The 246520-nt window shown below is 33.8% G+C and overlaps 7 protein-coding genes and 2 long non-coding RNA genes across 12 annotated transcripts; 3 read left to right on the forward strand and 6 right to left on the reverse strand.

The window, feature by feature from the left end:
* Window positions 1-6414: 6414 nt before the first annotated feature.
* Window positions 6415-134790, forward strand: LOC111051337 (leucine-rich repeat-containing protein 7). Of its 2 annotated transcripts, none has more exons than XM_039441773.1 (11): window positions 6415-6704; window positions 8941-9012; window positions 10216-10341; window positions 13640-13859; window positions 47194-47481; window positions 48363-48553; window positions 66585-66656; window positions 68199-68280; window positions 69493-69935; window positions 76470-76532; window positions 134428-134790. In XM_039441773.1, the coding sequence occupies exons 1-11, from the start codon at window positions 6477-6479 to the stop codon at window positions 134506-134508; spliced, it is 1866 nt and encodes a 621-aa protein (XP_039297707.1). In that variant the 5' UTR covers window positions 6415-6476; the 3' UTR covers window positions 134509-134790. The 2 variants fall into 2 exon arrangements, with proteins under 2 accessions (XP_039297707.1, XP_039297706.1); XM_039441772.1 differs by lacking the exon at window positions 134428-134790 and adding an exon at window positions 90670-92809.
* LOC120354491 lies at window positions 6999-7727 on the reverse strand. Its single transcript, XR_005573076.1, has 3 exons — window positions 7545-7727; window positions 7316-7482; window positions 6999-7231 (listed from the first exon to the last, which is right to left on the reverse strand). It is a non-coding gene; the product is annotated as an uncharacterized LOC120354491 (long non-coding RNA).
* Window positions 81502-84131, reverse strand: LOC120354492. Its single transcript, XR_005573077.1, has 3 exons — window positions 84033-84131; window positions 82740-82864; window positions 81502-81549 (listed from the first exon to the last, which is right to left on the reverse strand). It is a non-coding gene; the product is annotated as an uncharacterized LOC120354492 (long non-coding RNA).
* LOC111051334 lies at window positions 97861-119282 on the reverse strand. The gene is made up of 3 exons (XM_022337830.2): window positions 119045-119282; window positions 108551-108735; window positions 97861-98052 (listed from the first exon to the last, which is right to left on the reverse strand). Exons 1-3 carry the CDS (start codon window positions 119190-119192, stop codon window positions 97921-97923), a joined length of 465 nt encoding a protein of 154 aa, XP_022193522.1. The 5' UTR covers window positions 119193-119282; the 3' UTR covers window positions 97861-97920.
* Window positions 100593-101138, reverse strand: LOC111051335 (GTP-binding protein Rheb homolog). Its single transcript, XM_022337831.1, has one exon. It carries the CDS (start codon window positions 101136-101138, stop codon window positions 100593-100595), a length of 546 nt encoding a protein of 181 aa, XP_022193523.1.
* A 1291-nt stretch (window positions 134791-136081) lies between the features above and the next one.
* Window positions 136082-142765, reverse strand: LOC111051340 (actin-related protein 2/3 complex subunit 4). The gene is made up of 5 exons (XM_022337836.2): window positions 142551-142765; window positions 141661-141779; window positions 140647-140854; window positions 140065-140235; window positions 136082-138792 (listed from the first exon to the last, which is right to left on the reverse strand). The coding sequence occupies exons 1-5, from the start codon at window positions 142551-142553 to the stop codon at window positions 138787-138789; spliced, it is 507 nt and encodes a 168-aa protein (XP_022193528.1). The 5' UTR covers window positions 142554-142765; the 3' UTR covers window positions 136082-138786.
* Window positions 142766-143624: 859 nt separating this feature from the next.
* Window positions 143625-158844, forward strand: LOC111051339 (14-3-3 protein epsilon). 2 transcript variants are annotated; one of them, XM_022337834.2, is made up of 7 exons: window positions 143625-143844; window positions 149044-149243; window positions 150332-150438; window positions 151331-151468; window positions 153929-154134; window positions 155540-155551; window positions 157078-158844. In XM_022337834.2, exons 1-7 carry the CDS (start codon window positions 143781-143783, stop codon window positions 157131-157133), a joined length of 783 nt encoding a protein of 260 aa, XP_022193526.1. In that variant the 5' UTR covers window positions 143625-143780; the 3' UTR covers window positions 157134-158844. The 2 variants fall into 2 exon arrangements, with proteins under 2 accessions (XP_022193526.1, XP_022193527.1); XM_022337835.2 differs by lacking the exon at window positions 155540-155551.
* A 2738-nt stretch (window positions 158845-161582) lies between these two features.
* LOC111051341 (DAZ-associated protein 2) lies at window positions 161583-195557 on the forward strand. 2 transcript variants are annotated; one of them, XM_022337837.2, is made up of 8 exons: window positions 161583-161970; window positions 173799-173888; window positions 176533-176654; window positions 177888-177980; window positions 181022-181083; window positions 188035-188155; window positions 192016-192207; window positions 195466-195557. In XM_022337837.2, the coding sequence occupies exons 1-7, from the start codon at window positions 161955-161957 to the stop codon at window positions 192196-192198; spliced, it is 687 nt and encodes a 228-aa protein (XP_022193529.1). In that variant the 5' UTR covers window positions 161583-161954; the 3' UTR covers window positions 192199-192207; window positions 195466-195557. The 2 variants fall into 2 exon arrangements, with proteins under 2 accessions (XP_022193529.1, XP_022193531.1); XM_022337839.2 differs by lacking the exon at window positions 177888-177980 and having other exon boundaries at window positions 161797-161970.
* Window positions 195558-200895: 5338 nt separating this feature from the next.
* On the reverse strand, window positions 200896-224312 carry LOC120354493. The gene is made up of 3 exons (XM_039441775.1): window positions 222880-224312; window positions 222125-222327; window positions 200896-201056 (listed from the first exon to the last, which is right to left on the reverse strand). Exon 1 carries the CDS (start codon window positions 224207-224209, stop codon window positions 223250-223252), a length of 960 nt encoding a protein of 319 aa, XP_039297709.1. The 5' UTR covers window positions 224210-224312; the 3' UTR covers window positions 200896-201056; window positions 222125-222327; window positions 222880-223249.
* Window positions 224313-246520: the final 22208 nt, after the last annotated feature.

Raw genomic sequence — 246520 nt, forward strand, 5'->3', positions numbered from 1 at the left:
GAGTACCCTGTGGGATTCTTTGAAAGTAATAATAAACGTGAAGCATTCATAAATTCTATGATTGAATTACGGACCCTACTTCAAATCACTGATAACGAAAATGCTAAAATATATAAAAATATTCTTCTTAGGATCACGCATAGAAACATGTCAATATCAGGTGATGAACTAATAAGCGTCCTGAATAACAATATGAACATCTATGATAATAATTTGAAAAAAATTCCTATTCAAAACAAACTCTAAATACCGAGTGGGTTATTGCTTGGAACAGGGTGGAAGTTACGTAGAATTTCAAGAGGATACTTTTAAATTCTCTACTAAAGAACGATATGTTTTAGTCACACGTAATACTACACTTATGCTGAATAGCGAATTAATAAAAACTATAAATAGAATAACTCTCCATGAGTGTAAACTTCCTAAAATAAAATGGTATGACGGTGTTCCCGGCTGTGGTAAATCTTACTTTATAGTCTCGCATCATGAGCCTGGCAAGGATCTAGTACTCACTCAAACACGGGCAGGTATTAAAGCAATCCGTGAAACTGTCATTGAAATAAGAATAAGAATAAGAATAGAATATTTTTATTGCCGTTAAACAAACTTAATTGCAATAGGCTACGTCAAAAATACAGTCAGTTTTTTAAAAATACTATGTATACATATAATTAAATATTCTTAATAATACAATAAATAATATAATACTACTATAATATGATATATAGTATATAATACTACTATGAAAGGTATGGTCGAAAACATTGTAATCGTCTTAATTGATTAAAGGACAGTTGGCTCATATATAATAAATAAACAAATCATGTTTATCAGAATAAAACATACGATAGAGTTTTTATTGATGAAGCTCTACTTATGCATGCGGGTTACATCGGTTTCATTGCTAACTTGAGTAAGGCCTCAGAAATAATTGTAGTTGGTGACGCAAACCAAATACCCTAAATTGAGAGAAGTAATTATGCCACAAGATGGCATAAAATTTCAGAATTCTGCGAACCTTTTACAAAACAAACGGTAACTCGTAAATGTCCTATCGATGTTTGTTTTGACCTTTCCACTGTCTATAAAAATATTACGACGCTTAATGAAAGAGCTATCTCAATTCTGGCTACTTACAGAAATGGGGAATACCATCTGATACAACCCGACACTTTGATATTAACATTCACTCAAGAGGAAAAAACTTATGGTGGGTGATACTATAAAGTGGAGAGAGGATGTTGCACTTCACACAATCCATGAAGCACAAGGGCTAACTCATAAAAATGTTATTCTAATCAGAATTAAATCTATAACAGCATGACCCATGCGATTGTTGCTTTGTCTAGACACACTGAAACTTTCAGGTATTTAACAACCGGTCTGGTAGATGATGCTGTGGACAAACTAATTAAGAAACTTAAATTCATGGATAGTGAGGGGCTTGTTAAATGGAACAAGGAAAAGAGAAGTGGACCTGATGATATAAGTTATGAGTGACACTGAAGAAGTTTTGAATATTTTAGAAACAGAAAATGAAACAGATGTAATCGACGATTATTTGAACTATCACTTCCACGAGGACAGAAATAAAGATGCTGAGTGTTTCAATATTATGTCTATGAATATACGTAGTTTGAATGCTAATTTCGATCAGTTTATTTGCTGCCTCAATGAATTGAAAACTGATATTCACATTATAATATTAACGGAGACCTGGTTGACTGCAGATATGCCGTTCATTTTCAACATTCCTGGATATACGGCAATAAATAAGTACACTAAACAGAATAAATGTGATGGATTATGCATGTACATAAAAGATTGTATAAGATTCAATGAAGTTTCACTCGATATTACTGATGCCAATGTAGTTAGTGCTGACTTAAGAATTGATGATTTTATTGTGAAGGTGATTGGGTTTTATAGATCACCAAGTAATCAAAATATTGATAATTTTCTTAATAGTCTGAGTAATGAAATCAGTAAAATTCCTAATGGAATAAATGTATGTGTGGCGGGAGACATGAATATAAATACACATTCAACTAGTGTTCCTGTTCAATATTATCTGCATATTTTCAATAGTAATGGCTATACGTCTTACATAACTGGTGATACCAGAGTAACAACCACAACAAATTCTTGCATTGACCACATTTTTTATAAAAATCTAGGCAACCATTCTATGTCCATTAAAGGAGCTATATTTAGGACAACCATAACTGACCACTACGCGGTTGTACTGAACTTGGTGAAGGTTCCTATCAATAAGGATAATAGAAACGTATTGATAAACACATTAACTAGAACCAACTATCATGCACTATTGGAACGCATAAGGAATGAAGATTGGGAAGAAATCTATACCGTGAATGGAAGCATTGACACTATTATGGATAAATTCAATTCAATTCAATTCGTTTATTTCCACTTGGCATACAATACATGTACATATTTATATTTGATATTCAACAAAATAAGAATCACATTTTTACAAAAACAGTAGAAAGAACATATTGATTCAGTGGAATTCCCCCAGTAAGACTATACGTCTGAGATTGGGGGACAGCTCCTGCAAGCAGTATTATTCAATAAGTAGTTATAATTATGGTATTATATTTACTATAAATTACAATATGTGTAATTAAAATTACACAACTAAGATTCAGATAACAGTAGGTGAATTATAAGTGATAACATAATATAGTGTTGGGTGTAGCTTGATATCTAGAGTGGGAGAGCAAGAGGACCCAAAAACCGGAGGTAATTTATTGTTTTATAAGCCTCTATTATGTTTTGAAACTCTAAATACTTGAACGTAAGGTATGAGTGTATAAATGAATTTAGCATTTCGAAATATTAATGTATAAAGTTATTCCCCAATGCATTTACTCTTGCTAGGTGTAAGGTGAGTGAATTAGCCTCTCAGCTCCAATCCAGCCTATGCTGAAGAGCCATTTCATCAACGAGCTTTTAAAAATCACATTGCTGCTGCTCTCGGCCTCCCTCACAATATCTGGAACATTCCTGTATAAAATCTGAGCTAAATAGTATGGTGATTTGAGTTCAGTTCCGTGTATCAATCTAGGTATCTAATATCCATGGTTGTTCCTATGTCGTGTTTGATACTTATGTTCGATATTGATGAATAGATCTGCTTTATGTTTCCTAATATAACTGAGTAATGTTTTGATATATAGTTGTCTGATGTTGAGCACAGGGAAGTCCGAGAACAGCAGCACTGTGATGTATCTTGATTCCTTTTTCAAAATTGTTTTTAAAATTGTTCTCTGGGTGACAGCAAGAGGTTCAAGACCTGCAGATGACACTCCCCCCCAAACAATAATGCCATACTCCAATACTGACTGTGCATAGGCATGATAGATCCTCCTGCACAGTCTGATATTCAGCACATGGCTCAATTGGAAAAACCCATACAACAATCTTCTCAGTCTCTGTTTTAAACACTGAATATGAGGAACCCAACTCAGACGATAATCAAACATGACCCCAAGATACTTATACTGGTCCACTCTATTAATAGATCCACAAGTGATTTTGATGATCCTATATTTCTACAGGAGTGCATCTTGATTTGCCTTGAGCCTGGGTCTGGTTGATTCCTGGTCACAATGGGCATATATTTGGTTTTGCTCAAGTTTACTGATAGACTATTGTGGTCAAACCAATTTTTAATTTTTGATAGGTCAGAACTGAGGTAAAATATTTATTGAAATTTTTACAAATAACATTGATATTTTGTTGTAGGGTCGTTTCACTATCTCTAGGGAATGCATTGATTGGAAATGATTTCGCGCCTTTGGCTTTCCCAGCAATTTCCTTAACTACAGCCCAAAACTTTTGAGGGTTATTAGATACTTCATCAACCTTACTCCTATAATAATTATATTTGGCTTTTTTAATAGCGGAATGGAATATATTTCTGAAACGGATAAATTCTTCTTTCAGTGCGATATTGTAAGGATGTCTGATAAGTCTCCTTTTAATTTTGTCGCGATGTCTGATAGAGTTAATGAGGGCGCTAGTGATCCATAGTTTTATTTTTGTGTTTTTCGCTGAAATTTTAATTTTTGATGACTTCACAGATTATTTCCTGAATTGTTTCTATAAATGAATTAGTAGCCTGATTGATATTGTTTTCATTGATGACATGGTTTCAGTTTTGGCAAGACAGAGAATCTTTCACACCTTCCCAATCAGTTTTCACGTAATAATCAGCTTCGTTATGAGATGGGATAGGTTCCGGTGTAGAAAATTTCATGCAAACAGTATATTGATCGGTGATTGAGGTTTGAATTACTACAGATGTCACCGCAAATAAGGGAGGCAGCTTGATAAAATAGTGATCAATGCAGGTGTTGCTAGCTGACCTGGTTACTTTGTCAACACAGCAAACGAGACCTGCATCGTTCAGCACATCTACAAACCTCTCTTCTATTGATTGGGAATTGACATTTGAAACATTACAATTCATATCACCAGCAAGAATTTTCATACACTTGTCATTATTCGTATTCCTCTGATTGTTATAATACGAATCAATTGAGTCAATGAAAATGCCAAGACTAGAATTGGGACTACGATAGCAGGCTAATAGTTCACATGGCACCCCGGCCCAGTCGAAGGTAAGGGAGAGACAAGTTGCAATACCGCCTAATTGGAGCTCGTGACAAGCAGCAGATATTTGTCGATCGTTTGACCAGTCTCATCAATCAATTCAAGAAGGTAAAAGAGATACATAACAGACTTCGTTCCCTGAAGCCCTGGATATCTGAAGGCATCATAAGATCAATAATCACGCGGGACAAAATGCATTCTAGACTCAGAAGAGATCCTAATAACAATATCTTAAAGAATGAATATAAGGCTTATCGTAATGGTTTGAATAAGATCATAAATCATGCAAAGGAAGTCTACTATAAAGGGAAAATTGAAAATTGTAATAACAACAGCATGAAGTTGTGGAAGTGCATAAACGAAGTTATAGGTGAGGACAGTATCAAGGACAAGAGTACTGAACTTGATGCTTACTCCCTCAACAATTATTTCACAAATGTGGGTAAATTACAAGCTGAAACTATCAATATCCCTGATAATACTGGTGATCGATTTCCTGCAATACAGATCGATAACACGTTTTTTATGAGACCAACGTGCCCAGTTGAAGTTGAGGCAACTATTAAAAATCTAAAGAACAACTGCAGTCCTGGTATTGATAGTCTAGGTAATATTACGCTGAAGAAAATAGCCAATTTTATATCTCAACCTCTCACTTTCATTTTTAATAGATGCTTTGAGGAGGGATATTTTCCCGAGCATCTCAAATCAGCCAAAATAAAACCTCTATTCAAACAAGGTGACCCGACTAATCCCTGTAATTATAGACCGATTAGTCTTATCAGCAACCTTGCTAAAATAATGGAGAAACTAATAAAGTCAAGAGTTGTTTCTTTCTTGAATCTTAACAAAATAATCAACAAGAACCAATTTGGTTTCCAAAATGGTAAAAGTACATCTGACGCTCTAATAAAATTCATCAATACTTTATCTGATAAAATAAACTCCAATAAGAAAACTATTGCGGTCTTCCTGGATATACGCAAAGCTTTTGATACAATACCTCATAATACTTTGTTCAATAAACTGGAGTCCTATGGTTTCAGAGGAGTCTCGCTTAAATTGTTCAAAAGCTATCTGAGTAATAGAACCCAGTCCCTAACCATAAATAATCAATCTAGTGTAACTAACTTAACTTCTTATGGTCTTCCTCAAGGTACTGTACTTTCTCCCATCCTTTTCATACTCTATGTAAATGACTTTTTAAATTTAAGACTTCTAAACTCAACTGTGATATCCTTTGCAGATGATACTGCAGCTATTTTTCACAGTAATTCATGGAATGAAGTTCATACGATAGCTGAAAATAATATGCTTTTAATTAAGAAGTGGTTAGATAAGAATACCTTAAGTTTAAATATTGAAAAAACTAATTACATAACTTTCTCTGCAAATAGAGTAGGGCAGCCTAACGAGAATCAAGATTTGAGACTCCATTCTCAGTGCAATTTAAACTTGGGTAATGTGATTGTCCCACCATTAAAAAAGTCAATAATACTAAGTACTTGGGATTCATAAATGATGAAAACCTTAAATGGGATGTTCATATTAAATACATCAAATTAAATTAGTTTACATTTTATAAGAATATTCACCACAACATCACAGAAAACTAATGGGCTTGTAAATGTGAAAACTGTTCGGGAAACTCAACGATTACCTTAACATAATTTGGTTAATTAGGTACTGTCATCCATTCTGATTTGTATGAAAATGTATTTTCATTGTATCAATTATTATAACAAACAAAATAATGTATTGTTCATTTTTCAGAGATATCTAACTTGAGCGTGTCACTACGAGAATGCAGCCATCTCAGAGTCCTGAATCTTGGCATGAATCCACTTTTTAAACTTCCCGACGTAGTAACGCAACTGACCTATCTTGAAGAGTTGTTTTTGAATGATTGTGACTTGGGATTTATCCCAGCCAATTTGGGCCGATTGAGTAGATTGAAAGTTCTTGAAGTGAGAGCCAATCATCTAGCGACCTTACCAGCCTCTCTGGCGCGTTTCTCTAACCTTGTTAGGCTCGATATAGGACAAAATGAACTTTTGTGTTTGGTAAGTTTTTTCATTTATTTTCACTTGAACTTGAATTATTCACTCACTGTTTATTTCCTTTTGCTAGCTTAACGATTGAAGATTTTAATCCATTTGTTTTACTTGAAGGTTGAGTAGAACCTGAATCATTGATTGAATGTAAGAGGAACATTCCAACTGAAATCTCCTTTTCAACAGTTAATAGTGTGAATTTGTTTATTCTAACTCAAAGTGTTTCTTCCTTCATTTGCAAGCCATTGGTGTCGAAACATAAGTTAATATTAAGTTATTTATCACATCAATAGGTTGCCTGGGGTGGTCCAGGGGAAAGCTGCTGTTTGTCTTTATGCTGATGATGCAAACATCATCTTCTCGGGTGAATCCATTGAAGAGATTGAAGCAGCATCCGCTGTTGGCTTGTATTCCATTAATAAATTTCTAAATAATAGGAATCTTCTTTTAAACGCCAGCAAGTCCATTGTAGTTCCTTTTTCTACAAGGCAAAGAATTAATCATTGGTCCCCAAATGTTGAAATAAATGGCGAAACCTTAGAACTTAGATCCTTAGATCCTTTTTCTACAAGGCTAAGAATTAATCATTGGTCCCCAAATGTTGAAATAAATGGCGAAACCTTAGAACTAGTGGATGGCACAAAATTCTCAGGCCTTGATATTGATAGCAGCTTATCATGGGATAAACATGTTTCTCAGGTTGTAAAAAAGATATCCCCCGGCCTTTTTGCTTTGCGGCAATTGACAGATGTCTGCAGTATACAGACAATGAAATCCCTGTACCACTCTTTAATACATTCTCATCTGGCATACGGACTTGCTATCTATGGAAGTACAACCAACAGTAACCTTGATAAGATACTATTACAACAAAAAAGAGCTCTCAGAATAATAATGAAGTTAAAAAGATTAGACTCAGTAAAACTCGTTTTTCCACAGTTTGGAATCTTAACAATCTATGGGCAATATATTTTTGACGTAGTCATGTACTTTAAAAAATACTCGTCAACAGGATCAAGAAACGAAACACATGGCTACGACACCAGCTTTGGAAGGATCGAGGAGAGGCATAGATTGGATTTCTTCAAGAAAAAAACACTTTTTATGGGGAGGAAATTATTCAATATACTTCCTAGAGAGTTGAAAGAAATAGAGGAGGTTGAATACCTACAAAAAAAAATTAAAGGAATATTTGGTGGGACTATCCCTATACTCTTTGCAGGAGTATTTCAATTTGACTGTAAGATTTTAGAATCTTGTTTTTTATCAGAATTTTTGACTTCAGTATGTGTAAAGGATGATTTTGTCACGATAATAATAATTCTTGTTGTAATTTGACACTGTTCAGATGTATTTTGTGCATTTTGATGAATAAAGAAATTTTCAATTCAATCAATGTGTATTGTAATGGGTTGTTTTAGTTACGTTCAAGGTTCAAGTTCAACATATCTAAAAGTAAAATCTTGGTATATTCAAGTTTGATAAAATAGTGACTTACTGACTACAGACCTACATAAATTATTTACGACATGAGCTGCCATCTTATTTGTTGACAACAACCATGTTGTCTCATGTAGAAAATTGCGAGGTTTACCAGAAAAAGTTGAAATAAAAGATTTAAAACGTTATCGAATTCGATTTCTATATCGAATCGATTTACCAATTTGAGAGAAAATAATAATACTGAGGGTGATGCCCACATAAGCTCCTCTTAGGCTAGTGCGTGGGTAATGAGTGAGAGAGATGAAGATGGGAGATGACGACTACTTTTTAGGTAGTCGCGACCGACGGCTTATCGTCTCCTCCGAAAGTCGGGGTGGCCGTATTTATGTGATTGTGCTGTGGTCAAAAACTTTTACCCCGGTCGAAATTCGAACTCGGGTTCTCTTGATTACTAGACCGGCGCTTTATTACTTACTCCAACGAGCCTCCCAATTCATTTGAGAGAAAATGGCTCAGCAGTTGCGCTGGTATTCAATCAACTATGGAAAGATGGAAACTTTTTTGGACAGGTTACAGTTTCTCAATCAGGACTCAAATCTCAGTTATGTTCTACTAACATTACTCTTCGATGGTACGCAACCCGTCTAAATCATTATATCTGTCTCATGTCATCGTCATCATTATCATCATCCATCTCATTAACCACACAAAAATCTAGGACTGGTACAGTACTTGAAAAATCTAGAATTTTTAATCATCAGTCCATAATCCTATTTATAAATAATTCAATGTATATTTACAGCCTCCAGTCGTCAGGCATTTGAGTGAACTAAGAGAACTATGGTGTGATTTCAATTCCATGTCTACCTGTGATGTAAGTATTAATAATTGTTTTATAGAGCATTATTCTCCCTCACTTGAAAATAATTATTATGAATTGTGTGAGGTGTTAAGAACCTGAAATAGACTACTGATGATAATTTGGATAATACTGTATATGGCAATTTCTTAAATCATCACTCATTTTCTTCGCCGTACAGAATAATTGTGGATGATGCTGAATATCATTAATTAATCATTTACAGTATTCATAATCACCAATTCGAATTCACCTGAAAACTACTAAAGAACTGTATATTAAGACGTTATTATGATCTAATCCTGGCTGGATCCAGAACTCACTGCTAACTCTCTGTTTGCAAATTTTCCTTAGCAAAACTCTGAGATCATAGTTGTATGCCAGATATCAACAAATATTACGTCCGAGGGCAGACTGACAAAAATTCACACTATTTACAAATTATAAGCAAAAAGATAACAAGATCAAAATTTAAAACCAGAATCAAAATCGAGTTAGTCTCTACGATACGAGTATTACGAGTTTGTAAAACTTTTTTTGTACTTGTTGATAACCTGTACTCAAACAAATTCTAGCGTTCCTGCATTCACAGGTTTCATTTGTATAAATTGGTACGTGGTAAATGCTTTCTTTTTTAATTATGGAAAAGTTGTAGATGGTTTAAAACTTTGTTTTATCTTAGCTGTTACATATTAATATTGAACGATTTAAATTCACACTGCATTAAAAATCATCGCTATGCGTTGCGTATTGTCAGTCATACCTGTAATATAGAGAACTAAAATTCTTAAATAATTGGCTCTCAAAGCAGGTTTCAAAAGATCAGTATTCTCTTCAGAATCAGCTGTTCTATGTTATGAGCCGTAAATACTAATGCTACTAAAACTATGGTCTGACATAATCATTTCAACAAAACGTTAAAATAGATTTACTCGAAATGTCTGCTTTAAAATGAAATGACATTTTACAATTCGTTGTAGGTATTTCCACTTATAATAGGCCTACGTTATAGGTATGTTAAAAAGCTCTATCAATATTTACCATGTTTCTTATCCCGAAAGAGAACAATGAAATTGTCCTGTCATCAATTTTTATTATTTATTTTCATCAAAATTGTTCTCTACATTAGAAGTTATTGAGTTATGAGCACTGAAACAGCGTGAGTGAATGTTTTTGTGTAATTGATTACTCAATTAACTGATATACTTCTGTTTACAGGATTTGTCACAGATGAAATTTCTTCATCATCTCGAAGCAGGAGATAATTTACTGAAAAAGTTCCCAGCTGGTCTTCATTTTTGTGATCAACTAGTCAATGTTACCCTTTCATGTAATCATATCAAGGTGAGTACTAAATTGCTTCTTAATTCATATTTATTGTGATCTTATGAAATCTATGAAAGCTCTTCCCAGGCTTAATTAATGAATAATTTATTTGTGCTGAATACAGGTCAAAAGTAATTCTCAATTACACATTGCATTGAAACTGCAATTGATCTTATTTTCAAAAAAAAAAAATATAAAATTGTGGAGTATAAGTGGGGTGAAACCCCGATATTTATTGTGATCGAGTGAAGAACCTCCAGACTTCTACTTTACAATTGTACCCTTGGATTTATTATTCTTATCTTTAGATTGGATCTAGGCTTAGATTGCTTGATGTAAGATCTCTTGCCCAAGTATGAGGAGCTCATATGATTTTTTAAAATAATCATCAAACCTTTATGGAATAGATACTAAGTTTATCTTGTATAGTGGCAATGAACAACTTCGAAGAGCGTTAAAGTAAGAGGCACAACGAATCATAGTTAAATTCATGTGAAATAAATACATGTTATCCTTGTATATTTGTAATATTTATTGAAAATTGGTCGTCTTAATTCCTATTAGGATTCCTATTAGGATTCGTCTTAATTCCTTTATTCTTTATGAATTCTTTATTCTCTGATGGTGTATTCTTAGGAATGGAAGGTTATAATTCTATGTAACCTGTACTAGTAAGAAATTACAGTTCAATTCCAAGGTTGGGTTTCAATTATCTTAAATGAAGTAGCATTTCATCCAACGAATCTTAATTATTGATCAACGATTTTATTAATGGTATTTTCAGGAAATAAACGTCATTCTGTTATTCGGAAGAAATGTGAGCTCCATTTCCAATGAAACTAATTACTATTTCAGTGAGTAAGAGAAAAAGTAATTTGTGTGTTTCTGCTTTTGTACTTTTTCTTATTTGTATCTGTGATTTTATAGTAGATGGAATTTTTTCATCTTCTTGAATTAATGTTAGTGTATGTTTTGTAACGTTGTATCGTATTTTGCGTTATTTGAGTCTGTATGTAAATTTGTTTTTGCTATGGTAGTGTTATGTAATAGCATAAATTATGTTACTGAGTTTTTTTCAAAATTTTTATCGATATGTGTTGTTGAAGTTTTGCAGTATAGTTTAATTCTGATTTAGGCTGTTTCTGTTAAAAAGCTTGTGTGTTTGTATGGGGTGTGATTGAGTGCGTGTATGATGACTCAGTAGAGCTGTGGTGATGCTAACCGCCTGATGTTCCAAAAATTAATTTGAGATTACATATTTAGAACGAAATAAGATGACTTTATTGCTGTTTGATCAAAATTGGAGCTGGTCAGTCCTTGACATCCTAAAATAGGGCTGCTGAGTCAAATGCTATCATTGAGATATATAAAAAACATTATGGAACATAAAAGTGTTCCACACATGAAGTTACAGTATTGCCATTTAAATTTTACTCATTCATCTATAATTGAATTTGATTGTAATTTTACATGATTGGGAGGGGAAAAATAGGTAACCACTTTACTGTTTTTCTCCTGAGTTATGTGGGTGGCAAACTCGAAATATGCTCAAGATTTCTCTGAAACATGTATTCGTGTTTTCACTAAAGCATGTATTTCATGTTTTCAGTAAAACATGAATTCTCAGTTCACAAAATAGTTACACTAAAATTGTAGAAATGAAATATTACTCTTGGTGAAGCATTGAAATTCCAAAAAAATATTTTATTGAATGTTTAAAAAAAACAATATGTCTTCTCCACTGGAAATGTTTCATTTTTACAAAACCCAGGGCTTCGATGTTTAAGGCTCCATCTTCAGTTGAAAGTTGAGCTTAAAATTCGACATACAGTATTCTGAATACAGTGTTTGTTGCGTGTTTGTTGATTTATTCCATATTGCATGTTCACATAATCCTTGGCAGAGACATCCATTGATTATCGGAATGCTACCTCAGGGTGTACCATGAAATCTTTAGAACCATCTAAGATATATCAGTACCACCTCTATATTGTCTCTTACTATTTCTTAGGCTACTTGTACACACACCGATTTTGGCCGGCCGATTTTTTATCGGTAGCAAAATTTTAACGGCTACATGCACACACACCGATTCTTGGACGGCCGATTTTTTACCGCCCTTAGAATGAATTATGGCTTCTATGTTTTGAAAGTTGCTTAAAAGGGAAATAGGTCTATAGTTATTTTTTTGAGATTTGTCGCCATTTTTGTAAAGTGGAAAGACTCTAGCTATTTTAAAAACATCTGGGAAGATACCCTGTTTCAGGTTGTTGTTTAATATTCTAGCCATATGAATGGTAAAAAGTGATTAGGACGAATAAAATATAAAATAAAGGAAACTACTTACCAAACGCGTTTTTTTCTGTATCCTCTAGATCCTCAAAATCATTTTTGAGAGTGCAGCAAACTTCTCTCCATGCATCCCTGGTGAGATTCCGGTCTTTAAATGTTTCCAAAGTCTTATCCCACAACACAGCTTCCACTAACGATATAAGGATATCATTATCTATGTCACCCATCTCAAACGTAATTACCTCGCACTTTCAAAAGAGCAGAGCTGTATACTGGAATTGGGGATGGTGTAGCGAGAACTGGCAAGGACGGTCGGAGAAAAATCGGTGTGTGTGCAAGCCTGTATTTATTCACGGGCGCCACTGTGTCGCCGGTACATCGCCGGCACCGGTGGAACACAGTGGCAGTGGCCGGCTGCTCGTCGGCATTTTACCGGCGCCGATCAGCGGTCGGCGTATGTGCCAGGTCCCGTTCTCGCCTGCGCGCCACTATTGGAATTTGGACGGCCGGCAAAAAACCGGCCGTCCAAAATCGGTGTGTGTGCAAGTAGCCTTAGTATCACCTCTAAATTAGTAATATATTAAATCATGATAGTACACAGAGAGCGGTCAGGCGTTTCAAATTCCGCATTCTTGGAAACTGAAGTTAATTATTGAATTAGTAGGAGAGGGAAATGCTTATTATACTTTTGTATTGATACTGAAGCTACAGATACTAGCTTGTATCTTGTTTTTCTTCAATTTATATTTTTCTACAAACACGCGACAGCTCTCTGTTGGCACACAACCTTAACTGTTCTCGAGTATGATTTTTCTGTTTGATCGCATGATTGTGAGCTTTAATGTAGCAACTTGAGACAGGTAGAGAATGTAGAAAAATATAAAGGTACCTCATAAAATTTATAGTAAAAAAAAATTAACTCACTATGACTACATTTTGACTGTGTCCTCAATCGCTACAAATATTTTGGAATGTTCAGTTGAAGCTTTTTCTTAATTTACTTTTTTGATTGTATCAATTTCAGGAGATCCCGGCTGAGATTGGAAGCTTGAAATCTCTGGTGACCTTGAAACTAGATATAAATGAACTCACTAGTCTACCATCAACAATTGGACAACTTTCAAATCTAGAAGAACTGCATCTGTCCGAAAACTACCTGAAATCGCTTCCACCATCAATTGGCTACCTTAGAAAGCTTATAATTCTCCATCTGGATAGCAATTATCTCAAGCAGATACCACAGGGTAATTAATTTCATTATACAATTAACATTTAGCGTTAGCGAGTTCTTAGTTTTGACAGAAAATCGTTGTCCGTCAGTGTGTATGTTTGTCCATATGCTCTACAATATCTTTCGAAAGGTTGATCAATCAGCTTCTAGTTTTGAACACTTATTCTTCGATCCTTTTTAGAGATCAAGTTCGTTGGACAACAAAATTTACCCACTCCTTCGTCATATTTTCAAACAAAAAAGGATAGGCTGTCAATATAACTATGTATTGTGTATGCTGTAGAGTGTAGATAATCAATAATCATGAAAGAAAAAAATCTTACAAAAGTCTTATGTAATATTGTAAATTGATTCAACAACAGGTTTTAACAGAACAGCTGATAGAATATTAGCGGCATCTTTGAAAATAAATTGTTATGCGAGATTTTCTGTCAAGAAAATAATTGATTCTCATAAATGGACAAAAGCTGATAAAATGCGGCAATTATTGTTGCCTTTTTGAGGCGAAAATTGCTTCAAAATAAGGCTACTTTCGGGCAATTATCACAGTGAAAAATGTGATGACGAGAAAATCATTATTATGAAACTATAGCTTGAGTCATATGCTTATTTTAGCTTTGAATTATTCTCTTATGCTTGGAAAAAATTGTTTGGTTTTGTTGGTTGCATCAAAACGAATTTATTTCAAGTAAATATAATTTTCTATGTAGTTACAATAATAATAGATTAATAATAAAAATCACTAAAATAGTACAATATTCCTTAATAGTATAAATTTATAAATCTTTAATTTTGGTGAACCTTACTGATTGGAATAAACCTCAACTAGACAAAAAATAATGCAAAATAATTTTTATCAGCTGATTGATCAGATTTTTTAATTTGCTTTGAATTTTCATATGTTTGGGAAAAAATGTTTCTATTTAATGATTGAAAATTTATTTGTTAATAATAATTTATTATAGAGTTACAACACATCATTCATTATTTCACATATATTAATATATCAATATATTTTCCCTAAGGAATGTTTGTATATTTTGTAACTGTAAATTTTCAACACATATTACCCGTTATACAGATTGAGTTTCTTAGCCAACAAAATTGACTCACTCCTTCGTCTTATTGTAGGAAATAACAGGATAACATTGAAAGTGCATAAGAAGAATTCAATTATAAATCGCAAATGAGCTGTCAGATTGATTGTCAATTGCTTGCAATTAATAACTCAATACAACTATTCATGATCCACTGCTTTAAATTGAACAGCTGCTTTAAATTGAACAAAAATATTTTACCACGCTACAAGCTCTACATCAGGGAGGCTGAAGTAGACACCATCGACGACTTGCTACTCTTATCGAGGCAATATGAACGAATTAAGTTCGAGGAGAAGAGTGCTCAACAGAGACAACGAGCTGTGAAGCAGGAGGAGGTGAGGAAGCAAACAAAGTCTCGACAGGAGACAACTACTACACAGCGTCGGAGTGAACAACCTCCAAAAGGCCCCTTGTGTTGGCAGTGCAAGAAGGTGGGACAATGGAGATCAGAGTGTCCGGAGGTTTCACTCTGCTTAAAGTGCGGGAAGCCACGTCCAAATTGTTCCTGTGAGAGAGAGCAGAAGAAGACTTCTGATAAAACAGCTGTGGTTAAAACGAGGCTTCAAATCCAGCTAGAGCCGGAGCTCCAGGATGACAGCCGTCTCTTCACTACAGTGGAAATAGGAGACAGACAGTATAGTGCTCTTCTCGACACCGGAGCCGAGTCTAACTATATTAGCTCTAAAGCTTTTAATAGTTTAGAAACAGTGAAACGAGAGCCTGTGCACCGCAGTGCTGCTATGGCTAACGGAGCGCCTGCATGTCTACGAGGTGGTGTTATAACCAACCTGAAAATCGGCAGAATATCCCTATCAACAACACTCACAATAATGGAAGGGCTTTCTCCTGATATTTTGCTTGGCATGGAGTTTCTCCGTGAGCACCGGGTGAAAATAGACCCCTATTCCCGGTCAGTGGAATGGGATCCTCATCTCGTCAAAGAGCACACTGGAGTCGTTGATTCCACTTCAAATGTGTGGAAAGGAGCCGTCAATTTGAGACTGGCTACTGTCAAGACCCAGTCTGACATGCGGAGGTCGAGGAAGCCACCTGAAATTATTCTTGTGAGGAAGAAGGAGATGAAGAAATTTTCTCAAGTCCGGAAACACCTAGGAGCCGTGTGGAAGACTGGAAAAGAGGAATATAACACTCAGAGAATTTTTCCAGCCCGTGAAAGTTTGTTTGCTGGCATTGTAAACGACCTGGGCACTGGAGGTTCAACTGTCCGGAAAAGCTGTACCGGAGGCGGAAGAAGGAGGATAATTTTCAGCAAGGAGCTGGAAATCATCGTCGAGCAGTGCAGTCCAGAGGACTGCTGGTGCTGGAAACTACACAGAAAGTATTTTCAGATATTGGAAACGAGAATTATAATGCCAACCGATATTATAATTGGAAAAGGAGGACGATGAAGGTGAACTCTGGACAGCTAGTCTACAGGAAGGAGTGTCACCTGTCCTCGGGTGCTAATCAGCTTGCCGCGAAGTTTGCGCCGGAATTTTCTGGCCTCTATGAGGTCGAGAAAATGTTTAGTGCCGGTAAGAGGTTTACTGTGCACTAGAAAAGCATCAAGCTCCAGCCACACCTGCCCGAAGATGAGGAAGAGGATGGAGATGGAGAAGTTTCGGAAAAACGGACGGAATTCAAGCGGATGGACAGCAGGAGGCCGAGCGCGCCTATAGAGGGTTGCTGCCTATCCGGAGGATGGGACACCAGAGAGGTGTCACGCGCCGCCAATAAGGAGGTAAGAGGCGAGAAGGGGTGAATATCATTGAAATTCAATCATATCACAGCTGTAGAGCTATTTCTGATTGATATATTATCCCATTTAAAATGAGGAAATTTGAATTTTGTCATCAATAACAAAATTGCATAGAAATTGAAGAAAATTTATTTAGAATCATTGGCACGAATTTATTAGCTGAATTTTGAAAATTATTAGCATTAGCACGATTGAAATTTATAACAATTATGTTGTGACATAACAACAAAAAAAAATTGTAGTAGCTTGTTTTCTATTTGCCATAGATAGTTGATGGTGAGATGAGTGGTTAGAGTATATTAGAAAATATTATAGATCAGTATGATCTGAATAATATTTTAACCATGAGGTAATGGTTAATAATAGAAATCATTAAAAGAAGCTGGTGGTAATAATTACTTTAATCCATTGTAAAGATTTACAATACAGTTAATTAACAGATGTTATTATACTGTGGGATGAAGTGAATTACGTTGCAATTAATTATTCATGTGGAATGAATAAATTGCGTTTGATTGTGAGTCGAGATGTACTACAATCGGGGGTTATTAGCTTCACATTGTGATTTGAATTTTCTAATATTTTACTTGAAAATAAAGTCGGAGGACTTACTATAAATTAGAATAAAATCATGATTATTTCAATTGGAAGTAGTATGTTGGATCGAAAAGTTACTTATGCTGTGCTGTGAAGCTAACTGCTATCGCCAAGCTTCTAGTCTGTGGAAGAGAATTACTTTCTCCTTTTCAATAACAATTTATAAAATTGAATTCACGAGAATCTAGTTTTTTTTCAGATATTCTGTTGTTTTAGAGTCAGTCTGAGTTTGATCGTGCTATTGTTAGTTTTGGAATTAGACCACGTCTCGAGAGTGAATATAATTTTTAATCAGCCTACCATCATGAGTTATTATTGACGGTGTATTAATTCATTCAATTATTATTAATTGTGCTAATTGTTGTGATTATTTTTCGGAAAATTTATATTCACTGAGTGTGATTTATTTAACAGCTATTGTGTCCAATACACACCTTGTATGAATAAGAAAATTGAAAGAGAAAATTGTGATTTATTTCGGGGTGAAATAAATCTTGAAGCGAGAAAGAGAGATATAGCATAAACGTTCACTGTTTGTGAATTAATTAGCTGATGTTAACTGTTATAATAAACACACTGTCATTTATATCCAATGGATGATTACATTGAATAAGTTAATATTGTGATTGAATTCATAATGGAAATGAACAGTGAGAAGTGGAATATTGAGTTGAGATTTATAGTTCCGATTTTATTATTGTGATATAGTGAAAAGGCTGGCTGGGATCCTTATATCAGGTCGAAATTAAATTATTATTTCGACCAAATGTACTTGTGATATAAAATCGAGATGCACCGAGCAAAATCATAACTGGTGGCTTCTTGTCAACCATATAATTCAGTATTCTACATCACATTGTCATCTCTCATCATCTGTCATCTCTGCTGATACACTGAACTAACTGTGGGTATCCATCACTCTGACACTTGGTGATTCTCCTGGACTCCAATTCACCTCTATCAACCTCTGCCCTCTGTGAAGTGTTACACTGTTTTGTATCACATTTCTCCTTGAGGCCTGGGTCTTCAACTTGAATCTACTTCCTCGACTAGCTCCTGGAATTATTGGAGCTGAACCTCAGCTGACTGTTGCTGTGACCTCGACGAGCTCCTGGATTTATTGGAGCTGTATCTCAGCTGACTACTGCTGTTACCTCAACGAGCTCCTACATTTACTGGAGCTGTATCTCAGCTGACTGTTGCTGAGACCTCGACTAGTTTCTGGTCGTGTTGGAGATTCATCCCAGCTGGAAGCCAAGGCAGTGCGCAAGCACGGTCACCCGCAGGGCGAAAGCCCGGCCATAGAAGTGCGCAAGCACGGCGAAGTTAGGCAGTGCGAGAGCACGGCCACCCGCAGGGCGAAAGCCCGGCCATTTCATTTCATTTTTTATTTCACCACCTACATCACAAGGATGAGGGGCACGCCAAGGAAGCGAATGAAAGTCGCTACTTGTGAATTACACTCTTCACTGGAAATTCCTTCAGTGAATAGAGTGGATTGTCTAGAAGGTATTTTTTAGAGCTTGCTTAAATTCAAATCCATTTATTTGCCATAAAATAATACAGATTGATAAAATAAATATTATAACTTACAAAATGGCACTACCGGCAAAGAAAACTTGTGCGCCGGCAGTGAGTTCGAACAACTAGGTACAGCAAACATGTCAATAGAAAGAAAAAGAGCTTATTCAAACCACTAGAATAACTAAAATTATGGAAATCAGGTCACATCTCAATACTTACAAACGATAAGACAAAGTAACAAAATCACAAGCAAGTGACAAACTCAAAAAGACCAATTTAAGGAAGCCATGACAATAATATTTTTTAAAATTTATAACATAAGAATGAAACACTAAATAAATAAAAATAAATAAATATTTTTATTGCATAAAATGCTGTACATTACAGATATGGCAAACGTCAATTATTATAAAAACAAATAAAATACTTGAGAATGATCAATGTCACAAAGTACTACATAATGGATATAGATAATTTAAGATAAACATTTATCCTAATCCAATCCAGTATAAGATTCATTATGGATTTTATAATTCTATTAATAATGAAATCAGTTGGGACTTTATTTATAAACAAGTAACACTGATATTCAAACTGACGTCTACATACACTTGAGCTGGTAAAGTCAATATCAAATTGTAATGGATTTCGTTTTGCTGGTTGCTTCCTGGTTTTAGTATTGTGCTAGGAAAATTTATTTATTATTCTACTGTCCACTTCTTTCAAAGTATGGAGAAATTTATACTGGGTATGACTAATAAAGGTAATCCAAAATTAAGTTCCAATAGATATGACTATAGGAAAGGTTCATCTAGAGTTAACGGAGATATAACATGGAGGTGTCTCAATAAAAAGTGTAAGGCTCAATTAATTATGGATAAGGATTCTAAAACGATATTGGTTGCATCAGGCTCTAGGGTTCATAGTCATCCTGCTCCACTTCGAGAACTAGAGGAGAGTGAGTAGTGATGTGTCTCAGATATTTTGTTCAACGCCAAGTATTACAACCAATCACAACAGGATACAGGTGTCATCCGTGACTCGGTCTCTTTGGATAGAGTTGATGGTGCCGACAGTCAAATTGAATTGTGGTGTGCTAGCACGACAGGTGACGGAACTTGTGGCTGCTCTGCACTTATTCAGAACTTGATTAATGAGAATAATAATTTGAAGTCAGATAACCTACGGCTTAAAGAACAGTGGGAGGTGGCGATTGATAGGTCTATCACTAATGATGTTCGTATCATGGAGTTAACTGATTGTCTGACAAAGCAGTGCAGTGATTCGAGTACACAGACGGATGTAGTCGTGAGTGATAAAACAGTTGATACTCCTCTTCTGTCGGTGGAGCAAATGAGACTAGCGAATAGTGTTGTTTTGCCTTTTGGATTGGATATTGATAGCTTGCAGCTGCTTATTGAGGAAAATTGTAGTTTGATGGATCAATTGATTGCCGTAGGAGAGGAGTTAGAGAAGACAAGGGAGGCGCTTACTCGTTTGCAGGGTTTAAGCGATAATCTGGGGAATGGTCAGCATAATTCTGTCAGTGCTGGTTTGGTACATTGCTCTCTATTCCAGGAAAATCCCTCGATTAAAATATGGTCTGATAGTCATGGTAGGGGTATAAATGAGCTGTTGCAGCAGGGGCGCCTCTTGAAATTCTGATTGAAAAATGTTAGATAAGAGGGAGATTGGTGAGACAAAAAGAGGTGATTTTGTTGCTTTGATTGGGGGCACGAATAGTTTTGCTCATGGTTCTTACTCTCAGGATAATATTGACAACTTATCAGTAAAATTGTCCAAAGTGGTAAATAGCTACAGTCATACCAACCTCATTCTTGGCACAGTCCCTTACAGATACGATCTTCCAGGGAGCTCTGATGAAAATCGTGTTATTAGTTGTGTGAATAGGGCTATAAAATGTATTCCTTATCATTACCCGCATTTGTCAATTAGGATTATTAATTTATGGAGCTACAATAGATCTCTGCATACCAACCACGGTCTGCATCTCAACAGAAAGGGAAAGCTGAGGATAGCTAAGGATTTTCTGAGTATAGTTGCTGAGTTAACTTTGGCAAAAAATAGTCTCCCTTCTGAGAGTGTTAAATCTTTTAGTCACGTGAATCACAGGTCTGCACGCATACGCATGTCACCAGCTGGCCAGTCTTCATCAATGATTGATGGACAGGCTCTACAAGCTCTTCAAAATTCCAGTATTTTTTTAGAACCGGTAACCTAAGCCCAAGTGGTGGGTTAGATAATTTGGGCAATGATATTACCATTATGAGTCTCAACATTCAGGGGTTTATGGGTAAGGTTGAGTCTCTGGAAGCTGCTTTAGTGACTGAAAATTGGCAACCAGCTATGATTTGTTTGAGCGAGCACTGGTTGAAGAGGGATAATTGTGGGGTTTTGAGCTCTCTTGAGGGGTATTCAGTGAGATCAGCATTTTTTAGAGAAAGTAAGGCTAGAGGGGGAGTTGCAATCTTAGTTAGGGATGATATTTCTTTCACGGTCAGAGAGGATATTAATGATTTTTCTTCAGAGAAAGTGTTCGAAGTTACTGCAGTCGAGTCCAAGGGATTGTGTGGTAGTAAAAGAGAATGTTCTGTTGTAGTATCTCTCTATAGAACACCGGATAGTTCTTTGGATGACTTCTTATCGCGACTGGATACACTTCTTTGCAGATTGAGTTCGGATGTCATGCGGAAGAATGTTTTTCTATGTGGTGATTTTAATATCAATGTCTTGGATCATTACTCGATCCAGTGCAAACAATTCATTAATGTGTTCTCTTCTCATGGGTTTATTCTTTTGATCAATAGTCCAACAAGAATTCAATCAGGGCCGTTTTATACTACATCAACTTGTATTGACAACATAATAACCAATGTTGTATCTGAGAGCGTTGTAGGTGGGTTGATTGACTTGGGTTTGTCTGATCATCATGCGATATTTGTCAGGCTTATTGGTCGTAAACAATGTGAGGATGAGAAGTATATAGGCAACGCTTTCTAGATTTATTGAAAGTGGAAACTTGGGAAGATTGTTTTACATCCTCTAGCTGTGATTTGTGCTTCAAGAAGTTTTTCTCTAGATTCAATCGATGCTTCATGGAGGCATTTCCAATCAAAACCATGAAGATTAAAAAGAATAGTTCAATGAAAAAATGGTTGACTCCAGGTTTGAGGATCTCACTTAAAACAAAAAGAGAGTTGTTAATGTATTTGAAAAATGATGCAAGCCTAGCTTTCATTTATATGTTAAAAAGTATAGTAAAGTACTGAAAAAAAAACAATTACTTTGGCCAAGAAAAAATATCTTGATAGTGTGATTAAGCATTCAGATAATGTTACAAAGGCTACTTGGCAGTTAATAAGGAATACTATGGGAAATTCATCTTTCAAAAACGAATGCCCAAAATTGTTTGCGGATGGAGTTTTGGTTGACGAGCCTGTACAGGTTGCAGAATGTTTCAATGAGCACTTCAACAGGAAATCCAAAGCACATAGTTGCAACTCAGAGGACTTTAAAGAGTACCTACAAGCCTTCAGACAACATAGAATAGAGAATAATAGGGGTATTAGACAGTTCAGATTTCAACCATTATCGGAAGGGCAGGTTCTCAGGATAATGACAGGCTTAAAAAATAAGAGTTCAGCGGGGTGGGATGGCATTCCTATATTTATCATTAAAAAGTGATGTAATCTCATACTTAAGCCTCTAACATACTTGATTAATCTCTCTTTTGATACTGGACATTTTCCTGACTTGTTGAAATAAGCTGTTTTGAAACCTTTGTGCAAGAAGGGGGATAAGAATGATGTTGCTAATTTTAGACCAGTAGCTCTGCTCTCATCTTTCTCGAAAGTTTTTGAACGGGCTTCTCATACTCAGCTCAATAATTTTTTTTGAAAAATCCTCTCTTTTTTGCAAGTCACAGTTTGGATTTAGTAAGGGCAGATCCATTGAAGATGCTGTTTTCGGAATTAACCAGGGTACACTTAAGGCTAGGGATGACTCTGAACAGGCTCTGGGTGGGTATTTTCTGTGACTTGTCGGGAGCTTTTGATAATGTTCAACATGATCTTCTATTGCACAAATTGAAATTTTATGGTGTAAATGGGAATGAATACTCATGGTTCCAGTCATATTTATCGGGGAGGTTCCATAGAGTGTCAATATCTGTTGGTAATGAAACATGCAGCTCTTCTCGGTTACCTATGTCTCAGGGAGTACCGCAGGGTTCAATATTGGGTCCCCTCTTATACCTGGTCTATGTTAATAACATCGAGAGTCACGTCAATTTCAAACTCTCTCTTTTTGCGGACGACACTACAGCTTTAATCACCAGTAGGAACAGTGAATGTTTGATAAGAGAGGCTGAGAGGTGTCTTGCTGAATTAGATTCGTATTTTGTTCAGAATAGTCTTAGTTTGAACTACAAAAAAACTAAAGTAGTTCCCTTCAGTAGAGATTATAAAAGTTTTGGAATAAACTTGAATACTCAAAGTAGAGTTGAAACTTCTGATTCCACGACATTCTTGGGTCTGATGGTGGAGAGTGATTCGAAATGGAAGCTCCATATTTCTCATGTCACTGGTAAATTGAATAGAGCCTTCTTTGCATTGAGTTTTTTTTTATTACTCCCATTGAAACTAGTCACTAGGACTAACCATTAATTTTGTTCTCTTATTTCTTATCCTAAAATATTATTTTTTATTGCTAAAGTCTTCCAGTGAAGCCTACAGTTCTAATCTATAATTCTTCTACTTTAAATTCTTTCGCTACACATTTATTTAATTTATACTTTTTCCACTTCACTAGCACTACACCAACTCGAAGGGCTTTGTTCTCTTCAACCTCCTTGTGAGTTCAGTGCTGTCTAGGAGTTGGATGACTTCGGTGTTGTCGTGTTGATGAAGACGTGACTCATGATGGGCTGCCAATCGTCTTATTTCACTGGTCACATAGGGGATGTGTAGATCTCGGTGCAAATCGCTGTTCCTTATGTACCAGGGCGCATTCACCATGTTCCGCAGTACTTTGTTTTGGAATGTTTGAATCTGATTGATGTTAGATGTTCTAGAGCAGCCCCAAAGCTGAATTCCATACGTCCAGACAGGTTTTAGAATTTGTTTATAAATCAATATTTTGTTGTCCAATGAGAGTTGTGATTGTCTGCTCAACAGCCAATAGATTTTACTGTATTTGAGTTCCAGCTCACTCCTTTTCATCTTGATATGCTCTTTCCATTTCAACTTGGCGTCAAGAGTCATTCCAAGGTATTTTGCTGTGTTAATGTGTGGTACTACATTCCCATTTAGATTTATACGAATCGGATCATTGATATTTTTGTTTGTGAAGTTGATATGAATGGACTTCATCTCATTCAATCGGATTCTCCATTTCTTTGTCCAGTCACTGAATTTGTTGCTAGCATTCTGTAGTTTTGTGGCTGCTTCTTGTACTGTTTCCCCTTCTGCCAGTATTGCAGTATCATCAGCAAAAGTAGCAATTGTCACTGCATCCAATTCAGGAAGATCGCTTGTGTACAGCACATAAAGAACTGGTCCAAGAACACTACCTTGTGGAACTCCAGCCCTTATTTCCTTTAATTCAGAGACGTCATCACCTTGTTTTACTCTGAACAATCTGTTAGTGATGAATGATTTTAAAAGTTTTACAAGTGGAGTGGGAAGAATTTTATGAAGTTTATTGATCAGTCCTTCATGCCACACTTTGTCAAATGCCTGTGCCACATCAAGGAAGATTGCTGAGCATATACATTTTTTCTCTAATGAATTCTCTATTACATTAGTGATTCTATGTACTTGGTCCAGGGTTGAGTGCTTCTGCCTGAAACCAAATTGATGGGCTGGTATCAGATTCCTGCTACTTATGATGGGAGCCAATCTCTTCATTAGCAATTTCTCAAAAAGCTTTGAAATTACAGGTAGAAGAGATATTGGGCGGTACGATTTTGCTTCTTGAGGACATTTCCCAGGATTTTGCAGCATAATGACTTCTGCCACCTTCCAAATTGAAGGAAAATGCTGTAATCGGAGTGATGCATTGAATAAATATGTTAGCATGATAATACCTTTCCTTGGAAGTTTCTTCAAGATTTCACCTGTAATTAGATCAAACCCAGGTGCTTTTTTGGTATTCAGATTATTTTTTATTTCTTCTTGAACCTCATTTATAGAAACTAGATCAATCTCTGTATCTAAATCATCTATTATATCTTCTTCAGGATCAATTTCAGATTGAATGTTGTTTGGCTGAAAGATTTCTTCTAGATGATTAGCAAATATATCTGCCTTTTCTCTGTTATTTCTTGCCCAAGTACCATCTGGTTTTCTGATTGGAGGGGATTGTGATATTGGTCGCTTAATTCTTTTTGTTGCTTTCCATAATGAATAATCTGTACTGGCATCAGCTGTCAAATTTTGAAGGTAGTTATTAATGGACTCCTTAGTTAGTTTCCTTATCTCTCTTCTCAATTGTTGTGTTTTGTTATTCAAGATATTTTTGTCAGCAGGATCACGAGTTTGTTGCCATCTTCTTCTTGCCCTTCGTTTCTCTAAAACAAGTTGTCGAATCTCCAGTGGGTAATTGCATCCTTTTGTTTTCCTGGTGTATTGTCTAGTGTTTTTCCAGGCTGATTTCTGGATTTGCCACATGAAATTTTCTGCGGCTTCATCTAACTGCTCAGCTGTTCTAAGTGGAATATTCAAGTTGATTTCATTCTCCAAATCCACTTTGAAAGCTTCCCAGTCTGTTGTTCTGTTGACTAACATTGGTCTGTCTTCTTTCTTTATTATTCGTTCACTGAGTGTGAGAATTACAGCTGAATGATCAGAATCCAGGTCAAAGCTCTCTTCAATGTCAATAAAATTACTGGATATTCTCTTTGTTATGAAGAAATCTAGATGATCTGGAGTTTTATTCAAATCTGTTGGCCAATAAGTAGGTGTCCCTGTTGAATGGAATTCGCAGCCCAGCTCCTGGATAGCCTCTCTGAGTTCTTTTTCTTTGGTAGTTGTGAGTCTTGAACCCCAATCCTTATGCTTGGCATTAAAATCTCCACCCACTATGAATCTATCTCCAAGCTGATGAAGAATACTGGTATAATCATTTTTCTTTAAATTGTAACGTGGTGGGAAATATGCAGCTCCAACAAGTATTTTCTGGTTGATAGACTCAATTCCAACTACAGTTAGCTGTATTTCATTACTTTGAATACTGGAGTCTTCATAGTGTTTAATACTCTCCTTCACTATTACAGCACTTCCACCTCTTGCTTGATTTTGAGGATGAATAGTTTCGTAAACATTATATCCATTGATTTTGAAGTGAGTCTGCTCAGTTGAATGGGTTTCAGAGATATGGCACACATCTATATTTCGGGTCTTTAGAAATATTTCTATTTCTTGTTTTCTATTATTATTGAAATTATTTATTCCATTGGCATTCCAGGTGGCAATCCTAATATCTTGTTGGCTTGTAATATTCATTTTTTAGTTTTCTTCTCGATACTCTTACTCTTCCCTTCCAAGCTGTCAAGTCGTCCAGAAAGAATGTTTAAACTGTTTAAAATTTCCTGCAAAACCTTATTAACATCAATTGGTTGTTGTTGCTGCTTTGGTTGACTCTCCTGTTGTAGGCTTGGATGGGTTTTGTTACTTGAGAATAGGATATTTCTCCAGTGTACTTTCTAGAAGTGAATTTCCTCTGTTGGGTTGTATGTTGTACTCCGCTACTTCTTCTAACTATGTTGTCTTTTTCAGTTCTTCTTCTCTGAAGTTCTTTAGCGATAAGACAGCCTCTGTAGTTAGCTGGGTGAGCCTCAGCACAATTGAAACATTTGGCTGGGGTTTCTTTAGCCTTGGTACATGAAATGTTGACAGTATGCCTGAGTATGACCAAACCGCTGACAACGTTTACACTGCGGAATCATTTTATTGCTTCTAATTGATTCAATTTTCACTTTCATATAGCAAATATGTTTAATTTCATATATTTTTTTGTATCTTCAGTATTCTTGAATGTTAACATGAACATTGGGAGTCTGAAGTGTTCTTTTCCATCCTTCTTCACTTTTTTCATTTTGTTGACAGCACTGATTATTTGAAAGCCTCTGCTTAGAAGATCGTTCTTTATATCCTCTGGATCGCATGATGGATGAAGCTCTTTAGTCATGACACGAATTGGACGAGTTTGTTTGTTTTCGTACGTGTGCCATTCATATTTAGCTTCATTTAACATCTTAGTTAAATCTCTGTATTCTTGTTCAGTTTCAACATTCAATTTTAGCTGGTTGTTGTTCATCATGTTGGCACTGAAATTGAGATTTTTCGATTTCAATGCCTCTTTAATCTTCGAATACTCTTGAACATTGCTTAATATGACTGGTGGAGGCTTGTTTTTCTTTTCTGTCGGTTTCATACTTGTAGACTCAGTTGCAGGCCTTATTTTTTCTGGTGAGTCACGGATTTTTCTCTTCTTTTGTTTAGGGAGAATCCATGCAGTCTCTGATGCCACCATTTTCTCTTCTTCCTCCCAATTCGGTGGTGAATAACTTTTATTGCTACTTATAGACGATGCTGGTTGCATTGTATTTGAAGCTGATGATTGAATCTTCTGTGTTGTTGAAGATGCTGAAGAAAACATCTCTCTCAGCTGATTGATCTCCAACCGTGCACTCTCCAACTCCTTTTCCAGCTTATTCATTCTTTCTCTCTCTTCACTCTGTTGACAAGTGACTTCTTTCCATGCATTGTACAAAAACTGCTCTGTTGCAGTTTTCAGTTGGTTCGTTTTTAGAAACGATTCCGGGGAACTGTTGACGTTGACGTTGACAGTCATTGACGCTGAATCAACGCTCTTAGCCGGTGTAAGTTGACTCATCGTGTCGTCATCGGTTTCCTCCTCCTCCTCGAACTCTGGCACGAGGAAAGTTGGCAATCTTTTGGGAGTCGACATTCCTCACATTCTTTACATTCCTTAGCCGGACTAGATGATAATTCAGCACTGAACTGATTTTTCGGCGCAGGGCACTGAACTCGCGCACAACAATTAAAACACTGAACTCAGCACTTTAACTATTGCATACACTATTTCAACTATTCTCACTAAAACAAAAACTACGTCTACTCGCTACAACTGCTCGATCGATACTACATTGAGAGTAATGGCTAGAGTAGGGAGTGAAAAAACTGTTCTTTTTGTATATCACGCTTATTTTCTGTCAGTTATGAGATATGGAGTTATTTTTTGGGGAAAAAGTATAGAGAATAATGGAATATTCATACTGCAGAAGAAAGCCATTAGGATAATTTATAAGATTAATACAATGCGCTCTTGCAGACCTTATTTTAAAGAAAAGAGATTGCTGACGGCTCCTGCTATTTATATATTAGATTTAGCAATCTTCGTTTTTAAAAATAGACGAATGTATGAGGAGAACCAGGTGAGTCATCCCCATAATACACAATTTAGAGGTTTTGTTCACCCACATCACAGACTAAGCCTGCTGGAGAATGGCCCGTTTTATATGGGAATGAAAATATTTAATTCAATCCCATCTCACATAAGAGAAATTGATGGCTTGAAGGAGTTCAAAAAACACTCAGAGAATTCCTTATTGTATTGTGTCCGTACAGGTTAGCAGACTTCCTTGTTGAATAGTGTTTGATTGATGTATGTTATGTGGGATCTGTTGAATTGAAATAGGAGGGATGGTAGATATTAGATTAAACTTTGACGAGTCATATACTGCGGGATCGTTGCTCCCTTAATGCAGTTCAGTAATTGTGACGAACAAGAAAAGTAAAGTAAAGATTGGAGGGACGCAAATTATATGGATCATTCCTTAAGTTGAATGTATCACTATTCTTATTAATGAATAATATGATTCTTTTAACATATGTTTGCCTCACTGTAAGCACCTGGAATTCTTGAAAAAGAAGTCTACTAGGGTATAATCTTGGCCTGTATAATGCAGCTCTGATAAGGTGTTTCTGTAATGTGAATAATTTGTTCATATGGATATCATAAGCAGCCCCCCATATCTCAATTCCATATTGGAAAAGTGATTGCGCATAAGCATAATAAATCTTTTTCATTATTACCATATCAGCTATTTGATTTAGTTTATAAAACTTATAAATTAGATATTTAAGCCGTCTGCACATATATTCAATATGAGTATCCCATTTTATATGATCATCCATCATTATACCCAAATATTTTAAGGATTTCACCTTTTCAATACAAGGGCAATTACAATACATTTGATTTAACAAAGCGTGAGAATGCATTTGTAAAGACAAGGTTTGTACTGGTTGACCTATTTCAGTAGGAGAAAAAGTCATAAATTTAGTCTTCTTCAGGTTCATGGTGAGTACATGTCTATCAAACCATGATTTTACAATTCTCAAGCCCTCACTTGCATTGTTATATACATCCCCCCATGACACACCAGAAAAAACAAGAGCCGTGTCATCAGCAAATGAAATTACTCTGCAGTTAGGTATTTTCAGATTCAAAAGGTCATTAACATAAATCAAAAAGAGCAATGGTGAAAGGACTGTGCCTTGAGTAAGACCAAATACAGAAAGATTTTTCAAACTTGTTTTACCATTTATTGTCAAATATTGAGAGCGATCCGTTAGATAACTCGCAAACAGATCGTTTGCTATGCCCCTAACTCCACAATTATGTAATTTTTGCAATAGTATTTTGTGTGGTATGGAATCAAACGCCTTTGCAAGATCTAAAAAAACTGATAGTTTTTTATGCTTGGATTTGAAATTGTTATTTATGATGTTAGTTAAGTGAAGTACAGCATCAGTGGTAGACTTGAAACCCATATTGCTTACTATGAATGAATTTTATTTTATCTAGGAAACAAACTAATCTAATTTTGATCAATTTTTCAAATATTTTTAAAAAAACTACTTAAAAGACTTATAGGTCCATAATTTCCGGGTTGTGTATGATCACCAGCTTTGTGAAGAGCTATCACTTTTGCAATTTTGAACCTTTTTGGGAAGTAGCCTGTTAGAAAACATTTATTAATTATATATTCCAACGGTTTAACTATGAACTGAGAAATTTTTTTCAAGAATACCCCTGACATACCATAGACACTTGTTGCTGCATTGTTTTTCAAAGATTTTATCACATCAAGTATTTCAGTGCTGTTAGTTGGGTTGAAAAAAATGCTGTTATTAGGATTGGGGGATAATGAGTCAGGTATTTCAATATTATGGATATCATCCAAGATTTGACTCGCATATTTTTCACCAATTCTTGTGAAATGATCATTCAAAATATCTGGATCTATATTTGGCTGAACGTGTTTTTTATCTATATCAAGCATTTCATTAATACAATCCCATGTATTTCTAGAGCTGTTTTTGCTATTTTCCAGTTTCAGCTTGAAATAATCTGATTTAGCCTTTTTTATTGTATTATTTAATACATTTCGATACGCTATATAATCCTCTTTCAATTTTATATTGAAAGGTTGTTTACTGAGTTTCCTATACATATTGTCTCTCTATCTTATAGATTCAACTAAACTCTTAGTAATCCATTTTTTCAACGGTTCCATTTTGTGGGGAATTTTGACAATAAAAGAATGCTTCTCGATATAGTAAGTCAACCTGTTAATGAATGTGTCAACCAGGGAATCAATATCATTAGAACCGCTGTAAATATCTTCCCACGTTTCATCCTCTAGATCGGAAATGATACTGGACAAATTCATTTTAGTGACATTACTTAAAGGACTGGGTTTTTTTCTTTGTTTGGCTTTATTTATATGTAGAGAAGTAGAATTATGGTCGATTATGGATGTTTTTAGTATTGCACCAACAACCTCATCATCATTGACAGTATCTTGTTTTAAAAATACATGATCTATACAATTATGTAATCTTGTGGGTTTATTTATGTAGGATTTATACCCATTTAAATGCATAACACTTAGATATTCATTTGTGAGATTGGTATTATCTAAAATATTCAAGTTCATATCACCAATGATTACAACATTACGTTGATTTTTTAGAGATTTCAAATGATTATCTAGACTAGTTATGAAGTTATTTATAGATAATGAAGGAGAACAGTACAAAGCGATCACTGTGAGGTCATAACCATCAATATTGCAACTGATACTCAGAGGATTAACATTATCAATCATAAGTTCCTTTAAATTAAAAACTACCGATTCATGTATAAAAATACACAGACCATCACTTTTCGAGAATTTAGATACAGCATTAACATTAGTATAGCCTGGTAAATTAAAATCAAATTCAGAATCGTCACAAATCCAAGTTTCAGTTAAAACGATTAAGTCAAATTTTATTTGGCTATTACTTAGATAATTGGAGATTCAAGATGGCGGATGTGGAAGATGGCAGGTCTCTTTGTGGCTGCTGCAATAATTCTATTAATTCGGGTGATAGTGCTATTATGTGCGACGTTTTATGTGACAAGTGGTACCATTCGAAATGTGTCAATATTTCTTCTAATGATCTCGTAAAAATTGGAGAGTTGGGAGAGCTTTCGAAATGGTTTTGCCCAACCTGTGGTTTGTGGTTAGAGAAGCTGCATGATTCAAAGTTTGAAGTGAGCGGTTTTTGTGGAATTGAATAATAAATTGAGTCAAGTTGAGTGTAGTGGAACTGGATAATCTCAAACTTCATGTAAAGTTGGATAATATTCTGTCAGTTTTGAATAACATTAAATGCGATCCGTATCATTCTAGCTCGATAGATAACAAGAACTTGCATGTTGATCGTGACCGTGTTGTTGGCTTTTCGAATTCTAAGCAGCGCCTGCCGGTGCCGGTAAGCTCGGGTCGACAAACATCGAGACCAGGCCGATCGAGTGGCTGGAAAAAGTCGACAGGTACTGTCGATCTTTCTGACAATGATCGATCTGTCTGCGATACTGTGAATCAACTTGAGAATCAGCGACCAAGTGTCAATCAGGCTGAAGACCTGACTTTAGTAAATCTAAATAGATCTAGCAATCTAAATTCTTATAACGTGAATGATAGCATTGATAATGTTCAAACTCATTCTAAAGTCAATGACACAAACTCTAATAGTTTGACCAAGTGGGTAAAAGTTAACGACACAAACGGATCGAACAAGTGGGTAAAATCGACTTCTACTATCGATGTCGATACTGTTGACACTTCAAACAATCGACTTACTGAACAAGTTGACTTTGACAATTCGGCTGTTGAGGTTAGGCGTGATTTCACACCTACGGTGACTGTAAATAATGATTTTAATGTGACAAACAACAACGCATGGTCTGATGTTGTAAAGAGATCAAGGAAAGCTAAAACGACTATTCCTGTAAGTACAGGACAACCGTCCACGAGTGCCAAATTGAAATGTGACGTAAGTAAGAATTCGATTACTAAAAATTCAATTGCTGTAAATCAAAAAACTGCTAGTAGGCTTGCTAAAAAAGGTATGTCCTGATATTTTGTGTTTGAGTGAGCATCATTTGGTGCAGTCTGAAACCAATCACTACAACTCCATTTCTCATTTGAGTCTGGCAGCTGTTTATGCTAGGACAAATCACAAAAATGGTGGTGCTGCTATTTATGTTAACAAAAATTTGGATTACAAACCTATTGATGTAACACAATACTGTGTTGAATTTGAAATCGAATTGGCTTGTGTGGAACTCAGTGCTTTGTCCATTATAGTGGTCTCTGTCTACCGTGCTCCAAGTGGAAACCTGGATAAATTCTTCGATTTGTTGGATGGATGCTTGATGTTCTTGTCTAGGCTGGGCAGGCGGATGATACTGGGAGGAGACATGAACATACATCTGCAAGTTGAGGATGAAAAGTACTCTATCTTCAAGTATCTTCTCCAGAGTCATGGTCTATTTATCACAAACCGTGAACCGACTCGTGGTAGCTCCTGCTTGGACACAATTGCAACATCCTTGAACACCTGGGAATATGAAGTGACTGTTGTTGATCCAGTTATTGCTGACCATGATGCAGTTGTGATGGACCTGCACCTGGGGCTGGTGAGTGATTCTGGAGCTGGGCAGCCTGATACTGGACCAATCGCATATCGTACTATCAGGGCAGACCGACTGCCTCTCTTCAAGGCTGCTCTTGATGGTGTTGACTGGAGCAATGTTCTGAACTGTTATCAGCCAGAGAACGCATTTGGTGTTTTCTTTGAGTCTTTTATGGATGTGTTCAACAGTCATTTTCCTTTAAAAGCCAGAACTTCCAGGAAATTTGCAAGGAATCATGGAAAGTCTGTAAAGATTCTCAATGACAAATCCTGGTACACACCAAGGCTGGCACAAATCAGAAATTTGATTGTTGCTCTCCATGCGAGGATGGGGCTCATTGATGATGAGGGGGACAGACTTCATCTCCGCAACCAGTACCTGAGAGCAAAGAGCATTTATCGAGCTGAGGTTGATGCTGCTAAAAGGGCGGCCTGGGACCTCATAAACCAGATCTCCAAAGATTGTTCGAGACCTAAATGTAAAGCTACACCGGATGAATTCAACAGCTTTTTTATTGGTGAGGTGGAAAAGATAGTTGCTTCCATGAATGATGTGAGATACAATGCTCCTGGTTACAATAACAACCGAGTGAAGTTAGAACGGTGGAAGGAGGTCAGACCTGCAGATGTTGTTCGTGTTATTCGCGGCTTCAAGAACTCCCACAGTCCAGACGTCCATGGAGTTGATGTGCTGAAGTGTGTTGCGGATGGGATTGCTCTTCCCCTGTCTCATGTGCTCAATGTCTGTATGCGACATGGCTGTTTTCCTGATGTCCTGAAGTTATCCCGCACGATTCCGGTCTTCAAAAAGGGTGACCCTGAGTCTATGAACAACTATAGACCTATATCAATCATTCCTGTATTGGGTAAGGTGTTTGAGGTCCTAATGAAGGAGCAACTTGTGTTCCACTTCGAGAGAAATAATCTTTTTTCTGACGCACAGCATGGCTTTAGAAGTGGAAGGTCTACGTTTACAGCTGTCTCAGAGATGATTGATTTTATTGTTAAAGCCTTTGAGGAGAGAGATCTTGTTCACCTGGTCCTTGCTGATCTGAGTAAGGCATTTGATTGCGTGCCTCATGGAATTCTTCTTGAGAAGCTTGCTGGGTATGGACTGGGTGGTGAGGTGCTTGTGACCCTCAGATCCTACTTGACTGGAAGGAAGCAGATCATATCCATTGGAGGTGCTCTCTCACAGCCTATGCAGGTGGATCATGGTGTGCCACAGGGATCGGTGATGGGCCCACTACTCTTCCTGGTCATGATCAATGATCTTGGGCTTCTTGGACCGGTGCTGATGTTTGCGGATGACACCACAATTTACTCTAGGGGGCGGACGGTTGAACAAGCTGGCTTGCAGGCTCAGCGAGTTTTTGATGATGCCAAGCAGTGGTTTGAGAGAAACAGACTCTGCTTGAATGAGGGGAAGACTCAGCAACTGGTTTGTGGACTTCGCAGCCTTGCTGACTCTGCCCATAAATCAGTGGTGAAACTCCTGGGATTTGTCATTGACTCAAAATTGACATGGGCAGGCCATATTGATGGAGTTTGCACCAGGCTGGCACGAGTAATCTACTTGCTGCGTAGACTCAGAGCCCTTCTCAGCAGGAAAGATATGGAGATGGTATACTTTGCCCTTTTCCATTCCCATCTGCTGTATGGACTCCTGCTGTGGGGGCATGCAGCGGGCTGCAAGAGTGTGCTGATGCTCCAGAAGAAAGCACTTCGAGTGATCACCTCAGCAGGTCATCGTGAGCACTGTAGGCCTATCTTCATTGACCTGGGCATCCTTACGGTCTTCAACAAGTACATACTGTTGAGTCTGCTGCATGTTAAGGACACCGAGGGCAGTCATGTGCTGAGGGCTGATCGTCATGTGCACGCTACAAGGAGGAGACTTGACATTGACATACCGCGCTGCAGAACCAACAAGAGAAAAGACTCCTTCCCAATATTTGCACTGCGCCTATACAATGACCTGCCTGTTGGTGTGAAGAACCTGCAGGGTATTGCTTTTAAAAACCGAGTTGAGATCTGGCTGAAGAGGAACCCATTCTACTCAGTCAGTGAGTATTTTAATGCTCACAAGGACAATATAGTTTGACCTGTCATCTTACCATTCGACGCCATCTATCCAGTTCCCTGGTCATGGATGTAGAAGGAGGAATTAAGGAAATTAAGGAATAAACGAATTGATCAAAATTTTTCCTAATACTTCTAATGTTCATATGAATTATATTTATACAGTTATTACTATCTTGCAGAGAAAAACTAAAAAAATCATTAACTTCAAGTGTTTCATAAATGTCCTCAGACAAATCATGATCCTGATTCGGCATAGTAAATCAATAACCAACATTAACCAGATGAAAAATCAATGTTTTTTATCTAGTTGGTTTTAAGGTCCATTGCACTTCTTACCGGTATCGGCTTCCTACCTTCTTCCTGCCTCACGAAAATTCTTCCGTCAAATGGTGGGCTCTTTTATACTTTTTATATCGTGTGGCAGGCAATTATGAAATCGGAAACCCTGTGTATGTGGCTGTCTCTGTTTTTTCAGCAGTCTACTGTATGGAAGGTCGAAATCGTTTTTCCTCTTGTATTATGTTCATGTATATTGTGTCTACATGGCCTAACCGTTACATACTTTTTTATATATAGAATTGTCTTGTAGATATAGAGGGATACTACTGTAAAGATTCTGTCCCTCCTGAAATAAGGCCTGCAGTGAGCGTCATATGGCAAACAGTTCATAATCCTTATTGATTTATTTTGTAATATCAGTATTTGTTCTATGTATGTGTGCGGTGCGCTTCCCCAGGCTATTATGCCAAAACTGATGTGTGAAGCGAATAATGAATGATAGGCCATCATTGAAGTACTTTTATCTGCTATACTCCTTATTCTTCTTATCCCATAGAGTGATGTGGATAATTTTTTACACAGTGATTCAATATGCTCCTGCCATGTCAAGTTTCTATCTAATATTATGCCCAGGAATCTTGCTGAACCCGAAATCTCCTCCTCAGTACTCAACTGGCTCCCAGCATTCATGATGGTCCTTGCCTGTGTTTGAAAGTTTACTATGGTACTCTTTGAACTGTTTATATTAAATTTTAATTCTAACAAGGCTTTTTCTGTTGAGGCTATTGTTGTGTTATAATGTGACTGTAGTTCCTCCTGGGTTTTTCCATCTATTATTAATGTAGTGTCATCAGCAAAAAGTATGCATTCTGAAGCTCTTGGGAGTTTTTTAGGCAAGCTATTAATATAAATGAGGAAGAGTAAGGGCCCCAGCACAGATCCCTGTGGCACTCCGTTTCTCATAGACTGGGGCAGAAACCCAGCAGTCATTTTTCTCCCACATTTCTTATATTTGAGCTCCACAATTTGGTACCTATTTGTTAAGTAGTTTTCCAGCCATTTCTTTGCCTGTCCTCGTATCCCTATATATTCTATTTCTGAAAGCAGAATCGTCCAGTCCAAGGAGTCAAATGCCTTCCGGAGATCCAGGAAAACCGCCGAGACCCTGTTTTTTCGCTCCCAGTTCTCTGTAATTAAGTGGATGAAATTTGCTATAGCTGTATCTGTTGATTTATCGCCCTGAATCCATGTTGATATTGGTGGATCTTTTTAGTTCTTTTATGAAAGTTTAATATCTGTAGGTATAGCTTTTTCCAAGTATTTAGATGGCGTTGACAGATTTGATATCGGTCGGTAGTTCTCAATGTCAGTTTTACAGTTCTTCTTATGTTTTGGATGGACAAGTGATATCTTCATGCTGTCGGGCACTATTGATTCTCTTATTGAAAAGTTGATTATTTGTAGGATTGGGTAGGCAATTTCCTTTCGACAATCGTACAGCAGTTTCCCTGGGATTCCATCTATACCTGCTGAGTACTTGTGTTTTTTTTGCGAAAATTTCAAGCATGTCCTTCTCTGTCACTCTCTTGTATGCCTCCAGCAATTCCTCATAATTCTGTTCACAATTAACAGTGCTTGATGTCTGACGGTCTGTCTGCTCTATATTTGAGAAATAATTATTGAAGGCTTCCACTAGGTTGTGGGGATTTTCTCTAAATTGCAATTTATCCTCAGACAGACTCCCTCGTCCTCATCATCATTCTTCCTCTTCTTTCTCTCTTCATTTATCACCCGCCATGTCTCCTTTGTCTGGTTAGTTGACTGCTTTATTCTCTCTGCTATATGTATTTTCCTTTCATTTTTGACTTCACAATCATATAATTTCTTCAGATAGGAATATTTATCCTTGTGATCCTGCTCTCCAGTCAGCATGTATATGGTATTAGCATCAAGAAGCCTCTGTCTCAACTTTCTAAAATTGTTTCTGTTATTTTGAATTGGTTTTTTCACAGGTTGCCAAGTTTTTTATCTTTAAACGGGCAGATGCAATTTAGATGGTACTGCATTGTTTTGATTAAAATATTGTACTTATCATTTACAGATCTTGTATTTGTCAGTTCACTCCAACTCTCTCTTTGCAGACGTAGTCTAATTAGTTCCATATTTTGAGAGTTTTCGACTCCTCAACAAAATCATTTTCATCAGCTTCACTCTCAATATTAGGCCTACTTGGAAAATCAATATTCAAGTCCAACCATTTATTCCCAGCTAGAAACTCTGGATTCTCTCTCAATAGGTTCACTAGGAGTTTTGCATTTTTTACAACTTCCCAACCACACGAGTGAGAATCTTCCTGCTGTCTACACTGGGATTGTTTGAAAGCTGATGTGTTCACTATATTTATCAATTTGGAAAGCCTTTCATGAACAGTTGGTGAATCATTGTTCAATCCGGATGCAGAGTCAAAATGTAAGAAGACTTTGTCTGGCAGCTTTATAGCTATCAGACTCCAGTGAGATCCTTCAGTATTTCTACCATTCACAGTGTCTATTTTGGAGTTTGAGATTGGGGCCAATATTAATTTATAGTCAAAAGGGTTCAAATTTCTTATATTATCAACGGAATCATTATCGTTATTGGCAAGCATGATTTGTGTGCAAATAATTGGATGTAATATAAGGACATCTTTTGCCTCGTGCAGATCCCTCAGCTCGTTCCAGATTTCTGAATCACTCAGCCAGCGTTCAGTGATGATTTCATTGGAACCTACTGCATTAACGTTACTGGGTTTGCACTTGAGATTTTGGATTTCTAGTATCAGTGCATCCCTATGAACAAGAAGCTCATTCACACGAGAGACCATTTCGTCCTTCTCCTTGAGAACCAAATCGTCCGTTTGACATTCTACGTCACATGAATCAATTTTCCGGTGCTTATTTATTACTGAATCAAGAGACATTCTATTTTTGTAATTTTTTGAATTTTCGCATTTTCTTCTTCCTCATTATAATTAATAAGCTTCGATGGAGTAGCAAGTGTTGCATGATTGGAATGTTTGCCGGTGCACGCTTTAATCTTCTCACACACCGAATAAGTTGTTATTGAGCTTGTACAACCCATATTAATACATCTCCATACAAGGTCACTATTGCTTGGACTATAACTCTAAAGCACTGCTTTTCGTGGTAGATGCATGTGTTGTTTCTCGCATTTTTGTATGTGAGGACAGACATGTTTTGCAAATTAAGAGTGACAAATGACTGAACATCAATATACTCAGAGTGGAAGAAGCTATGCAGTCATCTATTGAATCACTACTGATTAATTTGTGCTCCTTATTCTTATTGCTTATTACTATTGAATTTTTACAATATTACTTAATAGATTAAATTTAAACTGTTAGCCTTAAACATGCATGCAGATACTATTACTATTTGTTATATATCATTAATAGTTTCGAGTCAACGAAGTTATTACAAAATGTTCTATTGTTATCAGGGAAAATTTAGATAGTGATTATAGACGAAAAGAATTTAATTTTTCACCTGAACGTACGTATCAGTGGTAAAGAACAATGGGAAGACCGATAAAAAGGAAAGAAGAGAGAGAAAGATGACAATATTATTACGCTGTGACTACCTTTTTATATCATAAGAGCATCACTATTAATGTATAATTATTGAGTCAACTGTTTTATAAGGAAGGTTCTATTCGATGAATTAGGAGGAAATATAGTTCAACAATTTACTTCAATGAAAACAATAATTCTGCTGCAATATTCACGGGCGAACAACAATTTCGTATTTATTTATCTATTTATCTTAGAAAGACGTTATACCAATGGACTCAATCTAAATTAATATATTGTTGACAGGATTATTTATCAAGGATTCAGTCTATTTTATTGATATTCAATAAAATCTTTTGGCAATATTACATGCAGATAAGAATTTAGGTTAAAATTAATAATCGTGAAAATTAATTAATGTGACAGGAAGGAAAATTGCACATGAAAGAGCAGAGCAGTATTTCAATAGTAGATAGTATACAAAGTATAGTATACATATACACCATAAAATATAGTTATAAGACAAGATCAAAACAGGCGAAAAATAGAAAAACGAAACGGATTTGTGTCGGTCGTGCCCCGTTCAGGCCCGGGCCACGAGCGACTGTTGCAAGATGCAATGTTTACAAACCTACAAAGCAGCTTGCCAATGAATATCCGCTTCGACCTGTGTTGAGTAGAATTAAACCATTTTATGCTACAACCAATTCAGATATCTATGACTTTATAAAGTGAAACCACGCATAAGTAATTCGGTTCACCTCAACTAAAATTTTATATGTATTTTTATATTATAGATTTACTATTTTTGGCTTTTGTTTAGTTGCGGTACTTTATTTGAAAGGAAATTTAGTTTGCTCTATTGAAGAAAGAGGATTCACACAGTACATTATTTTTTAGACTTCTTATTACGAGAAAGAGGTTTGAGTTACAATTTTTATTTAATCGAATTATTAAGTAGTGGAATTTAGTGTAATTTATATAGTAAAATTGAATAGGTTACATCTATTGAAATAACATTTTTCGAGTTAGTGAGATCAGTATTTGAGAAAGAGAAAGAAAATAATAAAGTATCAAACAAATGTTAGGTTAAAATTATTAGTAACAGTATACTCTAACTACAGTATTAGCTGGCAGACAAGTGAAACCTATAGGCTATCTTAGCACTACAGCTCCCGAAAACACGACCGTCCGCTACCACTGCGTCGCACAGACTCAGGCTCAAGCACGGCGAAGTTAGGCTGTGCGAGAGCACGGCCACCCGCAGGGCGAAAGCCCGGCCATAGCAGTGCGCAAGCACGGCGAAGTTAGGCAGTGCACAAGCGCGGCCACCCGCAGGGCGAAAGCCCCATAGCAGTGCGAAAGATTCAAAAAATAACCCCAAAAATTTTTGGAAAACAATCAACGAGATATCAGGGTCTAGCAACAAAACTGCTTCTTTTCCTATTCATGATTACACAAAATGTAACAATAGCGACAACAATCCCAAGTCTGCGTTAGATATAGCAAATGAACTTAATGATTAGCAACAAGAATTCAATCAGGGCCGTTTTATACTACATCAACTTGTATTGACAACATAATAACCAATGTTGTATCTGAGAGCGTTGTTGGTGGGGTGATTGACTTGGGTTTGTCTGATCATCATGCGATATTTGTCAAGCTTATTGGTCGAAAACAATGTGAGGATGAGAGGTATATAAGTAAGAGAATTTTCTCAAGCAAAAATGTTGAAGGCTTTTTAGATTTATTGAAAGTGGAAACTTGGGAAGATTGTTTTACATCCTCTAGCTGTGATTTGTGCTTCAAGAAGTTTTTCTCTAGATTCAATCGATGCTTCATGGAGGCATTTCCAATCAAAACCATGAAGATTAAAAAGAATAGTTCAATGAAAAAATGGTTGACTCCAGGTTTGAGGATCTCACTTAAAACAAAAAGAGAGTTGTTAATGTATTTGAAAAATGATGCAAGCCTAGCTTTCATTTATATGTTAAAAAGTATAGTAAAGTACTGAAAAAAAAACAATTACTTTGGCCAAGAAAAAATATCTTGATAGTGTGATTAAGCATTCAGATAATGTTACAAAGGCTACTTGGCAGTTAATAAGGAATACTATGGGAAATTCATCTTTCAAAAACGAATGCCCAAAATTGTTTGCGGATGGAGTTTTGGTTGACGAGCCTGTACAGGTTGCAGAATGTTTCAATGAGCACTTCAACAGGAAATCCAAAGCACATAGTTGCAACTCAGAGGACTTTAAAGAGTACCTACAAGCCTTCAGACAACATAGAATAGAGAATAATAGGGGTATTAGACAGTTCAGATTTCAACCATTATCGGAAGGGCAGGTTCTCAGGATAATGACAGGCTTAAAAAATAAGAGTTCAGCGGGGTGGGATGGCATTCCTATATTTATCATTAAAAAGTGATGTAATCTCATACTTAAGCCTCTAACATACTTGATTAATCTCTCTTTTGATACTGGACATTTTCCTGACTTGTTGAAATAAGCTGTTTTGAAACCTTTGTACAAGAAGGGGGATAAGAATGATGTTGCTAATTTTAGACCAGTAGCTCTGCTCTCATCTTTCTCGAAAGTTTTTGAACGGGCTTCTCATACTCAGCTCAATAATTTTTTTTTGAAAAATCCTCTCTTTTTTGCAAGTCACAGTTTGGATTTAGTAAGGGCAGATCCATTGAAGATGCTGTTTTCGGAATTAACCAGGGTACACTTAAGGCTAGGGATGACTCTGAACAGGCTCTGGGTGGGTATTTTCTGTGACTTGTCGGGAGCTTTTGATAATGTTCAACATGATCTTCTATTGCACAAATTGAAATATTATGGTGTAAATGGGAAAGAATACTCATGGTTCCAGTCATATTTATCGGGGACGTTCCATATAGTGTCAATATCTGTTGGTAATGAAACATGCAGCTCTTCTTGGTTACCTATGTCTCAGGGAGTACCGCAGGGTTCAATATTGGGTCCCCTCTTATACCTGGTCTATGTTAATGACATCGAGAGTCATGTCAATTTCAAACTCTCTCTTTTTGCGGACGACACTACAGCTTTAATCACCAGTAGGAACAGTGAATGTTTGATAAGAGAGGCTGAGAGGTGTCTTGCTGAATTAGATTCGTGGTTTGTTCAGAATAGTCTTAGTTTGAACTGCAAAAAAACTAAAGTAATTCCCTTCAGTAGAGACTATAAAAGTTTTGGAATAAACTTGAATACGCAAAGTAGAGTTGAAACGTCTGATTCCACGACATTCTTGGGTCTGATGATAGAGAGTGATTCGAAGTGGAAGCTTCATATTTCTCATGTCACTGGTAAATTGAATAGAGCCTTGTTTGCATTAAGAGTAATGGCTAGAGTAGGGAGTGAAAAAACTGTTCTTTTTGTATATCATGCTTATTTTCTGTCAGTTATGAGATATGGAGTTATTTTTTGGGGAAAAAGTATAGAGAATAATGGAATATTCATACTGCAGAAGAAAGCCATTAGGATAATTTATAAGATTAATACAATGCGCTCTTGCAGACCTTATTTTAAAGAAAAGAGATTGCTGACGGCTCCTGCTATTTATATATTAGATTTAGCAATCTTCGTTTTTAAAAATAGACGAATGTATGAGGAGAACCAGGTGAGTCATCCCCATAATACTCGATTTAGAGGTTTTGTTCACCCACATCACAGACTAAGCCTGCTGGAGAGTGGCCCGTTTTATATGGGAATGAAAATGTTTAATTCAATCCCATCTCACATAAGAGAAATTGATGGCTTGAAGGAGTTCAAAAAAACACTCAGGGAATTCCTTATTGTATTGTGTCCGTACAGGTTAGCAGACTTCCTTGTTGAATAGTGTTTGATTGATGTATGTTATGTGGGATCTGTTGTGTTGAAATAGGAGGGATGGTAGATATTAGATTAAACTTTGACGTGTCATATACTGCGGGATCGTTGCTCCCTTAATGCAGTTCAGTAATTGTGACGAACAAGTAAAGTAAAGTAAAGTAATTTAACGATTACTTTTCTAATGTTGGAGCCAGGCTAGCTGATGAGATTAAGCAAAGAAACCAGAGACTTAGAGCTCCAGTCCGCCCTGTTTGTCCTCCTGTCCAGCAATTCATCTTAAGAGAGGTGTCAGAGCAGGAGGTTAGACAGTGTGTGGCGGAAATGCGCGGAGGTTCTGCTCCTGGCTGCGATGATGTATCGGGTTATTTGTTGAAAAATGGCATAGATTTTATTACTATTCCACTTTGTCATATTATTAACTGTAGTTTCAATTCAGGTATTTTCCCCAATATTTTCAAATTGGTTAAGGTTATTCCTCTATACAAGTCAGGTGATAAGGGAGATAAAAATAATTACCGTCCAATATCTTTACTGAGTGTATTTTCAAAAGTTATTGAAAAATGCTACAAAAACCAACTGTCTCAATATTTAAAAATAAACAAATTATTATCTGATTGCCAGTTTGGATTCAGGAACGACTGCAACTCTTCCAACTGCTTCTATCAGCTGAGTGACTACTTAAGAAAAGGCATTAATAATAACAAATATATTCTTTTGCTGTTTGTTGACCTGGCAAAGGCTTTCGATTCTATCGATCGCGCAATATTGCTTTATAAATTGAAAAATATTGGGATAATTGGCGCTTCTCATGATTGGATCGGAAGCTTTTTGTCGGGTCGCAAACAAATAGTAAACATAAATAGTAATAATATAAATAACAACAATACAAATTCTGTCAATAGTGAGGTGCGAAGTATCGATTTTGGGGTTGTCCAAGGAAGCACACTTGGGCCAATCTTATTCCTTATATACATCAATGACATTATCAAATCTGATATATTGGGTAAAATGCTACTGTTTGCTGATGACACTGCAGTCTATTTTGAGGCAGACAGCTGGATGGAAGTCTACGAGAAGGCATCCAGAGACTTAATTACACTCAAAAATTGGTTTGACGACAACATTCTTAGTATGAATGCGAAGAAGACCAAAATTCTTCCAATATTCCTTCATAAAAACCGCGCCCCTCCGGATAATTTACTGCTAAAACTACATTGTTGTGGTCAGGTGTGTAATGATGTCTGTGATTGCCAGGTGATTGAATCGGTCAACGAGTTCAAATACCTGGGTATAATCATTGATAATAATTTATCTTGGCATCCACACATTTTCTACTTGAAAAAAAATTACGGAAATTGATTTTTGTTTTTTCAAAACTGAAGGGCATTCTTAACACGAAGGAATTGAGGACAGTGTATCACGCACTTGTGCAGTCAATCCTTACCTATGGAATTATTGTCTGGGGAGGTGCGTGTGATACTAAGATTGCAGAACTTTCAGTGTCTCAGAAAGCTATTATCAAAGCCGGACTGGGCCTGGAAAGAACATATTCTTCCGAACGTTTATTTGTTTATTTTAATGTTCTAACTATTAAGAAGCTTTATGTTAAATTTGTCTTAATGTATGCGTTCAAGAATAAAATGAACTTAAATATTCCAGCACAACAAGAACGTAGGACTAGAAGCGGACATCTTCTGCATCCCAATTTAGAGAGAAATTCGCGAGCTGTTTGCGACAGAAATGTCTCTTATGTAATTAATATGCTTCTGCGGAATGCTCCCCCCCCCCACATAAGTCATCCAGGTCCTTGTACTGTAATAAAATACAAGAAAGTGCTACATGAATGGTTGGCATCTTTGAATGACTATCAGTGTGGTAGATTGATCAAATCAATGCCTTCGAATTTATTCACTCATGTGTGAGCGTAGTGTGTGTGTGTGTGTGTGTGCGTGTGTGTTTCCCTTCCCGTGCGAATGTTGATAGTTGAGCTTGAATATTAAAATTAAATAAGTATTTTTATCTTTTATTTGAATAGTTTTGATATTGTATTGTGCAATACTATTAAATATTGGTAGCTATCTATAATAGTAATATTACTTCTCTGTATCATAGATAAGTTATCTGTGTAAATTAAATTTCAATATACGTATGCGAACTCTTACTCACGAACAGACCGACAGGTCCATGTGAGTACAGTTTCAATTATTTTGTGAAATAGTTTAAACATAGATATAATTTTCTTTAAATTAGTACATTTACTTATGTTTTATAAGTCTTTTTTCTGTGAAACAATAAATCAATTCAATTCAAAAGCACGGCGAAGTTAGGCAGTGCGAAAACACGGCTCGCAGTGCGAAAGCACGGCTCCTCGCAGGGCGAAAGCCCGGCACGGGTAGTGCGCGAGCTTCACCTCAGCAGTTTGGAAAGACGGCAACCAGATTGCTAGCTCGTCCGAACGTTGTGCGCAAGCATGACACATCGGTCAGTGTGTGTCTGGTCGTCACCACGCGGACGCTCACCTTTGCGGTGCGCAAAGACAGCGGCAGTGCGAAAGCACGGCTCGCAGGGCGGAAGCCCGGCTTTGTGTTCTGTGTTTCCCGATATCCTGCAGTGCGTGAGCACGGCTTTTCTGGGCGGGGCGAAAATCCCCGCGCCTTGATATGTGCAAACGCAGCCCTCCAGCAGAGCGCAAGTTCTGTTTCCTAATGTCTAAGCAGGGGCCAGTTTCCTACTAGTCAGCGGTTGTGGACACACCGCGACGGCATGAGTAAGAACTCAGTCGGAGGTGCTATTCACCTTTCTGTGTTTCCCTTATATCATGAAGTGCGTGAGCACGGCGCTTCCGGGCGGGGCGAAAAATCTCGCGCCTAGCAGTGCGGAAGCACGGCGTTCCCATGAAGTGCGGAAGCACGGCGTTTCCGGGCGGGGCGAAAATCCTCGCGCCTATGCAGTGCGAAAGCACGGCGCTCCCGAGTGGGGCGAAAATCCTCGCGCCCAGCAGTGCGAGATCACGGCGTTCCTATGCAGTGCGAAAGCACGGCGCTCCCGAGCGGGGCAAAAATCCTTATGCCTAGCAGTGCGGAAGCGCGGTGCATCCAAGCAGTGCGAAAGCACGGCGTACCTACGCAGTGCGGAAGCACGGCGTAACTCAGCAGTTCCACTCTAATAGGATCGAGCCACGGCGGACGCTGCCGGGAAACGTGGCCGGACATCCTACTGCTATTCTCCTTGACGATGCAGCTGCATTATCACCCGTTGGTGAGGATCCAACCTGGCGCCTAGATGATAGTACATGACCGTCGGAGATGCGACAGCATGTACCCTGTGCTTGGGGACATATGTCCTTTGCATACCCTTCTCATCCCGACCCCCCCTTTCTCTCCCATTTCTTTCCTCCCCCCTTTCCTTAGCAGGAACAGTGTGTCACGATCGTGTCTAATGAGGGAAATTGATTTTAGAGCTTTAAAGGAAGGCCTTTCTCGACCCCGAGACACCAATCCTGACTGCAGGAAATAGCCGGTGACCGAGGTGTTGGACTCGGTGACTGCCAGTGACGCCTGGTTCCAGGGCTCTTCTGTCTTGCTGATTCCAAGTGGAATAGCAAGAGGACCTCGAGTAAGGCTTGGGAAGGCCTTTCTCGACCCCGAGACACCAATCCTGATAGCCAGAAACACCCGGTGCCCGAGGTGAGGGACCCGGTGACTGCTAGCGACGCCCGGACCCAGGGCCCTTCTATCTTGCTAATTCCAAGAGGAATTGCAAGAGGACGTCCAGTAACGATTGGGAACGTTTTTCCCGGCCCGGAGATCATACTCTCAGAAGACACCAGATCGTTCCTACTCCTATCTTTCCCCGCCCAACCTTGCTAGGCAGTGCGAAAACACTGCCCCTTTTTTCCCAAAAGAGGGAATCACTTCAATAAGGTACTCAAGACCCTGTTCCAACCCCCAACTCGAACGAGGGTGGTTGACGGACACCACGCTAAGCCTCCCGTCCCCTGCTGCGGCCCACCCCAGACGCCGACTGAGTCTAGCCGGCCCAGAGCGACACTGGGAATTCTGGTAGAAGAAGGTGTGGGCAAAAATCTACTCAAATTGTAAATCAATTAAAGATGGATTCCTACAGTATAATTTAACGTGTCTGATATAGAGAAATATTATTCCTATAAGTTCTAATGGAACTATAGTATTCATACTCTCTTGGCCGGGCTGAGTAGGATAGTCTTATTAGAATTCAGGAATTATTTTTTCAGTGTACCGGACTCGCTTACTGCACTGATATTGGGAGTCAATCTTGAACATTTTATCGGTGGCTGAATAGCTCTCTTAATATCAATCTTATGATGATAATACATCTTCTCTTTAATCTTCTTGAGAAAATTCGCTGTTCTGAACTTAGGCCTATGCAAAACGTTGTTCTAAATAAAAAATATCAATCGCTCTCTCATTATTACCTGTTATAAAATAATTCATGTTTTTTGTTTTGTTTCCGGTTATTTCAGAAATTGGTAGTTGCATTCAACTCAGGATATTAGGACTTCAGGATAACAAATTGAAAAGTATACCACCAGAAATAGGACATCTTGCCAACTTGAGGGTTCTGTCGTTAGCGAAAAACAACTTGAGTTATCTACCCTTATCCATTTTCAAACTGAAGAGGTTGAAATCGCTTTGGCTGTCTTTCAATCAAGGGATGCCACTCACGCCTCTCTGTAAAATGTATGATGCTGAAACTCGTAGTCACTATGCAACAAATTACCTACTGCCTCAGAAGCTTATGAGTCCTGACAGTAAGTACCATTTTCATTTTATTCATACTTACAGAACCAAACAGTTTGTTTCACTTTATTATTTGGAGAATATTTTTGAGTCTCCATGCTATAGTGACTATCTTTTTTTATTTCATTTTATTTTCAAATTTTATCTGTTGTTGAGCTGCCGCTCACTTATCATAGAATAGAAAAAAATTTATTGAATAAATAAGCTACCTAAAGCTAACATTAAAGAGGCTGCTTGACAAGGTACCATATACAAAAACATGTAAATTCAAACTATCACTATGGCACATAATACAACACAGATTGGAAAGTCGGCTAGTATCCTGACGCCAAAATCCGCCATCTTGAAAGAAAGTTCAGCATTGTAATATAGACAGGTCCACGTTATAATGGCAGTGTTTAATTAGCAATGGTATTGCTATCCTTTTAAAGCGGATAGAGCTATCTCTTTCTCACTTTGCTTTGTTGCCAGATCGTCTTATAACAATGTAGAATTAATAATTCATTAAGAAAATATTTCATCTTAATTATGAAAATTCATTATGAAATCATTGAAAAATGTAATTTCTTGCCTAATAAAATATATTTGATTATTAAACGAGAATGAACAGTTAATATTACATCAATAAACCTGTATCATCTACAGTCTATAGGCATTGACAAAACAGAGGATCGGCAAAGTTGTTCTCCTATCTCTCTCCATTGCCATTATAACGTGGACCTCACTATAGAACTTAGCTAAATCCCGAACTCAGAAACCGAGTTTTTCGAGTCGAAAATCATCATTTTCAGCCTCAGGTAAGAAATATATCATTACATGACAATTTTTTTATTTAATATATCACATCTTGTTCCAGAAATGTTGTAGAAGTAAACGTCTTTTTAATTTTCAGCAAACGATGAAGAGACAGACTCGTACAAGAGTAAGGATAAAGGCAGACAACCTTTCATCAAATTTAGTGCAAATGTTAATTCAGCGGAAAGAAATAGCGGATTCACTAGAGTACCGACCCCCTATCCCAGGAGACTGAAAAAAGCATCGAGAAGTCCGAAAGAAGAAACGGAAGCTCAAGTGATTTTGAAGGTATCTATTTCGTTTCTATCCATTTGAATTTTTACTTTGTAATGTTACAGTTTGTTGATTGTATCGGAATATCAATATTGATGTATCGATGGTAATATCAATATTGTATATCAATTAATATCGATATTGGAATACTGAGCAAACAGCTAGTTTGTCTGGTTAAATTTATATAAAATTAATGTTATTTGATTGAAATATTCTAATTTGGGAATATTTAGTTTGAAATAATTTAGCAATCGATAATTTGATAAGTTACAAGTTTTAAAACATTTCAGAATCTTCATTACAAAATATCTAGAATAATCGGGTCACCGGAATTCCGCCAGCACTGAACACCAGCACTCCAAAAAAATGGCCAGAACTTAGGGACGCTAACAAAGTGAAACAGTGGGAGACAAACTGGGTCTATTACATCTTATTATTTCATGGCAGCACTGAATCTGTATTCCTTGTAGTTTGTAGTAGCAAGAAGCAACTAAAGTCCGTGAGAAATTACTTTTAACATGGCTCTTCCTCGAAGACGGAGAGGTCCGATGCTCTATTCTTCACTAATCACTCCCACTATCTAGCAGCATTCTCCTTCTTTTGTGTCTGTGTGAGAGAGCTCCCCTTCAGCTATTGCTGGCAATGTTCCAAGTCGTTTACTGGTCAGCAGATATATTGGTTTGTGTATGTTACGGAGATGTGTTCATCACAAGAACGTGAAGCGAAATGACACGGCGCATCCAATTGTGCACCGTGTTTATCATAAAGTGTTTTTAAAAGTGTTTATCATAGAAGTTATTATTAGTTATGGTAATATTCTTATATTGGGGAATTCCATCATATTCATGGAATTAAATTTATGAAAACATAATGTTAATATCATTTTATGTGAAATATATTTCTACTTACTCACTGTATTGAAAACAAAACTAATATATTTATAGTCTGTGTGCTCAGATCAGTGAAGGTGGTCAATTTGCAATATATATATTTTATAGTTTAGTCTAATTATTATTAATCATCACTCTCCTGGCTCTATTCAGTTGGAACATTCTATTGATCGAAACGTTGACTGCTTGACCAGTTACTCGAAATTGATAGTTGGATGGGATGAACAAATTGGAATTATTTATTTATTACTTATACAAATGTCAATATTACCAGTCACCGAGGTCTGTTCAGCTTTTGCTACTTCCTTTATTAGAAACATTAGGAAAACTACACATTTATGTCCGTTGATCCTTGACGACTCAATCCACGTGCCATCTGAGCATAAATTCAACCATAAATTTGCTTGTAATGATAATATTGTTCAAATTATCAATAATATGAACGCAAATAAGTCTCCAGGCTTTGATGATATTGGCGTTTCAGATTTGCAAGCCCTGAAAGAGCATGTGGTAAATCCTCTTTGTCGAATGATGAATCTATCGATTTCTAAAGGCATATTCCCAGACATTTTAAAAGTAGTCATTGTTAGACCAATTTTTAAAACTGGTGCTCGAGATGACCTGGAAAATTTCAGGCCAATAGCTAAATTATCAGTGCCTGAGAAGACATTTGAAAGATATTTATCAATCCATTTAAATTAATACCTATCTGATAATAATACCCTGTCAGATGTTCAATACGGCTTTCAAAAAGGGAAATCTGCAGAAGCACTTCTTTTAAATTTTACCCTCAAAATAAATATTTTTTTTTTAATAATAGATTTCATGTTTTAGCAATATTCATAGATTACTAACAGGAAATGTTCTCAAGTTGTTTGAAAGTTACCTGAGTGACAGATACTTTCTGGTTAAGTTGGGGAACAACCAAAGCGAATTATTCAAAAGCGACGATATTGGTGTCCCACAGGGTAGTATCTTAGGTCCTGTCTTCTACAATATATATGTAAACTCAATTTCAAGCATAATCAGAAATGGTGACATTTTTATGTATTCTGATGAGACAGCTTTAATTGCTGGGCATAAAAATCTTAAAATCTTAAGTCTTATAGATAACACTCTCAATGAATTTATCTGTATAAGCACTAATGTAAGATCACTAAGGAAACACTGGGATACATTGAAATCGGAAATAAATGAAGTGCTCTGTAACATTCATGTAATGGTATTAAGTGAAATCAATTTAAGAAAGGAAGAAGTTAATTTATATGGGATTCCTGGATATTCCAATGTTTTTAGGTGTAGGCAGGATGGTCGAGGGGGCGGAGGATTAGGTGTATTTTATAGAGAGAATTTTAAAATAGAACATATAGATTATGATTTCGCATCCGCAGAATTATTATGTTTGAAAATCTATAGTGGGGAAAAATCAATATAATAGTTGCATTTTATCTACCCCCTGATCAGAATATAAATCGTTTTAACGAAGAATTGGAAATATTTCTTGGCATGAATAAAATCAGAAATGAAAATAATATTATAATGATGGGTGACATTAATATATGTTATTTGAATAATTGATATGGAGCGGATGATTACCTGGTTACCTGGGTGTGTTGTATTCTAATGGTCTATATAATAGTATTCAGAGGCCCACTACAGAAGAGTTTTATAGAGTTTATGAGATTATAGAGTTTATGTGTTTGTTTCATCTTGTTTGGACCATGTAAATGTTAAAGTAAACAATGAAAATTCCTATATAGCTTTTATGGTTGAGAATAAAATATCGGATCACTATTGGACAGGGGTGAAAATAAGTTCAATTGAATATCCACTTATAGATAACATAGAGAACGAATATAAAAATATTATTAGCACTAAAAAAGTAAATGAATTAATCCAAAAAGAGAACTGGTGGCCAATACTAGATTTGAGAGACCCATCATATATATATAATGTGGTCCTTGAAAAATTTAACAACATCTATGATAAAAGTACTATTAAGGTTAAAATAAATAAAAGACAAGAACAGAACCCTTGGTTTGAGAACAATATCAAGCAATTGGTTGAAAATAAAAATCTCACATGGCACATCTCACATCTCACATTTAAAAAGTAAATAGGTATATTATAGGTATAAAGTGTTTATCATAGAAGTTATTATTAGTTATGGTAATATTCTTTTATTGGGGAATTCCATCATATTCATGGAATTAAATTTATGAAAACATAATGTTAATATCATTTTATGTGAAATATATTTCTACTTACTCACTTTGTTGAAAACAAAACTAATATATTTATAGTCTGTGTGCTCAGATCAGTGAAGGTGGTCAATTTGCAATATCTATTTTATAGTTTTGTCTAATTATTATTAATCATCACTCTCCTGGCTCTATTCAACTGAAACATTCTATTGATCGAAACGTTGACTGCTTGACCAGTTACTCGAAATTGATAGTTGGAAACCAATTAATCTCTTTTTGGATTAATTCATTTACGTTTTTAGTGCTAATAATATTTTTATATTCGTTCTCTATGTTATCTATAAGTGGATATTCAATTGAACTTATTTTCACCCCTGTCCAATAGTGATCCGATATTTTATTCTCAAAGGTTGAAGAGACATAGAAATAATGTGGAATTAAGGAATCAATTTAAAACACTCAGAAACGAACTGACAAATAAGATTCGTATAGAAAAAAGAAATTATTACCATAAATTGTTTTCTAAAAACTTTAATAACACAAAAAAAAACTTGGGAAATTATCAATCAATTTATCAATAAAAAACGAAAACCAACAATAATAGATTCAATAAAGAGTAATTTTAAAGTGAAAGATAATAAAAGAATACAAAACTTGACAGAAAAATTTAAAAATAATTTCAAATCAGCAATTGAGGACATCAATGATGGGTTGAAAGGAAAAAAATTGATTTAGCACATAGTTTTAATTATGGAAATTATACAGTAGGAGAAAGATTAAGTATGAACTTCAAAAAGATGAACTTAGAATCACTCTATTGGGTCATTAATAAACTAAACAGAAAATCAGGACCAGGTCCAGACAAGATCAAACCACAAGATTTAATCAATAATGTATTCTACTTGAGATTGATATTGATACACTTAGTCAACAGAATTGTTGAGACTGGAGTTATACCACCACTTATGAAGGTAACGCATCTTCAACCAATCTTCTAAAAAGGTTCAAAAAAAGATATGGGGTGTTACAGGCCAGTGGCATCGGTTTCCGTTTTCATGAAGATTCTTGAGCATTTCATAGATGCACAATTGCAACAACATCTAAACATACATAGAATAATATATGAGAGTCAATTTGGTTTTATCCCCGGAAAATCGACAATTGATTTATTAGAGAATATGACAGGTGACATCAATAGATCTTCAAATGAAAATAAATTTGTTATAGCTGTAACAACCGACCTGACAAGAGCTTTCGACCTTGTAAATTATGAAAGCATGATTCAGAAATTAATAAGAATAGTTGTTGGAGGCAAACTACTAAGGTTATTCAGTAATTATTTCGTGGATAGAACTCTCCAAATTTGAATAGGTACCTAAATTAGTAGCAGTTATGAACAATCATGCGGATTGATTCAGGGTGGCATACTATCACCGATTTTATTCAATATTTATTTATGTAAATGATTTCGCAAGCCTGAAATTTAAAAGTAAAGTTATGCAATATTCTGATGATAATATTTTATATATAATACATAAAGATTTAGGAGCAGGGTTGGGTTTAATGCAGAAAGATCTGGATTTGGCAATTAAATATTTCTTTAATAATAGTTTAAAAATAAATTCACAAAAGACTAAAGTAATAGTATTCAGAAATCAGAGACTTAATGTCAATGAGAATGAATTTGTTAAGTTAATTGGTCATAAAGCAGAATGTCTAGATAATCCACACATGAATGGATGTGATTGTCAAAAACTTGATTTTTGTGACAGCTTAAAACATTTAGGAATAATATTTGATGATGATATGAGATTCAGATCACATAATAATTCACTTTTAAAAATAATGAGAGCTGCTCTTTATAAATGTTCAAGAATTAGCTATCACTTTCCCATTACTACTAAAAGAATGATCTACTACTCAATGGTGCAGAGCACTCTCTTCTACGGAATCACCATCCATTATTTAGCACCCAAATATATAAAACAGCCACTGCATAGGGCCGTATAAAGATTAATAAAAACACTTTTTAATGGTGTTGAACGTCACTTGTTCGGCATTATGACGGTGGAAGCTTTAGCCAGGTTCACAGATTTGTCACGTAACTACTATAAGAATGAATATAGAGAAATGAACGAAATAGAATATACATTGAGACATAGAAATTATAGAACCCAGATATATAATAATGCCTATGGTAAAAGAGCTCCAGAATTCAGAATACCATTTCTGTTAGATTCATTGCCATTAGAGTTGACAATGTTACAGAGTAAAAATGACATTCAAACAAAACTCAGAGTGCACTTCATAAGAATAAATCATTTTGATTAGTTTCAGGAAATGAGTTGTGTTTTGTTTGTTGTGTTTATTCGAGTTTATTATGTATTTTTTATTAACTATTCATTATATTTTTTGAGTTTAAAATAATTTAAATTTTTCAATTAAGATATATTATGATTTAATATATATTTGTGTTCAGAGTGAGTAACATTAGGTAATATCCCAGAGCGATTATCTTGTTAATTGTCGCTTGCCAAGTAAAGTCTTTTTCTATAAGTCTTATTTTGTAAGTTAAGTTAAGTTAATTTATGGTGCAGTGGACAAAAGAGAACAATCAGTTACAAAAAATGAAGAAATATAATCAGGTAAATTAAGAAATATAACTATTTTTATTGATTTTTTTTATTGTATGTAAAGGATTATTTTTATATATCCCTTAAATAGCTTACAGCTAGAGGGATACTATCGCACTATTGTAATACTCAAATAAATAAATAAAAAGTTGCAGAGCAACTGTTGCAATCTGATTATAATAGGATTCTTAGGTGCTCACATGACAGAAATTTGGTAATTAATAAGAAAAAACCAGTTTTAATGCATTTTAAATCACCACATATGAGATGTAATGAAACTCCAAAAATTATCAGTCATGACTGCCTCTGTCTTTCTAAATCACTTCAAACTTGTAGTTGTCCATCACTAACTCAAGTTGACGATACCCGATACCTAGGTGTGATAGTTGACAGTAGAATGAGATGGCATCAACTACATCTCGAAAAAACTTCAAGCATTAAGCGCAAAAATATTTTACATGCATAAAACTATTCCGGTCGAATGTCTTCACCTAATTTATAAATCTCTCGTAGAGTCTATCCTTAGGTATGGTATAGATTCATGGGGCTGTGCAGCTGACTATTTGTTGCACAGAGTAGAAAGAATTCAATTAAGAACCCTGAAGTGCATAACATCTCGATTGCCTCTTATTATCAACTCAAATATCAACTTCAATAATCTTTTCCTACAGTTACGTTGAAAAGTGGCCATTGCTGCACTGATTACAGAACGCAAAGAATCACTTTTCCGCTCTAGTGCGGGAAAAATTTTTCTGCACTCCAGATTTGCAACATGGCAACGCAAAATACTTAGTAGGTTATATGGAGCAACAGTGCAGCAAAATGAAAATGAAGTTGGTAACAGTGACTGGGCTGCTATAGTGAGCAGAGGTGCAACGAAGCACAACGCGCTAATTATTATTCATTATATATTATAACCAAGGACAACGAGGACTTTAGGATTTTAGGATTAAGGTTTTTATCAATAATAAAATTACACAGAAAAACATTTGATGGATTTCAGGCAATTTTACCCATAATTACCCACTTTTCATATTCAATGGTAACTGTAGGAAAAACTTAATGTGAAATACGTGCGCAAAGTTCCTCTGCTGCACTCAAGAAACCATTCCGCCCTCGCCTACGGCTCGGGCGTAAACGTTTCTTTCGGTGCAGCAAACTGACACTTTGCGCACTAGTTACACAAATAACTATTCTAATGTACAATTTTTTCACCATACCCTAACTCCAAAGAACTTCTATATTTACAAAATTATAATATTTTTCAAAAATAATATTCAATACAGATCCTTTGCTCCACCATCTCCTTACAATTTAAGATCACCAGTTATATATCAGTTACCTCGATTTAGAAATATATATATATATATATATATATATATATATATATATATATGGAAAAAGATCACTCTTCTACATACTTCCTAAATTATTTAATAAATTGCCTCTGAATATTCGAGATTATTCAAAAATTGATGTTCTTAGCTATGTAATAAATAACAATAACCTCATATAAAGAAACAGCTAGCAGATATTTTGCTGGTACATTTATTTTATTGAGTCATTGCCGCCAGTCAGAGCGACCACTTATGATTATTTCTTGAAATTCAAATTTCATCTCTCAATTTTTCCCCCATGTATGTTTATTATAATTTTTGTTTTCATAAATAGTGAATACTCATTTTTCATGATTTATGATTTGATTTGATTGATATTTTTCTTTTACTTGAGTAGTTTATCTAATTTATTTTCTTAAATCTTATTATTCTAGTTCCTAGATAAGTTTACCTTCCTCACCAACATCCTTCCTTTACATCCTCTTCTTACTTCCCAACTTCCCTTTGCTTGCAAAAATTTTTTTTCTCTTCCTCTTATCAAATTTGCTAATTTTGTTTCTTTTGTAATGTACGATTCTATAATAATTATAAATAAATTATTTATTATGTATACTTATATAGGCACCTACTGAAAAACCTTCGGGTTTAGTGGGACCTCCAATGTAAATATTTTTTTCAATAAAACTTGATTGATTGATTGATTGCATCATGTATGACATCTAGCTACATACACAGAAACGTAAAGATCAAGCCTTGTATCAGTCTTAAAACTCTATCTATAAACTCTATCAGACATAGAGGCAAATTGAGTAAAAAAGTTAAGCTGCAGCCTTTCAATTCAGCACTTCTTAATGAGTTCAAAAGATACCGGAATTATTTATCCACAACTATCAAGTTAGCCAAAGAAACCTACTACAAAAATAAAATTTTACAATCTCATGTTAAGCCAAAGTTGCTGTGACAACATATTAATGAATTATCTGGCTCTAAACCTTGCAAAGGAAACCTACAGGTTGATTCATTTCTTAGCAATAAAAATAATAATAATAATAACAGTAACAACAACATCAATAATAATAATAACAATAATAATATTCATGTCATGATTCTTGTAAGGCTGTAGGTAATGATTCAAACAATTACTATTGTGAATTGGGTGCTGGTTTGGCAAGGCAGGTTCCTGTCGTGTATAGTGAGGTAGATGATCAGGATTATAGGGCCAGAACAAATTTTCGTTTGGAGACTATCACTGAGCAGGATCTGGTGAACTGCGTTAGTGAGCTGAGAGGAGGGTCAGCACACCTCGGTGTGATGATATCACTGCAGATATGATCAATGACTCCTTGGAGTATTTGAAGGTCCCTCTCCTGCATATTGTCAACTCAAGCATATTGCAGAGGGTCTTTCCACATGCCTTCAAGCTCGCCAGGTTGTGCCCATCCATAAGGGGGTGAATAGGGATGAGTGCAGTAGTTACAGGCCTATTTCTCTATTGAGTATCATCTCCTGGAGAGATGTGTGAGACTTCAACTTTGTAACTACCTTCAACAGAATGGATTGCTTATTGATAATCAGTTTGGGTTCAGGAGTGATCTCACCATGGATGATGCACACTGTTAAGCCTCACAGACCAGGTTCACCAGTTCACCAGGTTCACTGATCGTAGTAAAAGGGCTCTATCAGTTTTTATTGATCGTGCCAAAGCTTTTGATTCCTTGGACAGGAGCATCCTTCTGAACAAGCTTGAGTGTATTGGAGTTAATGGAAATGCCTTGAGCTGGTTCAGGAGTTATCTCTCTGATAGATTTCAAACGGTGTCAGTGAATGGAGTTGAGAGCGATGTCAAACGCATAGATTACGGATTAATTCAAGGCAGCACTCTGGGACCTCTCCTCTTCCTGATCTATCAGAATAATCTTGGCAGAGTAAACCTCCAGAATGGACAGATGTTCTTGTATGCTGATGACACTGCCCTGCTGTTTGAGGGACCTACATGGGCAGATGTCTACAATGTGGCTGCCCAGGGGCTTAAGAAAGTCAAGTAATGGTTTGACCACAGTAAGTTGTCTGTGAATGTTGGTAAAACTAAATGCATGGAGCTAGCCCTGCGCACTCAAGGTGATGTTCATGGCAGGGTGCTGCACTTGCATTCCAATACATGTGTTGTTGCAGAGGGCTGCCAGTGTCCAGTTGTTGAGCTGGTCGACAAATACAAGTATTTGGGTGTTGTTTTTGATAGCTGGCTCTCCTGGTCGGCTCACACTGCTTACATCAATGGTAGGCTGAGGAAGTTTATTTATGTGTTCTCTGTGTTGTCCAAAATCCTCAACCATGGACAGTTGAAAATGGTGTACAATGCATTCTTCAATTTAGCATTATAGTCTGGGGAGGTTCCACGAATGCATCAGTAAAGTGTTTGGAAATAACCCAGAAGGCCATTATCAAGGCAGCTCTTTGTGTTCTGATCCATTACCCCACAGAAGCGTTCTTCAATTCATATAAAGTGCTGGACCTGAGACAACTTTTCTATCAAGAACCTTCTTTTGTTTGGTTTTAAAATAAATTTCAATATGTTGCAACCTGTAAACCATGTTTATCCAACTCGATATAGAATTAATGCTGGCATAACTGTCCCCCCTATCAGTAGATCTGCATCAGCTTCCAACCCCCACCATCTTATCCATATTATCTACCAGAATATCCCAACAGATTTGCGTACAGTTTTACCAAGCACAAATATCTACAAAAGAATGCTTACGTCATGGCTAATTCAAACTGGTAGAGAATCTTCTAAAAATATCTTAAGTTCAACCCACACCACTAATATTCAAAAATACATTTCATAGTTTTCCCTCCCTTCTGATATATTATCTTCAATGATCTCCAATCTTATTTTTATATTTGTATTCTCAGTTCTATATTATATCTTCTCTTTAGATCCTATTCTACATTAATTTTTTTTTTATCCTTATATTCTTCTCTTACTCTCACTCTCTCTCTCTCTCTCTCTCTCTCTCTCTCTCTTTCTCTCTCTCTTTTGGTAGAGAGTTAGTGGGAAGAATACTTCGAATATTCTTTCCGAAGAATGGACATTGATATGTCCAAAGCTCCGCCAATTTATGTAGATGCATAACAATATTATCTATTTTATCTATAGTTATTAGGGATGGGTATCGAAAGACAAAACATCGATGTTTTGAACATCGATGTTTTTTTTCATCCTAACATCGATAAGTGAAAAACATCGAACAGTAAACATCGATGCTTTTGAACATCGATGTTTTTAAACATCGTTTATCGCCCTACGTTTTTATGGATGATACTGTACTATTAGTCCAGTCAATATAGACTAGGGATGGGTATCGAAAGACAAAACATCGATGTTTTGAACATCGATGTTTTTTTTATCCTAACATCGATAAGTGAAAAACATCGAACAGTAAACATCGATGTTTTAAAACATCGTTTATCATCCTACGTTTTATGGATGATACTGTACTATTAGTCCAGTCAATATAGACATAAAAAGGGGGTGTGCTTGCAATTTATATTGTAGTTCTGATTTTTTAATATATTATTTGGGTACATAAGAGAAGTCCAGAACCAATTTCTTCATGCAAGATTTCCTTGTGCTAGATACAAGATAGCCCAAAAACCTCGTATTTTCGGTTCATTTTCCAGTTTTCAGCTATTTCTGCCAAATCTCTCCCTGATAATATAATTCTGAAAAAAATGAGATCACTCGGTACTCTCTATCTCCAATGAGTACTTTGTTATAATTTTTCAAAAATGAGTAAAATTTGAAGAAAAAATCAATTTTGATGAATTTTAGTTTTTAATCAACAATATCTTCCGATTGTTACAATTTAGATGTATATTTCAAAATCCCTCTAGGCGTATTTTTGTGCTATACAATCTAAGATCAGGTAGAGCGCTCTATGTCATATAGATTTCCAGGTACACCCGACAACAATGCTCCTTGTATTGTGGAAAACACCTAATTTTCAGCTTCAACCATCATCACCATCTACTTTGTCCTCACATTGATATTTCGCACAAATGACATACGTTCATGGGTAAGAATCACCCATTGGATGCACTTAATTTCAGTATTTCCTAGTGGAGGCACGCTTAAGGACACCTCAAGGATCAAAATATTTCAAACACTTATAATTTACTTTTGACACAATGCTCAGATTTCATCTTACTACACTTCATTCTTCTCGGCTCGCCAAGCCGGTTCAAAATCATGCATCAACAGTCAAATTCGGTCAAAAAATAGAAAATTTATGGTTGAGTGTAGGTACTTATTCATATTCAATGCATAAGATATGGCCAATTTCTATATTCAAAGCTATGTATCTCGGTAACCCCTTATTATAAAAATTATTACATGATCTTGAAATGTACAATAGAATTTTCTATTTCATCTGCTGTAAACAATTCATGAAAAAATATGTTCGTGAAGTGAGATTTGATTGTTGAAAAAAATCCGGAAATTGTAGATATTTTTCTCATATTAACGGTTTTGGCAGTTCTATGATAGCGAAAAGTGATTCAAGATGAATTTTAGGCAACTGAGCTCGTAGAGGATGAATTTATCTACAATTTGTAATCAATCGTAAGTTTCTATGATATATCAGACTCGTTTTAGAAACTCTTGATCAACAGTAAAATTATGAAAAAAATGTAAAAACTGAAATCGCCATTTTTAAAATCTTAACTTTAAAATTGTTTTGGAATCGAAAGTATTATTTATTGGAGTGGGTAGAGGGGGACAATTTTCACATTCTCACTAGATTTGGAAATTTTATCAGAAGTATTTCACAAGACATGCAACTTCGAATATAGAAATTGGTCATTTTCTGTGTATTGGAATATGGGCTTAAGTACACTCAACAATAAATTTTCCATTTTTCGACCGAATTTGACCTATTATGCATGATTTTGAACCGCCGTGACGAACCGAGAAGGATGAAGTGTTGTACGATGAAATCTGAGCATTGTGTCAAAAGTTATGTGTTTGAAATTTTGATCCTTGAGGTGTCCTTTAAGCGCGCCTCTCCACTAGGAAATACTGAAATGAAGTGTATCTTACGGGTGATTCTCATAGAACATAATCTCAAGAACTTATGTCGTTGTGCGAAATATCAATGTGAGGACAATGTAGTTGGTGATGATGCTTGAAGCTGAAAATTAGGTGTTTTTCACAATACAAGGAGCATTGTTGACAGGTGTACCTGGAATATGAGATAGATCGCTATACCTGATCTCAGATTGTAGAGCACAAAAAGAGCTTCTAAAGTGACTACAATTTTATCTGGAGCTATTGTTCCAATATTTCAACAGTTACTAACTGGAATCACAGCAATTTTGGACTTGTGGTATTCAAGTAACAGTCTTTCGAATAATTGAAGTCAGGTTGTGACTAAAAAGATACATCGTCAACTCTAGTTCACAAGATTTGTCATCTTAATGGTTTAGTCTGAAACCTCTCGAGATATCCTTGAGGATTCGGTCTTGAAATTTCACCCTAAGCTAATTTTAGCAATCATTGATACTCATATCGTATTCATTCAATACCTGATAGATTTTTTAGGAAATGAAGATCGATTGAGTTTTATAATATGGATATCTGCATTCCTTACAATACGAGGACCTCTTTTCCAGAGCTAGATTAATTAGTGTTAAACACATGTTGAGGAAATAATTGTAGTAAGAAAAACTCTTTCTTCCTAAGAAACGAAGAATCCGACCTCTTATTCAATTCTAAATAACTAACTATCTAACCTTGACACGGGCCACAGAAGTAATGTAAATCTTCAAGAGTATCCAACAGTCTCACATAAAAATACAGAGAGCCTGATTGAAAAATAAAAATAGCAATCTGCAGGAAATCAAAACTTATGCGAGATCTTTCACAAGAGTGATCTTTATCCACAAAAAACACTAAACAGAATACTACACTAAATATGATAGAGATAATGATTGTAATTCTGTTACTATTGCTTATTGCTCTCAAGATAATCCTCTTCAAACAAAAAAAAAAACTTTTTGTTTAGTTGAGAAGTTGATATTGTGGTAATTATTCATATTGAATGAAAAAGACTAAGAAATTGTCAAAAAACCACTGATTTATTGATAATTAGAAAGACCGGTTTCGGTTATTACACCATTGTCAATCTCTGATAAACTGTTTATAAGAGTAAACTGTTTATCAGAGATTGACAATGGTGTAATAACCGAAACCGGTCTTTCTAATTATCAATAAATCATTGTTTTTGACAATTTCTTAGTCTTTTTCATTCAAAAAAAACTTGTATCAAATTCAAAAATTATAATTGTTTTTACTTTTTAGTTGGGAAAAACATCGGATGACCGATGTCTAGGTAAAACCATCGATAAGTGAAAAACATCGAACAGTAAACATCGATGTTAAAAACATCGATGTTTGATGTTGAAACATCGATGTATCGATACCCATCCCCAATAGTTATTACAATAATTTGTTTTGTTTTTTTTCATATTATATACAGCTCAATAATTATTTTCTTAATTTATATTTTGTAAATTCATCTATAATTTTGCTGTATTGTAAGCTATTGTATATAAGTGTATAAGCCAGTATATATTGTAATCTACATAAATAAAGTCCTCAATCAATCTCTCTCTCGTTCTCTCTCTTTCTCTCTATGTATGTACGGTATGCATTTGTATGTGTAGGCCTATACATACATATGTGTGTGTGTTTATTTTTCTTCTTAAAAATAATAATAAACTATTACACGGTGCAGTACTTGATCAAAATATAATTCAACTCGGTCCCCGCGCACAGGCACAGCCCATACGGGGACCTTCCTCCTATTTAACAGTTATTTGTGTTAACAGCAATAATAACTATCAATGTTTATTAATTTAACAGTCACAGTTTTGTTGATCATGGTCATGTATTTTTAGAAATTATATTTTATATACATTATAATATCAACATAGGCTACTATAGTGAGGTCCACATTATAATGGCAGTGTACAATTGACAATACTGTTGCTGTCCTTTTCTATCATACAACAAAACAGATAGCACTATCTCTCTCTCGCTTTGCAATGTTGTCTATTTGCCAGAATATTTTATATTCACTTTTGACTGTGACTGTACAAAACTGAACAAACCATATTCTCAGCCGCCATTGTTTTCTTCATTCCATCAAAATACTTGAGTACACAAGTCGTATAATTGATTTAAAATGTATTTTTGAAACAATTAAATAATTTTTAAACATTACCTTATGAGAAACACAAATTAAAATACCTGAAATGACATTTTAAAAGTTGATAACTAACCATCCTAGACTTCATCCATGCTTAAGTTAGCCTACCCGTATAGGTTAGACCTACTCGTACCGGTATAAATAATATTGAAAAGTTATTTCAGAATTAATCCATCGAAATTACTCATTTTTAAATAGGATTTCTATTTTTCTATTATTTTTAAAGGAAATTGAAATAGAATACCTACCAAAATAACTCAATTTCTGTTGTTTTGAAATTCAGATTGTTGTATCACAGCTTTTTAAATTAGCCGCCATTTCAGGTTTGTATAAAAATAAAAATCTGATCTCAGTCATGAAAGCAAATTTTTGAATCAAATTATGAAAAAATATATTATCTTGATCAATTTGACATTAAATTGATTATTTTATTAGGGAAATGATAATAATTATTAGATTGAATTTAATGGGATGAATTGAGTAACAGCTGTGTACAGTCAGTGGCAAAATGGAGAGACTTGGCAACGTTTTTCTCCTATCTTTCTTCACTGCCATTATAACGTGGACCTCACTATAGGCTCATAGTCATGTTATAATTCTGTGTATATTTCGAGTTTTATTGCTGCTATAACATGTATTGTGTTTTTTTTTTTTTTTTTTTGAGGAATAAACAGTTTGATTTGATTTTGATTTGATTGCTCTAACCATAGATAAGGAAAAATAATGCAAAATCAACTCTCTAGACATTAATTATGAACTCATTATATGATTTCTATGTAAAAAATATGAATATCATTAAAAAATAAACTTTCAAATCAGTTAATTTCCATCGTATTTACGTATTTGTGCTAAGAAAATTGGAAAGCCTAATTTATTGACATATACATTTTAAATACGCTAAAAAGCAAAAATCTAAAAATATCTACATTTAGATATAACAGTGTGATGGCTTTAACACTATTGTAATATTCAACTAAAAATCTGAAATTGAATCAATAAAATGAACCCAACAATAGATTTTAACTCATACAGTATATATAAGTTATATGCATAATAATTATGCTGTGTCTTTGAAAAACAATGAAAATTTATAAATTATATTTATATGTAATCAGAATATTCAATGGTTCTTAACAATATTGTCCTTCATAATAGTGTTATGAATGAGGCCTTTGAAGGGGCAGCAGTGGCAAGGGGTTTCTGGAATCTTCCAGTGTGTTCCGGTCGACAGAGTTGTCAACCAATGGCAAACGCTTCCTAGAACCTTCTTGTAAACAACGTGGCGGTGGCAGGGGGGCTACTTGATCATTCCTGTGAGTTCACGTCTTGTTGCAGGGAGTCATCGATCAAATGACAAGTGCGTTCTGGAACCGTCTGCTAATCAACAATCACTGTGATTGGTCGGGCGTGTTCGACACCTCCGGAACCCTCTCGAAAGTTCTGTTGCATATATAAATGGTGCATGTTACAGTCGGGAGTTCAGTTGACAGACTACAGTCGTATTGCTCGTTTCTTCTCTTATCGTGACAGGCTGGGGATAGTGATAACTGACTTTTGTTTAGTGAGGTCCACGTTATAATTGCAGCGTTTGATTTGCAATGGTATTTCTATCCTTGTCTATCATTCAACAAAGCGGATAGCGCTTTCGCGCTTTCTCTTTCTCGCTTTGCTCAGTTGCCAGATCGGCTTTTAACAATGTAGAATTAATTAACAAAATATTTCATCGTATTATGAAATCATTGAAAAATATAATTGATTGTTTCAAACGAGAATGAACAGCTAATGTTACATCAATAAACCTGTATCAACTACTGTCTATAGAAGGCATTTACAAGACAGAGGATCGGCAATGTTGTTCTCCTATCTTTTTCCACTGCCATTTTAACGTGGACCTCACTATAGTTGCTCATACAGTTTATTATTGTTGGTGACAGTTATTCTTGAACAGTTTGTATTAAAAGCTTGTGATAATTCTGTGTAATTTATTAGGTAGTTATCAGTTTATAGTTGTTTCTAGTTTACCTCCGTATGTTATAGTATTGTAAGTAATAAATCTAATCAGTGTAAATCACCTCAAGTGTTTTATTAGTGTAGAAACCCGCAACAATATTCAACTAATAATATAATTCTGAACTCATTGACAAAGTAGCTCTGTAGAAAGATGCCACTTTCGACGATTTGGAAAACGTTGTCAACGTTTGGTCAATAGAATTTTTCGGCCAGGGGTGGTGGAACTCCGTGACCCCATTCCTGAGTAAAGGCGTGTGCGTAAGGTGCCAAGGTGGGTCGAAAATAAAGATCGAGTTTACCGTCGTCCCAGTTTGTCGCAATAGCCCAGTTTGTACAATTTTTTGGTTGTGCTTGATTTTTGCGACCTCAAAACATCCATTTAAATTGAAAATTTAATTATATAAACAAGTTATTAATATTTATAATTTGAAGATAATATAATTGAAATTAGTTTTGCATTTTTATTAAGGTGGCATTGAATTTTGAGGTTATGTAAATTCTGTAACTTTCCCTCTCTGTGCATTGTGTGGTGGTTGTGAAATGTTTGAGTGAGTCCATACATAGTTATTTATATATCTAGAGTGAAAAGTACAACTTTTTCTCCCTGTGGGAAAAAGTTTGAAGCCCGAGGCGAAGCCGAGGGCAGCAATTTTCCTGAGGGAGAAAAAGTATTTTTCGCTCGTGATGTACACAACATTTTTCCTCCATCTACATTTTTTTTATAGAAACTGCAAATAAAATCATTCTAATAACTTACGTATTGGTGACAATGATTCCTAACAACATAACCTAAATCTGAAACCTAAAAACCGGTCGTCTGATTGGCACTGCCGATTGCGCTATCTGTCGGCAAAAGTTGTTACAATTATATCAGCTGGGCAGCTACCAAAAATGGCTGACTCCAGATCACGCGGTTCAGATTTGAATTGCAGATCAAAAATATTTGTTGGCTGGTATTTTGAATAGAATAAAATATTTTAAAAATTGTATAAATTTTTATCGTCTACTAATATTAAGAATATAATAATTATCATACAAACATATATTTCATGAGTTGATCAAATTTCTGGTTGTGGTATTGAATTCAGTTGACTCAATGACAGACACCTCTATTATGCTTTCTCATCTGAGCTTAGACCTTCTAACCTATTACAATGTAAGTTTCAAAATAGAGATGCTCCCCATGTTATTTAAATAGAGTCACTTTTACTCCCTAGGGAGTTTTTCTGTTTTTTACTACCGAGAGCGAAAAAGTGACACTTTAGTATTAGGTTTCAGGGAGTAAAGTAAGTACTACTTTAGACAGTAGGTGGAGGAAAATGTAATTATTTTGTATTTAAAGTTGAACTCTTTTCAATTTTAGATTTGTCTTGTTTTATTTAATTATGATTGAATGTCAGTTTTCAAATGTTCATGATCATTATTGTATTGAATTTGAATGATTCATAACTCGTACATTGATTACAAACGCTGTACAGTAGTACGTAGTCTATTTTTAATGTTCCTGAATCCTATTAGAGTAATAATTGATGATAAAAATAAGTTTCAATAAAAGAATAACGTCTCAACTCCCATTATCAATTAGAATTCCATTATTAAAAATGCCATTCATGAGTTGTCATTAATAAAAGCTAGATGAATTCTTGGCTATTTGGTACATTTTTTCTAGCAACTAATGCTTTCTTTTCATTTCATCTATTCTAGAATGAAAAGAAGGAAAATGTTCCTGATCGCACATCAAGTTCTATAAGAACAGCTGTTGTAAGACGTCCAGCCGTAAGTTTACATTTTTTACAGAATTAAATGTTTTATCTTTAAATAAATGGGATTAAAGTTAGGCTAAAGTGCACATCCAGTGCCAACATACCTGTCATAAAATTTTTGGTTGATATCGATTTAGTATGTTATTTTGAGCACAAAATCACAAAAATTAAACGGCGGTCACTATTGTTTTTAAAATAAACTAAGTTCAAAGTAGCACTCAACTTAAAGTTGAGTTGATCAATATTGCTGCTTATCAGATCACATAATCTATTCACTTGGTTTTGTTCTCATAGATTTGATGATTTCAAATATGAACTAATGGAAAATATCATGTGACTGGCTGTTCAGATGTCAGAGTTTTTTATTTGTAAATTTATTGGCAATAATAAGTTGCAATACTGGTAGATTAAACAGGCATCATTCGCACAAATTATCTTCAATTCCCAATAATTTTGACCAAACGTAATGATACATTCAGGTATTTTTGAGCCCGAAATTATCAAGTTATTCTTTAGATAATACAAGTTGAATTCTTTAGTTTAGAATCATAGTAAATTCAATTCAGTTGAATTCTATACAAGTTTAGAGCACAATTGCATATAATTAAAATAGTATAAACATAAATAATAAGATAGATATTGAAATTTATTTTGAACTTCACAATGAGAATAATCTTCTATCCATCATAGGCTACCAGATTTTTTTTCAAGCAGAAATTAATATTTTTCCAAATCTGAATAAATGTCAATTTTGTTGTTCTCGAAAATACATAATCACAAGACTTTATTTCTAAGAGTAATACTTTCTACCATAGAATAACCAATCTATATCCTCAACAACTTTCCTAGATTACATTATGTTCCTACTGATGGATTGAAAAATACATCCATAAGTTGCTTCTTATTGATTATTAATGTGTATTCATGCGGTTTTGTGTCCAATGACCTGCATGCCGTCCAGAGTCTGGAATTTGATTCTACTCTGAATGAACAAATTCAGGTCGAGTAGAACTGTATAATAGAAACCCGAGTCTGAAAGGCAACAGAAAAGTAGATCAATTCCGACTTGAGCACTTACTTGTCAGACAGTAATTTCTGCAAACTCTTTGGCGTACGGATTTTTCACTTTAAATGACCTCGCTTCAAATAAAAAAATAGAAATACCTTTTCCATTGATCAAGTTTCGCACTAAAACGTTTAAATATTCTTCATTAGCTTCAGATTTTTCAAATATTGCTTATCAGGCTAATTTGTTTGTGAATTTTTACAATTATTTTGTTCTCTGTCAAACTCGGATCAAAATTTCAAAAACCGTTGGATACTGAAATCGTTTTTACGAAGGAGCTGCCATAATAACATCTGCATTGAAGTGATTGCGACTACTCTTGCAAGCGAATTCGTCAGAACACATTTTTGTCTGAATTTACATCCACAGTAAACGTAGCCTTACAAATTAGCCATTCGCTCAAAAATTGTTAATTTTATTCTTATGCAGTTCGCAATATCCGTCCATTGGAATCAGACTATTTTTCATTAACTTTTTATATTTCTAAAGGTATCATCAGAAGGGGAAGACGATTATGTAAGCATCACCCTCCACAAAACTTCAAAAGAACTCTCCGATCTATTGTCGAAAGGTAAGTTTTATTTTTTATATCGTCATCTCTATTCTTCATCTTCATCCTTCAATATCTTCACTACACTATGTAAACCATGGAGTACCAATTAATCAAATTCCAAACGACGATGCCAAGTAATACATTTTTATAAGTTAATTATTGATTTGAAAATTCATAAAGGAATTTATGCAATTGTGCGTATAGATAAGAGAGTAAAAACACCAATAACTTGTTATAGCCTTTCTTTCTCAGATCAAGGCTTTGATCAGAAAGTATTTACTTTTAGCAGATTTTCTTGAAATATTCAATATTTCAACACAAATTTATATAATTCTTTATTCCTTCAAAAGATCACATTATATTTTGAATAAAACAAGCTTAGACTACATTATATTTTGAATAAAACAAGTTTAGACTACATTATATTTTGAATAAAAAGTTTAGACTAGGGACAAAATATCCGTGTTTCCAAATTGTGCGAAAATTCAATCTTCTCATGCAGACCTATATTACTGAATATATTCAAATTGACAACTCTGCAAAGACTGTGTTGTCAAATTGAATTTATCCAGTCATATGGGCTTGCATAGAAAGATTGAAATCTCGCACAATTTGGCAACACGGATACTTTGACCTAGTTTCAACTTGTTTTATTTATTCAGAGTATAGAAAATTTTATTGATTATAACTTTGTAACGTTTATAGGCTAGCTATGATGAGTAATAGTGAAGTTTATAGTATGGTAAATATTCATATTTAATAAAAATATTTTTGATTGCCACAACCATTTATTTATTGAAATAGAGGAACTAGTTTTTGTTGTTATACCACTGTTAATCATGAATGAAAAACTATAACTAAAGAAGATGATAGTGGTGTGATGAGAAAGACTAGTTTCTCATTATTAATAAGTGGTTGTAATAATCATTCCAATTCTTATATTCAAGATATCAACAACAGTTCGTATTTTTTTTCGGGTGGAAACATGGCGGAGCGGCGATGGTAGCTTGAAGATTGATGGTGTTGCATTTTATGCATGTAATTAGATGGAGGCTCTCTCTGGTGGCCAATAGTGCAGAACTATGTGCACTAGCATTAACATGGATTCATTGCATTCAACACTCTCAATCTTGAAGCTAACTTCGCCGCTCCACCATGTTTAAACACTGTTTGAGATTCCATAAAGATCTACCATATTCGAATCTCATTTTTTTGCATCTCACTTTTCAGGTAACAAAGAAGAAAGAGCTATCACGAGATCAGTGAATGACTTGCTATTAACAGATTTATTCCGACCTATATCAAATACTGATTCAGCTGACCTCTCAGTTGGTGAAGATAAACCAGCTATAAGCATACGAAATAGTGAAAACACTAGTATTGTTCCCTCTAGAACTCCCAGTTTGCGAAATGAATCTTGTATTTCTGACAATACAAAAATTCAGGTTATCAATGACTGTAAAAGCTACTCTTTTCGTGATAATTTTGACGTGATGGAAATCCATTTGAGTAGTGTCAGCCAAGAATCGACTGATACAGCGAAGTGTGTGTCTGATCCAGAAGATGGTAGAAATGGAAAATTTTGGGCGTCAGTTGCAATGTGTACACCCAGAAGTCAATCGGTCGATTCTGCATCAGCTTGGACGTTTGGTCGTCATCGCAATGCAACTGTTGTAAGTATACAATCAACATATTCTAATTAAGTTATTCAACTATAACAATTCCATAAAAATAGGATCAAGCACGGTCCTAAAAATTGCCAATTTCCTCTTAGTTTTACAGTAATCTGCCATCTTGTTTTTTTTATAAAAATTCGACAAACTGCTAATTTTTCTCACAAAAGTAAAAAAATTAAAGTTGTAGTGTCTCCATATTCTGTAAAATTAATTTTTGCTATATCAAGGGTGTCATTCGTAAGTGTCATATCTCAATTATTGTGCGAGTATTTCAAATTTACGTTATTTGTGTTTATTATCTAATATTAACATAATAACATTTTTTTTTTACATATTGCCAAAAACCTAACCTCGCTAACCTATTATCGTCGCTTACGTAACTACAAGGCTAGGATGAAAACACTAATATATATATATATATATATATATAAAGCTTTTTTAGACTTAATATGATTCATGGCTGGCATATACATTTAATAGAGAATGAGTTACAATTTACAAAATAGTGTACCCTGGTAGGTCTACAAAATCAACTGTATAGTTTAACACCGTAATTTTTTTATTAACATTATGACATTTACAATCATGAACAATATTTCAATTGGACTACTGTATATACCTATATACTTTCTTCAAAGTTTAGAATCATTAAAACTGCCTGTAGTGTTTTGAATTACGGTATGTGTTTCCTCTGATCCCACAACTGTGAGTAATTGATAAAGCAGAAGTTATTAAAGATAGTGCTGTAATTCGAATAGCAGAGCTTCAAAACTGAATGAAGTATGAACATATCAGTTTTTGACATTATATTTTATATTAATATATATTAGGTAGAAGTAAAATGACACTTATTCTTTCACCAATTAATCTATTTACTCACCCGGATAAGTAAGAAAGTCGTGTTTCAGTTGATTCGTTGTTGATTATCCATATTTTTTACCAATATTATTACAATGTATTGTATTTTGATAACTTTAAACTGAAAAAACACATTCTTTTGGTGTAACGACGACCGTTTAGTGCTGGTGTTGTACATTCTCAAGCCAAACAGAAACTCGAAACGGTCGTCGCCACACCAAAAGAATGTAAGTGTTTTTTCACTTTAAAGTTATCAAAATGAAATATAGTTAATGTTCAACCTTCTACAGGCGCACTAAGACACTACCTCCGTAAACTCGGAGGTGTAGTGGTGACGGAGACCGTAATTGAAAAAAATTTCAAAGACGACCAATACGGTATGCGCTTTTTCAAGAATTGACAGAAAAATGTTGAATACAAGTTCAGTTATAAGGGTCTAGAAATTCAAAATAACTAAACCTTATTGACTTCTATATCGCCCAGAATAGGCGGTTTTTCTGCTCTTACCAGCGTTTTCTTATCTTTTTAAAAATTCAAGAGAAAATTCTTACGTTTGGTACAAAATTTCAGGTACAGGTAACTTGAGGTGTATTAGTTATGTAGGCTATTGAAAGGGCTTAGAAGGTGTGCTAGAAATTGGCGTTCCCAGTGTTTATCTGTGTTTTATCAGGATTTTCAAAACCAAATGAGCAGAAAATGTTCAAATTTTTAGCATATGAAATAACAGTTCAAGGAATGAAATGACAAATTTATAGCAACACTGAATTGGGTTATCAATTGCGCTATAATGATACACCTGCCATTTAGCAGATAATATTAACTCAGCTGGGGGACTCTAGCCTTTGCATGTTAGAAGAGACCATCATAAATATTAATATAATTTGTGCAAGAGCGCGCGCTTATATTATGCATAACCAAGCGTGCAGACGAGAAACGTACAATATCTAAAAAGAGCAAAAGGAACACTCACACTGTAAGCGTGCACTTGGTTGCGTTCAGTGTGAACAACGTGTTTCAATAGCATTTTTCAAATTTTGTTTTTCGGGTCATTCGACGTAAATTTGCACATACCCATTCAATGTGATCATACTCTTATTCTCATGTATCAGGATATTATTCATATTATTACTGTTGTGACCAAGAATAAATCTTTCAAGTAGTATCCTACCAGAGCGTCAATAGACATATCATTGGTTCATTAGCACTATTGAAGAATATACATCGATTTTTCATGATATGACATGGTCTTACATATGATATAAATAAAAAAAAACTCTGATATCTCACTCTGCAACAAATTATTGTTTACTCTGTATCGATCAGCCATAACCCATAAAGAACACTTTACTTACCGGTACTTACTTCCGATGAGTAAGATGTATTGCTCACGGTCTTGGATCGGGGAATCGTCAAATTTTCAAATTGTGTCAAACTCTCTTTGTTAAGAGTAGAAACAATTAGATAAAAATTATGTATATAAGTTACTGGATCAGGCTGAATATTGAAATCCTTTACTGAGTAAGCTAGCAGTATAATCATTGATCACATATTTTCGTTTATAATAATATTGTTAGAAATACCGTACTGTATGTTCTGTTTTAATACTAAAGATAACCTACACTGCAAAAGTTTTCTATTTCAAGGCATTCTTGTTATGATTTGAGAAGAATTCTTATTCCAATAGTGACTTATATAATAAAATGAGTGATAGCCTACCAATTTACCTTTTCAAAAAAATTATGTTTAATCTAAAAATTTCTTAAATCTAATAAAGCTATAAAAATATTAGCATACTACAAAAGCCGTGGTTGTAATTCCTCTCGTAGAAATTGAGCAATACTGTAATCAAAATTGAAAAAACAATAGGTAGGCCTAATTCAAAGCTCAAGCAACTCAACTTTACACTATATTTTTTGACAATAATTGAAATACGTGTTTGAATTTGAAAAAGCTAATTTGAATATGAATATGAATGAATGAATGAATTTTATTTGCCAAAAACAAAATACAAAAAAGCTTTACAAAAAATAAATATAAGTATATGCTACTGCACTTAAACCAAGATACATACATTTATTTAATTAGATATTATAACGAAATGATATCCTTTACATTACAAACAATAGTTTTAAAATGAAGATTCAATTTATGATCACATGCATAAGTACAGTAGGTGAGGCAAAAACACCGGCAAAAGGAAGATTCCTTGTGCGCCAGTGTGAGTCGTAAATCAGCTTAATCAGGGATGTAATATATAAACTTGAATCTAGCGTATGAAGTGTTCGAAAATATAATTTATAATATGAAGTTGATTATTGTATAAAAGTCAACGATTGGAAATAATTCAAGTTTAGCCATGCCTCTATGGCTCTTCTTCTGTGTTTATTATTTCGGAAATTATTAAGTGGAAATTCACTTTCTAGTATATTTATGAATTTACTGCTAATGTAGTAAAGTTGCCTTCTAAGAAGAGCTGAGTTGGTGTTATATATGTCATATTTTCTTATTGTATTAGGTCTAAGATTATAATTTATGTCATCGGCTAGAGGGAAATTATGCTCGTATTTAAAACTGTAATTTGTTATGCAACTAAGATATAACTGTCGTATAGTTTTAACATCAAATTCACTGAACAAAATCTTACTATCATAAGTTCTAGGTTTCTTTAAAATTGTCTTTATGATGAATTTTTGTATTAGAAAAAGGTTTTTAAAATGGGTATCGAAAGTCCCACCCCAAACTATCAAACCATATCGCATTAGGGATTCTACTAGTGCCGTATATACCTGTTTGCATTCTGAGAAAGAAAGCACATTTTTCAATTTATAAAATTTATAAGATAGGTATTTTAGTCTCTTACATAGGAAGTTAACATGGATGTCCCATTTGAGACACTCATCGATCCATATATCAAGATATTTGAGGTTTGATTTCCTATTAATAACAGGGCAGGAACATCTATTAATGTTTGGTTGATTTATTGAAGAACAGTTTGAATGGATTTTTAACTTATATTGATTGTTAGGTTTACCCTCTCTATTTGCTGAAAAAGCTATGTAATTGGTTTTTTCTACATTTAAACTCAGAGCATTAGAGTCCATCCAGTTCTTCACAATTTTCATATCTTGCTCTGCAACAATGAAAGTATCATTCCAATTATTTTCTGAAAATATAATCACTGAATCATCAGCAAAAGATGAAATTCTCCCATTCTTTAGCTTAATATTCAGCAAATCATTTACATAAAGAATGAAAAATATTGGTGAAAGAACAGTTCCCTGGGGCAGGCCGTAAGATGACAGTTTCTCTATACTTTTATTGTTATTTATTGTTAAAATTTGGAATCTATCTTCCAAGTAACTTCTTATAAACTTTAATGAATGACCTCTGAAACCATACTTCTCCAATTTGTTGCAAATTTTATCATGTGGTATGGTATCGAAAGCCTTAGATAAATCCAGATAAATCCATGAAGACTGCAAGTGGTTTTTTCTTGGAATTTAACATATCTGTTACATTGTTTACAAAATACACTAGCGCATCCTCAGTACTTTTGTTAGGTTGGAAACCATATTGGTTTTCATTAATAATGTTATTTTTTTGTATGAACTTCATTATTCGTTTTTTAAATAATTTTTCAAATATTTTGTCAAGGTTGCTAATTAAGCTATTTAAGCTATTTAAAACAAGGGTAACCTACAAATTGGTTAACCAATAACTAAGAATATTAAGAGAACTCAATGATTACTACCCTTGAAATTCATGATGAAGGATAAAAATTGTATTGGTAAAATAAAATAACAACCCTTTATCCGAAAAAGTAGTTATCATTTGAATTAATAACGTTTATTCATGAAAAATTCCATTCGACATAGGGATTTCAATGTAAACACGGGTTGAAGTGTACGCTTTTGAACAGCTGATCGGCTGTATGTTCTGGCCATGTAGATCTAGTAGGCGATGCTATTATCTTTAAAACCTAACTGAACAGAATCTTTTAGGTTATGCTCATATACTAGACTAGACAAATTGAAATTTCGCAGTATTGAAGCACTACCTAATTCAAAACTATAGTCTATTTTTAATTTATAGTTTTTGAAATTATAAAACAATAAATGTATCCTGTTTTTCGTTTTCGATTGTAATCTTCATGCCCGGTTTCTATAACACGTATCAATTTTAATAAACCAATAAAGTTGAAGCTCTATCAATCTTTAAAACATTTCGTTGAGGTAATTTCTATTATCATTCGTATTTTTATTAAATTAAATTATATGCAATTAATTTTGAATGTTAAAATATTCATTAAAAAGCAGTGAATGCTGTTGTATTTACTATTTGAGGTTATGACCGCTTTCTATATAGGACGCTATTAACTATTGATATAATATTCAATGAAGCTATCAATAGTATTGGTTTCTATAAAAAATTCCTTTATCAAACCAATGGGCCGATAGAGGTCCTATTAAAAATTAAATGAACATCAAATCAACAGCAGATTTTCTAAGCCCGTTTTGTTATAAACAGTAGAGCACTGATCTGTATTCAACGACAATTTTTCAGTCAAGTTTACAAAGTCGGTATATAAAGATTGAATGAATTTCTAATTGTAATAACAAAAAAGAGATTGAAATTAGTCAGCTCAAAACTGTACGCTGTACTTTATCTGTAAGCTGTTTAGACATAAGTCCTCATTGACAAAATAATCTCCTGGAGTGTATGTCTATGCTGTATGTCCACGTAGTCTTAGCTTAACGAGTATAGCCTCAAAATGTGTGCAACATTTCTTCGCTTTAAAATAATTATCATATATTTTATTAATATTTGAACATTCAAAATGTATCACAATAGTATTAAAAAATACGTTGAAAATGAGTATAATGATATAAATGACTTCATTCTTGTAATGCTTCTGAAATATGATGTAACTCCAACTTTAATGGTCCATTAATTCAATGATCTATTCAACTATTTAACAAGACTTCAAAAAACCGGACATTATAGGATAATAATATTATTTCATGCTCATCAATGTTTGTTTCCATTACGAACTGCTTGTTAATAATCACTTTAGAACAACTGAATTACGACATAGCAGTCAAGTATTTATAAATAAAAGCTATTAGCTTCTACTCACATTTGTGGAGCCCTCACGTTTTGGGCCTAGTGTCCGAAAGCGCTCCACAAATGTGGATATTTATGTATAAATACATGACTGCTATGACGTAATTTACTTGTTCAAAAGTAATTATTTCATAACCTAGATTTTGACATTTTATCAAAATTTGGAAGAGGCTTTGGACACTGACCGTTTCTTGTATCTTATTAATTTTATAAATAAATTGATCAAATCTCCAAAGCTTGATACCAAAGGCAACTTTACGATGAACAAATCAATATAGGTACATGAATTCGATAAATATCCTCCAGATATTTTACTTAAATATATTTTAAATTAATAATAGATTTTCAACTAACTCAATTATCTCATTATATGATTTATTATATGTTAGATCATTCAACAATAAAATGGAAACTCCCCACCCACATCATATAATATATACATGTCATTGTTCATAAAAACATCGTTTAACCTTCTCCACATGTTCCCAAATATTATTATTCAATAGTATCTTGAATAAGTTCTCTAATTGAAATTTGAATTTATTTCAGATAGAAGTAGTTGTGGAACGAGGTCCTGAAGGAATTGGCTTCACTGCAACTGTTAATAATGATGTAAGTCTTCAACAAATAACATCATTTTGCATGTTAGTTATAAGTATAGATTATTCTGGGATTATAATTATTTTGCGTTTAAAGGAGTGTTGCAAAATTAACTAGACTTTGATTCACTAGAGCATACTATATTTGGTTATTGTTCAAATGAAACTTAAAATTTTGTGCATGTTGAAATTTATTCAGTCTTCATCAATTCATGGCTCAAGTATCTCTGTAAAACTGCTAAAAGTGTTATGACTTAACTGTCTGCTATGGCTAAAAGTGATATGACTGTCCAAGACATGAAATGAATCATGTATGTAGTATTTTAGTTCATTAATGGTCGAAAAAATACATTGGAGTGATGTCTGGTGATCATGGTAGCATATTTATATATTAGGCCAATCATTTGTCGTTTAAATAATTGTAGGCCTGGCATGGGACATGGAGTTTTTTTTGTGCTAACTGAGCTGATTGACTGACGGTCTTGATCAGGCTCATTTCATCAGAAACTAGGTATAAAATGGCAATTGTAGAACAAATTACAATTGATGATATAATTTCTACAATAAGCACATAATGTCTCATTAATATTGAATGTGTAATAATATTGTAATAGTCCAGTCAAGAAAAAGTTGGGAAGACAATTTTTGAACCTGCAGTTCTGTTTAGTGTAGTAAGAAGGTAAACATATCAAAAGTCCCCATCCCTACCCCCTGTGCTAAGGAGGTGGGGGTGGGTTAAAGGTACCATCTTTTTGTTTCTCGCATAAAACTCAAAAACTATGTATCCTGAAGACTTAACTGTAATTTGAAAAATTAAAGCTTACATAATTTCCTACAATATTTATTCTATAGCTTTTTTTATATCTCCTCTAGTTTTCGAAATATCCTCTCTTGAAGGTGTGACATTTTTGAAAAAAACACGTCTGCCACCAATTTATTTCTATTTTTGCTCTTATAAATTTTTAAAAATCGATGGGAAAAATCCATGCTGATTATGAGCTTACAGAGCATTAATTTCTCTTCAATTTGATGTATAATTTCACACTTTTACGAATTTAAAAGAAGCATTGGAAGTGCAAATAAGCTTTCTGAAAGAATGGTCTTTTTCGTGCCAGTGAAGGTTTTTAAAGCAAAGCTTAAGTCTCTTAAGCTGTGTTTTCGTAACGGGCAGAAGCAGAATCGATTGCAGCGCACCCAAGCGGGCAGAAACAGTAACACTCAAAGAACTAGTTCTTTGACATGAATTTTGCTTTATGTGTTATGGGTAATGAACTTTTTGGGTTGTCCAAAAGGTAATTCTAAAATTATTATTGGAGATTTGATTCAATAAAGTGAATTAATTGCTTTTTATATCTCAGATAACTTTTCCACAATTATTAATTACTTCAATTATGCTAAATTTTATGCTGTATAGCATTTTCTTTTGGTCGATCAAAGAGTTAACTTTTCATTTCCTATGCTTGAAATTTGTAAGGGTAAATTATTTGAAGTAACTGATTGTATTTCATCATTAATAAGATATTATTTTATTAACTAGAAGCATCCCATTATTAATAAGATATTATTATAATTATTAAGTAGAATAAATTGCCTTCAGAGTCAATGCATGTTCTTTGAATCACATCGTTTATAGGTAGGCCTACCTACTTGTATGAGTACCGTATTTTATATTTTAAATATTCATGTGAATATTTAATGACCAATAAAATTCTATTCTATTCAACTTCAAATGCCTATTGAAGCTCTATCAAAAAAATTCAAATTAATAAATAAGTGCTTTACTTTTGGCATTTTTGGAATCTACGGGTTGTATTACACCAAGGGAAATCAGTAACAACTAGTACCAATTTTAACTCTGCTGTTTGGGAGGTAATTAATAGAAATAGGAGAGCAGCTCAAAAAGATACAGTTACTAATGTCCCTAGGATAATCGATGAACATGGAATTTATATGGATGATAGTATAGACATTTGTAACTTTTTCAATAAGTATTATCAACAGGTTGCATATAATCTCCAAAAGTCACTGAACACTAATACTTATAATACAACTACATTAAATGCTGAGCCAATTGAAAAGGTATTTAAATTTCATCCATTATCAAGAGATGAGTTGTCAAGAATAATAAAAAATTTGAATAACAAAAAAACAGTAGGATTGGATGGGGTCTCAAGCAAAATTTTAAAAGAATGTGAAAATGAATTACTGGACCCTTTATTGCATCTCCTTAATACATCACTAGAGCAGGGTATTTTCCCTGATGATCTGAAACAAGGAAAAATTTTGCCAATTTTCAAGAGCGGTGATTCTGAAAGAGTTGAAAATTATAGACCCATTAGTATTCTAAATGTAATAAGTAAAATTTTTGAAAGAGTAGTTTTAAATAGGCTATTGATGCACCTGGAAGAAATTAACTTCATATGTGATGAACAGCATGGGTTCCAGAAAGGGAAATCTACTAAGACTGCAATAGTATCCCTTGTTGAAAGACTAATAGATATAATAGATTCAGGTGAGAAGGCAGCCGCAATATTTCTTGATTTATCCAAAGCTTTTGATTGTGTGAACCATAGAATATTATTGGAAATACTAAAAACTGTAGGTGTGAATGGTATAGAACTAAAATGGTTTGAATCATATCTCATAGGTAGAAACCATTGTGTTGAGCTTACCAAGGTGGATGGGAATGAAATAGTAAAAATTAAATCTCAAAAACTGGAGGTCCAGGCTGGAGTACCTCAAGGCTCAATTCTGGGTCCCTTACTGTTTCTGTTGTATGTGAACCAATTACCAAAAGAGTTAAAAGATCACAGAGCTCTGTTGTTTGCTGATGACACATCGCTTATCTTTAACAATTATTTATTAGATAGTCTAGAAATAAATGCTTTTACTGGAGTACAGTCAATTGTCCAATTCTTGAAGCAAAGGCAATTAACAATAAATAGTAAGAAATGTCAATTCCTACAATTCAAAAGTAAATATAATTCAGTAGAGGATAGAGAAATAAATGTGTTTGTAGAGGAAAATGAATTAGACCAAGAAGAGAAAGTAGCATTCTTGGGAATTTTATTGGACAGGAAATTAACATGGCATCCTTACATTGAGAGGATATGTAATAAGATATCATCTGGAGTATTTGTCCTGCGGCAGCTTGCTAGGCTGAATGATAAAAAACTACTGTTAACTGCTTACCATGGACTTATACTATCTCATATTAGGTATGCTATTTTAGTATGGGGTAATTCATCTCAACAAAATATGGACAGGGTGTTTAAGATTCAAAAGAAGGCACTCAGATGTATAGAGAAAGTTAATAGGTTAGACTCTTGTAGGCCTTTATTTAAAAATCTTGGTCTATTAACTGTGCCATCTTTGTATGTATATGAAGTTGTAATGCATGTGAAAACGAGTGGTGTGATCCAGAATTCAGATGTTCATGAGTATAATACGCGAAACAGAGCAGATTATCATATAATGGGTCACAATAGTAGGTTATTTGAACAAAAACCAGATTATATTGGTAGGAAATTTTATAACAAGCTACCTCAAATCTTGAAAAGTAATGATGATTTGAAGATTTTCAAAAAACAAATTAAAAAATATTTAGTTGATAGAGCTTTTTATAGTGTACAAGAATTCCTTTCAAAGCTAAACTAGGTTGAACTACTTAGTGTTAGAATTATTATGTAATAACATGACTTGTCTTATACTCCATGACTGGAGTCTTTAGGACGTAAACGTATTGTAAACGTTTTTTAGGCAATTTTATTTTAGCAGTCCCCTTTTTGATCATTGGATGGGTACGGTCCCGACTGATATACATGTATAAGAATCGTGAGGCCCATTGACTGCCTAAATCAATATGCCTTCTCAGGCAAGGTTCAATTAGGGACTCCTCACCAGTAAAAGCTATACGAATATTAGAAATAATTATTATTATAGATTAACACATATGACATGTACAAAGTGTATTCAAACAGGCGTACTAATTCTAATAATTATTGTTGAGATAACTATATCTTGCTAGAATAAACAGGTTCTGTTATGGTACTTTAAATAACACATAGCCTATTTTAAAATGGATAAATATTTATTAATTATAGAAGGTACCCTTGCGATATTCCAAAATGAAACAGGATTAGTTTCGACATTTTCAATAAGGACTCTCTTGACAATAACATAATTAGAAACTGGTCATGCTTATTTTGAATATATTAGGGTAGGCCTACTAGTTATCTTCTATAATTAAACATTAAAGTTGCCCTATTAGAATGAATACTTTATTAGATATTCATTAGAATTAGAGTAGCCATTCAAACTCCTTATTCACTATAATGTTCTAAAAGCTTATCATTTTTAATCAAAACCTTGGAAATATAGCCTAGAAGGTAGAATTAAAAGTGATTATATATTATTTGATGTGGCTTGGAACATAATATTTTCAACTTTTGCTTGAGTTATTTTTCATATTCAAAGAATTATTACCCCTTCAATGCAGTACATAAGTACTATTACTTAATTCTTAATGCAATATATAATTGTGATAGCCTACCCTATTTTATATCCAATTCAAGTCTATTATTTAACTACATGTTACCTAAAGTATTTGCTAGTCAGCAAAGTTGAATAATTTTATTATTTCCACAAAAAAACAGAAGCCATACATAACCAATAGAGTTGTTAATAATAGTTAATGCTGTTAGGTTGAATATAGTTTTTAAAATCCCTCAAGTATAAACCATCAAAACTAATTTTATTAGCTTCATGTCACTTGCTGTTTTCTTCAAAACTACCTGAATTGAAGCAGTTAGCAGGAGCGATCGCCCAACCCCCCATAGAGGATATTATTATGAATACTGTAACATGAAATAAACACATCAAGATTTACTGAAAAAATTAATATATTTCTTAGATTAGTCCATCTCTTTCTTCTGTAGGCTACTACATCATACATGAATCATATCCATGGAATATTATTCATAGTTGATTTTCTTTATCATCCTCTACTTCTGGCTGGTACACCACTAGGCCTGAAATCAAAAAGTTATAGATAATTATTTATTATTCATTATAAAAAAAACTTTGCAAAGTGAATTCTGAAATTGATTGTTTGGGATCTGTATAAGTTTTCAATTATATTTCTTGGCAAGGAACCCCCCCAATATGAAAAAGTAATATTATATGAGAAATTCCAATAAATTCCAATAATCAGTTGAATTATTATTAGCATCAATCTCCATGCGGGAATTGGGATTAATCAGTGTGCCCCAAGGTCAAAAGAACTTGTTGATGAACAACATATTTTTGGATACCATGAACAATTCATTCATTTCTGTGGTCAGTAGACCTTCTTCTCGACCGTTTGTTTTACTAAACTCTTCCAAAATGTACTGCATAAAGTAATTATTGGTTCTATATTTAGAGAAACAAGTTTAATGAAGCAAATGGAAATATAATCAATTAATTGCTTAATCTGAAATGATGATTATCTACAACATTATAAGTAGAACTGAGTGATTTGGAAATAAATACCAAACTGTAAATACATAAATCTCTCAAAATAATGCAGGTATTTCATCCATGAATTCAATCATAAATTTTAAAAGGTGGAATCACTGTCATTAAAGCTATAATTCAGTGTTTTCTACCAGCACTTGCTGAGTGAATTTTTGAAGTCATCTATTCATAGTTCTAATGTATGGTCATTCATAAAGTTCAACATTCACTCAAGATCAAGATGGACAGTTGAGAAGATTGTTTTAAAAACAATGTTTATATATATAATATTTGGGATTCCTTCCATAAAGAAATTTATGTAACAAAATCTAATAATGTGATAACATATTTACTTCAAATTATTGATTTAATGTTATCACATTATTAGATTCTGTTACATAAATTATTTCTCTATGGAAGGAATCCCAAATATTATGAACAGCTCTATTCCCTGAATGATAAGTGAATACATTGTTTTTTAAACACTCTTCTCAACTGTCCATCTTGATCTCATGTGGTTTCACGTTGTTTCGAAATATTGTATACTGTAAGCTATTAATGATTTCAAAATTCAGTCAATTCAGTTATGTCTTACTATTTGAATATCTAACATCAAATCGATAATAAAACATTGAAGTGGATAAACTTTTTGAAAAAATGGGAAACTGTATAAAATGACATCGCCTATATAAATTTTTAAAAAAGGAGTGGAATTTTATCTTACCTAAGTAACTTATTCTAACTATGGGTTCCAAAGAATTTTTCCATCCTGGTCAACAATAAAGAATTCATATGCATTTCCTTTTGAGCACATTCTCTTCAATATTTTGTTTGTAAATGGTAGGCTACCTGAAAAAAAAACATATTTAATCTTTCAACATATATCCATTTTGGAGATAATCATCAATGAAGTTAATCATCAATGATAATACATAGTTTGGACTTTGAATAAATTAGAAGTGAACTGGGCCTCAATAAACTATTTACATTAGATAGACTATACATACTATAAGTATATAGCCTACTTACATTCGTAGCACATAACAGAAAACACTTTAATTTATACTATTTACATTGATATACCTGGCATCACGCAATACATCGATCAATAGAGCATGAATAAGTTTTTCAAATACATTACTATTTTAGCTTTAAATGAGTTTGGTAGCAATGGTCAACCAGAAAAATAGGATCTATTTTATCTTTTTTCAATGGCAGTCTTTCAATATTCAATTACACTTACTCTGAACAAGTTATTTCTATAACAATCTATATAATTTTGTTTCCAAGTGAATTTGAATTAATTAAAAGAAGATTAATTCATAGATAGGTACCAAAGACAAAGTAAATGCTCTAATAGTCAGGTTAGTTTTGTTTTTGTATTGATAAACTATGGGTTTACAATATTTTGAGGTGCATCAAGGATAATGGAAGTTTAGGACTTAGAATGTAATGAAATACTTCAAAGTCAAATGATGATGTTATTTTCAATAAATCTGTTTGTGAAAACTACTAGCTGCATTATAAAAAATGTATTTTGTGAATAGGCCAACTCAATGAAAGTGTAAAAGATTGTTAGCATGAAATGCTATCTTATCTTATCATGAAATGCAAAATGTTATCTTGGTTGAATAATGTTTTTAATCTGATCACTTAATGTTAATCTAATCAATCCAGCTTGAATGAGTTTAAATCTAAAAATTTGATTAGAATTCTCTCTTTCTTGTAATAATTCTCTACCATACACAAACTGGGAAGTCTAGGCTTTACATTATTATTAAATACTAGAAATTATACTTTAAATAAATAAATAAACTTTCGTCAACTTCTATCTTCTTGAAAAATGAAAAAGATAGCAATTTAGACCTAGAGACTAGGTTATTAAAGGCCTACTACAGTAGGCTACCTGAATAAAAATAGTAAACATGCTGGTAGGCTACTTATAAAAATTATATCAAATTGTGTACGGTAGATCTAGCCTCGGCTACTTTATTAAGAGAAATTTAAGTCTACTTACTTGAATCTTCTATCATATCAGCAATTTTTAACCATATTCTATTTCTCAAATAGGTAACTCGTTGTGCAGGTCTGAAAAGTTCAAAACCTTGAACTGTCGCATCAAATTTATAACGAATTTTACGCCTTTCTGTTGTTAATCCATTTTCAATTTCTCTTGTAAAAATTATAAGAATAAAGAAACCAATGGAAACCATATTTTATACCTCAATTTTCTACTGCAAATTAATTTTACAGTATAATAGTAGCAATCCGAAATCTGACAACCAACAGCAAAATAATATCAAAACAAACCATCCAACAATTAAAGATTTAGGTTAAAATGAACATGGCGTCTGATCCAGAGAAAGATTATTCTGCCGGTGTCACGTGATCAGAGCAGAAAAATAATTCGAAACTGTCTGTTCCCGTCGACAGAATCCCGAACTTAGTTCTTTTTCGACAAAACGGTTCACGAGCAGTGATCGGTCGAAGCAAAATAGCATTGTGTAGATAGGCATTAAAATGAACGGCAAAATGAACGACAGTTCGTCTCTGATTTGAACAGTTCTTTTTTTCTGCTCAACTTTCTGCCGATGGGTGAACACTCCCATAAGAACCAATGTCAATTTAAAGTGAATTCTGTCGTCTGCCCGTTACGAAAACACGGCTTTACAGAGTATCTCTTTTTTGATGGTGGAAAATTGCTATACTGATCATTTGCACGTCACAATTTCACGACACAAAGTTATTTGCTATTTTGAGCAACTCAAAGACATTTATATCAATGTACCTGAACTTTTTCTCTTTTCATTTTTGACTTGTGCAACTTACAAAGGCCTTGAGCTGTCATTCTGCACGTTAAAAGCCTACTATTATTCTGTATATTTAAATGTGTTCTAACTTGTCTATTTGTACAAATAAAGGTATTATTATTATTATTATTAATTTCCCTAGACCTTTTGCAGCAGCTTTAGTGTTGAGTGTGACATCTCCATTTTTGCAACAATAGACCAATTGACAAAGGAATTTGAAGGGAATGTTTTAAACAAAATTTTTGACTTTGCAGTTTTGTTAAGACCAGTAAGGAGGAGAACATATCAAAAGTCCCCATTCCTAACTCATGTGCAAAGGGGATGACGGTGGTTTAAAAGTTGTATTTTCAGCGTTTTGCTTCCACGATCATATCTTGAGAAAATGCGTTCAACCGACATAACTAACTATTCAAAAATGAAACTTGATAAATTCTCTACACTTTTTGTTCAGTGGAATTTTGTGATATTCTCAACAGTTCACGAGATATTTGCTCTTGAAGGTGTGTAATTGTTAAAATAGCAGGTTTTTATCCAATGTTTTGCTCTTTCAGGGCTTATAACTCTCCAACAATGCATCATAAAAACTGATGCTTATCGTGGAATTTTAGAGCATTGAATTCTCTTTGAATTGAAGTATTATTTCTCTATTCCAAGTTTTCCTTTCATTTTTATAGCAGCTGAATAAATGTAGGGGGTGAAATTTTTATTGCTGCAACAAATGATCGTTTGACAATGACATTTGAAGGGGGTGTCTGTGACACAATTTTTGACTTAGCAGCTTGATTTGCACTAGTTAGTAAGTGAACATAACAAAAGTACGCATCTTGATCCCCTCTGTTGAAGGTGTGGTACCGCTTAGTTGACACTTGTTGCAGCAATGAAAATTTCACCCCCTACATTGAAGCTGCTATAACAATGAAAGGAAAACTTGGAATAGTAAAAAAATACATAATCTCGAAGAGAATTCAATGCTCTACAAAATTACGATAAGCATAAATTTTTATGATGCATTGTTGGAGAGTTATAAGCTCTGAAAGAGCAAAACAATTGATATAAACCTGTTATTTTAACAATTACTCACCTTCAAGAGCGAATATCTCGGGAACTGTTGAGAATATCACAAAATTCCACTGAACAAAAAGTGTAGAGAATTTATCAAGTTTCATTTTTGAATAGTTAGTTATGTTAGTTAAACCACCCTCATCCCCTTAGCATATGAGTTAGGAATGGGGACTTTTGATATGTTCTCTTCCTAACTAGTCTCAACAAAGCTGCAAAGTCAAAAATGTGGGTTTAATCATTCCATCCAAATTCCTTTGTCAATTGATCTATTGTTACAAAACTGGAGATTTCACACTCAACACTAAAGCTGCTTCAAAAGGTCTAGGGAAATCCGTAAAAGTGTGAAATTATACATCAAATTGAAGAGAATTTAATGCTCTATAAGCTCATAATCAGCATGGATTTTTTCCCATCGATTTTTAAAAAGTTATAAGAGCAAAAATAGAAAAAAAATTGGTGGCAGACGTGTTTTTTCAAAAATGTCACACCTTCATGAGCGGATATAAAAAAAGTTATACAATAAATATTGTAGGAAATAATGTAAGCTTTAATTTTTCATATTTCAGTTAAGTCCTTAGAATACATAGTTTTTGAGTTTTATGCGAGAAACCAAAAGAATGGTACCTTTAAACCACCCCCGCCTCCTTAGCACAGGGGGTAGGGTTGGGGACTTTCGATATGTTTACCTCCCAACTACCCTAAACAGAACTGCGGGGTCAAAAATTGTCTTCCAAACATTTCTCTCTATACCCTTTTTTGAGCATTCATTGCCTGGACTATAAGAGAACATTCTTCTACAAGAAACCCCCTGATAATTCATTATTAGGCTACACATTATTAATCTCGAATGGTGGTTCCAATTAAAATTTAACTTTGTTTTAATACTCCAACATTATTTCCAAAATACTTCATAGTTTCAAAGTCACCCTTCTTTCCAATGTTTTTACTTTCCTTGCTCTTACCATAGGTAAGGAAAGTATTGCTTTCCAAAAAAATTAAGGTACCCTAATTTCAAGTTTGCTATACGTTTCAAGGTCCCCTGAGTCCAAAAACATGATTTTTGGGTGTTGGTCTGTGTGTGTGTATGTCTGTGAACACGATAACTCCATTCCTAATTAACCGATTGACTTGAAATTTTAAACTTAAGGTCCTTATACCATGAAGATCCGACAATAAGAAATTCAATAAAATTCAATTCAAGATGGCGGAAAATTACTAAAAACCATGTTTTTCACGGTTTTCTCGAAAACGGCTCTAACGATTTTCTTCAAATTCATACCATGAATAGCTATTTATAAACTCTATCAACTGACATGAGTCTCATTTCTGAGAAAATTGCAGGAGCTCCGTAATATTCTTGAGAAAAATGGCGGGTAATCACTAAAAAACCATGTTTTTCACAGTTTTCTCGAAAACGGCTCTAACGATTTTCTTCAAATTTATACCATGGATAGAAGCCCTATCGACTGACATGAGTCTCATTTCTGGGAAAATTGCAGGAGCTCCGTAATATTCTTGAGAAAAATGGCGGATAATTGCTAATAAACCATGTTTTTCACGATTTTCTCAAAAATGACGACCGATTTTTTTCAAATTGATACCCTGAATAGTTATTTATCAGCTCTATTAACTGGCATGACTCTCCTTCCTAGGAAACTAATGGGGGGTCCACCCCATCCTTGAGAAATGGACTTTGTAACCTCCTTCTCGTGCATGAGGTAGGTAGGTAGAGCAGTTCATAAAAAGAACACATAGTCGAGATATTTCATCTGTAGAACAGCTGTTTTGACGACTTTTAAAAAACATCGAATTTTACAATTTACACAAAGGATTAAGTACTCTGAAAACAATTATATATTGTAAGCACGATGTGGATGGCAGGATAAACCTCCACCAAATATGTAAGCAGGGACGCCTCCACCAAATATGTAAGGACGTGTGGAACGGCTCCACCAAATATGTAAGGGTGGGACGCCTCCACCAAATATGTAAGCAAGATATGGACGGCGGGAGAAAGCCTCCACCAAATATGTGAGCAAGATCTGCCTTCACCGAGTATGTAAGGGTGGGTAAATGAAAAACAAGAAAAGATCGTACAGGTTTTTGATATTTAAAACGAAACAATAAATTATTTATACAAAATTATAATTATAATTAGAAATAACGAAATAATAATAAACAGATGAATATTTCAAGGGCTACTCGCTTTGCTGCTAGTGAAGATTCATTTGTTGTGGTTATGAAAAATTTAAAACAATGACTCAGTAGTCACCTACCTTTATGAAAATGGCTTCCCAAATTTGGCATCCACTGGTTGAAACGCGACGTTAATTATTAATTAAAAATCAAAAAAACTGATCTAATGTAGTGGGTTCAGATCCCTTCCTATTCAATAATACAATTCTCTTCAAACTGCCCGAACTGTGACAGGAAAACTGTATTATAAAACAAGAACAAAACTATCCCCTCCACCAGAACAGCCGGACTTACTCACAGTCCTAACGAACGAACTCACACACTGACCACACTCCAAAAGTAAAATTTTGGGTATTAAATATAACTCAGTCAATGCCAAACATGAAGCCATTTCAAATACATATTTCTATCAGTCGCACAAGCGGCACGTTTGTTATTAAAAACAAAAAGAGAAGCTACAATAATTTTGACAACAAATGAAATAAACAATCTTTCTGTCGATGACAAAAATTGTTCAAAGACAAAAACACTGTTCATTAAACTTTTCTAAATTAAAACTCTAAAATCCTGATCAATATGAGATAAATATATGATTCATATATATGACCCATATGACCAGGTGACAATATACATACAGTAGGTAGTGTGTTCGTAGTTTCAAATATGTTGCTGTCAATCGTCATTATGTTATTTCCCTAAATTATTCTCCTTTAAGAATGGGGCTTACAGTTCAATGAGCAAGTTGTGTGAGTGCGCCACACCAGATTTTTTTATGCTAATTTTCAAGTTTTTCAAATTCTTTAATTCAGTTTTACGAGAAAAATGTTATTGCTATTAGGAATCAATTTTTGAAATTTTTTATTTATTGTTTTCCCGGTGTCGCAAAAAATACTGACACACATTCAACATCCATAAATAATGCATTCACCTTACCATGCAGTTCAGGAAACCTCAAGTGCAATAAATGAAATGTGAATAACAATAACAGTTGATACTGTTGAAATTGTTGATCTACAGCATCATTGCAACTCCGAGTACAAATTCAAATTTATTTGTTCCTTGTACAAATTCATACATGCAATCACATAATATTTACAAGTCACTTACTTTACATTGCATCAAAACGTATAATAATTAGATTACTCTACTCATGGTTTGTATTTCATTACAAAGAATGTAGAGGTTAGGGTAGGCTTATACACTGTGGCTAAGACTGCGTCTCATACCGCAAAAACACCTGCGGCCCGAAAATTGTCATTTCAATTCGATTTGCAGCGCGCATGTTTCTTATATAAAAGTAGATGTGGATGTCACTGCTGCCAACACCTCAGAATCTATCTGTTTTGAGAAATGAAGCAAGGCTGGATGTTGGCAGCATGTTTGTGGTCCGCACCGCAGTTAAGAAACACTCATAAGAAACACTCCCGCATTCCGCAACCACAGCCACAGAGTATAAATGGGTCCTCACGTGGTATTAGTTTGTAGACCTCATCTTTTGCTGGGACTCAAAAGAAAAATTTCACTGGTGTAAAATTGGAAGAGCGTTTTGGAAACTTGATTGGGTTATCGGCCTATCCTATTTTACCACAAACAAACAAATACATTTCAATCCAGATTAGTTGGCACATCCTTATGACAATGCGGCGGAGCTCCATCTTGTTAAAGATTAAAATAATGCATGAATGACCAAGAATGAACAAGCATTGTTAGGTAATTGGTAGAGCAAGAAATCTACTATAGTTTCAAGAGTGTTATTTTTTTAAGCATCCGGAATTTAATTTTTTTCCAAATTTCAACCACGAGGGTCATTTTTTAACATCCGATTGACCATACATAAAAGAAGAATTCATTTAAATAATAATTCTATCACTAAAAAGTACTTACAATTATTCTTTTTCAACATAATCGCCGTGAAGATTGAGGCATTTGTCGTACCAGTGGACCAGCATACCAAAACCCTCTTCATAAAATGTTGCCGCCAAATGAGTTCAAGTGGGCTATTACATTGTTTTGGAGTTGCTCTCTGAATTGGGAGCACTGCTCAACATGTCATTTCTTCAGTTTTGGAAAAAGGTATAAGTTACTAGTGGTCAAGCCTGGTTTGTGGGAAATTATCTCATATCTCATTAGATTTGCAGAATAACGTTTGGTTACACCAGCAATGTGAGGACGAGTTGTCATGGATCACAACGATTCCGGAAGTCATTTCAACTGACGTTTTAAATTTCCGACATCATTCACGTGCATCATCACTCACAAGATTGTTTTCGTAAACTTGATTCATTTTTCGGTAGATTTCTGCTGAACTATTTTGCTTACAAATAACGCTACCACTTGGTGGAAGACTATTGAAGCAGCCATGTTCCTGGCTCTATAAATCGATGACAATTGACGATCTGGCCACAGAGCGTTCGTTGGTAGGGAGAACCCGATATTCAGCACTGTGAAAATCGCCCCCCCCCCATCAATTACCTATGACTTATTATTATATGTGATCGGAGGTTGAAAAGAATGACCCTCGTAATTATAATTTTTATAAATTGGTTCCCTTGAGCACAATTAAGTAACTTTGGATTTCTTTTTTAGGGATGTATTGTAGTAGATATCATCAATAAAACTTCATTGAAGGTTAGTCCTGATCTACGATCTGGAGATAAAATTCTGCAGATTGAAAATATGGACGTCATGAATTGCGATTTGGAATATGTGAACTCGATCCTCAGCAGTTGTCCTAGCCAGTTTTCTCTTATGGTATCTCGGTTGTTTTAATGGTCTCATTAACTTATTTATTTTCATCAGACTAAACATTTGTATATAATATGTGATGAGTCATAGATGTAATTTATATCAAATTATTACTGCTCTCTATAAAATAATAATGTATATGTTTGTATAATTTGTGCTGATGCTCAGGTAACGTAAGATTAGTAATTAGAATCTTATATGATTATTTATTATCCATTTAAAACAAAGACCTAGTTCAAAAAGCAAGTATTTTACATGTTGCTAATACTAGCTAGGCCTATATATTATTTATGAAGTATTCTAATGAGTAAATACATCTTTCGAACCTATCATATTGCATCCCATAAAAAATTTTAAATGAGTTCTGAACTCAGAAATATGTCCATCTACTAGATTTTCGGCTTTTCAAGCGACACGTGCTATTTATCATTTTCATTCCCTAGAATTTTCTTTTTTCAATACTTCATTTCTTGTATTTTTTCCATCTTTGATGATTGGTTCTGTACATCAATCATAATTGTAGAATATGGTATTTTTACAGCTATGTAGCCTACAGCTACATACGCAACTTACTTTATACAAATTAATAAAAGACAATATGAAAACTTGTAGTACCATTTATTATTTAAAACTTCAAAATAACAATATGGAAAGTAATATTGTAATATTTTAAAGTTTTAAATAACAAAGGGTACTACAAGTTTTCATATTGTCTTTTATTAATTTGTACAAAAGTAGCCCATTCAAGTGAAGTGTTTATCTTTATGCCGTACGAATAGGACATTTCCATTCTATTTCATATACTAGTCAACTCGCGATATGTAATTTATATTAGGGTTATGATAATTCATGTTGTATAAAAAAAATCCTAATAATATTTTATTTCTATGTTATGATTTATTAGGTCTTCTTTTAACTATCACTACTGTTCATCTTGGCTTATGAACAGTTCAGTTCCAATTGACTATTTATGTGCTCATATTTTGTAGCTCATTCAACATTAATTCTTTGATAAAGGTCCATCTCTTAGAATTTACTCTTCTCTTTTTCTCTGATAAGATTTTTCAAAAATGAGATCTTCTTCAAGTGCTTCGTAGCTTTGCAAGTAGACTATCCAAGCTTACTGAAGTTTATGAGATGATTATAAGCCATTTAGAGCTTATTTATGCTCTACTATTACTTTGATATTTTTGTGGTGGTACTCATATTTGTTGCCGCCTCTCTCTTGCCTGTTTGCTGAGATGGTGTATACGTTCCTGAGGAACATATTGGTGGATAAGTAGATTCATATAGTAACGATTTTTGCCAAAGTATTAAGCCTACTGAAGAAGAAAATCGCCTCAGGGAGACAGAGTTTATTCTGTCCGGGGTGTGGCAGTCTCCCGGGGGTAACCAAGCAAGTGGCAACCAACTAGAATGATTGATTCTGCTTATATCTCGCCTGTTTCTGGAGATGGCAGTCTATGGTACATATTTTGTATTGTTGCTGGATAGGAAAAAATGATCATAAGTGGGAAACTTGTTTTGCTGGATAAAAAACAGTCAGTTATCCTCAGATGGACTTCTCCAGCTCAATAACACTGATTTCCAAAGGATTTAGCCATGGACGTAAATTCTGGTCTTTTATGTTTGGGTTACTCAGATCTCGGATTTAAATATTATTCGAATACCGATTCAATTACACCAGATATACCCTCCGAGAGACAATCATCTAATGCAAAAGCCCTCAACCGTTTTCAAAGAAAAGAAATGAAAAGATTCCATCACTCGTAACCCTTTTTTTAACTTTCTAAGATGCCTTAGTATGCAAGGAAAAAATCCCTATAAAAATATTTTCCGTAGGAACTTGTACACCATCAGAAGTAGTCTTTCTTTAATCAACAATGTTCTAACTATGTCTTTAGGATAATGGATTGTAGCAATTCTCAGTTATATATTTATTGTACAAATACGGTAATATATGTAAATTGTATCAATTTAATCATAGTTTTGTATTTTTGTATCATTCCTAATTGTTATTAATAATTTTTTTTGTAATATTTCTGTCGAGTTGAGTATTTGCATTGTTTTTCTGTGTCCCTACCTTATTGTATCTGAAAATAGTAGGGTTGGTTTCATGTACCATATTGAATGTAATCGCCGTTAAATGATGTTCTCAAATTGTCGTCCGATTCTTTGATCTTTGGATTGCTTCCGATTGATGACGTAATTTTACGGCGTTGAGAATTTATAGAATTCCGTGTAACCGGGAGTTCATTCCATTTATAGGATTCACAATCAGTTTTCCTTCATTAACGAACCAATTTGATTTCCATTGAATACATTAAAACCTGTGTTGAATTCAATTTTCAATACAGGAAGTATATTGTGAGTACGGCTTTTTTCAACTATTACGATTGTTGGCTTGAAACCCAGAATTTTCCTCAGATTGAGAATCAGCTGTTGTTGAGAATTAGCAAATCAGAGGACAATAATTCTGAGTGTCTGCCGACAATCTGTAAGTGTGAAAAACGCCTAATCGGTCAGCTGATACAAGCCTCTAAGTTGCTGGAAGTTTCATGTAGCAATTTCCGTTGGATTCAACTCCAAGTAGTTTGGTTGGCAGAGCTTGGAGATTAAATCAGCTGATTGTGTAGTAAATTATAGTATGGGTATTGTAGCTTGATCCTTCATTGATTGACAGCATATCCGTAGGAATTTAAGAGATGGGGTATTTTAAATAGTATGTGCCGGTTGCACGAAAGCCGGTTAAATTTTAACCAATCAGAGAATGCCTATTTGATAAGCTTCTCTGATTGGTTCTCTGATTGGTGAAATTAATCACGGTTAAAATTTTACCGGCTTTTGTGTAACAGGCACTAAGTTTTTAGAAATTAAATCAGCTGATTTGTGTAGTGAATCATATTAGAAGAAAATAAACTTCATTAATTCAACTATTTTCAGAATCTCTTCAATAAAATAATGTATGAAAATTTGTTTTGGTCTTCATAGATTAGTTTTATTGCTTATGATAAAAAATATTTTACTTGAAAGTTCAATCTGAAACTGAGTTTCCCGTTTCCGGGTTTTTCGTGTATTCTGTTACTGCTGTATGGAAAAATTCAAAATGGAAACTTTTATTACTATCTTTGTTGTGTAAAGCCGCAAATTTTGAGCAGTGCACAAGTGGCATGCAACATGTCAGCTTAGGCTATGCAAATGCTAAAAATAAACTTTCTACTGGAGATATTTTTCAAAATTTTTCGATTTGTATATCATCAAGCTATCAAAATGAGAAAGTTTTCTCAGGAAAACATTTTTTTCCGATCATTACTTTTTGAGATATGAGCGCCTAAAGTGTAAAATTTTGGGACAGAACATTTCAAATTCCGTTAGAGATAAATTGAATTGATTCGGTAAGAGATTGTTGATTGAAAACAATACCATGAAGAATCAATCTATCCTCTAAATCTCATGGATTTATCTCTCACCGAATTTGAAATGTTCTGTCCCAAAAATCTAAACTTAAGGCGCTCATATCTTAAAAGGTAATGATCAGAAAAAATGTTTTCCTGAGAAAACTTCATTTTGATAGCTTGATGATATACAAATCGAAAAACTTTGAAAAATATCACCAGTTCAAAGTTTATTTTTAGCCTTTGCACAGCCTAAAAGAACGGAGTCATATAAATGCACAATGTAACACTCATCAATGGTATAAGGACAAGCCTCTACCAGTGTCCTAGTTATCTTTGATATAAGTAATTTATAGATGCTACACAACCTGATTCCTCTGGAATAAAGTTGAAACACTTGAGTCTTGAATATATGGTCCCTTTTCGAGAAGAGTCAGTCTATGAATAGGGAACTGGAATAATCCTGCATTTACCTCGTGTTTTGTAAGTATGACTAATTCGGGTAGCATTAAAAATATTTTTGTCATACTTACTCAATTGCAGCTGTTTTCCATTCATTAAATCAAGCCGGTAAACAGCTGTTTGTAGAACAAGAAAACATGTGATTTTCATTACAGCATAATATACTGTAAAGAGATCATATGTTCTCTTTACAGTCGAGTATGTTAGAACTCTTCTGAGTCCTAATAACATCTGAGTAATTAATATACTAACTCAATTAAAGAACTCATTTAAGGATTTTCAAGTTATAAGAACTCATCTGAAATCTTATAATTTAGGCCTTTATAATGATTTTATTTGAGCTCGAAGGGTCTGTCTGTTATGAACTAGGCGCTACGGGCTAGGTCATGTTTATAGAATGCAGTAGCTCGAATAGTTGCAGGTAATGGTTTCTGTTTCTCAGCAATATTATTTTTTCTCAGATAAGTATGACAAAAAATACTGTACGTAACTTGTATGGTAACGTATTTACCGCATTCGTATGATAATAACTATGTTTCGGGCAGAAACAATCATACTTATGCGGTAAATTATCGTTACCGGACTTGTTACGTAAAGTACTATTTTGTTTTTGAAAATAAACGAAACAATCTCTAGGAAGTAGATCACTGGAACTGTAAGTAGATGGAGTCCTCTTAATACAGAGTGAGTCATATTGAACTTTATTTGTGTTTTGAAAGGGCGCTGCACGAAGAAGGGAAGTGGCAGAAGGGTGGGGATGGTGTCATTAGACGCGCCATGACATGCAGTTTTAAAGGTACGAACCCACTAGAACGTACCAGACACGGACCGTGTCAGACCATGCCAGGCACGTAAAATAACAACTATGCCCACTACAACGGATCAACAGCGTTCTATGCCAGTACATTACGCGTATGGTACGCGTATGGTACGGGTATGATACGCGTATGATGCCCGGTCAGAAGTTGTTGGAAACGCGTCAGTTAGCAAGAGAATGTAGCGGTGAACTGGTTACCAACGCGGTGCATGCGCGGTTACAACGGGGTTTGCAGGCGTCACGTGCCATGCAAGGAGCGTTCCGTCACAGACAAAATATACTGGCCGACAAATGTTGACCTGGACGTGCATGGCACGCTCCGTGCTTGGCCGGTGACGGAACGGTCTAATGGGTGTATTACATATCAAATGATGCAAAGAATATTTTTTTGCATGTGTCGGTACGGGCACGGTCATGGTATGATACGTTCTAGTGGGTTCGAACCTTAAGTGTGAGCAATGGCTTGGTTGGGACAACATCGTGTGTTCGTAGTTGAAGAGTTTATTAAAAATGGCGCCATCCCCACCCTTCTGCCCCTTCTCTTCTTCGTGCAGCGCCCTTTCAAAACCCGAAAGTTCAATATGACTCAATCTGTATGTTCTTACAGGAGAAAGATGGATTTTCTTATAGGTGACAAAAAGTTATAGGTGTTCCTATTAGTTCTAGCCTCTATGCACGGTGCTCTTTTTCTACAACATGAAATCCTAATTCCATTATATTAGTCAACCAGTTTTTGTTGAAGGTTTTCACTGTAGCTTTAAACTTCTTGAGCGGGGAAGATCCAGTAAATCGATTATAAAATAAGGAATGGAAAGCATTAAAGGCATTTTTATCTCCAGTATTGCTGAAACAAAGTGACCAATCTACCGTATTTAATAGGTTGTGGATTTAATTGAGTGATATATTATTTATACATCTTCTCGACTCATATACAGAGCGTTCCATAGCAAACACTTTCTCAATAGTCACACTCAAAGACAGATGGTCTGAGATACATAGGTCATTGATATTTCCATGAATTTATTTTGGATTGTAATTCGTAATTGCATTATCAGTACAGGTGTCTGAAAACGAGGATATTCTGGTTGGCTTGTCAAAAATGAGTTTATATAAATTCGACGCCGTAATGTTCAAAAACGTATTCTTATCCCTACTATTTTATTTTAGAAGATCAGTAGTGAAATCGCCACACATAAATATTGTTTTCTTTCCCGCTTGAGCAAACACAAGAGCCTGTCATAGATATTGAAAAAAATCTACACAGAACTATCCGGCGCTCTATATATTATAGTAATCACTACAAATACTCTAGAAATTCCATTCCTCTTCAGACTAAACACAACAGCTAATGTACTCTCAATAGCCAGGGCCTCAATATCTGACTTTAAAATTGATGAATTTTTAAAAAATGATACACTTACAACCTCTTCTTTTATTGTTTCCACTATAAGATGAAGCAAGAGTATAGTTATTGAGGATAGTGGTATCACATGGAGCCAGCCAATGGATTCTTCAGATCTGCGAGGAGTGAATTCAACTCGTCAATTTTGACTTTTACACAGTTTTATTTTTTCACACCCACATTTGTTAGACTTTTACACAGTCCTGTGTATTTTTGTCAGTGTTATTAGTTTTACACAGGAATATGTAAAAGTCTAATAAATGTGGATGTGACAAAAAAAACTTTGTTTCTTCAACTATGTAAAAATTCCACAATATCAATTATCATTCAACAAATTTTTTCTACAATTTTGTTTCCGATGCCCAGTATATTCACACTGAAATGGAATGGTGTGTAAATGGAATTATCTGACTAATCTATTGACTGACCGGGTGTCCACCCCCGAAAAACTCTGTTCACCTGTAGGACAGTTACTATGCGTGATAAAAAAACTAGCTGGTGATTGCAAACTGCTTTCAATTAACTGTGCTAGTCTATTTGTTATATTAATTTGTGTGAAGAATTTCATCATGACTACTTTGAAAACAAAACAAACATAGCAATATAGCTTTGTAAATTCACATAGATTGTGTTAGAACCAGTGAGTATAAAATGTAACAGAATGTATAGAATGCTACATTCTATACTCACTGGTCAGAACCGGGGATCGAACCCAACAGAAACGTCCCATTACTTTATTTTAGAACTACAGCATTGTATTCGTTGAATTTTTAGGGCTGCATAGTTCTGTTGTCTATGTTCGTCAGATGGAAGCTACTAGACCAATCAGAAGCTGTTCTGAATATGATTATTCATGCAGAATAATTATTAGAACTGACATGGAATGAATCTCATGCCTGTATCTTCTTTAGCTCTAAATATATAAATGATTGTATAAATAATCATGTAAACAGCCGTAGTGTGTGAAATGAGAAAGCTTTATTTACATTTTTTAAAATAATGAAGATGAAATGAAATCATAGATCGCTATAGGGACTTCCGCAACGTACATTATAGAATTGATCACACACCTGGAACTCATCATGGAATAAAGTGCCGTTCGTACACAGGAAACTTCTAACCAGTCCGCCTTGGCAAAGATGATAAGCCTGCAAGTAAACATCATCATAATTATTATATACTCATCGAAACTAATATCAATTGATAAGTGAATCAATTGAAAGAAGACTTAACACAAATTTATTAAAATATACAAATACTCATATACATACTTACGTTTTCAAGTTTACGGTCTTTATGAAAAAAAATGTTTATTTTTAATTAAAACCCTGGGTTGTTGGCAGAAATATCACTTATTTATTGTAAAACTCACAAACATACTTCAACACCAATTGTGACATTATCAGTGTGAGGAATTCAAAACTAAAGATGACACCATTGGTATTGAAAAATGTTTGTGAGTTTTACAATAAATAAGTGATATTTTTGACAACAACCCAGTTTTTTTATTATGGATATATCGCAATATCTCACCAGCAACAGTATCTGATGTTTATTTTTATCGATTTTTCGTTCAAATACATTATTGTTACTATGAAATGTTTGATTTTAATAAAATATGGATTTCCCCCCATTCTATTTGAATAACAGACGGATGACGCTTTTAACATGAATAATTCATTACATGACCGTACTTAAATAACCTACTTTTTTCTGTAATTTTGAAGAAGTTGGTATTTTAAAGAATGACGAATATTCTGTTTTTTCTGCTAGTGGGATCGTCTTTTACGTGATGTAATCATGTTTTTGTAATTATGATTAATGAGTGCCAAAGAAATCATCCTTTCAAACGATATCCATACGTTTCTCCACTGTATCAGGATGAAGCTTGAAAAGTTACTCAGGTAGTTTTGTTTGTGCCGTCTGGCTAAATAAGCGCAATCGAATTTACGTGACTTTCCCAGTAATCTCAGCTTTTAAACCGTTCATTTTGCGCCTATAGTGAGAATCACCTTTCAAATTCAGTGGAAATAATAGATAAAGATTAAGCCATAAACAATACAAGAAAGTACAGGCCAAGTCAATAATTACAATAATTTAAAAAAGTCAAAAGACAATATATACAATTAATTATAAAACAATACACAAAATCTATAAAAAGATATCACAAAAACTAACATATATCGTCAGAATAATTCATAATAGCCTAAAGAATGTCATATGAATAAGCATGTCACAGCCAGCAATCCAACCACGTGTATTAAATACTACAGACATTATGAAATAAACAATATTTATCTATCAGTGAGGAACTCTTCCACACTATAATACGCTTTCTCCGCAAGAAAAGTATACAGATCTTTTTTAAAAGTTGCAGATGACATGGACAGAGATCTAGGTAGCTTATTTAATAGTCTCAGACCATAGGTTCGAGGGTCTTTGTCGGAAAACTTCAATCTATGCTGAACAATACATGGATTGCCACTACCTCGTGTATTATAGCCATGCATATCAGAATTAGTTTTGAATGAGTACAAGTTATTAGCAATAAAAAGAACAACTCTGTAGATGTAAATACATGTTAAAGTTGGAATTTTTAAATCTATGAAGGCATCTCTACAGGGGTGATTGTAATCAAGCTTAGCCAAATACCGTACTGCACGCTTCTGTAAAATGAAATTTTTTTGAGTATTTCCAATAGATGTACTTCCCCAAAGCTCAATACAATAGACAAGATGAGTGTAAATCAGAGAAATGGTATAGTTGCCACTTTTCTACTTTCCATCGCCTTCTATAGTGGATAGCTGTGATTCACGTCAATCCAGTATATCATATATATATATATATATATATATATATATATATATATATATATATATATATATTATTATTATTATTATATTATTATTATTATTGCGGGTAATGTCCACATAGGTAATCTTTTTACCTAATGCATAGGTAATGGAAAGTGTGTGGGTGATTTGATAAGATCCGTCAAACGTACAATTCACCGTCGGGATTCGAACCCACGAACCAGACAGTGCAGATTAAAGTTTATAACGCCCCAGACCACTAGACTAACCCGGCCTATATTAACAATATCAATTCTAGATTCTTTTTAATAGAAGATTCTTTTTAATCATTTATAATTATTATATTTATCGCAAATAAATATCATAGGGGCCTAGCCTATATTTTTGTCGTTTTCGATCCGTATCTGATAGAATGAGCCTTTATTTTTTTACTTGACAATAATTGTAAAAAATTATATTGGTTTTGTTTTAATACATAATATAAGCTGATTATAATAAAAATAAAAATTGGATCAATGCAATCTGTCATCTCCATCTGTAGACTGGCTGGCCGCTGGTTTACTACATAGGCTAAATAGTAGACAGTTTACAACGTGAGTTCGTAAAGTTCGGTTCATTTAGAAACATTATTAAAACTAATGAAAAAAATTGAAAAGTAATAAAAATAGAACGTTGATACCCTAAAACGTATGCTTAACGTTTAAATAGTTGCAAAATGGTATGCTCATATCAGTTTAGATAAATCATGAAAGTAATAGAAATCTCAGTAGGCCTACGGTATGGTAGCCTGGGCCTACTCAATGTTTCGCAAGGTGCATGTAAGATTTACAGTATCTTAATTATTGATAATATTATTACCTACCTATGGAACTTGATCAATATATAACACAATTATTGTTTTTGTATCCATTATTTGCGTTATCAATTTCTAGTAGCATCGTGTGGAATAAATCTTTTACAGCGAAATCGTCTTTGGCTGAAGTTTCAATAAAAGCAGCATTCCATGAGTCTGCCAATTTCCTACCCTCCTCAATACTAATCATTCTTTCAAATTGAAGATCGGTTTTGTTTCCTACAAGCACAATAGGCACATTGGCGACCCCTAACATATCAACCAGTTTATCATGGATAATTTTAACTACTTCGAACGATTTCGATGACGTGATTGAGTAAACAAGAACGTAGCCGTGAATGTCGATCGAGTATTGAGTTGGAAATGGTGAATACTCATCCTGACCCGCTGTATCAACTATTATCAAATCATAGTCTTCGTTTTTGAATTGCCTAGATGTGTTGAAAAAATTCGATATGGTAGGAATGCAATCCTCTTCAAATTGTCCCTGTACAAATCTCGTACACAACGAAGTTTTTCCTACACCTTTTAAACCCATAATTGCAATTTTTCTTTCTTTTACAGACATTTGAATTAAATTCAAGATCAATACGAGCAAGTGAATAATAATAATAAACAAAACTTGCATAAAAGTGTAACAACTTGTTACACTATTTAGAACAACATATAAATAAGCATAAGCATCACCTTGTTTACAATGAAATGAAGTTACAAACTAATATGGTGTACCGTTCTGTATTATTTGTGGTTATCTTTTGGACGCATCTCCCGCCCAAATTTGGTGGACCAGGGATGCTACCTGCTTGTAACGCACTAAATTCAAATATCACTAAATCCACATAAAAGTTTGAATAATGAAAGTTCCCATTTTTTTATAATGAATTTGTTATAATGGGTTTGGGATTCTCTTTCAACGTATTTTATTTTCTCTTTAACCTGCATTTACTACATTTATATATATATATTATATATATATATTATATATATATAATATATATATATATATATATATATATATATATATATATATATATATATTAACGGAAGTGAAAATTATATTATTCTTAAGATTAAATAAAATAAGTGCCGGTTTCCGAGCACGGATTTAGCTAAGTTCTAGGCTTTAAACAGCTGGAGTTTGCTTTCCGAAACCACTGTGCCAATACTTTATCCTCCTTGGCGTAGTCGCAGTTCCATTATTAACAGAATAAATAACATGCATCAATATATTTTATTTAAGATTGTTTGCAGACTTCACTTTGTTTCAGTGCATAACGAGAAGGCTCCTGATTGTCATTGTTTGCAATAAAAGCGAGGGTCTCAGTTCCTCTCTATTTCAGTTACATAACCTAAGTTATAAACTTAGATTAACATAGGTAAAAGGTAAATTATCAAAGGTATATTAGGTTAATTATCAAAGGTAAAAGGGTTTGTTAGGAGGTTAGGTGTTTGCTTTTAAATGGCAATTATTACTGTAGGCCTATATTCGTATTATTCGAAATGTAACTCAATCTAACCTAACCTATAAAGTTAGATGAACATACCCTAAAAGGTTGATTCTGTTCTGAGACCAGTTATAGAATAGACACGGCCCATTGTAGGCCCATTGTATATTCATACTGAAAGTCAATGAAGCCAACATGTACTGCCATATCTCAAAATCGTGACGTCAGCATCAGATAGAAAACTTTTCTGTAGAGTTTATTTACATTGTTTTCCATAGCAGATTGTGTCTGTTTCAGCGGGAGCGTAGCGGGAGTTTACAATTTTAATAAATAATAATTTATATTTTTCTTGAATAGATACAATCTGAAAGTTTTCTATCCGATGATGACGTCACGATTTGGCGATTAGGCAGTAGATGTTGGCTTTAGAGGCTAGACTTCCCAGCGTGTCTATTCTATAACTGGTTTAAGATTCTGTTTAATTATGTGGAGTATTTTGATTATAAAATTTAAAAATTAGTTCAGGAATTAAGAGTTTTTCTTTCAAATGACAATATATTATATTGGTATTATTCGAAAAGTATTTATAATTTTAGATAATGAACGAGAACAATGACCAAACAGCTGATTCGACATCAACTGAAATCCGAAATGAAATGAATGTCACTCTATTGAGATTTATATACGCTGTGGCTACAGTTACGGTAACCGTTAGCCGTAGCCGCTCGGCTACCGCTATTTACATGATTGTGCATTGTGGTGTTGATGGTTTTTGGCATTGATATAGAGAATACGATTAATAAGAGCGAAGTCCGTTACGATGCCACTGCTCTAGTCTCGCCACCAGAAATTTCGGGCAAGAAGTCGGGTATTTGTATTCGCTGTGTAGAAAAAGAGCCTTTTTCAAATGATAATATTTTTTTATTGAAGCAATAAAAAATATTCAAAGTATGGTAGTTTCATGCAGTGCTTATGGATGTACGAATCGGCATGCGCCAGACAAAAATATATCTTTTCATACCTAAGTATTTTTATATTTTCATCGGTCATGTTTCATGTGGGCTAAGCCTATAGTGAGGTCCACGTTATAATGACAGTGGATAAAGATAGAAGAATAGCGATGCCGATTCTCTGCATTATTTAATCATATTTCTACACTGTCAAAAACATAATTGGCACAATTGTGGACCTAGAAAAGGATAGTGCTACCGGCTTTGTCGAATGATAGACAAGGATAGCAAAACCAAAGTTGATCAAATACTGTCATCATAACGTGGACCTCACTATAGTGCCAATATGATCGTTTACTATTGCTTCCTTACAGTTTGTATTTTGAGATATTTATTAAAAGACTTCATTAATAAAATAGTAACCAATAAGTAATAAAATATAAGTTTCGGTAATATTATAATAAATATTTTCTTTCCATAGATCCAATATAGGTATCCATATTATTCCATTCCATTAATTTGTCTTATATTGTAATATTTTGTGAACTATGAAAATATTGTATCCTAAATTTGTATTATAAAAAATATTATTTGCTAAAATTGTCTATAAATTCTTCATCATTGCTATTGTTTTTTTCCCGTTCTTATAATATGTAGTTATTTATTATCTTATATTAAATATAGGAGTAGGCCTATAGAGTATAGTTAGGTACTTATACTTAAGTTGCAAAACGAATGAGAAACAGTTTCACGAAATATTGTGATAACGGTTAATTTATTATTATTTGCCATCTAATAAAATATACGGTAATATTAGCGATCTATGATAAATGTTTTATTTTCCATATCCTAAATACATAGTGATAGGAAAATATTGTAAAAATGAGATTCATTTGCTAATAGAATGGATCACAATCTGTATTGAGGTAGGTTCACTAAATTAGATGTTTGGTCGAGTTAAAAATAATGTTCAATGAACAAATCATTGTATCATATGGAAATGACGAAAAGTTTAAAAAAAATATATTGAAATCCATCAAGTATGTCGAAAGATATAACGCAATGAAAGTCGATGTTTTCCCATATAAGTCTGTCTGGGCGTCTGACTTCTTGCCCGATATTCAATGGCGACGAGAAAATAATGAAGGAGGCATCATGCTTCCAAACGCTTGAAGGTATAGCTTAGTCATCTAACTATTATATCAATGGTTTTTGGTCACATGGTTATGATAACCTATCGTTTCAATGTTTCAATCATGAAGTTTACATCCTTCCAGGATTTGAAAAAATATAGTAGTGGAAAAGAAAAAAATTAAAGGATGAGCTTGTATATTATGAACTGAATTATAAATGTACTCATGGTGGTGTAATGAGAAGTAAGTCCAAGTGACATCGACCAAAAAAAGGTAAGTTTAAGGAAAAAGATATGCGAAAAGCCTTTAAACGAATCATTATAGACCTAAGCTATTTATTACCTAAACTCCCGATTTTTTTTGTTGTGTTGGAGGGGGGCGTAGGGGGGTTCTGTACCCGAAACCCCGACAGATAGATTAGGAAACAACTTCAGAAGTGATACTTTCAGTTTCAGTTGGTGTTCAATTTTCAGCTGCTCCAATATAATTATGCTCTATTCAGATATGCTACACCATACATCCGCATATATAGGCTTTAAGATCACCGTTTCTAAATACAGCATTGTAATGCTTATATGGATATATAATAGAGCATTACAATGCTGTATTTAGACAAGGTAAGGTCCGGTAATGAGTGCTGTGACAAACGAAGTTTGTTGGCGCATTCGCAAACGAAGTTATAATTTTACCGGAACGCGAACTGGAGCTACGGTCACTCTGCTACGGTTACCGTAACTGTAGCCACTGCTATTTGTATAACTTAGTATGTCGTAAATACTTATACGATACCGTATGTAACTTTTATAATTATTCCATAATACTTCAAGTTGTATAAATTTTATATAGTGGAAGTGGTGAGTTTCCAGAATTTTCAAAAAAAACCTTGAAAAATACAATTTTTTTGAAAATCTGTAGCTCCAAACCCAAAAGTTTTAGAATCCTGCGCTACTACCCAATTTATTAGAATTGTCTTCAATTTTGTAGGAAATGTTTCTTTCGAAAAACGTGAGGTTTTCGAAATAGAATGGAAAAATTGAAAATAGTCCCAAAATTTGAGGGTTTTCAGGGAAATTCTAGGGGTGAAGCCGCCCTCTGGCATGTCAGCTAATTTTATTCGAATTCTATGGTTATTATGGTTATGGCATAGAACGCTCATAAAAAATTCAAAAACTTTTGGCCTGTATGAATGATATTGGAAATTTCTCCCTCTTTCCAACCAGATGTTGTATATTAATCCTTAGAATTAGATTTTGATTTTGACTCATATATCTAGTTATTGACGTTTCAATGACAAATAAGTACCGTATGCCTATTTCAAAGATATCGAAAAGTCGATAGATCTCGAAAAGTAAGGTCATATAAAAGGGAATTTTACTGGTCTCTTTTTGTTGCAAATTTCGTGTAGAATCTATGGTCTTAGGTAGTTACTCCTTTCGTGGGACACTTTGTATGATATTATAATAACCAGTTGTATAATTACTATTCCATTGACTATTCACTAAAGATTGTAAGCCTAATGATTAGCCTAAACGGCTGATTTTGAGATACTCTTCTATAGTAGGCCTACTGCTTCTGTACAATAGAATATAGTGAGGTCCACGTTATAATGGTAGTGGAGAAAGATAGGAAAAAAGGTTGCCGATCCTCTGTCTTGTCAATGCCTTCTATAGACGGTAGCTGATACAGGTTTATTGATGTAATATTAACTGTTCATTCTCGTTTAAAATAATCAATTATATTTTATTAAGCAAGCAATTAATTATCAATTCTACATTTTTAAAAGCCGATCTGGCAACAGAGCAAAACGAGAAAGAGTTAGCGCTATCCGCTTTGTTGGATGATAGACAAGGATAGCAATACCATTACTAATCAAACAGTGCCACTATAACGTGGACCTCACTACAGAATAGACCTGAGCCAGCCAGTTCAAATTAGAGAATAGAAGATTACTTTACAGAGTGTTCTGAAAAAGGTGCCCATAAGCCAGAGGGTGATTCCTTACATCAAAAGAAGAAAAAAGCTCTAATTAACATAGGTCCGAAAATGCTTTGTTACCAAGTTATACAGAGTGAAAGATTTCGTCTGAATTTCAGTTCCCCTGCCCTACCGGTATTTGTTGACTGTTAATTAAGATGTTAAATTCAGCGTACTTTATGAAAAATGAGCTGAGAAATTGAATAAAACCTTTTCCAGACCGTTAGCTACAGTAATTTTTAAGATACGAGTATGTGACGAAATACGCGAAACTTGGTCCCGAAAAGGAAGTTCCTTCAAGGTTTGAAGCAGATTTAATAAGTTAAATGTACAATAAACTCAAAATATTTTCTCACAAAACTTGTAGAAAGTTTAATTTCGAAGAGAAAGATATATTAATAAGTCTATAATAGACAAACGCAACCTTGAAAGAATAATCCTTAATTACATACAAGGCGTATGAAAAATAGACAAAATCTGTTAAGCTCTCTATTTGTCATGCGCCTTGTATGTAATTAAGGATTATTTTTTCAAGGTTGCGTTTGTCTATTGTAATCTTATTCTACATCTTTCTCTTCGAAATTAAATTTTCTACAAGTTCTGTAGAAAATATGCTGTGTTTATTGTACCTTTAACATAGTAAATCTGCTTTAAACATTAAAATAACTTGTTTTTCGGGACCAAGTTTCGCGTATTTCATCACATACTCGTATCTTAAAAATTACTGTAGCTACAGGTCTGGAAAATGCTCTATTCAATTTCTCAGATCATTTTTTACATAAAGTACGCTTAAATTGTGCATCTTAATTAATTGTCAACAAATACCCATAGGGCTTTGTTTCAGCAGGGGCACTGAAATTCCACTCTGTTTAACTTGGTAACTCAGCATTTTCGGACCTATGTTAATTAGAACTTTTTTTTTCTTTTGATGTGAGGAATCACACCCTGACTTATGCGCACGTTTTTTCAGAACATTCTGTACAATTGTGTAATACTATACTAATCCATATCTTCAACATACGATAGTGATAGTATCTATAGATATTTTATGTAGGTCTTATATTATGTTTTATTTTAAATTGCCTCACTTTTACTACCGCTATGCTATTTAGGCCTACTGGTTCAGCAAATTCTTGATTCAGAAGATTTTTTGCGATATTTCTTGTTTAATTTTTTTCTTCTCTCACCACATCAATTTGTGTGCTTGAGATTAAGCTAATTAGCAATAAAAATCTAAAACATCCTTATAAGCTATTACCTAGAGAGTTTGTGTTATACTACTGTATTTCAATTGTATACAACCTTCTCACACACAGACACTGGTTTAGATAAGATTTATTATTCTTATTTTAAATATCATTTTGTCAATTGTATTTGTCTTTTGTTTCTTTAAACTATAATTTACCAATTTCATTCATTTGTTCTCGAACAGCAATTTTTCTGTAAAGCATTGAAATTTATCAGTTTATTTTGACTACTGTAACTAAAAACTACATCTACGTCACTGAGTAATAGCAATGGCATTTTCTATCTTCAATTTTCATTGCTATAATAGTCAGTATAAATGTAATTAACTAGCTATCGAAATTCAATGCTTATCATACGATAATTTCAAAATATCGACAATACAAAAGATTTTAATCTATTATGATCGTTTTATCAGATTTTGCTAACCTTTTATTTTTTAAGTGAATTCAAAGAGTTCACTCTTCTGTGAGTTGAATTTATTAATTATTCAAGTACGCATATATTTCACGTATTTGAAATAAGTATTCAAGTACCTACATTGATTCGAGATTTATTCTCTTAGAATAACTGTTGATTCATTTTTATCACTTTTTTGATAATTTGCTTTGACCATTGTTTTACATTTGTTTATTGAATATCCAAACATTATCATTCAGCAATCAACCTACTCATTTATAGCCACTCAAATGAAATCAAATACAATGAAACATTAAACATGTCAAAGTTGTGTAGGCTATTTCCATATTGTTTAGTACATGTTTTACAATGCAGCGTTTATTAACTAGAAATTTTCGCTAATCCGACACTGCAAATCTTTAAATACTACAGTGGCAGTTTAGGGTCAAAATATGACGTAGCGGTGAAGGTAGAGTGTAGCATAGAAGGCAGCTGGGAGTGTTCAAATGTATCTGAATGTCTCAGCTTCCTTCTACCTTCTACCCTAACTTCACCGCTTCACTATTTTCTGACATATTTGAATAGCCTACATTCATTATTTTCAACCCTCTCAACTACCTTCTCAGATAAACTCTACCTTAACCGTTCCACTATATTTTTGCCGTTACCGGGACTATTATTGACCTGTACGTTAAGAAGTTCAAAAATTCCTATACACGTCTACTTCAATACACTCTACCTTTTCTGCTCCACTATGTTCTGACCCTTACTGAAACTATTATTTTTCTATAAGATGTATCAATGAATTGAATTGAAATCTGTGACTTGTTTCACCTGACAATAGGCTTCGGTGTCAGCATGGTAGCCCCACTCTCTGCCAGCGCAGGAAAAACTTGTGAGAGGAACCTCGTGGAATGTCGGGTAGAGTGGAGGGTCATGCGGCAAATGCAGGTAATGGTATGGATCGTGTGGAGTTCCATCAGCGTTATAGTAGTGACCTGCATACGCCATCTCCATTACTGAAACATAAGAACGTTTTAAATAATCTTCGATGAACCTAAGAGAATAGAGCTCCAACTCCTCCTGACTTCCTCATACTCTTTTGTGGACTGAACTGACTTTTAACTCTACTATGGAGAAGTTCACTATTCAATTCATAGTGAGCATTCTTATCCTTTAATACCAATTACAAAACTTATGACTGTCACTGGAAACCATATACTGAACCAATTACATGCGTTTTGCACAAAATAAGGGTTGAGAGAGTGAGAGAGAGAAAAAGTGTGAGCTGAGGTCGTATAGAGTCTACAGTGCACTCAAATATGCACTACTATATTATACAAAGACTAGTGCAAATAATTGGTTTTCACTTTTTATACCAAGTTTTATTCAATCAATCATTTTTAATTCAAGTCAACACAAGATACACAAAAGGAATCAAAATACAAAACAACACAATCAAATTACAAATTTCTAATAAAATACGAAAAACAGGCTTCATGATGGGGTGTGCCGAAAAGGAAGAAAGAAGGAAAAATACCCAGCCAACTATGGTTTCCATGTAATAGACTGGTAGAGGTTATGGAAGGAAAGGGAAGAAGGGTGAAGAGGAGCGACAAAGATAAGAATGGGAGAAGAGTATAGGAAAAAAGAGAGAAAAAATGAGCAAAGTCCTCTTCTTACAAATATATCTAAAGAAATGGCATTTCAGTCAGTAGTTTGAGCCGGAATATGCGAGTCCTCTTCTTACAAATATATCTAAAGAAATGGCATTTCAATAAGTAGTTTGAGCCGGAACAAGCAAGTCCTCTTCTTCTTACAAATATATCTAAAGAAATGGCATTTCAATCAGTAGATTGAGCCGGAATAAGCAAGTCCTCTTCTTAGAAATATATCTAAAGAAATGGCATTTCAATCAGTAGTTTGAGCCAGAATAAGCGAGTCCTCTTCTTACAAATATATCTAAAGAAATTGCATTTCAATCAGTAGTTTGAGCCAGAATAAGCGAGTCCTCTTCTTACAAATATATCTAAAGAAATTGCATTTCAATCAGTAGTTTAAGCTGGAATAAGTGAGTCCTCTTCTTACAAATATATCTAAAGAAATGGCATTTCAATTAGTAGTTTGAGCTGGAATCTTGAGCCTTATTCGTTGATAGGAAGAAAATGGTACTGTAGATCCAGTTTTTTATATCAAGTTTAGTTTTTCTACCAATCTTAGAGTCTGTGAGAAAGTGATATGGAATAAGGTTTATATATATATATATATATATATATATATATATATATATATATATATAATATATATATATATATATATATCAACTGTTTCCTCAGACATTCAATATTGGTGTGGGCCTCTAATGATACTAAATTATTGACAATAGAGGGAGGAAAATGAGATTTATATTGTATCAAGTACCGGTATTCAATTACAGTTTTATTGAATATTTTTTCATATTGAAATATAACTCTATTAATTATTGCAACATGAACCAGTATTTTTAATAGTATAAGGGATTATAAATATACCTCTATGTGATAAAATTATATCATTGGCTTTTATATTTATGATAAATCATAAATATATGTACAGGTTGTAACATTGCAAATCATTGGAAAAGTTATTAGAACATAAAATAACGGAAAAAATGTTGGAAGAGTATTAAAATCAACAGTTTAGTTCTGTGGTGTTATTAAAAGGGTGAACATGACAGTACCGTATCGAACAGATTGGAAACTTTTCGAACGCGGAATTCCAATATAAATTTTAATGTAATATCAACATTGTTAAGTGAAATAAAATTGAAATGTTTAGGAGGAAATATATTTAAGATTTAAAAGCAAATGTATCGAATTTAGCAAATGTATATAATATTGAATTTTAGAATTTAATATTGTACATCGAAGAGCTGCATACTCAGAGGTTACATCTCATGTTAAATTGAATTAGAGAAATTGTAATTGCGACTCAACAAGCAGAAATTGGTAAAAGCTTAAAGTTTAATATATTGAAAAAACATAGTTTCAATTTCATTTTATTTAGTTATTCTAGTTTGATTATCTACTGAAAAAGCATATTGTCTACTCATATTCAACTAATGTATTCAAGAGGCTCAGGCTATTGTTTTTGAGAAAAAGCCTTCTCTGATTGGTACTCGTTACAGTAAATCTCGGTTAAAATTAAACAGGCTTTTATGTAACCACGCCTTGGTGCTGAAACAAAACTTACCAAAAACTGGAATAAATTAAGTAGCATTATTTATATCAGCACAAAGTATAATTAGAAATGCAATGGAGAGTACTGTACTTCGGTTATGAATCAATAAGTATTGGTACGTTAAAATGACTTACTGGATCAATCGACCATTCATCAAATTAGTTCACAATGTGTTGTCATAGAATAAAAATAGAGAAAGTATACCTATGTTCTCTCAGTATATTCTGTATATGGTGTTATCTAGCCTTCGCATATTTTATACTACCGTTATAAATATAAACGCATATTTCTTCATGTTTTAAATAAAAACGTTACTTGCATATTCCGACGACGAAAAACTCATAGTTACTGTGAATCAAGTTATCAGACTTTAGTGGGCGTGTGCACTACAAGCTCACGCTTCCAGCATAAGGGAATCAACATTGATTTTTGACCTTGACCACATCTTTATATGTGTATAAAAACTTTGCTTGAGTAAAACAATTCACACATTTTGGCAACGAAAAATTAGTTAATCAAAAAATCAATTTTAGTTGGGAGAGCTCCTAGTTAGATGAGAAAAAGCTCCAGGAAAAGTTGGTGAATAATGCATTGAGTGAGGGACGGCTGCAGACTGGTTTATGGGACTATAGTTTAATCCGTATTAGGCAGCTTCCCACATAAAATGTAAACAAATATAAAAGGGGAAAAATATTCAGATTTGGGTATACACTTGGAGTTTTTTCTCTTAAGTTTGCCAAATGGATAGGATTCTAAAATATTACGCTCAGTTACATTCTTAAAGGTTCTGGTACTAAGTCCCTGAGCAATTTGTAAGTGTTACGGAAAAAAGAGATACAAATTATTCAAATATATTAATAGAGTAAAGCAAATTGTTAGTAAATTGTTATGTAGTACCACAGATTCAAGTTTATTCAGTCTATGGTAGTACATAGTACTTTTAATAAATAAATGTTGTGAGCATGATATATGAATAATTACATATATATTATAAATCATTTTTAAAAATGCATAAACATGATATCATTACTCAGCCTGTTATCCTCTCTTAATAATAATAAAAACAATATAGAACTTGTAGTACCCTTTTATTAAAACATTTCAAAAACTTTAAAACATTTCAACTGTTAAAATGTTTTAATAAAAGGGTGCTACAAGTGTTATATTGTTTTTTTTAATTTGAATGAAGTAGCCCATATAAGTGAAGTGATTTTTGTATAATATTATAATTTTTGTCTCTGTTAGAATAGAATAGAAAAAACGTATATTGAAGACTGCTTGACAAGGTAACATTTACAAAACATGTTAATTCAATTATAAATAAATGAATATATATATATATATATATATATATATATATATATATATATATATATATATATATATATATGTGTGTGTATATATATATATATATATATATATATATATATATATATATATATCAGTGAACGTTATTCTTACAATGTTGATAAATAAATAGAAGTAGGTGTTGCATTCAACCAGCAGAAAAAATCATCTCTAACTCCGAATAATATGATTTGATTTAATTAATTAATTTTCAGATAATGATTTATGTGATATGCGATGGCGTAACAATGATTGTTTGTTGGCTAACTGAGAATGCAGCCAGGAGCTGAACCAATTTAGTAAGGTGACCACTATAGTAGGCAAGCCTTGTGGTCAGTTGCTTGAGCGGCGATAGCGACCTTCAAGTGGACCTTTAATTTGCTGTAACTTTCGAGAGCAACATATTATATAGCACTTCCAATTCGATAGAACAGTCGATTTAATGATAACTGGTCAAACGAACCACTTTTAAAAACGATCGTCATACGGCGCTGGATGAACGATACCAGTAATTGGATAATTTGTATGGTAACCAATTCTTGTCAGGAATTGTTCGCATAACTTGACCTGCTATCAGCTTTGCATAAATTAGGTTACTTGGATGCAAGGACGTGGCTAGTGTAACACCCCTTGCACTACTTGTTATCCTTTATGCATTTCTCTATTCAATACTGTAGTTATTACATTTTTAAATGTAACTGATTGTAATAATGATTATAATCTTTCTGCATTCAATTTAATTCTCTATTTTCTGTTTCACTTGTCTATCTTTCAATATTGTTTTCAGTGTAATCCATGTTATTACTGTTCTTATTTTTATAATTTTAGTTTTACACTATGTTTATGCATGTACAGTGCTATTTTGTTTTTGTTGCACTATGGGTCTCGTGAGACTCAGTGGGAATTGTTTTATTGTATGAATAAATAAATATTTAAATTTTAATACATGATGAGAGTGGAAAACATAGTTGAGGGTAGCATTACTGAGCAAATCAATACATTAAACATCCTGAAATCAGGTAATACTTAGGAAATCCAGTATGGAAGTTGAATAACAAAAATAAAGAATCTACAAACAGTATAAAATAACTAGTTCAACAGTATAAACTATACATATTGGATAATAAAAGAATAATTAGTTCTTACAAAAAGGTGTAGAACGAAAATTCAATAGTAAAAGGGCAGTTTTTGCCAAATTAAGTTCTATAATTGACCTAACGTACATTATTCCGTTTTCAGAATTAGAATTATGTTTAAATTTTAAATCATATTATTTGATACTCAAATATTGTATATTGTTTATATATATTTTTGCGAATTTTTTCTTCGAATTTTCGAATTGTATTCTTCGAATTGTAGGAACGGACTTCTTAAATGTATGATTTTTATAGTCGTTTTTTATATGATAATAAATAAATTACTAACAGTGAATTGATCATTTGAAAAAAATATTAAAAATTTGTTTGTAAATATTAAGTTCAATAATACTGAATGACCAGATACTTAATATCAGTGACTGTTTATTTATAAATCACTATCAGGCAGGCTCGCTTCGCTTGCCTGCATTTTTCATTTGAGCTTGCTTCCTTCTGTCAAATAGTCAATGGAGACAATCACTCAGGCACAATTTGATCCTGGTATTTAAATTTACTGGATAAGTGTAGAAAAACGCAATGAAAAACTGGAGAAAATGCCGATTTTGAGTTATCTTTGACGTAATTTCAAATCACTCTAGACACAACATTTGTACACCTTAGCTGAACTCGTGTACCAAATTTGTATATAGTCTGTCTATTACTTTTCGAAAAAGCTGAGGAAATGTAGAAAACTGTGCGAAGCAGCCGATTTTGGGCGTATGCTTGACGTTATTTCCTAGCACTTCTCATGAACGCCTCAGCTGAAGCTGTGTACCAAATTTGAACATTTTCTGTTAATTATTTCTTGAAAAAGCTGAGAAATTGCAGAAAAATGTTGGAAACCTCAAGAAAAATGTATCATACTAGAAAGCTTTTTTGAATGAATGAACTACTAACCCTTTCTTTTTATTTTAAAGGACAAGAAATATTTAGACAATGAATGTCTTTTTTAACAGTCATTTTATATTGTCTACGGTATGAATAATTTCATTTACATGTATGTATAATTTTCAGAAAAATTAATCGAGTAGCCCTGATAAACGTACATTATAAAATATTTTCAACTAATGACAATCAGTGTTTCCTTAATTTTTGGTTAAATTTTATGCGTTTGAGCTAAATCGCTAAGTTTAGCGTTTCTTTGTGTGCAAGTGTGATTGTTTTTATAGAAAATTATTTCAATTTTCATCTTTTTCACATTTCATGTCTATCTAACTGCTAGTTAATAATCAGTTTTTAAACTATTTTTCACGACACTACATTCAAGTTTTTTAAATAAAAGTGATTAAAACTAGTACTTACGTGTGGAGCGCTTTCGGATTTTAAATCACACACTTAATCCGAGTGTTGAAAATGTATTTGAAAATCCGAAAGCGCTCCACACGTGATTAATCACTTTTATTCAAAAACTTGACTGTGAAAAATAGTTAAAAAAACGAATTATCATTCCAATTGGTTCAAAAAAAAAAAAATAATGTCAGAATACAAATTACACTATCCAACGGCGTTTTATTAGCACTGTGTCTAAATCAAAACTGGTTTTGAAAACCTTTGAACTTCACAAGGTAAGTCAATTTCTTTGATATTGTAAACATTTTCATTTATCGATTTTACACATAAAGAATTTTTTATTATATGCAGTACATATTTTGTTTAATAAAAAATAGTCATATTTATATTTTAATTATAGCTAGTAATATTAGAATTGAAATCTTATCAAATTCATACACTATGGAGTACGGTACCACTAGAGTACGGTATGCATAATAAAATTATTAATTCAAATTAAAATAAAATTTAACAACGTGAGTAATGACTTGCAACAGATAGATAGATTTAGTTCGTTTGCTATCGGACCATACAGTCATCAGCAACGTCAATAATGTACTTATATAATAGAATATTCATAACACTTAACACTTAATTTATTATAAAGAATGTGTGAAAAACTTCTCCAAAGAACAGAAGGGGTTTGCACGCAGAAGATCAAATAGTGATTTGCCGAACAAAGATATTGGATAATTTTTTATTGACTCTGGCCACCTATTGTAGACCTTTGTTCTCAAGACGTGATGAGACTTCTGTACTTTGCTTAATCTTGTACGTTGGGTAAGTCAGATTTTTTATTTACATTGAGCTACTACCTATAATTGAGAAAAATAATCTTTTCCTACAGTTACGTTGAAAAGTGGCCATTGCTGCACTGATTACAGAACGCAAAGAATCACTTTTCCGCTCTAGTGCGGGAAAAATTTTTCTGCACTCCAGATTTTCAACATGGCAACGCAAAATACTTAGTAGGTTATATGGAGCAACAGTGCAGCAAAATCAAAATGAAGTTGGTAACAGTGACTGGGCTGCTATAGTGAGCAGAGGTGCAACGAAGCACAACGCTCTAATTATTACTATTATATATTATATCGAGGACAGCAACTGTGGCTGCTATAGTGAGCAGAGGTGCAACGAAGCACAACGCGCAAATTATTAGTATTAGATATTATAACCAAGGACAACATTTTTATTCAATTTGACAATAAAATTAAGGTATTTTATCAATAATAAAATTACACAGAAAAACATTTGATGCATTTCAGGCAATTTTACCCATAATTACCCACTTTTCATATTCAATGGTAACTGTAGGAAAAACTTAATGTGAAATACGTGCGCAAAGTTCCTCTGCTGCACTCAAGAAACCATTCCGCCCTCGCCTACGGCTCGGGCGTAAACGTTTCTTTCGGTGCAGCAAACTGTTACTTTGCGCACTAGTTGCACAAATAACTATTTCACCACGGTATATTTTTTGTAAAGAGCTAGTTATATTTGCTGCAAGGGTTTAAATAATCGCAAATAACAACCCTTCAATAATTATATTTTCCTATGACAGATTTAAAAATGGAATTCATGGCTCTTAGAGTACTCATGTCTCAAAACATATTTTACATTTTTTAGTCCTAAAATTTATTGTTGATTTAATTCTCTAGCCTACACCCAATAGATGTGAAACTTGAATGTATATTTTGCTCGTGAATCGTAAATGCTAAATGCATTTTTCGGAAACACAAGAATGCTGTATTATATATTTTTCAAATTTATATGAAATATGTTTAAACTGATGATTATGATGAAAATTAGTACTAATAGCACTAGAGTAATTATAAAAATATAATTACACTTCATACAAACACACTTTTCTGTTAGGCTAGCCACATAATGAGACACGAAGCGACGCGAGTCAGCTAGACGAGTTATCATATGATCATAATATTATAATGGTCACATTGAGAAGATGCTGACACGTGTGACCTGACTTGAAGTTTATAATAATAGAAGTTAATAAAAAATCGCGCCGCAGCTAAGTTTTGAGGATTAAGTATATTCTGCTATACGTGTTCCTTCTATCTTATGATCATGACTTTCAACATTTTTGTGCTATTTTTCCTGTGTCATTCAATCGTAAGTATGATGATGATCATATTATGATTGGAACGCGTGTTAGTATGACTAACTCTTCCACAAAACCACGAGAATCGTGTTTGTATGGTAGCCCGCTACTATCGCACGTGTTTCCGATTTGACCTGGAGAGCTACTTATTTTATTTTTTTATTTCACAATTTTACAATCATTCAAAATCAATTTTACTGACCCATTCATATACAAGAAAACTCGTTCTAAATAGCGCATGCCACACGTGCTGGTCTCGTTTCAATATGCGTCTGGTCAAGCGCTACGCGTGTAGCGTCTTGTGTTACCAATTTGCGCTGATCTATTTCTTTTAATTTTGCTACAGAAATTCGCGTCGTATCGCATCGTGCAACACGTTCCAGTCGCGTCTCAATTTGCGAGAAGCCATTATAGGCTCAACTCACAGTTATGCGACTCGAGGAGAGATTCGACTCTAGTCGAGGGCATGTGTGTTTTCAATGGTGACGTCGCGGAGAATAGAATCGACTGGTCTGAGTGGCACCATTTGGAAACACATGCTCTCGACTAGAGTCGAGTCTCTTCTCGACCTGAGTCGCGTAAGTGTGAGTTGAGCCTAACTATGTGAAACAATAATTATAATTAAACCCATGTCAGATGTGGTTATTTCATTATTCTCATTCGCAATAATTCGAATGTTAAATATTCAACAATTGATACACCACTGCTGCATCACTTAAAGACAAATTGAAAACTCCTCTTGATTTATTTTTTAATTTGGAACCGTTTGTTGTAACTGAAGAAATGAACTGTTATTTCATTTTTTTCTGATCTACTGCACCGAAATTTGTATAATGTCGAGATTTATGCGTTTAAACCAATAATTAATAGGTAATTATAACCGACATTCTTTCGATCTAAGAAGAGAATTTCAACTTCGGCTTCTCAAATTTCAAGTATCACAAAATGAGAAAGAAATCTTTTCCACATATACTGGAATTTTCATTTGACTTTTATGTTTTGATATCAATTAGTGGAATGTTGATAATAGGAATTGAAAACGCCATGATATTCTATTAATAATCAATGATAATTGTGAATTTAATCACACATGTCCTACCATAACTCAAAAATATACCTTCAAAAAATATAACCTTTTGGTAATGAAACTTTGAGTTGAAAGCATCCAAGCCCAAAATAATATTTCAATAATCCATCTAATCTCTACTTTTCTAATCTACTTCACCGCAATCTGGAAAACGCTTGGGTGTACTATCAATAAAGAATAACAATTTCAATTATTATCTACACTATATTTATTTATATCTCAATTTAGTAGAAAACATGGTAAATCTCACTCATAACTCATAACTTGGGGTAATCAAATCCATACTTCCATAATGGTTAACTATTGTTATAATATTGTTCATGTGTCACGATATAATATTTATATACTGAATTGTTGTGCAATGTTCTAGTAGTTTTTAAGTATGAAATGAACAAATATTAGTTCAATTTTTAACATATCCTCTCTTTCTTCAAAAACTATATTTCGTGGAGGATTATGTTAATTTCTAGGAAATTTTTAATACTTGTGTACTATTTATTTTTGGAATAAGATGAATTATTAGGTGATGTAGTTCTTGTTTATGTGGAGTAAGAAATGAATAAGTATTATTGAATTTTACAACAATTGATATATTTAATACTTTCTATTCATATTTTTTGTTAGGATTTCCTGTCAATTTCTTGTACTAATGTTAATAATTGAGTATTATTATAAAAAAAAATAGATTTGACCACATTCTGTGATTTGTTTCTCGTGGACTGTAAAGTAAAGAATTATTAGACTATTTTTATTACAATATTGATATCACCTATTCTTTCTTCTAATCCTATTATTAAGCTTTCTCTTCAAAATTTACATTATTCACATATACCGTGAATAATATGTTTCTATTTGTTTTGAAATATTCACATAAAAGTTACAATTCTGGTATAAATCCTCACTCTTCTAAAATTATGCACTTGCGAAGGGATGTTTTCAAATTTTCGAGTTATGTGCCAAAGCCTGAAAACATTTTTTCATTTAGTTGTGAAATTCACTGTGGGAAAATTGCAAATACAAAGAAATTAGTTTTAGGATGGATGATAGAATGAATATAAAAGTGGTTGAGTAGTTGAGAAGGTATAGGTACTCACCGAAAGCAAGCAGCACAACCAGCCTCATTGTAGATGACTGAATGCGGCAATGAGGAATGTGGGTTACCAACAACCCTTGTGTACTCACGTGACCTTGAACTTTTGCGTTTGCCCCCATTCTCCCCGCCTTCCACCAATATTCACACATTTGCCCAAAAATATATATGACACAACTGGACTCAGAACTAGTTCCACGGTGCGCTTATCTCTTGCACAGCTCGCACTACTATTTGCGGCATTGCTTTATCATTTTTATCGTTCGCCTAGCATTTTACCCCTCCTCCCTCGCCCACCAGCCAATCACAGTCGTGGTTCAGGAGCCGCAAATCTTAATCGAAGCAATTAGAGCGTGAACATTTCTATTTGCATCGTTTGACAAATCAATTCAGATAATCCTCCTATCGGCTATATCTCCTATAGGCTACCTATCTGAAGAACTCTATTTGACGGGTCAATTCTTATTAATTACTCACCTTTTGAATTGCATGATAGCTGATTCAATATGTATTAGTATAGTAATTAATTCTTATGTTAGTTTGAATTGAATCACTGATTAGAATCACAATTTGAATTTTTTGTAAACATCTATTTATCTCGGTCGTTTTCTGTGTTATTTCTTTATTTTCTATCAATGCGAGAGTGGGTCTAGGGAGGGGCTCTAGGTTCTTCCTGTGGCAGCTTCACGGAAAGTGTATTTATTTATTTAATTTTTTTTTTTTGTTTATCCGGGTTATATATATGTATATTTCAACTTAGATGGGACTTGTATTTGGATGGGGCTTAATGGGCGGAATGGGGGCTACGGGCGGCCGTGTTTTTCGAGCAAAGTTATTTTTATTACAAATTTATTTTTTTAATTACAAAATTTCTTCCCATTGCTTCTTATAAATAGAAACCTTATTTGCTTATAGTAGAATTGATATCATTTAGGGATGCTCATCTGGATGATTACTGACGTATTGAATATAAGAGTGTTGAGGCTTTTGAGGTGAACAACTTTTTCTCCAATGGTGAATATGACCTAAAATTCATATATTTGAATATCAGAAGCTTCAATAAAAATTTCGATAATTACATAACTTATTTGCAGGGGAGTAGTGTGATATGGGATGTAATCATGCTGGGGGAAACTTGGTTGGGAGACGATACTGCGGGTATTCAATTGGAGGGTTATAGGGCTTTTAAAACGAACAGATGGAGAAACATGAATGACGGAGTGTTGGTGTATGTGAGGGAGGGAGTGAGTGTGAGTGAATGTAGACAGATGGAGTTGGCCGACGTGTATGCTTTGAGTATAGAATTAACGTATCATGGGAAAAATATAAACCTCCTTACAGTTTATCGTACTCACGACAGTGACCTGGATGACTTTACTAATGCACTTCGCAACTATTACATGAATATCAATACTGTAGGAATAAAACTTGTGTTCTTGTTGGTGACTTTAACGCTAACATATTGCAGACAGATAATAAAACTGAAAGATATCTAGACATGATGTTTGAAAATGGATTTATGAGCGGTATTGATAAATTTACTGGTGTGCAAGGGAACAGTAAATCATGTATAGACCATGTTTTTATCAGACACGACAAATATAATTGCCTGAAAACAGCGGTTGTAATGACGGATGTGACTGACCATTACAGTATTGTACTAGAAATTTCGAAACCAATAATAATCAATTCAGTAAAAAAATACGAAGAATACATTGACAAAAAATCTTTACATGAATTTATAAGCAATTATGATTGGAGGGCTGTCACTAATGAACAAGAATTAGATTCATCCTGTAACATTTTCTTCTCCATTTTAAAAAACTTTATAGAAAAATCTACAAAAATCAAGAAATTCAGCAATAGGGAAGTAAAACTGAAACCCTGGATGATGGAAGGTTTAATACGTTCAATTAGAAAACGGGACAATATAAGTAAACAGCTTAGGAACCAACCCTTCAATGAACAACTTAAAAACTATTATATAAATTACAGAAATAAACTGAATTCATTGATAAGGAGAACCAAGACCCACTACTAAAAAACAAACATTTTCGATTCTAAAAATAATCTAAAACTATTCTGGCAGACTGTGAATGAATTGTCTGGTAAAAGAAAAAACAAAGACCCCTTTCCACTGGACCAGTACACGGCAGGAAAGACATATCCGGGGGATAAAAGAATGCATGTAGCTGAAGAATTCAATGAATACTTTTCCAATGTAGGAAGTAGCTTAGCTGATAAAATAAACCCTATAGGCCCACCGGTAGTAAATGACTCAGAATACGCAGTAGACTCTAGATTGATCCTACACACTATCGACAAGACAGAGTTGCTTACTTATGTGAATTCCCTGCGCGGCGCTACGGCTCCTGGGGTATGATTGTATTTCTTCTGATATCCTGAAATCCCACTTTCAAAGCCTATCTGATCCACTTCTGCATATCATCAACTTGAGCATCGCTTCGGGCGAGTTTCCTGACGCCCTCAAAATTGCAAAGGTGATTCCATTGTTCAAATCAGGAGACATAACTGAGAGTTCAAACTTTCGTCCAATCAGCCTACTTAGCATATTTTTAAAAATTCTTGAAAAAGTAATAAAAGACCAATTAACAACATACCTTGAAAGTAATAGATTACTAATTCTCAATATGGTTTTAAATAAAAAAATATTTCAGATGCCCTCTTCGCTATAACCAGAGATGTGAATTTTGCCGTGGGAAGTAATGAAAAATGTGCATTGATATTCTTGGATCTGGCCAAGGCATTCGATTTTGTGGATAGGGGAAAGTTGCTCAAGAAAATGGAACTGATTGGGATAGAGGGAGACTCATTAAATTGGTTTAAATCGTATTTCAGTAACCGTAAACAGTTTACTGTTATAAATGGAGGAAATAGCCAGCTGAAACAAGTAGAATATGGGTAATTCAAGGAAGCACCCTAGGTCCATTATTATTCTTGATTTATGTAAATAACCTTGCAAGGTTGAACTTAAATTGCAGGATCTATCTCTTTGCAGATGACGCTGCTGTTCTGGTTAGGGGCAGGGGTGCCCACAGCATGTTTTGATGTTGCAAGTTGCGACATGAGGCTGAATTTTGGGGGGGATTTTTGGAAAAAACTAGGGAAAATGGGGGGATTTTCAATATACAGTTTTTAAGTACCTGAATGGATACCAAATTTTGAGAATTTTGGGGGGGAATTTTGCGACATGGACCATTGGGGGGATGGGCACCCCTGGTTAGGGGGCCGGGAATCCGTACTGAATAGGGCAAAGAGAGACTTGTCGTCATTAAAAACATGGTTTCACCATAATTTATTGACACTCAATGTCAGTAAGACAAAGTTCATGCCGGTCTCCCTGAGAGATGCTTGTGACACCTCAGTTGAAGGGGTCAAACTGCATACATGTGGTAACATTAACAACTCCTCTTGTAACTGTGAGTCAATTGCAAGGGTAGACTCTTATAAATATCAAGGTGTGATTATTGATAATAGATTCAACTGGTCTGCACATGTTGCTTATCAGAACAGCTGACTAAGAAAAATGATTTATGTTTTTTAGGAAACTTAACAATTTATTACGCATTTTCTCAATCAATTATTGAAGGAGGGATCCTAGCTTATGGAGGAGGATTCAGATCTATTTTAAATCCTCTATTCATTACACAAAAACTGATTTTAAAGGCTGCACTTGGGAGGCGTTGGGACTACTCGACTGAGGCGGTTTTCGCGGAGATGGAGGTTCTTGATGTCAGGCAATTATACATTAGAACTTTGGCAACATACTTATTCAAAAACTATTCTGACATATTTAATACTATCACTCATAATTATACAACAAGGAGAGTAATACATAACACTATCCAAATGCCAAGGGATAATTATTATACAACAAGGAGAGTAATACATACCGGTAACAATATCCAAATGCCAAGGGTAAATAAAACCATCTTCACTACTAATTCATAGCCTACTACATAGCCCATGTTCTGTTAAAAAACTAACCTATAGCTGTAACAGATTTCATTAACAACTATAAAATATGTGCATTCAAAATAGCAATTAAAAGGTGGATTCGGGGTATCGGTAGAGGCGAGAGTTGTGAAAGATTGATTACTTCAGAGTTTAGATTGTAGGGCTGGGTTCAAATGAGCTAAAAAACTAATAAAATCATAAGACTTTACACATTCTATTGCCGGTTACTATTACAAATTTTAATCATTATACTGGCTATTTTTCTGAATCTCCTGATTCTCTCTTTTTGAGGTGTGTGTGTGTGTGCGGATGTTGGCGTTTTCACGTCTTTGTGGGTGATCTGTTTCTTCGTCTGTTTGTTGGGTTTTGATGGGGGGAATGTCACTTATGGGGGGCGGGAAGGGGTTTCTTGGGTTTCTAGGGGGTGGAATAGGGATAGGGGGGAGAAATGTAGTTTCTTTCTTAGGGGGGGGGGGGGTTTAGTGTCACTATTATTGAAATGTCAACAAGCTTAACCGATCTATGCAAGTACTGCGAAATATCCCTATATATGCCTATATATGCCTAATATATGCCTATTCCTACCTTAGACTCATTCTCGCACACAGGCAGTAATGCCTCTGCGAGAGTAAATATTTCTTAATATATATTTGTATATCTGCTGTCATTTCTGTGGTGCTGACATTGTCTTATTTTTATTGTAAAGTGCATTCTTATTTTATGATGTAGGCTACCACTGTAATTGCTTGTACGACTTATGAAATAAATAACTTTTTGAATTGAATTGAATTGAATTTGAATTTTCACTGATTAGAAAAGGGGATGTGATTAAAAAAATCAATTAAAATGGCAGAATGAAGACAGATTTCCTACATGTCCGTTACAGTGGAAATATTATTACCATGAGTTTTAATGGGACCATTCATACTCGCTTGGCCGGACTGAGTGGGAATTATAACTCATAGCAACAATAATAATTTTACTGTAACGAACACGTACTCTGATACTTATAAGTGAGAATCTACAATTAAGTAATTTTCCTAACAATATAAAAATTATATTTGAGAGAATAATTTACTTGGGGGAAGTGGTTGAATATATCCGTTAGCTATATTCAGATAAGAAAATTGTGATGCGCCTGCTACTCCCGTTAGACTTGAAAAGTCGACTTCGCTAAATAAGTAATGAATTGCTTCTCGGTGATTTGGAACTCATCTAAACCTGTAGGTCCACTCATCATCCTTCTCATCACCTACGCACCAGCCTAGAGCTCATGTGGGCATCATCCTCAGCAAGAACACTTCAAATAGTTTGAGCTCATTTTCTTTTCTCATCAGTGTCATATGAAATAGTGAAAAAATACGCGTTCATGCAACATTGAAGTACAAAATTTCACTATCATTATCATGAGACATTTACCGAAAAATTCAAGTTTGTAAGCTGTAATAAAATTGACAAAATATTATAGTAGCACATTGTTTACAGGTACTTGAATTTCCTACCCAAGTTAATATGAACGAAGGGAAATTAATCCCTCCAGCTCGGTTGTTGGATTAAAGACGCGTTGAACTTTCTGCTTCATCTGTCTTGGGTTCGAATCCTGCCCAGCGCATGGTTGTTGGATTATCTCATCTCATTATACACGCCCAAGTCAATATCATCCAAGAGAAAATAGTCCTTGGTGAAATACTATTACTTTAAGCTTTTTCTCATGAATAATTCGATTTGTATACAGTATTAGTTATCCTTTACCAATTACCAGTCATCTATAATATAATGAAGGAAAGAATCGACTTATATGGTACACGAACGGGATAGGAAATTCACGTCTGAACTACTGGACTGACTAACCTGAAATTTTGCATATTGATTCCTTATTTACCGAGGATGGTTATAGGCCTATTTTAAATTCTTCGAGATTCCTGTAGGTCAAGTTTTCAGTTAGTCAAGTTTTTAATTAAACCCTTGCGGAGCACAGGTTACTTGCTAGTTATTGATAAAATTGAGTTTGCGGGTGCTCTTGAATCCTGTACCTAACAGAGGCTAAGTACAGATGATATTTGATAATATTATTTATACTTTACTTTATTAGAAACGAAGCTCTTCGAGTTTCAAAGTCTAACAGTCGTTGTGAGTCACCATTAATAATGTACAATGATTTTTATCTTACATTAATACATGTTTTGAAAAATAAAGGCTATACTTCTAGGGATACGTATATAGGCTATAGGTTGAAACGGGACCAATAAAACATAATTGTTTTTAGTAACATTTTGCATGAGATGATGTAGAGTTAGTACAGCGGCATAGTTGCTTTTGACCACATGCTTTCTTTCAAATATATCTGTCTATAAAAGGCTTGGAATTGGAGAGAAGGTTGAATAGTTTCCGGCATTATGGTTGGGGGACGGTCGGGGTACAAATTGAATTCTGTACAGGGGCGCGGTCAGTTACACTAACGCAACTGCCATTACTAGTTGTTTTAACACGGTACATATTGTTTTTAGTATTGATTTTACCAACACTAGTTTCACGCTTATTCAAAGTTAAGATTTCATGTTTTTTTGCACTTTGAAAACAAGAAATTACTGTATCATGAAAAGCATACTTTCGTAGTATTGTGGTCAAGGTACACCCAGTTTACATGGACATCCACATCCATTTTTCATTAGAGGGACAGCCAGGTTATCTGGGGTTATCGAATCCCTCCATAACAGGAAGGTTCAGAGGAATGGAATTTGTTCAAAGTTTAAGCACAAACTGTTTGTTATCACACTTTATTGAACCTCATTTTTTGTTACCGATATTGATATTATGGGAAAAATTATTTTCCTCCTGTTTAGAATTCAATTTATCATATTAAGATAATCATATAATAAACTATAAATTAAAGTAAAATTGGTGTACGTTGACCACTATACGAAAATATGCTTCTCATGATACAGTAATTTCTTTTTTCAAAGTGCAAAAAAACATGAAATCTGAACTTTGAATAAGCGTGAAACTAGTGTTGGTGAAATCAATACTAAAAACAGTATGTATCGTGTTAAAACAACTGTTAATGGCAGTAATTAAATTATCATATTATGATTTACCGGTACGAACTGTCACAATGATTGAAAAGCTATTCTGTGCGCATAGCGCACAATATTTTTCCCACCACCCGATTGCAAAGCTGGTAATTTTTCAACTGTGATTAGTTTGTAAAACAGGTGACTCCCACAACTTATCCCCTTCTCACAAGTGTCTATATTGATAATGATATGACCAAATATTACAATTCGATACTTTCAATTTATCATCTACAGATGTGTCATATTAAGATACATTCTCCTATATTGTAGCTTGATACAGTTCCCTCCTCTAGCTCATATTGATTCCCCCAACTCACTCTTATGTGGCCACCATCAGCAAAAAAAGAGGGAAGAAAACCTCTCCACCTTTAATTTTCCATGAAGAGAAGATCTTTTTTAGAAATTAAATTTATTGCATCTCATTGAGGAGAAAATGTCATGAAGTTTGATATTAGATAAACAGAGGGTAGGGAAAATGATGAGCAAGTCTACTGCTAACCAAAACTTGGTCTTGTAAAGTATTCAATTAACATACTTAAATCAGATTCAACATGTTTTAGTATAGCATAGTAAGATAATATATTTATAGATAGTCGGTGAATGAAGATCACGACTTGTCTAGAGTCTACTCATGTTCACGAGAGTGAACGTTTTATGGCTTGTTACAGGGTATAATCGATCCCCTTTAATTTATGTCTGCAACCTGTTAACAATATAGGTCAGGTCATCGTTCGTGAAAACAACATAGGCTACGTGACAGCGTTCACTTTTAACGGCAGATAGATTATTCTATTATGATTATTATTATTTTGCAGCCTATATAAATTCAATTTCAGGAGCTTGCTAGCAAAATATTATTCAAGATGATGAATAATTTAGTCGTGTCTTGGTATTTAATATGATCGTTGAGTAATATTTTAACTTGATATTATTTGGAAGAGAGAGAGAGTGAGAGAGGAAAGGAGACAGAATGAAAGAGAGGAAGAGAGAGAGAGTGAGAAAGATTGAGTGTGAGGCTGAGGAAAGCGAAAATGAAGAAAACAGGAGGAGGAATTCAATAAGAAAGAAAGAGGAGAGTCTTGAACACGAAAAGAGTGCGAGAGAATATAACAGGAGTTGGAAGAGAAGCTGAAGGAAATTAGCCTACTGATTACTACTCCCAGATAATTTATCATCTATTTGTGGACTTGACTACAAGTAGTGAAAAATAGCTTCGAACTTGAGTATCCCTGTATGGTGTAAATGTCACGTCTACATGCATTCATTATTTTTCAATGTAAGTATAGTATCCAAATACTTCAAAGTCTATTGTCAATTACAAACGATGAAAACTAATGTAAAGAATGACATAATATTATAGGAATTCGAAGTTAAAATGAAATGGATTTAAAAATAAATTCTCCTCTTGCTATAACCAACCATTAAAGACAGTTCTGAGATTTGCTATCACGATAAAGTCTACTACATATTATATATCGCTGGCCCGCAAGAAAAGTGACACAACTCGAAAAAAATCAATTTTCGTTTTATTGCACAAATGGGACTGGTTTAGTCATATCTTGCAACAGAAAAAGAGTCACAAATGTAGTTTCACTGTAAATCACTAGAATGAGCGATGTGTCACTATGCCTCCAGCAAGAATCGCATGTGATAGCTCATGAACACTGACACAACTCAATGCAGTGCTGGCCGACACCAGGGGTGAGAGTGGGTGAGTGCGAAATGCTTCTGCAATACGGTACTGTCACATTACTAATTGTGACGTTTTTCTTGTTTGGATCGAATAGTGTAAGTTTTGATATTCACGCGCTTCTCATCTTGAATTGCAACAATTATAATAATCTCAATCATAATTCATTTTACGTTCCATCATCAATAGAATAAATAGCTTATACACTTAAACTTAGATCAATTCTAAAAGTTACGTTATTGATAACGCTTACACTTTTTGACAACTAGCTTGTCTTGTTGCAAAAATTTACCCAGAATATTGGCATCAGGTGTACCTAAGTTCGCTATGATTAGTTAATAATTTACACTATTATTACAATGTACAATAACAGACAATAGTAATAATCATATTCACTTCAGGAATTAGGATTTTACATGGTGAAATAGTACTATAATTATGAGCACCTATAGTAATAGTGTGTAAAATGTTGTACTATAAATGAAAGTGACTATACAATTGCTGTATGCTGATATTCCATCTATAGGAATAACTCAATCAATAATGCTTTGTCAAAATGACTAGAGATAGACTACAGGACTTTAGCAATCTGTTTTTAATTTCCATTTTTGGAAAAGTCCATAATTTCAAAAATGATGTCACGTGGAAGACTCATGTTACAGCTTGTCCTGACTGGGAACAATGTCCAAACAAGTGATGAGGCGGAATATACAGTGCCAGAATACTTGATTACTGCAGAAAAAATATTGACAACAGTGACTTTCCCTATCACACAGAATATAGACCTTATGTTCTGCATGACCCCCAAAAAACACCATTCTGAAACTGCAAAACCCTCAAAAAAGTATGGAAAAAAATGTTTGAACAAACAAGCTTAGGTGAAAGAAAGTATCAAAACGCCAACCTAACAGCGGTGAGACGTACTATGTCTCATCTTCAAAGTCAAAAAACGATTCTGACAAAACATTGCTTCCAAGTTGTACACAAAAGTGCAGACTCTAGTGCAGTAACAAGAGAGAATAGACCATAGAGGATGATCGAAAACTACTTTAAATTACTTATTCGGCACTCAGTGAGTTGAAGAGACAAGCAGTAGCCTACTTCCAAACAACAGCAATAAGAATCCCTATACTGATCGACTAGTATAAACTATGCATTTTATCTTCACAAAATTTATTTCGATTTGATACGATTGAAATAAGATCTTCCAATTCCATATTCTAGATACCATTCATATTCTATGATACAATGTAATTCATGATGCAATAATCCAGTTCTATCATGTTTAGTTGTGACAACTCTTTGTTCTTAAGACTGAGAAGTTCCTACTTAGAGTATTTTATTGTAAGGAGATTGAAATTCATTAATTACTTAAATTTATTATTACTTTATTAATTTTTTCCATTGTACTCTTCTTCACCCTGAAACTAATTTTTCCCTTGAACATACGGTATTTCTTCTCTTTCTAAATAATAAAGAAAAATGGTCTGAAATAGAATAAGAAATCCAAGATAATAACTATTTATTACTAACAGTTATTCATTTCTTTCTATAGGCATTCATTTGAATAAGCAATTTTAGTTTGTAACATTGATAAGTAACTGCATGTTCCTAATAATTATAATTAAATTTCTAGACTCTTGAGAGAAAACTTCAGGGAACATTTTCACAAATTTGGTTAGTAAAACTATTGTATAATTTTTACAGCTCTTTTTGTTGCACTCCTACGAAATCAATAGATCCCCATCCTTGTAAGGATCTATTACTGGTACATAAAATTTCAATTTATGCCGTTTCAACTTGAGAGAATCCACATCGCTGCATGTACTATTTTGAGAGGTGTATTGTCTAGACAACAAGAAAAATGTCACAACTCAAAATTTGATCATATTTCTTATGATGGGTTGTGTAATTATAGAAATATCTTCCTATAAATTCTTTGTTGTCATTCTTGAGGAAGTTATGCAGACATTGGTGTATTCGGGATAAAATTTTGATTAGAATGAAAAGATTTACAGGTCGTTGAAAAAAAGGAAAACTTTACTCTGGCCCTCATGAAAAATTTAGTTTTTTGAGTTGTGTCACTTTTCTTGCGGGCCGCCAGCGATATGTCTTGAATCGAGCAATTTTCCACATTACTGAAATTATTAGGCCTACATATCCTACATATTACTTAGGAGATTACAATACTTGCATTGATCAAAGAGAAAAGCGAGGAGTCCGGCTATTTTGAATGAATGTTACACAACATGTTTTTTCTTACTGTCAACAGAATTTAAGAATAACTACAATCGAATTAGATCGAACCAAAACGCGGTTAATTATCGAAAAATGATACTCCCATAATATTCTATTCTCTATTCTATTGAAAAAATTTCTATTCTATTGATACTGATACCCAAGCAATAAATCACAAATCAGAAATTACTATAATAGAGAGTACAACACTTCTGAATTGAATCATTAATAATATTTTACGGACTATAGCCATAGCCAAGGATAACCAGTAGTAGGTAGTCGTTGATAATCACATTCAAGATTTTTCGAATCCCATTAAGATATTTTATTTCAGCAACTGAGGTGTATATTACCATAGATGAAAGGTAGCATATTATTAATTTATTTAAGATTTACTTGTGCTATCTTTTCTTTATGATATAACTGATTAAGGGAGCAAGTAATCTATCCTTTTTTCAATTCAATTTCAAGAATAAATCATCAATTTTCCAATCGAAATTAGTAAAACTTTCAAACAAGACTCAATAGATGCTACAAAGTTAATAATATACGGTTATAATATAGTATGTAATATATGTGTTGAGATGGTTGATCTAGGATATGTCCCTGAAATAGGCTCGAGATCGCTAATCGCAGAAACAATAATTATGTATCGGTATGTAATTTATGTAAAATGCCATTAGCCGATTCCAGCTGTGGGTTATTGACTGAACGGACAAGTGAAGTAGGCTGCGTTTGCTTCCCTCATCCAGTTGAAAGGGCTAATGTGAATCAATAGCCCAAGCTATCTAAAACAAACGCTGCAGCCCTAATACACCTCAATAATTATGCTTTCTTACTTTCATAACTACTGACTACAATGTTTTTCTATTTCTCAAGAACTACATAAACAGACAAGTTTTATTTATTAACACAGAATCAACTAAGGACCTAAGAGTAGAGTGTGTGATTCTCCCCAAAATAATCAGTTCACTAAGCATGATTAAGGTACTTTTTTATTTTTGTATTCTTCAGTTAAATAGAATCAATTATTGCTGTAAGATGAATTAAATTTTGTTTTTATTAATTACGAGTGTTTTGGGCTTTGCCTGTAACCTTGAAAAATAAATGAATAAATAAAATTCTCTCACAGGTTTCCAGCATTTTCTCACCTCCGCGAAAGGACCATACGGTTTTTCCGTTTCCAAGATCGAACTATGCCTGCTTGGTTTTATTGGGTCACTTCTCACATGTCCAGGAGGAGAAGTCCTCCTTACAACAGTCCTGCCGACCAACTCCTCACAATAATAAATGTAGACTAGACATAGAGCAATAAAAAATTGAAATAAATTTTGTCCTTCTATTAGAGTAATTATTACCGTATTATTTACAAAAAAACTAGGATAATGATTGATTCGGCGAGCTGGTGCTTCCTAGTGTATCAGGATGCTGTTATCGCTACTACATTCGGATGTTTGATTCTCATTTCACGTGGAATTTATTGTACTGTATTTCATCACTTTCGCACAAGTCATATACGTATATGAGCATCATAGGCAAATTAAATCAAATAATTATTTGAAACCAAGTTATTACCATAAATATTTCAAACTAATAACTATAAAATAATATAATTAAGTTGATTTTCAAGTTATAAAATATAGTTCTTGTATTACTATTTATGTGGTAGCCTAATAATTATTCTCCAGAACCAAGTAGTGAATTTGGCTACATTTTCCAAGGATCTGTCTTTTATAAGCTTTATTTTTTCACATGGCATAAGCTATAGCTCTATTTATGATAGCGATGCCTGTCGATCACTCGATAAAAATATCAAGGACCGTTTTGATGGCGCTGACACTTTTCTGAGTTTTACAGCTGTAACAACTAACCCTGTTGCTGAACTGGCCTAAATGCTGTCTCAGTTAACACCTGCGGAAGCAGTTGTTTGTTTTCATGAGCAGAGCCAGAGGCGAGAATGCGATGTGTGGGCGGTGGGCACTTATCACTCTGCCTTCTGCCTTGGATTTCAAAGTTGAGCTGGAAAGTAGAGCTAGCTGATGGACCTAAGAATGCCGGCGGCCACAGTCAGAGCCAGAGAAAGGCCTTCAATGGCGTCCAAATAAAGAGGCCATGGACTTCGACCTTTCGCTGCTGGACTGTACATACACCTACACGCTCTGACCTAGCCCAATCCTGATCTAATTCTATTTGTGAGCACATTTCCCCATGTAGGCCGATATGACACACTAAGCACTATAGCCACTATAGCCTACACACATTCACGTCAAACTCTCACATTTTAAGGAAGAGGTCGTGCGCGCTTGTCATGGATATTATGTATATATTACTTATAAATAAATATATACTCTATGTGTATGCTATATAGTTTAAAATATTATAGTTAATGCTGAAGCGTGTGTCTAAACAGAAATTCACTTAAAATCGATAAGTCGCCTCAACTAACAAGTTGTCAGTATTGAATTTTCATCAGGCGAGAGAATTCCAAAGCTGAATGCTCATACTGCAGTATTATCATAGTAACTCATAGCTGGAATTAATATCTAATATTATACAATATAATATGATGTGAATATCTTAATCACTTTAAATATCATGATTGTATACTTCAAAGTGCCTTATTATTTTTGAAAAATTCCAAAAAAAGAAATCAAAAACTTCCCTTCTATTTTATAAAATTTACAACATTATTGCCTTTAATCAGGTCATATTTGTTTGATTGATCATATAGTTATAATTAGGTTCAAAAAAGCCAAAACTTCAAAACGGTTAAACCTTTAAAGCCTTTAACGTTTGAAAAAAATGGAATATCTCGGAAGCTATGAAATATATAAGAACCTGTTACTGAACATAACCCTCTCATTACCAAAAGTTTTTTAACCAGATCACTCCCGTGTTATCGGATGGGCACGTTAAACTGTCAGTCCCGGCTGAAGTATGACAGACGTAAGGCCCATTGATGGCTTAAATTATATATTCAGGCGGTGGGACCGTCCCGCAAGGGACTCCCCACCAACAAAAGCCATACGAATTTACTTTACTGAACATAACTTGTGGGAGATTTTAAATAAATTTCAATTTTGTATGGGATATTCATGTCGCTAAAACGCATAGTTTCCAAGATATATTAGACAAAAAAATGGGACCTTTAAATCAACCCCATCCCCTTAGCATAGGAGGTAGGAAAGAGGACTTTTGATTTGTTCATCTTCTAACTATCTTAACAGAGCTGCAGAGTTGAAAATTGTGTTCCAAATATTGCCTTCTACAATTTCTCGTTGACTGAACTACTAAGAATTTTTCATAGGTATTTATCAGTCTTACAACTAAGACAATACTGAAGTAATAAATTTAAAATAATATCTTTGCTTCTTTTATAAAATGAAACACCATTTACTTCTCAAAAAACGACATAAAACTTACTTAAATTTAAAGTTTAACATTGAAAATGTTTAGATGTATTTTAATACCTTAAATAAGTTTAAGAAAATATTTTTTTTTCTAATTATTGAAAATAATTTGTTTTTATTAAACTACATAAACAAGGAATCGACATATTAATGTCTTTATTTTTTATTAACTTTACTAGAAAAAATGAAGCTAATAGATTAAAATTATTACATTTAAAAGAAAAAATAGTGTAGGGCTACAGATAAATAAATTTTTCAACAAATTATTATTAATTTATCATATCGAAGACGAGGAAAAGAACCACGAATCCAAATAAAAATAAAATTTATAAACATAACCTTTAGGAAAAAGTTTAAAGAAAAATAACCTGCCCCAAAAAAAATTATAACTAAAATTAGTCTTATAAAAATTATATTAGTGTAAACTGTTGAAACAATCTAAACTATGAAATATTAATTTTAAGAAGTTTTTATGTTGCTTTCTAGGAAGTAAAAAATACTATATAAATTTAGGTAGTTTTAATAAGAAATTAAGTAGTCCAGCATAAATACATTTCAAGAAAATATAGGTAGCTTTAGGTACCTTTATAGGTAGATAGTATAAAGGTACTTATTGTATAAAAGGGTACTATATTATTTTTATTCTATCACTAAAAAAGTAGCCCTGGATATTTATATCATTCACAATAATGAAGCTATAATCCTTTATTGTCTTTGCTATGAACTACTCTGAAATACGGTAAATTTTCTTTTCTTTTACTGTGAAGAGTAGGCTTCATTTAACACGAGATTATATGCCTATAAGGGTGGTCTCTCATTTCTGATAACATAGTAACTTAGTTATCACTTAGTTGTCTCTTCAGGATATGCTAAATTTGTATTTAATATTTATGCCAAACCAATGAGATAATCATGCTTGGCTTCAATGTACCATCAACCCGGGTGACAAATCCACCTTGCTTGTATGAAATTATTACGTTTTAATTATTTGTTGCAGATTCTGCAGCTGCAGCCAACAAGCTGCATCGACGCTACAAAAGATCTTTGGGAAGCAGAAACTGAAATATTTTCCAATTAATAGTTTGTGATATTTTGATGTGGATTTAATTTGTTTTAATGTTATTATTCATTTTAAAGGTCTACTAATGGTTACACATTGTCTAACTTTTGAGAATTAACTTGAATCCATAATTATTTTTTAAAGTGGGATAAAGTCACCCCAACCCGTGGGTAAAATTGTCTCTTATTTTCAAAAAATATAAATCTATATTAAAGTGGAGAAAAAATCTAAATTTTATAAGGAAAAATATCCTACTATGCAAAATGCAATAAAAAATATTAAAAGTGGTTAATTTCAACTTCAATATTCATTGCAAGCATATTTTAAATTTCAACTCCCCAAAAATTGGCACAAAGTCACCCGGTTTACCGTATTGTAAAAAAGCGTTATTTTTTGTGTGAAATGAATACAATATATATTATATTAAATTGAATATTATTCACTTTCTGGCCCAGAAAGAACTTGATCAGCTTGTTGATCAACATAGAGTTCAGGAGGCGCTGTAATGTCCAGCATGGGATTAGCTTGTAGAGTTTAACCAACAGCCCCTTCCTCCAGACCATGTCATAAGCTGGGGACAGATCAATGAATGCAGCACCTGTTTTTTTTTCTTATGGAATCCATTCTCAATTAATGATTTGAGGGCCAGCACCTGGTCACAGCAGTTTCGGCCAGGCCTGAAACCAGCTTGTTCAACTGGAATGAATTAATTCAGAATTGGTGATAGTCTATTGTATAGTAGACGTTCAAGTAGCTTATAACTAACACTCAGAAGGGCTATTAGTTGATAGCTTTTGACACAGCTCTGATCTTTGCCTGGCAAAACATCCTGCATCCTGAAGACCTCACTATGCCAGGTATATTTTTTCATGTAACTATATAGCGTTGAAAATTTGAAAAATGTAATCTTATTCAATCAATGACTCCGACCAGTAGTACATGGGTGATCTTTCATGAATTTTGCCTCTAGGAAATGTCAATTTTGTGTAACAATACATATTTGAGAGCACTACAGTCTAGCATAGACGATTAATATAATGGTTAAGTCTTGTATTAACGGTATATTTTCTTTATGATAATACTCAATCATTACAGATCCAGTAATGAGAGATTATTTTCCTTGATATGTTATGGTGTATGACAAACATCATTTCATTTACCCTAGAGACATAATCATATGACAAAAAATTACAATATTTTCTTTTCTTGTTTAAACAGCAGTTTGTGATTAATAATTTCATTTTAGCAGCATTAAATATTCTCATGATATATACGGCAGAGAATGATAATTCAAATAAACCTTATAAATAATAATTTAACAATGTTGAATGCTACATGTTCCACGCCACGAGGAAGAAACTTATTATTCTATTGGCAAATGACTGATAGCAGAGAGAAATTAAACAGTATCTTTACCCTATGCTGATCAGAGACAAATAAATAGGAGATTGTATTATATTATAGTATTGTATTATATCCTTCAATTGAAACAGTATTTTTACTCTATGCTGATTGTCTGGAAATCATGTGAATTTTAAGAATCTAAAAACAGGTAATAAGAGGTGTAGATAAGTAATGAAAAGCATTTCAAACGTATTTCAATTAATTATATTTATTACAAAAAAGTTCGAAATGTCTATCCGTAACAATAATAGAAAATCTTGAAACAACATAATCTTAACTCTTAATATCGCATTTGATATGGAATAAATAAATAAATAATGTTGAAAAACAAATGAACGCTAGAAATCAAAGTAAGAAAATGGAAACAGTAGCGAATCAAAGCACGAAATGAGAACGAAGAACTTACTATACTAAATAGATTGAAACATATCTGAAAAAAAATAATAGTCTCTATTATCAAGTTGTGATTATTGTCTACTTACTTCAATATAAAAATAATCTCAATCCTTAATTAACAACAAAAACTTATAAACCTTCACAATTAATCACTATAATTCACTTGATGTGACAAGAAAGAAAAGTACAGAAAAAAACTGAATAAATTTTGTCACCATTTGCTATTTTTACCTGGATGAGTCTTCTCTAGCAGCCTTTAGGCATGGATCGTGGACATTATCATCCTTACTATTCCTGGTAATCAATCTCGATAATAGTTATTTGCATAAGAAGGTTCTGTGCAGCGATTGGTCTTCCATGTTCTCGATAACTTCTGATCCAAAAGTACCACGAGGTACCAAGTAGGCTTCTTTGGGATAACTAGGCATACACACCTACGTTTCTAAATCAAAATTATTGAAACCAGTTTGGAACAATTAATAAAATAAAAGTACTGGTTGCACGCTTTAAGTACGCTAGAAAAGACAGCCAAATAGAACTAACAGAAATGTTATATGGCAATCTAACGCTTTATAGACAAAAATGGAATGGTTTGAACATGAGAAAAATCTGAAATAATATTATCATATTATCATTCAAAATCGAAAGAGATAACTGTGATTTAATGTTAATGTAGATATTTTAAAACAAAATTGAATTTTTATGATGCTAAATTAGTTTCCCTGAGATGGGTTTCCCTAACGATCGATACAGATGAAATGTGACTTGCGCTGTGGAAAATCATTCTAGATGCTTTGTATTGTATGAGTGCAAACTCAAGATACTACAAAGCAGCGTAGCGAGGTATTCCACAGTGCATTATACTCATACAGACAATGAGAACACCTTTTGAACAGATCAGCCTCAATATTATTGCAGCTTACCAACATTGGAAAGCTTTCAACAAATTTATATATCAAAGAGAACAATATATAATATAAAAACCATCAACATGATTTTATAAAACAAGTGTTTTCTAATTGAAATTCAGATATAATGTGCATTGCATCATTCAAATTTAATAACAAGTTACAGCACACAGTGCGTAGTTGCATTTCCTCAGGAAAAAAGTGGTGTTAGGTTATTATTATTATTATTTATTACATATTATTCAACAGTTCATTCTAATCACTTGTTACCAAAAAGTAACTGTCTTATAGCTCTAATCAGAGGAACAAACACACATTATATAGGTCCTGCCTATATGATACTCTATTACATTGCTAAGATAAGCTATTAAATTGGAGCCTCAATTAATTTAGAATAATTGTTAATAACTAATTTTAAATGTACTTCACACATAATTTAGAACAATTAGGGGAATTTGCATACCGTAACGATATAATGAAGATATTCGTCATGAATGATGTGCTCTTTCACAAAGAGTGCAAGGTGTGGTAACTTTTTTGGAATAAAAAAGAATAAGAATTGGCACCTCCAGATGACACATTCTAGATCCCTTATCGTGAATTTGCAAGTCTGTTCATTTTATTCAAATTTACATTCTACATTCATTTCTTAGTAATAGGCCAACTAATCTTTGAGTATTCCAGCAAGTAATAATTTTGTTTAGAATAACTAGTTTATTACCCTAATATAATCTATTTCATAATAAATAATTTAATTTCCAATTAATTGCATAATTTCATTTCTAATTTATTTGATTATCCTAATCTAATTCATTTCATAATTTCATTTCTAATAAATTTTGTAATTTTAAAGCTATAGAATTCAAGCCAATAATTATTTTACAGACTAGTTGTTCAATTTTTAGATGAGCATTTCTTTTTAATAGGAATTTCCAATTTATTTTAGTATCGAAATGGAAATATGTTGCTTCCTAATTTAGCTGTAAATTAATATCCACATATTACACCTTGTGAGACAACACTTCACGACTTATCAATAAAATATTGATACGGCAAGCAAAAGTCTTTTGATACAATACGCGAGATATATAAATATTTTTATAGGACCTGCCTATGCTTTAGTATACTAGCATCTAAAAAATGTTGCATCTACAAAACAATTTTGTTGCTGATTATTGTATAACTGATCCCTCTCAATGGCTAGTAACACATATTCTGGTTTTCGCAGATCATAGCATAAAAGAAGTTAGTGTATACTGAGGTTACTAATTATTTTCCCAGTAAACTTTTGCTTTCCTTCGAATGTAGCTTTTAAAGGAGCCGCTAAGGTCTAGTTTCATCTTGCCTGCAGACGACTAAGGAGAACCAGAGTATGTGTAGTTTAACCTTTACACAAATTATTGCACACAACTTGTAACAACTATCAATGCAAATTAGATAAAAATAGTATAAAAAGGTAAATACTAATCCAAGAGATTTTGAGATTGCAAGTCATGAAAATCACCTAAACCTCAAGTAATTGTCAGGAGGTCATTTATTAACAATGAAATACTTTCGGCCTTTGATCGCGTACTGGTTTCAACTCCATTTAGAACTGAAAAACAAACAAATCATGATAATTAGTTTTGTTGGAAAAATATGAAGTTTTTCTTCCGTCAATTTACAATTTAGACTAATAGAAGTCTAAAATTTGATTGAATATTCTGAACTTTCTAATAATATTTTTCCCTAATTTTGTGAGTTTATTTGTCTAGTTCAATTCCAATTGAACATGTTCTCATCTAAATTTTGCAGTGAACCTTCTGAGGTTGTACAATAATTGAATAGACCTAAGCAATTTTCTGATTTTTCATTCAATTTTTGTACGAATAAAATATTTTGTATTTCTTCTTATATTATCTTTACCTAGGTTAACATTATGACAAAGATACATTGGAATTGAAAAATTGGCTGGAATAACTACCAAAAAAGGAATGTAAAGGAAATACCACTACCAAGAAATCCGCGTTTTTGTTCTCAAAGTACACAGGTTTGTGAAGCTCCATTAAATAATTCACATGCCCATGGTTTTTGGTACTAATACAATATTATAATCTACCATTTATCTCAACTGAACTTCAACTCTACTGAACTTGAACCGACGTAATCTCTTTTAGATTCATCAAAACTGCAAGAAAGGTATCTCTGTAATTGAAGTTACAGCAGCTCAGATTTCGTTCTTCAATATTATGAGAAAGAAAAAAATGTATTACTGCATTAAATTAGAACAATTGAAATATGTCTTCGAAAAATAATTGACTAGTAAGTTTCTTGAAATATTAATACAATGAATTTATTGTGATACTCACTCCCAGCGGCCATGATTTTCCTTATTGCGTTGAAGCATTCACAATTTAAATTGGAATTTTATTTATCCTATCCGAATAAAATATATGTAATTTATAGTGCTTTATGCAATTTCAAGTTTATTTTGTTTTTTGCAATTGATTAATGATTTGATTTAATCAAGTATAAATAAGATATTGCAGTTTTGGGAAATATTGTGCATTTAATTTACTCTTACAAGCTTGTTTATCGCTCTCGCCAAATTTACTATAACTGTTTTGGCTCGAGTGTTAAAAATTAATTAACTATATGAAGAGTAAAGCAGTTTAATAGTTTCAACTTACAAGTGGAGGGAATAATTACTTTGGTATATGATTAATACCAAGAACGGGATTTTCTGTTTTCTATACTTCAATTCACTGTTAGTTATAGCCCAGGAACACAAGATTTCTTTTTAACTTCTTCAGCTGACTGAGAAAAAAGGAATTTGCGAAATTTCAAGTCACTTATTAAAGTAATGAATAGTGCTTCAATAACTTACTCTTTTGAGAAATTCTTCAGAGCAGATTCTCGCTCTGGCATTGACAGCGAGCTTCATCTCGCTGATCTCCTTGTCTATTTCTTCCATGAAATGCAGCACAAAGTCAACCAATTTATGCTTGTACATTTGTTCAGTGTGGTTGTTTGTGATCAGGAAGCTAATATCATATCCCTGAAAATGACAAGAAATGTCTTTGTAATTATGAATAGCCTAAGGTCAAAAAAGCAAAGACTGAGCTGAAATGGTTCACAGGTAAGGTAATATCAACTCTCGATAATAATGATGTCGGAATAGTTCGAATCCTGCCAAGCGCTAACATGTATTCTAGATCATCTCATCTCATAACCTTTACATATTTAAGTAAATACTAATGTGGTCACCATCCAGCAAAGAAGAAGAAGATAGGCTACCTGTTAAATAAGCTATGTTTTATACTTTGTTAGGTTCAATGGTTATACTCTTGACATGGTAATGGGTACTTAACCTTGATGTAAGACGTTTTCAAGACGAGTTTTTTGTAATAATCTTTAGCTAGAATAGAACTGCCATAAATAATGAATAAATGTATAATATAATATTTACCTCAATGGGTTTGCGACGAAGTATGATGAAGTTCTCAGCGCGCATCATCATAAATCTCATGAACTTCCTACAGAGGATGGCTTCGATTTCATCCGCCTGCTTCACTGCAATACTGATGCGCACTGAATTGATCGATCCTTCGATTAGAACTCTTTCTCTGTCATTGCGACTTATCACAACAGGCATCAAGAGCAATTCCCTGCTAGTCCTGCAAAACGTCACCAAAATACGACCGTCAAACTAGATTTCTACAAAACCCCTAGAACTAAAATCAGCTGACAGCCTTTCAATCAGCATTTCTTGTAATCCTTGATAAGGGATTTAATTAATGAATTGAGTACATTTGAAAATCTATGAGTTTTAGTAAATTTAAGAATATAATAGTTTTATATCTGAGCTATTCAATGTGATAGACTTTGGTCCTTGGATAGCAGATTAGAGACCAGAGCACACTGCAAAGACGGAGAAGAAAACCCTCCCCAGGTTATACGAACGTATGTAGGAACGCATGCAGACGTCCGTCCGTCTGCCTGTGTATGTCTGCCGACGTTTTTGAATTGCCCTAGGGTTATTTTCTAGATGTCGGTATGCCTAGGTTTCATATCACGCAAACGATAACTCTAGTTTATCAACAGTATTGCAAAGGGCATTAGATTTGATTACACCATTTATTTACTATTGTAAAAGACAAAAGAGATTTGGTTTTTGATAAAACGTTAATTTTGTCCGACATCTGCAGTTATGTGCGTTGACCAAAAACATCTGTCGGCATGTGCCTTTATGCTCACAGTACTTGGGAATAGCAAATAACAACGTACCCAGATGTAGACTCTAAAGGGTAAAGACAATGAAGATCCTAAATAAATTACCTATCTTCATAATAGTTGGTTCAGAAGCCTCAGGAATGTAATTATACGGTGCCTGATTAGCGCGATATATCTAGGAATGCCTTGCATTTGTCGAGAGATTGGAAAGCTGCAATAACAATAGAAAAATAATACAAACATAACTCACCTTACTTCGACTTCGGGTTTATTGTGGCGTTCTATCGTTTGGGAAGAGAAGTTATCAAGACACATGGCAGCTGTCAGCGTATGTCTCACTGCATTCAGATAAGGACGTAGAGTGGCAGTCTGGGAAAAAATCAAATAGAATAGGTACAAAAAATGTAGCTTCATACTAATGGAGGGAATGGATTCATACTTTTGAAGAAGGATCTATTAATTTCAATATTACCTAACCCAACTTTATTCATGATTATTAATAGATTGCACACTTCATTATTCTACTACAGTACTTCATTGACTTCATGCACTCCACTTCGATAATTTATGATAATGAGAGGATTTTTAACAAATAAAAATATGATTGCAAGAGCAATGCAATATAAGATTAGGCTAGATAAGATTATTGTAGGTTTATTACAATACGTATTACATTCCTTCGAAAAAATACTTAGGCTATTAGGTTACTAATTGCTGGTCTACTATAACCTAAGGCATCGCTCAGAGTTTTAATAGTTTAATAATATAAAATATAAGGAAGTTCAAAAATATGTTAGGTTATATATAACTTATGTTATACTTTCATTATACCTAAGGATAAGAGTGCCATTATTTAGTCATGAATTATGTTAAAATGTATATTGTAATGTAGGAAATGTAAATATATACATGGGAATATTTTTCATGACAAGTTTGTATAATAGCTATGGTTAGCTATCATTGATCTCTTTTAATTTTATTGAAAATAATAATATAAAATAAATCAACATTGCAAGCAACATATTCAACACTCAACTGAATGATTACCCTAACCTAACTATTGAACCTATTCGGAATTTACAGGCTATAGTATTATTTACTGTAATACAACATTTGAGTAACTAAGTTATTATTACTCACCATTTTTTGTAGAAAATGCTAAATGATGAAAGAACTTACAAAACATAAAACGTCAAAAATTAATCCAACTACTCCCTTCACCTATATGATTGACAAATTTACAAGAATGGTGAAGAAAGGAAAGGTGTGACGGTAGACGGAAGAGGGCGAGCCGGTCTCAAAACTACGCAACGCAATACGTGATGTACTGCGACTGCGGAGCTAAAAAGATGGCGGTGCCAACAATTGAAACGCGATTGGCCTGTAATGATTAGCTGTAAGATATAGATGGCACTGGAATAAATCCATCACCGAATGCTCGCTGAAGCTTGAGGCAAGTATACTCGACTACTCGAGCCACTTGTGACTAATACAAGTGTACTCGAGTCTCGAGTGTGGTAGAATATGAATTTTCAATTATTTTCGAAGAACGATTGTTCTATTGGATCTGAATAGGATTCTATTGGAGCTGATTAGATGATGGAGTATCAACTACATAAACTGAAATATGAATAGAGAAACACTCAATTTTTTAGGGTCAAAACATCATGAAGCGGTGAAGGTACAGGATACTGAAGAAGGTAGTTGAGTGTTGAAATGTGATGCATATATCCAAATTCTTCTAGACAAAGTGGAGTCGTGATTGATGGAAGTATAGTAAAGCGGAGACATTTGAATACATAATTATTATTTAATTATCATATATAACCTTTCAACATTCGCCGCTTCACTGTGCTTTGACCAAATTGAAGATTGTAAAAAGGCTAGCTGTTTTGAGTTATTGGCTATTCTTATGTATATTAGGCTATTCTTGACATTACTGCATTCTAATCCTTGAAGATTACAGAATTTGAAAAATAGATTTATAAAATGTAAGTTTTTGCATTTAAATTATGTTTTATCAGGCATTCAGTCATCGGTTTTGAAATGTCAGACGGCAGTAGTTATTGTTATCGTTGGTATTCAGAATTTTTGTTAGGAATATTTCATATTTCTTTCCAAGAAAATTAAATATTCAGAATGATGGAAATATAATATTATGATTTGTGAGCACAAGGCTGATTTACATTGACAAGACGGCGCTGCGATCGCTTCCAGTGTAGAGCCGCCTAATGTTCCACCTATCATAAACTGGGAGCCGAAAGACTACAACAATTTCAGTTCGGTGGCCATCTTTGTTCAGATTCGTCTATTATAGAGCTGTAGTGATCCAAGTGTAATTAGTTGGAAGTTAATCCAAATTCATCCGAAATGTCTGAAAGAGAAGACAATGTTTATAAAGCTAAACTAGCAGAACAAGCTGAACGTTACGATGGTAAGTAAACTTCAATTCTGATCCATCACTCCCAATATAAAAGTCGCTAAGGGGAAAATGCCGATAGCCATAGCCCTCATTTGTAGCTAACTAGATTTGTTGAAAATAGTTCCTTCAGTCTTTGTTTGCTTATAGTTGTTATTCTAATTCGCTTAATCATTCGATAAAGAGTCAATCTATTGTATTATGTGCCTTAGCCCAATTAGCAAATTGAAATGTCATAATAGTTCAGGTTTATGTTAGATAGGCTATTACCCCGTAGTTGTTAAAGCCTAGTACCTACTTACTTGTATAATGCTGGTCCAAGCCTAACAATTGTATATTTCCTTTGAATTCTATTATTTTTTGGTGCAGCACCTACAACTGATAATGATTGCATTCGATAACGAAGTAGGAAGAGTTCATTATTTTATCATGTACAATCATGCTGACAATTTGCCTAGGGCTATGGGTATTTTGTATTTTGTCGAAATTATTGGCTTCAGTATAATATCATACTGTTGCAGATTGAAATCAATCGTAAATATCGTGTTGCAATTTATGTGCATTTACTCCCTGGTCATCAATAACTAACATTATGTACTATTGCTTTCATCCCACTCATCTTTTAACTTTCACCGATCTTACAGTTGATGAGTTAACTTATCTGAGGATTACAGATTTTTTTAAATGCGGAATTGAATGTTATTGAGTTCTAAGTTGGTCTATAGTATGTGTTGAAATTACTTGTATCTTAGTAATCTATTAGGTGCACCATACGTTCTAAGTCGTTTTCTATGTGTAGATATATTGGCCTATTGCCATGCTTTACAGTATCTCATACGTCTGATTAGTTTTACATAATTTGTGTAATTTGTTATATTTTCTTTTGTACGTCAATATGTATCGGGCTTACATATAAAATATATACATACAACCTATTGCATGTACTGAGTGATGAGTGAATCTATATATATTAAAGCTATAAAGCACTATAAAATATCACTTGTATCAGACCATCTCTTAATCAATTATCAAGTTGTTTTGCTTCAAAATAGTTTAATCATCAGATTAGTTTTGCTAAAGTTGCGTCGGTTTGCGATAGCTGTTTAAATTCAACTTTCTATCCGTATCCGAAGTCAGTAGACTTTTAACTGGAAGACGCCCAAGTAGCCGAGACGATTACGCACTTTTTTCTATTCATTATTTCTAGAATTATCTTATTGACAGTTATTCCACCCATATCTTGATGCTTTCCTTTGTGATACAAATAAAATAATACAATGAGTGAATTTCTCATGATAGATAGGTCTTGAACACTGGCAATATTTTTCGAGCTAAAGTTGTAGAGAGAATTCTCTGATATTGCAACCAGTGTCCTAAACAGTACGAAGTTATTTTCAAAATGAAAAATATCTTCAGTTATTAAGTAGTCATAATCATGTCAAAAATTCTAGGAGGCGTTATCATGTCTATCGGCATAACTTTCGCTGCAGTGACACTTGTTTTCAAAAAATGTTTATCTCTTTTAATCTACAGTTATCCTTTGGCTACCCACTCTTATGTAATGAAATTTATCATTCTAAAATAAAATTCAAAACTTTTTCATTTCGACTTGATTATTGCGTCATCAAATCAAAAATAGTTGATAAGTGACAATTTAGAATCATTTACTCAATATTTGTTATCCCAACCAAACGAAATTACGGTATTTCATATGATTTAGGCAGTACATTATTCTATTGCACTGAAATTCTAACCAATAAGAAGAAGAAGTAATGATAGACGAATACATTTATAACTATGTGTTGGCATCGAATGTGACTTTTGCTATTTGTACTCTTTATTTTAGTTCTATTGATCTATCTACAATCAAACATTATTTAGTTTTCCAACAGTAAATATTTTCATGAACATTGAAATTTTGAAAATTATATAATTATCGATTATGAGTTATTTCAAATTTGAGATTCTTATTAGAATCTAGAAGATCTCTCTACTGGAATAAGTATTTGTAAGTTATTGAGGGTTAATGTACTACGAATGGTGATAAGCATCAATTTTGAGTTGCTAGGGTCATGGTTTTTTTATACTTTTTCAAAATAATAGTTCGAATTTACTAGTTCAAGTGGCAAACCATCAGCTTACAATTTCTGACCCTTTCATCAGCATGCCTCTTCAGTTTTCTATTTAATGATTTCCATCCTTAATGTTTGTTTTTGTTGAATAATGCGTGATTGAGGCGTTTGACAGGATTAAGTATATGAAAAGTCCCTGCTATTCGCTTCTTTCATTCATTTGATTTTCATAATGTAGTTCGTATGATTTAAATCCATACTCTATTGATTCATTTGACGATTCTTCTAGTGTTGATATGCAATGTTCTTATTTATTTTTATGATCAAATTCTCATTTCAAGATTTTGTTAGAAGTTTTATTGATTGTATTGAAAACTAACTATTGTATTATGAAGATAGATCTCTGGTTGATGCTCACAAATTGGTTTTTACTTTGTCTCAAATTAACTGAATTTTCCTGTTTAGGTTGGTGAAAAGTTATCTTGTGTAGAACATCATATCAGACATTTGCATTCATATAATTTTTCAACAATCAACATCCGTGTGTACATCACCTCGTCATTGTAAATGTGAATTTTATCTCTTTTGTTCAATTATTCATTTGAATTTTTGCAATCGACAACTCACTTGGAATAATAAAGAATATTGTATTGGAAACCTGGGAATGTCGATTGATTACATTTCGCTTTGTGAATTATTTTATGTACTAGTAAGTTGATGGTTCAAAAAATCACAGATAGTCGTTTGGTATAAGTTATGTATTGATTGTCATAAAATGAGGATCTGAAAGAAGCCAACAATACTCTTTTTTATGAACCAATAGATTTGGATTTTTTGCGAATTCAGATGAAAATGTTTCTGTTGAGTTGAATGTTCTGTTAAATGTTTCAAAAGTTCAGTTAAGGAAAAAATTCAGTTAGGATTACTAACTGGTTTATCACTTCAAAATTTAAAATGAATGAAATGAAATTTAAATGAAACAGCACCAGAAGTGAATCGCCCAAACAATGTATCTTTCTTTGCTCAATAATAGTGCCGCTTTTAACTTGATGAATAACCCCAAGTTGACCAAGTAAACAAACTCGTCTTATTCGTGTTTACAAATGCCATTCTCATCTTTATCAAAATCTTGAAGTGGTCTGTAGCCACATGGTTTTTGTCATCACAAGTCTGGTCAAGTGCTATGACAGCAAATAAAGCCTTGTACGGTTTTTCATGGAACGTATTGTTGTTCTGTTATTAATTACATTCATCTACTTCTATGTAACCACTACAAAGGCGATTGGTTATTTCGGTCAACTAACCAGGAAGGAAAACTGAAGTTTCTTCTCACTCTCATCAGTAAAAATTATTATTTTTCCATTTTAATTTCCTATTGATGCAAAATTTATCCGAAGTCAGTATATCCTTCATAAAATTGATAGTTTGCGAAGAAAATGATGATTGCTCCTATAATAGACTGCATCTCTAAGATACAATGATTAATAATGATTGGTAATCTACTCATCAACTCAACATTAGGTTATCAACTAAACATTAGGCCCATGAGCATTTACTGGTGGATTTTATGATAGAATTTGCCCAAAATGAAACTAATATAATTATAGTTTTGACATCTTCAATTTTTTGTTTCTGATCTCAAACAGTACCAACTTGAAGGTGTGTCATTTACAAAATTCCTTATCGGTTGTTTTGAATAAACATTCAGAAAAGTGATAAAATTTGTTGAATGAGAATTGATATTGTGGCTTCGCACCATAATTGAAAAAACACAGTTTTATTTTTGTCACATCCACATTTATTGTACTCTTGTACAGGACTGCAGTTTCGTGTTGAATCCAACATATCTTTAGCTGAAACAGGCTTCAGTTTCAACACGAAACTGCAGTCCTGTACAAGAGTATAATAAACGTGGATGTGACAAAAATAAAACTATGTTTTTTCAATTGTTTAGAAGAGTATTCTGAGAAGATGTGTTCTGTTTTGGGGGGTTCTGTCATCGAACACTCCAATGCAATTGCAATGCAACCACTCAGTGATATGAAATACGAATGAGGCTAGGAATGATGACGGTTGTTTAAGAAGAGTATGACCACCTATTACTGGGACAAGTTACAAAAGTTTGTCAACTGTCCCTATTCAATAATGTTATCTGCTGAAAGTATGAATCATGTTGAGATCAAATTTGTTCAAGTTAAGTCACAATTTCTTTATGGGATTGTCTGTAATCTTATAAACGTATACATCAAATTCAATAAATTCATTTTATTAAGTCTACTTCTACATACCGTGCTTAATATGCACATTTTACTTGCAGAGTGGGTATTCTAATATAAGTTGTGATAATGCAAATGACTTTATTTACAAACATCGAAAACCGATTCGATTCTTCTGTAATTTTAATTTTAAACGATTTGTAAGTGAATAAATTAATCAACGTTTTAGGAAAGACTGTGAATATCTTTCTTCAATGTTTAAATCATCTTGAAGATACGATCTAAATAATGAAATGATACATTTAATAAAAATTAATAAAATTAATTTTATAAATTAATCTAATTTAACTTGAAGAGCATCTTAGGAAGACTTTGGAGTTCTTAGATCTTGTTCCCTTATGGACATGCCTTGATGGCCTGTCTATTTTGTAAACAGAAACCATTATTATTACTATTTCCTGTTCATGAGGTTTTGCTTGACTACCCTTTCCCTGGGCTCCGATCCCCAAGGGAGAGTGATTAGTGATTCCACCAGAGTGGCTGCTCCACTTGTCCATGTGGTAAGCAATCATACTGGGTCCGTTACCATTAAACGATTTTCTCTGAGTAGACTGAGTGATCCAAGAATGACAGATTTCTGCATTTAACCTGCAATCACAATAGCAGCTCTCTCACAGGCTGGAATAATGTTGGCCGAAAATGAGAGTCTCATCTCATGCCCCCCAGTACTCCTGCAATCATCACCACCATTCTTGTAGAGTAGCTTGGGTTTAGGCAGCGCAGCTCTATTAGTAGGTCATTATATTTTGTCTAATCATTATTAACAGTAGAACTTGAGCAGTACAACATGAGTATGACAAATACACGTAGTTGAAGATGTAGCAATTTTTATGGGTTATTTATGGAGTTTTTTATTTTTGTTGCAGAAATGGTGGAGGCCATGAAGAAAGTAGCCTCACTCGACCTCGAATTGACGGTCGAGGAGAGGAACCTGCTCTCAGTTGCCTACAAGAATGTGATTGGAGCCAGGCGTGCTAGCTGGAGGATAATCAGCAGCATAGAACAGAAGGAAGAGAACAAAGGTGCCGAAGAAAAACTCGAAATGATCCGCACCTACAGGACTCAGGTAAATTACCGATGGATTGAATCTAACTTTCATAATCACTAACCGTACGTTTCTGTTCATATTTCAGTTATCTTCACTTTAAAGGTGCGAACAGAACGAGTAAGTCGCGGTGAAGATCGATGACACTAAACAGCCTTGCAATGATAAAAAATTGGATTTATTGATATAGAATGTCGATAGCGAACTTAAATCTATACGTGTCGACCTGTCCGTTCTGTTCGTACCCCAATAATATGATTATGATCACTATGAGATACTTAAGTTGTGGTTGGTGGTCAATAATTTTGCATGTTAACTGGAAATATATGCTTGCAAAGCTATGTATGTGAAAGTTAGGTTTTCAGGTGAAAACAAACTGATATGAATTCTTTGGATGCTTGATGTCCTTGGACTACCCGAATATTTTGAAAAGAGACCAGACACCGGAAAGTCCGGAGATCCCACTAATTCTACTCTTCACTGTTACAATTAATGGCTTTCAATTTCAGAATGGGCCTGCAGTTGGCCTTCATATTATCAAATTAATTTGTTTCTCTCGATCGTGCTTACAGTTGCCTTCTTTATATCCATATTCTGATCTCACCATTCAACCAAGAACCATCTTACACTCAATGGGCTTCTCTACTTATTCTCACTTCCTGTTGATAAAATTCCATCGTGGAAGTTAACAGCGGCTGAAACTGAAAATTAGTAATTAGCATGTTAGATGAAATTTGGTAGTTTTTATGCAATCAGTAGAAAAACATTACTATTAAGGTCCCACTTATTAGTATCAGTGTTCTTTTCCGATTCAGTGCAAATATTCCTTCCATGAGTTCTAATGGGACTATTGCCACTCAATCCGACCGAGCGCGTATGAATAGTCCCATTAGATCTCATGAGAAGAATATTCTCATTGAACCAAACACGGACTCTGCTACTGATATCTGGGAATCCAGCTTTACACGTCTTCTCATTAATTTGTGATCTGAGATGAAAGAGGTTGCTGCCTATCTCATGTGATCAGGGTGTTCCTAAAATTTATTCTTATTAAGATGTAGTAGAATTTAATGCTACAACATCATGAAAGGGTATTATCTTGCTTGCAGGTGGAAAAGGAATTGCGAGATATCTGCTCTGACATTCTTGGAGTTCTTGACAAACATCTCATTCCCTGTGCTTCTACCGGCGAATCCAAAGTTTTCTACTACAAAATGTGAGGATCTATCTAATACTATATTCCCATGTATCTTCAATCTTTAGGTTAGAAATCACACTGCATCTGATTGAGAGATGGTTGAAAGAGAATAATTTGCACGTAATTCACACTTTTTGTTCTAGCATATTTAAAATATTTCTTGAATTATCAAATAATTTGCTCCACTTTGGAAGATATTGTATTCCTTAAGCATTTTTGTTTCTTTGTTAATTAATTGATCTTGAAACAATCGTCTTAAAAATTGAGATTCAATCATAGCATTTCAGATTAATAATATAATTGTATAAATTTCCATTCATTTGTTGAAATTGTGAACACTAATTAGGAGATTTAGATGTAGAACATTTTCGGTTATGAAATTCCCCAATCATAAGCTTATGATTGGCAAGCTTGCCAATGTAATTGTTCGTATTCTGTCATCAGAAGAATAATGAAGAGCACTATTGATTTATTTATTCAACTTCCAACGGTACAACACCAATTTTACACAAAAATAACATAGAAAAACAGATACAATAAAAAAATTATTTCGTTTAAAATCAGTAAAACTATATGAGATGAATATTTACTGTCTCAATTGTAAATTCCTCACTCTGAATAGGATGATTAGCAGCGAAATATTCCACTGTATGTAACCAATTAAAACATAAATCAATTGCAATTCTCAACTTATGTAGAGATCTGTTTTATCTTGGATGTTTTCGAATGCTTAAAACCTCAGGGTATCTGTAAAATTGAGGAGGAAAAGCTTCACTCACAATCATTTATTTGGTTCAGATTTCTGTTTTGGAAGATTCAAGATGAAAATAATAATGCATTCAACATATAAATGAGTGAATTATGCCATTTTTTAAAAAATAATATTGTCTTCAATGAATTTGTCTAATAGGAAAGGAGATTACCACAGATACCTGGCAGAATTTGCCACTGGAACTGACAGGAAAGAAGCGGCGGAGAATTCACTCGTAGCATACAAGGCGGCAAGTGACATTGCTATGACAGAACTTCCACCCACTCACCCTATCAGGTACTTTTCTTTCTTCAATTATAATTTTCTTCTTTGTTTCTTCGTTTTTAATGTCGGAATACTTGAATTTTAGCTGTGTTTACCCTTGTTTAGGGGGGGGGGAGGAAATGTACAAAAAGATCCAACTGGGAGCACTTGTCATCGATTTTTTAGTTGCTAGGAGTGAAATAATATCACCTTGCGAATTTCATTGCTTCTATAAATCCCTGGTCATGACTACATTCAACTTCTCAAAGTGACAAGTACAATTCATTTTTATACCACGAATGAGAACATTCAACAATTCAAGTACCTATTGATTACTAGTAGTTCTGCGAACAGTAGACCTCGCTCATGAATACAACTTTCAATCCAATGAGAAGGGCTAGTACAATAAGTACAGAATATTGTGAAGATTTAGCCATGTCATCTATTATTTTCTCCATTTAGACACTGAGCCACACTGTCTCCATTGATTTTCTCCATTGAGACACTGAGACTCACTTTCTCCATTGATTTTAAGCTAGAGACACTGTTTGAAGGGATACTGGACTTATCAAGGAGGTACCTTTATATCAAATACATACAAATTTTACCTTTTAAATGAAAAAGACTAAGAAATTGTCAAAATACCACACATTCATTGATACTTAGAAAGACCGGTTTCGGTCTTTATCAGAGTTTATCAGAGATTGACAATGGTGTGATCACCGAAACCGGTCTTTCTAAGTATCAATAAATATGTGGTTTTTTGACAATTTCTTAGTCTTTTTCATTCAATATGAATAATTACCACAATATCAACTACACAAAAAGAAAATCAAATGAACCTTTATACCTTTACATACAAATTTTTTTCTACAACTGCAGTATTGGACTCCAATACAATAAAGATTTTTTGAAAATAATTTATCTAATTAATTTGATATAAATCAATTTAATAATAATAATTTAGTTTATAATGATATATTATTAGAATAAGATGAAACAATTAGTATCATCTGCAAAACAAATTTGGTAGAACGAGAATTGAACCTGGGTCCCACAGTGTGAAAAGCCACGGTTTAACCAACTCGGCCACCATGTGCTCGTAACAATAGATGCGAAAAGTATGGACATAAATTGTATCTTCAAAGACACATCCTTTTTGGATAGAGGTTAGTCTACGGCTTTTTTAAATTACAAAAAAAAACCAGAGGTCTTATCAAAAATCGTTACACATACGTTTCTGCGCCTTGTTTCAAAGAACTTGCATACCAAATTTCATCCAAATCGGACAATAACTGCTACTGTAACTGCGGTACAAACAAACAGACAAAAGCCGATCGAGTCGAAAGTAAGACCTCAGCTTCGCTTCGGTTAATTATGAATATCTGTACTTTTGCAATGTCATTTTTCTTATAAATATATGTTACAGTATTCAGATTCATTATGGACTTTGTTCATCTAACTCAATATGACCGACCTTTGTAACGCAAATAAATATTTCAGGGATTGTTGAATGATCTGTACCATTAGCTTATAGCTTTTTGGAACATTTGTTTATCTTTTAGGTCATTTGGTTCTATTTTATTGCTGAACAATTCTCCCAAGTCTTGGAGAATCACGATTTAGCTGGCTGCAATATAATACTCAATCAGTATTTTATTAAAACTTTTACTAGTTTTCCACCTTCGAACCTAGAGGTCAATGACATCAATATTGGTATATTTTTCAGGTTGGGTCATCTGTTCTGTTTTATTGTTGAAGTCACTCTCATGTCTTGGAAAATGAAGAAAAGATCTGGTACAAATTGTAGACTAGATTTTTATTTAATTTAAAGTTTTGATGGATGCTTGAATCGCACCAATTATTTGGTTTACTTTAGCGATTTCTCCTTGTTGTATCAATGTGGAATCATAATGTCAAGTGGAAATCACAAGTGTTTGTAATTCCAGTCATTGAAACCACTTGAAAGTGTTGACATTGCAGTTTGTACTTGATGGATAAACTCACATAATACAGATAATTCACTAAATTTACAAATATGGGAAAGAGAAAACAATGATAATCCTAACTACCGATGAAAATAAATTGGAAGTTGCATTTGTTCAAATGCTAATTAACTTGATGAATAATTATTATTGAACGAAAATCTCAATTGAATCCTGTAAATGTAAATCACCTTGAAGACTTCTGCTACTGCAAATATTGACAACAGGGTAAACAACTAGATGGAAATTCGATGAGCGCTACTATACAAACATTATTTGTTCCCGGGCTACAAATAAGTTTTGTATAGTAGCGCTCATCGAATTTCCATCTCTAGCTGTTTACCCTGTTGTCAATATTCACAGTAGCAGAAGTCTTCAAGGTGATTTCAGCATTGAATTGGGATTTTTGTTCAATGATAATTAGTCCTAGCCCCTAAACATTTCAATTTCCCGAATGTAATTGGAAGTCCTATGGTTTGATGATGACACCGAAGGTTTTTTCTTTCAGATTGGGACTGGCTCTGAACTTCTCGGTTTTCTACTACGAAATCCTGAATTCACCGGATCGAGCATGTCGTCTGGCGAAGGCTGCGTTCGATGATGCAATCGCTGAATTGGACACATTGTCTGAGGAGAGCTACAAGGATTCCACATTGATCATGCAGCTTCTCAGAGACAACTTGACCCTTTGGACATCAGACATGCAAGGCGACGGTTAGTTAATGGTTTCTTACTATGCTTTATTGGTAATTCAATGAGAAGGTGGATGTGGTGTGACATTCTTTTCAAACTGACTCCATTATAATTCATACATGAATATGTAATTAGTGGATAAATCAGATGTTATCTTATAATAACCACATAATAGTAACATTCAGATAACTTATAATGATAACCATCCTCTATGCAATTAGTGCATGAACCGCAGTTTATCCCTACACATGTTTCTGGGACACAGAAACAAAATAATATGTTTGTATTAGGAGACTTCTATAACGTAACATATATTTTTTCAACTACTTTAATCATGATTATTCAGAATAATGTGTCACATTATTTCCTTTTTTAAGATACTTTTAATCTACACCACATGTTGAATGGTATTGTTCGTTCTTTCACATGTGTGTTATGCATTAGGATATCTCTTCTACAATTCGACGTGTCCTTTTCGTACTATTATCATAATATTATATGAAAAATTGATAAAAGTTATTACATACTTCCCTAATACGATAGAATAAAATTTAAATGCACACTATTTAATAGGCATATTCGCTTTGACAATTAAATGGTTTAATCAAGTCTAAAAAACTAAGTTGATTAACACATTTAACATTTCACTTGAAAAGATACTTCAGTAAATCAATAATTGATCGAATAAGCTGTTGAAAGAGGTTTCTCCATCCTAAAAAAAGCACAAGAAACTGATTATTAGCCTTCATTGTTTCTTATGTATAGAGGATTGTTTTCTTCAGAAAACATTCACTGTGAATTCTGAAAGAGGGGAAATGAACAATTTATCAAAATTGTAAAGTGATATTGTACATGGATCTTGGAACAAATATTTGCAATGAAGAAAAAACTACTACAACTACGAATTATTGATTACAGTAATGTAACCTTACTAACTTCCCAAAAATGTGAAACATTCAGGTAACCTTTTGTACAATATTGTAGATAGTGAAAGCTTATTTAATCCAAAAAAAAGTTTTGCGTAGACCTATGTATCCGGCCTCATTTGATTATAACTATTATAATCATCATATTAATGGAAGTGGAAATGTAACCCAAGTTCTTGGAAGGCTCTCATCATAAATTCAGGAGGGGTCACTTTGGGCTCAGCCTATAGTTCTCTCCCGATCATTGTAGATGATTTAATTTACATGATAATAAAACTATATAATTCAAGTTTAGGCATTTTTAGTCTCTGGGGATACATCTTGACATCTAACTGTCCATGAACTTATTCACACACTAATAAACTTTGAGGGAATCTGTTCTATTTGTTTTTGAGATGATTGCTCCTTTTTTAAGTCAGTGATTTGTTTGGATATGTGATAAATTAGTTACAATAGTTCTGTAATTACAATGATTTTTCTTTCGTTGCATTATTTAACAGGAGAAGCCGAAGGTGAGTTAGCAACGAAAGTCTCCCCCTGTGTGGTATCCAGTCGCATGCTTGTCTTTTTGAAACTGGATTTATTTTTTATCAAATCATATTATGATTTCAAAGTTTCTTTTGTATATGAGTGTCTTAATGTTTATGTGGTCTCGAAGTTTTGCATGAAACTGCTGACCGTCTGGTTATTTGTTACCTACTACCTTAGTTTTGTTTGCCATTTCATTTTTAAAAAATAATTCATGACATTATTTTCTGAAAACTTCGAATTTTATCATCAGATTTATTATTGAATAAAACTTAGTTGTCTCTAGCATTTCTAGGTTTAAATTCTATTAGAATATTTGAAGTCATTCAGGGTATTTATTAGCTTCAAGTTAACAATTGATGGTTTTGGTCATCTAAGCCACTCTACTTGATGAAAATAAAAAATATCATCCATATTATCAATGAATTTTTTTTTATTATTTTATTCAGATTGTGATACAATTCTTTTATTTTATATAGGGAACTTTTCACTGAAATCGTACTGTTTAGAATTATGGTATTTCATTAAATTGTGCTTGAGTGTTCAAAAGATTTTATGTTGCACGATACAAACCAATTGTCAAGAAATGTACATTATGCAAGTTAATCTTTATTTTTACAAGTGATTCGTGAAGTGCAATTGATTTCTATGTCCTGATGTGTGACTTGAACCAAAGTATTATAGTCAAGTTAAATTAAGACTCGTGAAATCTTCTTCTGCTTCTATCACTAGAGATACTGTTTTGTGCTGTACAATCTATATTTTTGCTTGAAATGTTGAATTTTCTGCTGAGGTTACATATAATGAAAATACCTGACATCATATTGAATGAAATGTGCTTAATGTGTACAGAATTAGAGTCCTTCAGACATTAGGTGCACTACCTTCCAGTTTTGCATGTCAAAAGATATTTGAGAATAATGTTTTACGTTAGGTTAGCTTTTATACCATTGTGTTGACTCAGTGTTTCAATAATAATTGAACGTTATTATTGATGCCAATAAATTGAAACGAATGAATCACCTTCCTTTCATAATTGAATGATTTTTCTGATAGAGTATTACAGAGAAAGATGAATTTGAAAGAATAAAACTTGATTTATTTATGCATAATGCATCAAAGTCATCTTAATATGCTAAGCACATCATGAATGGCAAACACAAAACTTAAGAGTGTCGTATTTCCCATTGAAATGTGTTATTTGCGATCAGAATTTGCTGTAATGTTATTTTTTATCAAGATAATTGTTGTTAGGATGTATCTACACAAGGATGTATCGTTTGTATTTTTACTATGTCATTAGTGATTTTTAAATGAATGTTTAATGTCGAGGTGACCGTATTATATCGATCGAGTGACCTCTTCAGATCAGTGCGTTTAATAAAAGTACCGTACCGAATTAACGTGAAAATGTAGTGAGGGATTCTGCCTTATCATAAAGTCTTGTTTTGTTTGTTGTGATGCAATTGTGAAAATTATGTTCAACTTATTTATTTTCTATTGTTTGTAGGAGAAGCTGAACAGAAGGAGCAATTGCAGGATGTGGAAGATCAAGACGTGTCGTAACTGTGATGCAGTGTTTGCAAATTATTGTCAAAATTGTATAAACTGTTATGTTGTACTTGTCGGCTCCACCGAGTGATCGGTGCTTTTCGACATTTGTAAGTAGGCAGGGGAAGTGACCGATCGCATTTGTCCTCTTCAATATGTTCCGTTCTATTTTTTTTTTATTCGTTTGTTTTATTATTTCATAAGTGATGTGAATTTGTGTCCTTGTTATTGCACTTCAGTATTCAGAGTCGATTAAGGCTGACACATTCCCCCCTGCCACTAACTTCTCCTCTAGTATGAAGCCGGTTCTGCTCGTGGTGAAAAATTTAAATCGTTTATTTTCTGGCTGTTTCGGACAAATACCACAATTACAGCACAATTGATGTTATTATTGTTTAGAAAAAGATTCGAACATTTGTAACTAAAGTATAGTTGGATGTGTAGGCCTATGTTTTTTCCAAATCTGCTGATTGTCGTTATAGTGATTTTTAACATGCGTGCACTGTGCTTATAAGGCCAAGCAATATTATGGGTTATTTGTTAAATTTGACCCTGTGTACTTAGTTACAGATTAAAGTCGTCAGTGTTAGTCTGAACAAGACTTAAATTGATTAAGAAAGCGTATGTGTAAAGTGTTATTACATTTGTAAAGTGTGATTCGTTTCAATCTTTAGTTACTTGGATTAGAGGAGTAGACTATGTATATCCAATAGCTAAATCTTTTTCTTATTTAGCTTTAAGCAGACTATATTCAGCCATTTTTCTGCTTTTTTTATTTGAATTTGTCCCTACCTCAACTTCAGGCTCACTCCACTTTGCATAAGTGTCTGTGTATGTGTGCGAGCGTGCTGTATATCTGTGAGAGCGTGAACATGCGGTAGATGAAGTTGAATAGTATTGTATTTTTGTGTGTCCTATACAGCCCATCTGGCTTTACCACTTCTATTGCAAGACTTCATTTTGTATTATTTTTAACCATAATCATTAACAGAATAATAATCTAGTGTTAATGCTGTTTACGTTTACTACATCATGAACTAATTTGCAAAACAATCTGTTTTCATCATCATGACATTTTTGTAATTTGTGATAATGATTTTGTGTGTGTGTGTTAAGATTCATCCATTTCCATTAAACATGTAAAGTATTACACAATAATCTTGAAAGGCAATGAGATCATGTTACATTCTAATTTCACCTGATAAGATTACAATCAAATTATGGAATTATTGTCATTTACACACATATACACACACCAAACATCACCCGCGTACGTTAAATATTTATATATTACATACTATTTTAAGCATTTTTCATTCGCCAAAAAACATCCATTATAATATTAGAAGAATATATGTGGCCCATCACAGAGTATTGTATAGAAAAGTTTGTCACTTTTTGCTCTTGCGGTTTTCTTTCAAATGTCAAGCTTTTTTCAAAATATGAACCTTAGTTTATATTCATATGAACCGTTAAACCTTAGTTCAATTTATATCAAAGATTACATTTGACTCTTCTCACGATTACATTACAGTGTGCTACTATTGCAGACAAGATATTACCGCTGTTGACGACTTTATGATGATGATGATGTTTTAAACATCTAATATGCGTAAAAAAATCTTAATTTACTATATAGCTTATATCTATTATGTTCAAATTCTGTATGTATGTACGTATTTCAGATAACTACATTGATGAAATAAAGATTTCTGAATCTAAACTACTTTTATTGGTGTATTTTTCCAAATGCTTTCATAATGTCATTTTCCTATCAGAGTATATCTTGGAGTTTCAAAATGCATTCCCTTGAATTAAAATTAGTTTTCAGCTTCTTAGGAAACATAGAATAAATTTGTAGATTTCTCAATTTTAATCATACACTGGATTCACTTCCAGTATTGACTTCAGGAAACATGAACAACTGAATTGAATATGAAAACACTTTCCTGCCTTGAGGCGGTTTGGCCTACTGGGATATAGTGAAATTGACAATATTTTTGAATTCATTCAAATTCATGTAGACTTCCATCAAGTTTGTAGTTGAAAAAGGTATAATGATTTTTAGACTTGAACTCTTTCAAAGTATCCGAGGCTGGAGCTAGTCTAATTTCAAAATAAACTATAGAACGATGGTAAAAAAAACGCTGTGACCTGGCTGACTCAGTACTGTCAGAGTTTTCAGGCCTCTGACATGACAACGATGTTTTAAGGCAGCCGTGACCGACGCTTATCGTGTCTATCCGAAATACGGGATGCTCGAGAAAAGCATCTCGCCTTGCCAATGAAACGATTGTATATATTCTACTCTACGAGTTGGATATTACTAGGAACGAAGAGTAATATTTAGAGTGATGTCACTCACACCAGATCGGACACGACTCAATTGGAGTAAAAAGATACACTGCGCTTATACAAATAAAAATTTCCAGATGCGTCTAGTGTGAAATTATATCACCTACTCTAATGCAAAAGCCTTCCCTATCGGTCGGAGCGTTCATTATGACCGTTCGTATACAGCTTGATGAGACATTACCCTTACTGAAAACATTGAATTTCATTGGAGAGATGCAGAGAACATGTTAATAGATTTGTATGAAGACTATAGTATTCGAAATAGTTTTCTACTGATTGCATTAGAGACCTTCACTTATCAATTTTTTTCAACAACCCAGACCAAGTCACAGCACTGTGTATTCCTCAATGTAATTCATGGCCGTTTCGTGCCGATGTGAATGCTCTCATAACTACATTGAAGATATTTCTTCTGTCTGGTGTCTGTAGGTGTGATGAAGTATTAAAGTTGTTAAGTTTTGTATACATATTTTACTTATTACCGGTAACTTCTTTTTTAATCTATGGATGTTCTTGGAGAATTCTTCATCTCAAACATTTGGCAATTACATTTTATTATTTAAATCAGGTAAGTTGCATAATAAAAATTATTTTTATCCAAGAGTTAACTTGATTGTGAAGAAAATCTAATTTATATAACTTAGTGTAATAAATTATAATTATAAATAAAAATAAGTAAATAACCCTTTTATTGCTTCCTTAAACAATTACAAAAATTTTAAAATTAAAATCTATATACAATTCAAAAGGCAATAATCAGCAGATGCTCCATGGAAGAATAAAGTGTTGTAGGAGTGCGTTTTGTAAAGTTTTCTTTCATCTTCTTCATTTCAATCCTTGTAGAGCCAAACTTGTTTGAATAGGTTTTTCATTCTCTCCCATTCCTTCCTTACTCTTGCTACTCTTTTGGTTCATCTTCCATCCATTGTTCTTGCGATATGGTCTGCCCAATTCCATTTTCTCTCGATAATCATTCTACCTACATCTTCAATTCTTGTTTAATTTCTGATCCATATTTTGGTTTTCCTATCTATTCTTTTCACTCCTATCATCATCCTTTCCATCGATCTCACACTTGTTCTGAGTTTCTTGATTATTTTTTCATTGCGAGTCCACGTTTCGCAGCCGTATAGAAATTGCTGGTAAAATACAGTCATGTTTGAAGTACCACTTCAAACATGTATTCTACTTCAAATTATAATTAGTAATTATAAATAAAGTATTATTTTAAGCTCTTTGAAAAGGAAGAGTTGACTTCCTATTTTTACTTGGAAAATCAGGGGATTTAATCAGTGAAAAATCGAGGGATTTATAGATAACATTAATATAGGCTATAGCCTAACCGGAAATTTTTATAGGTATTATTGAATTGAAATTATATGACAATTTAAGTACGGTACCGTGTTGCAAATGATAAATAATTATCTTATAAATTCTTCAATCATTATTTTCAATACGAACAGAATATAAATTATTGTCACATTATTTTAATTCCATGTGAATGGTCCATCACATGGATGATAAATCATCTCTAGATAAGAGGCAGATCATTTTGTCAAAAATATATATATATACCCAAGCATCATCTAACATCGACTTATTCACTAAATGTGTGAGCAGATATTTCAGGGAAATCATCTTCTTTCTCCTATCACGGAAGGAGAGAAAATCCATTACAGTCCCTCCTTTGACCCGTGCCACAACCCCACAACATAATCAATAAATTCCATCCCCATCAAGATAATAACTTGCTGTGTTGACACATTTTTCAAGTGCTCCAATTCTCTGCCGAGGAATTGATGCAAAAACGCATAATGAAACTTTTCTGTGATTCTATAACAATTTTATTGGCTATTAATTCTTATTTATTCAATGGTGATTGTAGAATTTAGGAATACATTTAAAATATTGTATACATTTCAATCTTAGAAAATAATAATAATGTAGTTTATTAAATTTGTTAAATGAAAAAAATCAATTCTTGAGATTTATGATGTCTTGAATATTATTAGGGGATCATCTATTAACCAGCTCTATAATATTCATCATTGAGTATTTTTTATAGTTTTTTTGTTGGCGTTATGTGATTAGTTTAGCACAGAACAGGTAGGGCATGGTATTGATTAAAAGGAAACAGAAGCATGATTCCGCCAGGGCTGGACAAATATTATAAGAAAATTTACTGCCAAAAACTGATTCTAATACGATATATTAATAGATAAATTACTCTTAAGAATGGATATACCAATGTTCTAACTTGGAAATCTTCAACACTATTGGAAGTGTTTTATATATTTGATGATGAGGTATATTTCATTCCTGTCAGTTGGCTACACTGACAATTGAGCATCCTCACAGACAGTCTTCAGCCCATTAGAAAACTGCTCTGTTCCTCCATTAATAATACATTTTATAAGTGAATTATAGTATATAAATCTCACTATTTTTATCTTCCCGGTTTGTTATTAAATCTCCATCGTAATGTCCGAAAAGAAAGGTATGTATCCATCTATTTTTACCTATATTCTCTCCTCTAGTTGAATGAAAATCTTAAAATCAATATCGTAATACCATAGCATTGGGCAAATTCTACGCCCATATAAGAAGTTGAAATTTCATAAAATATTACTGATACTGTGAAACTATTACGTATTTTTTGCCATGAATTTAATAAATATAATATTTTTCACTGTGATTCGGTTACATATTAGTTAAACTCCCAAATTTTCTCTGATCTATTCTAAGTTTATTCCAAGACTTCCCTTGACTACGGAATAATTACAATCGACAATTCCTTTACAAAAGTGTATTATTGACTGTTTTTCAATTGCGCTCGATCTTAAATATATTGATTGAATGAATCTTCATCTCGCATTCAAGTTCTCAATTAATTTTCATTTCATTCATTTTTTTTCTTCGTAAAATTGTCTACGGAAAAGTGCTTATTGATTATGAATTTTGTGAATAGGCACTAACCTGTCCCCTATGAGTAATTTGTTTTAACAAATGCATGTACTGTTCGATGATACATTGATATTTTTTATGTTTAGAGATTACTCAAATCATTGGCATAATTTATTGATTGATGAAATTAATTTCTAAGAGCCGATGCAGTTGATATGAGCAGCCAATGAATATTTTTTTTCAAAATAAATTTATCATTGACCAATCTAGGTCATTTTTTGTGATGAATAATGATAATATCGTGTGATTTGGCTGACATGACCTGCGGTACCAGTAACGACTGTTTTTAGGCAGCCGGGAGCGACAATTAACGTGTCCATCCGAAACACGGCATTGGCCCGAGAGAAATAAATTTTCGCTGATAATTATTTGCATTAAAAATATAAGTGAAGACGGAAATTACGAACAAAACCCTGCTTTCCAATGAATTTCAGCTCAGCTGGTTATTGGAATGTATACCATTTGTTCTTATGGGAGTTTTCACACAATGAAAATAGGACACTCTACACATTGGAAATGGAGATGTGGAAGAGGCTTTGTGATTTGACATGAAGAAACCAACTAATACCAACTCAACTGATACAACCTTGTGTGATTTTTTGAATGGGAATAATTATTGACATTTTTCCTTTAATATAACTCAGAGAAATATCGCAGTAATAGACTTGTGGTGTGCAAAGACAATTACTAGGTTAGGTTAGGAGATTATGGATTTAGGTTTACGTTTACTCTGTGTCACTGCATAGTGAACTGTTTTACAATATTTGTTCGTTGTTATCGAGTATTGAATTTCCAAGGATTGGCTGCCGCTGCTTTTCAATGAATTGGAATACAGGTACAGCCCAACTTTGCAATCATTGATCGATAACAACGAATAAATGTTGCAAATCAGTTTAATATTCAGTGGCACAAAATAATTGTGAACCTAAATGTTGATCAATAATCTCCTAAACTCCTAATAGCCTTTGCATCCCAAACTTCTTTTATGGTTATATTTCTCCAAGCTATATTAAAGGAAAAATGTCAATACTTCTTTTGATGGTCTCAAAAAATTCAATACAAGGTTGTATCAATTGATTTTATTTTGATTTCAGCATTGAAGAAACATAAAAAATGTCAGATTGCTGTCAGATTTCTTCATATTAAATCCCAAAATCTCTCCCACATCTCCATTTCCATAAGTTATATAGATAGGAAGTGTGATTGGCTTGTAGAGATGTTTCTTCTTTCATAGATTATATTTATAGATCAATCTATGATTGTAACTTGATATCCATAGTAGCGATGTTGGTACCTTCCAATACCTTCTTTTAATTTGGTATTAAGATTCCCAATGCTTCCCACAGCTTCCCAATATTATTACTTGTATTTAAACTGTCATTTTATGTTTTTTTTTCAAATTGCATTGATTGTGTATGTCTAAACATACTTTTTAAGTGTTTCATTTCTAAATAAAAGCTCAGTTTTCTGTACTAAGCTTATATTATAATATGTATTTGTAATTACTATGTTCTATTTTATTCGAAAATAGATGGTATTACATTTCAAAATACTCTATCTGAGATTCACCTGGTTCTAAAGAGTTGAAAAATTATTGTGAAATTTATCATTAGACCTATTATCTATATTGAGTCACACGTCATATAGAAGGAAAATAAACTCATCGCTTGATCTGATATGTGAACACTTTATTATGCTATGATTTTTCCTCACTCCCCAAGTTTATTGATTAATTTTTTATTTCTAAAAAGGATAAATGTTATTATATTATTTATGAATTATCTCTCACATTTCTTCATACGTCTATAGTTGTCATATTTTTCTATTATTCCACTTCAAAGGATGCGTGCTATTTATGGGTACAGTATCATATAATCATCTTATCAATATCTTACCTAGACTCTGGGCTGAATTGTTTATTATTGAAAAGGTTTTTATCTTATTGGCCGTTTTATAATCCTTTCTTTTTAATCTAAGATATTCCATTAAAATCAAAAGCATGAATTAATTCCATTATAAGCTATGTATCTATTGTTATTTCTTCCTTCAAGTTATAATTATTATGTTCTAATATGTAGGATGTTTGAATTTTTTACTCGTGTAAGATTAGTGTCCTCTTATAACCATTACAATGTATAAGTTATTTATAATCTATTTCTGTTATTGAAAGCTGTTTAAACACATAAGATCTTATCATATAAATATTGATTGTTAAACCAACGATGTAATGCAATGGTGCCAACTCGTATTGTACTAAGCAGTTTTTTATTACAAACCCAATCTATGTTATTCCCAATATAAGTTGTTAGATTACCGATAATTTTTATCAAACGCAAAGTGTTTATATCTAATATTCCATGTATATACGCTCCACTAACAATAAGTTATGATTTTCAAATTCACTTCAATTCAGTTCTATTTCCATAGAAAAAAAATCAGTTCAATGGCGATCGATTTTTCTTGATGAAAAACGCATAGCCAGTCAAATATATTTAGTCCAGGCAATGAATGCTCAAAAAAGGGTATAGAGGGAAAAGTAGGGAAGACAATTTTTGACCTCACAGTTCTGTTCAGGGTGGTAAGGACGTAAACATATCAAAAGTCCCCACCCCTACCCACTGTGCTAAGGGGATGGGGGTGGTTTGAAGGTACCATTTTTTGGTTTCACGCATAAAACTAAAAAACTATGCATCCTAAAGACTTGACTGTCATATAACAAATTAAAGCTCACATAATTTCCTACAATATTCATCCCAAAACTTTTCTTATATCTCCTCTAGTTTTCGAGATATCCGCTCATGAAGGAGTGACATTTTTGAAAAAAACACGTTTGCCACCAATTTTTTTCTAGTTTTGCTCTTATAACTTTTTAAAAATCGATGGAAAAAATCCATGCTGATTATAAGCTTATGGAGCATTAAATTCTCTTCAATCTGATGTATTCCCTACTCCTTTTGCAGCAGCTTTAGTGTTGAGTGTGAAATCTCCATTTTTGCAACAATAGACTAATTGACAAAGGAATTTGGAGGGAATGTTTTAAACAAAATTTTTGAATTTGCAGAAAATTTATCAAGCTTAATTTTTGAGTAGTTAGTTATGTCGGTTGAACGCATTGTTCTCGAAATATGAGCGTGGAAGTAAAACGCTGCAAAATGCAACTTTTAAATCACCCTTATCCCCTTAGCACATGAGTTAGGAATGGGGACTTTTGATATGTTCTCCTCCTAACTAGTCTCAACCATGCTGCAAAGTCAAAAATTTTGTTTAAAACATTCCCTTCAAATTCCTTTGTCAATTGGTCTATTGTTGCAAGAATGGAGATTTCACACTCAACACTAAAGCTGCTGCAAAAGGAGTAGGGAAATTCGTAAAAGTGTGAAATTATACATCAGATTAAAGAGTATTTAATGTTCTATAAGCTTATAATCAGTATGGATTTTTCCATCGATTTTTAAAAAGTTTTAAGAGCAAAAATAGAAAAAAAAAAATGGTGGCAAACGTGTTTTTTTCAAAAATGTCACTCCTTCAAGAGCGGATATCTCGAAAACTAGAGGAGATATAAGAAAAGTTTTGGGATGAATATTGTAGGAAATTATGTGTGCTTTAATTTGTTATATGACAGTCAAGTCTTTAGGATGCATAGTTTTTTAGTTTTATGCGTGAAACCAAAAAATGGTACCTTCAAACCAACCCCATCCCCTTAGCACAGTGGCTAGGTGTGGGGACTTTTGATATGTTTACGTTCTTACCACCCTAAACAGAACTGTGGGGTCAATAATTGTCTTCCCAACTTTTCCCTCTATAACCTTTCCTTGACTGGATCAATTAAGAATAGTTCTCTTTATTTTCTGATGAGCAAATGGAGTGCACTGAACAGAGGCCTCGGTGATGTGGTGATAAGGTTATGTTTTTAAGTTTATTATCAATTTAGATCTTATGTATGATTCTTTGAGGGGACCAAACCTAATAGTGAAGAATGTAACAATGGTATCTTGTAGGTTCGTTACTTTTCATTTTGATTTTTCTTGGGCCGAAATTAATATTTTTGTTTGAACCTTTCTGTTCATTGTGTTCTATATGTTGCTGCTCGAAAGATCAGATTATCATGATGAAAATTACAAGAACAATAGAATATTTAAGTTGGATTTTCACATATTAGTACCAATGAACGTGTCAGGTACAGTGAGAATAATATTCCCCTTACGGTCAAATAGGTAGGTGTTATATTCTCACTTTATCGGACTCGTTCACTGATACTGATATGTGGGAACCCGCCTTTAATCGCGTTAGTCTAGGAGGAAGGATGTTTGTCCAATTGAAACCGTGAATTTTTGGAACGGTTTCTTATAAGAATTGTAATATTCTGTTGCTATGAAAAATTTTGCTTGCAGAAAAATATTAAAAATTCAAATGCATTGAAATATTTTAAATATAATTTTTTTAAGTTTGTGTCCTAAAATTTTCATCTCTGATGTGTCCCATTTCTTTGTTGAATTCTTAACGCTTGCAACTTTGATATAGAAATTATAATTGTGTTACCATTTCTGTGAAAGTTGTTTAAAGTCGGTGCAAGATTCAGTAATCAAACTGGCCAATTACTGTGTTCTGATAGTGGCAACACTATTTCACATCTGGTAATAGAATTTTACTAAGAGAAGATGCATACAGACCTTAAACTATGATCTGTTGATCACTATGGTTTTATGTAACATAGACCATAAAAACGATTTGAGACACTCGGCTAGAATGTAGGTTATGTATTTCAGATGTTGGTCGATGATTACTTGAAAATAGATGACAGATCAAGTGATTCCTTCAAGTAGTGTGTGTAGAGCACTCATCTTGAATTCAGACTCTTTTAAAGTCGAAACCCATCAAGTGAGAACTTCACATATCATTTTGGGTGTTGTATTCGCTGAGCTGAGCATAAATACAGTTGGCAACATTGCGAGGTTTTTGTTGATTTCTATAGACTTGACGGGTGAAGCTTTCTATGATTTGGATGTGATGTGTTTGTCTGCATTGTTTTTTCACATTTCAGAAGGCTCGGCTGGAGCAATGCAATGGAGTGGCGTATCCTCCACACTGACACAGCAACTTCAACATAATAAATGCGTTTGTTGCGTACCATAGGGGTAAACGTCTGTTGTTTATTGCAGCTTTCCTGTTGGATATGAGATGACCTTGGGGGATAACTTGTTCGCCTGTTTTATCGTCGTACTTTTCACTACCCGATTATCCTCAAACGTATTATAATTGAATTTTCAATTACATACTTATTTCACTCACCTTCTGTTTTTCCTAAGTGTTTTTCTATCTACTTGGCTGATTTTGCTTGACTTTTAAAAGTGCTCTATCTCTAATTTTAATTTCATTAGTCATGATTTAGTGTAGCTATGATTTTTTATGTAATTTCGTAGTGCTCAATTGTTGCTAATAAATATATATTCGAAATTGTTTGTAATTGCCATATATACGCTTTGTGTGAGATTAGTTTGTTGCATACTACAAAAAAGTCTCGCACAAACACAAACTATCTCCATAGAAAGCAAATAAACATTGGGAATATTTTCCCCTACATAATATCAAACTATTACTGAAGATAGTCATCATAATATTCTTACAATTTTTAAATTGTTATTCTTATTTTCTACTGTTTGTATTTCAGGTTTAATAGTAAAATTTGAGAAGTGAGTAAAAGTCTAATCTTGCAGTCTGCAATTTCGCACTTAAAAATCATAATTATCGTAAAGTTATAAATATTTTGACTTTTCTCTAAATTTTAAATGGATGAGAAATCAAATTACAATAACATCAGCTTATATTATCTTATTTGATAGAAAAGTATATTTTTCATGATTTTTCAACACATTAAGTAAATGAACCTTACAAATACTTATGTTATTACTCACAAATGATTATAATTGTGTCACCAAACCGTTTCATTGAAACCACAATAAAAAAGTTATCGTGAGAAAATCCACAGCAAATGAAAGTTTACATTCATTGCAAAAGCTGACATAAAAGTGTAATTTGGTTTCTCTTTAATGAGGCATTTACAAACAATATGCATGATATAACATATATGCCAGAATATGTTAATTTTAAAACTTGAAGTAAAAAACGGCAAATCAGAACATTTTTGTGATGAAATTGCATTGGATGCATTACCTATTACATGGCATTGTTTATGTGATGGTTAAGGGCACAGCATTACTAGATATTTATTATTGCAAATAATCTGAGTATTTAAAAATCAAAATTAAAAATATAAACAAATTTGTTCACTGTTTTATGCTTAACATATTCTGTATTCATTAACTATACATAATATTTACATAAATTGAAATTTAGTTGCTGTAGAATTCACTACTGGTTTCTGATGGTTGTTTTTTGTTCACCACGGTTTGAGTGTCAACAACACTTGGCACGATCACTAACTCCTGTCCGATTATGACTAGAGTTGTAAGGCTCAATATGAAACTCGTCTAAATATATTGTACAGATGGTGTTCCTCCTTTCAACGTCTCTATTCCAAACTCCACATCAATATGTAATCGATTTCTTTGAATGATGGTTAATTCGTTCTTGAAAAAAAATCACAAATATCAGTTTCACAAATGGAATTTCATCAGACAGCTGAAAGGAAGAACATGATTTGCTACATGATGTTTTTCTAGAAGGGATTGATTTCAGTATTAGTTGGTGGTATTTGAATATCTCGTCTTGGATCTTTCAATAACTGCATGAGTTGATAGTATTTGATGCACAAATAATTAGGATCGATGCATCATAGTGTCGTTACATTCACTTTTTTCTCACCTCATAGAAAAAGCTTTTGCTGTTAGATTTTAAGATATTGATTAATTGTAGCTATTGCAGTTGCACTGCGCATGACGTGTTAGTGTCCCTAGAGTACTTCTAATGCCCTTTTTACAGTTAGAGAATACTTTCATTCTTACTTATGTTGAATACTAGACAACGATAAGAATTTTGATTTGTTTGTGGGTTGAAAATTTGATTTACTGGTTGTTCTCCAATCGTTCAAAATATCATGGAATTAGGAAAATGTTATGGATGAGAAATATAATTTCTGTACAAGTTATAGTTATGCTTCAAACTATACAAAATATTTGGAACTGTTTCAACTTTTATATTTATTACTAGAAAGGTTTTTTCCAAAATTTGATTCTGTCATCTAATTATTATTGAATTGAGAATAACAATTTCTGATTTTGATAATCCCAATGAGTATAGAATGTTCATTCTAGAATGAACAGGATAAGCCTTGTTAGAGTGTTTATTATTTGCTGTTAATGGAGAGAAATTAATTGAAATTCAAGGCAATTGTGTTTATCAGGACTGTTACAAAATGAGTCCGATCTGTTAACGTTTGTAATACTACTTCCAATTACTAATCTTTCATAATCAAAGGATGTTAGAAATATGAAATCTTTATTAGTTTAATGCTTATCTCCATTTACAAGTTCTATTTTCATAATTGCTCTATCTTACTACATAATAAATGCCTACCTAAAAATGTACAGTAAACAATTTATAAAACATGTAATGCATCTATGAAAACGCTTTGGCTATTGGCCAAAATATATTGGCTTCTATTTCCGAATTAGTCATCGAAATTCCGTAGTACTGTATTACAAAATTTAGTTACATGTTATTTTTATCTGAACTTTTACTATAATCATTTTTACGCCTGAATTAATTCTTCCTAATGAATGAAAGTATTCTCTACGTATTGCATGGATTCCTGCAATGTTCCCAATTGAGATATTAAAGACCGAACTTGTTCAAAAAAGTTTTATTTTTACCAAAAATATACTCGCTCATGAGCTCTTCTACATATTATGCTTTGATTCTTAGGAATATAAATAATTGTCATTTTCCTTCAGTTTCAGTGGGTTAGACGGTTAGAGACTTATTCCATCTTAAGTGATTTTATTGTTTGTGAAAATCAAATTAAATATTGTGTATTTTAAAGTATGATAGTATTTGCGATACTGAACTTATTTTCATGATTCTATGGTATCAGAACATTTATTAATCAATTTCAAATTTTGATTTTGTCACCAATAACAAATATTTCTGGTTATAAAAATTCAAATTATTGGTGTATTACATTACAGTATCCTTTTCTAAATCTAAGAATAATTAATTTTAAATAATTTGAAAAATTTATCAAATAATATTCACTTGCTTGTGAGTATTAATAATAGAAATAATTCTATCATCAATATGGTTTTCAAATTAAATCTACAAGAACATTCCGTAGTAGAGGTTAACACATTAAACATATTGGTTGTATTGTTGATTAAAATCTTAACTATAATAATTTTTATCAACTTCTTAATCAATAAATTTGGGGTTTTCCTTAGTCTCTGAACCGTTGCTCTTATGTTCCATATTATTAATGCTCTTCAAAACTAGTCAAAATGCCATTTGATATTATGGTGTCACCAGAAGTAGATGTTAAAAAACTCGACAAATAGGTCGTGTTTAATATCTGAACTAACTAGAAAATCCATATTCGTGGTACAATTAACCTCATGGGAACATTAGCATAATCACTGATTCACTTTTTACTCATAGTTATAGCATTAGCTGCCTGTGTTAGTACAATTTTAAATATTGCATTTTTATTGTGTGAGTGAGTGTGGATGTGTGCAAGTAAATTTCTAGAAATCCAAGTTATCTTGCTCACAAACTTGATTTCTCTTGTTTTGTAGGTTGCTAAACATATTTTTGTTGCAAATTATAGTTTTTTTATTCCATCAGTTTCCCTGTCAGTGATAATACTAAATTAAATTCATGCCGATATTGTGATTCTATTAATTTGAAGCTCACAAATTTGAATAATAAAGAATTATACAGTTTCAATAATATATATTAATTAATTCAAGTTGTTCTCCCCATCGTGGAGTAGCCAACATATTCGCGAAGATAATTAATTTCATTCAATCACTAGCCCAAATCTTTATAATAATATTTTATATTCCACTTTGAGCAGCAGCTATTCTATTCAACCCCTCAAATTATTATTCGAAAGATCTGCACATATCTGTGCTATTAATGACTAAGTAGGTCTTATTCGTAATTATAGTTGGTAGAGGCTTATTATAATACTTTTTTACTGTTGAGTTTTTGAGCAAGATATTATATAGTGTAGTTCTTGCATGTTGAATTGTTTATTCTATTTGCATGTTATATTTTTATACTTAGATATTTCTTATAATTTATTGTTGTAATTAAATTTGAAGGAGCTACAAATTATTCTTGACATTCGAGTTGAATCCATGTATCCATCTAGACCATTCTACTCAAAACAAAATCCAAGAGTTTTTGACAACTGTAAGATATATTAGGGCATTTTTATTTCATTGTTCATTCATATTTCTTGAATGTATATCATAATAATCTTATATAAAACATTTTGAATGGAAGTTTTATCATTAGGGGAAGTAATAATCATTTTCTACCAGATTGAAGGTATTATGGTCGCCAATTAGACTCTTCATCAGTTGTAACTCTTTTTTCTTCTATGCCTATAACATTTTATGGTTATTTAGAATGACGATCTCATGAAAAATGAACAATATTGGCGTATAAATTATTTGAAATTGACCATTAAAAGCTTAAATTCAATACATTTTTTAGTCCTATTATTGTCATAAATATCATCTATTTTGTAAGTTCTTTTCACATTATGACCTACGTATATCACCATGAAAAATGAAACTAATCTTATTTTAAACTAACTAATTTTTATTTTAATATAAAATAAAACTAATCTAACTTTGAATATTGAAAGTCAAGGCATATAAAATGGAGGGGATTTTTGTGATTTCTTCATATTTTAATTGGTTACTGAACAAGTCACTTGAAAATAAATAAAATTATAAATTTTTGGCAATGTGTTGAAATTTTTGTGAAATTTGACAATCTAGAAATTTAATTAAAATATACTTGTAAAACAATATCCATGAGGCTGGGGGGGGGGGAAATAGATTAAAAGTTAAATTCAACAGATGCATTTTTTGATGTTCCTTCAAATAGTTATGTATTCTCTTCTCTGATGAACTCAGCATGACTTTTTATATATCCAATGTGGTAAAAATCTGTAACTATACAGATCTTTTAAAATTCAGAATATTTTCTATTTGAATTTACTGATGGGGGGCAAATTTAAAATGATCAACTGTAAGCACGGAATGTTGAATGAACATTGTACATTATTTTGTTTGAAATGCATGTATATATGTAGTTTGATAGAAACAGCTTGGGATTAGTAAGATGACGTATCCTAGAACCACTGCAGAAAAGCCAAATGCATGTCCGAGGCAGTTAGTACTTTACATCAAATCGCGTACTAGACTTCTGTTGTCAAATTCGCTCAGAAGAAGAGATTCCCGGGCAGTTACAGTCTACATGGCACAAGTCATTGATGAATCTGCTATAACTGATCGATTATTAATTCTCTCAGATACTTTCCATTCTAAGAATAGCCAGAGTTCACCATTCAGTCATGGAACATCTCTTTTGAGCGATTGGCACAGTCTCTTTTCAATTCCCGAAAAATTGACAATTCCATAAACAAGTATCTTAATAAAAACATATGATTTCCAAAGATATGTCCTGTCAAACCGATGAAAAGGCCAACCTCTGCCCAATATGTTTAGACGTGTTTGACTGAGCCGGATCCATTTATACTTCTCTATTTTCTTTCTTTCTTTCTCTCTCTCTCTTTCCCTTTTCTCCGCAGGTAGATGTGGAACTCTGCAAAACGACTGGGAATTAATTGCTGATCTGAATCTGGTTGCAAACGGCCACAGCTTAGTGGTGACAATCTGTTATCGATCTGATCCGAATATTCAAAGACATCTGTTTGAATTAATGGACCGTTCTGTTTTCCTTTGACAAACGTGTTTGCGTTAAGTCCTATTTAGTTGGTCATATGTTGTTCACATATATTCTTATTCTATATTATTAAATGTTGTTGAATGTATATAAGGTTTGGTAATGTTTGGTTATTCTAAATCCATGGCTAATGTGAAAGTTCGAATGCTTTGTCTGTTTGTTTGTTCATATTAGCTATGGTTTTGGTGGTGGTCATGTAGTATTTTCATATCTTAATGCCAATTCGGTTTGGACGGATTAACTTTGTTGATGGCAATTAGATGCGGCCTACTGCAAAATCTCTAGATCTTGGCATTGCGGTGGCCTGCCAATGATTTCTTGAATTTGTAATGTGCCAGTGCTTGGCTGCTTTAACTGAATCAGGCGGCCTGTCTAGTTGCCATTCAGTGTGATCGCAATGTCACCTTCTAATGATGACTGTTGTTGCAGCTTACCCTGGAGCTCCCCAAGCACCGCCCACTGGCTTTGTCCCAGCCCCTCCCCATCCGGCTGCCGCTGCAGCTGCCGCAGCTTATGCAGGTAACAAACAAACCTACCAACTTGTACATCAATATCAAATATTTCTCATTTTTAAGAAAATCAAAAGGGTACTAGTAATTCTACGTAGTAGGATATGAAATAATTTTAGTCCTCATAAAAAAACGACTTGAAATGATCACTTTGCTGAACATGAATAAATACTACATCACCTTCACCACAACATGAAAGTTGAACCATAATCCATAAAGGACCATAAAGGACAAATAGTCCTAGGACTATTTGAGGAGTTACGGTTTAGAGATAAGTAATAGAACTGAACAACTGTGATTACTCTTATAATATCATTGAATAATGTGTAAATCACTTGAGTTCGAATGTATTGGGGAGTTAATTGAATAAATTTGAATATTGTAAAGATTGATCGAACTTGGGATTGCAATTACTTGATTACATAGTTACTTGTTAAAGTAATCAATATATATTTTATCAGTTTTTCTTCTGGCTATCAACCTTATTGTCAACATGAGCAGTTCAAACTGAATACTACACTTATACAGACTATACTATACTACACTTAGTATAGAGTAGAGTTCACGGGCAGTCTAAAAAGTCTTCAGGGTATTTAATAACATATCGATATTTTAACAATTCTTATTAAACTCCAATAAAATTGTTATTGGAAAGTCTGTAAAATTATAAAGATAAATTGTAACGAAAGATACAAAAGTGTGTAAGGAATAATAGAAATTATTCATCCAAAGCGTTCAATACGAATTTAACATTAATTCATTGTTAGTTTCCCATGATCAAAATTAGAAATCCATTAAATGTCCAAAGGCTCAGATAACTTGTCAAGTGAATTAATTATAAAAACTATTGATAACTTTCGACTCAGTGAATAAACTAAAGCAGTTAGATTACAGTACTGGCTGAAACTAAAAGTAATGCCAATGATTCAATGGTGGACGATGCAATTATTTATTCAAATATGATTCATTTTCCCCTTGAATTGAACACAATTAAACGCAATTATTTATTAAAAGATTATTTATTTCCCCCATAAATTAAACACTAATGATGATGTGTGCAAACAAAGAGCGGTCAGTGTTCAGGGCGGTCTTATCAGGATATACATATAAATATCCATATTTTATTATTCTATGACATGTTTCGATCTCATAAGAGATATTTTATCAGAGTTTCATTTCAGCAGAAGAGTACCCTTATATAACAAATTAAATATTCATTTATATTCTTCTAAGACCACTGAAACTCGCAACTCTCTGAGTGCACGCATTTTTATTGCTCGCTTGATCCAATACTCTTGGACTGATTCATTATTCTCGAAACACTGTTAATGAATAAGTTCACTCCATCAGTCGAACTATTGGGGCACAGCGAATGCAATACAAATTGTTTATCAATTGTGAATTTTAACAGAAGTTTAAAATTTTCCCTTTAGAGTTTAGAACATTGGTTTTTAAGTGCAGTGCAAAACGAATTATTTTATAAGGCTAACAAACAAGCGAATCCTCCCAAAATGAACTCATCACAAAATCAATACTGTATAACAAGCGTTGACCACGAGCAGCGTTGTCTAATGTTTCATTAACAGCCCTTGTAACATCCCAGAGTTGATGTGATTGGTTCGCAAGGTGAGTCAATATGTGTTCTAAGATGACCTAGAGATTTGGCATGACACGAACTGGCCCTTATGACCTAAATTAGATTAGAATTCAACTGATATTGGTTAAATCAACTGTTTTTGGGTAGAATAATCTTGTGATAGTTTTTACTATTTATAAATATTACTTAGTTCACTTAAACTTGAAAAACTGATAGTTTGTACTTTATATATATATATATATATAATATATATATATATAGAGAGAGAGAGAGAGAGAGAGAAGACACTTTAAAGTTTTAATATAAATTAAAACAGGAGACACAAGACATAAATAGATTGAAAACACTTGAAAACTTACATTAGAAATGGGGGAAATTTTCGGAAACTGAGTTTCCTTCCTCAACCGAGCAGACTGCCAATTAAAAATTTTAACTTAAATTTTCAACTGACAAGGCAGTCTGCTCGGTTGAGGAAGGAAACTCAGTTTCCGAAAATTTCCCCCATTTCTAATGTAAGTTTTTAAGTGTTTTCAATCTATTTATGTCTTGTGTCTCCTGTTCTAATTTATATACATATTGTTATATATAATATATATATATATATTATATATATATATATATATATATATATATATATATATATATATATTTATTTATTTATTTATTTTTCGAATGACTTTTTGGGCCAACCACCAACGTAACGTTTCAACGGATATTTTCAACTGACAAGTGAACAGTATTCTGGGAACAAACGGTGGTCTTCGCTTGCACACCTGCGTTTTAAGCGACGTTCAGGTTTTGATTGTTCAGTCGTAAATGTCCGGTGAAACGTTACGTTAGTGACTGGCTTGATTGTGATTCAAAGATTCAATTGGTGAGACCTCTATGATTTAATGTTGCAAATTTTATGTTCTAGGATTGAATCTTACGTTGTGAATTGGAAATGAATGATGACCTTTTTTAAGAAAAACACAAATTGAAATTGTCAGTCACTTTCAAATAGAATAATTCAATGATAAACTTTTAAATTTTAATTTGATAATTTTTGAATTTTCAGTTCCAACGGCAGCGCCTTATGGCGTATTTCCTGCACAGGCACAATTATATGCGGCCGCTCAGGCTGCCCCCCCTCCAACATATGATCAAGCGTTGACTCCAGCTGCTATAGTTGGACAACAGGTAGTATTTCACTATTTATCCATTGATCTGAATCAATTGTAACCAAACTCTTAAAACTATTGATAATTTTACAGGTGTTTTTGATTCAACTCCTCTAAATAATAAATTATTGGTAATGCATCATCATTCCTAAAATGTCTTCCCAGTGGGATAATAGAAAAATTTGCTGTTCATATTTGATCCCTTGAAATTGTTCATGTCCTATAAAATAACTGCATTTTCTTATATTTAATATTTTTAGTCCAGATTTGTCAAATTATTACTAATTTATTCTTCGTCTCTCCAAAGTTAGAACTAATGTTAAGTTGAATGAAGGGATATCAACCGTTAGTTCAAAGGTCATGATCTAGGCTTTAGAGTTATACATGGAAACAAGCATAATCGATTTAAAAAGTGAAAATGGTATTTAACGAATGTGTGATGGCTATTTTGGGCATTGTTTTGGTCATAACTAAAAGGGCCCTTCTTTTAATACAACTATTAGCCAACTCAAGCTTCCATTCCCGTTCGTCCATTGGTATTTTCCTTCAATCATTGTTAATGCAATGTTGTCACACACAAGTTTATCTTCTATAATAATGAAAACCTATTCTCGTAGTATAGATGGAATACATTAGGTTGTTCGCGGATACGAAAAAGCCTAATATATTAATTTGTTATATTTTCCTTCCAAAATACAAATTTTGAATATTAATGCTACCTAAAGCGCATTCATCATAATCATTCTTCAAGAAATGTAACTAGCTGCACACCGCTATATAGACAAAACGTTTGTCGAAGTGTAGTTATAATCTCGACTAAATTCGAATGTTAAACGCTTCGAGATTCATTTTTTCCAAGATATATTTAATATTTAGACTTTTATTCCATTTAAAAACGTTAAATCATTCCCCATTATCTATTCGTGATAAGGCGTTCTTATTAAATGTTTTTTATTGATGAAGTCCGTGAATATTTTTATTGGGAATTGATTAATACTTAAATATATCACTGTACATATAACTTAACCTCCTAATACATATAGATTTCCAGTATATACAATCCGTCAGTTTTATTGAATATCTCTGATTTTGTTGTAAACTTGACGGTGTTTTTAAGAAGTTGAAATTTTGAAGGCGAAAAGTACGGTTGGTTGGTGGGAGTGGATCCAACTTATGTCTCGAGTGATTCCTGCAATTTTCATCAGGCATATTCTTTTTCTGTTGGTTTAATAAAATTTATATTTCATTGCAGTTTCAATCTGTCCATAATCTGTACAATACGGGACAAAGAAAAAGCGTAGCAGACGAAAGGAGTTACTTATCATCACAGTATTATAATTCTGCCGTAAGTAATTAGATACAAGTTCACGTAGTGAACAAGAATGTATCTGCACAATTGATTGGAGGCTTTGAGTGTATGGAGGCAGTTCAGGCTGTATCACTGTATCAACTGTATTAGATGTTTTTTCAATAAAAATATATTCTAACAAACCTTTATCCCATGGTACTTGGATTTCTGTCGATCTATTCCCCACTGAATATTGATTCTGCCCTTTATTATTAGAATTGAAGTATATAATTTAAAATGTGAATGCAGGTTCATTATTTCTGAATATATTCATTGACACTTTGATCCCTCTTAAATAATTATCTTCAAGAATGTAGCAATTTGGAAGTCTTATCTTTTGATGAAAACTTTAATGAAACCGAATTTGTAAAAAACCGGGAATAGTAGTACTCTGATGATTGTTAGATTTTATTACATTACAAACTTAAACACACATTCATTTGCTCAAACTAAAATATTTGTTGTGGTCAGTATATTAACATGCAACTACTTGCCTTAAGTTCAATTACGAGACTATATATAGTAAATTTATCGTAAATTTCTACTCATGCCTTCTCAGAAACCGTTGTCGTAAAAATTTTCCCCATTTTGCATATCTTTAATAGATCAGATAGACTCTCTCAATAAAAATAATGCCTCTTGGCAATTCCATTCTACATTGTGAGATATCCTGATATAAATATTCCTTGATTTTTTGTCAAAAATCGTTTGAAACCTAATTCTAAATCACGACTGTGATACTCTCGTCCCTTAGATTTTTTAGCTTGAAAGTTTCTACTGATAGTTTAGTTCTACTTATTTTAATCACAATGTATAATAACTTGATAGATTTTCCATTACAATCTGATCCGTTGAATAATTTTGAGCATTTGATATTATACCTTACATTAGTTGTTAACAATAACTGTATTTTTACATCTTTAGAATTGATATTTGCGTACTATTCCAACCATCAATATTGATGTGTTTGTTTTGCCACACTAACTTGGATACGTAGTACCACTGCATGCTGTTCCATCGAGTGGGTCAACTCCATTAATTTTTTGTCCATTGATATGTAGTTAATGGTCTGGTTTGTTGTAGTTTGTCTTGCCTGTAGCCAACAATTTTCATTATCTAATCGTAGTTGTGTTTTCATCGCACGTCATTTTTCATTCGAAATTTATCAAAATTTAAAATGTCTCTAAAAAAACATATTTTCATTTCAACAAAGCGTTTGTCTGTTACGATGTGCAGCTACTTTGATAAGTTGTCAGTTTTTTCCAAGGGTATAACATTTGTAATAGTGTGTAAGGTGAGGAAAAATTTGCCGAACCTTATTGGAAGGTGAAGATTGTTGATCGATTCCAGAATAATATCATTTCTTAATTCAAAGTTGTCTGAATCTAGGTTATCTATAATATTCTTAACATGAACGTTTGGACATGGATCATTCTTCTCTATACAGAATGGCCTGTTAATCAGTTGTCAGAACTAAAAATTATAATGGGTTATGCTAGTGAGAACAAATTGAAGAATTACCAATATTACCATCGAGTATGCGTCATCTAAAACATCTCGTGATTATAACTTATTCAACTGGAATGAACTGATACGAAAGATAAAAACATTTAGTTCTCCCATTTTATAACTTCTTGAAATACAATTATCAAGTCACTACGTTTGTAATTTTTGGTAATTTAATTTATGATTATTCGACACAGCATTTCAATTGCAGTTGATAAATCACAAGATTCAGTTATCTTTTCTAGTTCGAAAATACTGGTGAAAATCACTGAATTCTAGTATATTTTTAATTTACTTATGATGCATAGAATTCTATGAAGTAAGTACAGTATATGAGTTTCTTGAGACTACTAATATAAAGAGAAAATAAGGAATAGAGTATAGATTGTAAATAACCGCAACACTAATAAAAAATTAAATAGAAACTTAAATGGATGTTTGCTGATTTCTTGTATTTTTCTCAGTATGATGTTTTTCAATCATAAAATTTTCATGCTGGATGTTCGTTAATATATTATAAATATACATATTATATCTTGTATCTTTTTACAATATGGTGGTATTTCTTCTTTTCTCTTCCTTTCTTCTCTATTTCTATTCTATTCATCTTTAACAGACTATTCTTTATTTAATGCATCCACTCTTCATTTGTAGTAGTTCTCCAATTTAATTGACTTTCTCTAATTCCTTGGCGTTGAAATTTTGTATTACATTGAAGCTCCTAAAGTTTCATAACTGAGTGACCGCATCTGACTTTCAGATGCCTCCCAACTAACTACGTTATAAAACTGAGCCTGAATAATATCCATTCGAAGTTCAATGAGACCACTCCCTGATATTTGCCCTGATTCATTTTGATATTTTATTCTATTTTTATTGTGTTTATCGGTATTTAACCTATTATATTATATTTATCTCCTGTTATATTTTATCTACTTTGTTCTTATACTTCATGATTATGAAGTATAACATATTACAACTAACATATTATCAACTTTATGTTTTCCAAATAAAAACTAATATCTAAATATCCCATGTAAGTTTACAATATAATTTGCTATTACCTTATTTCATTTCCACAAGAATTGTGTGATTATTTTTATTTATTTCTCATTTTAATAATGATCAAATTATTACATTCACTATCAATGTTCAAAGATTAATGATGCTTGAAAAATCTAGTTGAAGAAACCTTAACTTCAAGAAAACTCAGTCTGTAAATGTTCAGTATGATTAAACCTTGTGCACTGAACATATACACTCATACTTGGTTTTTGATACAGTTTAATTCAATTGAAACAATTTTAATGTTCATAATATTCCATAAAATATCCAGGATATTTTTCATATTCTTCATCATTTTTTGTTTCTTACGTTGGTATTGCCATTTTAAAACCTGTGAAATCTTATTGACAGTCCCGTATTTAAAATTCACAAAGATCTCACTGTTCCATGTTTTAATGCTTTACCATCGCATTGAAATTGCATTATTGCTTCAAAAATGTATGATTGCATTTTTAATTTTTTGACAGATGTATCAGCCTGGAGCTGCGGCTGCTGCAGCTGCTGCTGCTTCAATGTATGCTGCACAAGGGTAACATTATTATTCCAGCAAATATATTATAATAGTTTACATTTGTAATAGAAATAGAGACCTTTTCAGAAATGTAGGCTTTAATCAACTAGAACTGAACATGAATGGTTGAATAAGGACATGTGTTTTCAAATGGTGACACTCAGACCAGTCGATTCTAGTCTCCGCGACGTCACCATTTGAAAACACATGCTCTCGACTAGAGTCGAGTCTCTTCTCGACCTGAGTCGCGTAAGTGTGAGTTGAGCCTAAGAGTAATCAATAAACTTGATACATAACGGTTGGGTGGCGCGGGTACGCGCCACCTTAGTCCTCCGACACACCCAGAACCTGACAGGAGTGGACAGCGACTTTCTCATCCATCGACACCGTACGCCAGCGACAGGGAAAGACTGTTTTGAAAGAGTCTCGAATTGGCGTGTGCGTTAGGCGCCAAAACCGGACACTTTTACATCCGTACAGAAACGACAAAGTCAGACACATCGAATCTCAGACACTTCAAAAACAAGACGGTCAGGTTATACTTCTTGGACGGACTGTACTACGCAGAGCTGTCTGGTTTTCAAACAATGGTATTGTTCTGATGAATCCCCACATGTAGGCTATTCTTAACAAGACCATTGACAATTTATTTCTGAAACCTATCACTCTTTTCTATCCCTTTACGTAGTAATATCAGACGATGACTTATCTTGTAACTGTATAATTCCTATTTATCAGTCCTATATATCTATTTATAAGTCCTATATATCATTCCTATTTTGTGCAGTTGTCTCTCTTTTCTGCAGTTATTTGGAGCTTAAATAATAGAACTATTAGTAAATTTCTTGACTCAAAACGAAAATAACTTCACTTGATAGGTCAATTGTCAAGATTAGTGAGTACACTGAAACTTCTCTATAATTCGTAGTTTTGTCATCAAAAACACTGTAATTGGTATTCCCATAAAGATAAATACACTAATATGCAATAGTAACTGATAACTCCAGTAATGAGTTCATCGAAAATTATGCTACAGTTACTAATAACTCCAGTGATGAGGAGACCAAAAATCACATCAACTGATGAAGTGAATTGGAAAAAGGGTGTTGTGATTTATCATTAGTAAGCTGGAATATTAATTGCATGCAATTACCACAATTTACCCATTTATTCATAAGAGCTAATGCTATTTAAGAATAATCACATATACTGTCCTTAATGCCCCGAATTCAGCTGATTAATATACAAATTTTACATCAACTCGCTTTCGTTAATGTCTGTCTGCCTGTCTAGGTATTGTTTGTTTCCAACATCGCCTATATGTATTAGATAATACAACTTGTGATAGCAATACCTTTAACGTTATAGTAATTGGTATTATTAGTTTAGGGATTTTGAATTCTGATTGTGAATTATTTACCCATACGGAGTGAACTTTAAAGTTCTATGGATTCACATAATATAATAATATAACTAGAGACAGCCTTGGTTGAAGAACTCGCTCATGAACAGTTGTATTGATCTCTGAAATCTTTTACAAGTATGTCAAATTAATATTTAACAATATTTTCTAATATTCATTCATAGAGGCTATATTATGAATTAATTATGGGCAATGATGGGATCAGTATCAATGATATAATTTTCTCGTATTTTGTTTAATCAGCCTCGATATTGCAGAGCTTGATATATAATTCGTCATCCTCCAAAATTCGTATTAAATACTTGGTCCCGTAAGCTACAAATTATATAGGTTCTACTGTGTTGAATGTAGTCTAGGCCTACTGGAGGGTTAATTACTCGAACATTGAGAATTTTCAATATAATAAAATTATTCAGTATTGTTTTTCATTTTGAATGTCATTTTCAATACTGGAAGATATACAGTTATCATTTCCCAAAATAGCGGGAAAATGTTATTTTTTCATGATTTGATGATTCACATATTTTCATGATTGATTTTTCTACGTTTCAACGACGGGATTTGCTTTTGTCTGTATATGTATGTTGGCATGTTTGTAAATTAGCTTTTGATGATTACAGCTTGGCAATGCTCTCGGTTTTATTTATAACAGGTAATATTGTCATCGTCAATAAACGCCAATCAGTCATTGGCCGTTTCAACACTTACGATCTCTCGTCACGGTACCGGTTTCTTTTTTCCGATGTCCGAAGGGCTAATTGGGGTGACATATTGACAATGAGATCTGTTTATAAATGCTGTACGAGGTCTACTGTTCACAGAACTACTAGCTACAAGTATTCAACTGCAGAAGTCGGAAATAGACATTTCATTTTACTCATGGAAGACACCCACCCTTATCTATCTACTTCACGTCTATGAAGATAACAATATCAAAGAAACAGAGTTGAAAGTACAAAGACATAGAGATGGAAATTTAGAAGTGAATGAATTGTTATAATTCAATTACTCAGGTATATTAAAACTGACTACTTCAGTATTTACCTTATTAATATTACCGCAATCATTATGTTTCAAATTCAAATTTGCGTTGCGTTGCTGTCACTCGGCTGCTCTCTGCACCTATTTTCTCGAATCATGCAATAACTTCAAAAAAATGACGTCAACAAACTTGGTGACTCAACACATCTGTCTCGTTTTCAACTGACAATGGCAAACTCTCTCGATCAGCTGTTTTCAACTGACGATGAAAAACTCTCTTGATCAACTGTTTTCAACTGACGACGGAAAACTCTCTCAGTCAGCTGCTAATCGGTTGATGAATAATATTACCGTACCTAATCATTTTTAAGTTCCCTCATTGAGTTATCCTAAACATGAGTCCTAATCCAAATGATGATTTTCGTATCACAAACTCTATATTTCAAACTATATACTATATTTCAAACTTAATCTAAATCGTTAGAGCCGTTTTCGATTTCCATCAGACATACAAACAAACTAACAAACAGAAATTGAATACGATGATAAATACGTCTATAGTAACATCCATATGGGAACATCTGTTATAGTAGACTGCACAAAACTAATCCGATGTTAGTTGGAAGAGCTGAGTACCTCCTCACCCCTTACCATAAACTTTTCCAATTCTTCAGGTGTACTGTATTATGAAAATAGCAATATTAATTCTTACTTATAATCAGCTGCCTAGGGGGCCTAGGCCCCCCTCAAGGATCAGATAAATAATGAAAATGCGGGTCTATCTACACGAATCCTTAGAGTCTCATAATGATTTAATACTTTTCTTTATCAGCAGTAGTATAATTCCTTCTACAGTATCAACAATGTAGCAAAATTGCCTTGAAAGTATGGATACGGGTACAGAGTAATAAATAATATATTTTTCTCTGTGGTATAGTTTGAATACAGAATGGGTACACTTATTGAATAAATTTCAATGTGAGAATTAACAAGTTGCAAGATGTCACAGTGAAAGCAAAAGAAAGGGCACAATCAGACAATCAAAAATGTATGTAAAGGGTTGTTGAGAATTATGGGAACAGCTTGATGTATCTTTAGCTTTCTAACTGAAAGTTATTTTCCAATTAGAATATGATCCCCAATGAAATTGTCATTGTAAAAGAAAAATTTATCTTTTTCCATGATTTTTAAGAAATCTGTTTCAGTGTATTCCTACTCTAGGGCCTCTCTGTAGACCCATATTTCTAATAAATATTCCATGATTGAATTTAATAACTAATAATGTATATGTTTGTATTGATACTTCAACCACATTTGTATAAAATTGGAAAAAATGAAGCGTATAATAACATCTTCTAATGTAACATTTATGGGGAAAAACCCAGGTCCCTCTATCCTTTGGGGGTATTCCTCCTCCCCCCCAATACCTCTTGGTTTTTGCCCACCCTTTAGCAGTTTGGTGAAATGGCACCACTGAAGTTGAATGAAATCAACTTCAATTATTGTATGGTAATTGTATGGCAAGATTACGATACTTATGAGCTCTACTTAGAAATGGATTGTGAAACACGATAATTGTACTGGAATGTAATAAACTGTGATATTTTCATTATTATATAAAAGCAATTAAGCCATTCATTTCAATCATTGAGAGAAAAACCAATAAGATGCTCATATTATCTTCTCAAATCCTAATACATTAACAATACACTACCGGTAATTCACGTGTAAATAATACTGATGTGGTCGATTTCAATGAACATTAAATGAAATGTTTGTATTCTTCTAAATGTCTATACTTGAGCATTCTGTTAATTTCGAACAGAGATCACTTTTACGGAGTTTTCTCAGATGATGCAGCAATCACTGAGGAATATCCAACACATAACTCAATAATCCAGGAGAGAGTCATCTAAAATTAAAACTATTAGTGCAATATTGCTAAATTATTAGTGTTTTTCAATAAATTATTAATCCCATACATGTCTCTTAATTAAATGATAAGTTATGGAGTTCCAAATATTATAATATTTTTCGCATTCCCATTTTTCTTTTTTTTATATTTGAATCGCTTCATTTGGGTCACTCGTTGTTTAGTCGAATATAGTATTTAATAGTATTATTCAGGTATATCTATCACATAAATCTCTCTCAGCAGCTACTATATAAACGCTTAAAATAGGTTGCTAGGGAACGATAATGATAAGAATATGTGATGAATAATCTATCCTGTTCTAGGCGAGCAATATTTCTGTATCACAGATATACAAAAACTTCAACACTAAAATGTGAATATCTTTGAAACGGTTTGATATATTTATGAGCGATTTCCACCATTCATTGTCTCTTGAAATTCTTTATTATTTGAATCTTGTATTAAAACCTTCCCATAGAAAATTTTTGATTCAATGTGGCGGAACGAAGATCGCAGACAAAAATTATTTTGAAGCTACCTACAGAATTTTTTTTCAATTTGAATAAGAATCCCAGTGGAGCCCACTGTTATATTATCTTTGGAAAAGGAACATTAAGCTGTTTTCCTATTAATATTACGCTGTAGGCCTACGTGAATCCATAGGACCTCATAGGTTTCTCCGTATGGGTAAATGATTCAGAATCAGAATTCAAATTTTGTTAAATCAATAATACCAACGACATAGCAACTGCCATCACAATTTGTATCATTAATATTACGCGTATGCTACTGAAGGATAATAGTCAGGCAGACACACAGGAGCAAGTTATTTTGTCTCATGCAGTACTTTCAATGTTACTTTTATATCCTGAAAAAGGATGAAGAAGTGAGTAAAATATTTTGTTGTTCAACGAACTTGACCTGTAAAAAGGTTCGAAGAGTGCGTGTTCAAAATTTGAAGCTGATCGATCAACTCTTTCTAAAGTTATTGTAGTGCATTCAAACAAACAAGCAAACCCACAGACTGGCAACAACTTTGAACTTGAGTAAAAAGTAAGAACTTGCTAACGCTCGTTCAACAAATATTATTGAGAGAACAACGGGCGGTATTATCAAGTTGGGAGCACATAACTTGAAGGAGTCAAATTATTTCAGTGTAGGGGATTGTGTATTTCACAAGAGAGTGTGGTTCTGAGGGATATAGGCCTATAGTGAGAAAGTGAAGAAGTGAGGATTTAATTGAATTGCAGTTTTAGTTTTTTTTGCACGGCCGGCCCTCTCTCAAATTCAACCATCAACCCTCCAGTACGATGCTACATCAACTATATTATACAATCCTACTCGGTGGAATGGGGGAATTCACAATATTACAAGCAAGAGTTGATAGTAATGAATATTATTGACACAAAGAGATTTACAAATCTAGGCATGGGAAAGTCAAATTCAAGATAGGTTGTAGATAATTATTTCTGAAGCATTGTATGAAATAATAACAAAACCCTAAGGGGTTTTGAAGAAAGGAGAGCATTAGCACACAACCGGGTAAGAGAGAGAGTTAGAGAGAGAGAGAGAGAGAGAGAGAGAGAGAGTGTTAGACAGAGAGAGAGAGAGTGTGTGTGTGTGTGAGTGTTAGACAGAGAGAGAGTGAGAGAGAAAGGCGCAGGAGTGATAGAGAGAGGGTGATCGAGGGTGAGAGAGAGTGAGTGGGAGAGAGAGAATGAGAGAGGAAGCAATAGAACTAAATAAGGTTGAGATGAGAGACAATGTCACGCAGGAGTATTGTCCAATGGTGGTCACACACACACTTCTAGTCACACTAAGTTCTAAAAAGAATATTTCAAAGAAAGTACAGTCTGTTCCAAAATTGAAACCAGTTTACTTCCAAGCTATTCTGCCAGCTTATCTGACAGAAGCGTCAAAAGCTGATAGCGACAACCAGAGACTGTTTTCCAGGTAGAGAAATTAGTCACGGACTCGCCCCGTCAAAACAAGACCCTTCTTTTTCAGCACAAGAACGACAAAAGTGGCCACCGCCAAAACAAGACTGATTTTCAGTGCTAGGATGGATGTGTCTGACTTTGACGGTGGTGTATCCTGACATCGCCCCATAACGGCTGCTATAGTTGCATCACCACATTCTTCCCCGTTTGAGAGAACTCCACTGCAAGAGTTCTGAGGTTTAGGTGCTAAATAACGAAGAAATACTGTGGATTTTACGTCTATCTTGATGACGGATGAATGCATACTCGGAATTGAATGAGTTCAACCTCTTCGACTAAAGGGTCGCTTTTTGATCTTCTAAGATTTGAAATTATATATTCTCAATTCTTTTTTGTTATTGATTCCTAGCAATTATTATAACTTTGTTAAACAAATAATATTGTACCTTTTGTAATTTGTAACATATCGTCTGAAAAGTGTTTTGATAAAAAAAATGTTGACAGTAAAAAGTGAATAATGTCAACTTGTGACAGTTATTTGCATTTCGCTAAAATTAGTTCTCTGTTTTGAGTTTCAAGTTTGAGCTTTGTTGAAGTTTAACTCAACTAAATCAATAGCTGATTTAAATTCATTGTACTGTAAATATTCAACTAAGTAACTTGCGTGTTCAAGTTTGAGCTTGTTTTATGAGTTATCTATTTTTTCACAGATACCCAGGATATCTTGGTTACCCAGCTGCTGGGTACAGCACTATGCAGGCGGCGTATTACCCGACTCTTGCCACATACTCTTATCCACATCATCAACTGAGGCCAACTATCATGGTTCCTGTAAGTAGATTTAATTGGTAGTAGTACTGTAGATTAACAATTATTCTAGTACTGTATTTATTGTTTTCAAAGTTGCTGAAAATGTTACTTTGGCGAAAGGGGCATACTGTTCTTGATCCTAGCCTCAAAGGAAGTGATGGTCACATCCTGAGATACTGATTATGGGCTCGAATTTTCAACCAGCCAAAATTTTTCATTTTATCCTGAGCTACTGTTATATGGGCTCGAATTTTCATCAAGTAGAATATAGTGCCTCCAAGAATCCTTTACCCTCTACGAAATCAGAAAAGTCGCAGGCCCCACAGGCTCGTTAAAAAACTCAATTCGCCGATGATGCTCTCTGCTTGTGCGTGGGCAAGGGAATGAGGAAGTGTGATTGACATTCCCATTCCTACCAGCGTGATTCGAATTCTCGACCTTTACTGAGCACACTGTAAATTCAAGTACAATTTGAATAAATCAATTAGCTTGTAATCCAGGCTAATCAATCTTTGAACATCTCTTCACCAGCGATCTATTCTATCTATTTCTCTGATGATTGACGCTGACAAACTATCACTTGTTTGTGAGTTGAGTGTGATAATTTTACAATAAATTATTATTTGCCTGGTTGGATTTGAACCCACGATAGTTCTGGCTACAGTTGATTAATGGTTGAAGCCTTATCCGACTTAGCTCGTATCCGGTAACACAGCTAGTCTCTAAAACATGATAATCTTTTTTTCAAGGTCTATAAATACAGGTCATGACACAATCCCGTGATGCATTGCAAAATCGCAATTTTATGGGGTTCTAGTTCACCAATTTTCAAATTTATCAGCTGCTATCATTATAGATTGGACAACATGATGTGTTATTTTGTTATATTGTTCAAGGGATATTGCTTGGCTTTGAATTGTAAAAAAAACTTTCCGACAGAATAATAATACTGTATTTAGATTCCAACTAGGAACTGAATTAATGATTTTTAGATTTTTTTGATCAGGAACTTGAAACTCTTTTTGAAGTTTGCCTTGCATATTTCTGTCTTGTCCCAATGCCTTATGAATCATAATCCTCAAGTTAAAGGAATATGAACAATTTTTAATAATAAATAAATGAATAATTGAAGCATTCATTATTAAAAAATTGAAAACCTGAATTCACATGTTATCTGAACCAGAATATTGTTTTTATAATGCATAATTTTGTTATTAGCAAATTGAATAATTAGATTTTATTTTCAAATTTACCACTATAAAGACCCCCATAAAATGGCCGCTTCATAAGGAACACGAGTATCATGACCTGTATTTATAGACCTTGATTTTTTTACACCAGTCTTTGAGTGTCTGCTTTTACTTTTTGGAGAAAGCTTTAATTACGTTCAACGAAATCATAATGTTGGGACCAGCCTATTGGATCTGATCTGATTCTAACAGACCAGACTTAATGGTGCTGGATGAAGAGATGAATATGGCCTACTTTATTGATGTGCCAGTACCCTTCAACCACAATTATTCAAGAACGATTCTGGCTGAAAAAATGAGTATGTGGCTTTGGCTGAGGAGGTCTTTGGCTTTATTCCATATGGACTATGTGAGGATCATCCAAGTGATAATATCGGTAACAGGAATTGTTCCAAAAGCTCTGACAATGAGTTCGAGAGAGTTGGGCATGAATTATTGGACAGTTCATAAATCTGTAATAATCTACTTGTGTCATCCAGTGAGTAAATTTGCATCACAAAATTAGTAAACGAAAAATCGACAACAGTATACTTGATTGACTTTTGGTCCGTATGCATTCTTTGTATCAACTATATGATTGTGAAAGTAAAATAAATAATTATTTGTAAAATAACACCATAGTACCCCTTTTGAAAAGTTTTTATAATAAAATAACAGATTGAAAACACAAATTACACATCTGTTATTTTATACTAAACACTTTTCAAAAAAAGGTACTATGATGTCATTTTACACATAAGAAATTGAATAGCCCTGAATAAAGGCTATACATTTTAAGAAAATAAATGAGTGATGAATAAGAAAACGTAATAATAACATCTTATAATAAATATGTTGTAATTATTGATATCATATGTTCATGTATGTATTACTATCACTATCACACGTACTATACTATCACTTATATTTTTATATATGATGATATATTATTTATGATATTCTCCAATTAATCTTTCAGAAGATTTAGGTGTACTATTTCTAATTTTCCTACTATCTAAAGTTGATCTTCAGATCTTGTTTTTGTGTTGAAATAATATTATCTATGTTTCTGATATTCGTTTTGTTTATGATAATAAAAATGCACTTTTTGTGTAGTTGAGAAGTTGATATTGTGGTAATTATTCATATTGAACGAAAAAGACTAAGAAATTGTCAAAAAACCACAGATTTATTGATACTTAGAAAGACCGGTTTCGGTTATTACACCATTGTCAATCTCTGATAAACTAAAACTTAATACAAGAGCAGAAGAATTTATACTAGTAGGCGAGTACTGCTATTGGTCAAGGGCATGAACGCCTGCCATTGGACAAGCTAGACAGTCTCCTCCCACTCAACGGTGTGACAAAATGGCGGCTTAAGCAACAGAATCGCCATGATAGCAAAATTTACTTTCAGTACAAAATAAGAACCAAGAAAACAAGTGTGAAAGATAATAAAACAAATATTTGAATGGAAAAACTATTGACTAATGTATGCTTACAATTTTATGATAAAACTTAATTCGTAGTGTTGTATTGGTTGAAATGAATCTGGTCATTTAAACTATACTGGAAATTTTCCTTAATTACTGTTGTTATTTCTAAAGCCTCTAGAATATTCAAAGATCTGCCTTTGTTATTAACAGGCAGAAACTCAACATTCTCCTTAACTGTGAACTTGTGATTATTTGTTATGTTCTGCAAAGTTAGATTCCTCATTTTGTTTATTCCAATCTCTGATGTGTTCTTTAATTCTACTTTTGAAACTTCTACCAGTTTGACCCACATAACAAGCTCTTTAATCACCACATTTAAGTTTGTACACCCCACTTTTATCCCAAATATCAATTTTGTCTTTACTCCAGCTAAATAGACTATTTAAAATCGGTTTAGTCTTGAAAGCAACATGAAATCCATTCCTCTTCAATTCCCTACCTATCTTATCAGATACAAGGCCTAAATATGGAATTGTTATCCAAGTCTTCTCCTCACAGTTTGAGCCTACAAAGCTAGAATTGATTGAAATTTGTCTATTAATTTTACTCAATAATCTGTCCACCATACTTTCTTCATTCCCATTTGTGACAGCTATCTGTTTAATTTTAGTGATCTCAATATCAAAATCATGATAGCTCACAGGTATTGTTAGTGCTCTATAGACCATGCTATTGAAAGCAGCAAGTTTGTGAGAAATAGGATGACAAGAATGAAGAGGAATGATAACATCAGTATGGGTTGGTTTTCTGAAAATAGAAAACTTGTGAAAACCAGTGCTATGATCTATTCTTAAATCTAGAAAATTCAATTCTCAATCCTGTTCTACCTCTACAGTGAATTTTATACTCTGATGTAATCCATTCAGATAGGAAAGAAAATTGTCTAGTTGTCTGTTACTTCCTTTCCATAAGAAAATAATATCATCTACATATCGAAACCAGTAAACAATTTTATCTTTGAAATGACTATTTTCAATAATTCTACTTTCCAACTTATCCATAAATAATTCAGCTAGGAGTAGGTGAGTGGTTTCTAAGTATCAATAAATCTGTGGTTTTTTTGACAATTTCTTAGTCTTTTTCATTCAATAATAGAAATGCTTAAATAATTATCCATGTGTCTGATATTCGGTGTTGTTTGGTTGAAACTTCAGAATGCATTCGAAGCTGGAGCAAGATTTGACGGTATCGCACAACCAGTGTTGCCCCCGGCACCCCCCGGAGTGCCCCCCTCCCCGGCCCAACTGGCTGCCATGGCTGGACACAATGTGGCTCTTACACAGAAGAAAGGATCTTTCCTAACTGGCTCCGGTGACGGTGGTTACACCTTCTGGTAGTCTCCTAAGGTAATGCCATCGGATCGTGACCAATCTGGTTTGTCCAGATACATCTACATCTTATAGACATGCGAAATAGTGTCCTTGAATGAATATCCAGGGTTTAACGTTTGCATTATTCACCTTATGCTTGGTTCCATCAAACTCAACTCTGAATCAGCATGAGGTAGTGAATAATAAGTATAGTAACATTCACGTTATTAAATTAGCACCTAATTAACATTCGTCTGCTGTCCTTGTTTGTTATTAGACAAAACAGATAGCTCTATCCATTTCAATCTCCACACCGTTGCAAAATCGTTTGTCTATATCGATGCTATCAATCGACGAATCAAAATCGATGCTATCAATAAATATAATGAACTCAATGAATTTATATAAATTATTGAATGAAAATCCAAATTAAATCAGCTGTGCTTTAGTGAATAAGTTTATTCAATTTCTGGTGCAAAATTTCTTAAAGTAGCTCAATATTTTACAGTTTTTTAGTGCTCATTGAGTGCGATTTCGTTATTTAATTTAGTTTTTAATCTATACAAATTCAAAATTGTATGTTTATATGTGTTTACATCGAAAATTGAAGGAAGCCCAACCTACTTTTCGAACTGAGTTATCATCTAAATTTGGAAGAAAAAATAATACAAGGATTGCCTTGAATGCTGCCAACTACCCCAAAGAATTCTTCTACTGAAAATATTGACAATAGGGTTAACAGCTAAAAGGAAATTCTATGAGAGCATTTAATTTTGATTTTCGTTTAATAGTTATTCAATGACATTTAAAAATGCAATATCTCATTAATCTCATTATTATTATTTATGTTAAATGAATGTAATATACCCAATTAACAATAGTTTATATAATAATTATCAGATATACCTGGATGACTTGACACAGCTATCTGTTATAGAAGGGGATGGAAAAATAAATGCGGCAACTATGCCGTACTATCATTTGCACTGACTTTATGAAGTGAATCTCACTATATGTTATATCTGGTTATAGCAGATAGTTGACTCGGTTGGTGTAATCCAACAAATAATCAATCATGTGAATATAAAAATGAACTCTAATCACATCTAGATATAATTATCAGTGCCAGTATGCAATATTATTCGAGCATTGCATATGCAAATTTTCAAGATGGACGATATACCTGAATATCCACTAATCACAGAAAATAATCAAAATTGACTATTCTACTAGATGTGACAGAGCAACTGTACAGGATACAGGATTCCATATGACATAAAATCTCATAGAGATCAGTTTGCTGCCACAATGCAACAATTTCTTTACCGCGTTCCACCTACTGAAAATTGGTGATTTGGTAAACTATTCTGTCCTAACCAAGTAGGAAACAAGTTTATCAAAAATGAATTCTCCTTCTTCTTCTTCTTCTTCTTCTTCTTCTTCTTCTTCTTCTTCTTCTCCTTCCTCCTCCTTGCCTTTTTCCCATTATTTGGGGTCGGCTCTCCTTGATCTAAGTCTCCAGTTGGAACGATCCTGGGTCGTCTGATTTGTCAGGTCCAACTGCTTCATATTTTTATGAACTAAACCCAGCCATGTGAGACGGGGTCTGCCTCTGCCCCTCGGCTGTGTCTCCATATCAAGTACTTTCCTTGTCATGTGATTGGTTGAACGTCTATTTACATGTCCATACCAGCGCAATCTTCCTTCAATTATCTTCTCATAGTCTGGTGCCACCCGGAAACTGCCCCGAACATGCGTGCTTCAAATATGGTCCAGTCTAGTCACACCCCCTGCCCATCTCAGCATTGTCATTTCAGCAGAATGGAGTTTCTCTTCCTGCTGTTCTTTTCAGGGGCCAACACTCACTACCACAATATTATAGCATTGCTGGTCGCACTGCAGCTTTATACACTTTGCCCTTGATGGGCACAGGCATTCTTTCGTCGCAAAGTACCTCCGTTAGCTCTCTCCATTTTATCCATCTAGTGTTTATACGGCTTAAAATAAATTCTACTCCATAATCATTAATTGTATTGACAGGGCAATACACCTTTCCAAGTCAGATCATGTCAGATCATTTCCTGTAGATCATGTGATGAGTGTATTTTGTTATCTGGAAATTGGTGACTTGGCTAACTATTTTGTCCTAAGCAAGTAGGAAAAAAGTTTATCGGAAATAAATTTCACTCCATAATCTTTAATTGCATTGACAGGGCAATACACCTTGCCATGTCTCATGGATCAAGTAATGAGTGCATTTTTTATCTGGAAACTATACTATCAAAGAAAACCATATATTATTATTAAACCATAATTATATTATTATTCACTTTATCATTCATTTATTATTTTCACAAGAAAGGACTGACCGGGATAGAAAAACTAAGGATATTCCTTGTAGGCTACTATTCCTCTCCCAAATTTAGATTACAATTTGAAAGTTCGAAATAAGGTTATGATTTTACTTTTCCGAAATTTAGTCCATTTTCAATTAAAAACAACAAAAACTAAGATTACTATTAAATTTTATAAAAGTCATAACCTTAAACACTTCAGTTCCTGTTTGGCTTGAAAATGTGCGATACTAGCACGAAACGGACGTCACCACATCAAAGAATGTGAGTGCTTTTCACTTAAAAGTTTTATAAAATTTAATAGTAATAATAATAGTGGAAACAAGATGGATAACCAACAACAAAAAACTAAGAATTTTAGATTTTGACGGTTGAAAAACTAGATAAAACACAAAAATATTACACTCTAATCACCATTAATTGAAAATGTATTTATACATATTGAATGAAAATATCTAATTACAACAGTACCGCTGGCGGTAGCGAGCTAGCGGACGTTTCTTAGCAAGCCATGTCACACTGAGATCGTGCCCACGGCGGTACTCTCGAGTAGTGGGAGAAGCCCACTGGCTGTAAAACGTAGATGTAGCCTGTAGGCATGCGCTTGTTATGAAAATATCTTTCCGTATATTCAAATATGACAAGTCACCCCTCCTCGCTTCGCATCCGCTACGCGAGCTAAGAAAAATGTCTCAGCAGTAGGTAGTGCATGGTACTAGGCCTGCCTAACTCCCGCCTACTAAGCGAGCTCTGTTTGACCTGGTGCACTTGATAACACAGGGAGAGATTTTTAAAACTTTGCTCCCGATGCGGTAGCGAAGTCGGTGTTACATGGCCTTTATTGGAATGTTACAGGCATCTATTCTAACAATGTATACAATAAAATGAAAGTGTTTATTGGAGGAAATGTTTTGAATGTTTGGTTTGTGTTTTGTTGCAGAGGTTTGCGGGTTGATGAAGAGTGGCGCCATGAGCGGGCGGTGCCTGACTGCTGCTGATCTATCAGCTTAATCATTGTAAACAGTTTAATAAGCTAAGTTACCCCTTCCCATTTAACTATTATTACCTATAATAATAATCAATTACAATAAGAACGCATCCTCCTCTAAGGATATATTTTCAAAATTTTCCAAACGAAAGAACACCGCTTATTGATTATTTCTGATAAGTTTGGCATTGGCCGTGCAGATTGAGTGCAGATCGAATGGGTGTTGAGTGTTGAGCGATTGAGGCGAATGTTCAACTTTCATTTTTCAACACATGCTTTTGTTTTCGATTGCAACCTTCTAGTTAGCCGGTTGTGACAGCCAATAAGTGACACATTCGAATGATAGTCATTATAAAACAATTGCATTTTAGATTTTAGGATTGATTCCGTGATAAATAATGGAGTACAAAACCTCTATGACTAGTTAATAACTTCATTTAAAATTTTTTGTTGATGGATTTGATTTTGCACATCATCGAGCAATAGTAGATTAATATTAGCGTGCTAATTTAAAGTTCATTTATAATCGATTTGGAATTCTCTTTATACATTGTTATTGTTTGTAAAATTATTGTAGTTATATAATTGATAATTCTATTATTGTATTAGTATAAATGTTTATTATTTCTCTCGATTTAAATAAATTTTTCCCAATCTTCGTGATTGAAAAGAAATGAACTGTATCCAGTATCGTCATATTCAAATTACATTAGCAGTTAGTTAAGTATAATAACCATTTAGAAGTTCGCATTTTCATGAATTTTGCCCTGCATTTTCAAGTGTTGTATGTCTGCTTAATGATGGTTTGATAAAGCTAAATCACTATAGTAAGGTCCACGTTATAATGACAGTATTTAATCAACTTTGGTTTTGCTATCCTTGTCTATCTTTCGACAAAGCCGGTGGTACTATCCTTTTCTAGGTCCACAACGGTGCCAATTATGTTTTTGACAGTGTAGAAATATGATTAATTAATGCAGAGAATCGGCATCGCTATTCTTCTATCTTTATTCACTGTCATTATAACGTGGACCTCACTATATACTGTATAATAAACTCTACTGAACTATACTGTCCAACTCTACGTTCGACACTGAAATGAATTTTCCGCTCTATGTCTTGAATCACACTTTCCTTATTTGTGAATGTAGTATTCAAAAAACTGAAAAGTTTCTGGGGTTTTGGGTTCGATTCCCAATTCAGCTTTGCATTAGTAATTAGATGTTTTTACATCCTTCAAAATATTATAGTTCTTTCCTGCTGAGTATGATAATGCCCAAATAAGTTATGTTTATTCGTAATATGCTTTACAAGTAATAGATTTGCAATTTCGTTGCCAGGCCGAACAACAATCTCCAATGAAAGGTGAGCCTACAATTATTTCAGTACCGTATGTATCCGAACCACCGAGAGGTGAATTTGAAGCGTAACAGCTAAAGTCCGTGCAAACCTTAGTTTCCAGCCTGTGAGTATAGAATATTAGTATATATCATGTTGAATATTAGTATATATCATGTTGAATATTAGTATATCAATATATAGAATGTATTACATTCTATACTCACTGTTTGCAGCAAGGGGCTTTATGGCCAATGTTATTTCAATACAATAGGAGCACACTGTTGCTGTTTTTATGCTGATTCTATCAAAAAGGCCTACATTCTCTTTTTCGCTCTTTAACTCTCATAATTAGCTCACAGGCTCTCTGGATTCTGTGAAATCTGGCAGCACTAAGATACTTCATAAAAGAAATGCTGAAATCTAAGGTTTGTACAGTCTAGCGGTCACTCTTCTAAAAACAGGTCCTAGAGTACGTTGATGATGTTATATATCAATCATAGTGGATCTCAGCCAATCTTTTTTTGCATTTTATTCAAGTCTTTGTAGCTCTAAATTAGAATTTTATTCATTGAAACCCCAATACAGTAGGTGAATCTGTTACAATGTTAGAATATATTCTTAGAAAACTGCACAACCAGGTCACGTCTTACAATCTCCTGGCTGTGTTCATTTTAATTCCAGCGGAAAGATATTGAAATGAAAATTTATTTAAAGGTCTTCCAAGGCCATTTATAATATAATAAAGGAAAGAATTGGCTTATCAACATAAGGGATAATCGCCCGCTTCATTGATGGCCTTCAGAGTGCAAAAACGGCTACTGAGAATGATGTTTAGGAAGCCACTAAGGACCCCATGCAGACAGTTATTCAGGAAAGCTAAGATCCTGCCGTTGCCATGTCTGTATATCCTGGAGGCTGCATTGTACGCTACAACACACGGGCAAGGAATATGCTGAGACTCCAAGCTCAGAACAAGATATTTTGAAGCTAAGCCAGAGCAAGTGAGTCGAAGGATCTTAAACGCACTACCAGTGGAAATTATCGATACTTCAAATAGCAGAACATTCAAGAGACTACTGAGGAAATGAATGAGTCCAGGCAATGAATGCTCAGAAAAAGGGTATAGAGGGAAATGTTTGGAAGAAAATTTTTGACCCCACAGTTCTGTTAAGGTTAGTAAAGAGGTAAACATATCAAAAGTCCCCACCCCTACCCCCTGTGCTAAGGGGGTGGGGGTGGTATAAAGGTACCATTTTTTGGTTTCTCGCATAAAACTAAAAAACTATGTATCCTAAGGACTTGAATGTCATATAACAAATTGAAGCTTACATAATTTCCTCTAGTTGTTGAGATATCCGCTCTTGAAAGTGTGACATTTTTGAAAAAGAAACGTTTCCCACAAATTTTTTATTATTTTAGCTCTTATAACTTTTAGAAAATCGATGGGAAAAATCCATGTTGATTATGAACTTATAAAGCATTAAATTCTCTTCAATTTTGATGTATAATTTCACACTTTTACGAATATCCCTACACCTTTTATTGCAGCAGCTTTAGTGTTGAGTGTGAAATTTCCATTTTTGCAACAATAGACCAATTGACAAAGGAATTTGGAGGGAATGTTTCAAACAAAATTTTTGACTTTGCAGCTTTGTTGAGACTAGTTGGGAGGAGAACATATTAAAATTCCCCATTCCTAACTCATGTGCTACGGGGATGAGGGTGGTTTGAAAGTTGCATTTTGCAGCGTTTTACTTCCACGATCATATCTTGAGAACAATGCGTTCAACCGACATAACTAATTACTCAAAAATTAAGCTTGATAAATTCTCTACACTTTTTGTTCAATAGAATGTTGTGATATTCTCAACAGTTCCCGAGATATTCACTCTTGAAGGTGAGTAATTGTTAAAATAACAGGTTTTTATCCGATGTTTTGCTCTTTAAGGGCTTATAACTCGCCAACAATGCATCATAAAAACTTATGCTTATCGTAGATTTGTAGAGCATTGAATTCTCTTTGTAATGATGTATTATTTCACCATTCCAAGTTTTCCTTTCATTTTTATAACAGCTTCATTGTAGGGGGTGAAATTTTCATTGCTGCAACAAGTGTCAACTCAGCGGTTCCACACCTTCTACAGAGGGGATGAAGATGTGCACTTTTGCTATGTTCACCTGCCAACTAGTTAAAATCAAGCTGCAAAGTCAAAATTTGTCTCACAGACACCCCCTTCAAATGTCATTGTCAAACGATCAATTGTTGCAGCAATGAAAATTTCACCCCGTACATTGAAGCTGCTATAACAATGAAATGAAAACTTGGAATGGTGAAATAATACATCTTTTCAAAGAGAATTCAATGCTCTACAAACCTACGATAAGCATAAGTTTTTATAATGCATTGTTGGAGAGTTATATGCCCTTAAAGAGCAAAACATTGAATAAAACCCTGTTATTTCAACAATTTCACACCTTCAAGAGCGAATATCTCGGGAACTGTTGAGAATATCACAAAATTTTATTGAACAAAAAGTGTAGAAAATTTATCAAGCTTAATTTTTGAGTAGTTAGTTATGTCGGTTGAACGCATTGTTCTCGAAATATGAGCGTGGAAGTAAAACGCTGCAAAATGCAACTTTTGCAGACAAACGTGTCTTTTTCAAAAATGTCACACTTTCAAGAGCGGATATCTCAAAAACTAGAGGAGATATAATGAAAGTTGTAGAATTAATATTGTAGGAAATTATGTAAGCTTCAATTTGTTGTATGACATTCAAGTCCTTAGGATACATAGTTTTTGAGTTTTATGGGAGAAACCATAAAATGGTACCTTTAAACCACCCCACCCCCTTAGCACAGGGGGTAGGGGTGGGGACTTTTGATATGTCTACCTCTTTATTACCCTTAACAAAACTGTGGGGTCAAAAATTGTCTTCCCAACTTTTCCCTCTATAACCTCTACTTGACGACTAAATTGGCTACAAGAGAGATGTTTTTACAGTTTGATGAAGTTTTTCTCGTATACAGTGTAAGAAATGAATCTAGTAAAATTATGATAATTAAGATGATGTCATCTTTATTTTTGACTCCAAATATTCACGGACATTTTGATGACCTGACAAATTGTATGATTTTCTATTGTAACTGACAAATGCGAAACATTGAATGTAAAATGTACATGCATGAATAAATATTATTATTATTATTTTATTATTATTATTATTATTTTATTATTATTATTATTATTATTATTATTATAGGAAATTTACGAATCATCCCGTCTGAACTACTGAACTGATTAACTTGACATTTTGCATATTATAGGCCAATTTGAAATTCATCAAGTTTTCAATTAAACCCTTGTGGAGCACAGGTTTACCTGCTAGTTGAAGATAATTTTATTGTGTGTCTGAATAGCATGAACATTGAATACTACACATAAATTTTGAGGCTATTATACACTCCAGAGAGAAGGATGCTGTTCTGAAGTATAAGCTGAAATAATATTCATAAACAACGCCGTAATAGCAAGTGTTACGACAGCTAAGACCGCTAATAATTCTGGTGGAAAAATCAAGTCATAAAATCTACTTGATTATGACGTGCTTATTTATCATCAAAGTCGTCACAGACTTTTATATTCGATAACTTCTACTGGGTCATGTGTATTACAGTCGTTACGATCTCATTCTTGAAGCTTGTTATTAAAAAAAGTCGAGAAGTTATTTTAAAATAGAAATTTGAGGATAGTAGTAGACTTGGGAAGTTGCTATAGATATTTACAACTTCTTGGCCACATTCGCCCCACCAGTTTATCTCTCTCAAGATTCCTCTTTCATGCTTCAGTTAGTTGACAGAAATAGCAGGCTTATGAAAAATAATCAATCAAAGACTGCAAGTAAATTGGCAGAGTTTATCCTTGCCTCCTTTTCCAAATATTATATTCTTCTAACTATTGAAAAACTTACATGTTTTACTGAGTAATAATTGCTAATAATACGCTCTTTACAAGGATGAGGTGAATGAACTATCTGACAATTTAACAAAAAAGAACTATATTTCTACAAAATTGACATTTTGTAACAGATTTTATGGAAAGTTGTACATAGTTGTGTTGTTATTCACAGTAATTGATGAGGCATTCATATTCGTACAGCGCCCAGACTACTATGTACCGGTAATCGAGCATAATCTTCCATCTGAAACAATACGACAATGAACGTTAATATTATGAAAAAGGTTGACGTGCAAAACATATCGAATGTCATGGAAAATAGTTTTAATAGAATATAAGCTTGATTGTGATAATATTACCAATAATAATATTACACAATAATTACTCCCTATTCGAAGATATTACATAAGTCTCAGATCATAAGTGAATGTAAAGAGAAAACAAAAAATGTGTCTTAGGCTTATCATATCTATTACTTACACTATCAGTACCATTTGGTAGATTGTCACTAACTGATTTTCACAAATATAACTTGGACAATATTACTAGCCAACTCAGCGGGGTCAGCCCTAAGAAGCCTATAATAAGATGTTTAAAAATTCATTCTTCATAATTATTAACCTGAGGTGTTCAGGAAGTGAATTAAACAACTCCATGGAAAATAATGGAAATTTTCCTGTGTACCGTACTAGAGTAGGTATAACGATGAATATTCAAATTATTTCTAGGTTGGTGTAAACACCCAGGTTAATATACTGTATTTTTATAATTTGTAGCACACAAGTATCAGGGACATTGTACCTGGTCCTTTTCGAATGTATAGTATATAAGCATAATATTTTAGAATCCTATCTACTTGACAAATCTTAGGAAAATGATAATAATTCAAATTCATATCTTTAGTGAGAATGTTACTGAAAATTTTCCCTATAAATCTATGGGAATATTTTTCATCTTTTTTAACACTCTTAGTGCGGGCAAATTAAACTATAGTCCCATAAACTAGTCCGCAGCTGACCCTCACTCAATACATTCAAATCAATCAAAATTGTTTATTTATCCTTAATAATAATAACAAAAGATAAAAAACTTAGAAAATAGAAATACATTATTATAATAATACACAGTATTAAACAAAATAATACAATAAAAATAAGGAAGGTCCCCGCTAGGTTAAAAAACCTGTGCGCAGAGGCCGAGTGTTTGAAAAATCTAGATATTTTAAATTTTCAGGAAAAAAAGATGAAATAAATTAATTCAGTGAAAGGAAATAATAAAAAACTGAAAGAAAAATCACTGAATTTTAAAAGAAACTTACTGAACTTAAAAGAAACTAAAAAACAAGAAGAAAGAGTAAGAAGGAAAAGAGGAGTAAGAAAGGATAGGGGAGAAGGCAGAGGGAGACCTAATAGAATTAAGTTTTGTTTCTCAAGATAAATATTGGAGAGAATAAGAGAAAATTTCCTTGGCTTTGGCAGCCACTATTTAAATTATTATGTCATTCGAAGCCAACCACTCATTTATATCTCTTACCAGCTTTTTACTCAACTTATTGGTGATGAATTGACGAGGGATTTTATTTATGAGTTTTGATACAATGTATGAGAACTGTCTTCTGCAGATAGATAAATTAGTGTCAGCAACCTGAAAAGTAATGGATGAGGGACGGAGATTGTATGTAGATTCACGCAAATTGAATAGATCTTTATGTTTGTTCATATAAGCACAGAATTACAAGTACAGAATTACAGAATTACATATAAGCACAGAATTATAGGAGTTTTCTCTGATATAAGTTATGATAATTTTAATATACAACTGCCTTACAGTTAGAACCTTGAATTCAAAAAAAAGATTTTCACTCGGATAGCGTCTAGGCTTTCCTAGTATGGCTTTGATTAGGGTTTTTTGAATGACAAAAATTTTATCTGTATGATTAGAATAAGATCTACTCCAAATTCTAATCCCATATCCCAGATAAGATTGTATATAGGCAAAATATAATATAAGCTTTTAAACCTCTTTGTCACTAACTTGGCTAATATTACGAAACTTACTTATCCAATGTTTAAGTTTATTACAAGTAGTGTTTATGTGGACATTCCATCTTAAATGTTGGTCAACCATTATGCCAAGATATTTAACATGTTGTCTTTTCAACTTGGAGCATGAGCAATTAGTCAAATCTAAATTTGGGCAATCTGGTTTATGCATAATTATGTTGTCTAGAGCATGTGGCAGACCAGCAGCAGTTGGTGAAAATGTCATGAAGTTACTTTTATTTATATTTAAGTTCAAAATATGTTCATCAAGCCAGGATTTTATCATTTTAAGACCAGTTACTGATTTATTCTTGGCTTCCTCCCATGTTGCTCCAGTGAATAACAATGACGTGTCATCCGCGAAAGAGATTGTCACATAATTCTCAACCTCTAGTTTGATAAGATCATTGATGTTTAGAATAAAAAGAATCGGTGACAATACTGTACATTGTGGAAGGCTGTGATCAGAGAGTTTTTTGCAGCTAGTTTTATTGTCAATTTTGAGGAATTGATATCTATTATTTAGATAGCTGGTGAGAAGTTGAAGGGGTACTCCACGAATGCCTAGCTTTTCCATTTTCATTAGAAGTTTAGAATGTGGGACAGTGTCAAAAGCTTTGGCACGGTCTAAGAATATAGCTATTAATTTCAAATTATTATTAAAATTATTAGAAATTGTCTGGGTTAGAAGAGCAATGGCATCTATTGTACTTTTATTAGATTGAAAACCAAATTGATGTTTATGAATGATATTATGGTTTAGTAAATAGGTAACTAGACGGGATTTAATTAATCTTTCAAATATTTTGGAGAAACTGCTCAACATACTGATTGGACGGTAATTTGCTTGATTTGAAGGGTCACCCGTTTTATGTAAAGGAATAATATTATTTGCTAATTTTAAACTATCTGGGAAATGACCCTTCAACAAAAAACATCGATTTATTATTATTGTCAATGGTCTGACAATAAATGACCAAATAATTGTTAAGCATTTATTGTTAATTCTGTCAACACCTGGAGCTGCGTTAGTTTTCAACGATTTCAAAGTGATAGACTTCATTTTCATTTGTAGGAGTTATGAAAAACGATTCATTAGAATTCTGTAAACATGAATCCTTGAATTTGTTACCAGCAGTTGAGATAGGATTATTTTTTTTTTCAATTCTTCAGCATAAATTTTTCCAACCTACAAAAAATGTTGATTTAGTACATCGGCATCCAGTTTTGGCAATTGTGTACTTCTTTTATTACCGCATTATTCTCCAAGTTTTCTTGGAGCTCTCTCTCATCTAAAAAAATAGGCCTAACTTAGTTTATTGAATCAACCAATGATTATAAATTTGGTTGTTTCAATAAACTAAGTTTTTCTAAGCTTATATATACATATATATATATATATATATATATATATATATATATATATTATATATATATATATCAAAGGCAATGTTTATTATGGGGGGGGGGAGAGTTATTGATGATTGTGATAAAAATCATGAATGTATAGGAACTCAATTTGTCACATTGAGAAGTGAAGGAAAGTTCCATTTTCAATGCTTTTCATAATGATTTTTGTTTTCTATTGGATTATCATATATTCCTGGAGTTTACCGTACTAGAGATTGATTATGGTATGAGAACCGAAACTAATTTCTCAATTTTTTTTATAAATAAGCTGATATGACAATATTTAAAGTTGTTTTATTCAATAGAGTTGTGTTTACTTTGTTCTTGCGTTGTGGATTTTTTATATTGCAGTGAAAGTTATGAAACTACTTCAATAAATTTTAGTAAACTGGAGTTGTTTCATTGGAAACTATAATAATGGGGATTCGCCCATTTCAAAAGTTCAGTTTAAATTTTAAAATGAAGTCAAACACTTCAACTACACAGATTAGACAGTAGATTATTCTTCCTGTAAACAACAGCTGTTGTGTAGCTATTAATCTGAAAATTACTCGTATTTATTTATTCGTTTATTGGATAGAGCAAACAAAATACAATATTGATAGTGAAAAAAAACAAGCTATTGCCCAAAACTTCTTCTATTTTTTAATTTTGTCTTTAATATAGGCATACCGGTAGTCCAAATATGATTTAGGCTATGTCCATATTAATTTTCACTCCAAATCATTAGTATTGGAATTACAAATAAATATAAAACATACAATTCCAAATTAAGATAGGTTGATAATAAATCTTTCGAAAATTACAACAGAAAAAACTTCAAATTCACAAAATATAGAGTAGCATATAAAATGTTGAGCCCAAAATAGCACGCTTATCATAGCTACTACAACAATTTATTTGAGGAACAGTGATGGACATAGAACTTGTTCAGTGCACCCTTCATTAGTATAGTGGTGATTGCCATTGCTGTAGCCTACAGCTTCAACACTCGATACTGATGAAATTTATCAAAATAACATCAATATATGAGTGTTTATTATTGGACTATAAATAAAGAATTCAACAAGCTTCTACATTGATTTTGACATGGAGAGAAAAATAGAACATGTATTGAAAATCCAGATATCTAATGGAATCAAGTTTCTTGAGCTTGGGGTCAGAAATAGACCTGCCGATACTCAATTGACTCGGCAGCCATCCAGAATAGTCCAGGCCCCTTCCCCCCACCCACGGAATAGGGGCCACTCAACCAAAGCAATCTGCTACCAGACATAAGACAACAAACAACTACTCTCCGATTTTTTATTATTGACAAAGACATGCCAATAACTCCAAGACAAGCCAAGTATGAGACAATAACAATATAGAGAGCACTCACTCCATTCAAAAATAAAAAGTTATAGCTGTACCTCTATCAATTCATTTATAATTATTTTACTATTGGCACTATGTCTTGTAGGAAACGTAGGTTAATTGAATAAAACAGTTCAAAATTCTCGCAGTATTTATTTATAAGATCATCCAATATATCTATATAAATATTCTATATTTACCCAGCTATAAATGAAATATTACTAATGGTTTCAGTATAGATTCACATCTAGTAATTTCAATTGACCTGGTGCAAATAAAAAACTACTTTATATACTTGACTTTTAATTCCAATGTAATAAATTAGTACTTACTTTAGAAACAAGAATGTTGTGGAATTTCTCCATATAAGGTGATAAATGAACAATACATTGTTAGTGCCACGTGTTATTATTAATTTGAACCAAGCAGCTAGTTTCAATGCTCAAAGTATCACCATCATCATCATCAGTCATCATCATTGGTCAGTCTATAGCCCTACTCATAGACTCCTTATAGAGTGTATACTCACCAGCCACGGAAAATGATGCGTTGAGGATTGAAACTAGCTGCTTGGTTCAAATAAATCACATGTGTAATTTACAATGTCTTGTTCATCCATTACCTTAGTTACCTTAGTAATAAATTAGAGTAGGCCTATTTTAGAGTTGTAAAAACACTATCCAGAATGTGGTCTACGTTTACCTCTTTTCAAGCAGTAGATATTATTACCGAGGATGATGCCCACAAGCTCTAGGCTTGTGTCTGGGTAATGAGACTAATGATGATGATGATAGATTAGTGGACCTACAGCTTTAGGTGGGTTTCGAACCACCGAAAAGTAATTTATGAATTCATAAATATGATATTTAGAGGAATTCATAAATGGCATTTAGAGAAGTTCGGCACTTGAAGTGTTCACCCTTAGAACGGGAGTATCAGGCGCATGCAGCCTTATCGGTAGCTTATCAGCGCGATCTCGAAGCCAAATTAATCGCTTCCTCAGATGTAGATAAACAGGGAATTGTAAATAAAAAAGGAAGTGATCTACAGGCTACAGTCTGCCCTATAAAGTGAGACTCCCGTACCAAAACAGTACAGAATTTAACATTCTACAAGTTGAAACATACCGGTACAAAATATTCCTTAGAAATAATGTTAAAATTCTTTCCAAATTCACCAATTATTCACAGTTGAAGGATTTTGAGATAAATTCATCATTATAGTAAATGAATGAACATCTGTCCTCGAAATCGTTCAACTTATTTTAATGAATAGTTACTATTGAGTAATAAAATTAACAAAGTTAATGTATTTTGCATAATTGAATTACTAAATGAATATGAATTCAAACTTTATTTGAAATCTGCTGATATATTCATTAGCCAGTAAGGCCAGTTTCACACAGCAGAGACCTTGCTCCTGGAATATCATATTATGGAAGATCATATTTCATATTTTGCAGCTCTCCTGTACTTTCACATGGGGATCTTACGAATAAGCCGACAGATCTAAGAACTATGCCGACGTTTGGTCAAAGTATGACTCATCACTTTTTCTCAAAGTCTAACTTCCTTAAAAATTTAGATAGAAGATTTCTGATTTCGGATTTGGATTCAGCGACCCCAAATTCTCTAAAGCATAAGTCCCATTTTCAAAAATACCCGAAAACAAGGGAGTTATAGCTGTTTTTAATATAGCTTTCCATTATCATATGATTATATAGTACATACTAAGATAATAATACTCCTGCCTCACAAAGGGACAGGCAAAGGTTTTAAGAAGTTTTTGAACACCTGAGAAGTTTTATACATAAACATTTTTAATTTTTAAAAGTTCTAGTTTTCCAAAAAAATATTGAACTATGAAAAGATGAATCCAAATATGAAATCATAAATCATCTCCACTCATCACCCAATAAAATAGGAGGAAAAGGAATGTTGTACAGTAAAATTCACTGAATTTCAATTGTCATTCAACAATCCAATTTATCAGGTTCAAATCGTTGAATATCACTTTAAATTCCCAGCAATTATTGACTATTTCTTTTTACAATCAGAAAAATCTATTATGAGCATACAGTATAAACATTGTGCTGATCTGAATTGATCTATGGTAATAATAGGAATTGAAAGAATAGAAAATGTCATGGCATTCCAAGTAGTGATGTCTGTGTATTAGAACTGCTGAGTTAATAATGCATACTGAAAAAAAGTCATGAATAGCTCAGACCAGCCTGGCCTGTGATGAACCTGTATAAACAATTCATAGAATTCTTAGAATTCATAGGAACAATAAAAAAATCAATTTTACAAAAATCGATGTACATGTAACTGGATTTAGAAGATCAATACGATAATGTTCTCTATCACAATTTAATCATAGAAATGTTTAAGTGAAAACGTTGGGCGCAAACCTTCTGCCATGAGGAGACAAATAAATTTATGAAAAGCTTGATAGCTTGAATAGTGATCTGATATTTGTTACACGTTTTTTTTTAATGTTTCTTCAATCGGCAGGAAAACTTTGCTTTTTCAAAGTTATCTTACTCCCTTATTTTGGGGTATTTTCAGAAATCAAGATAAATAACCTACCAAATTTCCTACACGAATACAGTTTGAGTTGTATTATAATAGCTACAGTACTTATGTACTGTATAGTACAGTACCTGTTGGTTTTTACCGTATAATTATATGATAATAGAAAGCTTTATTGAAAACAGCCATAAATTCCTTGTTTTCAGATATTTTCGAAAATGGGACTTAAGCTTTAAAGAATTTGGGGTCGCTGAATCCAAATCCGAAATCAGAAATCTTCTATCTATATTTTTGAGGAAGTTAGACTTTGAGAAAAAGTGATGAGTCATACTTTGAGCAAACATCGGCATGTAGTTGTTAGATCTTGCCTCTGCTTGCCTTGAGGGGAAAAGACGTGACAAAAAAAGGTTCCTGGATAGGAGTCACCATGTGAGAGACACGATTTGACTCAATGTACTTTGACAAAAAAACGTGAACACTGTTCAGTGTTCAAGTTGCACGTCTCCTATCATGTGAAAGTAGCCTTAGGCTACTACTACACTGAACAGTGTTCAAGTTTTTTTGTCGAAGTACATTGAGTCAAATCGTGTCTTTCACATAGTGACTCCTATCCAGGAACCTTGTTTTGTCACGTCTTTTCCCCTCGAGGCAAGCAGAGGCAAGATCTACGCTGGAACCTACTCTCTGAAAGATGAAAAATGTCCACCTCACCCGCAATCGCATTGAACAGCCTGGGGAGTCGATTCATTGGAGCAAAAAAACCATTCAATGTTCTACAATAACTCACTCCAAGGGTGAAGGCAGATCTCCGCGATATTGGAGAAATGTAGATATTGACTTGGGCCAGCAGCTCAGGTGCGTCAACAGCGTTATTCAGCAGCTTGTGCAAGAACACCAAATCGAGCACAGAGCGTCTAACACTGAGAGGATCAATATTGAAGATTTTGCAGAGCTCCATGCTAGGAAAACCAAGAGGGCAAGGAACATTGAATTTCTTAAAGTATAAGTGTCTCAAGAATCTCTTCTGTACCCTTTCCAAGTCCATAATGAGACCTGCAGAGTATGGATTCCAGATAGGCGCTCCATACTCCAGCACACTTCTGACAAGTGACTTATACAGGCACAACAAAGCCTCAACACCCCTGAAGTCCCTGCAGGTTCTCATTATAAAGCCCAAGCTCTGACTAGCCTTGTTAATCGTTTTTTCGACATGATAATTGAATTTCAGTGAAGAATCGAAATAAACTCCCAGGTCCTTCACTTGCTGGCGACGTGGCAGCTGACAGTTGCCAATATTGTAAGTGTATATCAAATGATTCCGCCTATGAGTAAATGTGACAACGCTACACTTTCCAGCATTAAGCAGCAAACCATTTTCAGTGCACCACATGTGCAACCTATCGACATCCTCCTGCAGGGAGTCACAGTCCTGAGTGGTTTGTATTACCTTGAATACCTTGACATCATCTGCAAACATTAAACAGTGGGAGTTGATGATCACATCAGGGAAGTCATTCACAAACAATAAGAAAAACAAAGGCCCCAGGTTTGAGCCCTGGGGTACTCCTGAGCTATTTGTGAACTGAACTGAATGAGATCCATGCACTGACACATACTGCAATCTATCAACAAGGTAACTTCTAACAAATGACAGCATGTTCTTGCTAAAACCAAAATTAGCTAGCTTATCTAATAGAATTCTATGACTCACCCTGTCAAAAGCTTTGGACATATCGCTGTAAATTACATCCACTGAGCCACCATTATCCAAAGCAGTCGATACAATGCTAGTAAACCTCATAAGATTGGTTACTGTTGACTTTCTGGGCATGAAACCGTGCTGCTCACCACCAATCAGAGGATGTACATGATTGAAAATATTCTGGTACAGTACTTTCTCAAAAACTTTGGCTAGTGCATTCAATATTGATATGGATCTATAATTAGTGATCATACATCTGTTTCCACTTTTAAAAATTGGAGTGACACGAGCCAATTTCCACCAAGATGGAAAAACACCAAGCCTCAATGACATGTCAAAGATGAACTTCAACTGTTCCAATAACAATGTAGCACAACCCTTAATTATAAAAGGTGGTAAACCATCAGGGCCCATTGAAGCTCTTGGCTTCAACTTAGTAATTGCTGCTGAAATTTCTTCAATTGAAACAGAGGACAAGTTGAAAAAGGAACCACCATCATTAGCAGTATCAGTATTGGAGCAAGGAGGATCATTTACATACACAGAAGAAAAATACTCTGCAAATGCATTGGGAATATCCTTATCAAAATATGCCTCACCATTTAGCTTCATTGCCTTCTCCGAGAAACCGTTACAACGTCTGCTGTTGACAAATCTCCAGAATGATTTAACATTTCCTCTCATTTGGAACTCCACCCCATCCAAGTGAGCGCGGTAGGCATTCTGAATTTTCACCTTGATATCAGCTCTTAATTTCTTGAACAATTCATCATGGTATTTGGAGAATTTCCTTTTCCGGGCACATTTATTCTTCTGCTTAATGCTGCCAATGATCTCAGTTGTAAACCAATAAGGATATTTACTCTTGACTTTTGATTTCTTCCGTTTAGGAATAGACCGATCAAGACAGTCGAACAAATTGCTGTAGAATACATCAACCGCACCATCAACGTCAGTACAAGAATAAAATAGATCCCAATTTATATCCCTAATACGACAATACAATCCATAATAATCTCCACGTTTGAAATCATAATACTCATCTGAATCGTCAGTATTTACAGCATGTGACGACATAGTGGGAAAACATATTTCAAGAGCTGGATGATGATTATCCTCATTGACAAAAGCAGCATCCGCATGTTGGACTGTAAGAGGAAAAGTACTTAAAGCCAGATCCAAGGTACGATCATTAGAATTGAGTATGGAGTTATAAGAGTTCAAGTCCATGAAGTTCATGAAACGAGCCAAATTCTGTGCTACCATTGAGCCCGCTACAAGATCGTAATCCGTACCACCAATTTCAGGTATATTAAAATCGCCCAAAATCATACAATCATCCATTACATTTGAGAAGGGTTCAATGAACTCAAAATACATTTTATAGACATTGATGGGTGAGGATGGTGGGAAATAAAGAGCATTCAGGTATAAAGATCTTTTATTGTGAGTAATTTTCACCCACATACTCTCAACACTGACGTCACACATGTCTTGACAACATTCTGCTTGTAATGACCTATGGACCGCCACCAAGACTCCCCCTCCCCTTCCGCCCTGTCTATCTCTCCTGAAAACTGCATACCTATCATCGAACAGTTCCATGTCACCAATTCCATCGTGCAGCCATGTCTCAGTCAATACAATTACGTGGAAAGTACTATTCAGCAGATTGAGACTGAAATCAGATAATTTGGTTCGTAATCCACGTACATTCTGATAATATATATTAAGCTCATCCATCATAGCTACGAGAATAGAATTATATAGTGAAGTCCTCAACAAAGCAACAAAGCAATTGGCAGCAACATTAACACAAATTTCTATCCACTGTAATAAATAGGAGTCCTATGCGAGTATATCACTGCAATGAAACCCAATGTAATACAGTCCCACTATAAAGAGAAGAAGACTATATATTTATTAGCGTTAGACTGAAAAAAAATAACAGGAGAATAAATCAGATCGAAGAAATAAATTCTTGTTTCAAGAGCTAAAGTTGTAAGTATGGGAGAAAGAGATAGAGTATAGAGATTAGTTGGAAAATATATAATCAAAACGAGAAAATAATGGAAATTGAAGTTGAGTTCATGAAATGTGCTTAGCACTCACCAAATTTGAAACAAGCCATAATATTAAAATGCCTATCAACCATTAACTTTGTAAACATTGCACACCAGTTCAGAGGTAATACAGAGGAAATAAGAAATAAATAAGAAAATATTGATAAATATGGAATAAAAATAATAATAACCAAAAACTAACTCAGTTAACTTTCAATTCTCATCAAAGGCTCAATCACTCAAATCTCATTCATACAAGCTCATACCAAAACATAAACTAAAATAACGAGGGAGACAGGAATGAGAAAAAATTTATTGCAATAATTGAAAAGAAAAGGCCAGCTGTATTGCAGCGGAAAAGAGTGATAAAAGGCAATAATAATGAAGGGCAGGCAACGGATTCACAAACAGCCACTCAGAGATAAGATAGCCCTCCGAAATTCCAAGCTCAAGATAAGGAATCCTATTCCAACTACGATAAGATAACTAGCAGGAAGAAACTATCATCATCCCATTATTATACTGAGAAATTAGCTGGTAAGAAAAATGCGAAAAATTCACAAACAAACTGAAAAATTAAACTCTCATTCACACTACTCACACACGAACACAAAATATAAATATGATTGGAAGGAAAGTTACAATGTAGAGTAAAACTAAAAAAAACTAAAAAAAAAAAAAAAAAATGAATCAAAAAAGTAAAGTTTAAATAAAAAGTCTCTAGCACAGTTTATTTACTAAGTTTTAGTCTCCAGCAGTGGAGAGAGCATTCAGGTCGCTATCAGTACGAACAACTGATACTGGTCCACCCTCCACAACTCGAACCTTCACACGGCCACTACGATCAACCCACAGGTACTTGATAACGCCACTCTTCAGTAGAAGCTTAGCCTTGCCAAAGAGAACTCGTCTTTTTGCTGTCAACGAAGCGTTTACGAAAATACTGTTTGATCCATTAAGTCCAATATCCTTTGGTGTGAGGACACCCTTTTTCTTCTTGGAATTCAAAAACAGTTCAGCATCCTTAGGTTTCAAGAATTTCACAATAATACCCGCTGTAGACATGTTGTTCCTCTTCTTTAGTCTATGACAGTTGATAACAGCAGCCTCCATATCCTTATTGAAGTTAATTGATTTACCGACATCCACTAATATTTTAGAAACATCCTCATCTTTCACCTCCGGAACCCCAAATATTTCAACGCAGTTCCTACGTGAATACTGCTGATAATCATCCATTTCAGTAGTTAGTTCATCCAGTTCAGTAGTCACCTTATCCAGTTTAGATTCAAGATGAGCATTTTTCAACTCAAGAGACTTTATAGTTTCTTTTTGAGACTTGATAGTATCACGAAGTTCCTTGAGTAACGCACTATTTGCATTAATATCAGCGCGAATGGGTGAAAGATTGCTATTAAAACGTTCATCAATTTTCTGCAGTAGATCACTCATACTCTCATTAAGCAAGCTCCTCACCTTGTCCATAGTAAGCACGTCACTACTCTCCTCGAATACAGCATTGGAAAACGCGGGTCCAACCACTATATCTCCATCCGTCAATGAACGACTCAGTCTTTTAGCTTTGATGCACTTCATACAAGTCCATGGATTAGTTTTACCAATTACCTGCAGCTCCACATCCGTCAAACCTACACAACTAGCATGGAAAATATGTTTACACTGGCCACAATCTATTTTAATTTTCTCATTACGAGCAATGTTCTCATTACAGATTCCACAAGCACCCATTATATTGCAGTTCTTTAAGATATTAAAGTTATTCAGAAATAGATTAGTAGTACGACAGTTCAAGAGAGAGAAGCAGAATAAATAATGAAACTGGTTACGAATTTTTTATGGCAAGTTCCTCACGTAATTAGAGTGCAAGCAACAAAAACAGTTAGCACTTCATTCAATATAGCACAGAAACGACCGGCGAAAACAGAACACTACAGCAGATAAGAACGGAAAGAACAACAACCGTCTCTATCAACGTCTCGACTCCAACAATTTTGTTAGACATCAAAGGAATGTACTGCCTATTCCATTCTAAACTAATTCATCTAATTCATAATTTAATAATTGTCATAGAGATGTTCAAGTGAAAACGTTGGGCACAAACCTACTGCCATGGGGAGACAAATAAAATTTATGAAAAGCTTGATAGTTTGAACTGTGATCTGGATATCTGTTACACGTTTTTAGTTCAAGAGATAATATGTCTTAGAATAATTTTTAATCTGTTTTGTCAATCGGAAGGAAAGTGTTGGTTTTTCTAAGTTATCTTACTCCCTTATTTTTGGGTATTTTACAGAAATCAAGATAAATATTCCAAAAAATTTCCTACAAGAATACAGTGTAAGTTGTATTATAATAGCTACAGTACTTACGCACTGTATATAGTACAGTACCTGTTCGTTTTTACCGTATAATTATATGATAATAGAAAGCTTTATTTAAAACAGCCATAACTTCCTTGTTTTCGGATATTTTCGAAAATGGGACTTAAGCTTTAAAGAATTTGGGGTTGCTTAATCCAAATCCGAAATCAGAAATCTTCTATCTATATTTTTAAGGAAGTTAGACTTTGAGAAAAAGTGATGGGTCATACTTTGAGCAAACGTCGGCGTAGTTGTTAGATCTGTCGGCTTATTCGTAAGATCCCCATGTGAAAGTACAGGAGAGCTGCAAAATATGAAATATGATCTTCCGTAATATGATATTCCAGGAGCGAGGTCTCTGCCGTGTGAAACTGGCCTAAGAGGTCTCTGTAACACATGTTATTGAAGTATGGTAACGGTTATAATTTTGATGAATTGGCTGATAAATTCAATGGAACCAATAATACTTTTGTAACTAATAGTCATTTGAGATAAGCAGGTAACTAATATGCTGAAAATGTGGAGTTTCAAGTTCAACATGAGTGAATTCGATTTTTTAGTTATGAATAACTGGCAACAAAAAATAAATTGAAACAGTAGAGAAAAGAGAATTCAATTAAGATACAATTCCAAATTTCAAAAAGCACACAATGTTTGAAGCCTGTTTTCAGTTCAAATAACTAATTTCAAAATTGGCAACTTTCATGCTTTGAATCTTCACAGTCTTGCTTTTTTAAGTTTAGGCCCTTTTATGGCCAATGAGTGACTGAAAATGCCATATTTCAAATTGCAGAATTGTCATTTTAGCAGTTTCTAGCATAATCAAACCTCCGCTTCCTCTTGAATGTCTGATATCTAAGGTATTGCGGTCTGGGGCGAATGATCGCATTATTGATCTTTAAATAATAATAGTTTGAATTCCCAATTCCCATTCCTGAACTTAAAAACTCACAGTGAAATAATGTTGATGTTAGGTGGGTGAGTTACTCTGATATGAATTATTCATAAGATAGACAGAAAATGATTCATTGGTGTTTCTATTTAGAGAACAATAAAAGCTCTGTTTAGAAAAAAATTGTTCTCTGTTTGATTTATTTATGATTGAGTCCCGTTTTAAGAGATTCAACTAAAGTACAAATTTAAATGATGTAGGGAGAGATATTTGTCATTAATAGTAGAATTTTTAAACAATATTAGATAATTCTTTTTCAATTTATTTAGTCTTCTCTTAATCTTGATTTTTTTCACGTAAATATACTGTGGATAAATAAAATAATATATTGATACCAATATTGTAGGCTGGAGCAAAAGTTTCAAATTATGCTAGATGTGCCATAGTATGAACATAATAATTATTATTAAACGAAAATCCTAATTAAATGCTGTAAATCACCCCGAAGCCTTCTGCTACTGCAAATATTGACGGATGGAAATTCGATGAGCGCTACTATTCAAAAATTATTTGCCAACCCGGGAATCGAACCCGGTACCTCCCAATTGCCAGTCAGGGATGCTTACCCTTACACCAAACTGACAATCCTTGGATAGCATATTTGTCAAGATTTGCAGTAGCGGAAGTCTTCGGGGTGATTTACAGCATTTAATCAGGATTTTCTTTTAATAATAATTATTAATTAATTAGCATTTGAACAAATGCAATTTCTAATTTATTTCCATCTATGAATATGATCTTATAGAAAGTTTTGAACATTGTTAATTTGTCATCCCACCTTGAAAGGGCTATTAAGAGGACTATGGTTCAGCACCATATGTATCTATTTTTAACTTCATCATAATTGTGTTGTTTGTAATTTTATAGCTAAAATTAAAGAAATTGAATTGGAAAACAAATGGAGCCAGCCAATATTGGCCTTAGTATATGATATGATACTGAGGATGAATCAAAGTAATGCAGGGAATTTTAATTTAATTTTATTTCAAATACTTCATGCTTGATGTTATTCTGTGACATTAAAAAACTTATAATCTCGATTTTTCATTGCATTATTAGAATTTACGTGTTCCTTGATTCTTGATCCTCAGTTCCGTCTTAGTTGGAGCTGGAAATCACCTATTTTGAATGTTATTGAATGTCTGGCATTTTTTCTGAATAAAATGTTACATAACCGTGACATTCTTATATTTTCTTCATCACTCAATGTTCTATCTGAAGATGTAATTTTCAAATTAAGATTCCAGGAGAGATTTTTTCTTGTTACAACAATATTTTGTTGGTTTAAGTTCGATTTTTGGCTTAGATCTATGTTTTCATTGCAGAAATGACTACATTACTGCAGACAATTCTATATGCACAATAAAAAACTTTTATTGATTATCGAGAAACATTATAACCTCAGCATCCAATTAAAAAACTGATTGCAGTTGGTTATTTTGTTTCTCTGTCATGTAATCCATGTCAGAGGTATTTATTGAACATGAAAAAAAAACATTTGATTTAGTGGTGAGCCGTGATAGCGGACGGTTGTGCTCGGGGTTGCAGCTCAGATAAGATAACTGTTTCGATCTTTCCCTTGCTTTTAGAAGTTTGCTGTAGATAGTCAAGTAGATTCTAACCTATTAACTTCTAGTTGTAATCATATTATATTTGAATTATTATCTATTTTAATTAAATATTAATTTCTAATTAATGACTTTTCTACTTCATTTCTAATTCTATCAAACTCATAAAAATAATTATATTGAAATAGTTTTTTCTTCGATTATTACTACTTTTTAACAAACCCTTGAATCAATTCTAAATATAATTAACAATTCAATTATAATTCTATCTTGTCCTAAATCGTAAAGATTCTTATAGTTTTTATTCAATTCAAATTTCAGTTGATTAACGTAATCGGCAACAATTACTGTACTTAGATTCATAGTTCCTTCGCTTCTTTTCTTGAAGCTTAATTAAATCATTACAAATTCCAAATCAACTGATCACAGTCATCATCAATAGTGAATCATCATCTTCTTAATTTGGTTTTCATTACACCTCTTAATATTTTTCTCTCTCTTTAATCAGGCCGAAATAGATCCGCTCTTGGTGAGCTGCTTTGTAAAAAGTTATTGTAATTGCATTGCATCTTGCGAAGTCGCTTTTGGCCCGGAGCTGGACGGGGCACGACCGATAGGGGTGGTCTATTTTGTTTTTTATGCCTGTTTTTTTAATATAGCTATTTTAAATAAGTAGACTGTTAAAGTTTTCAAGTACCTTCGATTGATATTGATCGGAATGTGTCTAATTCAAATTAAAAATATAATTGATCAATAAACTTAATATTATAATAGGCCATTTATTTCCTGGAAATAACAATTTCCTGTCAAATCTCATATCTCAAAGTATCTTTCTTGGGTTAGTTACAGACACAAAAATTAAATAATTTATAAATTGGTTAAATATTAAATGAATTAATTTTCAAGTTGAAAATATATTTAAAGTGATAATCCCATAATAACAAAACTGTTGGTAAATAGCCTAACATACATATTGGTTCTTAATTAGTGTATTTAATTGGTTCCCCCCTACTTTTAATGTAAAAAAACTTTCCTTATTTTTCTGTAGAATATTAACTGGTTGATAAATTCGATAGCCTATTCTCTATAGTATTGATTTGTAATACGTTCAACTATGAAGTTGAAACAAACCACTACTAGTAGGTAGTGTGCATCAAATCCTGCAGTTTTATATCAGAATTATAAATTCAGAATGGATAGAACATCACCCGATGGAAGTACTATAGTTTGGCGATGTCTAAATAAATCTTGTGGTATTTCTTTGAAAACAAATCCGGATTTTCTTTTCTTGACTAGTGATAAATTGAAACATGATCATTTACCGAAAGCCCCTGATTCATTGACTACTGATTTTTCAGTAGCTGATTAGCTCGTTATCGCTGAATGAAACGACTGTTCATGATAATAATGTTGCTGCTTTTGACGAATCTATTAGTTCACCTGTTGACAATTTTGAAGTGATAGCATCAGCTGATCCTGAAGTCCTAAATAAAACCAACTCGTGCAGCACCCCTATAAATACGAGTTTTCCAGCATATTCGTTTTCTAGTGCTATGCGTAACAATGAATACTTGACGTTGTTATCACTGCGAAAGAAAATCAGAGACTTGATGGATAAAATAGCAACTTTGAAACAGCAATGGAATGATGCAATAGAACATGCTATTGAAACAGATAAGAAGTTGATGGAAAATAGTACTATATTAGATCAAATGAAAGTTAGTATAGAGGTTTTGGAAGTTGAAAACACTGCCCTGAAAAGTGAGAAGAAATGTAGACTATAGAAATTGAGCTCCAGGATCTAAAGAATTTTTATATGCCAGGTGATACGATATAAAATAATACATTAATCTCTCCCATTCCTGTAGCAAAAAACTCATTCGACATCCTAAATGATTATGAAAAAATGACAGTCATGACAAGTAGTACTAATAAACGGATAAAAGAAAGAGCACGAAAAATGAAACGTAAAAAAGAGTGTTAGTGTTAGCAGATAGTCATGGACCAGGTCTAGGCTGGGATTTGAATCACGAATTCGAGAATGACGGCTTTGAAGTAACAGTAGTTGCAAGACCAGGAGGTGATTTCAAGACAGTCACACATGACATAGGTAAATTAACCAAAGATTTTCATTTTGAAGACAAAGTTGTAGTGATTGCGGGAACAAATGATGTAGTGTGTCACCCAGTACAGCCCACTGAACTGGATCTGCAACCAATCATATAGAGACGTCTAAGAAAACCAGGGTATCAATTTCGACTGTTCCCTATCAATACGATAGATCACTCATGAATGTGAATGTTGGAAAATTGAATAAATGGCTGACTGAACGGATTTCTCATATTAATGACTTGGGAATACTTGAACTCTCAAATTTTGAAATAGCTGACTATACTCGCCATGGGTTGCATTTGAATAAGAATAGAGGCAAGCCAAAACTCAGAAAATTGATTAGAGAGCATCTAATAGGCAGTTCTAAAACCAGGAGTACTCATGAAATTGAAGATACAAGCATGATACAGGAAGGTAGAGATATTCCAATACTGGCAAATAGCGATTTTTTATAGGCTGTGAAGTTTTCCATGTAGGTTATCAGGGCCTCTCGAATGCTAAACTAGATTTTGAAATACTTCTGTCAAATAAGAATTCAAATATTGATGTCTTGTGTTTGACGGAGCACTGGCTTACTGAGTGTGAATTAGACGTTTTATCATTGCCTGGTTACAGACTTGAGTCACAATATTGCAGAAAAAAAAATTCAAGGAGGTTTTTGTATATTTTACACGAGAAGAATCCGTTAAATATTCTAAGAGTAGAGAAGATCTCATATCATTGGCAGAAGAAAGTAATTTCGAAATCTCGGCAGTAGAGCTCAAATTGAATATGATGTCTCAAAGAATTGTATTCTTGAACATTTATCGAGCCCCAAATTCAGATTTGAAGTATTCATTGAGCTTCTCAGGTTGGTTCTTTCTAGAGTCATGAGAGAGAGGGGGAAATTGGTTTGCCTTTCCGGTGACTTCAATGTCGATTTTTGTGGAGAAGATGAAAATAAAAATATATTTAAGTATCTATTGTTAACATTCAAATTGAATAAATTGTCAGATGGCCCGACACGTATTGCAAGAGTAACAGCCACAGAAATTGATTTTATTATATCCAATTATACTCCAACTCTGTGTTCCAGTGAAATAATTTCCTGTTCCTTCACGGATCATGAGGGAATTAGCGTCAAGTTCAGAGTTGAGAAACCAAAATTTAATTCTGGAAAATATGATAAGCCAAACTTTGGGAAAGAAAAATGTATCGTGTTATTGATCTACCAAAGATTAGTGCTCTGAATGATGGACTTGCTAAAGAGACCTGGCATTCCGTATATGATTGTAGTAATGTTGATGATATGTTTGATAATTTTATTAGTATCTATATTAACCATTGTAATAGCTCAGTTCCAGAGAAGTCAGTAAGCAGTGCAAGAAAGAATGAGCGTATTCCCTGGATTACTCCTGGCATTAGAATATCAAGTGATAGAATGAAAACTCTGAGTTGTCTAATTAAAACCCTATCTCTAAGTGACTCTCTCATATATATAAATACTGCCGTGCTACCAATTTATCCTAAATAGGTTGGATAGCATTTCTCACCTATTAACCTAAAGGAAGTTATCGGCTCCAAAATGGTAGATTCTTGATAAATTATGAATGGATCTATTGCTTATGAATAAGAAATCCAGTTATCAGAGCAAACCAACTTATAATCTTCATAAGAATTTTGGCAATATACAACACAAATCCACAAAACAATACCTTATACACTTAAACATATAGCATCATTACAAGCTAAAATACTTATCCATTTATATAGTTGAAAACAATGGCTATAGGCTTGTAGACACACAAATCAAATTATACAAAATTAGAACACCATAAAACTGTTCAAAACTCAAATTAAAACATTATAAATTTCAATTAAACAGAAAAATATTCAGAGAGCACAAAATTAGAACATCATAGCCAGCCATCATTTTTTAGAGAAGGGCTACCAAGTACAGAGCAAAGCCACACCTCAAACCAGTGACAACGTTATGAACACGTCATCGATATTAAATTCCAAAAAAATATAAATTACAAGTTTAGAATTTACATTTTACATTTGTTCTCAATAAAACTTTATTTCGAAACTGTTATTTTAAATTTATTTATCCTCTATATTTATAATGATCTGTTAATTCTGTTAACTCTGTTTCGGTGATACCATGGAATGTGCAACACAATTATTTACGATAAATTCTCAGTTAAAAGTTGTCCGCATATCGATTACTCTGATATTTACTATCAAGTATAGATCTCGAATTGAAGATTCGATTTTAATCAAGAAAAAATGTAATATTACAATACGAATACAGGTTTAAGATACTTCAGCATAGAAATTTATTACAGAATTTACAAAAGCATATTTAAAAAAGTTTTGGAAGCAGCTGAAAAAATGGCTGCTACTACTTACATAAAAAATCATTAAATCAAGCTAGAGCTATCTGGAATTTGGTTAGGTCTAAATCAGCAAAAAACCGTGCATAATATGGGGAATTTAAAAACTGGAAAAGAGGCTGCTGACATACTGAACAATTATTTTATTGATGCTCTACTAAAAATACAAATGAACTCCTGGAAAAAAATAGTATAAATGATTATCGTTCAGTATTTAATATGAATCATGGAAGTACACAGACGTTTTCAATTAAAAAAAAAACCTTGGGTAGTTGCGGAGAATTAAAAATAATAATTAAATCCTTGCAAAATAAAAAATCATGTGACTGTTTTAATATTTCAAATTATTGTAGATGAAATAGTATCCTCTGTTGGTAAAAATCTAAAAGTATATGGTTTGATAGCTAATCTCTCCAAAGCTTTTGACCTTGTTAATGTTGAGATCATGATGAAAAAGCTGCAACTGTATGGTTTTGATGGCGCTGTCCTTAGATGGTTCTTTTCATATTTCGACTACAGGTACCAGCAGGTTGTCATTTACTGCTATGAGTATCATTCTAATTGGATGAAAACGAGAAGCGGGGTCCCCCAGGGATCAGTACTCGGTCCCCTTCTTTTTGTTCTCTATATAAATGACTTACCTTCATACCTTGAACCAGCAAAAAGTGTTTTTTATGCAGACGATGTTAGTATTATACTAGAAAGCAATAGTCCACTGTCAATGCCGTACTGGAGAGCAAAGCAGCAGTTATTAAATTACAAAAATGGTTAGCTGCTAATCTGTTAATTCTGAATCATAAAAAAACCAAAGAAATACCTTTTCGAACTACTAAAGGGGGTAGCTTCTAGCTTGGAAATTGAAGGCAATAATATAGATTCTGTATGTATTTAAATCGAATAGGTTTACTGTCATCTGATCAAATTGGTTTCCGGCCAGGTTTTTCAATAAACTGGTAGTAGTAAGGAGTTCTTGGAGTGGTGATTGACTCTGATCTTTCATGGAAACCACATCTGGAATGCCTGAAAACCAAACTTAATTCAGCAATTTTCATTCTCAGAAACCTAAAGGCTTCTCTGCTTCTCTGGATTAGATGGCTCTTAAAAGTGTGTATTTCGTCCTGTTTCACTCCCTTCTGAACTATGGAATTATTTTTTGGGGTAATTCTAACATTGTAGTGGAGGTGTTTAGACTACAGAAGTGGGCATTGAGAGTGATGATAGGAGAGTCAATCCGAACTAGTTGTAGGCCCTACTTAGAAAAACTTGGAATTCTCTCACTCCCTAGCCTATATATTGTGGAAACAATCTGCTTTTAAAAAACACATAAATGAATTTAATACAGGATAAATATTTCACCAATATTCGACCAGATACAGAAATAATTTGAGAGATGATGTAGACCGAAGTACTATGTATGAGCGAGGGGTAAGGAGTTCAGGTATCCGGATGTACAACTTATTGCCATTGGTAATTCTATGAGAGCTAGGAGGACCGAGAATTTAGGACTGGTTAGCATGTATGATATGAGCTGTGTGAAAGTAACAAAAAAGAGAGCTTCTCAGCTATACTTACGAGAGATGTTTATGGGTCAGCCGAGTGCTGAAGACTGAGGTTGTGGAGGGAGAAGCCTTCTTCTCCAACAGCAATGAGGGTGAAGCGGGGGAAGGGGAACTGCATGAACAATTCTCTACTTCTTATCTCTCGAGTATTCTTAACATTCCGCCCACCAAACGATGCATGAGTTTAATAATTTTGAAACTGTAGCACATGAGAGGTAACACACGAAGTATTGCACAAACTTGATGAAGAGACGATGCACATGATTAATTACGATGAGTTTTACACATAAGCGGTGAACACATAATATTCAGTCTCTATTTACAAAAAATGTCTCTCAGAGAGAGGGTGCCAAATCAAGCTATTGGCAACACTATGAGTTTGTTTACAGGTTTGTAAGAGGTCGCGTGAGGTGGCCGCAGGCGGTGCGAATCAATGCCACTCTTACTACTTGGTCTTGTCCGGGAAATATTTGTTCGACTATGCCTAGAGGCCACAATGTGGGCGCGGTACTCGTATTCTTGATAAGCACTATGTGACCCACTTTCAAGGGTTCTGAGGGGGTCTTCCACTTGTTTCGCTGCATAAGCGTATGTAGATATTCTGTACTCCATCGATTCCAAAACGTCTGCACAATTCGGCGTAGATGAGTCCATCGCTGCCGTACGTGGGTGGTAGTATCCAGCGGGATCTCCACAGCTTGTAGCAACGGTCGGCCGATAAGAAAGTGACCGGGTGTCAGCAGAAGTGAAGTCTCGTTGGGGTCCTGTGAACGCTCCAATAGAGGACGACTATTCATAATTGATTCAATACGAGAGAACACTGTGAAATACTCCTCCATTGTCATTGGATTATCACCAATTTGAATTTTCAACAGTGTTTTCGCTGATTTAATATTTGCTTCCCAAATACCGCCGAAATTGGGTGTGCTAGGTGAATTGAAGTGCCAGGTTACTTCACGTTGTACAAGAGCATTAAAAATGTCAGTCTTACTGTCAGCCAAGAATTTCGAGATATCTGATAATTTATTAGCAGCTCCAACGAAGTTCAATCCGTTGTCAGAGTATACGTGAGAAGGTAGGCCTCTACGGGATGCGAATCTATCGAAAGCGGCAAGAAACGATTCAGTGGTCAGCTCCGATACATATTCCAAATGAACAGCTTTCACCGCTAAGCATATGAACAATGCAAGATAGCCCTTATACACTCTCGGTTTCTTGAGTGAGCTGCACTTTGTATTGAAGGGGCCAGCGAAGTCAACTCCTACATGGACGAATACAGATGAGGCGTTCACACGAAAATGGGGAAGATCCGACATGATTGGCTGCTGAGGTTGAGCTCGCATGCGAGTACAATGGACACAATGATGCAATCTGCTCCTTGTGAGGTTGCGCGCTGATATAATCCAATATTTGCGAGTCACTAGTGACTGAGTTGTGCGAGGTCCGACGTGAAGATTATCTCTGTTACTTTTTTCAGCTTACAATTTTCTATGAATCGCAACACATTGGCAAATGCACGTGTTGCCTTGTGTATATTGAAGTATTTCTCGAAACATTCAAGAGCGTGTGGTTTATTTACTACAGTAGTAGTGAGAATTGCCACTGGTGGCTTCAGTTCAGACTCATCGACAATTTTGTCGACCCTTGAGATTGGCAAAATCTTGAATTGGACATGGTAAGATGGAGGTCCGTTCCACCAGAGTGAGTTTTCAACAATATCTTGTGCAGCAAGCCCTCTTGAGGCTAAATCAGCTGGGTTCGATTCTGTAGGTACATGAAACCAGTTTTCTGGAGAGGTTAATTCGAGTATTTGTGTAACTCGATTGCTTATATAAGTCTTGAGCTTGTAAGCTGGCGTTTTTAGCCAGTTCAACACCAACTTTGCGTCAGAGCACAGGCTTACATTGGAGATACTTTTTCCAAATAGAGGTATAATAACTTTATACAACTTTGACAGTAGTAGAGCTCCACATAATTCCAATCTAGGAATAGTATGTGTTTTCACAGGAGCGACTCGTGTTTTTGACATAATGAAATTCATCGATATGAATTGATCACTTGATGCAATATGAATATAGCAGACAGCACTGTAACCCTTTTCAGATGTGTCGGCAAATCCTATCAATGAGATATTGACATATGTAGTGTCAATATGACAAGGAATTTGAACATTTGAGAGAGTCAGCATTGTACTAGAAATACGATTTCACTGACTAGTCAAGTCTTCATCAAGCGGCTCATCCCAATCAAGGTTGGATAGCCAGAGTAATTTCAAAAAATATTTGAATGAGAATATTACAGGAGACAATAGTCCAACCGGGTCGAACAATTTAGCTGTATACGATAGTATGGATCGTTTTGTTGGCAGTTCAGCGAACGGTGTAACAGTGTAAGAGAAAGCATCTGATGCAGGATTCCAACGAAATCTAAGAACTTTTATTTTTTGAGTCGTATCAGAAAATGCGAGAGGGTTTTCCAACATCTCGTCGGGAAATTCTTCAATTACTTCTTGCATATTAGATGACCATTTTCTCAAAAGGAGTTCTCCTTTAGACATAAGTTCATTCAGCTGTGATATGAGTAATTTCGCTTCACATAGGCTAGAGACGCCAGATACAATATCATCAACATGAGTGTGTTGGCGAATCGCATTGACAGCTAATGGAAATTCATTTTCATAATCATGGGCTAATTGAAGAAATGTTCTTTGAGCTAGAAAGCTGCTTGACGTCATTCCATACGTGACTGTGTTGAGTTCAAATTCTATCAGCTCTTCTTGGGGTGAACTACGATAGAATATGTGCTGAAATTTTCTATCTTCTTTTCTGATTGAAATTTGCCTGTACATCATTTTAATGTTGGATGTAATGGTTACTTTGTGAGTTCTAAAACTCATTAATATGTGAGTAAGATCATGCTGTAATTTAGGCCCAACATGAAGTGATTCGTTCTGAACAGTTCTATTATTACAAGGCGCTGATGCATTAAAGACTACTCTCAATTTGGTTGTTGAACTGTCTTCTTTCTGAACACAGTGATGCGGGATAACATAATTAGATGAGTGTGAAGCTTTGGAAATGTGTTCTAATTCCACTTACTGTCTCATGAAATCATGATATTGTTTATGAACATTTTCGTTTGATGCTAATCTTTTCTGTAGTGAGGTATATTTCTTAGTTGAGGAGGTGCGGTTGTCACCCAATGACACATCTTTAGTTTTGAAAGGCAATGCGACTTCATAGCGACCAGACGGCCACCGAGTGGTGGTTTCTGTGTAGAGATTTTCGCAATATGCATGAGAAGGATTCTTTTCAACTTCTACTGAAACCTCTTCAGTCTCCCAAAATTTTTCAATCAACTGGTTGATTGGTTCAACATAGGTGAGCAAGCTTGTAGCCTTATTGACACTTGAGACAGGTTCATTAGAATCAACTTTGCCAATGATAATATACCCAAATACTGTGCTCAATGCTCCAGGCGAATTGGGATATAATTTAGTAATTCCATTAGATTGAGCAGATAACGTTTGGAGAAAAGAGTCAGCTCCTAATAACAAGTCAACTTTATTAGAGATGTGAAACTTATCATCAGCCAGTTTCAAGTTTGAAAAATGTTCAAATACTTCAGGGTTCAATGAGACCATGGGTTGGTTACATGTGATGACTGATAAGACAGTGGCTTTAGTACTCAATCTAAATTCTGGTTTGAGCCTCGAGGATATAGTGAGATGAACTTCACCAAGAGTTTTAGTAGTTTTAGAGCCAATACCGATGAGTTCTCGATCAGTGTAGCTAGTCTTCAAATTCAATTTATTCACTAACTCCTTAGTGACAGTTGTTATCTGTGAGCCTGAATATATGAATATATATGAGCCTGAATATCTATGGCTCAGGCAATGTGAGGCCGATTGAAATGATCAAATACTATGACATTAGCGGTACCCAACAGACAAGAGGATGTATCTGAGGTCGATAGGCTAGAAGTATTGCATACAGCACCAGATGTAGGAGCGCTATCCTTCTGAGAACGCACATTAGTAGGCTCAGGTGAGCTAGAATACCTCTTTTCATTATGTAATAATGTATGATGCTTGGATGAGAAACAAGTTTTACATACATTTGTAGATTTGCAGAACTCTCTTCTGTGAGAAAACGAAAAACATGCTAGACATTGGTTATTTTCTCGAACAAACTTGTATCATTCATCAACAGACATATTATAGAATTTTTTGCATACATAGATATTATGATCCATAGATTTACATACAATACACAGTGGTTTAGACTTGACATTCAGGTTAGTAATCTTAGACTGAAATCCAACTGGTCTTCACGTGACTGCGTAGGCGTGGTTGAGATTGCGTGGTAGATCTGCGCAATAACTGAAGTTATAATTCAAGGTGAATAATTCTTGAAGAACCATTGCGGTTGCGATAAAACATGCAGTTTATAACTTGTAGATTGTAGGATTGTCAAGCACAATGCCACAATTGACGAAAATGGCGGATGGCGTCACTCAATACGAACACGAAATTGAGGAAATCGAAATAAATTGAAAGTGAGAACTTCGAGAGATAAGAAGTTTTTGGCTTTTTGAGAGTTCAAACACTGAGCACAGAGCACACGCGTTCACACAGCTCAAGCAAACAAATTTTAAAACGAAACGTGAACTATAGGGAACCAGTTCATACTCTAGAGAATAGTTTTTTCCTTTTTTCCATAGGCACTAGTACCGAAAATCCACTGGTAGGACCAAGTTTGGTAATTCTATGAGAGCTAGGAGGACCGAGAATTTAGAACTGGTTAGCATGTATGATATGAGCTGTGTGAAAGTAACAAAAAAGAGAGCTTTTCAGCTATACTTACGAGAGATGTTTATGGGTCAGCCGAGTGCTGAAGACTGAGGTTGTGGAGGGAGAAGCCTTCTTCTCCAACAGCAATGAGGGTGAAGCGGGGGAAGGGGAACTGCATGAACAATTCTCTACTTCTTATCTCTCGAGTATTCTTAACAGCCATCTCGATCTCACATAAAAGAAAAGTCAGGTGAAGCTTTCAGATTTTTATTGAAAAAAGAGCTGCTATCCATATGTGTCTACTCAGTGGAGGAATATAAAGATTTTTACAAACCTCAAGGTGGAGGTTTAAAAAGATAGATAACATGTTTCTGTTTGATTAATGACAAATTGACATATCCTCATACCCCTTTTACAGGTCGTCGGTGGATGAAATAATAATAATAATAAAAAAAATTACAATATGGAAAAAATCCTTTACATACTTGGATTAATTTCCTCAAATTAACGTGTAGCATCCCACTATAGAGTCAAATGGCAGCAACCGAGTAAATAATTGATTCGCTCTGCAAAAAATATCAAAGCAGCCAACCCACTATCGGTATCCACTATAGGTAATTTGAATCTCGATAGAATAATTTGTAAGAATGTGCTAAAAATTTATTTCTGAGCAGTTGCCAAGCGGAAGAGCGCTATTCGATTCTTGACACCGAAAAACTGTCCAGTTCTGTAGCTGTTTGAGCTTATGCCAATCTCCTGTGGAAACTTGGATATGAGAGGTAATTGACTGCTTATTTATCGACCATCTCTTCTTTACAGAACAGTTAAGTGCCCTATGTTCAAACGGGTTTTGTTTTAATTCAGTTATTTTAATAATTGCTAGAATACGTGTGAGTGTATTTGTTTCTTGGTTGGATAATACCAAATAAGAAATTATCTGAGACATGAATAAAATTTATGGAGTTTCTATGAAAAAAATATCGATTAACCTGGCTGTCATTAGTTTTAGTTTTCATGATGTACCTAAGACATTCTCCCAGTTAATTTGATGTAAAATTATTACGCATTACGACGCCCATGATTCTGAGAGAAGTGATATTCTAAAGAAAAACAAATCTTCGCGATGTTTCCAATTTTATCATAAAAGCTGTATTTCCTTTTAATCCTTCAACCCTGATACTCTTTTAGCACTGCAAGGATATCGGGGATGATATTCTACATCCAATTCTGACGTTGAATTGGAACTTTGAGAAAGTTGAAATTTTACACTAATTGGCAACCTTGTAATTTCTTCGGATGAAGGGCCAAGTCTCAACTAATTTTACACAGACTATAAGAGATAATGAGGCTGGCTCATTATCTCATGAAGTGTGATGATACATTTATTAAAAATACCATTTACATCTATTAAATGTATTATTAAAAATATAACAAGAGTCAGAGAATGAATGGAAAATATTTCACATAATAACACCAAGTCCTATTTAGAAATGGAATAAACTGTTTTATACTACCATATAAAAGCTCTTCTGAATTAATTTTTTTATAGAAAATATTCATATTTCACGAGTTGAATAGTCAACATTTTCAGATAAAGGCACATACTATTTGAACTATTTACTCTATATACCGTGAGTTTATAATGAAATAAGGCACTAAACTAGCTTGACATTTTTCAATTCAAGTACTTAAATAAATTTTAACAGAAAAATTGTTAAATAAATAAATAACATTTATTGCCATGGAACAATCATGTTATAAGCAACGACAATAGTCAATACATATCACAGAGTAGTCATAAAACATACAATAAACAAAAAAACATGCAGTAAATCAATACATGAATAGGATCCAATATGTTTTGGAGTTCAATTGTTGGTAAATTCACTTAAGCAATAATATGGCCTTAGAACTAGCCAGTCATATTAATCATCTCTTAACTCGTTCGCATTTACATTATTTTTTATTTCCGCTGGCGGAGTTGAGCTAGGACAGTCGAACGAGACAGACGTATTTATCGGTGCTCCCGTATCTAAGGGTACGTTTATGTCGGAGCTGCGATTAGTGATAAAAGCTGCGATTCTAGCAACGCGTAGATAATACCAACGTGCTTTCTAATAGGCCTGTTTATGTCTGAGCTGCGATGAAAATCGATCTTGGGTCCTGACCATCGATAAGAGCATCGATAATGGCTCGGTCCATTTTCGAAGCTAGTATCGAGGCTAGTATCGAGTTGTAGAATACAAAGTACAAACATGGACCAATTTTTTTTCATGATTTGGGTTGATTTATATGTGGAGTTTCGTAAGCAAGGGACATTTTCTTTACTTTATTAAACTATTTCTTATTCAATTACAAAATTCTATCTTATTGTCAATGATCCTAATAATGAAACATAATATAGACCTTGATGTATGCATTTCAAGAATAAATTCAATTGTTTCTATTTTATCAAAGAATATAACTTTCTTGTATAAACCTACTTACCTTAATGTTAGCATTAATCGCTCCTCTGCCATGATAGGACTTATGTGATAATTATTCCAGTCCTTTTGGAGATTATTGGAAACTCTCGTCAAAATGTAGTCGAAAGTTTCTATTTCCATTCTCATATAGTCAAAAAAATTTTTTGGATGCTGTCTTAAATCTTTATACAAATTAATGATGATACTCCCCAAATACATCCCTCACCACATTGATAGGATGTGCATAATATTCACGTTCTCTACAACCTAGTAAGTAATGCTTTACTGTATTCGATGCAAAAATAAAATCTTCATCAGAATCACTCATTATAGCATACACAAATTGGTTTTTCAATACATGAACTCACGAATCAAGCTTTAAGCACGACTGTCGGCATGAACAGTCGATAGAAGCTGAGCGCTACTCCCTACTAGCATCGCTAATCTCATCGTTGCTAGGATCGTTTATCACAGCTCCGACATAAAGACTATAAGCTGTGCCGGCTAGTGAAAAATACAGTTAGAAAAAGTCAAACTATTAGTTAGAACAAGTAAAACTATAGTTCATTTAAGTCGTGGATTTTGAGTTTTCGTGTGTTTGAACTTATAAGAAGTGTCGAGATACCATTGCTCGTATGGATAAATTCATTACAACGCAACAGCGAGGTGAGAAACGGGATCGCACTATGAGTTCCTCGCCTGAGAGCTCACGTGCCGCGAAGAAAGGGTGTGATTCAAAAAATGACGATCAAATACAAAATATAGAATTAACAATTAAAACGTTATTTGATGAAAAATTCAGTGAATTGGCTACAGAGAACGATGTGTTAGGAATAACAAACTTACTATCCAACATCACCGAAGAAAACAAATGAAGTACAAGGAGGAAGTACAACGTCTGAAAATGGAAAATATCAAAATTATGCATCGATTAGACAGATACGAAGATCGATCACGACGTAATAATTTAATCTTCAGAGTACTAAAATTCAAAAGTAACGAGGACTTTTGTGAGATAGTAAAGGAGTTTTGTACAAATGTACTGAAGTGTAATATACAAGTGGGTGTCAATTGTGGTCACATCTTGGGCAAAGAAAGAGACAATGCGCCGATAATTGCTCATATCCCGGTGGATCGCGACATTGATGTAGTTCTGGGGAATACAGGGAAACTGAAAGGAGCTGGATATGTAGTGCATAAAGACTATTCTCTTCTGACAAGAATACGGCGTAATAGACGATTTCTACTCAAAAAAAGAAATATTGAAGATGAGTGGCGTGCGGAGTTCTGTTGTAAAGGGGGAACAGCTGATTGTTGAGGGACTTATCTTCACGTGGGAGGCGGAGGATGGTCTACGGTGTGGAAACGAGGATGGGCTGGACAGATTGAACCGGATTTTGAAGATGGACTTTACTGAAATAATTAATAATTTTTCGAAGAAGGTTGAACAATATAATGAGCGCTCAAATAAACAGTCTAATGAATAGAATAAGGTCGTCTGCCAGGTGAAAGAAATAAATGAATTAAGTGTGTTGGCTTATAATGTAGCGGGTCTTAGTGGGAAGGTGAGTTCAAATTATTTTCTTAAAGAATTATGATATTTTTATTCTATGTGAAACGTTTGTGGAGGAGAAAGATTTTAATCGTTTAGAGGGCTATTTTCCAGGATATAATGTATTTTGGGTGCCAGCAACTAGAACGTCAGGATTTGGTAGGGCAAAGGAAGGCATAATGATGGCTTATAGGTTTGTCTATAATGGGAGGGAAGCCAGTAAATTCACTTACTTAGAAGAGTGGCCAGTAATAACTCTTAAATGTGATAGATATGGAGAAATTCATATTATGCCAGTTTATCTAACGTCTGGAGAAAGCTGGAGTGCTGACTTTAACAAACTGAATGAATTCTTAGAAGGCAGAATGATGAGTGAGAATTTAATACTGCTAGGAGATTTTAACGGACGCATAGGGAAATGTCAAATAATAATCCGGTATTATTTGACATTTCCCTATGCGTCTGTTAAAATCTCCTAGCAATATTAAATTCTCACTCATCATTCTGCCTTCTAAGAATTCATTCAGTTTGTTAAAGTCAGTACTCCAGCTTTATGCAGAAATTATGCAGAGTGATTGGGTGATAAATGTTGAACGAAATTCGAAAGATGAAATTTTGAATAGGAATGGGCGTAGAATACTCAATATGTGTGAGGAATTTAATATGTGTGTGTTAAACGGGAGGACAGCAACAGATGTTAAGGGAGAATAATTTACCTATGTTACAAGTGTTGGATGCTCAGTTATCGATTTATGTTGTGTGACGATGAGTACACTAGCAGCTGTAATAGTATATTTCGCACCTAGGGTCGAAAATGTACGTTTTCCGGCTCGAGATCGCGGTTTTCAAGTTCGAGACGAAGTCGAGAACTTGAAGCGTTCGAGAGCCAGAAAAACATTTTTGCCCGTGTTGCGAACGCTATTTTTCGCCACACCAAAAAAAAAAACTTCCCAATATTTATAAGAAATTGAAAAATTAATAAAATTCAAACAGCCTATTTTGATAGTTTGAATCTTGGTTATGACAACTTTTACTGTCAATTAATTTCAATATTACTAATTAATAATTTACAATAGTGACCATATTTTTATACTATTAATATTTCGAATAATTGTTTGAATTTTTATAGCTCGCGCTTTGCGCCCGGTGCAATATCTCATGGATAGATGGATGAATAGAATTTTCATTACTATTTTGAAATAATGTGATGAAAAATTAATATAATTGCATATTTCACAGTTTTGTCTCAAAATATATCTAAAAAATTGATTGAAATTTAAATTATGGTAATTAATATAAAAAATAGCTAATAAAAGTCGAAATTCATCGACAAAAAAAATGTCATTGACCGAGATTCGAACCTAGATCGTGTTTGTTATTCACTGAACTGACTTCAGTTGTATTACGCCTTTATGCTCTCGGCTAATGGGTATTGTTGGAGGAAGAGGCCTGACTGATAACTCTTAGCATACACGTAATACTGTAAACTGGACTTCTAAAAAAGTTTACTTCACTCCTAAAAAGCGTACAACCTTTGACTATAGAAAGAAGGTTGTTCTTTCTATAGAAGAAGGTTCTTTCTATAGTCAAAGGTACAACAGACTTTGGCTCATGACTCATATTATTAAAATTAATATTATTATCTGTTTCACAATAAAATTTTCACTCTGAATTAAGTCAGGTAACGTATGTAGGCTACTATAATATAGTGTATAGCGGCATATTAATTTGAAGCCGGTTTGCCGGCATTTTCACAACAAAATATTGCTCTGAAATCATAGAGAAAACATTCGAAGATTCAATCTTGAGTGGGCTTAATGTTTCCTCTATATGGTTCAATATTAAAGAAAAATTATCTAAAAGTTTTAATAATGAATTACGGAAAAATTACTAGGAATTTTTTAGTCAAGGCTGAGTTTCACCAGTAGGCTTACGGTACCTTAAACTTCAGATCTCTGCTGTATTTTCTTGTTATTATAGTTGATTGTATTGCATTAAGAAGTGGAATTCGATAATAAAAAAGAAACAATTATTACTCTACCTCACTTTTAAATATTGATACAATTATTGTACTTTGATTTCAAATTCGATTCTTCACTTTTAAATACTTGCGATACGTACCGTACCTTTCTGACAATGGACAATGCAGCCATTGTATTCATTGTTTGATATCAAAAACACAATAAATATTAAATTATTAAACAGTAATTTATAAAATATATTATAGACATAATACCGCGATTCACGATACATAATTATATAGATTATTACAGTCGTTATGAGATTATCTCTCTATGATTTTTGTGAGATCGGGATCGGACACGATCAGCTGTTATTCAAGGTCATTTTACAGCCCTAGGGCCGTAAAGTTTTACCGGCCTGGTCGGAAAACAATCACTTTCGGCCTCCATATGACGCACGTAAACCAGCTCATTACATCCAAGTGTGGCGAAAAATACTTTTGAAGTCCTGGCTGAAAGTTTTTCTGACCATATGCCAATAGCAGTTCAATTGAAAGGAGACATTTCGAATTCAACATGTGATAATTTAACGCTATTGCCCAAGCTGATTTGGTCAAAAGTAAATGCAACAAAGTACCGTAATAAGTTATCGCAGAGCAGCTGTGATGTTATCTTGCCACCCGATAGTAGTCAAGCCGCAGAATAGATTATCAATATCGTTTATGAAGCAGCAGGTAACAATGCAAGAATTTCTAAAAGAGAAAATAAACATGCGAAACAGATATGGTTTGATTGGGAATATGATAAAGCGAGAAAAATAAGTTTTGCCTGTCTTAGACTTTTTAGGAGGGTGAATAGTTAACAAGCTAGACAAATCTATGTAGAGGAAAACAAAGAGTAAATTCACTTGTGTAAAACTAAAAAAGCCGAGTATTATGATAATAATAGAAAATGCTTAGAAAATGTGCGCGACTCGAAACAGTTTTGGGACTCTGTGAAAAAGTTTAAAAGAAGATCCTTCAAGTGTACAGGCCAGATAGATATTAAAAGCTGGGTCAAACATTTTAAAAACTTACTTTCCGTTGAAGTTGAGGCAGATGAAATAGCATATGCCATACCGTTCATAGAGGACGAAAAACTAGATGCAAAAATAACGAAAGAAGAACTGAATTTGGTATTGAAAAAGGCAAAATGTAATAAAGCTCCGGGCACTGACGGCATACCGGCAGAATTTTTCAAATCAGCTCCAGATCAATTCTTAAATTTGCTGCTCAATTTTTATAATTATATTTATGATACAGGATTGGTGCCTGACAATTTTTCAGAAGCGGTTATCTTCCCAATTCATAAAAAAGGTGATTCGAATGAAGTTGCTAATTACAGAGGCATACAATTCATCAATGCATTTGCAAAAAAATTCTCAGGAATTTTTCTAAATAGATTAAACGAATGGATAGAGGAAAATGAAGTAATAAATGAGGAACAGGCGGGATTTAGAAAAGGATACAGTACAGTGGATAATATATTCAGTGTATACAGCATCATCAATTTAAAACTGAGGAGAAGGAAAGATAGAGTTTATTGTTTTTATGTTGACTTCAAGGCCGCTTTCGATAAAGTAGATCGTAATGCTTTAATTTATAAGTTGTTTCAGATTCGGTTGTCTAGCAAATTTGTGAGAATTGTCCAGAAATTATATGAGAATACACGGGCGTTTGTTTGGTGTAAAAATGGTCAAAATAAGAAGGATAGGCTGAGTAATGCATTCTATACAGAGAACGGATTAGAACAAGGCTGCTTGTTGTCCCCGATTTTATTCACCCTGTTTATTAATGATATTTTTGATAATATGGAAGAAGGGATATTGGTGGCCGAATTGAATATTAAAGGACTTATGTATGCCGATGATTTGATTCTGATCGCATCCACGCCGAAAGCATTACAAAAATGATAATATGTTTGAAACATTACTGTGAGACGTGGGGACTTACAATCAATACTGACAAAACTAAGATAATGGTGATGAGAAAGGGAGGGAGACTGGCCCATCATGAGAGGTGGTACTGGCGAGAAGAGCGGATCAAAGTTGTAAACAAGTACAAATATCCAGGCGTAACATTCACTCCTCAGTTGGCGTTCAGTGAGCATGTTAGAGAGAGACTGAGAGAGAGAGAGAGAGAGAGAGAGAGAGAGAGAGAGAGAGAGAGAGAGAGAGAGAGAGAGAGAGAGAGAGAGAGAGAGTGAGATTGATTGATTGATTGAGTACTTTATTTATGTAGATTACAATATATACTGTCTTATACACTTATAAACAATAGCTTACAATACAGCAAAATTATAGATGAATTTACATGATATAGACTAAGAAAATAATTATTGAACTGTATATGATATGAAAAAGCAATTTGTAATATAATAACTATAGATAATAATTATATTGTTATGCATCTACATAAATTGGCGGAGCTTTGGACATATCAATGTCCATTCTTCGGAAAGAATATTAAAAATATCCTCCCCACTAACTCTCTACCAAAACGTTAATTTCATTATTTAAACTAAGGATTCATTTATTAATGGAAATATTGTAAAAGTTTTAATCAATATGAATATTTAAGATAAAAAAAACAGAAAATTGATAAAGTAAAATAATTATATAGGTAGATAAGATCGAATAATTGATTAATAAAATGAAGTAGGCTGAAAGTAGATCAGGGTAATCAACTTTCAGTAATATACAGCAGTATGCAGTGGATAATTGAAATAACATGAGTTTATATAATATATATATATATATATATATATATATATATATATATATATATATATATATATATATATATATATACAATTCGTTCTATAACAGGTTTAAAGGTTTGTATTTGTGGGATGGGTGGGGGATGGTTGTCATGTGATCGTTCTAGGGCGGACAGTTTCAGTCATTTGTTCCAAAAGATGTTTTTTAAAGTCAGGATGAAGCTCGCTCGGCTCTCGATGGACCTGATAGAAACAGGAAGTGCATTCCATGCACGACAGGCACTGACTAAGAAGGATTTTGTGAAAATAGTAGTTCGATGATTGGGTATCCTTAAAGTACTTTCTCCGGTTCTAGTATGTGAAGCATCTATCCTCCTACCTTCAGAGACAAATTTGAAATCATCTTTAAAATAGTTCGGATTACCGTATTTCAAGATATCTCTAACAAGCTTGACTATTCGAAAAAGCCTTTGATTGGGAAGCTTCAATGTTGAACTAACAATGTGGGCTGGGGTGATATGATCATGGCGTTGGAGAGAGTAGACGAAACGTAGACAATAATTTTGGCAACGCTGTAGTTTATCATTCAGAGTGACTTGCATATCGTTAAGAACAGAATTACAATACATTAAATGTGGGAAGATGAGAGATTGAACCAATAATAATTCAATGTTTCTAGGGAGAATATCGTGCATTTTCTTCAATGCATGCATGGCTGAGAATACCTTTTTACAAGTTTTGTTCACTTGTTCTGACCAGTCAAGAGTATTATTCATAATAATGCCTAAATTCTTAACTGAGCTACAGTAAGGAATGTCATTACCGTCTACACTAATTATGTGAATCGATTCAAGGTCAATATTGTTTATAAGACGAGAATATCCAATTATAATGGGTTGTGTTTTGATGGGATTAAGCTTAAGGCCATTTTTCCTTGTCCATTCCACTATCGAATTGATATCCTGATTCATTATTCCAACTGTTTCATTAATTTTTGTTATGGGACAGCTTAAATAGATTTGAAGGTCGTCTGCATAAGTATGGAAACTGGAGAATTTGATAATGGAAGAAAGGTCATTAGCATACAAAGTGAAGAGGAGAGGGCCTAAAATTGAACCTTGTGGTACTCCATGCATAACGTTTTTCCAAGTTGACTTTTTGTCACCGACAGATACACATTGTTTCCTACCTAATAGATGGGATTTAAACCAAACCAACGAGTTGTGACTGAAACCAAGGATAGCCAACTTATTCAGAAGGACTGTATGATCAACAGTATCAAATGCTTTAGAAAAATCAAATAGGGTGAGGATGGTGCATTTTCTTTGGTCCATAGCTAACCTTATATCATCAGTGACACGGAGCTGAGCTGTTTCAGTTGAATGGAATTTTCTAAAGCCCGATTGAAAGTTATGAAGCTTACTATTGTTGTCTAGAAATTTTACAACTTGAGCATGAATGAGTCTTTCTCAAATGGGTTGTGTCAAATCTAGCACTTTGGACAATGCAGGTAAAATACTGATTGGTCTAAAATCCTCAACTTTATTGGGTGATGGAACTTTATTTAGAGGGCGAACCAGAGCAAACTTCCAGTTTTCGGGGAAAATGCCTTCTTCAAGTGACTTGTTGAAAATGTATGTAATGGTTGGTAAAACAGCAAATAACATGTTCTTGATAAATTTAATAGGAATTTTGTCTACACCCGTAGCATTAATATGAATACATTGAATTGCTCTGTAAGTGTCTTCTTCTGAGATTGGATGGAAATGAAATTGATCAGTAATTGGTAAATCTAAGTTTGTAACCTGCTCTTCAATATCATCGATATGATTAGCAATGACAACTTCGTCGCATTGGTTAGAGTGTGAGCCACAAATGGCGACCATGTGCTCTCCTAAAATTTAAAAATTGTAGATATATGTTATTTGTTGCAACACGTGCTCTGAACATATTGTATTTAGGAATATGAACTCTCGAAGAGTTAGAATAATAAAAAGAACCGTTTCTCGAAACTATTGAGAATGCATTTGAATAGCTTACCTAGCCAGATGACTGGGGTTATTATTCTTTTCAAAGTAGTTTGAGACAAAATCATTCTGTCATAGAGAATTGCTAACAATATATGATAACAGTAACGTCAGTCACTGACACGTTTACAATAGAAACCACATGGCCCACTGTGCTTTGTGTCAGCCCTTGTATATATCTATAGCATAAGTTGATGGCAGGTAAATGAAGATTATGAATAGCGATATAGATATATAGGTAGGAGAGAAGTAGATATAGTTATGTAGTTTTCAATGTAACCACGTGGTTAGCACATGCTACAATTTTACCACGTGGTCAGCATATGAATATTATTGAGGCAATATTATTTGATGATCAGTTATTTGAATGGTGATCACATAAAACGATGAATATGATATATGAGTAAATGTATTTATAAATTAGGTCATGAAGTAGATTAGGCTATATGTATAAAGTATTCAACAAATATAATGTTATATAATAAATTATAATTTAATAATTATTATAAGCTAATTAAGTTAGTTGAATCCGAATTCATAGGCTAAGGACAAATTTGTAAATAGAATAAATTGGGTATATTTGATTGAAACAGGTTGACAATGAGTATAAGAAACCTGCTTAATTAATTAAGTAGTAATTGATTGGTATCTTATTAATTTGATTTATTCAACTCGATTGTAATGATTACTGTATGACATTGTATTTTGTTCATTTCATGTATTTATTATTGAAGTATTTGCCATATCAGATTTATAAGATTGATCACTGTATTAATCAAATTTGATGAGAATGTATTCAAATTGTCAGTATCCAAACTTTAGAGTTTAAATATTGATAAAATATATGATATCATTTGTTTTAATAATGAAGGGGAGCCATAGTTTAAAATGATTTAACATAATAAACATTATAGTGAATTCAAATTGATATTTGAATCCATTTTGTAAGCAGAATATTAGCTGATGAGTTTGAGGGTAGGCGGAGCTAGAGGGCGAAGGGGGATGAGGGGTGGAAAATCGTGGTGCTAGTATATATGCAGGCAGACCCTGTCTTGCAAGTTAGTTGCAAGTTAGTGGCATTTGAGTGGCAGTTAGTGGCAGTTAGTGGCAGTTGAGTTGCTGCTAGTTGCTGTGAGTCTCTTTGATTTTGGACAGTGTTCAGTGTAGGAGTGAGTTTTTGGTTTCAGACTTCAATTATCCTATAGGGAATTGACTGAGCCAGGTAAAGATTGTATTTAGAATTTTCAATTTTTCTCATTTCAAATCCACACCACCCCACCCTAAAAAGCCCAAATAACTATATCAAATTACATAGCATCAAAGTAAACAGCAAATTTAATTATTTAGCTCCTCTAAATACATATCTAAAGACACAATTTTAATTAACTTCTTGAAGCTTACAGTTGAAATTTTCTTCTAAGCACAAATAATAGTTTTTTAAAGCAAGGCTCCCCTAATCATATTCATTCATTAAAATTTATCAATTCTCTTATTTTTGACTATAATCATATTTTTTACTAGAGTTGTTCAATACTTTGATTTTATATCTTATTGTTCAAGTAACCTGATAAAAGTAATAAGAACTGTTTGTTAAATTTTGTTGTTTAAAATTAAACTTGAACTGTTGTACTTTCAAAAACTTAATCATCTTGTATTTATATCTAATCATTACTATATTTTTGATCAATTTTTTATAAATTCATATAAATTTAAAGTTCAATAATAAATTCATAATTAACCTTTGTTTTGCCTTTCACTTCGTACATTCCCTTACACACGACCCTGATCTATCTATCTTTATCTTTTTCTTCAATACTATTATTAGTTCAGTGAGTGAAGTTACAGTAAAGTAATTAATTTTATCAATTCAAATCAATTCAATTTTATTAGTTTAATTTTATCAATTCATAGTAATTGATTGGCGCCGGGCAAAATACCGTATAGAGTGAGGGAGTTCGAAACCCACTCTAAACAAAGACCGAAGTGGGAAAGAGTTCAAAATGTCGCCGCAACTAGGGGCCAGATTCTGAGTTAATCTGCTGAAGTGTATCAAGTGAAAGTGCATAATAGTGAATTGGTATATATAATCACCCTCATTTGTGTGAAATTCTTATTGAGTGTGCTACAGAAGTGTGATAATTATTATTATTAGTATTGCCAGGTAGGAAAGTTATCCGTTCAAATTCTTCAAATTCTCAGTGTTTAACCTATTCACTTAATTATTTTGTATATCAATTTTCGAATTTGTATTTGGTGCGCTCAACTATATGTAGATTTTTATATTGGTTATAGGAAATTTGATATTATTCATTCTCATTCAATATTACTTTGGGGGTAGCTTTATTTCAAAAGTCTGTTATTTGGGTTTAATCAATCATTTAGTATGTTATTTTTGTGAATATAATTTTGGGTTATATTAGTATAATATAATTTTTGGGTATAGAAATAGAGAATAGGAAGCCCTGAGTATAGTATCATTTATATCTTTTGTATATTGTTTTATCCAGTCAAGCATCATAGAAATCTAATTTTGAATTTTTTATTTGTGGGTGTAGTTTATTAAACAGTATTTTAATCTTCTGTATGAACATTATTTGGGTCATGTATGAGCTTCGTGATAAGTAGGATTAGTAATAGGTTTGTAGTATAGGTTACCTATGTCAGGATATTTTCTTAGAAATAGGCTTGTAAACACACTTCAATCAGACACAATGGCAACAAATGAGAGCAACACAACAAATTTCGAGAGCAGTGAGGGCAGCACAGACAACACCATTGAGAGTCAGGAGCAATATTCACCGGAGATGTTACCGAATTCTGACATGGTAAATCAACCTGGTGACTCTCATGACGACCAAGAGCAAATTCCGAGTGAAAAAAGCGGTAAAGTAGGACTATCAGGGAACGAAATGGACAAGATTTTCAACTTATTAACAAGTATGAGGGAAAATATGGGTGCCAGTTTCGAAGAAAGCCGGACAAGTATGAGCAAGCAATTCGAAGAAAACAGTAAGAAATTGGAAGAGAATAAGAAAGAAATGAATGAAAAGTTAGAAAAGTTAAGTAGCAATGTAGAACAGCTGGAGAGAAGATTTGAGAAGAAAATGGAGGAAAAAACTAAAGAGATTTGTGGTGAGATAGCAATAAAAATAACAGCAGTTGAGAAAAACGTCGAGAGAATAGATAAGAGACTTTCAACAGAGATCGCATCGGTGAGAAAGGAGCTATCAGAGAAATCAGGTGGAATGGATAGTGCAGCCTTTAAAAGATTTGAGGAGAAGCTCGCGGAATTTCACAGAGAGAAGGAAAGGATGAAAATGGAATTCGAGAAGGCCAGGACACAACCGATTATCGTCAACACCAGCTGTAGAGGATTGGATGAAGTGCCAAAATTTGAGAAATATCTGGAGAATCCTATGCAATTTTTGATTAAGTTGAAAGAATATTTGCGGCGTAGTGGGAAAAGTAACTGGAGTGAGCAATCAAGCATCATTGAAAAGTCATTTGATAGTCAACACTCAGCATGGTGGATGATTATTCAGGCTAGCATTGACTCTTTAGAACAATTTGAGGAGCGTTTCACTAATAAATTCTGGAGCCAACTCATTCAGGATTCAGTGCGAGAGAGATTGAGAACCGGAAAATTTATTAGAGGGAGGAAGTTAAACGCAAGTGAGTACTTTATAAAGCAGATGCTCATTGCAAGGAATTTGACACCAGCACTCTCGGATGAAGAAATCATAATAAAACTAGTCAAACATTATGGAACTGGATTAGAAACAGCTAGATTCAATAGGAATGTTAAGACAGTGCCCGAGATGGAAAAACTATTGGAAGAATGGAACTTGCAGAATATCGATGTTGAGAAAAATGAATTAAGGGAGAAGCAAGAACAAAAAGAGAAGAATGTATGGGTAAAAAGAGAAGAGAGAAAAAGTCCGCAAATGCAAAGGAGAGAGCAGGAGATTGGTAACGGACAGCAGCGTCGGGACAACAATCTGACTTTCAACGGCAATAAGGGAAGAGGAGGATTCATTCGAGATGGAAAATGGAATAGCGACCAGAATGCTAATTGGCAGAACACCAATTCGTCACCAAATGTGAATTGGAGGAGGAGAGACGTGAATCAGCCACGCAGTCAGCAGAGTCCAGCAGGAGAGAAAGGAGAAAAACAGCAAGAGAATCCAAAAAACTAAACAACACGCAGAGTGAGGCCCGATCACTGTGTGTTACAAATCATCTAGGGCAACGCAGTAACGACACAAATAAGAAGACAACTGTAAATAATAGATTAGGAATAAACAGCGTAGGTTTAAGGAATAATATTGACATGGAAGAAGAATTATTAGAAGAAGACAGGCCAAGCAATGAATCAATAGGGGACTATAACAGAGCGTTAACAATGTTTGTAAATATAGGAAATAAGAAAGTGAAAGTGGTTGTAGATACCGGTGCAGCAGTTTCAGTCATGACAAAGGGGAAGTTGGATGAAATCGAAAGGGCCATAGGGAAGGTTAGGCATCTACCTGCTGCGGGACTCAGTATATTGGTGTAACGGGAGTTCGTGCAAAACGTATTTTAAAACAAGTGATGATTGACATTCATGTACAAAATAGGTTAATGCCCACAACGTTCTTAGTGGTAGATATGCTTAATATAGATATTATTGTAGGAATGGACACACTAAAGGCCTATAGAGGAATTATTAACGTGGGAGAAGGAGAGATACGGCTTTGTATTGACAATGAATGGGTGACAGTGAAAGGAGAAGGGTTGAACGATGAAGAGAGAAAGCTGGTAGCAAATTGTCAACTGGAAATGGGTACACGAGAAGGAGAGAAATGGAATGTTTTCATGGACGAAATAGCTGGACAAATAAAAGAGAATCATCCGGAAATCAATGCTACTAATCTTTTTGAAATTTTAGAAAAACATCGCACCCTGTTTAGAGAAGAATTAGGTTGCATAAAAAACTTCGAATATGATCTCAAATTGAAGAATAATGAACCATTTGTTTGTAAGGCTTACCCCGTACCACAAGCGAAAAGAAAAGCAGTTAAAGAAGAGATACAAAAAATGGAAGAGCAAGGAGTAATTCGACAGTGTTCATCTCAATTCATAAACCCTCTCGTTATTGTGCAGAAGAAGGACAATTCAATAAGAGTTTGCATTGATGCACGAGGACTAAATAATGCTTTGTTAAAAGATCACGTAACCCCACAAACCATCGATAATATTTTACAACGTTTTCATCATAGACAGTACTTCACCAGCATCGATTTAAAAAGTTCTTTCTGGCAGGTAAAATTGACAGAAGAATCGAAGAAACTGACAGCATTTCGCTTCGAGGGTCAAGTGTATTGTTTTGAACGAGTTCCGTTTGGTTTGTGTGTTAGTACGTCGGCGCTTGTGAGAGCTATGCATCATGTTTTGGGGGAAGAGTTCGCAGACAAAGTGATTATTTACGTTGACGACTTATTGATAATAACAGACACCTACCAAGAACATTTGTATATATTAGATCGAGTATTTAAGAAGCTAAATGAATATGGAGTTACAATCAATCTAGAAAAATCAAACATTCTAAAGAAAGAAGTATTGTTTCTGGGACATATTATTTCTAAAGATGGAATCAGGATGAATGAGGAGAGAACACGCGCTATCATATCTTTCAAAACTCCAAAGAATAAAAAAGAACTGCAGTCTTTTCTTGGAATGGCAAATTTTTACAGAAGATTTCAAAGAAATTATGCTGAATTAACAGTTCCATTCAAGCATAATTTGAGCAGTAAGAATAAGTGGAGATGGGAAAAAGAGGAAGATGAAGCTTTTCAAAAAATCAAGGTGAAATTTCTAGAAAGTGTCGTGTTGAAGCACCCTGATTTCAATTCAAAGTTCATAATTACGTGTGATGCAAGTGGATTTGCAGTCGCTGGTTTTTATCACAGATAAACAAAGATGGAGATGAAGTTGTTATCAGTTTTGCCAGTAAAACTCTAAATCAACAGGAGATAAACTACAGTACAACAGAAAAGGAGTTATACAGCGTGGTGTTTTCCTGTATTAAATTCAGAGAGTATATACTGGGGAATGAATTGATTGTACGCACTGATCACAAGGCAATTACATTTCTCAGGTCATGTAAATTACCAACAGGGAGACTAACTCGTTGGTCGCTTATATTAGCTCCCTATAATATTCAGTGGGAATTTGTGAAAGGAACGGAGAATAAGGTAGCTGACTGTTTATCTAGAGAGAATGAAGAAGTAGCAGAGCAGATGTTAGAAGATCGAGCATTTGAAGTGTACCTCATAAAGATTGAAGACTCAGAACTGAGAAAGAAATTGAAGAGAATAAAAGATTTCCAAATGAATGACGCAGCATGTAAAAATATTGTTGAATGTTTAGAACAAGGGAAGGAAGTAGCAAAACGTTTTCACATAATAAAAAATGATATTCTATTTAGCAGAAAGGATGATAAACAGGAAAGTTGGAAATTATGTATTCCTTCATCATTGGAAAAAGATCTGATCCTAGAATATCACAAAATATTAGGACATTCAGGCATAAACAAAATTTATCATGCACTTCGAGAAACGTGTTATTTCAAGCAGATGTATAGAAAAATTTTCGACTTAGTTTCTTCCTGTGACCTGTGTCAGAAAGCGAAACCATCGAATAAAAAGCAAGCTGGACTTATGAAATGCATTCTTCCAGAGAGGAAACTACACCAGGTATTCGCAGATGTATGTGGACCGCTACCAAAGTCGAGATTCGGCAATGAATACATTTTCATCATGCATGATGCATTTACCAAATACACGAAATTGTATGCAGTACGAAGATCCACGGCAAAACAACTTTTGAACAAAGTAAAACAGTATATAGATGAATAGGGAAACCGGAATTTCTTATCACCGATCATGGAACATACTTTGTCAGTCACACCTGGATAAGTGAGATGACCCGATTGGACATTAAAAATCGTTTGACATCTGTGTACCACCCTCAGAGCAATTTGAGTGAGAGGAGTCTGAAAGATATGGTGACACAACTTCGAATTCTGTGTCATAAAAAGCATTCCAAGTGGTCAGATAATATAATAAAAGTAGAAGAAGTGATGAACAGTACATATCATGAGAGTATTGGGATGACACCAATTGAAGCAATGTTAGGAAGAAAACCAGAACAGCCGCTTGAACAATTAATCGTTTATCCTTTGGATGATAGAGAAATGCTATCAGAAAATCAAAGAACGATTAGAATACGAAGCAGATTGGAAGAAATGGCTGAAAGAAGGAAAAGGAGACATGACAAGGATATAAAATCTCCTATTGAATATAAGGAAGGAGATTTAGTTCTTATTAAGAAGAATATCCACTCAAATAAGGAGGACAAAATAATTTCGAAACTGTGTCTAAAATATGAAGGACCGTATCAAGTTTCAAAGAAGAAGAGCGACAACTGCTACGTAATTAACTCTATGGACGATAAACTAGTTGGTGTGTACAATATAGAGAGAATGAAGGCATATAAAAGGGCGACAGGAGAACGTGTAGACTAGCATTTAGTGAAGCTCACGATAAGGGTGGATTGAGTAGCCCTTAGAAGGAGTAAATCTAAATGCTAATATAGTCTATGAGAGATTGTAAATAGATAGGAATTGGAGATGAATGGAGCAGCTGACTAAGTTGACATCATCAGCTTACGAGAGTCACTAGGGTAACGGCCAGTCAGAATTCCACGTAACATGCAGCATCCAATGATCCGGTTGTACAGCGATGGAGAACTACAGTGATCTTCAAACTTCTAGACCGTCCATATGAACTCATGTTGTGGTGTCTGAAGTGTGAGAACATTAATTCATCACGTAGTTTACTCTTAATAACCATCCTTTTAGTGTTAATGTCGCAAAGACTAAACTCATGTTTCATTTAGTATTTGCTCTTGAGAGGGGGGTTTTGAGCCACAAATGGCGACCATGTGCTCTCCTAAAATTTAAAATTGTAGATATATGTTATTTGTTGCAACACGTGCTCTGAACATATTGTATTTAGGAATATGAACTCTCGAAGAGTTAGAATATAAAAAGAACCGTTT

This window comes from Nilaparvata lugens, chromosome X (assembly GCF_014356525.2).
Source record: "Nilaparvata lugens isolate BPH chromosome X, ASM1435652v1, whole genome shotgun sequence".
NCBI classification, from domain to species: Eukaryota; Metazoa; Arthropoda; class Insecta; order Hemiptera; family Delphacidae; genus Nilaparvata; species Nilaparvata lugens.

What these genes read in the sequence shown, in the direction of transcription:
- LOC111051340 (XM_022337836.2), bottom strand. An exon ending in AAACCCGAAGTCGAAGTAAG is followed by an intron (nt 140,855 to 141,660) that starts GTGAGTTATGTT and finishes GACGTTTTGCAG; the next exon opens with GACTAGCAGGGAATTGCTCT. An exon ending in TTCGTCGCAAACCCATTGAG is followed by an intron (nt 140,236 to 140,646) that starts GTAAATATTATA and finishes TGTCATTTTCAG; the next exon opens with GGATATGATATTAGCTTCCT.
- LOC111051334 (XM_022337830.2), bottom strand. Translation starts at nt 119,192, where the DNA reads ATGTGTGAATATTGGTGGAAGGCGGGGAGAATGGGGGCAAACGCAAAA. An exon ending in GGTTGTGCTGCTTGCTTTCG is followed by an intron (nt 108,736 to 119,044) that starts GTGAGTACCTAT and finishes CTTATGTTTCAG; the next exon opens with TAATGGAGATGGCGTATGCA. An exon ending in ACACCGAAGCCTATTGTCAG is followed by an intron (nt 98,053 to 108,550) that starts GTGAAACAAGTC and finishes GTTTACTTGCAG; the next exon opens with GCTTATCATCTTTGCCAAGG.
- LOC111051337 (XM_039441772.1), top strand. Translation starts at nt 6,477, where the DNA reads ATGAATCCACTTTTTAAACTTCCCGACGTAGTAACGCAACTGACCTAT. An exon ending in ATTCCATGTCTACCTGTGAT is followed by an intron (nt 9,013 to 10,215) that starts GTAAGTATTAAT and finishes TTCTGTTTACAG; the next exon opens with GATTTGTCACAGATGAAATT. An exon ending in GAAGCTTATGAGTCCTGACA is followed by an intron (nt 47,482 to 48,362) that starts GTAAGTACCATT and finishes TTTAATTTTCAG; the next exon opens with CAAACGATGAAGAGACAGAC.
- LOC120354493 (XM_039441775.1), bottom strand. Translation starts at nt 224,209, where the DNA reads ATGCGAGCTCAACCTCAGCAGCCAATCATGTCGGATCTTCCCCATTTT.
- LOC111051335 (XM_022337831.1), bottom strand. Translation starts at nt 101,138, where the DNA reads ATGTCTGTAAAAGAAAGAAAAATTGCAATTATGGGTTTAAAAGGTGTA.
- LOC111051341 (XM_022337837.2), top strand. An exon ending in TCAATGTATGCTGCACAAGG is followed by an intron (nt 181,084 to 188,034) that starts GTAACATTATTA and finishes ATTTTTTCACAG; the next exon opens with ATACCCAGGATATCTTGGTT. An exon ending in GGCCAACTATCATGGTTCCT is followed by an intron (nt 188,156 to 192,015) that starts GTAAGTAGATTT and finishes TTGAAACTTCAG; the next exon opens with AATGCATTCGAAGCTGGAGC.
- LOC111051339 (XM_022337834.2), top strand. Translation starts at nt 143,781, where the DNA reads ATGTCTGAAAGAGAAGACAATGTTTATAAAGCTAAACTAGCAGAACAA. An exon ending in ACAAGCTGAACGTTACGATG is followed by an intron (nt 143,845 to 149,043) that starts GTAAGTAAACTT and finishes TTTTTGTTGCAG; the next exon opens with AAATGGTGGAGGCCATGAAG. An exon ending in TCCGCACCTACAGGACTCAG is followed by an intron (nt 149,244 to 150,331) that starts GTAAATTACCGA and finishes TCTTGCTTGCAG; the next exon opens with GTGGAAAAGGAATTGCGAGA.